General features: G+C 43.1%; 1 protein-coding gene across 17 annotated transcripts; it reads left to right on the top strand.

The window, feature by feature from the left end:
* The first annotated feature begins 50,499 nt into the window (after positions 1-50,499).
* Positions 50,500-259,033, top strand: Pkp4 (plakophilin 4). Of its 17 annotated transcripts, none has more exons than XM_038336233.1 (23): positions 50,500-50,617; positions 117,647-117,783; positions 169,705-169,817; positions 192,794-192,828; positions 209,076-209,201; positions 209,317-209,504; positions 212,024-212,573; positions 215,975-216,163; positions 217,598-217,814; positions 219,992-220,039; positions 224,853-224,985; positions 226,193-226,406; positions 238,522-238,705; positions 241,446-241,563; positions 242,627-242,818; positions 242,980-243,153; positions 245,786-245,936; positions 248,621-248,816; positions 251,963-252,047; positions 252,169-252,286; positions 254,680-254,808; positions 256,466-256,539; positions 258,055-259,033. In XM_038336233.1, the coding sequence occupies exons 2-23, from the start codon at positions 117,652-117,654 to the stop codon at positions 258,298-258,300; spliced, it is 3,612 nt and encodes a 1,203-aa protein (XP_038192161.1). In that variant the 5' UTR covers positions 50,500-50,617; positions 117,647-117,651; the 3' UTR covers positions 258,301-259,033. The 17 variants fall into 17 exon arrangements, with proteins under 17 accessions (XP_038192161.1, XP_038192150.1, XP_038192160.1 ...); XM_038336222.2 differs by having other exon boundaries at positions 258,052-259,033; XM_038336232.1 differs by having other exon boundaries at positions 217,595-217,814.
* The last annotated feature ends 29,325 nt before the right edge of the window (positions 259,034-288,358 follow it).

The following is a 288,358-nucleotide window of genomic DNA, read 5'->3' as shown; positions in this document are numbered from 1 at the left end:
CAGCAGTGTAAAATGTGACTAGTGTCACTTGCCGACGATTTATTGGCTTCTTATTACCTGCTGGTGCTCCGTGAGCTGCTGAAGGGGATTCAAGGGTCACATCCCCTGCCTTCAGGGGGCATGAATGGCAGCTTCTCCCTTGTTACTGATGACTGTTATGCTCTTCGCTAATAAATATAATAAAAATGTTTGTGTTTAAAAAAGTCTGTTTATCATGAACTTTAATTAAAAGATCAATATTATTTGTAAAATGTCTATATTTCTTAGTCTTAAAATATATTAGGTCAGTTTTAACTACTATAAAATCCTAGAGAACATTTAATCACAATGACATAGATGAATTAAACATTCACCACCAAAGTAATGAGGCTTTATTCTACAGCACTATTTACCTAAATGGGTTCACTCTGGAAAAATGGAGCAAGCTCTTTGTTTATTTATTGTTTATTTATGAAAGTTTATTGTTACCCCACATTGCTCATTTCAGCACTTAATGTTATTGTTCATGAAGAAAATGATCCAAGATTCCCTCTACTAGGAACCTAGAACTTCCAAAGATCATTAAATGATAACTAAGATTGAGCATGAAAATTTTTTTGTGAGGTTTAAAGCCCCGGCTATCCTGAAACTCACGATATAAACAGGGCTGGCCTCGAACTCACAGAGCTCCACCTGCCTCTGCCTCCCCAGTGCTGGGATTAAAGGCGTGCATCACCACTGGTTAATAGTGAAATTTCTTGATGCAGTTGTCATGGCATGAACTCAAAAGATGCTGTGTTAACTACATTCAGTATGGCCTTGCAGGGGCATGCATGTAAATGAAGCTGTTGTCAGGTACTAGAGGGCAGTGAGCAGACATAGATGGGGCCCAGGTAAGGTTTCCAGGCAACAGAGACAAAACCAGAGGTGCGAGGCGATGGGACCTGGATGAGGATTGGAAGATCAGGACGCAGTTTCGGGGGGGGTGGGGGGGGGAAGAAATGAAGGGTGGTTTCACATTCCTTCCCCACAAGACTCAGTGATTACCTCATCACACACATTGACGGTGCAGGGCCATCATTTGTCTGTCATCGCAGCCAAAACTCCACTTCCTGCCGCTGACTCACTGGCTCTGGTACTGGTTTCTCATCCATAGTGTGAGGTGAGGCCACTCCAGCAGGGGTCTCTCTGCAGAGCATCCCCTTCCTCCTGTGGCTGTCCACTGGTTTCCTCACTCATCCAATCCCTGCCGAGGATGACCTGCCCCAGTCCTTGTGCTGGTGCCCAGTGAAGCACAGGCCCCATGTCCCAGCAGCTGACTCAGGATCTCTCGCTTCCTGCCAGGGCTACCCAGCGTTGTTATTACATAGTCTCCACAAGACAAGCGTTGACATATTACATCACAATGTCCACAATCTACAAACTACTTCTGTCTTATTTTCACTGCTATCTCGGGACAATGTTAACCCTTAAAATCCTGTTCTGAAGTAGCCGCAGTCGGTGTAAATCTACATTTCCAATGCATTTGGTGATTTTAAATCTCCCGTAAGACATCACTGTAGTTGTTCCTGTAGTCTGTCTCCAGAGGGTCTGACGGCAGCTCCCTGCGTGTGGTTACACACAGCCACACACCGCACGGTGGTAATGAAGCCGCGGGCGAGAACAGGAACTTGCTCCCACTTTTCCTTAGCTCTCCTGGCACCCACGTCACAGGCATTAGTTAAGATCCAGGGAGTCTTTGTCCAGATGTGCTCGCTCGGGGCACCTCTCCACCTGGTGGAGGTAGTTTCAGTTTCTAAAGAAGTTAACACCACCTGTAAATCCTCTTAAAAACAGATAAAGGTAGCTACAAGGTTTCGTAAACTGCTGCGTGTGAGCAACTGTGCCGAAGGAAGTCTGAAGGATGGGGAACTGTGCGAAAGCACCAGGATGACTCACTCATTAAAGAGTAGAAAAACGGATTTAGACCGCTGCGGATCTGAGATAAACAGAAGAGCTAACAGTGCCTGGATTGTTCCACAAGGAAGAACATGAGCCAGAAGTCATGACTCTCAAGAGATACACAATGTGCCGTTGGTGTCCCCAGGTCAACAGCCTAATTTTGCATTTGGTCCAAGGCCAAGCTGGAAAAGGAAGAGGCAGGTGCCTTGTAAGGTGAGTCTTGAATTGCGCAGTCTCTGGGGAGGGAAGACCTTGGGGAAACAGACACTCAGATCCAGGAAGCACAACCACGTGATGTGTTTAGAATAGCACAGCAATCCCACGTGACTGCAGGCCAGGGGGGTCAAGTGGGCAGCCTTAGATAAAAACAGAAGAATATGGATACAAAGAGGCTTGACAGAAATGTGTTGATGCCAAGAACACGGATGGCTTCAATTCAGGAAAGGGGCAGCCAACGTTAAACGAATGAGCTGACAAGAGAGCAGATCACAGAAGTGGACGGAGTTTTAAAGAGGAGTCACTGAGGGACAGATCACGTTAAAAGACACTGCTCTCTACCAGCTTGCTTGGGAGCTAAATAAATGGTTCTTATCTCCAAGTACATCACAAAGAATCGAGCAATTCACCCGTAGAAACCTTTCCCAGTGCCTGGCTGTGGCTTAGACGAACGGAGTAATTGTACAATAACTTGGTTCGTCTTTCTGCCGCTGTAACTGAATATCACAGACAGAGTCCTTCATCAAGAATCGAGGTTTATTGAACTCAGGTTCTGGTGGCTGGGAAATCTAAGTGTACGGTTCCACCAACTGAGTAACATCTGATGAGGGTCTTGTGTGGATAATGGTAGGGCCACAGTAATGGAAGGTTGAGTTAATGATGCCAAGTTGCATCTGAACCGCAACAAAAGAACAAACTTCTTCATCCTGCATTTCCAAAGTGAAATAAAAGGAGAGGAAAATTGAGCTCCCTGGAATCTCCAAAAGTATGGGAGCCAGGAGTCATATTGTACACAGGCAGGAGAAAATTTTTATCAGACTTGGCACGGTAAACATTCAGGGGATGTTTAGGGCCAAAGCTGTGTAATAAAATACAGTCAGTACCGAGGCTTCATCCAGGTCGGACAATCCTTGCCAAGAATCACCTAGTCCTTCTAGCCTCTCCCTCTCCTTGGCAGAAAACGACAACTCAAGAAACCCCGTATTCCTCATCCCTTTAGGAAGATGAGAAAGACCTAAGGTTCCCACATGGGGTCTTGGAGAGTCAGGCAGCCATCCCGCTCTCTCGCAAGTGTCTCATCTCACATAGATTTCCACTCTGTAAACACGGCCACCTTGTTTCTGTCACATTCTGATGACTAGAACTCGTTCACTTATCCTACTGTAACAACAAAACTCTGCCATTTGTCCTTCCCCTCAAAATTAGTTACCATAGGATAAAAACTTCAAAGGCAAAATATTTAAGAGGCTTTATGCCCGCTATCCTACTCCAGCAGCAGACAGAGACCTGCTTGGGCACGCCTGTGTTCCACCTATCAGCCACCACGGCTGAGCCATGATTCACGATTCCCAGAAGGACCTGTCTCCCACTGTCCAGAAAAATCCTCATGCTTTCAGACGGATTCTGGAAGGACGTGATCTGAACCACATCCACTCGTGAATGAAGAATGCAGAGCCTCCCTGGGAGCCTTACTACTAGCACAAAGGAATCCCTCAAGGCTAGAATTTCAGGCAGGGTGATAGTGTAAAAGAGAAGGATTTCAGGTAGTGTGATAGTGTAAAAGAGAAGGATTTCAGGTAGTGTACAGACATCATTTTGATTAGAGGAATCGTCTCCACGGAAACCGAAAACTCACCCTGAGCACAGGGAGCCTACTCCATGCCGGGATGAAGTCTTCAGAGCCATGTACCTTTGGACATGAGGCCTGCGCTGCCCAGCACTGGAGAGATGTCTTAGACAAGCTGTTGCTGCCGTTTCTTCACCACTCAGACGCTTCCCCTTACATGTTAACCAGATGCTAAGGGGATTAAGCTAAAGAGGAACACAGCAGGTACTTAGAGGCAAGGCTCTTGCTGTTACTTCTTTTAGTTTCTAAGCAACATATAATCAAATGGGCTTTACCCCAGAGTCTTTGCCTAAGCAATAAGTCATGGAGTGGCTCAGAATGGTCCAGCTGCTGGTGAGTAGGAAAGAAGGCATCTCTCGACCTATGTTACCATTCACTGAAATAGTAAAACATTGCAAGACCTAACCCCAAGCAGTGAAGGAGCCAAACTAAACTCAGTCCCCATATATAATTACTCTAACCCTTGCAGTGTTATGTTTAGGCGTCTAAAAGATTTGCATTAAATGTCAATGTTTAATAATTAGGAAACAAAGAACTATTTAAAATCTGAAGCTCTATCTTTTTAAATCTATGCCAAAACCAAGAAACAAACAACAACAACAAAACACCTCGTTTCCTGACAAGATTGGATGCTGGCCAGCAATGGTCCTTTTTAGTCAGGACAGGTGTTCTTTCTGCAACACCCCTCAGTTGGCATCCTGAGAAGAAGGCTCCCAGCATCACAGGCTGGTGTCTTGCCAGCACTGCTTGTCCACTGGCTTCCACTTCTCCCCTCCGGCTGCTGTGGGCATTCAAGTCAGAGGCCTCATCCCTACAAGCTAATCAGTGTGTTGTATAACGTGCAGCAGCAGAGTGGGAAACCCAACACGCCCGGCATCCAGTGTGGAGTCTCTCGTGGTTGGGAGTCTTCACGGCTTCCGCCTCAGTTTTATCAAGTCAACATAAGAAATAACAATTTGGTAATCTCATAGCGTTGTCTGAAGGTTTAAATAATACAGTGTGTATTTTTTTAAAAAAATCATCTTGCGTGGTTGTAAAAGGTGGCAATAAATTTTAACTGCCAGGGCAATGAACAGTGGTATGTTCTGTAGTGTGGAGCTGCGGGCAGGGCTGCTTTTCGTCCTGCCCGGCTCCCACATGGTTAGCTTTACACCGAAATAACAACACACAAATTGTATTCTTTTAAACACTGCCTGGCCCATTATTTTCAGCCTCTTACTCACATCTTGATTAACCCATATCTAATAATCTGTGTAGCACCACAAAGTGGTGCCTTACCAGGTAGATTCTAGCGTACGTCCATCTTGGGCTGGAGCTTCATCGCATCTGGTTTCTCTCTGAGGAGAGGCACGGCAGTCTGCCTAACTTAGGAGAGGTGTGGCATCTTACTGATCCTTCTACCTCACTTCCTCTTCCTGTTCTGTCTACTCCACCCACCTAAGGGGCGGTCTATCAAATGGGCCAGGCAGTTTCTTTATTAGCCAATGAAATCAACTCAAACAGAAGACTCTCCCACATCATTTCCCCTTTTTCTGTTTAAACAAAAAAAGAAGGCTTTAACTTTAACATAGCAAAATTACATGTAACAAGTTATCAAGTAAGAATTACAGTTACAATATTTATATCTACTTTATATTTTATCATAACTAAGGAAAACTATAACTATCTATCTATTCTTCAGCTCCATCAAAGACTCCAAAAGGATATAATATTACCTAAGTAAACAAGAAATAAGCAACTTCCAAACTCTAGAAATGACAGAGACATCTCGCTGCCTGGACAGTCACCCAAAGTTCTTTTGTACTGTTGGGGCATCCATCTTCGGCCTACAGGCCCATAAATATCCATCAGACATTTCTATGCAGCAGGAAATTTCGAAGGCAGTTCATTCACTATCTGCTGTGTCCTTCAGAATGTCTCGCAGACTCTTTCTTGAATCAGGAACCCCAAAAGATCATCTCATATTTAGTCCTCTCTCTGTGGGTTCTTCGTGTCCAGTTTATGCCAACAGTCCAGGCAAGAGCAGTTTCTTGCCCAAGTGGCTATCAAACTCCATAAGGATCCTCTTCGATGCCCATCTTCCTTTTGAAGTAGATTGGTGCTGCCAGGAGCTGATGTGTCTCATTGTCATGAAAAGCCTTAAGTTATTAAAACATCTAAAATGCAATATTCTGTAGTCTTTGAAAGATATGAAGAATGCCTATGTAACTTAAATATATCTCTATATATCTAGAAAATCTAACTAACATGACTATAAGCTTTACTATTATTGATGACTATCCATTAACAACCTATATACATTACATTTTTAAATGAACTACACAATCACAATACCTTAATCATTATTAGAAATACATATACATATAAAAAATTGACCTTAAATTTAAATCACTAAAGCAAAATCCATATCAATGCAAATTATTCATCTCCATATCATATCCCCCTTTAAATGTAAAAGAACATTTATAAACAATATTTAGGAATATGGGCGCAGTTATCTCTCTCCAAACTGCTTCCTGCTGAATGGGGATGCTGTTAATCAGATCTTTCATGGTGTAACCTGTGTGCCAGGTTCATCTCAGTCATCAGTTGGGTGAAGTAATTTTCTGAAGGTGTTCACAGCAACCTTTCAGGAGGTCGTGGTCTATCATACCATATTGGGATCATAGCAATCCAATGGTTCTCATTTTCTGTAAAAATAAAAGAAAAATCTCTTTTCCAAAGTATCATATCCTTAGATCCAAATTCTGAAGTCAAGGTATTTTCAAGATATCTTTCTTGGATTAGTTCAGCAGCATTTTTAAACAAATATCTTTTAGCAGCTATTGCTTCTTCCTCAGCATTCAAACAATTCAAAGAGAGCATAATTGCATACAGTATCAAGATTCTCTGTGTATTTTCCATCTTATACAACTTTATTTTAACCTCTATTTCGTTTATTTTTACTTTTATATTTTGAGACAGGTTCTCTGTATATCTTTGTCCTGGAATAACTCTGTAGACCAGGCTGTCCTTGAACTCACAGAGACCCACTGTCTCTGCTGCCCACGTGCTGGGATTAAAGGTGTATGCTACCACACCTTGAACTCACAGAGTCTGTCTGTTTCTGCCTTCCAGGCATTGGGATTGAGGCGTGTGCTACCACACCTTGAAGTCACAGAGGTGTTGAGATTAAAGGTGTGTACCACCACACCCAAACTACTCTCTTTCTCTTTCTTTTTTACTTTTAAGAACTTTAACCTTTAGCCTACGTACATTTTTAACACAGTGTAAACCATTTAGACGTTTTCTTCTCCTTTGAATCTTTCTTTTACTGTATATCTCCTCTTTTTCTGACCACATGAGTCTTTAATTTACCAAACAATATCGGTAGGACTAAGCCGTGGCTTGACAGCTAGATCGAGCCCATTCCTTAGCTTTCTGCGATTACAGCCCTGTGGCTGAGATACCAGCCAGAGCCATGTTCATTGCCATAGCTCAACAGTGTTTCAAGGTCCCTGCCAGCAAGCAAGCTGCAACAGTGTTAAACAACACTCAAAATCTCCATAGTCAGGACTGCCTGCTTGAAAGAGTCAGAGTTTGCCCTGGCAGGACGGCCCAAAAAGCTGGCATTTTAAAACAGCACAACTTTTTTCCTGCTACAGCTGAAAACTGAAATGCTTTTCATCAACACCGTTTAAGTGTTTTGTGGCAGGACCTCTTAATGAGCTGCAGGGTTTTGCAGCTGAAGCTGAGTCAGGAAGCCTCTCTTAGATGAGAGCGCTTGCTCAGACCTGAGAAATTGCTGTTATCAAGAAAACATGCTTTTCTCTAGTCTTTCCCAAGCTTTCTCAGGCTTTCTGTGGATTCAGTTATCCACGTTGGGCGCCATTCTGTAGTGGAGGGGCTGCGGGCCGGCTTCCCGCCGCCAGGCTCCCAGCCACCAGCTAGCTTATGCCCCAAAATAATTACACAGAAACTGTATTCTTTTAAACACTGCCTGGCCCATTATTTTCAGCCTCTTACTCACATCTTGATTAACCCATATCTAATAATCTGTGTAGCACCACAAAGTGGTGCCTTACCAGGTAGATTCTAGCGTACGTCCATCTTGGGCTGGAGCTTCATCGCATCTGGTTTCTCTCTGAGGAGAGGCACGGCAGTCTGCCTAACTTAGGAGAGGTGTGGCATCTTACTGATCCTTCTACCTCACTTCCTCTTCCTGTTCTGTCTACTCCACCCACCTAAGGGGCGGTCTATCAAATGGGCCAGGCAGTTTCTTTATTAGCCAATGAAATCAACTCAAACAGAAGACTCTCCCACATCAGGTATGGGTATTGTTGCTAATCTCACCAGTACTGAAGTTACTTCCACTATTAATGCTCATTATTATTATTACTATTATCATCATCATCATCATCATCATCACTAGCTGAGAAGGGTAAAAACATGACTGTCTTGTTTTCTGCTTTCTCTAACTGGAACTTGAAGTTCACTTGTAGCATGGATCCTTTCAAAAGTGGGCAAGGTTCCACCTCCCGCTGGCAATGGGCTCAGAGGAAGTGCTCTCCAGAATGAAGCAAGAAGGCTCCCATTGTCAGTGATGGCAAGACCAGGAGCAAAGCAGATCCACACCCGAGGCCAGGTGAAAAGGGCAAAAACGGGTCTCCACATCCAGACAAGAAACTGTTGTGGTCAGGCAAGCAGCAGAAGAAATGGGAAATGGAGGCTAGCGTCTGGAGGCTTGAAATGGGAAGACTTCAGAGTGGAAAGAGACATAACTGCAAGGGGGAACTGACCGAGCAAAGGCGGGACTATTTTCTCCGGAGGGCAGGTAGGAAAGGCAAGGAAGAGGTGCAAACGGAGTGTGAGCTGTGGCAGCCCAGGTCCGGTTAGAGAACCAAGGCAGAGGCTGAACGCAAGGGATGAGCCAGGAGTGGGCGAGACGCCATGGTCTGTGGCCCCACCCAGTGTACCTAAAGCCCCGGACCGGTGCAATGCACCCACACGACGACTAACACCTGTCTTTTACAAAGAACTCTCATAGTTATCACTTGATCCAAGGCTGGTGTCATTGTCCTATTTTACAGATAAAAAGACAATTGAGAAGATTATGTCAGTTGCCAAAAGATATAAAACTTAATAAGAGATCAAAATTGCTAGAGCTTAATTCTTCATAAATAGAGGCTGGGGCACTGTTCACTGCACCGCATCCAGAAACTGCACTCTGCTCACAGCGGAGTTTGCAGCCTTGCTGGGGATTTGTTGTATAATTCTCCTTGTTCAGTTAAGGAAGGTTCTCTTTTGTCATTGTTTGCTTTTGGTGCCTTGGTTGAACCTAACAAAATCGCGGAAAGGTACATCAAATAGTGGCCCTGGGACTGGAGGGATAGATCGGTGTTTAAGAGCACATACTGCTCTAGAAGAGGACCCAAGTTTGTTTCCTTGTGTCCATATTGGGCAGATCATAGCTGCCTGTAACTCCAGCTCTTGAGATCTGATGCCTCTGGCTTCCATGGGCATCTGCCATTATCTGCATACCCCTACACAGACTCACAAAATTTAGAAAAATAATTTTTTGAAAACCCAGACCAGCATAGCTGAAACAGATCAGTTTCCCATGTTAGTCATGAGGTCACCAAGTCCCAGCTATAGTCAGGGCACCCCCAGTTCCACTCCCACCCCAAATTCCATATGGCTGCAATTGAGGGTAATGATGAGGTAACATGACCATAAGGGTTTTTAACAACTTCTTCTAAAATACCTTCTTTCTCTCGATGGATGTATTAATCTCAATTCTGTTGGTGAAAATGAAGGTTTATAGTCAAAGCAGACTTTAAAAAGTTATAGAACGTTCTCTGCCAGGATTTAGAACTTGGACCTTTGACTAAACAGCTCTGCCAAGCTTCTTCCAGTTAATGCCCTGTTTTCAGTACTAAGGAGCAGAATAAACCACCTCAAACTGAAGTATTACTGAAGCTTTTCTTGTGGGTCATGTGATTTTGCTTTAGGAGATTTTCTACAGCTGAGAAGAGACCCGGTCACCAAGGCTCCCGGCCCAGGGAGCTGAACGATGTGGCTTTTTCATTTTTAAATGGTCTGTTTTGAAATGAACAGATCTTAACACTTCATCATGCTAAGAGGGGACCCAGAGCAGAGATGCAGTCTCCCAAGGCAGGCGAGACGCTGCACTAGGTTTGCTGACACAGAAGCTGAAGTCACCTGGAAAGGCCGCCAGCCTGAATGGAATCAATTGCCCCAGTGTTTTTTAATCAAACAAAATGGCCACAGATCTCCTTTTTTTTTCCTTTTAATTCTGACCCAAAGCCCATGTTTTGAAGTTCCACAGCCAAAACATCTGTCAAATGCAATGATATATAATAGACATTTTACAAAACGGGGATGTAAGAGTTTAATTTGTAAGATTATAAGCCTCAGGCTTTCAAACAAGATACGCCTCCCCACACAGACAATGCACACACACACACACACTCACACTCACAAAGAGGGCACAAAACCACTCATCTTAACCACTGAGGGCAAGTCCCTACAACACATACAAAACATCTATTGCATGACCTATTAAAAGTGTATTTTTAGAACTATTGACCTCTGTGTGAACTAAACAGTGAAGCTGTTCACAAACCTGACAGAGAGCAGCTTTTCCAGAGTGAAGCAGTGAACCACTGTCTCTAATGCACCCACCAAGCTCAACAATTAAAATTGGCATTTAACGCTAATTTTTAAAAAGCCATTGTAAAGTAACACTGCCAAAATTATTCAACATAGTCTTATGTCAACACACATACCATTGTTTTATCTTAGTGTTTATTTTAAGAAACAAAATAATGTATTTAGTAGATGAATAAACTGATAAAAAATTAATCCAAAGAAACTCAGTGGTCCAGATTCGCCAGGATGTTGTCAACATAGCTTGGGGATCGATGCTGCAGATTGCTCCCCATGACATAGCAAATGTAGAGTAGTCATTGTGTGGGTCCTAAAAACTTGAATTCAAGCTCCCTAGTTAGTAGTTGCGTGGCTTTGGAGGAACACCCTCTCTGAGTTTCTGTTGCCTTTTACAATGTGGTATCAGAACGCTGACTGCCTCCGAGAAGTTATGCTAGAAATAAAGAATAGATAAACTGCATCTACATGGAGCTCAGCACAGTGCATGGTGCAGACCACAAGCCCAGCCTGGTAAGATTATCATTATCATCACTGCAAAACCCCATTCAAGACTAACTGCATATCCACCATGTAATCTTGGGTGCTTTTGAGGTGGATCTCAAAGCAATTAGTGGCAGGGATAGGAGAGCCTCATAATCACCAGAGATAATTATGAGCAGTGAGGGGCAGAAAGGGCTCAAGCAGCTCAAAAACTCACAGCTTCAGAGCCAGCTAATCATATGACCGTACTAGCGGCAGACATTAGTGTCAGCCTTTATTTAGCACAGTAAATTCAAACAGCTCAAGCTCTTGCAACACCCCATAAGACTTTGGAAGGACAAGTTTTCAAATCTGTATTAATAAATCACTTTTAACTATTTCTGAGGTCCATTCACAGCTTCCTAGTGTGAGTTTATGTGAGAAATTAATTTGAAAATTGGGAGCAAACATGGCACGGGGAGGAACCATATCAAACCAGGTAGATACGGCAATGCGAATAACACTCCAGAATATTCTGGTCACCTCAAAAGATGTCCTGAACCCCAAGCATCGTGTTTCAGAAAACAAGCCAGTCATTCTGAGATCTTGCAAGAGTGCTATCTGTGAAGGGTAACTTTAAAACACGTTGCTGTGCTATATGCACAAATTAAAATCCTTTTCAGCCATGAAATGTAATGACTGCAGTTCTCAATAACAGACAGAACTGGAATTCATCATGTCAAGTGAAATAAGCCAGGCACAGGAAGAAAATTACCACATGAGTTACACATGGAATATAAAAAGCTAATTCAAGGGCCGGGTGTGGCACATGCCTTTAACCTCAGCAGTTGGGAGGCAGAGGCAGGCGGATCTCGGAGTTCCAGGCCGGCACAGGGAATTCCAAGCCAATCAGGACTACATAGTGGGATTCTGCCTCAAAAAATTTCATAGAAGTTGGGAGTAGAACACTCGTTACATTCAGGTGGAGAAGTGGGCTAAGAGAAAAGTTGGGTTGGATTGGACTCAGAAGCTCTGGCATGTAGCCATGGTGGCACATGCAACCCCAGCACTCAGAGGCTAAGGGAGAAGGATGGTGAGTTCCAGGCCAGCCTGGGATACATACTGTGACTCTGTTTCCAGAAAAGAAATTCTGCTGTACTGCTGCAAGAAAGATGTGTATTTCAAAAGCCAGAAGAAAGGGTTTTACCACATAGAAGTAATAAATGCTTGAGGAGATAGATATATTTATCTTCATGTGTAAACATCATACAATATTTATATACACTGAAGCAGCACATGGCACCCCATTAATAAGTAATGTTGCTGCTTTTATGTATCAGTTAAACATAAATTTAAATGAAAAACCGTATTATTAATTTCAACAACTTTAAGAAGGTCTTGTATCTATGTAGGTAATTTAATAAATTCTCTGTGCAAAGAATTACCAACTGAAAAATAATTCAAAACAAGAAGAAAACTCTGGGGGGAATCTTTAAACTTTGCCTGTCCTGTAAAGGAAGGAAGAGAAATAAATACATATTTGTTTTATTGTCATTAACAGATAATGAAAGAATAAAGAAGGCACAGCTAAACACGATTCCTGGGTCTGAAAGGAACAAGGACAGTGTGAGCAGGAAGTTTGTTTGTATCATATCATAGAATATAGTTTAAAATTAAAGAATTTTGGAGCGGAAGAGATGGCTCAGTGGTGAAGAGCACCTGTTGCCCTTTCAGAGGACCCCGGTTCAGTTCCCAGCACCCTCATGGGGGCTCATAAGCAGCTGTAACTCCAGTTTCCCGGGAAACTACTCCTCTTCTGGCCTCCCAGGCGTCCAGGCATGCCTGTGCTGCGCACGCAGGCAGGCAAAGCACCCATACACATAAAATACATCTTTTTTTAAAAAATTAAAGAATTTTTAAACTATCCATTTTTTAGAAGAACGAAGAATCCCCCACACTGCTCTGAACCTATAAACAATAGAATTCAAACAGAGAAGAAAGTACGTACTTCCGTAATTTTCATGGCTGTGAACTTCATTTGTTACAATAGCAAATGTCCCGTCTGTGTCAATGGAGGAGCGGATCAGACCTGAAGACAGTCTACTGCCATTCAAGGAAAGACTCCACAGCTCAAATCAGGTCGGCAAGGCCCTCTCTTGCCCATGTTCTCACTGAACTTCCCAAAGCAAATAGAGCAACAGGTGGAAATATCAAAAATATTTGTGAAATACTTTCTGCTTAATTAAGTGAATCAAACATATTAAAAAGTTGACTATGTATTTAGTTTTTAAGTCTTAAAAAACAATTTAATAAATCTGAATCATGGTTTGTAAATTCCTCCGAAGCTAATGATTTACTTCATTTATGTATTTGATATTTGGTTATAGTAAAAACCATCAAAATTGTTTACATTAATCGCATTAATGGATAAGAATATTGGTTAGATATAATGTAGATCTGGGCTACTTTAAGGCTAGGATTCATAAATGAATTTTCAGCGATGAAATGGAAATGTGAATTATGTGCATAATGTGATTTCTGCATCTATTTTTACAACTTTGGGGATAAAGAAAGAGAAATTAGCACTGACTGTGCGAGCAGTGTCCCCAAATATAAACTTGCTTAATGACTGGCAGGGTGACTCGATGTGATGTGGCCACGTGGACCAGCATCCTTGACATCTCCACCTGTGTATTTCCCAAACGTACCTGCCCCAGAAGCTCCCTAGCCAGACTCGCATTTCCTTGGCTAACTGAATCCTAGACAAATAACCCAAGATTGTTGGGGGCCTCCTGGTAGAGCAAACGATTCACAGAAGAACCAGGAGGAAGAGAGAGCAAGACCACTTCCCACAATCCCCTTCAAGGTCATACTGAAAACACCCTAAAGACCTCCATGAAGCCCTGCCTATTAAAAGTCCATTGCACCTCCAAAACCACATGGCCTTGGAGACAAACCTTTAACACAGGGGTTCCCGTGGGAAACGTGTCCAACTTCAGCTGGGACTAACACAGGGATGGTGAGAGACAGAAGTGTGTGCTCAAAGGCTAACTGTGCCACCTTACTTGGCCACATGCTGTGGTGTGGGCATGACCTATCTGCTCCGAATGCCAACAAAGGTACCCTGTGTGGGGGGGAGTGTGATATTGAGGCAGGATAAGACATACAGCCCCACCCCTGCACAGTAATTCATGAAAAGTTAACTGGTAACTGTCTGAACAATTAGGAAGTCTCTATAGGCAGACATGATGGCACACGCCTGTAAACCCAGCACTTAGGAGACAGAGGCAGGAGGATGGCAGTAAAACTGAGGCCAGCCTGGTCTACATAGTGAGTTATGGGCTAGCCCAAATTCCAGTGATAACTTCTCTAAGAACCATAAACAAACAAAAGCCAATAACAACAACAAAACCCAGACCAAAGCAAAACAAACAAACGAAAACACCGTTAGGTTCACACCGTTGAGAGAAGGCCCAGGTAGACAGGCCACATTTGCTGCAGTAATCAAGTGTATATTTGCCTGATTAGTAAAAGCATTTCCTGAGCCGCCACTTCCCTCCCTCCCTCTCACCTTCCCTCCCCTTCTCCCTTTCTCTCTATAACTTTTTCCTCCCTCTCCATGCCTCTTAATATTTCTATCTCTTTCTTCTCCTCTGACCTCATCTAAGACCTTGAAGAAAACAAGATTCTTTCTGCCCAGGATTTTGATACAGTCCTCAAATTCGGGTTGGACTGGCTCTCTCTGCCACCATCTGCCACCCAAGCTGTTCACATCCCTCCTCGAATTTTCATTTCTAAAACAAGGGAAGGAAGGATGGCAGCAATGCCACCAGCTTTCTCTGAACTCGCCCACTTGACTCCTGTCTGTCTGCAGTTTGTCCCTGCTGGTTTCTAATCACTTCGCCGTAGTCCCCCAGGGAACTTCTTTCTTACAATACATGTCTGGGGGGGGACAACCTGCCCAAGGAATCTCTGGCCTTCAGATGTTCCACAAACAAATTCTTTAAAAAAAATTCTATCAACATCATCCCTTAAAACAAGAGTCAAAATACACGAGAAGATTTTTTTTTAATTAAATAAACTGGCAATATATGACCCAGTTCATTGGAAAGAGATACAGAGTCAGGACAGTGAGCAAGTCACTAAGTTCTGGGCAGTAGAGTATCTGATAGAAAAAAGTTAGAGTAGGTTAAGATGCCTACATATAGAACAATATTAAAAATTAAGTAGGCCATAACTGAAGAATAGATCATAAACTAGTCCATGGCTGGAGTCCATCGTCATATGTCAAGGTTTGCAGGGCCTCGTAATTATATGCAACAATTTTTTTAGTTACTTTTCCTGGGGAGAGATTACACAGATTTCATCAACTTCTCAGAGGGAATCTCTGACCCAAATAAACCTAAGACACAGAAAAGGAAATGTCGCCTAAAATATCAATAAAACAAAAACTGTCACATCAAGTAACTGGCTTGTTGGTAAGAGCACATACATTACAGGCTCAAGCAAAGTGATACCCTTCCATACATATGTCTTGTTATACCTTATCAGACATAAAGAATGCTTGACTTTTATAAATTGTGCTAATGGTTTCCTCTGCTGTTTGGTGACATATCCAACAATTTATTCCCCAGAATGACATCAAGAAACTTCTGTCCTATTCTTCCTGGAGTCAGTTTCAGGCCTTGCATTCAAGACTTTACTCTAGCCCATGCCGAGTTCTGTATGAAGTGTGGGATAAGGACCCAGAGTTATTCTTATATGAACGGGTATCCAGTTTACCCAGGATGGTTTCCTGAAAAGATTATAATTTCCCCTATTCAGTGTATTCTTTCCTCATCAGGTCCAACCACTGATACATGAATTTATTTCTGGGCTTTCTAGCCAGTTTTATCTGTCTCTCTCTGTTTGAGCTTTAGCACTATATTGCTATGGGTATTATAGATTAAGAACCTATTTTGAAATCAGAAACTGTAATATCTAATTTTCTTTGTCCCTGTTCAATTTCTTTGACTCTGTGGGAAATTCTATACTTTTACATGAAATTTAGAAATTTTCTAATTCTGTTATTTAAGAGGCCAGAGACTTTTAATATATATTGCACTGAATATACAAATTCTTGTTAGACGTGTGGATAGTAGGCACTGTTCTTCTAGCCCCAAAATCCACACTGTCTTTCATATTTTCCCAGGACCTTTATTAGCTTCTTCAGTGTTTTGTAGGGATGGGCATGAGCCTTCTGTATCTTCAGCTGCCTGTTCCTAAGCATTTTATCATTTTGTTGCAATTGTAAGTGGGGTGGCTTTCTTCATTTTCTTTTCACTCATGTATTGCTTGTGGATAGCCCCATCACTAAGTGAGTTCTCTGTCAGTTCTAACATGCTTTTGTTGATGCTATTCTTGCATCTTTAGGATTTTATCCATGTGCCATACGGATCTTAATTGTTAGGCTGCTGCTGAGAAATCCGCTGGTGGTCTCATGAAATTTCCTAAAAGTGTGACTTGCTGTGCTTTTCTCCTTCAAAAAAAAAAGCCTGAATTTTGACAACTAAAATATAATAAGTCTCTGTGCAACCTCTTTATGTTCAGCCTTTTTATTTCTCCTGGACTAGGGGAGTTTTCAGACATTTCCTTAAGTAGGTTTTGTTTTGTTTGTTTGGGGCATGCTCTGTGTCTCTTTCCCTGGTGTGAGTCTCAACTCACTTACTGGTCTGTATATCAGTTCCTTTTCATGCCACCATCATGAAATTCCCTGACAAAAGCAACTCAAACAGGTTTATTCTGGCTTAGAATTCAAGGGGAAAGTCCATGCTGGTGGGATGTTCAGGTGGGAGCTTGAAGCATCTGGTCACATGACATCCCCAATCAGGAAGTACTGCTCAGTTCCCTTTCTCCACTCCGTCCAGGATCCCAGCAGAGAACAGTGCCACCCACGGGCTCAGTCAAGGCAATCTCCCACCAGCATGTCCAGAGGCCCATCTACCAAGGGATCCTAAAGTCTGTCAAGATGACAACACATCACACTGATTCATTTCAAAGTACTTGATAAATCCTCAAACCTTTGATTCTATTTTTTTGTTTTTATCTGACCAGATGATTTTTATTGACCTGTCTTTATGATTTCCCCCTTCTGCCCTGCTGAATCTCCATTGACATTTTATTTTTTCACTCACTGCATTCTTTAGCTCAATAAGTTGATTCTTTATGACTTCTATCTCTTGGCAAGTTCTCTTTGTTCCTTTATTGTTTTTATGACTCTTGGGGGGGGGGTGTCTGTGTTCCCTTAAGAGTTTTTAAGTTTCTTGAAAGCAATTATTTTGCGTCATTCTGATGTCTTGCACATGGTGGATGGCTGTGTACATGTGTGTGCACATGCATGTTGAAGCCAGAGTTTCCCTCCTTAGTCACTTTTGGCTTTATTTTTTTTTCTGAGATGGGGTCTCTCATTGAGCCTGGAGCTCACTCATGCAGCTGGACTAGCTAGCCAACAAAGCCTAGGGACTCCCCTGCCCGTCTCCCCAGAGCTGAAACGTTTTTCTTATGCTATAAACCACTTGACATGTTGGCATTTTGTTTTTTATTTGCCCGTCATCATTACCTTGAACATAAATACTTACATGTTACTGTGTGACAATTTGAAGTGTGCCTGCCATACAGGAGGATCCAGTGCAAGGAGTCAGCACTTAGAGATGTTCCTTTTTAAATAGAAAGATTCCAATGCTGCACCCCAAAGTACACAATCAGGATTTCTAAATGAAAAGTCTAGGATTTTTTTTTAAGAAGTGTCTCAGAGTATTCTTACTAACAGAAGTTACTTCTTGTGATTTTTCAAAGCTTTACTCATTGATGTCCTCGATGAACACACAAACATGACTGAGAAAGGGAAGAACAGAGAAACGCCTCAGCAGGTAAAATGACCAGCTACCGAATCTGGCAACAAGTTCAATTCCTGCCCCAGAGAGAAGCACTGACTCCTGCAAGGTATCACCTGACCTCCACAAGCCCTCCCCCACCTTGCCCCGACACAAACATAAATTTAAAAATGCAATAAAAGTTTTTTGTGTTTTTGGTTTTGGTTTTTGGAAAGCATGGGACTGGGCATGGTAGTGCACACCTATATTCTTAGTACTTGAGTGGCTATGTGAAGAAGATTGTGAATCCAAGGCCAGCCTGGGCTACACAGTACATTTGAGATCAGCCTATGCTGCACAGGGAATTAAAAGAAAAGAAAAAGGAAGAAAGACGGTAAAGAGGAAGGAAAGGAAAGGGGAAAGGAAAGGAGAAAGGAAAGGGGAAAGGAAAGGGGAAAGGAAAGGGGAAAGGAAAGAGGAAAGGAAAGGACTAGAAATACCTGCGGCTGGAGAGATTTCTCAGCAGATAAGGGCACATACTGCTTTGGCTGAGAACCTGAGTTCTATCCTCAGGACCTACATTAAGTGGTTCACAGCCAAATGTAACTCCAGGTCTAGGGTGATCCAATACAATGCCTCTGGCCTTCGCAGAAAACTGCAAACATATGTGCAGATAGACACACAATGAAATAATAACAAAAATAATTCCTTAGAAAAGAGAAATACCTGCCTTAATTTTAACAGGGCTGTCAATGTGCTGAAATTCTTTACAAAATTTTGAGTAATAAAAATAACTGATGAATTGTGATACCTAAATCAGCTTCCCTTTTATAGCAATAAAAGAACTATGGTATTTCAGACGTCAGATTTCAAGATTATATTGCACAAATAATCTTTCCAAGCCAAGGACTAGAATACATTTACTGAACATATTTGTGGAAAATGGATTTGAGACAGGGAATTTAATGAGCTATCTTGCCTAAAGTGTCAAGAAATTGTTAAAGAGACCTTCCCATAAAAAGCAAAAGCATTAAACAGGCAGCTAAGGGGGTCCAACATATTGTCCTATTAAGCTAATTGCTTTTGCATAAGAAGGATGCTCTTCTAATGCTCTACGAATCACCCCAAGGAGATTGTCTGGGCTGGTCACGTTAATGGGTTATCCAACTAGCTTATTCATGGGGCCACTTGAGTAAAATTGTACTGGGAAGAAATCTCTTCTTAATTTTTGTTATTTTTATGCTTTAAATTAATGAAAGATAAAACCACAATCAGCTTACTTCTACAAATATTTGTTCAGTATATACTATAAGTCTGACTCTAGGTTTGGGGTGAGCATGGGGGGACAGGTGAGACACAGGTCTCCCTCAAGTTGCTATCCTGCTCTAGATATTTCTTTCCTCTTGTGTATGCATGTAAGTGTGTGTGTGTGTGTGTGTGTGTGTGTAAATAAAGTCAGGTATTTGCAAACTTTTCCTGGAAAGGGCTCGAGAATAAATATCTTATTCTTTGTTGATCGTTCAGTCTTTGTTGTTACTTGACTCTGTTGTATAGCATGAAAGTAGCTATGGGTAGGGTACCTGTCTTTAATCTCAAGACTAGGGAGACAGAGGCAGGTGAATTTCTATGAGTTCTAGGCAAGTCGGACCTACATAGCAAGCTTCAGGCCACTCAGTACTACACCATGAGACCATGTCTCAAAACAGAGCAGCTGCAGATGATATGTGGTCCAAAGAGCAAGGTTCCAGAAACACTCTATTTACATGAACAGACTGCGGTCCAGATTGGGTTGGGTCGAGATCCATCACTGAAGCGCTGCCCTTTGAAACAGCTACAGTTAGATGTTTTGTTCAAAATGTTCACAATAGTCTTAGTGAAAAAAGGGTATGACAAACAGGTAGGAACTATCAAAAGAACTGTGGAAAAGCAGGCTGAGAAAAACAAGACTGTTAGAAGGGCAGAGGCAGTATGACCTGCACTAAAGTGATGCGGTGATACAGGTCAGGTTCTGTAGAAGAAGCTTGGAAGCTTCCAGAGCGTTGTGTAATAACAGCAGCAGCAATGATACCACGAGGTGAAACAGACCATTCCTCCTTCACTGTTAAAGCTCCAACTTGTTTTGGAAAAAGAAATGCCAATGAATTAGGAATAATGTCTAAAATATTTCATCATGGAAACATGAACAAGGTGGAAAAAACTTATAATATCTTCTCAGATCTGAGCCATGCAGATACAACTTGCCCACTATTTTTCAAGCATGTTAGAAGAGCCCGTCCTTTGATGGATTCTACAGTGTGGGTGACGCAGGCTTCAGCCTTCCTGTCCTCCACAGTCCACATTTTATTCTTAACTTGTTTGTATTCACCAATTATACTATCTTGTGTTTGATTTCCAGCACCACAGGGGGGAAAAGACAAGTAGATAAAAATTAAAACAAAAGGCCATATGTATTCCAAATCAGAAACACTTAGTTCTTCTACTTAAATAATGGGTAAATTACAGTCATTTAGTTTTTTTTTTTTTTACAATCAAATGGGAATCAGGCATGCCATACAAATACCATGGCTTTTTAAAAAAATGGAAATGGTTTCTTAAAAACTGGTTTTTCTAGTTCGGTGGTGGTGGTGGTGCACGCCTTTAATCCAAGAGGCAGAGGCAGGTGGATCTCTGTGAGTTTGAGGCCAGTCTGGTCTACAAAGCAAGCTCCAGAACAGCCAGCATTGTTACTGAGAGAAACCTGCCTCAAAAAAAAGAAAAAAAAAGAAAACAAAAAACAAGCAAACAAACAACTAGTTTTCTAGGAAGAGTACTGGATGCTGTGATATTAAAGGCCAAGCTCAAACCCTAGCTGTCCTGCCCTCCTGGGAAACCTCCTACAGCCACCTAACTATCATTCTAGGCTCAAATTCTCATTTTGTCTTTCAAATGAAAGGGTTGGGCTTAGTAATTTCCAAGGAATCTCTCAGTTCTACAATTTTATAATACATGGTTTTTCCCTGAGAGCAAATAGCATCAGTGAGCTACAATTAACTCCAAGGCAACTGTAATGTCAGCAATGGCATTTCAAAAAAAGTGATGGTGACATTCAATTTATCTGAAATCTTCAGTGTCTGGCTTCTGCCTCTTGACCCACTTATTCCATGTCTTCATTCTTCCCAGGAAGCTCCTGCATTCATTTCTGTCCCTACAACTGGTGCAGGTGCCCAGAGAACTGGCAAAAGGCTGGGAACTCTCACAAAGTCTTGGTCCAAGGTCACTTCCACCAAAAGACCCTACGTGACAACCTTGTCCAAAGAAATAATAGTATTATCTGTCTCGAAACAGCTTATTGGGCAAACCTCTTACACTTTTACTGCATTTCTCAGTATTTTATTGGGTTTTTTTTTTTCTTTTCCCCACTACAATAGAAGTTATATGATATCTTGTCTTGTTTCGTCATTGTATCTTCCAAAAGACTTGCATGTAGGAAGTATGGAATGAATGTAAATAAGCATGCTAAGGGGGGGGGGTGAGGAAACAACATTGTTAACTATTAGAAAATCAAAGGGGAACTGGTGACATGAGGTTTCTGTCCCACCTGGTCCCGCAGCCATTCAATTCCAAAGAAACAAAAGTCTACATTAATTATAAACTAGTTGGCCTAGTAGCTCAGGCTTCTTATTAACTCTTATAACTTATATTAGCCCATAATTCTTGTCTGTGTTAACCATGTGGGTTGGTACCACTTGTTAGCGAGACCTTCTCATCTTGCTTCCTCTGTGTCTGGGCAACAACTGCAGGCTGAGCTTTCCTCTTCCCAGAATTCTCCTGTTCTCATTGCCCTACCTATACTTCCTGCCTGGCTGTTGACCAATCAGCATTTTATTAAACAAGTACCAGAAACAAATCTTTACAGGGTAAAACCATTGTCCCAGAGCAAGGGAACCTATGGAGGGAAGCTCTAGTTATTAAAGCAGTTGCCACAGAAGCAAAAGGACCTGGGTTTGGCTTTCAGGGTCCACATAAAGCGAGGTACTGTGTGTCTGAAATGCCGGTGTTCCTATAAGGACATGGAAGGTGGTTATAGGTGGTGAAGGCAGCAGAAGCTGGTAGGGCAGCAAGCCTGGTGTAAGCAGCCAAAATACAACAAGCCTCTTTCTCAAACAGATGGCAGAAGGGGAGGATGAATGCCTGAGGTCATCCTCTGACCTCTGCGTGAGTGCCTGAGCTTACAGACACAATATATTTGCAGGTACACACACACACACACACACACACACGGAAGGTTAAATGGAAAGGTGTTGGGAAAACCACCTCTTTCATTTTTCCTTTATTCTGGAGGGACTGTAGATGCACCACAAAAACTCTTCATTTTTTGTTTAATACAACTGGAGAAGCTACCCAAATGTGAGTGAGGAGAAGTATCAGATAGGGCTTTCGTCAGGGATTTTTCTTCAAGCAGTCCTTGGAATCGCATGGTGGTCGATACCAAGACCATGTTCTAATTGAGCTAACAGGCTAAACTGCTTAGGTTTTAATATTTGGAAATAAGCAAGAATCAAAATAATCGTATTGATTTCCAAAGAACTAATAATAAAGTCATCAAGCAGCTCTATGAAAATTTAATTACTATGGAAGGCTATATTAAGCATGGGTCATTGATGTTGAAGAGACTGTTTCTTAAAAGTGCTTGAATTTGATGCTGCATGCTGGCTGCAGCTGCAGATGTTCTGAAACACTGAAGTTGCGTGTGATGTCACGCAGTGCAAAGGAAGGGACAAATGTACAGGCAACGTTCACTTTTCCAGGATCAAACGAGGAATTTGCTCGTGGAGAGGAACAGAAAGCAAACAGCCTTTGAGATCTTCTAGATCCTGACAAGTTACTTGATTACTATAGCTCTCAGCATTTCCCTTTGATTTTATATTTTAGGTTAGCATACTGTGCTGGCTAGATTTATGTCAACTTGATCCAAGCTAGGGTCATCTGGGAAAGACACTTAATTAAGAAAATGCCCCCACAGGATTGGCCTACAGGGGCATTTTTGTGATTTTTTTGTGGCTGATACAGGAGAGGGTACAGCTCACTGTAGTGGGAGCCACCCTTGGGCTGCTGGTCCTGGGTGCTCTGTGAAGGGGGGCTGAGTAAACCATGAGAGGGCAAACCAGTAGGCAGGCAGCATTTCTTCATTGTTTCCACGTCAGTTCCTGCCTTAGCTTCCTGCCCCCGCTGAGTTCCTGCCCTACAGCTCTCTTCTGCCCACCGCACCCCCCTGCAGCTGGTTCCCTTTCTTTCCCCATCACTGCCCCTTTCTATTGTCCTTTTGCATCTAATCCATCACCCTCCTCTTCCCACCTCCATCAAGATCTCCTCCTTACTTCTCCTTGTCCCCTTCGAGTTCCGTGATCCCAGATACTTAGAATTTAAACTTGATGTTTTGAGTGTGAAACGGGGTTCTGTCTCTCTGAAATGACCCCATTTTATTCTACACAATGATTTCCAGTTCTATCAGTGACCCTGCAAAGTGTCAAGATGGCACCTCTCTCAAAAATTCCATGGCGTACATGCATCCCATTTTCTAATTTGTGTGTATGTGTGCGCATGTGTGTGAAGGCCAGGAGCCAACCATGCTATTCCTCAGCAGCCCCCACCTTGATTCTGTGAGACATTTATCTCACTGGCATAAGACTCACCAGTTTGGCTAGACTGCCTGGCAAACAGACCTCAATGTTCTGCCTGCCTCTGCCTCCGCACCACGGGGATCACAAGCAGGCCTCTTTCCTGAATTTGTCTTTTTTTAAACGTGTGTTGTGGAAACTAAATTCTGTTTCTCATGCCTACAGGACATTTGAGCCGTCTCCCCGGCTCCCTTTCTTTATTACTTGACATAAGAACATTTCATATATTTATAGAGAACTATGTTAAATCTGGTACATGTATTCATCATTTAATGTTCAAATACCTCTGTGGGTATTTTATTCTCAAGCATTTATTTTTTTCTAATGAAAACATGCACACATAATTCTCTTAAAAATAAATTTTTTTTTTCATTTTCAAGCCGGGCGGTGGTGGCGTACGCCTTTAATCCCAGCACTCGGGAGGCAGAGGCAGACGGATCTCTGTGAGTTTGAGACCAGCCTGGTCTACAAGAGCTAGTTCCAGGACAGGCTCCAAAGCCACAGAGAAACCCCGTCTCGAAAAACCAAAAAATAAAAAATAAAAAATAAATAAACATTTTCACAACACCTGTATAACACAAAACCATTATTTCTCCTTTCCGTAACGTCATGCCCACTAACAAGCCTTGCACTCTTTCTTTCTCCCTCTGACTCTCCACCTGGTAGCTGTTATTCCACTTGTGACATCTGTGCAAACATCATGTCTAACATTCCAGATGTGGAGGTCATGCGGTGGTTTCTTTCTGTACTTATTGGACAGCTCCTGCTTCCATCCTTATTGTCATAAAAGACAGCATTTTATCCTTTTCCTAGCTGCATAGTATTCTGCCGTGCACATGTAACACATTTTCAGGCCGTTCATCAGTTGATGGACACTTGCTTGTGTGCACTTGGCTATTGTGAATAACGCTGCAGTCAATGTGTCGGTTATAGGAGCCTCTTTGACCTTGCTGATTTCATTTCTGTTTGGCCACATATTCATTAGTGAGCCTGCTGGATGATGTAGTAGATGTATTTTTAATTTTGTGAGAGACTTCCCCAAGCTCCTCTGTTTTCCATAATGGCTACACTAATTTTATATTTCTGCCCGAAGTGTTAATAGTTGCCCGTTCCTTGCATTTGCAACAGCACTTATCTTTGGTCTGGAGAACAGTCATTTGAACTGCATGAGGTGATGTCTCATTGTGGTTTTGACTTGGGCTTCAGAGATTAGTGATGTTGAACATTACCACTGACCTATTGTGTGTCTGTGCCTTGAAGCTCTGTCTGTTTAGGTCTAATGCCTGTTTTTCAAGTGGTTATTTGGTTGGTTTTTGCTGCTGTTACTGCTGTTGATTTTTTCTAGAGTTATCTGAGCTCTTGCAGAGTCTACCGTGTATAGGCACCACATTGGCAATCACTGGCAATCTGTTCTTCAACCACAATGCAGCCTGCAAATGCTCTGCCTCCTCAGCAGGTGTCTGTCCGAGGTGTTGTTTCCTTTGGGGTGCATGCTTTTAGATGATGGTGTCTCATTTGTCTGCTTCGCCTTTGTTGGCTGTGCTTCTGCCTTGCCTACAAAATCCTCATCGCTTCCTCCAGTGGTTCCAATTTGGGGTTTTATATTTTAAGATGTTGTCCATTTTGATATTTTCACATGATCAGAATGGGTTTGTGGTTTCAGCCTTCTACATGCACATACCCAGTTCCCCAGCGCATTCCTCAGCTGCCATCTCCCCCCCCACACCCCGCAGTGAGTGTTCTGGGCACCTTTGCAAAAAACCAGTCAGGTGGAAATACGTGGAGTCACTTTTGGGCTCTGGGGTGCCATTCCTCTGGTCTGTGAGGCTGGTTCTCTGACAATGGCACACATTTTCCATGACCACAGCATGAATCATCCTTTAAAGTCGGCAGCACGATGCTCCTGCCTTGTTTGTTGTATTGTTTCACGACTGCTTTGACTATTTAGAACAAATTCTAGGCTTGTTGTTCATTTGGTTTTGTTTTCTCTTGTTTGTTTTGTTTTTCAGGATAGGGTTTCTATATGTAACCCTGGCTGGTCTGGAACTCTCTCTCTGTGTAGACCAGGCTGGCCTCGAACTCACAGAGATCCTCCTGCTTCGGCCTCCCGATTAAAGGTATGTGCTGTCACCACCCAGCCAAGCTTGATTTTTTCTTCAGTATTTTGATGGAGATATCTTCAATCTTGCTAAAGGGTAATGTGTCAAAATTTTGTTTATGTCCTCAAATTTCAGGTATACAGTTTATAATAATCCTTTATAATCTTTTGAATTTCTATAGTTCCAGCTGTACTGACTCCATTTCTGTCTCTCATTTTAATGAAGTCACTTATTTTTGTTGCTAGTTTAGCTAAAGATTTGTCAATTGTATATTTTTAGAAAATCAAACTCTTCACTTAATTACTTGTTTATGCTTTTTAAAGTCTCTATTTGTGCTCTAATCTTTATTTTCTCTCCTATTATTCTGGGTTTTGTTTCTATTGCTTTTCTAGTTACCTGAGGTAGATGACAGTTCATATTTGATACTCTGCTCTAGTGGTGTTCATGTTAATTGCTGTATTCATCTCTCCTGCTGCTGTTCTTGGCTTGCCACAGAGGTTTGGGTATATTTTCATTAATATCTATAGCTATATACACATATACTTTTGTGATTTTTGTAAGACAGGGTTTCCTAGTAACTCCGAAGTCAAATCTGGAACTCACTCTGTAGACCAGGTTGGCCTTGAATTCCCAGAGATCTGCCTGCCTGTACCTCACAAGTGCTGGGATTAAAGGCATGCACCACCAACACTTGACTCATTATTATATTTTTTTAATGTTTTTTGAGACAGTGTTGTAGCCCTGTTGTCCTGGAACTCATTCTGTAGATCAGGCTGGCCTTGAACTGAGAGATCTGCCTATGTCAGAGAACCAAGTTGCCTCTTAAGTGCTGGGTCTAAAGGCATACACCACCATTGCCCTGACATTTTCATTAATTTTGAGAAAATTTAAAATTTTTTCATAATCTTTTCACTTTTATACTATTTGCTCAGAGAATATTGTTCAGTTTTCGTGAAGTTATATAGTTTACAAAGTTTTCTTATTATTAATATCTACTTTTTATCACAATACAGTAAGAAATGATAATTGGCTTGATTTCGGTTATTTTAATATTTCAGAGAATTACAGTCTCAGACTTTCACATTTGTCGAATCGAGCTGGTAATGCCTTTATTGTCTGACATATTGGTGACACTAAGCACCGATCCCAGCACTGGGGACACGTGACATAACAAATGGCAGAAGAGCTAGGCAATACAATTACATCAAGATAGATCAGGAGTGTCCATAAGGGGGATGGCTGTTACAGCTACCTTTACAAACTCCTTTCCTTATTAGACACTGGTTGCTATTTTTATTCTTGTGAAAATACATATGTATATGGTTTAAAGCTGAAATATTTTGAAAGTAGTCTTTGTTCACATAAGAGACAAGTTATAAACAGAAACCATAAGGTTAATATTTTACTCATGTTTTTCAAAATAAACAGTAATTTTCTCTCACAATGAAAGCATAAAAACTGTCATTTAGAACATATGAAATGATTATGCACATTAGGTCGTTAATAAAGTAGTAAAATATTTTCATTTGAATCTTTACACTCATGATTATGTTTTTAAGGTAATCATTGAATATTTTACTTATTTGTGCATTCAAAAATATTGCCAGCGTATTAATAGCACCCCGTGCTAAAAGTCTGAGTTTTACTTGGAACAAAGTTGTGGAATACTCCTTTACACAGTATGAATCTATCTCACTGTGATTGGTTTAATAAAGAAGCTGACTAGCCTATAGCTAGGAAGGATAGGTTTAGGCAGAACCAGACTAAGAAAATGTTGAGAGGAGGAGGAAGAGTGTAGGTGGATGCCACTCGTTCATTTCCCGGCCGCCCAGACTCCCAAAATAATCACACAAACTATATTATTTGCAATATACTGTTTGGCCAATAGTTTATGGATATTGCTAGCTATCTCTTACATCTAGAATTAACCCATTTCTATTATTTTATATTTTACTTATATTTTATAGGCTAGGTTCGTGGCCTACCAGCAAGGTTCCAGCTGGCAACTCGCGTCTTTCCTCTCTGGCGGCTCCATGGCATCTCACTGACTCTGCCTACTCTCTCTCTATAGTTATCTCTTCCAGCCTGGCTATATTCTTTTAAGCCATTGGCCAAAAGCAGCTTCTTTATTAACCAATAAAAGCAACACATATACAGAAGGATTTCCTACACCATTTCCCCTTTTCTGTTCAAATAAAAAAGGAAGGTTTTAACTTTAACATAGTAAAATTACATATAACAAAACAAGTATCAAACAAGAATTACAGTTACAATATTTATATCTACTTTATCTTTTATCATAACTAAGGAAAACTATAATTATAAATATCTATTCTTCCAACTCCATCAAAGAGTTCAGAAGGAGATAAGTACAGAGAGACATTTCATTGTATGGGTTGCTAAGCTAAACCAACATATATATTTTAAAGGCATCTCGACTTCACAATTTGGGTCTTTTTTTTGGTTTTTCGAGACAGGGTTTCCCTGTAGTTTCTAGAGCCTGTCCTGGAACTAGCTCTTGTAGACCAGGCTGGCCTTGAACTCAGAGATCCGCCTGCCTCTGCCTCCAGAGTGCTGGGATTAAAGGCGTGCGCCACCACCGTCCGGCTCACAAATTGGCTCTTAAGGGTTAATTTAAAATATAAGAGCTAGTTAGTAACAAGTCTGAGCTGTTGGCTGAGCATTTATAATCTGTGTGGTTATATGGGAGCAGCTGCCAGGACACAGAGAAATTCCACTTACACAAAGTAACATTAACAGTTTTTACACAGTCACATACAATGATGTATTTAAAAAGAGAAAGAGGTTTCTTGAAGAGGAGAGATAAGTTTAAATCTTGGAAATGGTGTGCATGATTTAAAGATAAAAATGACATTGCATGCTAACAAAATTGCATTTTCAGAGATTCACGTGCAAGCAGAAACAGGCATTTGAAACTGAATTGAAGGGCATTAACAGGGCTAGAGGAAGGGTAGGGGATACTGTGGCCACAGAAGAGCAAGAGGGGTAGTCAAGGGCCAAACTCACAGAATCATTCGGGCCTTAGGATTAGAGTCTATCCTAAAATCTAGAGACTCCGTCATGTAGATATAAGGAAGAAGGTAGCATGTTCAGATCTTCACTTTGCAAAGAACATATTTGAGTATTATCAGAAGGGATAGATGTGAGGTTACATTTTAGTGACATGAAGAGAAATGGAAAGAGTCAAAGACTTTAAAGAGGAAAAACTACAGGGCGTACTACTCCCAAGAGAGTACAGAGCAAGAGGAAGAAACTATCCCAGATCTCCCCAAGCAGTACAAGCAGACAGCTAACACGTAGGGAGTCAGGTCCTGAAGGAATGTGTGCTGTTGACAGGCGTGGCCGTATCAAGGACCAATGCCTCAGCCCCTGAAGTGGGACAAAGTCCTCCCCAGGTAAGGCTCGGAGGAATGGCAAAGCCTTCCTTGGAACCAAGTGCAAATATGTGGACAGTATGTGCAAAAAAATATCATCACTCTCTTCCCCATATCCGGACAGCCTGAGGATGCTGCACCTACCTGGATTAGCCAAACCTGGCTCCTTCTGCAGCTGCCTCCTTATTGATCTTTACGTAATAGCCCTGGTGCCCACCTCAGCTGTATATAATAAACACACTGAGCTGCTGGGGTGCTGTGGCTCCTCCAGGGAGCCCAGAGCACTGGATCTCAGCCTGTCAGTATGTATGTCCATGAGTCTGTCCTTTTTTATTCCCTCAGAGCCCCAGTCAGGTCAGTACCTGAAGCCATGCAGGATGTGGCACTCAAAAAGGAACCAGGGCAGAGAGAACCTGACTAATGGGGGGGGGGGGGGACTCCCAATTCTCAGGTGAGAGAGGCTCCCGAGAGAAGCAAACAGATGACAGAAGAAAGCAAAGGCAAGGAAGAGGAGGAAGTTCTAAGTGCCAACTGTAAAACATGGGACAAATAGAGGCACTTTGGGGAGATTATGGAAGACCACAAAAATGAGCGGAGACATTGCCACTTGGGCAGTTCTTGGCTAATGTTAGGGAGGGATGTCCTTGCTTTTGAGGGAGTGAAGTGATGAATGTGGCTACTTAAAAAAAATTAAAGAAGGACGAAAGCATCAAGGGGGAAATACATGGCGAAGGGACCTGAGCATGCTGTCAGTTTTGCTTCCATTTACCTGCTTTTGTGTTGAATTTGGCAAAAAAACAAGCAGCATGCAGCTGAGGGCTGCGTAGCAGTGAAGCATGGGGTGGGCTGCGGGCCTGCCTGCTTGGCCGGCTGTGTGTGCCAGAGTAGATGCTGGGCCAGGTGACCCTATCTGGCAGCCTGCACTGCCAGCCTGTCTGGCCAGAGCCCGGGCCTGTGAACCCAGAAGCAATGAAGATAGGCATGCCACAGCAGCTTTGGTGCACTGAGGACAAGAAAATGGCCAATGACCACGAGCCATCATCTGGGTTGAGGACGCACACAGCCAAAAGGGAGAAAAATCTTGGCGACTTTAAATGTTAGCTGTGCTTGTTTGGTTGTTTTGGTTTGGTTTTTAAGACCCCAATGCAAATAATCCAATAGCTTTTTTTTTGGATGTGTTTGGTAATTGTATCCATAATGGTAGGACTAGCTGGAAGAGATGCCTCCTGGCCTAAGATTTTCACCCAGCTGTTTGGTCACATCCTCCCATACTTCTCTATAAAGTCTCTCCACTTTTGTTTTTGTGTTGTTTTATTTTGTTGATTTGGGGGTGAGACGCATTTCTCTAACCTCCTGGAGTCCCCAGTGGGCTCTGTTTAATTATTCTGGGTGGGTTACAGCCCTGGATTTGGATGGGACAATTGGGGAATGAGTGGGAACCCACCCTCTGGATATTTGGACCCACAATAATAATCACATGGATGAGGCCAATCACACGTATTTTAGAAAAGAAGAAGGCTTATGTTCAGACTCCTTTCTCTTGTTAATGCTGCATAAACATCCTTCCTGAGACATTAATCCCTTGCACTTGCCACCCATTCTCCTGGGTTTCTGTTGGGTACAGAGGCTGCTGGGATCTTCTTGTCATCCTTATGGTCTAGCGTCCAGCATTGCAGTGAACTCCCCTAGATGAAATGCTTTTGTGAATGTCATAAAGGCAGGAAGGGGGGATGGAGGGAACCAGCGAATTCCTGAGTGAATCTGCATTACTGACAGGGGTACCACATTGTCAAGAACCAATGGCTCAGAACCATGGGACTGACAAAGCTGCCTTGGGTAAGGCTAAGAGGGATGGCAAAGCCTTCCTTAGGATGTTGACAGTACAGAAAATATCTACCGCTTTCTCCCTTCAGATGTGGACAACCTAAAGTCCACTCCCTAGAGAGATTGCTAAACTGGGGTCCTTGTTCAGCTCTTTACAATAACTCTGCTTCCTTGTTTGTGTTTATGTAATAACACTACCTCATTGTTTGTGTGTATGTAATAACCCCGCCTCCTTGCTTATCTGTATGTAATAACCCTGCCTCCTTGTACAGCTGTGTACAATAACCTTGCCTTTCTATACTGTGGTATTTTATAAGCACGCTGAGCTTCTGAGTGCTGCAGCTTCTCCGTCTGAGAGCCTAGACCAACTAACTCCGGCTTTTCTGTGTGTTTATCATTTCTTCATTCTGTCAGCTCAAGTCAAGGTCCCAGGAACCAAATCATGTAAGGACAAGACACCAACAGCTAATTGTATTGAAACAAAGCCCTAGAGGAGGATGGGTTTTGGAAGCAGGTGTCGGGGAAGCAGAGAAGGTTCCTCCGTTATTTCATTACCTTGCTTTTGAGTCTCCTTAGAGACGTGCTGAGACAGAAGAGAACAGAGGTTTGCTGACCTTTGCTGCTATTAACGTTATAGGTAGCGTTTCTCAGGAGGGACAATGAAATAAAAAGAAATTGGACTTACAGCTTACAGCTAAGCCTTGAAAAATTCAAAGATATAATTCCCAGGTTTAAAAAAAAAAAAAAAAGATGAGCTGAACAGAATTTGTGAAAGAAATGACAAAAGAGATTGTATTAGTATGATATCTAGAAATATCACAGTAGAACCGGGCGGTGGTGGCGCACGCCTTTAATCCCAGCACTCGGGAGGCAGAGGCAAGCGGATCTCTGTGAGTTCGAGGCCACCAGGTCTACAAGAGCTAGTTCCAGGACAGGCGCCAAAGCTACAGAGAAACCCTGTCTCAAAAAAACAAAAAAGAAAAAGAGAAATATCACAGTAGAATAGAAGAATCTTTTCAAAAGGAAGGCCGAAAGCAAGAGTGTCTTACACACGCATGTGTACACACACAGCTGTGAACTGCTGAAGTGACTTTCTGACAGATGGAGGAAATGAAGACACTATGGAGAATTTGAGCCAGGGTTCTGATTTCAGACACAATGGAATGTCAAGGACCAACCAAACTCTTCTACTGTGAATGGCTAGAGAGTTCTGTGTGTGTGCGTGTATGGGGGGAGTTCACACATAAGCACACGTACTCTCACCCTGTTTTCACACGCTGGTGACCTGAGAGAACTTGTCTGATCATGGAAGAGAAAGAAAGAAGCTGGGTGAGACTCACGCTGCCATGTGTCTCATGCGCCCATCACACTGATTTCTGCAGCGAGATGGTCTAGACCCTGCAACATGGAACAAGTTTTCAAGTCTTCATAGACTCGAGGAGGCCGAGATGAGCAGTGGAGAGAATTAAGGACAGAAGCTGTGAAGCAAACTTTTAAATAGTGGGGAGCGAGGCAGAGAGTATCAGCTCTAGGACTCGGCTTGTGGACTTCCTCCTTCCCTGTCTTCCTACCTCCTCTCCCTTCTGTCCCGTCTCCTACATCTCCTATTCCTACTTTTTTCTTCTGCCTTTCCTTCATTATGGCGTGTACATTGCCATAAGTGCGTGTACTTAAATCATATTCCACTACTAACACATGGTTCTTTATGAGCCCTTGCTGGATACTGGAGCTGTGTGCATAAAGACATGCTTCCCTGGGGTGAGCAGTTATTTGAGTTATTTGAATTTTACAAGGTTGTTATTTGAGTTATTTAAGCTTATACGAGGATGGGAAATATTTGATTTCTTACTGGTCAGCATGGCAAGTTTTTGCTATTCTCTACACCCAATCAGCAGAGGACCCTAGAAGTTTATGCCTCACCCAAAAGGCTAAAGTTCAGTAAAATAAAAACTACTCAGGCAGCAAATCCTATTAAATCTTAAAAGCAAACCACAATTTTATCCGTAAGGTTTAACACTGATGAAAGCCAGGCCCAACATTAGTTAGAAAGAATGTGGAAGAGACTGGAGAGATAGCTCAGCAATTAATAGGGCTGACTAGTCTTCCAGAGGACCAGAATTCAATTCCCAGCTCCCACAAAGCTGCCCACAATCATCTGTAACAGGGGCTCCAACACCCTCCTCTGATCGCCATGGACAGCAGGCATACACATAGTATATAGACATACATGGAAAAAAATAAAAAGAATAAGTGGCTGGAGAGATGGCTCAGTGGTTAAGAGCACTGACTGCTCTTCCAGAGGTCCTGAGTTCAATTCCCAGCACCCACATTGCAGCTCACAACTGTCTGTAATTACAGTTCCAGGGGCCCCAACACCATCACACAGATATGAATGCAGACAAAACGCTAATGCACATAAAATAAAATTAAATAAAATCTTTATAAAAAGAAAAACTTCAGCTATCAAATTAGGCAGAATTTTCTTGCTCCGTGGTTGTGGTACACGCCTTTAATTCCAGCACTTGGAAGGCAGAAGCAGGTGGATCTCTGTGAGTTTGAGGCCAGCCTGGTCTACAGAGTGAGTTCCAGGACAGCCAGGGATACACACACAAAACAAAACCCTGTCTCAAAAAAAAAAAATCATCAACAACAAATATTTAGACATTCAAGAAATGTAACATTCTGGATGTCTTTTATGAATTAAAAAGTATTCAAAACACCAAGACTCAAAAAATATTGACCAATATACTGGATAAAAATCAGAAAATAGAAAAGGCATTAAATTAGTACTAGAGGACTTGAAAACAGATGTAATGAGGGCTGTATTTTCCAAGGTTTAAAAAATATAAACACAATGAGAAAAGAAGGATAAAGAATCATTGAAGTTTTTAAGAGATAAAGAAAACCATAGTCTGAGAAATGGGGATTTCGTTAGATAAGATGGAAGATTAAAAAAAAGTAGTGAAAGCAAAAATATGTAAACTGCGCCAAAAGAACTACTACCAACGAATTGGAGAGAGGCTCAGGAGTTAGGAGTGTGCCACTCTTGCAAAAGATCCGAGTTCTCTTCCCAGTGCCCAGTCAGACAGCTTCATAGCCACCTGCAGTTCCACCTCCAGGAGCACAGGCAGCCTCTAGCTTCCTTGAGCATCAGAACTCACACGCACATATCCATAGGAACACACAAGTAATGAAAAAAATAATAAAATGTTAAGAAGACAAACATGATTTGTTACAAAAGATCGGTACCATAGAAAATGTTTTTCAAAGGTTATTCAAGAGGAAAAAAATTACAAAGAAAATTATATATTGATACATCATATGTAGAAAAAGATTAGGTATGGCAAATATTGTTGTAGACTGAGATGAATTAAACTACAAATTATGGAGGAGCCACCAAGAGTATAATTATGAATCTCTTAAAGTAGAGCTAAAATAGAATAAAGGTGCTCAATTCAAAAGAAACCAAAAGCAAAGACAAAGAATAAATACGTGTTGTAATCTTTAAAAAAAATAAGATATAGGGTTAACTGCAACAATATTGACATCTATGCATTAAGGTTAAACTATATAAACAAAACAAAAGGTAGCAACTGTCAGACCAAACACAAACAAGATGAAACATGAACTATCTAAAAACGATCACTTTAAGTATAAACACAAATATCATCTGAAAATGCAAACTAACTCAAGGTAAACTATAATATATATACCTAATATAAACAACTCATGTCAAGAAATTTGGCAATATGAATGGAATGTATAAATGCCTAGACAACACAAATTACAGAAAGGGACTCTGGAAGAATAGAAAATTTGACTAGCCTAATATCTGTTCAATTAATTACTCAATTATTTAGAAGTTCAAAGAGGACATTTCAGGCCCAGATAATTACATTAGTCAGTTCTATCAATCTTTAGAGGAATAAAGAATCTTAGAAGTACGTCTGATGAGAACTGCCCATCTAGACTATGTGAAGAGTTCACTGACATCATAGAGAACCCAAGCCAAATAGTTTTACATTTGTGTATATTAATTGCACAAAATACTGGGTTTTATTAATTCAAAAAATACTGGAATTTCCAAACATGTCTAATGTCTATTTATATGACTCTTTAATCCCCTACCCTCCTCTCCTCCAAAGCAAAATCTTGAGGTTCTAGTATAGTCCCAGGGAGCAGATCACAGGCAGTCCTGTGTTTGAACACACCAGGGAGACAGCAGGGCTCCTCTGGGGCCTTGGGAATGGGGTTTTGATTTCCAGAGCTGCCAGTGCACCAATGTGAAGATGAAAACTCTAAGTGGCCGGCAGTGTGAAAGGAACCTCTTGGAGCCTCAGGAGTGGCTGCAATAGCATTTCTTATCTGAGTAGCACGTCAAAACTTTTAATATAAAGGATACTTCTCAGGCTTCTAAATGATACTTGCCAGAGCATAATGGCACATGCTTGTAATCCCAGCGCTCAGGAGGCAGAGGCAGGAGGATCACTGACTTGGACGCCAACCTGGTCTATAGAGAGAACTCGAGGGCAGCCAGGGCTAGCGCTATCTCAAAATACCAAAAGTAAATACATAAATAAAATAGAAAGACATTTCTCTAGCTAATTGGTTGAGCAGTACATTACGGCAGGCTGCCTCTGCTAAGTCTTATTTTTACTATTATTATGCATTATATCTTCCCCTTACATTTATATTTGAATAAAACCATGCAGATGTAGTTTTGTTTTTAAAGACAAAATTCTTTGCAGTGTGACATCTTAGAGCCTGGGAATTGTAATTTCTACATTTATTGAAATGTAGGGTTTCTTTTTACAGTTCTAAGAGAATATTTAAAATCTGATAAAGTCTGTGTACTAACTGACCCTTTAGCAGTAGAGTTTAATTTCTTTTCCGTCTGAGAGAGTCTGACAAAAATAAACGATTCATTGATTCACCCAGAATTATCTCCCATGTTGCAGGTCTGCACAACATTATAATTCTATAAATCCTAAAAAACTTTGCATACCAGTGACAATCTTCCTGTGCTTTACTTTTGGGTATGGCCTGTTTTACTCATTCTTCAGAACTGTGTAAATACTGCCCTTAAAACCCTCATGGATTTAAATATTGAAGTGGAAAGTAATCTTTGTGCCCATTTAGAACCTTACTAAATAATTCAGCTGGCTTTCCCTTATGAAAAAAAAAGCAGTGTGTGTTGGGGGGCATCTTTCAAAACTTGCTTTGATAGAGAATGAAAGAGCCTTGGTGTAAAAACAAAGGTTTTCAAACGTCGTGCAGTGATAAATAACTGGCTTTCTTGTGAGTGGCTAGATTTTTCTGTGCTTTGAAAGAGCTGAGAACAAACTGCTTTCCTCGGATGTTAGTACGGAAATATTTTCATCAATTAACATTTGCTAAGAACAATTTTTGTGTGTGCTGCTTTTCAAATGGAATGATAGATAAAATGGCTGTCTAAGGACTGTTCCAGGGCCTTTATTTCTCCTTTGATATCTTAGAGCATAATAATTATGGCATGCCGGTTGAGAAGCCTGGTAGAAAACAAAACAAAACCAAAAAAAAAAAAAAAAAGTGATTCAGGAAAAAAGTTTGCACTAGGTAGCTTCAAATTAAATGAAAAGAGCATCACCCACAAATATGCTAATGTCCTTCTTCTGAGTTTGTCGCAATATGTACAGCCCAGGGTAAGAACACGGCGAGAAACAGCAGATAGTGGGGCACAGGGTGCTGTTTCCCAGGGCCCAGAACTAGCACACCATCCTCTGCCTGAGGCCACTCCCTCGCTCCAGCTCCATCTTCACCTGCACCAAAACCATCACCCTCCTGTGAGGGTATGCAGAAGCCTCGCTGGATGACGCACTTGCTTCCACTTTGCAGGTGAGGAAGCAGATCCGAGCGGATACAAGGGCTGAGAGGAACAGGGCAGAGGCCAACCCAGGCTGCCGGCTCCACAGTCCACACAGCCTCTGCCCGCTCGGAAGGAACAGAAGGAACGGGCTTCTCAGGTGGTGGCTCCTCAACAGGGCACTGGTCGGGCACTTTCCCTCCGTCAACCCCTAGTAGTTTGTTGTTGTTGTTGTTGTTGCTGCTGTTGCTGCTGTTGTTTTTGTCTGTTTTTTGAGACCAGGTCTCTGTTGCAAAGGCTGCCCAAACACCACCATGACATAGTGACTGTGTACAGATTGACCGCAAACTTAAATCTAGGTGCCTCTTGCCTCAGCTTCTACGGTGCTGGGGATTATAGCCTTGTCCAACTTTGCTCACCAATTTTAGTGTAGTTTTGTTTTTCTAAAAATGTGTTGTTCCTATTTAGCATTTTTAAAATTTTGTACATCTTTAGTTACAATTGAGTTTCAATGCTTTCTCCCTTCCTCTCTCAGGTCCCCTCCCTCCAATTCCTACCTTGCCCCCATCCACTTTCAGATTGATAATTTTTTCTTTATTATTGTTATATACATTATATATACACATATATACATGTACAAATATACAAATACAACCTGCTGAGTATGTGTTGTTGCTGCTGTTTGTGTTTATATGGTTTTAGCACTCACTACCTTGTCTTGAATAACCAGTTAGGGACTCATCCCTGGAGAAGGCTATTTCTCCCTCTCTCAGCAGTCATTAGTTGCCTGCGGTGCTTTGTCTAGGGGTGGGACCCCACAAAATTTTATTTCTATTGTTTTTATGTGTGTGTGTATGTATATATGTGTGTGTGTATGCCACGTGCACCTGTACACAGTGGCCAGGAGAGGGTATCAAACCCCTTGGAGCTGGAGCTCTAGACAGTTAGGGGCCGCCTGACGTGGGTACCTGGAAGAAAATTAGGGTCCTCTCAAAGAGCAGAGGGCCTCAACATTGCGCCATCTGTGCAGCCCCTGTTTTAAGTAAACACACTCCTGTTAGGGTAAGGTCATAGAGTTACAAAAAAGAAAGCAAGACGCAGGCAAAAGTATAAGGCATATCCTGAACAAAGAAAGGGAGTAAAGGAAGGAGCTTAGACAAAGACAACTTATGCAGAAAATGGAAAACAGAGACAGTGAAAATAGACTCAAGGGCTACGGTAACATGATCGGTGTGCTTGCTAAAGCAGAAACAGCACATTTAGAGGAAGGTCACACAGTACTCCATTTTACACACTAATTAACCTGGGCCCAGAAATGGTTTTAGTCCGACCAATCCATTTAAAGATCAGTAAATACAGGGTCAGAAAGATTAAATGCTCTGTTTAAAATCCCAAAAGAGAGGAGAGCCCGGCAGGACCTAGCCAGACTGCCAAGCTTGGAGTTCTGCGCCCTTCGCCAGCTACGGAAAACACATTTTAGCATCTCTAAGTACACAAGTACTCTGTAAGTTACGACTCAATTTCTAGAACACAAAAATACTCACAGTGTACCCACTCTGAAGACCAAATATAAAAGGTAACAATTTAGCCTCTTCTCCAGAGCCGACTAGTACTGTGTAGAAGCAGGCACAGTCATTTAGTTATACACAAAGGAGAGTTTTAGGATCTTTGCATACTTGTCTTACAGTGAAGTTATTCCTATCTCTCTCTCTCTCTCTCTCTCTCTCTCTCTCTCTCTCTCTCTCTCTCTCTCTCTCTCTCTCTTTTGAGATAGCATCTATCTATGTAGCCTAGGCTGGCCTCGAACCTGCCATTTGACTCACTGCCCCACAGTGCTGGGGTAACAGGGATGAGCTATCTCTAGTGATTTAATTCTTAAAGAAATTTCAGATTGTATATTAGTCTAGTCTCAGAAAGCTTAATTGAACATCTATGAACATGCAGTAAATAGGAACATCGCTAATATTTATTTCTTCCATCAGGGACTTTGAAAGTATTGGGCAAAGAGACATGTTACTTGGACAGTTCTAATACATGTTATTTGGGTAGTACTGTTATTTGGGCAGTTCTAATACTCATTTATAATCTTCAATGTTCCTCCTAGTCCTGAAGTTGTGTAATTTTAAAAACCAAGCAATTGAATAATATTAAATTGGAATAGCCAATGGAAGCATATGTGACCAAGACAACCATGGTGCAGTCCAACAATAAGACTGTGACCAGGCCGATCCTCCTTAATTCAGAATGAAATTCCAGAGAAGGTGAGCAAGCTGACTAGGCCACTGTGATCTTCCGCAGTAGAGCTGAGCTATTGTCAGGCCTACTGCAAACCAGTGGAAGAGGGAATGATTAGTATCGAGCAGGGATCGGAGCCTTACCCCTCAAGTACAGTAGCATCCTTGTGTTAAAGTTTGGAAGTTATACACTGTTGTAAAGTCAGTAACTGATGCTTAGGACAAGTGGGGAGGTTTAGAGAGGCTCATTCCATGGACAGGTAACAGCGGGGAAACCGTAGGTGACTTTTCCAATGCCACACACTAAGTCACTGAAAACAGGATCTCAAAACCAGGAATTTATTTATTTATTTTTATCTGCATTTATTTTATGCTGGATTTATTTCCATGCCATAAGTTTTGTTTCTTCAGTTTTTTTTTTCTGGGATATCATTTCCTTCTGTGCATCCTACTCTTCCGGCTTTGGAACAATTTGTTCCTGTCCAGTGAGGAACATCTTGATGTAGCAGGGCATTGTATGTATGGGGGACCTCATGTACAGGTTAATCCTGTCCTGTGCTCTATAAATTCATTGACTTATCTTAGGTTCTTTGTTTATCCGAATATGTTCCATGACTAGAGAATCTATATATGAACCCTCAAGCTCAGTGTTACTCTCTACATTTTGAAGCATGTGCCATAAAAATTGAGCACTCTTTCTGGCCACCAGCCCTGTGTCTAGTCTCACTGCAGGCCTGGGTGCAGCTATTAGCTCCACCGTTGTACTGCCACAAGCTCAAACATTTCTCCTTTAACGTGATATCTTTTAGATACTTGGTGGCTCTTCTGATATGGTACCCTTGATAGCCCGGGCAGGGTCTTGTGCATTCTCAAGGTAAACACGAAGATTTTAACCTCTTGATTTGCATGACTTTGTAGGATTTTCTGGGTCAAGAAAGTAGTAACCATCTTCACAGGTCACATCAGGCCACTTACAAAAAGGGAAAATGCCAGGGCTACCAGGAGAATTCCTAAAGTCAGGATTTCTATTTGGCCATAAATGAATTAATTTTGTGTGGGGTCAGCATTTCCCTTTGTCATCTCTCTTCTGTGCAGACATATTCTGGCTTGCTTTACTGTTTTTTTTTTTCTTCTGTTTCTGTCTCACATTTACAACATGAAGATGTGCCCAAAGGTGACCACTTTCCCCAGTATCAGCGCAGACACCTTGACTGTCCTCAGATGGGAACACGTACTGTAATGGTGAGTGTTGGTTGTGTTGGAGATTCACCTGGGACTCTTGGGGAGGGCATGAGACCTGAGCATTTATCAAGACAGATAGAAAGCAAAAGAATAAAATCAGAGTATAGTTTACCAGAGACTTATTTCAAGTTCCTGGGACTCACAAAAGAAATCAGAAAAGAAAAGAAAAACAGAAAAATGCAAGTTTATCTACAGATATTCCAGTAACTCTGGGGTGTTTAAATGTCCTAGCTAACCTCAGCTGTCAACTTGATAAACCCACAGTCACCTAGGAAGAGGGAACCTCAAAAGGAGGTTCTGTGTCTGTGAGGTGTTTTCTTTAATTGGTAATAAATGCACAGATCGCTGTGGGCAGTGGCATTCCTAGGCAGGGGGGCCCAGGTTTAAAAGAAAGGGAGTTGAAGGGGCAAGCCAGTGAGCAGCTCTCCTTTGTGGTTTCGTGTCAAGCCCCGTACCTCGAGTTCTTACCTTGGCTTCTCCGGATAACAAACTGTAACTTTTAGGTGGAAATAAACTCCTGCCTCACCAAGGTGATTCTGCTCAGTTCTCTATCACAGCAACAAGAAGCAAGCTAGAACACCGAGCATGCCCCACCACACAGCCCATAATTAGACACAATAACATGATTTCTAAAGTACTTACTCTAAATTCTTGAAATCTAATGTCATCGTGACATTAGCTGTAAAATGCAAATATAGAAAAATGGACACATAGGAAACATATTGATAAGTATAATAATGTTGATAACTCGTGTAAACCTAGGGAGACTGTTCATTGTCTTGTAAATCTTGGTAGGATATCAGGTAATAGCAGGGTTCTCAAGCCAATGTCAGCTTCTCTCCCCACACTTGCTTTCATGCATATAAACAGCTAAAAGAGAAACACATATGAAAAAGTTACAATATCGGCTTCAGAGTCCCAATTAAGATGCCCAAATTTAAATTCTAGCCACCAATTTTGCAATAGTTGTAATTTTAATATTTTTCTCTAGTAAATTCCTGGATTTCTTATTGTGAATCTGTTTTCTTTGGTATTTTTTAATGTTTAATAAATGAGGCCTAAATCCCATGAGATGTCATTTGGAGGCTTTTCAATAATGACAAAATTATTTCCAGATTTACTGTGCTCATATAGGAGAGTTTAAAAGATGTGTTTGTCATTATTAAAAAGGTTTTATCTAAAATAGCTTCATTGAGGCATAATTTTATTCAACAAAAATGTATCCATCATTACTATATAGTTATTTTTAAGAAAATATTTTCTAAGACATCACTGCTCTCTAGTTTGAGGATCTTTCTCCCCCTAGAAAACCTTTATTCATAACACTCCTGCTCAGTTACTGCAGACCAGGCCAAGGGTAACCACTGATGATATATTTTAAACTTTGGGGAACTTTTATATAACTGACGTCATACCACACATGTCCTTTGTGTGTGGCTTTGTTTTCTCTTTACCTGTTTTATAGGTTTACCCATCTAGCATGTATCAATAGCTCATACTTTTTACAGCAGAATAGTATTCTACTATGCCAGTAAGCAGTTGAGGGATCCTTGGGTAATGTTTATGTTTTCACAACAGTAATTTCTACTATTATTTTTCATGTACAAATCTATAGAACATGCATTTTCCCGAAGGAGGGTTGAAAGGCCATAGGTAAGAGTATGTTTATGTTTCTAAGAAATCATCACATCATTTTTCAAGATAGTTATGCCTTTTCACTTTCCACTCAGAAGTTTATAACTGTTTCTGGTATTCCGTTGTGGTTTTAATTATGAGTTCCCTGGTGACTGGTGCTGAGAATATCTTCATGTGCTTACTGGCCACCTTGGATACTGGACTAGAGATATGTTTATACGCGCACACGCGCAGTCCTGGTACCTGTGCCCTCAGCGCCAGATGTGTCAGTTCCCCCCCGGGGCTGGAGTCACAGATACCTGATACTGGTGCTGGAAGACAAACCAGTCCTCCACAGGTGCAGTCAGTGCGCGCGTCACCACTAAGCCGCCTCTCCAGCCCCTTCCTCCCCAGTTTTCCACTTGGCTTGTGTTTGATGCACTCACCCCTCCCACAGTCCTGCATTTGCCTTTGCATGTGCTTACTAGTCTGTTGCTGTCTTCTGAAGGGAAAGTGATGTCATTTTGATAAAAGCTAACTTACTAATTTCTTCTTTCATAGCTGGTGATTTTGGAGACATAACTAGGAAAGTGTTGCCAAAAGTCAGGTCACAAAGATTTTTGTGACCTCCTGTCAGGAGTCTTCCAAGTTCCAGCCCTCACACGGAGGTGTGCAGTGGGTATTGCAGAAGCGCTTCTCTGTACAGTGTGAGCTAAGCACTTGGGTGCATTGCTGTGCGTGTGGACATTCAATATCATCATCCCAAAGCTTTTCTTGAAAAGACACTCTCCATTGATCTGTTTCGGCATCTTTGTTGAAAGGAACTGACCACAATGTATGAGCTAATCTCTGGACCTGCTTTTTCATTGATCTACAGGGCTAGCTTGCCAATGTTGCATTTATTGTTGCAGCTTTATAAGTAAGATTTACAATTAAATATTGTAATTACTCTTTGTTCTTTCCACAGAAATTGGTTTTGGTAGTCCTGCTTCTCTGCATTTCCATTTTAAGATGATCAATTGCTACAACGGTGCCTGCTGGGATGTTGACAGGGATCATATTGAATCTATAGATCAAAGGAATAATGCTTTACTTAACAATGTATGCAGAAAATTGCACTTTTATTGTTGTGAATAATGAGGCCATGAGTGGAATTTTTGTTGACTTTCAGACTGTTAGTCCCAAGCATATGGCTTTATAGAATGACTATATTTTGTGGCTTTACTAAGTTCATCAATTAGTCCTAGGGCATGCATGTGTATTCTTTCGGATCTTCTGTAGACAGGATCATGAAGATGTGAACAAAGGCAGGTAGCTTTAGTTTCTTTCCCTCTCCAGTCTATATGCTTCCAGATTTTGCTATTCCCTCCACATCACACTGACGAGAATATGCAGCAGGGTGCTGAGCAGTATGGGTGCCTGTGAATGTCCTTGTTCGTTCTCCAATTCGGTTACTAAGTCTTTTTCTCTTTGTTTTCAAGATGAGGTGCACACTCTGTGCATGGCCATAGACTCTATTCTCAGTTTTAGGGGGCCGAAGCTAGTCTTTCATCATAAACACAGCGTTGGCAGTGAGTTCCTTATGATATGGATGGCGGGAGCTCCCTTCTACTTATCAATTCTACTTATCAAAGATTGAGCATTTTCTTATCAATCGATGTTTTATTCTTATCACTGACTTTTTTGCATTCGTTTCCCCCCAACACCAACACACACACATTTTATTTAAAATATTTACCCAATGATAGAAAAGCAGGCAGTGCCTGATTCCTGGTTTATGGTGGAACAGTGTACTAGCATGGGCTGTCACTCACTCTCCCCATCCACAGGTGTGCAGAGCTGTAACAAGCTCCACAGGAGCCCTGTGAGGGTGGAGTCACAAGAGTAAGTTTGAGGAGGGGATGGGGGCCCAGGGAGAGGATAAGAGCAAGGCCCCGTGTCAGAGGGTACCGTGGAGGGAGCTCTTGCAAGTGACTGATTCCTCCCCTCTCAGCCTCTGATCAGGATGAAACAGAGAGAGCGAGAGCCCTAGGCTTAAGGATACAACGGGTCTTATTTTCTGGTTATTTTACTTTAGGAAAAACTTCAAAGACCCTTTTGTAACAGCAAATTCATATATAGTAATCATCTGTAATTACTTCCTGGTTAATGATCATCTGATGTCTCAGGATGACACCGAGTGAAGAGCTACATGTTAACCAGCTTTCAGTTGCCACAATGAATATTTAACATCATCGTTTCTAAAGAGAAGCGTTTTTTTGGGGGGAGGGGGCATAAAAGTCTGAACCTATTGCCTTGGGTCCCATGCCAATGTCATGGTAGGGAGCACAGAAGGAGGCCGGGAACCTAAGAGAGTTAGCAGACTGGAGCCCCACAACTCTACAACCACCTGGCAACAGTATCCCTCTAGGAAAAAGACCTCAACCAGGGGATTTCTGGGGCTATCGTCCAGACCCAAACTTTAGCGCCTGGTCCTCATCTGATTGTCCTTTCTTGTTCTGAGTGTCACACAAAGTTTGTTGTTCTGTGGGTTGTATTAGTGCATTCTCAGCATAGGTCCATCTATGAAGACTGTCAGAGTCAGTTTTAAAGGACAGTTTTGCTAGAGACAGATCCTCATTTCCCATGTTTTTCTTTGAGTATTTAAAAATATCTATCCCACTTATTATCATTGTGTGTCATGGCACATGTGCAGAGGTCAGAAGATACCGTCCAGGAGTTGGGTCTCTCCTTCCACTGTAAATTCCAGGGATTGAACTCAGGCCATCAGACTTGGCAGCAGGTACCCTGACTGCTGAGCGAGCCATCTCAGAAACCAGGCATGCTCATTTCTGTTTAGCCGCCTACATGAAGATCTCTAAGGGGAGAAGAGCATCTTAGTCTGCAGGTGCCTCTGCTTAGCTGTCTCCCCATCATTGCACACAAAACCAGAAGGCTCATGTTCAAGAGGCTTATTAGAAAAAGAAGAAGAAGAAGAATTTAAGTTGGGCATGGTGGCACATGACTTTAATCCTGGCACTACAGAGGCAGAAGCAGACCGATCTCTGTGAGTTCAAGACCAGCCTGGTCTACAAATCAAGTTTCAGGAGAACCAGGGCTGTTACCCAGAGAAGCTGTCTCAAAAAACACAAAAATGTATTTTTATTTATGTGTGTGTGTGTGTGTATGTCAGGGGCAGGGTTAGAATGTGGGTCCTGGTGCTTGCAGATACTGGAGGAGTCTGATCCCTTGAAGCTAGAGTTACAGTTTGTTGTTCACTGTTAGACATGGGTGCTGGGAACTGAACCCAGGTCCTCCGTGAGAGCAGCAGATGCTCTTAACCACCGAGCTAGCTCTTCCACCCCAAGTCGTATTTTGAGGTAACAAACGGGGGCCTTCAACAGCAGCTGAGGCAACATCAGGACCAAGGGAGCTTGCTTGCTCTCTAAGTTCTGCGTTGCTGGAAGACTCTGGCTGATGCCCCTGTAGTTACTGCTAAACAGCCTGTGGCTGGGCTACATATAATTAGGTCCCCATAAGGTTGTTTCTGGGAGGGAACAAAGGATCATGAGTCATGCAGACTCCTCCAAAAGCCTGCAGAGTTAGGTCTAGGAAGTCATACATAACAGATGTCTGGTACACGTACCAAATGTTTGATGGCTCTGATTTTATGAAATTATTAAATTCTAATGATCTTATCTTGTTTTGAGAGACAGCATAACTTTGGAGCTTCACATGAAGGCAAAAATTAAGTCACTCTTATTTAAACATCTCGGCAAAGTTGATTTCCAATTGCTTTCCCCAATAAACAGCCTGAGTTGTGAAGAAGGCACACAAATCCACTTCTTTTCATGCATGCTTCCAACCATGTTTTCATGGTTCCACGGCCTTGCTGTCTGTGAAGGCCACAGAGGAGAAATCTCACACACAGATTCTCATTTTCCACATTGAATATTTAATTTCATCTTGTTCTAATTACCTCTCAACATTACTGATTCCTGTTTGTCATAGTTGGAAATCAGCTTCCTGGAAGGACTGTGATAATTAATGCACGCAGGCTTCTCCTACTGTGGGGCATACTTCAGGGGCTCCAGGCGAGGGATAGATAAATAGTCTTGGATGTACTAGGGAACACATCCTCTTGGGGAGAAGGTTCACAGGGAAGCAGGCACATCAGGGGGTCAAATGTCAAGTGCCACAGTGACGTGCTCAGGCAGCAGTCAGCCTGAGGTTGGTGGATCCGGACAAGGTCAGGAAACCCAGTTGGTTCTTTCAGGTGGTGAAGGATTTGCGTGTTTCAGGAAATGTGGTTGAAGGTGAGGCACGACCTAATCCTGAAACCACCTGAGCTAGTTTTGAGCCCTGGCCATGGTCCCAGGCTCAGTGCTGCTGTTCTTTTCTGCTCATCGCCTGTCTGCTTGTTTAAACATTCCTCTTCAATAAGAAGAGCTACCAGTGCTGGTGCATTCTCAGAGCCTCCGTTTTCACCGCTTCTCCCTACTGTAGAGATATCAGACAGAGGCGTCTTCCTTCCTTTCTATGGTATATTTCAAAAGGAAATGTCCCCCTAACTATCATGAGCAAATATGAAAACAGTAGCACTGTAGAGCACTGCAGTCTCCTGACCTTTGTGAGGTTCCGGTCTACTCTCTGCTCTGGTGCTGGAGGGTTCCTTGGGGTTCTCCTGTTTACTTCTGATTCTGGGGTAAAGTCACCAGAGTTCTACATTCATTTTAAACCTTCTCCACATCACCTAAGTAGAGCCTCTCGCCCCTCCCTTTCTACCATGGCTACCGTACAGCCAGACTTAGACCTTTAAGGAACAGTTCTCTCAGCACAAGTAGGCCATTTGCATTTCTATGGCTACTCAGACTGCCTAACAAAGGTTCCCTCCTCTAGGACAGCCTGGAATTGGGGTGTCTCAGCTTCTTTTCTACCTGCCAAAGCAACTGAGAAGAAAGGGGGGTATTTTGGCTCGCAGTTTCAGGTTACAACCCCAATCCAGGGAAGTTCCAGCAGCTGCTCCAGACAGCTGGCATGACATGCAGTCAGGGAACAGAGAACACAGGGATGCTTGTCTCCCCTTTTCATCTGACGCAGGCCCTAGCGCCAGAAATGGTACAGATTACATCCAAGGTAGGTAGGTCTTCACACATCCTTACAGGAAGCTGACCTCCAACTATGACAACTACGTTTTTCTGGGATTCCTGAGTGTTCAAACGAGGGGGGGGGGTCCTCTGGTTCTCTTGGGTTCTTTTCCTTCGGTTGGTTTGTCTTGCCCAACTTCAATGTGATAGTTTTTGTTTTATCTTATTATATTTTTATTTTGTTATAGTTTAAATAATGAATGAATGAATATCTAGACACTAGAGTAAAAATAACAGCTGAACTGTCATTTATATCTTCTGGGAGCAGGAAAATCAGTTTTCTCCAATGAAGTGACACTGGGTATATCAACCACTCCAGGGCAGAGCTCATGCCCAGGAGTTGTTGATCACCATATAATAGAGTCTACAGTATTTCTGTATGCTTTTATTTGGTTACAGTTTGGTGGGGGCTTTTGCTTGTTTGTTTTGTTTGGGTTTTTTTTTTTTTTTTGGTTTGGGAGGGGGGTTTTGTTGCATTGATTTTTCAAGAAAGAAATTAACGTTGGGGTGGGTAGGGAGGAGAGTGGATCTAGAATGACTTGGGGAAAGGGGAGAATATAATCAAGACTACTTACATTTAAAAATTGTTTTAAACAGAAAATATTTTTAAAAAGAATTAAGCCCTTAAGCAGCATGTCAGGGATAACCATGATTTATTGCTTATTGATGATGTAACATTGGTTAGTTGACATTAGCTCTCATGGCCGCATGTTTATGCCAGCTCTCATTGCCTCACTTTAAATGTGATACTCTGAATATGACCATCTTCTAGTGAATAAATTTATTCACATAAAATATAAACTTTAAAAAATCTGTTTATATAAAAAAAAAACGACCCCTCCAAGTGATTACAAATGCTGCCCAGTTTTAAGCAAAGTCGTGATTTTGTTTGTGTGTTTTGAGACAGGGTCTCACGTAGTCAAGGCTGGCCTGGAACTTGCTATGTACCCAAGGACGAGGATGAATTTCTGATCCTACCATCTCTTGCACCCACGTGCTGCCCTTATAGGCATGAATGCCACTCCCGGTCCAAAGGACACTGTTACATGTGAGAACTTAGTCAGCAAAACCAGCTGCAATTTTGTGGAGAAAAAGAACCATGGCCAAGGGTCAAAGCATCTGGGATGAAAAAGTGAATCTGTCCCGTTAGTACTGCTTCATGGTGAAAGGAAAGGCCAGCAGATAAAGAGGGAGGATAAGCGAGAATGGTTCCATAAAAGGCCAGATATTTGTGGGGGGGGGGGACTAAAGGAACAGCTTGGGAGGAGAGGGTAAAAAAGACAGTCTGAGAAAATAGAACCTACAGAGAAAATCCCTGTTGGTGAGATTGCTGTGCTGTGCTCTGCTGAGTATGGAGTATGAGCGGGTCTTAGGTTATCACAGTTCCAATGCTGAAAGGAATGTAGGAGCCAAGTTCTGAGTAACATCAACTTTTGGTGGAACAAAGTGTTTTCGTAGCTTTAACCAGCAATGCTTAGCAATAAAAGTTCACAAAAGTTTTTTTTTTCCACTGAATATAACAAGAACAAAAATAATGTTGAATGACAGCTGATTTAGGGACATCCATTATTCCTGTTGGGTTTCAGCAACATTTTAATTACTAACAATAGAAATGAAATATAAATTACACGTAAAAACAATATCAAAATACTTATTAGATATTTGTTTTGAGAAGAATATGAAAGAAAATGATTATTAGAGTGGAAATAAAATTGGTCCTTTTTTCATTTTTTTTCTACAAAGGAAAAAGTGAGACACCCATTTTCATCCTTGATTAGGAAAATCTTCCATTCATTCTATATTAATTAAATTTTAAATATAAATTATTGAGATCTTGACTATACATTTTAAATGTCCTATTTATTAACCTTCAAATTTTGCCTTTTTCTATTCTCCTATGAACAAGCACACATTAAGCAAACAAACAATAACAAAACCAAGGAAAACTCAAAAGCAGCTAATTTTCCTAATGACCAAGTCATGAGATATCGCCAACCTTATGGCTTGCAGCCTAATCTCTAATTCTAAAGTATTTAAGTAATATAGTCACATGTTCCCCCATTTCGCTCCCCAGTCCAACCCTGCATAGGACTGTCAACTAGATTCCAGTTTACAATAAGTGCCAAGGGGATTTTCCCCCAAGCAAGGTGTCATGTTAACGTTTCTTAGGATATATTTTATAAGACAAAAACCAACAGCAAAACATACCATCTAATTAAAATTCCGAATGTAAGTTTAAATACATATAGTTTGCACAAAATTCCTATCGGCTTTTCCCACATAATATGATGAAAAAATTAGTATGATCTCTTATTTTGAGGAAAAGTAGCATAAACGTGATTTTTTCATCTAAAGACGATATTATGAAAATAACAAAGTCACCAAAAGATGGAAGATGAATCTATCAGTGGCTATATGCTAGAGTGATCTTTTAAAATATATTTAAAAGTAGTATGTCTAAAAGCTCCAGATTAATGGGCAGTATCTAATTACGAGCATCACTCATCAAAAATTAGCACAAGCAAACTAGCACAAAACGATTTAAGTGAAAGTAGAGCACTCATTACTAAAGGTCAAGATAGTGGGTTAGTACTGAATCCATATCCCAATTCATCATTTACCAGATTTAGAAACAATCTGGAGAACAGTCAGAAAGCAAAAATCCATCATTTGTAATCTATTTCTTCATTTCTTTTGCAAAATCATCAGGACTGATTCAGGCACCGCTCCAGCCCGTGAAATGCTGGAAAGAGCGTGCACCTGCCAAGCTCAGTGCAGAAAGCACACAGAACAAGAGGGAGGGGAGAGGAGAGATTAGTGACTTGCTGCTTTGGGAAGCAAAGAACTCATTCTATTGTGGGTTGATCCTTTGACACAATCCCACCCAGTGTCCTTACCAAAATACCACCCACAAGAAATCCTGTTTCCCTTGGGAGGGGTTATAAGCTTGAAGAACCGAGTATCTGAGGAACTAGCCGGCTCAGGGAAGGGGGAGTGGTTGGAAGAATTCAAGTGACCCTGTGACGTCAGGAAGAAGCCGAGGTTTAAGGAATGGAGTGGAACTCACCGGGCTGCACAGTTGTCAAAGGTCAAAGGGCATAGCCTTGCAGGCTCCCCAGATGCAGGAAAAATGAAACGCCCCTCCTGAGCTCTCAATGTAAAGCAGAAGTCCAGGGGCTCAGTTGTTTCTGCCTCTGACGCCAGGGACAAGCCCTACCATGCACAGTCTTGGCAATAGTCAAAAGCAAGACCCGCCCGATTTCAGAGCCTTAGCTCGGGAATCCCCTAATACTCCTTCCCCCTACCCCCTCCCGCGCCGGAGGCCACAGACACCTTCATCTTCACTCCCCACCTTCTCCTGGCCCTCTCGCTCTTAACAGCATCGGTCTCCATGGCGACCTGAGACCGCAGCTCCCATTGGCTTGTTCAATATGAGGGTCGGGCCAATGAGGAGGGCCGGCCCTCTCCTTCCGCCCAATGGGGCGGGCGCGCAGCCTGCCTGGGGACGGCGGCGTGCTGACGTTCCCGGGTGCCGGGACTGGCCGGGCGGGCGGGCTGGCGGCGGGGCGGCGGCCTCCGAGCAGTCTGAGTGGCTCCGGGGCTGAGTGCGCGTGGACGCTGGCCGCGGCGGCGGCACTATGGGCACGGGGTAGAGGCGAGCTGCCGCCGCCACCGGGGTGGTGGGAGAGCCTCTCCGGGGGAGGGGGCGGGTGGGGAGGGAGGGGCGGGCAGCGGCGCGGTTGCCGCACTTCGGCCAGTTTGCTCCGGTGCCGCAGCGGCGACCCTTCGGTGCGGATGTCCCTGCTTCCCGGAGCGACGATGACCTCCGTCTGAGCTGGAAAGTAAGTGCGCGGCGCTGGCGGGAGGGCGCGGGGCTCCGGGGCGCGAGCTGCCCAGAGCGCGCCGAGCCGGGACCTGGCGACGGCCGGGCGCCCCCCGCGGCTCCCCGGCCGCGGTCGCTCCGTCCCCGCCGCGTGCTCCACCATCCTGCCCGCCTCTCCCCTCCCCCTCGCCGGCGCACAACTTTGCCCCGCACGGTTCTACACTGCTGCTTCTCCGGCACCGCGCCACCGCTTCCCGAACTTGAGCCCCGCGGCTCCCGCGCGCCGTCGCTCGCGCCGGAGGCCGGTAGTCTGTCGGTCTGTCCCTCGTTCCTCAGAAGCAACCGCTTACCGCTGCCTCCCACGCCCGCCCCGCGTGTCGCCCCGGCCCTTGAAGCCGCACTGGTGCTTGTGGAGACCGCCGCGGGTTCAGGGTTCCCAGCTCGCGGCAGCAAACCGCACGCTCCTCCCTCGCGGGCGCCCTAGCTCCAAGGCTACGGGCCGCCCTCCCGCACCGCCCTGCCTCCTCGCGGTGCCAGGAGTTGGAGCGGGGCCGCTGCACCCATCGGAGGATCGGGGGTCCCTGTCCCCTCCTGCTCCTTGGGAAACGAGGGGACCAGCGGCGGGGCCGGGATCTGTCGGTGTGGTGGCTGAGTGCGACACCCCGCGAGCGCAGGCAGCGGAGGCGCCGCGGTTGCTCCGGGCGCCGCGATAGGCAGGTGTGTGTGTGTGTGTGTGTGTGTGTGTCTGTGTGTGTGTGTGTCCAACGGCGACGCGCGCTGCCAGCTCGTAGGCTGGCGACAGATTGTGCTGGAATGCAAGGAATGCACCAGGGACAGAGTCCGCACGGGCCACGGTCGCACTAGCGCCTTGCCGGCCCTGCTTTCCCCGCGCAGCCAGAGGTCACGGAGCATCTTCAGAGCTGGTGAGCTTCATTCACTCTCCTGCCTTCGCTTCTCTCCCTGCGGCAGAGGGTGGCGGAGAGGGAAGAGTGGTAGTTTCTTGGGGCTCTAGCCTATGGTTCTGGGCTTTTGCTGCATTGGCCCCCAGGACCATGAATTTGGGTGTCAGTGTAGCCAAGGTTATTATTGATCGTTGCACAAGGCTCTTGACAAGTTTGGTTTTGCAAGGTTTGGATAGAGCATTTTTTTTTAAACTAGGATTTTCTGAGTACCCGCAGAGACAGAGGGCCGAACGTTCTTGAGTGACTAGCTTGCAGCTAACATATTTTAGCTGTATCAGAAAACGCCTTTTGGTGCTCCAGGTCCGGGCTGTACTGCGAGAAATCTTGAATGCATCACTGCTGTCATAAGGGTTGGAATATTTCCCCTCGTCATACTGGGCTGTGTTTAGGCCTCGTATAATACATAATGAATAGGAACAGAGCAGCAGTGTTTGGCCAGCGATGGGACAGATAGAACTGTCTGGTACAGTGAAATTCGGGGCGTGTAAGTTACCACTGCAAGTAACCCGGAGACATCACAGTCATGTATATTTCAGGATGTAATTTATTAGTGGAAAGGGCCATTTGTCTCTCTGTCACCGAGTTTCACTGAATAAAAAGCACAGTCCTACAACTTTTAAAGCTTGGTAAATATGTATAAAATTAATAATGGCTACTATATATATTTTGGTCAGTTAATACAAAAAGGCAAAAATTTGACATATGCTCTCCCAGAACCGGGATTCGGTTTTTGCTTTTGAGAAAGTAGAATTCGCCTCTTTTTAGATGGAGTGTATTGCGTGGAAGTATCTTCTTTTATGATACCTGAGAAACAGTTGTGGAAAATGGCAACGTGAAAGCAAGAACAATGCCTGGAGGAACTGCTTCTAAGCTTGCCTTGTGTACTTTTCATTCCACGCTGTTTGCTTTGAAGGTTGCGGGTACTATAAAACCCTCTGCACTTGGTTATTTTGTATCCAATTCAGTAAAAGAAGTCAGTTGTTCAGCCAGTCTCCCGGTCTTCCGACCCCTACTTTGCATGCATCAAGGACATTGAAAAGTCTGCGGGCATTTTAGTTAAGACCCAAGGGAGATGAAATGAAAGGTTGTGTCTTCTAGTTGTTACATTGTTTTTCAGGTATGTCTGTAATCAGTGAACCTTCTAATTTAGAGGGTTAATTCGCTACAGTAACAATAAGGAGGATTTTGGGAAGTGTTTGTAAATGCCTACAGGAAACTTTTATTATGTAACAATACATTATAACAGCTTAACTCTTGCTCGTTTAATTGGACTTCAAGATTGGAAAGTTAAAGCAGAAGGAGGAGGTAGGTTCTGCAGCTCAGTGGTTGCCATTTACTTGGCGTGTGTGAGGCCCCAAGCCCATTCCCTGCTCTTACTCCCCAAAACGTAAAAGGGAATTTAGTTTCTCTGATGCATCAGAAATGAAAAAAATTTTTTCAAGTATGCAGAGTGTATATGAGCATGATTGATTGGGCAGTTAAGTTTCACCTGCTTCAGGTAAAAGCAGGCTTTCAATGGGAAATGCATCCTGTTTGTTAGGAAGGCTTAATCTATAATCTTAATCATAATCTATAATCATTGGGAATATCAAACTGTTTTGGCCAAAGCCTTTACCTTCTATTATATAAGGAGAAGGTGCTGCATTTGGCATGTGAATGCTGCAGGGAAGACTCCGGAATGAGAGGGATTAAATATAGTGCTGATTCTTACCACTAATGTTTTTGGAAGGAGGTAGAGTAGCAGGGAAATGTTGGCAAGCCTAAAAGAAGGAGCAGCTGCTGCTGAGCCAGGGAGAAAGTCACACGCATTGTTGCTGCATTTACAGGCTGCATAAAGCAAGATAATCCCGTGAATGGATCTGACATAATATAAGTTTAAAGAACCCGCTACCCATTTCAATCTAATAAAAACCCGAGCAATTGTATAACCTTGAGAGTTCAGATTAAGTCTGCATTAAATCATAACTGCAATTTTATTTCTTCTTTGTAGAAATTGGCAAAATAAATTTAAAAAATTTAAATTACTTAAGTTGATTTTTAAAAATCTAGTTGTCATCTTTTAAACAGAAAGGTGGCTCCCCTGCCCCACCCACCCCCCGGTGTTATACAGAGATCTGTTTTAAATAGATTTTCATAGCTGGCATGTTACCAGCCACCTGGCAAATTGTGACCCTTACCTGACTCCTTTCAAAATCAAGATCACTTTGAGAATGGCCTGTATTCTGATGCTTTTAATTTACTTTGAGAAATAGCTCCTTGCTTAAGTGGAAAACAGCTCTCTCTTTCAGTTGATGGAAAATAGAGTTTGTCGTAGGGTTGTTCTAGAACATAAACATCCATGGAGTTGTACGCCCCTTTGGAGAGTTGCCCTCAGCTTTCTGGGATGACTCCTTCTTCCATATGGCAAATTAGCTCTAGTACCTTTCTGCCTTGAAGGGGAAGATGGCTCTGAAACGGAACACCAGCGGATAAGATGCATTTGGAGAATCAAGTAACTGTTTCATGGCCAAACCTTAACCGCAGATGGTCGGGCCAGAGAAAGGTAAAACTGTAAGGGCCATGGATATCAGGCTTCACGTGGGTGCAGAGAGTGGAGCGGCGGCCACGAGCTGGTCATCTTCATGCCGGGCATGAGAATCCAGTAAGGGGATCAGGCCTGATGATGCCAAGACCTCCAGCTATGGTTGTGATGGGCTCACAGCCCTGGAGTGCGTCTCACATTGCCGCTTAATAATTCAGTGGAATTCTCTCAGTCTTTGGGGGTGTGTTACCGTGACTACATGGGGTGTGTGTGACAAGAAGGTACACCTCAGTTATATATGGAACTGCTTTGCTGCACCTATTTGTTGGCTGAATTGCCTTTTTTTTTTCCTGTCATGGCTTAGACTTCCTGTTACCTGATTTGCTAATAAATGTCGGTCACATCGCTTGTCATTTTATTATTCATAGCCTTGATAACATAGTTATAATGTGGCTCATAATGATTCATAGCTGATGGTAAATTGTCAATAGGGGTTGAATTATAAAGTTTTAATGGTATAAAATATGTAAAATATGGAAGTCTCAGAACTCCTAGGCATTTTTCTGGTGCCAAATAGTGCCTGGTTGGATAGATGATGGATGTTGTAGCTAGCCCCCCAACCCCCCAAGCTTAGAGCTGCCAATGGAGTATGTAGAGGGAGAGCAGAGGAGGCAGTAAGTCTTTCCGTGACAGCCTCAGTGTGAACGATTTCTCCTGTTAGTGTCTTAGTTATGGTTTCTATTGCTGCGACAAAACACCATGACCAAAAAGCAAGTCGGGAAGGAAAGGGTTGATTTGGCTTATGCTTCCACATTGCTGGTCATGATCAAAGGAAGTCAAATAGGGCAGGAACCTGGAGGTAGGAGCTGATGCGGAGGCCATGGACGGGTGCTTGCTCAGCTTCCTTTCTTATAGAAGCCTGGACCACCAACCCAGAGATCACACCACCCACAATGGGCAGCCCTGCCCGACCACCAGTCACTAATTAAGAAACTGTCTTTCAGGCAGATATTAGGGAGGCATCTTCTCACCTGAGGTTTCCTCCCTTCAGGTGACTCTTCAAGCTGACATAAGACTAGCCAGCACAGTTAGCCTCTGTATTACACATGAATTCAGTGATTGTGATCCTGCGCTATCAGCACCATCACGTTTGTCTGGTTGGAGGAGAGGAAGCCCTGTTAAGGGGACTAAGGCCATTTACCTAGAGTGTAGACGTGTTGACTAGCGTCTGGATAGAGTTGCGCGTATTGCGTCATAAAATGCTGCTGTGTAAAAGTGTGGTTGCAGTTGAACTGAGGCCATCCAGGTACAGTGGAGGCTTTTGGATCCTGCTCTTGGAACTCGAAATGAAATTTTTCATAGAAATTCATCAGTACACGTAACAAACTTTGAAACCCTAGATGGATGGGATCTGGACATCTGACCAGTTGTACAGACTTCACAGGTGCTCAATCCTCTTTTATATTCCAAACTCAAGAGATGTAAATTGGGAGGCAGAATGAGATGGTCTGGTACTAAACTTTACCACTTTGACAAACTCTTAGCATTTGGGATATCCTCCTTGGATACCAATGATCCAAACTTCAAATTTCCTAAGTATACATATAGATCATCTTGTTCCCCTTCATGTCCCAAGTCATAACAACAGAAAAGTTGAGGTCTTACCCTGAAGCGTAGGCTAGCCTGGAACTCATTGTACAGCTTAGGCTGGTCTCAAGCTCAGGGCAATCCTCCTGTCTTCAGAGTAATGAGATTATAGGCATGAGCCACCCACCTGGCTTCCCACCCTCCTAACATAACAGTCTTACTATGCAGTTCTGGCTGTTCTCTGTAGACTCACTCTGAACATGAGAATGGCCTCGAACTCACAGACATCTGCCTGCCTCTGCCTCCTGAGTACTGAGATTAAAGGCGTGACCACTATGCTCAGCCTGCCGGCAAAATATTAAGAATTTCCTTCATGTTAATGACATTGTGTGTGTGTGTGTGTGTGTGTGTGTTGGGTATAAGGGTACATAATTGTGCGATGGCACCTTTGTGGAGGTCAGGGGACATCTTGCTTCTCATGTTCTACTCTGTAAGTTTGGGCATTGCATGTAGTCAGCTAGCAGGTGGCTTTACCTGCTAGGCCATCTCCTCTCCCTGATTGCTGGCCCTAGCTTTGGTGGAGTTGGCTTTTTTTCTTTCCCGCATTTGTTTGTTTGATTTTGGTTTCTGTTTTTCAATAGTATTTAGAGGATTGAGGAGAGAAGTTAGATCATAAATGTTTCCAAGTTCTCACCCACAACTCACAGCTCAGTTCAAGGTTAACTGTAGGACTTGCTAGTGGGTGAGGCTCCTGGAAGTACCCCCAAGGGATGTGTCATCATTAACAGCCAGAGGTCATTCAGTTCTGGCACTGTGGTTCATCTTTTGGTCTAATTTTGGTCATCTGTAAAATGGAGTGCTCTGAGTACCCACCTTATGGTGACTGTGAGGTTTAAATGTGTTAGCATATGCGAAGTCTGTACAAGACCTGGCTCAGCACTTAAATATGTCATTCCTTTTCTTATGGTGTTGCTTTCTAAGACCCTCTCTGGCATCTACTGTAGGTAGGCCAAGTGACTGGCTGGCCTTCAGAGCTACAGCCAATTGACTATGGACATAAAGTAGATTGAGGGAAAAATAAACTACTCCAAACATTTGAAAAGTAGTTTATGCAAGCCAACAGACGGTGGTTTGTAAAGATATCAAGAGGCCCTAGTTCTGGTTGTGGCTCTGCCACCAGGCAAGTATGTCCCTTGAGCTAATCACTAACTCCCCTGGGCGAGTTAGTTTTCTTATGAAAAGTAGGAGCTGACTATGTTCTCTTGAGTATTTCTACTACTTACGTTCACAGATCTTAGAGCATTAAGCATTTTCTTTCTGTAACATTTCTTTCCTCAGCAAGAATGTGCTGTCTTCTTAAGAATTTATTATATTACAATTTACCCTTTGGCATAAAGGGACAACATTTAAGTTGTAGGCCTGAAATGCTCAGCTCCCGGTGACACAGGTGTGCAGAGGACATCCATCTAGAATTGCGGGTGTGGGGTGGCAGCGCTGAGGTGTGGAATGAAGGGGGACATAGAGGCTCAGGAAGGCAGCAGCCAGCTCTAGGGATGCTGCGCACTGCCAACCGTTTGCCACAGCTCTACCCTTAGGGCCCATTTGTTAACCACCAGCCCCCATTGCGCATTGGAGCTTCAACCGAATTTTCCAGACGTGAAATAGAAGCATAGGGGAACAAAGGATAGTAGCTCAAGTGAACTAATCTTGCTGGCATGAGGAAGTGCCTCTTATTATTTGCTTGGATGATTTGATTAGCCTCAAGGAAATTCAACAGATAGGGCATACAATTGTTCCTCTGAAAAGATATTTTCTGTGACTCCTTCATGTTCATAAGGACTTCCTGGTCCATATTTCGTACAGTGTGGACTCTTTAAACCCAACTCTTAATCCTTACATATAGTCTGCTTATCGGCATTCAGAAATTAAGGTGAATTTCAACTGGACGGCCCAACTTAGTTTTGTGTTCTTCAGTAAGAAGAGAAAACAGTGAATTTAATGGAGAGAATGTATCCCATGTTCTGCTCTCCTTCATAAATGTGTGGTGGGCTGGAGGTGGCAGCTGAAACACTGATGTGTGTACACTTTTCAAGTATTAGCTCGAAAAGCTCCGAAGTTGGCCATTTTCCTTAATGTCTTGTTTTCAAAGGGCAAATGAATAACACAGATGCACTACTACTATATTAGACTTCTTGGTGTCATATCAAAGTAACACTTGGAAAGGCCATTTGGTGCCTGTACCTTTACAGAAAACATAAATACTCATCCAAAATGAAAGTTAAGAATAATTAAACTTTGCAATGAAGACAACTTTGTTTTTGGATTCCCTTGACCACACAGGAGACACAGGTGAGTTAGCAGTAACTTTTAACCCTATATGCAACCAGGGATCTTAGCAAGGAGACTGCAGACAAGTCATGGTTCCGACGTGAGTTGGCGCCCTCCCGTCTGTGGGGTATTGTTACAGCAGTTTGGATAGCTCACATTCAAAAAGGCGCTTCTTATGGAGAGTGATCTGTTTTCCTTTACTTTGGTCAACATCTGTGAGGTGTCTTCTGTGTGAGATTCTGCCGGGCCTCAGGAGTGGCAGCAGAAGGGAGCACCGTGGGCTATGTGGAATCTGTCTTTTAGGGATTCTTCTCAAGTTTCATAGCCTGGTTAGGGAAGGTGAGACCCGTGGACCAAAGCCTAACAACCTACCCATCTTGGTTTATAAACAGACCTGTAAAATTGTTGATCCGTGTTAAGGATGAGCTGTAAAGTGAGTAGAATTTAGCTTTTATTTCTTCTCGATTGCATGTTTATTAGTTGATAGATTATTCAGATCTAAGGAGTCTGATGGGCTGTCCACTGTCATTGGCTTTATTTGTAAAAGGCTTCCAGCAATAAGGTAGTGACATCAGACAAGTTGCCGTCATAAATCTGATTACATCTCTGGAAACGAATTTACTCATTGCTACTGTAAATAATTAACCGTAGTGAAAATGCCATAATTGTGGCAGAGTAACTGATGACTTGAGACTTGCCCTTTAGTAAGTTCTTATTTTCTGAAAAAAGTACCCCAATTTAGTGTGTTTTGTGGTTTCTTTCTTCTTGTGTGCAATTTATAAGTCTTTCTAAGTCTGAACTTACTATTAATAATAGTCTCTTCCATTGCCACACATAAACAAAAGAATGATTTAAAATCTCACAAGACGTCCATTAGAATGAATAGTCCCATTGAATCCTACCTTGACTCTTAGACTCAAGCACAGAGGGAAAATTTCTAGTTATTGTCATCTATTGAATAAGCAACAAGGGACAATTTTAATACAACAATAAGGAATCAGAAATGTTGCCTGGACTTTACAAGGACAGCTATTAATTTGAGACTGGTGAAAAAAAACTTTGCTGTTAAATGCCCAGCTTAGTTCTTTGCAGATAAAAATATGTCAGTCTGTAATCTGTCACCCATTGTCAAGTATCAGTTTTTCAAAATGGTCTTCAGAATTTAAAAGACGGTTTTCAACAGATTAATTGAGTCAGTGATTCACCTATTGTGGCATCCAGTGACTATGTGTCAGCTCATGGGCGAATGGTTCTTCCCCCATAACCTATTCGGCAGCAGGGATTCAGGTCTTCCTGTGACTAATCTTGAACCCTATGGGATAAAGAATCAAGGAATGAGTTACAAACATTTGCCTATGCTTTTCAACAATTCCTTCTTTTTTAGGTTGCTTTGGTAAACTGAGACCTGTGTTTATAGTGCATGATGCTTCAGTGAAAGCCTTCATTTTTTTTCCATTTAAAAAAAATTTCTTTTTTAGCCATTTACTAGATAAGGAATTCATTTGTCAATTTCCCTGGTAACAGAATTAATTAGAAAGATTCAACCAGATTGATTCATCTTCATGTAACCCTAATAGTTTGGATTATAACTATGGAGATATAAAGCTTTTTCTGAAACTATCAGTAGGCAGCTGTCAGGTGCCAGGACCAGCGTGGTCGGGTTTTGGAAATTTGATACTGAGCAAACTTGATAGCTTGTCTCTCGTGACTTAGTGTAGTATGTATGCCTTAACTGAATGCTTGGGACCAGAAACGTTTAGATTTTGGAGCTGTTCTTTTCATTTGTAATATCTGAATAGACTTTACTAGTTAAACACCCCACCTGAAAATGCAAACTAAAAATTGTTCCAAAATCTACAACTTTAGAAAATTATTAGGAATATTTTAAATATATTCTTTGACAGTCTCACACATATGTGCAAAGTATCTTGAAACTTAGCACGCAAGAAGATCTATGCATTTATTTGTATGTGTGTGCCTGAGTGTGTGCATGTGTATTGAGTGTGTGCAGGTGCTTTTCAAGTCCAGAAGTGGGAGCTGGATCCCCTGGACGGGAGGTACCAGTGGCTGTGTGGGTGCTGGGAAACAAAGCCAAGACTCTACACGAGCAGCGCGTTCTCTTAACTGTTGTACCTTCTCCCCAGCTTTCTAAACTTAGAACTTTTGGGTACCAGCATCATACTGAAAGGATTCAGTTTAGAGAATTTAATTTCAGATCTTCAGATAAGGAATTCTCAACCTGTAGTACTTTTTGTATGTTTAAGATTAAAGACAAAAACACATACAACGTCTAGAGTTTTTAGAAGGAAAATGTTATTAAATCCTAAGTATATCATTGGCACTAAAATTATGCAAATCAAATGAGAATCTACATATCTTGTTTTGGCCCTGTCAAGTAAGCCAAACCAAACCTTTAATAGTGTCATTAGAAACATTCTTTTGCATCTTATGGTCTTTTCCTTGGGTATTTAATGTAATGAAGTTTGAATACGTTTCTTCTGAAGAAACCCTCCAGAGACAGGGCTTCTCTGTGTAGCCCTGGCTGTCCTAGAACTCATTATGTAGACCAGACTGGCCTAGAACTCAGAGATCTGCCTACCCCTCACTCCTGAGTGCTGGGACTAAAAGCATGGATCACTACTGTCCAATATATCTTCCTCATGTTCCTGTTCGTACAAGGTCTTGATGCATAGCCTGGGCCAATCTTGAACTTGATATTCTCCTGCCTTCCCCTCTGCAATGCTGGTAACAGTCATGCTCAAGTATAGTTAATTAAATTCTTTGTGTGTGTGTGTGTGTGTGTGTGTGTGTGTAGGTCAGACGGCACCCCCAAGTTTTGGTTGGTCCTCATCTTCCACCTTGTTTGAGAGGAGGTCCCTTTGTCATTTTTTTCACTGAGCATGCCAGACCTGTGAGCTTCTGGGAGGTGCTGTGCCCGCTTCCTTTCTTCCCGGAGGCACACTGCATCGCAGAGGCTCCTGCTGCAGCATGTTTTTCCGCTTTGTTTCTCCTTTGGGTTCCGGGCGTTCAGACTCACTGAACCATCTCCTCAACTCTTAATTGAAATTTCAGTTATGAGATGATTATGAGTTTACATGTATTTATGAAAAATAATACAGAAAAATCTGATAAAGCTTTTACCCAGGTTCCCTCCGTGCCTAGCATAGGTAACTGTAGTCCAGTGCTGACATAGACCCAGCAAGGACCCTGAACGTTTCCATCACTCACAGCTCCTCCCGTTACCTCTTGTAGGTATACCCACATCTGGGCAGCCCCCTTAATGCCTGGCACCTTTCACAATTGTATTATATATGATGATGCATGATAGTCTTACAAAGTAGAGAGGGCAGGGAGGACCCCATGGGTAAGTTGGTGGCCCCATCAGCCTGAAGACCTGGATTAGATCCTAGGAATCTGCCTACAAGGGAGCTCTCGGCCTTCTCTGTGAGCTCCAGGCCACTCAGAGACCCTGACTCAAAAACAATGGGGAAAGTGCCTGTAGAATGGCACTGGAGGTTGCCCTTTGGGCATCGCACACTTGCACAAATGTACAGAGCCACGTACACACGAAAACGTGTACACACACACACACACACACACACAAATAAAATGAACACATTTCATGCACTAGGCTAATAGGCCTGACCAGTATGATGTAAAATGAAGATGGTACCCTCCCTCGTGTGTGTTTCTACTGACCTCCCTTGTCAAGCTTTTAAAGCTGGGTGGGGCTCTTCCCTTTTCCTGAAACATTTTATAAAGCATTGTTTCTATTGCCCCCCCCCCCCATTGTTTTACGGGTTCTTGTGTACACTTTCTGTTAGAGGAAAATGCTGAAAGCATTTCTGGCCTAAATAGTCTTCATGGTCGTTATGTTAATCTAATTAGTTTTTAAAAATATCTTTTCTACCTTGATGTCAAGCATGTCTATTTCATAATTTAAAGTAACAGCATACATATTACTTAGCTGGTTTCATTCTTTGTTCCATATTGCTTCTGTTCATTTAAAAATGTTCATTATTAATATTTCAACCTTCTGAAATAAGATCTGAGATTATATACACTGACTCCTTAAGGAATCCTAAATTATAGCTATATGAGATGTTCCTTTGATGCTCCACTTTTCCTACATTTGTTGAGTGTAACCTTTTTTTCCCTCCCCGTCAATGATCCTGCCGACATGAAACCTTCCTTGGCCTTTCCTTCCACCCTGCTCCAGATGTAAGCCTTTCTTCTGTACTTGTCAACACCGTGTGCCCAGCTCTGTTATGCACATCTGTCACAGTGTGCTGTCCTTGTTTTCTTTACTGTTTCCTGGCTACTCTGTTAGCCTCAGGGGTTGGGGCTATGTCCCAGGCATCATTCTCATTCTCTCACCTAGCAGTATTCCTGACAGATAGTAAGCACCAGATGCTTGCTGTGAGTGAGGGGATAATTAAATTCTTTGTTTACACCCTTAGAGACTGCCCTTTCCTCTGGCTCCAGTATCTCTTCATTGATTATCCTAAAGGATCATATTCAGACTTCTAGAATGCCATTTAAGGCCCTTCATTGTCAAAATCTAATCTTGTTTTTTGAGACCGGGTCTCTCTATGTAGCCCTGACTGACTTGGAACTCACAGCGATCCACCTGCCTCTGCTTCACTAGTGCTGGGATTAAAGTTGTGAGCCACCATTCATGATCCTTCCTTTCTGCTTACTGTTTCCCATCTTCTCCCAACGTGTGCAGAATGCCTCAATCCGCCAGTACCTCATTCCAATCCCACCCCTTCTGTTTGGCCTAAGGATGGAACTCTGGTCATCAGGTGATGGAGGAATGTCTATGTGTTACTTTCATTATTAATAAAGATACTGCCTGGCCCATTATCTGTAGCTTCTTATTGGTTGATTCTCATATCTTGCTTTAACCCATATTTAGTAATTTATATAGCACCACGAGGGGTAGCTTACCAGGAGATATCTTAACCTGAGTCCATCTCAGAGAGGAGAAGCATGGTGACTGCATATGGCGACTGCCTGAATTGTCTGCCCAACTCTGCTTCCTTATTCCCACAATTCTGTTCTGTCTACTCCGCCTACCTAATTTTCTGTCTCTTAAAGGGCCAAGGCAGTATCTTTATTAATAATGAAAGTAACACATAGACATTCCTCCATCATTCAGGCTTGGGCAAACACCTCTACCCACAGAACCATCACTCTCCTCTAGCAAATGCTTTTTTTTGCTTCTTCCCAGGCTTTTAATTATGATCCTCCCTTGATACTTTCTGTTGTTATATTGGACTTTGGTTTCTATTGGTTAGCCGTTCTTTGGCTGTTTGCTTCAAATAGAATGTGTTTTCGGGGGAGACGTGGTTCTTGTCTTTCACGTTATCCTAAGTGATTCATTTCGCGTTGAGGTGGCTGGAGAAATAGTGTTGTCTGGAGGGCAAGGTTAGCACCTAATTGAGATGGACTCAAAAGCACGGACTCATCTTCATCCTTGGCATTTGCTGAGGGCTCATGAGGTGCCAGTCTCTGGTGTATGCTGAGGTGTTTTGAAGACCCACAACAGACAGTACAAACATGAGTAGTGTTTGCTTCTCCAAGTTACCTTTTATTTTTATACTGTACTTGCTCATATCAAAGAGTTAAAGCTATAAACCATAAAACAAGCACATTTACTTATTGAAATTTTAATTTAAACAAAGGAAAAAGTGTGTGTGTGTTTGAAGCTCCCAGCTTGTGCTGTTCCATATGGTGCCATTGGCCTTATGAGCTACTTAAATTGAAAATGTGGTCCTGTACTCATACTAGCCAGATTGGAAGCCACATTGCAGAAAGTTCTAGTGGAAGTGGCATACAGAGGAATTGGGGCCATTTACAAGTAAATAAAAGTGTAGCTGCTTTGTAGACTAAGCAAGGTGACAGAGCCTTGTAGTTCCAGGGCACGCTATCACAGACACTTATTCTGGAGGTCCTAAGGGACTTAGAAGCCTTTTGCTGTGAGGGACCAGAATGGGAGACAGCAGAAAAATCAAAAAGAATTCTAGAAGTTTCTGTTCCTGAACTTGGGTACAGAGGCCAAATACACATACTCTTACCCGAAATCAGGCAGTAAATTGAGGAATGGCTTATGCATATACAAGGGTGTGTAATGTTAACATTGTTTTCATTGCTATCAAGCTTTTTGATATAGTTCATGTATTGTTACTTTGTGCATTAGTGTTTTATCTACATTTACATCCCTGTGCGGGTGCTGCCATGTGGGCGCTGGGACTAGAACCTGGGTCCTCTGCAAGAGCAGATGCTCTTACTGTCGCTGAGGACTCTGTCCAGCTGCTCTCTTCTGCCACTCTCATCGCCGGTTATATGCAGCAGACCTTGAGCTTTCCAGTTTCTTGCTTCCCACCCCGGCTGAGACCTGCAGGAACAGAAATGGCAGAGACCTTAACTTCAAGGAGCTTTGGTTAAAGATTATACAAGATTCTGGGGACAAAAGGAGGAGGAAATTATTGTCCTGCCTTTAATTTGCAGCTTTACTTTGGAAATCAAGCTGAAAACACTCCTCAGCACACATGAAAACCATTATACAAGAGCAAGGTGCCCCACAATGTTCATTTAGTATGCAGAGGGCCACCCTGCATCACAGCCACAGGGAAGGCAGAACTTCGCTTCCTCTTGTTTTTTTCTCTTTAATCTGGTTTGAAAATTTCCGTAAACTAGGTTCATGGCAAACGGTAAAATACAGTATGAGTTGCCTCAAATACTTGGGTTTTAAAATTTAAGCTTCTAATATGGAAAATGTGACAGGAGTCTCCTCTGTCACCTGTGTCTTATTTTGTATGGTTGCAAAAGGTGAGATGGTGCACCAGAGGTGCGGGGTGAGAGTGTGCAGGACCCTCTGTCTCAGTTGGGTTATAAAATGATCAGGACTGAGAGGATCAGCCTAAAGAAAATGACCTACTCGACCTGTTTTGGTCCGGCTTAACTTCCGGTCGTGTACTGAAGCAGGGAAAGAGCTGAGGAAGAGTGTGTTTGCAGTTCACCTCCTCGGGAGCATTTCCTTAGGGATCTTTTAAGATGTTGGCTACCTGTAGAATGAGACGGAATAATTTAGGCGTGTTTAATTTTTCAGTAATCAGAAAGCGTTTCATGCCTTTGTTAAGTTTTATGGCGTCTCTAAAATAGGAATTACTTTGCAGTGACTAGTTCTTCCTCTCTTTGAAATAATACTTAGTTCAGTAAGTGACAGTTAATGGAGGAAAGTCATTGTCTCGGCCCATAGCTGTGAATAAGAACACGCACACAGGCACTCATTGATATTTCAGTCAGATGGAGCAGAAGAGGAGAGTGCCTTGCTTACAGCTTGTCTCCTTCGTGTGCACCAGCATGTGGCTGCAGTGCTGTGCACACGTTGAAATACAGCACATAGCTTCATGTCAGCACTCGAAGGCTTTTTTTAAACAATGAGCAAAATGTTAGACATTTCAATGTGAATAGCTCTCACGATCCAGAAAACATGAGCAGACAATCTAATTGTTCTTGACTATAAAAATCAAGTCTGATATTAACTTTAATCCAGGGATCTATTCATGTAGGGTTTTCCCCTGATTTTAAGCAAAAAGTAAATTTGCATGCCTAAGCATCCACACTGATGTAACATGTGACTGGTGACCCAGCCTCTTCCCTGACCCCTCTACACTGTCCAGAAGCAGGACTTCTCTCTTTTAACACTCTGCCCACCAAAGCCTTGTCTTGGCCGTAGTTCTCCTTGATCTTCAAGGTTCTGTGAGGTTTTTTTCAAGCCTGGTAGTAACTGTTCTTGGAAGACCTAGCGGGAGGGTGGAGCAGAGTCTTGAGGTTGTTTTTGTAACTGCTTAGATAAATTGGTCTTAAAATGGATGGCTTAGAAACACTGATAGAAAATGTCCCAGGCCTCAGGCTTTCAGTAATGCCCTGGGGCATCCCACCAGCTCCCCTCTTCTCCCTCTACCATCTGTTTTTGTTGTTTTGAGGGAGAGTCTTGCTATGCCATCTAGCCCCTTCTCAGATTTGAGGTTCTCCTCTCTTAGCCTCTGAAGAATGGGGTTACAAATGCGCCCATCTTTCTTTCTGCTAGAAGAACTGATGCAGACCTCTTAAAAAAGATTTGTTTTTAGTTGGGGGTGAGGATGGGCCGACGTGTTGGATCCTGCAGGAGCTGAAGGCCCCTGTGAGCTGCCTAGCATGGGCATTAGAAATCAAACTCTGCTAGAAGAGTACTGGTTTTTGCCCATTTCCCCAGTTCCCTTTACATTACATACCTTTTAATAGCTCTTTGAAGAAACTCGTCTTTGCATTTGAATCCCTGGCCTCATTTTTACATTCTCCTATTGGCGTTTGTTTGTTTGTTTGTTTGGATGCTGTGTATTTGCTGTCTTCTCACTAAATCTAGCCTTAAAAAGTGACAAACTGACTTATTTATCTTTCAGTCAGTGGTACTCATCCAAATGCTTGGCACAAATACAGCTCTGATGGATGCCTCAGCATTCCTTTCTCAGGCGGCCTGGTCTGTGTGTCTGTGCACGTGGGCAGCCTTGGCAGGAACTGTGTGCTTGTTGGCCGAGGCCCCTGGTGATGACCTTGCCTTAGGTCCTACCATGGAGGAGCCACATGGTAGACTTAACTTCAGGTTGAGTGGCAAGAAACAATGGCAGTCACGTTGTTCACCTTTGTAGTCTGGGCTACTCACACCATTGTGCCATCTACTTCTTCAAGCAGCGTTGAGTCTTGAAGTTGAAAAATAGTGGTTCTTAAGCTGTGACCTGAATCCCTAGCCAGTTATCGTGTTAATAGACCAGAAATTCAGGTTATAAAGGATGTATTGATCTTCCCGACAGTACTTTCTGCCATTTCATTCATTCATTCACTCACTCATTTTATTATTTATTTTATTGTTTTCCAAGACAGGGTTTCTTTTTATAGCCCTAGCTGTCCTGGAACTCACTCTGTAGAGTAGGCAGCCTGGAACTCACACCTGCCTCTGACTCCCAGGTGCTGGGATTAAAGGCATGTGCCACCACAGCCCAACTGCCATTTTACTTTATTGAATTTATTTATGTAAAGTTTATTTTTATTTGTGTGTGTGATGTGTCACAAGTGTGAGGGTGCCCACAGAGCCCAGCAGAGGGTGTAGGAGTTGTCGGTGGTTGTGATCTGCCTGATGTGGGCTCTGTGAATGAAGCTTGAGTCTTCTAACAAAGCAAAAAATATTCTTAGCAATGGAGTCGTTGCTCTAGAACTGTATCTCTCATTGATTAATTTTTATTCTTCATTTTAAGGTTTAGCTATGTGAATTCCTTTTGAATTTTTAAATTTTTAATTACTGAAAAACAAAATCCCCATAAACTCAATCCACGAATTTGGTGGAATCCAGATATAACCAATAATTGACATTACAACCATTTTTAAAATGGAGTAGCAATTCCTTCCTCCCTCCCTCCTTCCCTCCTTCCCTCCCTCCCTCCCTCCCTTCCTCCCTCCCTCCTTCCCTCCTTCCCTCCCTCCCTCTCTCCGTCCCTCCCTCCGTCTTCCTCCCTCCATCCCTTCTTCCCTTCCTCCCTTCCTTCCTTTGCGATAGGGTCTTTTCATAGTCCTGGCTGACTTCTAGCTCACAGAGATCCAGCTGCCTATGCCTCCTGAGTGCGGGTATTAGAGGTGTGTGCCACCACAGCCAACACAGTATTTTTCATATTTAAAATGTACTGTTATTTAAACAGCAAACAGTAGACAGTGGTAGCCTGGCAACTGAAATGTTCACTGTAATAGGAATCAAGTGATTTGCCGTGGTCTCAGAAGTTCTTCCTGTGTCACCCAAAGACTCTCTGTTTTGAACTTATTTTTTTTTTTGTTTTGTTTTGTTGTTATTGTTTGAGACTGAGTCTTGCTGTGGCCTTGTACTTTTTACAAAATGCCCTAACCTGGGTTCATTTAAGGAGCTAGCCTGAGTACTACAGCATCTGTCTAGTGTGCATTGATGGGTCAACAAGCAAACATGTGGAGCTAAAGTGGGGAGACTATCAGAGGACCTAGGAGTCGCATAGGAGAAATTGCTGACGGGGAGGGACGGACGGACGGACGAGTAAAAGACAGCTGTGGAGGCTTTGTCTTCTCTCAGTGAGGTCCAAGCAGTTTGCTGCTTCAAGGATGGTATCTTAAATCTAAAAGTTGCCCTTGGAGAAGGAAAAGGGTTTGGCTGTGCTGCCCTGCCTGTTTGAGTGTTAAAAGGCCGTCCTGCTCTGCCACCACAGGCCACAGATACACAGTGGCCCTGTGGAATGCGGAGTTGCTTACATTGTGAGGACAATGAGCTCACTCTGGTCGGCCAGCCACACCTTGTGTGCATATTATCAGCTTGCTTATACTATATATACTCTATATACTATATATACTCTATATACATATTTGATGTTTGAATCCACACTGTCCAGATCTGTACACTTGGCAAGCACGGTATCACTGTTTTGCTCTAATTTGTTCACGGCAAAGTCTTCCCTTCCTAGGTTCCTTATCCTGAACTTGTTAATGAGTAGGAACGGATTCAGACAAGAAAGTACTTGGTGTTGTCTGCTCATCATTCTATCCAAGTAAAGTAAGATCTGTGGTCAGCAACTGCACTGCCAAAAAACCCGAAAGTGCTCTAGTGAGGTACCTCTGAAGTAGGAGTACTAATGATGGCCACCTTACCCTAGCTCTTAAGTCTGAACCATAGCCCTATGCCTGATGAGTAAGACATGTGGGAGCTAATGCATTCTATAAGCTCAAATATATAGAATGAATTTATACTATGTGTTCGTCAGTGCCTGGGTCAAGGATAAATGATAAATATTTATCATTATTTTCTGATAATGATAAATAGTGTGGTCCGGGTGTTTGGAGGCCAATGGAAACATTCCCAAAGTGGGTCCAGAATGAATGTGTAACAGTGCTTCCCGGGCAACAGATGTTGTCCGTCAGCTAGTCTATGTAGGGATTCATCTCACCCTCGTGTCCCACTCCCAAATACAGGAGACTGCCTAGGCTAGCCCAATTAGAGGGGTGACTTTTGCAGGTAAGGACAAAGTTCATCCACAAGAGAATAAATATTTCATTGTAGCAGAAATACCAGCTCCTTCAGCACCAAACTGAATTGTGGCCCGATTCTCAGGTGGTCAGCTGCAGAGCCACAAGAACGGAATCACAGGCTTAGGTAGAGTCCCTGAAATTTATTGTCTAGCTAGGATTAGACAGAGTTCCAATTTTGTAGTGATATTTTGTTTGTGTTTTAACAGATAAATCTTGCCTAAAGATCAGGGTGCAGAGCTAAGCCATTAGAGGCCAGCAGTGGTGGCACACACCTTTAATCCCAGCACTCTGGAGGCAGAGACAGGGATCTCTGCTAGTTCAAGGCCATCCTGGGCTACATGAGATTGACTCCATCCAAAAGACAGACAGAGCTCACACAGAGTCCATCCTGGCACTTGGGATCCCACGCCTTTCCTTAATCCCAGCACCAGGGAAGTGAAGTCTGGGTGGAGGGAGGAGTATAAGGTGGAAGGAGAAAGTCTGAGGTCAGATTCACCCCTTCAGTCTGAGGATTCGGTAGAGGTCAAAGGTCTCTATGATGGCGCTGTTTCTCTGATCTCTCAGCTTTTACCCCCTAATATCAGACTCTGGGTTTTATTTATTAAGATCAATTAGAATTCATGCTACACAATTTCCTAGGAACAGTTAACATTTTAAAATTGCTAAGTTAGGGGCCTGGCAAGATGGTTGAGTCGGTAAAGGTGTTTGATCCCCAGGACCCAGCGGTAGAAGGAGAAAACCAACTCTTGTAGGTTGTCCCCTGTCGTCCACACAGGTGCCATGACACACCCTAAACAAACAAATAAAATGTCAGGAGTCCCTAAAGGAAAGCCACACACCTGCTCAGCTGTGGACACTGACTCCAGTAGGGTAAGTTGAGGAGTGAGTGGACTGTTACCCATACACGTAACTAAGACTAAGTCTGTTCTACTCAGCTCTTGTGTTTTAAAGAGAAATTCACAGTTCAAGCTGGAAACGTTCTTCTCCTAAAATAGACTGGGAACTTTGGAGAGCATACTTTCCAGATTTATTTTTTTTTATTTTTTTAAGGGCGTGGTATGAAGCATAAAACTAACTTCATGTTAGTTACAAGATGAGAAGTTGTACAGTAGAAATTATAATTTCTTCTAGACAATACCATCTTGTTTTTTTAAATTAGGCAATCACTGAGAAAAATCAATTTCCGAATCTTAACAGTAATCACTTTAAGCTGGTGTCTGGCCTCTTCCCTCTGGCGAGTTACAGTGTTGTGAAACATTCAAAAGCAGGTGGCATGCTGTGGCTTTGACTCTCAGAACTTAATAGACACTGGCCTCTGCCAGCAGTGTGCCAGGTCTTGAAATTCCCTGCGCTAAAATCCATTAGCATGCCAAAGCAGTGCTGGCCTTGGCGCTGTACTAACTCAAGACAAATGTGTCATCAGCAGGCCACCCACTGCCACCCACCTCTTGCTGCCCAGCATCCAGCTTTGGCAGTGGCTTGCTCATCCTTTCTCTCTTCAGTAGTTTTCTAAATAATCCTGTTAGGGTCGCCTAGTTTTCACCAAGTTTACCTACATCAATATGCCCAAAATGTAGATTGCGTAGACATTTTGTTAGGACGTTGAAACCATGTTTGAATTTGAGGGCTTGTAAAATTGGTAGACATTAATGTTTGAGATTTTTATTTCAAACTTGGGAAAGTACAGCAATAAGTGAATGCCCGTGAAAATATTTGTCATATTTTAAGATTTTTGCATCGTTGCCTAAGATTTCTGAAGTTGGGCTTATCGTGTTCATTTTGTTCCGGATGTGCTGCACATGTGCTTTTGTATAAACTCTTTTAGATTTGAGATCCGGGAAACATTTGCTGTGGTCTTGGCTCACTCTCATCAGCCACCCTCCTCGCCATTAATGAGGAAGTCCCACCCACCCCATAGTCCACCACGGGGACTTGCTCCCATTCCTTCCTGAGGCTGGGCTGCCCAGCCTCATTCTCCAGGAAGTTTCCACTATTTTTACTTTTCCATTAGTAAGAATTACTTAAGCGACACATTCTGTCTTTTTTTTAACAGTCTTTCAATTTAAATATTAAATACTAGCTTTCTTAGTGGAGCATGTTTTTAAATTTTCATTTTTTCCTTTGATATATTCCTATTAAACTTGTATAACCAGATTGTCATTTTCATACCTCAAGTGAGATGCGTGTCTTTATCAATTTGTAAAAGAGTGTATCTTATAACAATTGTATTACAGGAAAAAACCCTTCACTAGGGTACCTACCACACGCACGGTATTCTGTAGAACGTGTGTGTGGTATATATGTGTACACATGTTCATTGTGTGAAGGTCAGGGCTACATGTCATTGTCTTCCTCTATCACTTTTTACCCTTTTATTAAAAAAAAGATTGTGTCTGCGTGTACACATGCACATTTGAATTTGTGTGTGTGTGTGTGTGTGTGTGTGTGTGTGTGCCTCGCTAAAGGCCAGAAAAGGATATTTTCTGAGAGCTGGAGTTGCAGGGTTTGTGAGCTGCCCAACTTAGGCCTCAGGATCTGAACTCCCATGGTTGAACAGCCCTTTTGCCTTGCTTTCTGGGACAGGCTCTTTTTAGCCTGCAGCTCGCCAATTAGCTAGACTGTCTGGTTGTGAGCCTCAGGGATCTGCTTGGCTCCGCCCTCCTCTTCCTTGCCTTGGGATTGCAGACACTAGTTCAGCCTTTTTGTGGGTGCTGAGAATCCAATATCTTTATTCATGCTTGCCCTCTGATCCATCTCCCCAGGCCTATTCCATGTTGTCTTTGGTGGATGTGTTTTAAAAAGTCTCTGAATATCCCTTGGTGGTGGTGGCAGCGGCGCACGCCCTTAATCCTAGCACTTGGGAGGCAGAGGCAGGTGGATCTCTGAATTCGAGGCCAGCCTGGTCTACAGTGAGAGTTTCAGGACAGCCAGGGCTGTGCAGAGAGTCATCACATGGTGAAAAGCAAACACAGTCTCTAAATTTCTATACTACCCAGACAAACAGATGTTTTTCTGATCTTGATATGGGATTGCTTTCCTAAAGCACTGTGATTCCTCTTCGGGCTGTATTTAAGTTTTATACCTCAGTGTCCTTCCTTCCCTTATTCCTTTCCTCGCTCCTACTTGTCACTTCTCCATGAGAAATGTAAGCTTACGTCACTGACCGTCAGATCTCAGAAGCCCCAGGTCTGATGCTGCTTCACAGGGACAGCGCAGTCTGCTCTGTGCATGCCTGCCTCTGTCTGGTCAGAAGCCAGTGCATGTGTCACATGGCTCTTCCATGTGGTTTCAAGTAATAATTAACTCAGATTTTCCTCCCCGTGTAGGACTTTTGTTTTCACACACACACACACACACACACACACACACACACACACACACACACAGACAGACACACATTTCTCCATTCATTTGAGGGATAATCCCAACTTCAAGATATTTAGCAATAAATTATATAAACAGGAAGTCGATAAACATTTCAGAACAATGAATTTCGTGAGAAATTGCTGTGTGCAGTCAAGATACACTCATTTACCCCCAAATTTGCCCTTTTGACGTGTAGTTGAGTGGTTTCACTGTGGCCACAAAGTTGTCCGACCACCATCCCTATGTAATTCCAGAATGCACTCACTCAGCAGACTTCCATTTCCCTCTCAGGCCCCTGGCTCCTACCCACGTACTTGCTCTGTGGGTTTTAGACATTTGCTTGTTTTAGACATTTTGTATACACAGTCACATAGAATATCACCTTTTGAATCTAGCTTCTTCTTGTTTTTTTTTTAAATTATTTATTTTATTTGTTCCTTGTTGAGACAGTTTCTCTGCATAGCCAAGGCTGTCCTGGAATTCACCATAGCCCAGGCTACCTCTGCCTTTTGGGTGCTTGGCACTAAAAGGTGTGCCCTACCTTACCTGGTTATGCCTGGCTGTTTCTAGCAGCTTTTTCGAGATTCATGTGTATTGTAGCAAATCCACATTTCCTTTCCTTTCACACCATTGCATAGCTATGCCTCACGCTCATCAGTTGTGTGTGTGTGTGTTTGTGTTTGTGTGTTTCTGGTTTGGGACTGTCATGGGAAATGGCGTCATGAACATTTGTTTATGTTTTTCTGTGAAAATGTATTCAGTTTTTCTGGATGTAGAGCCAGAGGAATAGTTGACTCATATGGCAACTTGAACTTTGAGGAACTCCCAAATTGTTTCCAAGCCATTGCAGAGTTTTCCTTTAACAGCAACAGAGTTGGGGTCCTCTCGCTTCTCACAACACTTAATTAGCTGTCTTTAATTATAGCTTTGCTAATGGGCGCTAAGTGATAGCTCTATGCTGTTTCCATTCATGTTTCCCTAATGACTAGAGACTTGAATATCTTTTCGTGTACTCTTTGGACATTTGTTTATCTTCTTTAGAAGAGGTCCATTCAGATTCTTTGCTCAATTTTATCTAGCTTGTTTCAAGTATTGTTACCAGGATTACTTTTGGAGAGAGACTTTTTAGGAGTGAAGAGCACTATATGAGTCTGATATATGTAGAGAATTAGCTGCACATAGCACGTAGAAGACAGCAAAACTGGTTATGCAAATGAACTTTGTTTACCCATATATAGTATTGTGATAGTGCCAGATTAGCTGATAGCTCTGGTGTCAGATTTGAAAATGTTGTTAATATTAGTTTTTACTATATCCTACTTAGAGTAACATTAGTAAAGTTTATGGAGTTGTTAACTCTGGCCTGTCACTTAAATTATCTGTACAATTTAGGGTATCCAGTAGTCACATTCAAATATTTAAATTGAAATAGAGAGCTTGGGGCTGGAGCCATGGCTCAGCTGTGACAGCATATACGGATCATTCAGGGCACCCAAATTCAGTTCTCAGCACCCATGTTGGGTGACTCAGTTGCATACGAACAGTTCTGCTTCCTGAGGCCCATTCCTGGCCATGCTGGGCACTCACATTCATAGACACAACACAAACCACTCATAAATAAAATCTTTCAAAAGTAAATTTTAAAAAAGAGAGCGTCTTGGCTGAAAGCCAGGAACATGCCAAGTGCTCAGAAGCCACACGTGGGACGGTGGCGGGTGGGGGGTAGGAGGTGGTGGAGTTGGGGGCACAGGATGGGGTAGGGCGGTGGGGTATGGTAGGCAGCACAGGTGTGCACGCTGACAGCACAGAGGTCTGCTCCTACAGTGCCCGTCAAGATTTATTTTTTTCTGAAGGTTTACAATTGTATTCTTATTTTATCCTTCAAGACAAAGTTTCTCTGCCCTGACTCTTCTAGAACTTGTACTATAGACCAGGCTGGCCTGAAACCCAGAGATCCACCTCCTTCGCCTCCCAAGAGCTGGGATTCAAGGTGTGTGCCACCATTGCCCCATGTAAAAAACAAAAACAAGAAACAACATCTTAGTTACTGCAGAGCTTTTTAATTGAAGTAGAAACTGTGAAGAGGGCTTAGTTTGGGAGACCCCGTGCACGTTGCAGTCAGTGCCCTTCTCACCTCTCTCAAGCTGATTTGATATTTGTAGGAGTCTCCTTGCTCCTTTCCATCAGCTTACTTGTTCTTCTGTATCAGGAATTGAGCTCAGGGCCTGGAGCGCACTAGACAAAGTCTACATTACTGAGTACTGTGCCTAGCCCTATAGCAATTCTTAGAGTTATTTGAATGTGAAGCTTTTTTGTTGTTCAAAGAAAGTCATGTTTCTCTTTAGTCTCTCTCTCTCTCTCTCTCTCTCTCTCTCTCTCTCTCTCTCTCTCTCTCTCTCTCTCCTCTTGACATGTGTCTCTCTTCATATCCCTGGCTGTCCTGGAAATCCCTATGTCACTATGTAGATCAACCAGGCCTTGAACTCACAGAGACCTACCTGCCAGTGTGGGACTACTTTATTGCGATCCTCTACAGTTGGGCACCAGATGTGAAAAATTGTGGTAAAATAGTTCCATACTAACTCAGAATTGACTATAATGAAGCGTTCTTTATTTAGGGGTAGACTCACAGATCAACCGTCCTCTGCATGAGCAGGGAACAGGAACTGAATCCAGCAGCGGGGGGGGGGGGGGGTAGGGTGGGGTGCGGAGAGTTTTTATAGCACCCAAGTCTACGCCCAAAATGGTTCAGCATCTTGAAGGTCATTGGCTGAAGAAGTTTCCTCAGTACCTGCCTCTGCCTCCCAAGGCATGCACAACCCTTACCCAGTTCTAACATCTTTTTTTTTTTTTTTTAAAAAAAAAAACAGTATCTGGAATTATCATCTGCTGTATTTAAATGTACAGTTAACATCAAGAGAGAACAGGTAATTTGAAAGGTATTGGTTTTCATAATAGTTTGCCAACTGTTTTAAAGATTATCAGTGAGAAATCACTGTTGGCATTTCTGTTTTTCCAGTTGATTGTGCATCTAATTGTCAGGCTGAGGAATCTGTAGAGTGAATCTACAGACATTAAAAGTAGTGTTGTAGGATCCAGCCTCTTGGCCTTGAGCAATAGCATCGACTCTGCTCGTCTCAGAACTCAGACGGTAGTGGTCTGTCCAGCCATCCGTTGCTGCTCTCAGCTGAGAGATAGTGGTTTCTTCCCATCGTCCATACAGTGCGTCCTTAGGGAGGGTTTCTCCTTCATTTGCACACTCCAAACTTCTGATACTAAAATACCAGGTTCCGGTTGAATTTGCACAAGTGCCGTTCTCGCAGTGGGCCTTTTCCCTGTGACAGAGATGGTGATATTGACCTCTGTACCAGATGGCTTTTGGATAATTGTAATGAATGGATTCTCCGCCCTGCAAGTGGTTATGTAGTCATGAACCTGCCATTTAGAGGTGTGTTCGTGTGGTAAACAGGAGAAGCCTGGTTCTGGAAACACTGAAATTGTCAGTTGGCAGGGTACCAGCTGACCCACGGGTGCTTGTCAGAAGAACGAGCTTGTATCAGTGAATATCTCCTGGTGGCCCTCGTGAATGTAAGACAAGTCCAGCATACTCTGCCGGGCTTCCATGCACCTATCCTCTCTCTAAATGCTAGATCTTTAAAAAGAAAAGAAAAAAAAAGTCTAAGTGACTCCTGGCTGCTGGCCATGCCTTTTACCACCCATGTGAGATACCTTTTTCTATAAGCAGAGGCTCCAAAATGACAGCCTGGCTTGAATTCCAGTTTCTCTTAAAATATAGCCACTGTTTAGTGAATACTTAGGTGGTAGTAGGCACTGCCCTACATGTTTTATGTGAGTTAGCTCACTACAGCAGTCCTATGACCCAGTTGTTATTACTCTTGTTTTACAGATCCCAGCATAGAACCCAGGGATGCGTAGCTAGGAAGTGACAGCTCTGGACTTCAGTCCCATCCGTGCTCTCTGCCATGCACTGGCTCCACCAGACGGGCTTTCCCTGTAGCACATAATACCACTGCTCATAATTTCAGAGTTGGTTATAGAATTATTTAAAGCCTGTCTCCTTATAAGATTAAGTTGCATGGAGAAACTGTTGTTGCATTTTTTAGAGCATCTGACATGTCTAGGTGGCCAATGTCTGTCTGTTATATCAGTTCCTGAAAATGAGTGCGTATAGTCCATTCCTAGGCTTGCAATAAGACATTTTGTTCTTTTTTAGAATAATTTATTTTTGTTTTATCTTAGTGCTTTGGTGTTTTGCCTGCATGCATGTCTGTGAGGCTGCTGGATGCCCTGGAACTGGAGGTACAGACAGTTAGGAGCTGTCGTGTGGGTGCTGGGCATTGAACCTGTGTCCCCTGGAAGAGCAGCCAGTGCTCTTAACTGTGAACCATCTCTCCAGCCCCATGTTAGTCTGTCTTTGAGATGTCTTTGCTGTGTAGCTCTAGTTGGCTTGGAATTTGTCATGTGTACCAGACTGATTTTCCTGTGTTTGTGCCATCCCACCCTCTTGGGCCCAGTGCCAGGGTTACCGGCCTGTACCACCACACTTGGCTCAAGACATGTTTTGTAGGCAAGCTACATAAACATTTCTCTTATTGTTAACTTAAAAAAGGTGAAACAGTATTGAAATTTACATGTATATTTTGGGTTTTGCTGTCAGAAAAACTTTCATAACTAGAGATTTATTTTAATCAGAAACAAAATTAAGAGTAGCTGTTACTTAGGTTTGATGACATTCATTCTTAATGTCAGTAATATAACGTACAATGGCATATGTAACTTAATTAAAATTATATTATGAGTTGTTTTAATTGATCCTGTGCTCTTTTAGTAGCAAAGTATTTTTTATAAGAAGAAATATACACCCTGGTTTTGACCAGGATGAATATTTTATTATTATTATTTAAGTCTTTGTGCCCATAATAGTGAGATAATAGAGTTCAAATGAAAGAATTACAGAAATTAAATCTGATAATGGAATTATCTAACATATAATTTGCAGTCACAGTAAAATTATTTTGAAGCCACCTTTATAATCCAATTTTTTACTTCCTGCTTTTATGATTATAATTAAAAAGTTTTTTCTATTTGAATATATGTAGATAATGCAGGACATTTTATTAAATTATATAAAGTACCAAGACAATATTAATTTTGTTATGCAAAGTAGAACTTTTTCCTGTGAAATTATTATTACAGTAATAAATTACAGTAAAGTACGAAACTTCCCCAGACTGACTGTTTCCCACTGTATCAAATCAAATGTGATTTTTTTTTTGAAGGTTAATTAATGACAGAGGGATTCTGAGGTTCGGTGGAAGCTAAAGACTAATGAACGGAGCATTGAAGGCTTGTGAAACCCTTAAACTCTGCAGTTATCAGCCAGATTTCAGAGCAGACTTTAGGTTCATTAAGCTGAGGAAGGTCAAGTGACTGACGGAAAGGAGAGGAGGTGTTCAGAACAGATTGACCTGTGTTTCAGATCCAGCTCTCCCTGACTAAACTGTGAGGCAAAGAATGGATAAATACAGCATGATAAACTAGAGATGGTGCCATGGCAACCGAATATGGAAAGCAGTCTAGAAAGCTACTTGAAAGCTAGGCTAATATGTGCCACTGGCAGTAGGCCATTGTTGTGAAGCATAGAATAATATAATTCCACTGTGCTTGGGATATTGATCAGTATGAGCATGAGGTCCATCTAGTTGGCTTGCAAATAGTAAACCATGTGACTCCATTGTTAGTTGTCTTGGGTTGAATAAATAGCTGTGCAGGTGGGGAGCCCTTTCTTTCCATCTTCCAGAAACATTTTCAACACAAAATGTTTCCCGTATAGCTTCAAACTCTCCTGCCTGATCTTAGCCAGGTAATCCTTACGAAATGTGTGCAGCCAGCATGCTCCTGTACGATACACAGATGTTAGAGAAGGCAGGAGTAAGTGGCCAGAATGTGGGGTTTGTCATATTAGGATTCTACCTGCAATAGTGACTTTCACACCAGCCTTGTAGGATGTGGGACAGAAACGATTACATGTGACCTAGCAGATTCGTAAGACCCAGAATTCAGTGTTTTGAGTGAACACAAGGCTTTATTTTTGAAAGCACAGCTGTGTGGTCTCTGTATTTCTTCATCTACTGGTTGCCTTCACCATAGCTTTTGGAAGAAGTTAAAATTATAATCATAGTGTTTTATACATGAAAGATGGTGACTTGCAGCTAACACGTAAACTGATTCAGAACCCAAACCTTAATTTTCTGTGAGAAAGCCTGCTGGACTGCCATTGCTCTAAGCTAGGGAGGTGCCCTGTGTGCAGAGTGCCTGTGAATTTAAAGTTTGCCTTTGTTAGACATAATGTTTACATAGTCGTTCAAGTGAAGCTGAGGTAGACTTGTATTGAAAAGCAAACATCCAGAATGTCTCTGCAAACGCTGTTCCTGCTCTCTTCAGGCCACTCCGAGTTCTGCATGAGGTTGTTTTGTTCTCCTGGTGCACAGAGCAGTCACGACTCACTTGGTAGCCAATGAACTAAAGACCGGAAATCGGTGACTTGCTAGGTTTCTTTGTCTTGTAAGAGAAACTCTTTGTGGAATAAATACGGTGATGAAATTATTACATGTAAAATCGGGTTCTCTGTACCTGGAAATTTGTTATTGTTACTTGATTGCTTATTTCTAAGCACTGTGTGATCCATTTGCTAAAATTAAGTTTATAGTTTTCATGAGAAACTATAAAACTGATGGGGGATGGGTTTTAGGGATATGACAGTTGAACAAAGATTTGTTGAGCCTGTTGTATGCTTCTAACACCCTCTCCTTCAGCACTCTCAGACATCTTTCTATTAGAATTTTCTCCCCCTCCCCCCAAAAAGGTTTCTCTGTGTAGCTCTGACTGTTCTGGAAGTTGCTCTGTAGACCAGGCTGGCCTCAAACTCAGAGATCCGCCTGCCTCTGCTTCCTGAGTGTTGGGATTAAAGGTGTGGGCCACCACCAGCTGGCTTAGATTATCTGAGAGAGACCAGAGACAGACAGGCAGACACTGGGCCTGGCATGGGTTTTAAAATCTCAAACCCACCCCCAGTGACATTCCTCCTCCAAGAAGGCCACACTTCCTAATACTTCCCAAATAATTATGCCAACTGGGAACCAAGCATTTAAAATATGTGATCCTATGTGGACCGTTCATGTTCAAACCACCACACCATCATTCTTTTCACACACTATTCTTTATTTGTTCTTACCATTTCCTTCAGCTTTTCTAGGAATGCTGTCTCCCTATATTACCTGCGTATGTGCATTAATGTGCATGTTTGCGGGTATCTCATGTGCCCTTCCCATTTTATTATATCATGCATATCCCCCACTTTACCATCACATACTGTCTTGGTCATATTCCAGTGTCCTTTTGCCCAGAATGCCTTAGGCAGCTTCTAAGACACTCACAGGGGTCCCACCTCCTGTGATGCTTTTGAAGTCCCTTTGCTTGATCATTACTTGATGCATTTATTGGTCACTCTGGTGAGGGGTGGTGATGCTTGTTACCAAAGATCAGAATCCTGGGCCTCTGGCATTCTTCCATGAGCTACACCTATCCCCCATTGTTCAGTTGTGATGGTTAGAATGTCCTTAGTGGAATGCTGTACCACTTGAAGTCATGGTATTTCCAATCTTTGGGATATGTCAGTGCTAATCAATACCAGCAATGGCTATTGATGGTTTTCTGATGCAGGATCTTAGAATCCCTCCCTGCAGTCAGCCAAGGAAAAGATGAAGGTCACTCTGGCTCAAAAAGGAGCTGTCTAGGGCATGCATGGAAACAAATGTGAATGGATGAGCCAGGCAGTGAGGCTTTGGAGAAAGGCTTGTCTTTATTTATGGCCTGTGAAAGGACTTCTGTCCTTCTAGACATTGTTTTCTTATGTCTACCATGAGTGGAGCTGAGGTTGAAGATTTTGACATAACTTTTCCTATTCACTACTTGAAGGCACCTACTGTCCTTCTGTATAAGTGTTGCTTTTATTGGCTAATGAATAAAGTGGCTTTGACCTATGGCAGGGCCAGGGCAGAGTATAGCCAGGCGGGGGGGGTGTGGGCAGAGTCAGGGATATGCCATGTAGCTACTGAAGGAGTAACATACCAGCACAGGTAAGCCACAGCCTAGTGGCAATACATGGAAATGGGTTAATTTAAGATGTAAGAGCTATCTATAGAAATATGTCTGATTCATCGGCCAAATGGTGTTGTAATTAATATAGTTTCTGTGTGACTATTTGGGTCTGGGCACTGGGAAATGAGTGAGCAGTCTCTGCTTACAAAATGGCACCCATAGTGGGTTAACTACATCCATGTAGAACTTGAAAGACCTTGGGAAGGAATTCTAGACCCAAAAGAACAGAGTTAAATGTGGCTTCTTGGTAGCAGCATTTACTTGGGTGGGTGTTTTGCTAGAAGCAAGCAGAGGCATGATTTCTTTAAGAGAAGACTTCCTGACCCAGCATTAGCAGCAAAAACTCATTTAAGAGTTGGTTTCCTAGTTCACACTGGTGCAGATAAGGAACACTTAAATGGGGTCTGTGAGCAGCATGTTACAAGTTGCTTAATGGTAACACACCTGCTGCATCCCTGGAGCTGAGGCAGTGAACATGCCTCCACCATGTTGGACTTGGTGGAGCAAAGGGTCATGGAGTTGATCCTAGCTACGCCCACCTAGCGTTTAAAAAAAAGTGCTCCTGGTCAGAAAATGACTACAGATGCACAATAAAGACAGATTCAGATAAAACAGACCTTTGAATGGGTTACAGTGTTGGATAAATGTATATAGGCTTGGGAGAGAGAAGAAAAAGAGTATAGATAGTTATAAAAAGAAATGGGTTTAAAAAATAAAAGGTCTTTAAAGAGACAGTAAAAGTAATATGAAAGAGTACAGACCATCATAGATTAAAGGAGTAAAGAAAAATAAGTCACATAAAGATGGAATATACACAGAGAGTGGATTATGTATATTATTATATTTTCTTTGAATTTTTTGACTGCAGAGAGATATTTGATTTTGGGGGCTGCTAAACTAAACCAGCATAAAGGTATCTTGACTTTAAATTTGGGTCTAAGGATATGCTGCTTTCGAAAAGGTTCTGCTTTTGTGTCCTCAGAAGATGGAAACCTGTGGATCCCTTCCAGGCTAATGTGGTTTGATGGAACAAGAGCCCCTGAAAGGTCTCCGTGAACCCTAAAAACACTTCACCCAACAAACAGCAGGAATTCCCAAATTCCCGAAATGATTGTTTATAAATATTTGTTTTCAATTAAAGGGGGATATGATGTAGAGATGAATACTTTGCATTGGTATGGATCTTGGTCAATTGATACAGATTTAAGGCCAATTTCCTTTACATTGTATATGTATTTCCACTCTTGTTTAAGGGATTATGTTTGTGCAGCTCATTTAAAATTGTAAAATACAGATTAATAGTCATTTGTAGTAACCAAACCTTTAATTATGTTAGTTACGTTATATATTTATATTTATTTATTTATTTATTTATTTATTTATTTATTTATTTCAGTTAGATAATCTTCAGCACTCAAAAGACCTATAGAATATGGCATTTAAAAAGTTTTAAGAACTTAGACTTTTCTGGACAATTAGACATGTCTGCTTCTGGCAGCACCAAATACTTCAGAGAGGTTGATGGGCATTGAAGAAACTCATTATGGATTTGCCTCCATTGTGACAAGTCTAGCCATTTGGGCAAGAAACTGCTCTTACCTGGACTGCTTGATGGTATGCTGTATGAATTGTACATGTAGGACCCACAGAAAAGTGACTGCCAAACTTTCCAAACGATGGAATGGTCCTTTAGGGCTCTTGCTTCATGAAAGAGTCTGCAAGATATTTTGCAGAATACAGAAGAAAGCAACTGATGAACTTTTCCATTACCAGGCAGAACAGATCTTCAAATTTCCTGCTTCATGAAAATGTCTGCCGGATACTATGGGCCTGTAGGCTAAAGGTGAATGTCCCAAATTATAAAAGAACCTTGGGTGACTGTCCAGGCAACGTGATGTCTCTGTCAATTTTAGAGTTTTGGAAGTTGCCTACAATGCACTTCCTGTTTACTTAGGTAATATTATATCCTTCTGTCATCTTTGAAGAGTTGTAGACAGATAGTTACAGTTTTCCTTAGTTATGATAAAGGATAAATTAAATATAAAACTTTAGACTTACAAAGATAGGATAGATTAGAGTATTTTCCATACTTTGCCAAATGTAAATGGACTAAATATTGTAACTATAATTCTTGCATGATTACTGTTTTGTATATGTAATTTCATTGTGTTAAAGTTTAAACCTTTCTTTTTATTTAGATAGAAAAGGGGAGATGATGTGAAATGTCCTTCTGTTGTATATGTGTTACTTTTATTGACTAATGAATAAAGCTGTTTTGGCTTACGGCAGGGCAGAATATAACCAGATTGGAAGATTGATCGATTGATCTATCTGTCTGTCTATCTATAGAGAGTAGGTAAAGTTAGGGAGGTGCCATGTAGCTGTCGAAGGAGTAACATGCCAGCTCTGATAGGCCACAGCCTAGTAGCATTAAACAGATTAATAGACACGGGTTAACTTAAGATGTATGAGCTTGCTAGCAATATGCCTGATTCATTGGCCAAATAGTGTTGTAATTAATATAGTTTCTATGTGATTATTCAGGTCTGGGCATCCGGGAAACGAACGAACACCTACTACTTTGCATTTTGATAAGAAAGTTTTATTTAAAACAGAAACTAAAACCATCCACATACTAGATATATCCCCTTTCCCAGAAACCACATGCTGTCAATATAATATGATTCATGTAATATTTAAAACATACTGATGCTATTTCTCTAGGTGTCAGCACACATGGGCTGCCTTTTAAAAGATACTGTTAATGATAACCTCCTAGAGTTTCGTTTTTTTCCTGCTTAAGAAGTATTGGGTTTTTCTTCTTCACCATTTTGAATTTGTGTCCCTACCAATTAAGAGATTTCTGAAACTAGAACCTGTCAATAACTCCTTTCAGATCTCCTGCTGGAGGCAAGCAAGTGTGCTGCATGGATCTTGTGCGTCCTGCAGGGTTGACACGACACCGGAAAGCATCTGCTGTGCTTTGAATGCTCTTGCAGTGTAATAGCGCACACAGGCTGCTGCACACAGGCTGCTGCACACAGGCCGCTGCACACAGGCTGCTGTGCACACAGGCCGCTGATGGGAGGCTCTCCTGGAACTCTTCTGCCCCTGCAGCTGCCTAGCTCCATGCAGACGGGTCGGTTTTTGCCGATGCCTTCGCATACTGTCCGAAGATTACTTCATCTTTTCACGGTCAGAATATCACATGCTAAATGTGATCATTTGCTGAACTCAGGCCCCATTTGATCCATGTGGTTTCCGCTTTACCCTGCCATTGGGGATCCGTGTAAATAAATATAAAAGCTTTTTTTTTGTCAAACACAACAAAGATATGCCTTTAAACATAAAGATAGCCTCTGAAACTTAAGTAAGACAGTAGGAAGAGCATAGGGTAGAGGGAGCTTGGACTCTTATGTGACTTTCTAATAGGCTCCATAGTAACCCTGGACACAGCCCTCCTGATCCCCCCCCCCCCCTTCTCCACTCCTACCAATGCAGACAGTCATCTTCAACCCTCAGTAAGCTAATAGGCAAGCCTTATTCTCGCATTGTCTTTTGTAAAAGAAATTAGAAATGCCAGATCAAACAGTGGCAATTACTTGGAAATTTTCATCCAATTTTAAGGTGTGCAGATCTTTGGATAACAGATGGCATCTACCTAGGGTTTTCTGAACAGTGAAATTGGGGTGTTTGTAGCCAAAATGTGTAAATTTATCTTATAAACAGTTCCTGTGCCAGCAGATCAGTGGGCACAAATGTGATCACACCGAAGCGTGGGTATTGTAGGTGTCCCTCTGCGTTTCCCATGAGGCTGTGACAGGAGGGGCACAAAACTGAGATTTGTGGGGGAAAACGATAACAGCCATAAGAAAAATCGCACTTGTGGACTTCTGTGAGTTAAAGGATACGTAAGTGAAGGTGGTGTATCTCTCTCATACTTTCTGGAAGTCTCTAGCAGTTTCTATTTCTAATGCTATTTTTAAAATGCATTTTGGACTTTAAGCCGTGAAAATTGCTGATTTTTCAGATAATGGACGTTTAGGAATGGGGAATAGCAAGTTGGGGTAAAGAAGTGCCATGTGGGGAATGGTTTCAAGCATCTGGATCCTTCCTGAGGGGTCTGCGAGCTTCAGTCTGTCTCCATGTCTGGTTCTCCCTCCTCCTTTCGGAAGTGTTACGGGCCGGTGTTGCCTCTACTACCTTTTATCCTTGCAGTCTGCATCAGCTGTAGCTTTGTAGGTGCTTGCTCTGATGGCTAGTGTGTTTCTTTGTAGTGTCTACTCTCGGATGCTATGCATTAAGGGCATTTTTAGAATAATCAGTAATCTCTTCGTTTTTGAAGTGCTGTGTACTCTTGCATGCTAGGTATTTCATGGCATGTAAATTATCACATAGATGTTCTCATTCAGTAAATGTTCTCCACACACCAGTTTATTTCAGAAATTCACCCCACCTTTTGTGTCTAATTAACTTGCTGTTTGTGACCACAGTTCAGTTTCTCAGATAATATGTGCATACAGTTTTTTCTTTCTACCACTTCTGTCATGGATGTTGAGATTGCTCCCACATCCAGTCACTGCTATGAAGGCTTGTTCCCTTGGTACCTGTGTGACAGTTTCATTGGAACCGTGCTGGATCATAGAGTCCGCATACTTTAATTCACGTGAGCACTTCCTGGGCTCTCTAGAGTGGTAGTGTGTCTGTGTGCTCCTGTACCCTTCCAACAACACTTGGGATGTTTTGACCAATCTGCCAAGTATAATGGTTTCATTTTCCTTTTATGTTGCCTTGATTGTTAATGTAGTCCCACATCTCTTCATCTGCTTGTTATCTTAATTATCCTCTTGTGTATATTTTTGTTCATGGTTTTTCTTTACTTTCCTGATAGAATTTATAGGTCTTATGTTGACTTTAGAGAAGTCTGCGTGTTCTGAGTATTTGTCCTTATTTAAGGCCTTTTACTCCTTCATCTACAGAAAACTTATTCATATGTGCTTTTGAAAATTTTTCTTTTTTCTTTCCACTCTCTCCCTTGGAGGTGGCTAATAGAGAAAAGTTTTTACAGCCCAACAAACCTCCCCACCAACGCAGCAATCCAAATCAAACTGAATTAGAAAAAGCCCAGGCTTAATGGATGCCAGCACTCCCGGGTGGCCTTCCAGGCCCCCCAGGGATGGAGATGAGAAGGAAGACTGGGAAAACCACGGAGAAGGGAAACGAAGACTGGAAAGGCCAAGTGTTCATTCTGGTGGGGGAAGGGGCACTTTAAATAGCCTGTGGGAGTGGTCTTGACCCTCTCTGGGGAGGAGCTATTGTTTGGCAGGCCATCTTGGAGGTGGAGTCTGGACTGTGGCAACTCCCAGGGGAGGGGCCTTGGGCTGGAACTTTCCACGCAAAGATTCCAGACTCCTTGGATATATGGATGCCATAGCTGGGGAGAAGCCTTAACCCAAATATTCCAGACTCTTTGGGTATAGGGATACCAGGGGGCAAGGGTGACACTTCCCACCAAACAAATAGGTTTTAATTTATATTCTTCTCTCCCCCTGGGTCTCTAAGGTGCTTTCCAGGATTTTCTCTTCCTTTTCTTTCTTTTGATTTTGCAGTGCTGGAGGCTACATCCCCCGGCCTTGTACATGCTAGACACACTCTACCATTCATCCCCACTCAGAGTTCTCTTTACTTTGTAGTTTTCCCTCCTAACAATTTAGCTCTCTGCCACTTCGAGTCTGTATCATATTTCTGCAGTGTCTGCTGTGGCTCCGTTGTCCAGAATGAGGCCAGCAAGCCTGCTCTTGTGCTGGCTGTTCTGTTACTCATGAACCTGTTCCAATCCATACTTACTTTTATGTGTCTTTTGTATACTGAATAGTTATTTTCCAAAAAGCACCATCGAACAGAAAAACAAACATTGTGACATAATTTAGAAACCTTTTTTGTCATCCTTCAAAGGGATCTTCCTTTCAGTAATGTAAGTGCTTCTATTGGAATTGTACCGGAAGCACAAAGCCATTGTGTCAGAAGTCCCTACAAACCAGAACTGCGTGAGTACCAAATGGAGAATTCTGAATTACAAAGCTTTCACACTTGCTTCCAAACTATAGCTTACTTCAAGCTAGCCTTAAAAAATAACCACAGTAAAAACACAACTGGAAACTCATCCTTAATTACTTTTTATCCGTTGGTTTCTTCTTAGGCGTCTCTGTCCCCACAGATTTAACATCAGCAGTCAACTGTCACTGTCCTAGAGTCGTTCTGGCCCCCGAGCCCCTCCCACCTGCCCGGGAGCTTTCGAAGACCCCTTAGTCCTTCTCTGAGCAAGGCCTCAGATACCCCTCCCTGGTGACTTTGTCCTTTGCCCGCCAGGACACTAGGTTCCCATTTCCATTCATTTTTCCTACTCCTCTTAACTGTGTTTCTAGCTGAGCCCTTTCTCCTGCTGACTTCCATAGGGTACAGTTTTTTCTGCTTATAAAAATGCTGCATGTGCTGACAGTAGAAAATGTGGAATAATGAGAAAGATGGAGTCCCTGCAGTTTCACTACTTAAAAATAGCATTTGTTTTGTTTCTTCATGAAAATGGGATCTGCTGCATAGGTATGGCCTTTACACATGGCTTTGATTTTCTCCTTATGAATAATATACATTTTCAGAACTGTTCCTCTTTTATATTGGCTATTACTTCTATTACTAAGCTTAAATTTTAATGAATAGGTGTAATTAAAATACTACTGAAAGGCATACAATACTAAAGTTTAACTGTTCTTTTAAGGCCTTGCTTCATTCTTTTTTGATCAAGTGTTATACAATTGGATTTTCCATTACTCTTCTCTTTATTCCCTAATCACATAGCTATTCCATTTGCTGAAGCATCAAATTTAAATAATTTAATCCCTTTGTGGTACAAGGTGGAAATTTCTGCCTTATACCCTGTTTCCTGCTGGTTCCCTAATAATGATACATCGTAATTCTTAAGCATTGCTTTCTTTCTATATTGTTTTGACTATATGACATAGAACAATAAGCCAGACAGTCTTTTAATTTTTAATTGATTAATTAATTGATTTTAAGTGCAAGTGCTTTTCCCCCTAATGGAAATACTTTTCACATTTTCTTCATTTTGCTGTGTTCCATGGCCAACTCTTCCTATACCCTCCTTCAGCCAGTAGAACCTGTTTCCAGCCATTCAGTGAGGTCTATGCTTTCTTTTGACTTGTGCCTTAAGGGTGGCCCTCTGCTTTCCCTCTAGCCTGTCACAGTGACTGTCCAGGCCTGCTACACAGTGCCATTGTACTGATGTAACCTTTGGTCAACAACTAATGGTCTCTGACATTTTCCTGCATGTTAGGATACAATGCTGTGAGTAGATTTGGGTTGAGAAGGTCTCAGGACATCTGGTCCCTCCAGATGTCTAGCCAGCACTGGGAGGTTGCTGGAGGTTGCCTTGGTGAACCTTGCCCAGCCTTTTGATTATCATCTGCAAACTGTTCCTTTGACATTTCAGGAGTGCTGGCTCCTTCAGCGAGGTCTGTTGCTTTTATTCTCTCTTGTCTGAATGCCCTACTCCAGACAGATCCTTTCCCTCCATCTTTACCCTGTTTGTTGTGGTTGTTGTTTGTTTGTTGACAGAAACCAGAGTTATCTGGGAAGAGGAACCTTGATTGAGAAAAGGCCTGAACCTTATTTAGAAAAGAACTTTCTATCAGGTTGCCTGTAGGGAAATCTGTAGGGCATTTTCTTGATTTGATTCCTGCCCACTGTATAGTGACAGTCCTGGGCTGGTGGTCCTGGGGTGTTTGAGGAAAGCAGGCTGAAGAAGCCAGTAAGCCGCGCTCCTTCATGGACTCTAAGCTCCAGCCTTCAGGTTTCTGCTCTTCCTGAGTCCCTGTGCCCACTTCCTTTACTGATGGACGGTTCCATGGGCGTGTAAGATGAAATAAACCCTCAAGTTGCTTTTGGTCTTGGTGTTTATCACAACAGTGAAAACTCTGGCCAAGAAAATCCTTCATTCTCCAGTGGGATTACTGACTATTGACTGTTTTCTAGGTTCTTGGTCACTGGGGAAGAAAGGCGCAGAATCCAGGGTACAAACTCACTTACCCAGCTGACATTTTCAGACTTAGCAGGGCATAGGCAGACTCTTGCTATTACAGAAATTGGATCATTTTCTTTTTAAAAGTTCGGGATTTTACGTGATTCACTGACGAAGAGGGAGAGGCCGTTTGCGCTCAGCGTGTTCCTCATTGTGCTTCCTTCAGTGTCCACTGGGGTCACAAGCACCCCAAGCCTTGGCTCAGTCAGTGACTTTTTAGATGGCCACAGTGGTGTCTCTGTTCTGGAGGCCTCATTTGTATCCCTGTGTTTTTGAAGGGCCTTGCTCTGCCCTTGTCCTTTTGTCTAGTTTACACATCCAGCTCCCCTTTCCCTTTCCTCTTCCTTTTCCTCTTTAGTTTCTTGCTTTTTCTTGCCCAGTGCAGAGAAATCCTAAGTCCCACAGAGAAAATAAATACTGATTTGAGGAGTTAAGCTCTCTTAAAACCTTCCCTCCACCCCTATTTGTTTGTTTTAAGGTCTCTTTTTCTTCCTGGAAGCTGACTGGGGTGGGGTGAGGGGAGGGTTGGTTAGGGCTTTGGGCATCAGGCATCAGCCCTGGCTTAGTCACTTCCTACCTGTGTGACCTTAAGCCGGTTATTTACTTTTCTGACTCTGTGTTCTCAACTGTGCAATAAAGATAATGTGTAACTGAGTTTGCCTTGAGTATTAACTAATAAAAGCAGCACAGTGCTTAGTGCTGCCGGATTCGTAGGAAACATTCAATCAACAGTTGCTGATGTTGCTGTTGGAGCACTAATCTTCCAGGGATAAAGGTGGAAGGCAGCATCTCACATAGAATATGGTTATCATTGACAAAATACCAGGTCAGCCGTGCTTATTTACTGAACACCCAACCAGAAAAGACAAGCCAATGAAACAGAAAGGAGGGGAGAGCTCGATATTATATATTTAATTTGGAATATGGTAGAAGGTATGAGGAAAGAATATGAGCAGAAGGCATAAAAGATGAATGGGGGATGGCTTTTAGTGAGGATGGGGCCAAGGACTTTAGGTTGAGTGGCCTTTCATATGTTTTTAGATGAATATGAGTTTAAATTGGAATTTTACAGTGACTTGAAATAAGCACAATTATATCTAAGTATAAAAGTCACATGAGTTTGTCTTGAGACACTTAACATTTTACAATGTTATTGGTTTACATGGTCATCTGAAAAGGTTAACCATTGTTAAATATGATTTTGTTTGTTGGTTGGTTACCATTTTTCTTTTTAGCATTCCCTTAGTAGGAATCTAGTTTTACCGTGCTGATGGCCTGGTAGTCATCAATAGGATGCTTCTGAGGATGCTGCACTGTTAAACTGAGGCAGGTTAGGAGGCAGAGAAGCTTTGCTGCTCAGGCCCCTTGACTCTGTGCTTTCCTGCTACGCACTCCCGCTCCACGCTGTCATCTGAAACAGTGGATTATGCCAGGACTGGAGGGTAGAAATGCTTGTGTTGCTGAAGTAGTGCCAGGCGCAGCTTTGTGCTGCATAGCCTGTGGTACTGGAATAGCCTCCTGGTGCTCTGTAACCCCAGCAGGTCAGAAGCATGTGGTACAGTGCAGTTCAGTCAAGAAGCTTTGTTGTGGTGCCTCTAGGAGGGGCCTCAGCACCCCTCCAGGTTCCCTGCAATTGAGTAGTTTGCTGTGGTGGTGATATGGGATGCCCTTCTGGATATGTGTTGCTTTTATCGGTTAATGCATAAAGCTGTTATGGCCTATGGCAGGGCAGAATATTCCAGGCTGAAATATATATATATATATATATATATATATATATATAGAGAGAGAGAGAGAGAGAGAGAGAGAGAGAGAGAGAATAGGTGGAGTCAAGGAGATGCCATGTAACTACCAAAGGAGAAGGATGCCAGAACCTTACCACTGTTGGACGCCATTTTGTAAACGGAGACTGCTTGTTCATTACCTGCCGCCCAGACCTGAATAATCACACAGAAGCTATATTACACAGCTTGACCAGTAGCTTAGGTGTACTCTTAGCTAACTCTTACATCTTAAATTAACCCATTTCCATTAATCTGTGTGTTGTCATAATGCTGTGGCTTTTGGTAAGGTTCTGGTGTCCTCCTTTGGCAGCTTTGACTCCACCTACTCTCTCTATATCTCTTCCAGCCTGGCTATATTCTGCCCTGCCATAGGCCAAAGCAGCTTTATTCATTAACCAATAAAAGCAGCTCATGTACAGAAGGGCATCCCACATCATGGTGGGGAAAGCTTGCAGAGCTTTGTTAGTTTAGTTTTTGATAGGGCTTCATATTGCCAGGCCGATCTTCCTGCCTCCTCCTCTACAGTGATGGGGTTAAAGACTTAGGTCACCATGTCCAGCTCATGAAACCCTGCCGCGCACCGCAGGCCCAGTCTGCGCTTTATGTGCTAGACCCCAGTTCGCGAGCTTCGGGCAAGGTGCTGGAGGTTGAGAATACACACATAGAGACAGACCGACACACAGACCTTCCAACACTGGTACCAAAAGCCTATCTTTAATAGCACCATAAAGGCTTAAATACACTGCAGTCAATGGCCAACAGGTGATAATCCCATCCTCTGACCCTCTAAGCTAGGCACAGCTTCTAGAAGGTTCTAGCAGGTAAGAGCAGCTGCAGGCCAGGACTCATTAGTCCCAACGTCTAGCTGAAGGCCAGGACTCATTAGTCCCAACAAAACCCCATTCTTCCACTTTTATTGAAAATAGTTTTTCCCCCTCACATAGTATTTTCTGATTATGATTTCCCATCCCTCTAACCCTCCCAGTTCTTCCATCCCTTAACTCTCATCTGAATCCATTCCTGTCTCTCCTTAGAAAACAGAACAGGTTTCTAAAGGATAACAGTAAAATAAAATGATATGATAAAATAAAACAAAACTAACAAATTGAAAGTGGACAAAAACAAACAGAAGGAAAAGAACCCAAGAGAAGACACAAGAAACAGGAACCCATTCATTGCATATTCAGGAGTCCTGTGGAAACACTAAACTGGAAGCCATAAGGAATATGAGAAAGACCTAAAAAACATAAAAAATATAATAAAAAGAAGAGAAATAAAAATGAAAAATAGTAAGAAAAATATAGAAAAAGGAAAAGCCCTGACACGATGCGTGAGACGAGGACCCTCCAGAGATGCTCATGACTTCGTTTTTCTGCCCGCCCTCTACTGCTAGGCAAGCAGCCTGTTCCTAAAAGTAGTTTGTTTCCCCAGTGGGCTCCTTTGGGCAAAACTAAGTTTTCACTGCAAGTGGTCATCAACTGGGAATTGATGAAACTTAATTTAAATGCCTACAACTACTCAATCCATTTGGCCTTCTTGTTGGTTTGGTTTTGTGTTCGGGGAGAATATCTCACTACTAGCCCAGGATGGCCTGGAACTTGTAGCATTGCCCATAGTGGCCTTGAATTCTCAATCCTCTCGTATTAGCCCCCAGAGTACTGGCATTTTTAGAGAGAAAAACTGGCCCATTTTGCAATCACCCTTCAAGTTTAGGAACACTATTGCCCAAGTACTCATCAGTCAACCCAATGCCCGGTGTCCCAGAGGACTCCCCCACTCAGAACCCAGAACAGGCCTGCAACTCAGCCCGCTGTTTTGCCCAGTACCTGGGACCCACCTTGCCCGGTCTCCCTGCTCATTAGTAGAGGGTAGTTCCTTACCAGCCCAGTTCTGTCTCTGTCTAGAGAGAAACTGCCAAGTTTGGGGAGAAAACATGTCGTGTGTACCTGCCTGAGTTAGAATAACTGAGGTCAGCGTTCTGCCAGCCCTGAAGTATAGTTGGGCCTGAGTTCCCTGGTGTGGACAGACATTTGTGTTGGTATGGTTGGCCGAGAAGAGCACCACTGACCCTTCCTATGATTTGGACCGCTTGAGTTTGTGACAGTGTGTTCTAAATCATAGTTTTGTATTTACTCTGCGGCTATTCAGTCAAAACGAGGTCAATTATTTCTAGAAAGAAAAAGATAGTGGCAATACTTGAATTAAGCAAAAGCAGCCCTTGCTCATAGATGAGCTTCCGACTCGAATAAAAAAGGATGCGGGAGCGTTGCTAACTACAGTGGGTTTAGGAAGAGGGGTGAATGAAAGAGACATCCCGTCCTCCAGACACGACTTTCCAGTCTCTCACTGCGTTAACCATGGGCAGCAGCATAGACCAGGAGGTAGGACGGTAATCTCCCAGAAATTCAGAGGTGTTCTAGTTAGTGTGCCAACTGAACGGAAAGCAGGCAAGAGTCATCTTGAGCAGTAAGTTGATGGCACTCTCACGGACAGTACGCAAGGTAATTTAGTGCATTTTACATTTGCAAATGATCGGGGCTGGCTAATCTCGCGTGTTTGTTTTCTAATTGCCTGTTTCCAGCACTGGCATCGTTTCTCTTGTGCTGCAGAAGCGGGGACGTCCTAACCGCAGTGCAGCACACCCTCATGACAGTAGCGAATATGAAGGCCTTCGTCAGTGTGGTTGTTTCTGTAGAGAACAGTTATCCAGATAACTGCAGCAATGACAGCCTTGTTGAATTGTACCAGTCAAGATTATTATTAAGCATGCAGAATTTTTATTGTGGCCTTAAAAATAGGTTTTTGTTCTTTGGTAAACATGCATAATAGCAACAAATAAAGAAAACCCATCCTCATTAAAAACCCAAGTTCTGTAAAGAAAAGGCACAAAAGCTTTCTGTGTTTACAGATATTTTGTTTCCCTGAGCAACAGAAAATGCAGTGCTTATTTAACTTAACGGCAGTGCCCAGAAAAATGGAAGCCTGCTGATGATTGGTAATGGCCTCGGTTTGTCCCCAGGGCAGGGACCTCCAAGTCAGATCTATGACATTAAACAAGTCGGTGACAGCTCTCCTACATGTTTGACCCAGAACTGTGGGTCTTGAAAATGGGAAGGGATTCTGGTAGGGCAGGTGGGCTAGGGAGAAGGTGCCTCCATGACACCTGGACTGTTAGGAACATCTAGTCCCTGGGTCCAGGGAGTTATGACAGACCCAAGTCTTCATGCCCAATCGTCTTGCTTGGTTCTGCTGCTGATGCTGGGAGTCATTTTGCAGGGCAGTTGCTTTATCTGAGACCTCAGCAACCTGGGAATATTTCTAATGGCTTCTAAACCTGAACACAGATGGATTCGAGGTTGGGCTAGGACAACAGACCTTGGAAACACCCTAAGGAGGACTCTAGCTCAGCAGCTCTCCACGAACACTGCTATCCCTTTGGCAGCCTTCCCTGTTTGCTGGGCTCGCGGGGCTACTCACTGGGCTTTAGCTCCAGTGGGCTGTTGTACTTCTGATATATATATTACCAAAGACCAATATTACCAGCAAGAACCTTCACATAATAAAACAAAACCATAAAAAAGCCCAACATTGATCGTTGCCCAGCAGCGCTGCCTTCCTCGCCTCTTCTGGGCACCCATTGACGTCACTTAAATGAACCATTTCATTTCTAATAGCCCCATGCCAGGTTGGTTTGTGTGCTTGTGTTTCACAGCATTCCCCAGATGCCACATTACTCAGAGTGGTGCTTTAGCGCATCTCCGCAGCCTCCTGCTTGTTCTCCTGTAGCAGCTGCTCATCCCCCCTGCTAACATCCATCTATGACACATGTGCGGCCCATGGAGCCTGAGCCCCAAGCATTGCTGCAGGGCCTGTGAGCTGGCTGTGCCCCAGGGCTTCCATACTCCTGTGTTGCCATCTGATGTTGTTTTGTTGAAGAGGGAAATTTAAACACTTCCACAAGCAGGACAAAATTGTATAGCTTTATGTTCTAGAAATGCATGGCTGTTACTTTAATGTAACTCATGCCTATTCTGAAACAGTTTCTAAACTTGGTTCCATTTGCTATTGTGTCACATAGACATGTCTGTGTACCTGTTGGGGTCAGAGGACAATGTTCAGGAGTTGGTTCTCTCCTACTGTAGGCTCTGGGGCTTGAACTCAGGTCCGGCTTGTGAAGGAAGTGCTTTTAGCTGCTGAACCGCCTCACTGGCACCTGATTGGCTTTTATATTCTCTCAGCAGACAGTGACATCATGCTGATGTTTGCCTAGGGAAGGCTCTCTTGTCCAAGACATCTTACTTTTCACTACCTGGTATTGTTAAAGATGCAGGGTCATTTGTAATAGCCCAGGGACTTTCCTCAGTGTGTACTTTAGGGGTCTTGTGTGCTGGCATTGGGCAGTGTCTGCATAAGGTTTAAGCATTATCAAATCTCCTCCATTACATTCTTATTTGATGTTTTTTTGAGGGTCGGAAGCACTTAACTACATATAATAAAGTAAAATTTGGCTTGCTGCATTTAGCAGGTCATCCACTTGGATTTAAAATACTAAGATTATGACACTTGAAGCACTTAATGAGTACAAATTAGCAACCATCTTTTAGACACTGTTATACCTGGGCTTGGCTGATGTTACAATTTAAGCAAGGACCTTGCTAGTGTTCTAGAAATAAGGTACTGGATCCAGCGGATAAGCCAGTTTCCTTAACAGCTAGCTCTAAGTCTTGGACTTTTAGAGTCTATTTTCCTATTACTAGAGGGGGAGAACATCTCATTAGGCTCCCAGAAATAAGGTAGAGCCTTTGTTCCCATAGTAGTGCCTGGTCTAGAAACCTTCATTTGAATAGTCTGTTGAATCCCTTGACTGTTCAGATTCAATTAGAGATTCTCCTTCAAGCCCCTCCTTCTGATGACCCCTCTTCTTCCCCAGGTCCCACTCTTTATGGGTCACTGCAATTACTTTTAATCCCCTCTACCTCCCGGTCCATTCCAGTCATACAGCCCAAGTAGTCTCCTGTAAAACACACAGCTCCATCCTTCAGGAAGATACCCAGATGGGTGTACAAGGTGTTTCTCAGAGTTGTGCCAGCTCATATGCTAACAGTGGTGTAGTTGGGGTTTTCTTTGGGCTGCCAACCGGCTCCCAAATAAAGACACGGATACTTATTATTAATTATGAGTGATGGGCCTTAGCTTAGGCTTGTCTCTCTAGCTTAATTTAACCAGTTTCTTTTCATCTAACTTTTGCCTCGAGGCTTTTTTTAAATTAACCTTTCTTTGATTCTGTATGCACTACTTTCCCGCTTCCTCCATGTCTGACTGGCCCTGTCATTGTCTCCTTGAATCTCTTTTAATTTCTTCTTCCTTTTTCTTCCCCTGTCTCTCTTGAACCTAGATTCCTCCTCTCTCCCTCCCTCCCTCAAGTCCTGCCTATACCACCTGACTAGTTGTTGACCTTTTAGCTTTTTATTAGACCAGTCAGGTGCCTTAGGCAAGCAAGGTAAACAAATGCAACACATCTTTACATAGTTAAACTAATATTCCACACAACACAGTGATGTAGAATGCCTGCTTATATTTAGTTCAAACTCTACAGCTTACTAGAGGTGTGTTTTGAAAGAATAAAAGTAGGCATTCCCAAAAGCATAGACGAGTAAGCACCCTATTTTAAAATAAATTTTTGGCACCAATCCTTGAGACTTTTCTGCTCTGTGATCTGCTATTTATACACTTAAGAATGCTGTGGGAATCTTGCTGGGGAGTGCTGCAGTCTGTGGGCCTATCTTATAACTTGCTTAGCTTTGCTGGCCACATCTGCTTTACATAAATCTAGCTAGAGCCTCTGCCTGCAGGAATTCTTCAGCCTAATTAAAAGTTTGAGCCACAGCACATGTGCAGACTTGGAAACGCTCCTGGAAGTGACATGTGTCAGATGATGTAAGCAGTATCAAGTTAACTGCACTCTCTCTGCTTCTAGTATTTTCTAAATGCATGCCACCTCGTGTAAAAGACACAGAAGAAGGAATTGTGAAATGCTTTGTCTTCATCTTGTTCGATGTTGGAGTCTGGGTGGTAACTCCTCAGCTGGGAAGATCCTCTTGTTTCTCCTTTTACCTTGAATTTTCTCCCTCTCTGGGGATTCAAAAACTTCAAGGACTTAAAAAGAAATGCTTTAATTCCCCTGGAAGAACTTTGGATGATGGGTGAATCAACGCATAATCTCATAAGGCAAATAATATATTTAGTAAAAAAGTGAAATTATAATTAAATATACTTAAGTTTGTATTTTGTTGAGTTGTATTTCCTGTGTGTGTTTGTAGGCATGGGTTATATACACTTATGCATGGTTCATGTGAGTGTAGAGACCCAAGAACAATGGTGGGTGTCAATTCCCAGGGACCTTCTACCTTTTTGTTCGAGACAATCTGTCCTCTCATTGTTCTGGAACTTTACAACATAGGCCATCATAGCTGGCATGTCTTCCAGGGGTCTGTCTGTCCCTGCTGTCCACATGGCTGTCTCAGACTTTTTACATGTGTCTTGGGGATCTGAACGTAGGTGCTCACACTTTCAAGGCAAGGGCTTTACTGACTGAGCCATCTCCCTAGCTCCAAGTCTTATTTTTATTAATTTGGCATCTAGTTATAATTTCCAAATGGAACTTTCAAAATTTAAGACCACTCCGATTTCGTTGAAATTTTAGAATATTTTAGCAGTTATACAAAGGTTATCTTACTTGTTTTTCTTGAACAAGATAAATAAACTGTTATGTCCCATGGTTAATTATTGTGGATGTCGAAGTGCAGAATTATTTCTGTAGCTAAGGAGAAATGAACTTTGATGTTTTTGTTAGAACTTTTGTAAATGTAAATCCTCACTGTATTTTCATATTTACAGTTATGGTAGAGCTTTAGTATATAATATACATTATGACTTGTATGTCAGAAGAGCCATTAGTGTCTCCCCATTAGTGTTGGTTAGATTCATCTGGATGGGTTTTAAATTGTTGGCCCTGCACTTGGAGTTTCTGCTGCAATGGACCTGGTTTGTTGCTGATGCTGAAGGACACGCTATGAGAATCACTGACTTTGAATTCATGTGGTTTTCAGAAATGGCGAGTTTGAGATATACAAGAACACAGGGAAGGCTTTCCTTAGAGTCTAATATTCGCCCAGTTGGAAGTTGCCTTTTAAGCACACATTCTTTCTTGCCTATTTCTAAGTGTCACTTTTCCTCTGTTTAAAACCTATGGCGTTCACAGAATGACTGGTATCCCCCAGTAAATACCCAGACGCACATTGACTACTTTGATAACTTGACAGAGTAAATGAACATCCCTAGTCACTCTTGTCGTTGGATTTGGCATCAGAATTAGGAAGTAATTATAAACAGGCTCCTAAAAGATATATATATATATATATATATATATATATATATATATATATATATATATATCAGTGCCCCATGATTAGTTGTTCAGTGAGTTAAATGTGGCTCCCTACCGATTGTTGCCATTTCTATGTTCTTCATACTCACGGCCCCGAGAACGGTGTCTTACCATCGTAGATGGCTTAACCCTTCTCCCAGCAAGAACTGGAGAGAAATTAAAACTGAATTAAGCTTTTGCCAGACTTACTTGCTTGTAGCACTTAATTACTTATTAGACCCAGGAGTAGTAACTCAAAGTCCCTTTAGAGATGACTAGGGTGCATTTACTCAAGCTGGCCTTGTAAACACTTCTCAGTCAGACTCTATCCTTGTCCCTCTTTGTTTCCCTTCCTCCCGTGCTTTCTGGTGTGGTTTCTCACAGAGCAGATTGACTAAATAGCTGACCAGTCCTGGGAATCTTCCTGGTTGTTGCTTCCATCCCTGCCCTGGACACTGGGGCTATAGATGTTCAAACCTTTACTGTGTTATCAGGAATAGGTATTATTTCCATTCTTTGTTTACAAATTCACAAGAATTTCTAATTATTTTTTACAATTCAAAAATAACCAATGCCCTTTATCTAAGTTATTCTATTATTGATAAAAACCTGGGAGTCAGAAATTGGGATAAAAACCTGATAAATTAAAAAAGTAGCTGAGGAACAATCGGCTGACCCTGTTCTCCACATTTCTCAGACTGGAAAGCCCTCCGATCTCTAAATCCTTCCCTGCTACTTTCTGTGAGTCTCTCTGTCTGACACTCTGATCCTTCAACATCTCTGTGGCAAATTCTGGTCAGCTATGAACATTGACTCTGTCCTTTGATTCAAGGTTTAACTTTATTGGCAGTCTCAGAGTATCAATGCAGACAAATCTCCCGCAGTTTGTCTTAGAGTTCTGTTGTTGTGGGAAAACACCTTGAACAAAAGTTGGGAGAGAAGGAATTTTTCTCAGCTCACAGGGGCACCACCACCCTAGTGAGTGGGCCCTTCCACATCACCCGCTGACCATGAAAATGCACCGCAGACTTGCCTACATGCCAATCATATGGAGGCATTTTCTCAATTAAGATTCCCTCTTCCCACGTATGTCTCTAGCTGGTGACAAATTGTGACAAATTGATATAAAACTAGCCAGCACACTCACTTAGTTTTGAAATGTTACTTTCCCAGCTATTTCAGCTCAGTGGAAAACATTTATAATACCAAAAGTTGCTGGGCATGATAGTGTATATCTTAAGTATATCGCTCTAGGGCAGAGGCAGGAGGATCTCTGTGAGCCTGGGGCCAGTTTGGTCTTCAATTTGAGTTTCAGGCCAGCAGAGCTGCCCAGTGAGACCCTGTTGAAAGAAAGAGAGGGAGGGAGGAAGAAAAAAGAAGGGTTCATTGAATAAATCCCTGGGAACGCTCCATTTCTCACCTCATCATTTCCGTGATCTCTTATCTTTGCCCGACAGTTGGTCTGCTGATCACAGCAGACAAGAGGTACTGAAGATCACCACATTACTTGTTTCTGTCGGTCTTCACAAAGATGCCTTCACAGAGAAAATGGAGACAAGTAGAGGGAAGCTCAGTTCCTTTGGATTTAGTTTATTATGTGGTTTTAGGTTGCTCCTGCTTGCTTGACCCAGACATTGATTGCAAGGCTGGATTAGGTAACTTTCTGTCGAGCCCAATACCCTGTAAGAAAGGTGTTCTAAGCAGGCAGGCTAGGGGATTGAGTGCAGCTGTGGGCACGCTGAGTCTGAGTCTATTGGAGGACACTCTGTTCATGTCTTTCGTGTTCTTTCATGACTTTCATGAAACTGAGCTCTTGGCTATTGAGTCAGATGCTTAGTCTAATGAAAAGCCTTCATTAAAGTGTCATAGTCCACTAAGCTCCCAATGCACACTTCCTAGGAAAATCAGACAGCCCTTAAAAAAAAAAAAATACCTAGACTTTGAGATAAGAGCAATCAGGACCCTGAACCTGAGTCCTGAGCCAGGTTTTGTACCGTACCATGTTGCCTGAAATTGCTGTTGTTTTTGATAAACCCACGAACAGCCTCCTCTCTAAACAGTTAATACTAGGGGAAGGACAGGTGAGCAGGCTCAGCAGGTGACCTGTGTGGCTGGTTGAGTGCGGGGAAGGGAGGGGGCTTAAGGAGGTCCCTCAGGTGGTGCTCCTCCCTTCTAAAGTCACGGACACAGCTGGGGTGGGGCCCAGCAGGGCCTGGAGCAAAAAGAGCAGATCATTCAGGGGAAGTGGGAGTGTGGAGGAGGCCTGACTTGGTCTCTATTGCCGCCTCTCCAGAGATCGCTCCTCATCCTGAAAGACTTAGAAAATGTGCAGGAGCCCCAGCTTCAGCCTGAACGTTTTTCCCTCCGAGCTGCACTGTGACGTGTGGATCTTGAAAAGACTGCTGATAAGAATAAAGAGCTGTAAGTTAGAGGGGACAGACTTGAATTTCCTTTTGAATCCTATTACTTTGGTTGCCCGCTGCAGTTGAAGAACCCTGTCTTGGGTGCAGGCAGAGCAGCTGAGGAGTCTTGATCAGCCCCCCAGCTCTGAGTCTGCCTTCCTGTACAGTGTGACCTTGACCCTGAATGGCCTTGTCAGCTTTGGGCCGCTGCCCTGACCAGGCTTATTCTGGTTTGACTCCATTGTGCATTTATGTCTGTGTTTTTGTCTCAGTACCCTGTAGAAGCAGGTATTCAGAAAATAAGGAATGGGGGATGTTACCCTCTTGGATATTCTTCCTGGAATTTCCCATTTCTAGAGTTCTTTGCAGCCATGTTTCCATAAATGCCTGACACCCCAGGCTTCTTAATTACTCTTGTGTTTAGTTCCTGACCTTCCTTGGTAATGGAGTGTCTACTGCCTGAGTTTTTGTTTTGTCTTTTGTTTTTAGATCTGAGTAATTTTTTAAGTTTTATCCGTATGCCTGTTTTTTTAACCCAATAGTAATACTTTATAAATTTGGAGTCATCTAGCATCTTGAGGGAGTATGAAAGGATTTAGGGTAGTATTTTTCCTTCTAGCTAATGTGTTTCCATAAAATTTGGCCAAGAAGTTTCCATGGGTGTAATTTCACTTTGCATGTTCTTAGGGTAGATAAGCCAGATGACTGCTGGTTTAAAATGTTTATTTTTTTCCTTAGGGAAGGTACATGAGAAGTGGTCAAAACAGAACTTTGTAGGTGTGCCCTGAAAGCTCTGTTGTACAGTTATCCTTTACAGTTAAATTTCACTAGAGGGCACTTGTTGATTTGCACCGCTACTTCAGAGTATTAGTGAGGGGCTATCCAAAGCCTGGGGAGAGGGAGGCGATTTTCCTGGTTGGCATCAAACCTGTCCACTTCCAAAACCCCTTTGCTGTTTCTTTTACTTTGGAAACCAAAGTCAGATGCCATCACTTTGACATTTTGCATTTTGTTAAATTATCTTCTCTGCATATTCTTCAGTGGGGCAGTGTATTGACCCATGAATGATTGGTTTCACAGATGAGATCAAGAAATAGAAATTCAAGTCTGAAGACACAACTAGATGTAACTGTTTCTCAGTGTTTCTCTCTGGGTCTTGACCACTGTTTAGATTTGAGATAGTAGTGGGGTAACTCTTTTAAGATGAGGTTTCAGTAGCTGCTCATGGTAGCTGTTAGCCATAATTAAAACCAGGTGGTTAGCTGTCACCGTGGTGAAGCTCACCTGGGTACCACAAAACCAGGACTCCGTCATGGCCGCATGAGCGCACTCCACCTGACTCTGAGGTGTTTGATTTGACACTTTCCCAGCCACCCCTCACTTCCTCATTTTGAAAGATTATTGCTCGAGTGAGTAACCATCACAGAGGCACAGATTTGGTGAGGCATGTTCCCCAGTTCATTTGTAATCAGCGTGAAGAAAGTGTTTGTCACCACTATGGGAAAAGCAGAGGGATACTCTGAAGTAAGGGAGTAGTGTTTGGGGTGTTGGGATCCATAGAACTTTCTTGAATGTAGCATGCAGTATGAATAAAAGCTCTCCAGACGTTGGCTAGTGGGCGTGTACAATGTGGTGTGAGCCTGCTTTCCCTGGGTAAGCTCCCATCTTGACTGAAGGATCCTTAGCCCCACCCCTGCTGTGGGCTTGCTCTACCTGACCTTTGTATAACTCTGCCCCAGGGTAGCCGTTGCCTTTCCTAAAGGTGACGTCCAGTCTTCCCTACCCAAAGAGCATTTTAGCCCTGAAACCATTTCTATAAATATTAAAAATGGAGATAAGATGCCAGTGAGGGAAAGTTGGAAGCAATTCCTAGCTCCCGAGAACATTTCTAGCATGGAATTGCAACAGCTTAAAGGGACAGGAAATTAGGGAACTGGTGCTGAGACCCAGCTGTTCCCAGTGCTGGAGTGACTCAGACAGGAGAGAAGATTGTTGGGCTATAAAGTGACCAGATTGCCTTTCGGTTTCTTTTTCTGCCCCACCAAGGTGCCAGATTGCTCTGTTTTCACCAATTGTAAATTAAATGCCTTATTTATTATAGTATCTGATGTTCAAGTTCTATATGTTGCTGTAATTCTTCTGAGTTGTGAGCGCACACACATCTATGAAGATAGAAGGAACTTTAGACAGTCTGTAATCCTACGAGGCTGGTTGAGCATCACACTTGTGTGTGTGTATACACACACATGCACACACACTTGTATTTTAATTGTTGAGAGATTCTGAGGTAGCTTGGACAACCATCTAAAAACGTGTTTTTTGAGATCTGATTATATCACGTTAATTTAGAATTTGCAATGACAAATTATGAGTTTGTAATAAGTGTACTAGACTGAAAGTTTCTTTGCATGCAGTAAGTCAAGTATTAAGCAAAAATTTAAAAGTAGCAAAGTTATGAGATGTAAATATAATTAAGTCTTTGGAGTACTTTACCATGTTCTCAGGATAACCAACTGCTGCCTTTCCTCTCGTCACTATATCAGGGTACCAATGTATCTTTATTGGCGTAGCAAATGGAGTCTTTAAAATATGAAGTAAGGAAGGCCTTTGATTTTCCTACTCATCCTGGTCAGGGATGTCTGAGGACACTGAGGTACACTTGAGACTCTGATTACAGCTCATTTTGCATCATTGCTAGAAGGACAGCTCGGATTGACGAGAGTCCTAGTCAAGCATTTCACGGCGCAGGCAAGAATGAAGCAAGACTGGTGTGGCCCCATTGCGCCATGGGCTGCATTATGTCCTAGTACTGGAATGCAGCTTCCTTGACTTGCGGTTATTTCTCTGAATTCTTCCTGTAAGAAACTAAAAGGAGACGGGTTGCTCAACTAGAATAATCAAAGGTGAAATGTGATTCTTTCTGATATTCTCAGTGCCAGGTAATGAACAAAAGACTTCTTCAAGGTGGTTCCGTGTGTCTGACTCTGAGCAGCCCAGTGTATTAAACATTTGCTCCTGACTGACAGTGGAGTGCCAGTGTCTGTCTTAGTCCCTCAGATAGGAAGCCTGCTCTGTCAGCAGCCGTCCCATCCCATAGCTCAGCACAGGTGTCAGACACAGGCAGAAGACAGGGGTCCTGCTCTTCAAGCTCAAGTCTGAGGAGATGACGGGATATTTTAAGAGAAGAAGCAAATGGGTGACGATGAACATCATGGTGCTTAAAGGCGAGCTGTGCTGGTTGGCCAAGAGCCCAGGCATCCAACACAAAACCAAAGGCCATGGAAGATGACTTCTTCAGCAGGATTGGCTTATAAAGATGTGTAGAGAAAAACAGAAATGGCTTAGCAGTGCAGGTACAGTCAATTTGGATTTACCCTTGTGTATGGACTTTAAAATGACAGCCAGAGCGTGGGTGGGAGCTGTAGTGTGGAAGGCCATGCTGAGAGGGATCTGAGCATGAGCATTCCACCTCAGAGACCAGAAGATGCAGAGAGATTCTTTCCGAATTATTACTTAACTTTTGTCTTTGATTATTTTAGTGATTTCTTTACTAAACACCCATGCTTCCTTGCTCTCTCTCCACCTCTTCTCCCTCCTCTTGTCCTGGGTCTTTTCAACACGCCAAGATCGAATCCAGGACCGTGGACTTGGTAAGCGTGTATGTACTCTCCCAAAGAGCTTCATATCCAGCCTTCCCACGCCATTCTTCGTTCTCCAAACTTCAGCTCGATTGCTGTTACAGAAAAGATCGCAGAGTGGCGCAGGAGGGCCTCTGTGGGCCGGAGCCAGGCAAAGGGAGAGTCCTAGAGATTGGCAGGGTTCGCATGCTAAGGTAGGCAGACCCTGTGGCCGTCCGCTGAGCCCCTGTGACCAGGAGGCATGGTGCTTTCCTTTCAGGGCCCTTGGTTTTCACTGCATTTGTATCTTGTTGATCAGAAGAGCATTTTTCATTAACTTAACATTCACAGTTTTATTTGAATGCTATAATTTACTAGAACTTCAAAACAGCATTAAGCCCTTTAGAAGAAAATTACATTTTGCAGTCAGCTGTGTCACCTGACTGACCTCCTCTGGCAAGTGGAAATGGGTGTATATGAGAGAGGAGGGAGGGGCGGAAGAGAGCGAGTTGGGAAAACAAAACATTTTTGTTTTCAGTCTTCTTTTCGCAGATGCATTTCCACAAATATATCCATCTCGCTCTAAACCAAATTTTGAAAGTTTAAGAAAAACAACTCATGAAATCATGTACAATAGCTAAAATATCAGTTGTATGAAAACCGGGAACAAAGCCTGGCGGGAGTGGCGCACACCTTTAATCCCAGCACTCGGGAGGCAGAAACAGGCGGATCTCTGTGAGTCTGAGGCCAGCCTGGTCTACAAGAGCTAGTTCCAGGACAGACTTTAAAAAAGCTGCAGAGAAACCCTGTCTCAAAAAACACAAAACAGAAACAAACAAAAAAAGGAAAGAATGGTCTAAGTTATAGCTTAGTTTTTGAAGAGTATTGCACTGCACACTGTAGAGAAGTTGTTTTTGGTTCTCGGTACAGGTTTTTAGACAGTGTGTCTGTATCCTATTACATGCACATTATACAGGAGACCTAAAAATAACTGTATTTTGATGAGAACAAGCAATCAGTTAAAATGTACAAACTAGGGATAATGTACAAAGTAGTCTCTTTCATCATATAAAACATAAGGAAATGTAGCCAGGCCTAGTGGGGCACGCCTTTCATCCCAGGACTCGGGAGGCTGAGGCAGGCGGATCTCTCTGAGTGAGTTTCAAGACAGTCAAGACTACACAGAGAAACCCTGTCTGGAAAAACAATCAGAAACCCTGTTATTCTGATTCTTGGTTTTGGAATTGTACTTTTTATAAAATTTAAGTGTGTTATTTTTTTTTAAGCAAAAGTTAAAAAAATAGACTTGTGATATTCTGAAATTAAGATAATATATTCTGCAAAAAAATGATTCAAGCTAGTGAATTGAGAAAGGATGGAGTTTCTTTAGTGCGATTGTGGTAACACTGTGATACATGATCGCAGCCATTATCAGACGGGTGTTGGCATGTAGAATGTGCTGCCTGGATGGACAGCTCCTGCCAGGCGGTGTGCCTAAGTACTTTATCTGCCCACTGTAACTGTTCATTCTGGGGATGTATGTAGCTGTTCTTAACACGCTGAACTCTAGTGTGACTAATAGGAGTGTTGTGCGCGGACGCCGACCTTCTCGTCCTAATGGTTTTATGGCAGTGCTGTCAGTGTCCGAACTGGCATGGACGATGCTCACAACCTGACGCTCTCCCGAGAACCCTGAAACCACAGTGCTGAAGATGTCGTCAGTCACAGTTCTAAGACCTAGGAGTGACGTCTGCCCCACCTCACAGTCCCCCTAAACCCTGCCAAGTCTCAGAAAGCCTGCAAAACGGCAGCTCCCTGCCCCCATACTCAAAACCACACCTACAGAGACTTAAAGGCCTCATAAGGAAAAGCTGTGATGTTGTCGGGTTCTCCTCCCCATCTCTTCTCTGGGAATGCAATGACAGCTCCCAGAACAGCAGCCCCTGCCCGCAGGAGCCCAGCGAGTCCCTGGGAAGCAATAGCTGTTGAAACTGTTGCTTGCCCTGCCTGTGAACATCAGAGTCACAGAAGTTCTGTCTAAAAGACCGCTATTTTCTCTTGTACTTTCTTCAGAAAGCTGCTTGATGATGTTAAATGTGAGTATGTGCTAGGCTCTTTGAAAACTGGCATTAAGCATGCAGCGGCAGAGATGTCCCCTAATCCAGCCTGCTGACACAGGGCCGAGAGCAAAGGCGTTGTTGCTGTTAGAGTGTACTGCATCTTCTTCTTCTTCTTCTTCTTCTTCTTCTTCTTCTTCTTCTTCTTCTTCTTCTTCTTCTTCTTCTTCTTCTTCTTCTTCTTCTTCTTCTTAGTTTTCTCTTCTACTCCCAAGAGCTACTTTAAAGGCTGTAAATTATTAAAAGCGTATTACTTAAATCAGTATTATTAAAAGAGACATTAAACATATGTGTAATTAATGTTTGATGATTTTCCAGCTCCAAGCTGTCAGCTTTCCTCTCGACCTGTACATTTCATTTACGGAAGTGCCTTACACCTTGCCGTCTGCCTTACACTGGATGGGGTTAAGCAGGCTGTAACATGTTCCAGATGAGGAATTGATCTGCTCAGCCACTTACTAATAATGTCTGTTGTATACCTAGCCTAATTCCGCATAAGTGCATGTGAAAAAATAATTAAAACTTGAAGCAGCCTGGTTCAGACCAGGTTCTTTTTCTAGAAAATCATTCATTCCTACGATTACTAACCAAGCTTTCAAAAGCTTAGGACCCATCTTATAGATAAAACACAAATGCACACTTACTCTGTTGGCAGGAACCTTTACCTTTCATTTAAAAAGTAGAGCTTTATTCTTTCTGCCTGGCAGCCCTCCTTTTCCCTTTCCTGCCTAGCTATTGGCCACTCAGCTTTTTATTAGATCGATCAGGTGCCTTAGGCAGGCAAGGTGAAACGGATGCAACACATGTTTATATAATAAACACACCATTGTCAAAGCACCATCTTAGTTTGCTTTCTATTGCTGAGATAAACACCATGACCAAAAGCAACTCGGTGAGAAAAGGTTTATTTCAGCTTTCAACTCTCAGGTCACGATCCATCATCAGAGGAAGTCAGGGCAGGAACTCCAAGCGGGAACGTGGAGGCAGGAACTGAAGCAGAGGCCTTGGAGAAAACCTCCTGGTTTGCTCAGCCTGCTTTCTTACACACTCTAGGACCAGCGGTAGCACCACCCACAGTAACCTAAGCCCTCCCAAATCATCATCAATCAAGAAAACACCCCCACAGATTTGGTGCAGTCAATTGGATGAAGCATTTCCTCAATTAAGATTTCTTCTTCCCAGATGACCCTAGTGTGTGTCAAGCCGACATAAGAACTAACAAGCACAGTACTTAATTCCTGTTTTTATTTTCGTATGCTGCCAACATTGATGTGTTGGTGTCAGATGTCAGTTGTGAAGGATAGAACATTGTTTCTTCCTAATGACAGGAACTCATTGCTGCTTCTGCTAGTCACGTGGAAGGATTTCCCAGCCTGTGTTCCTTTGGCTCAGAATGCTAACAGAAAGAGAAAGGGGGGGGGGGCTATGGTAAATCCAGGTGGAGGGCTTGGGGTTGGTTTTGGTGGTAGATCATGTGCTTTGGATGTGCAAGTTCCTAGGTTCGCTCCAAGCATATGTGTGTGTGTGTGTGTGCGTGCGCGCGCGTGCGCGATTTTTCAGGGTCTTCATTGTGCCACACACTAATGACTCTGAGACTTTCCGGACACCAAACGCCAGGTCTCTTACGCACACGAAGCTTCTGCAACAGTCCAGGCATTGTGTGCTGCTCCCATGCTCCAAGGACTGCCAGTGCAGGGGCTTAGTTTTCCCATCATCACAGGGATAGCAGAGTGTGGAGATGCCCACAGCACTACCCAGGTTTGCTGACCGTAGCAGCTTAATTCTGAGAGGCAATAAACCATTCACACTTGGAGGATTTTAAATTACAAATGAATTAATCTGTAACAAATTGAAGCCCTGTGCAGGCTATCTGGAGTCTCAGGCAGCACACTGCAAAGACACTCAGGTAGTCCACGAGGGAAGAAGAGCCAATGTCATCCGTTAGGAAGACAGCCACTAAGGAAGATGGAAGCTGTCACCACATCGCACACTTTTACATTCCATAAGCCTGTATAAGTATTAAGTGCTCAAGCCCTCAATTAAACAGTCTTTTTAATTGCCTTTAGTAATTCAGGTATCAACCACCATATTTCTAAGTCTCCGTATGTGTGCTGCTCGTGATTTCATTACACCTCCATCTTCACTAATACCGTCATTAGAAATGAAAAATCGGTGAAGAGCACAAACCTTTGAGCAGATTGAGTTTGCTGTGACTTACGATGCCTCTAATTGCCAGTCACATGAAGCCACGGTCAATGGAGATGAGAAAATCTAGACCTACGGCAAAATTTTAAGTGAAAAAGCTTTAAAAAATTAAAAACATAGGTGGGCTGTTTCCCACCTGGGCCCCATTGGTACCTGCTGGCCATTGTGTGCGCTGAGTTCCTCAGTTCTGGGAGCTGCATTTTATTGTAACAATTTACTAATTTGTCTTTTGTTGCGTTTTAGATTCCAAATAGATTGATGGTCAGAATCTTTATTTTAAACAGTACCTATGCTATAGTGTCACATATAAAAATTTCTTTTCAGAAAAAGAAATTAGCACATAAAGTGCTGTTTTTTAATCTTACGATATTTAAAATATGTAAATTGTATTTTACTTCTCTGTGGTCCTGGTGGGTGTATCAGCTTGAAACCCTTACTCAGTGTGTGACAGTGGCTTAATCAGTAACCCTTTTCTTTCTCAGCTTTCCAAGTTGTTAAGGAGGTTGCTCTGCCCGTCTTGCCTAGCTGGGCTCAGCGGGCCACTGCAGTCAGGCATAGAATTGGTCAGGCCATGATGGTCTGAGAGGGAAGGGATGTTTGCCTTCTTGGCTGGGATGACTGGGATGGCTCCCTCCACACATCTGAGCTTCCTCACAGAACCCTGACCAAACGGTTCCTAAAGAAGCAACTGGTAGACCTCCTCAGCTGTAGTCTCTGATATTTCAATAAGGTCACACTTGTGCTTTTGGTCAAAGCAAGTCATGGACAAGTAGAGGGTGAGCCCAGGGCTGTCTCTCCTAGAGGCTCTTTGGACTGCCAGCTCCTGCATAATGACACTGAGACCTCTTATAAATTATGAAATCTTGGCCTTAGCTTAGGTTTGTGCCCAATAAGCTTTTAAAACTTAAATTAACCTGTTTGTGTTAATCTGTGTTGTGCCATGTGGCTCATCATCTCTCCTCAGTACGATACGACTTCCTCTTCAACTGGCTGATGAACCTAGAATCATTCCCAGAGTTCCTATCTCTGCCTGAAATCCCACTTATACTCTTCCTACCTAGCTATTGGCTGTTGAGCTCTTTATTAAGCCAATCAGAAGGTGCCTTAGGTGGGTGAGGTTAAACAGAAACATATCTTTACACAGTATTCAGAAAGATTATCCCAACAGTTCATCTAACAAGTTCCTGATGCAAAGGGTGGGTCAAGGGCTGGCTCTCCTTAGAGGCTCGTCCAAGTCTCCGTCTTTCCCCAAGTTAAGGAAGGACATTGGTACACTTTATTTTTGACCCCGTATCACACCTCTCATGTTGGTACCACAGAGAAGTCGAGTCTCCTGAGATTTAGTTTTCTTTTGTTTTAAATTTTCCTCCAGGCCGGGCGGTGGTGGCGCACGCCTTTAATCCCAGCACTCAGGAGGCAGAGGCAGGCGGATCTCTGAGTTCGAGGCCAGCCTGGTCTACAAGAGCTAGTTCCAGGACAGGCTCTAGAAACTACAGGGAAACCCTGTCTCGAAAAACCAAAAAAAAAAAAAAAAATTTCCTCCATCATATTTGTGATTTGTTGGCAGAACTCCCTGTAAGGATTATTCTAACTTTCTGAGTTTTGGTGTTTGCTAAAGTGCCTTTATTTAGCCGAGTGTGGTGGTGCACATCTATAATCTCAGCCCTCAGGAAGCCCAGGCAGGAGGATTTCCAGTTCATCGTCACCTTTGAACAAACTTGATGAGTTTGAGGCCAGCCTAGGTTATATAGCGAGACCCTACCTAAAACACAAAAATCAACCAGAAGAAAGCCCTTGTTGCCTTCATGATACCTGGTGGTATTAAAACTTTTGCTGTATTTTCTGTAATTGAGAACAAGTTCATTACCAAACTGATTCTCATTTCTTTTTTTTTTCTTGCCCCTGAACTAACATTTTGGATCTTTATCTACAGAATCCAGGAACTTTGTGATCTCATCATGAAAACCTCTCAGATATTATTTTGCCCTTCATTCTGTCAGCCAGACTTACTTCCTTTAAACCTCTAGCTCGATTTCCTTCAACACCTCTGGCTTCTCTCTCCCTATACACACTTCTCATGTGACCACTGTGAGTGTTGGTGCCATCCGCTCTTTATTGTCTTTGTTTAGGGACAGTGCTCTTCCTGGGCAGCAATTCTAGGCTTCCTGTCTGCTTTTGTGTGCGGAAGCTGCTTGGGCACCTCCTGTGGTAGCTGTCCACCCACCTCCTGGTCCTCTAAGCTCTGCTGCTAGAGACACTGTTTACCAGGCTCTGTGTCCTCACCGCTCTCCAGATGCCCAGCCTGCCTCTGTTATGGCAGGGTTTCCTCTGGATGCTTTAGCATGGGTCTGAACCTGTTCTCTTTCTGACATTTTGGCACACTGATGGCATTTTTGAAATTTCTAGACTGAGTTCATTTTTTTTTATCTTAAAAAAGAGAAAATGCCTCTTAGCTGTCTGATGGAGCCGTGAGCTAGAGAAGAGGGTTGTGTGTGCCCCTCCCACCTCTTAGGCCACCTCTGGAGTTCCAGCTGCACTCTTGATCTGTGATTACCTCATCCTGTCCTTGTGTACATTAAATTCTAGGCACCATTCTTAATTGTTACGGCTCCCTTTCCTCACTTTTCCCCTCAGAATGATACCTGTAGATCACAAATACCTCAGGTCCTTAAAACAAAACCCCTGGGCCCTGGAGTACCTTCCAAAAGGGAATGTCCTTTCTTCTGTTTGTTCTTCATGAGAGGTGAGGTGCTTTGGAGAAGAGTGGGAAACAGCTGTGTAATCCGTGTTTATCGAGGGTCCATTCCTGTTTGTTATGAGCAGTTGTGCAGTACTGTGCCGCAGGGGCTTGGCCGGCACTGCTCCGCACCAGAGAGCCCCACACACGCACACAGTGTCAGTGGCCACTTTAACTGTTCTTCACTTTCAGAAAGTACCCATTATTGGATAGTGCGGGGGATGTGGGGACAAGACGTTTGAGTCTTAGGCCTCTTTTTTTTATTAATTAAAATAGTTAAAAATGGATAGCATAGCTATTAATCTGGGAAGTGTCACTATGTTGCTCATAAATTTGCAGCTATTCAGTGTTTCTATTTCTGGGTCATGTCTAGCATCATAGACTCTATCCTGTTAGTCTTTTTTTCTTTGTATGTGTGTTTGCATGTATGTGGGTAAAAGTGTGTTTGCACGTGCATTTTTGAAGCCTGAAGTTGGTATCGGAAATTGGCCATTCTTCTACCTTATACTTTGAGGCAAGATCTCTCAATAAATCCAGAGCTCGCTGCCAGTTCAGCTAGTCTGGCTAACTGGCCAGCTTTCTCATTCCGGAACACCTCTGTCTGTTCCTTCCACGTCTGTGCCCGCCCAGGTCAGAGTTTCCGGTGGACACTCGTGCTCTTTACCTGGCTTTGGATATCTGAACTCCAGTCTTCTTATTTACACAGCAAGTACTTTTAACTGCTGAGTCTTCTCCCCGGCCCTAATCCATTAGTCTTTAACCTTTTTCACTTAATTTTTTTAAAGGCCACAGAAGAGTGAATTGAAAAAAAAATACAATTAAAAGAATAGCTAGAATCCAGTGTGTCCTGCATAATTAGTTCTCCGGTCAGCCACTAGTGCAGAGCACAGACCCACATGAGATTTCGCTCCCGCCATGCACATAGAGACAGCTGCTGCTCTCATATTCTCAATGGTCTTTTTTTTTTTTTTTTTTGCTACTTATGAATGCATGTAACTATGTTCTCTAATAATTGGTTTTATTTTACTTGTTTTAAACTTTGCCCAACTGGATTTCCACTCTGTATTCTTTCGCAAGTTTGCTTTCTTTGAGTGTTATAATTGGGAGGATATTTTTGTTTTATAGAGGCTTAGGTTTATTTATGGGTTGTAGTGAAATATATCACATTAGTATACTAAGATGTATTTATTCTACTGACACTGGTCACTTGAGCTATTGGCAATTTATGGCTTTTTAAAAGTACTAGAATATCTGTCCAAGTTCTCAGGGGCAAGAGAGTTTCTACCTAATTGAGAATGGGATTACTGAAGTATGGGGTGTCTGTGTATTGCAAAAACGGTAAGCCCGCTTCCATGCTTAACAACCAGCAGCTCATGGTAGTTGCCTTCTGCTTTCTTTGCTAAACTTGGGAGTCAAGTGTTTTGTTCTTGCGGTACTTGTGTGTTAATAGCACGTTGCATTGTTAAGTTGCATTTTCTAGTTACTAATAGAATTGAAAATTTCATTATCAAGTTACCTAGCTATCATTTCTTTGTAAGACCTTATTGAAATCTTTTGCTTAAATGTCTTGCAACGATCTCCTTATTAAATCCCTAAATCAAAACATTTCGGCGTGCATAGATTAATCTCTAGGATTACTGTATGACTTGGCATATAGCTCAGTGCTGTATAGTTTATTGCCAATAAGTACATATTTTTGGATGAACTGTGTGTTTTTCAGTTAGCATTTATCTACCTTAATTAATCCTTCTAAAACACTTGAGGTTTTGGTACTTCTTCTATTTCCAGAATAGAATATTTCAAAGCTGGAACGGGGTAGTTAAGTAGTACTTTAGATTCTAGCATGGAGTCCATATGGTCCTGAAGATGCTCACCTCAATAGGCACATTCTCAGTGTCCTAGGGCTGTGCTTGCTTCTGCAATATTATCCCAGCATCATTATAAACAAAGAGAAACTGATCTTACGTATAGTATTAATAATTTTTCTTATTTTTAGTATAAACATTTTTCATTCTTGTGCTTAAACATTTTCATCGTCCTGTGTCATTCGTGTCTTTATATATTTGAATCAAATTTTAATGTTTACATGGATTTTTAAAAATTCTCTTAATTCTTAAATATCACTATTTTATCTTAAGAACTTGCACATAAATGTATTGTTGTTCTTGTCAACATGTTTTCCTGAGTGTTCTAAATGAAGTCAGAAAATACATTTTATATTTTACACTATCATCTCAAAGTTGGAAAAAACATAGAATCCAACTTTTTACTAGTTTGGTGGAAAAAAGTATAGTAGGATAGTTTGCCTAAGACTTATCAGGAAGGCAATTAGAAGGGAATAAAGATGAAAAATCTAGTATTGAGTCTTATAAATTTAGCAGAAATGACTTTGTGCAATAGTATCATCTGCAATAAATTATTTGTACTGGGTCATAAATTGCCTTATATTTTATTCATAAACTAAAAAGAAAGCTTCACCCCATCACACTAGAGTTTTTAAGACTTGCCAGTTCAAGCACAAAGAAATGCCCACTAGCCAGTTGGAGTTCAGTGTGGGAAAACAGCCCTGAACACAAGTAATACTGACCCAGTAATTTCCGAGTAAAGCTTCTATACCTTTGCTAAATCCTCCCTTGAAAACCCTTAATTTCTCAGCTGCTTCCAAAAAATGGAGAATGTTGAAGGTCGCTCAAGAGTGGAGTCTAACAGCATAACCTACAAGCCCCACATGGACGCACACACCTGTAATCCTGAACTTGAGGGCAGAGGCAGGAAGAGCATTGGGTGCAGGGTGTTATTCCCTCCACACAAGCGAGCTTCCTGGTCTCCAGCCTCTCTCGGAAGGGACAGTGTAGTGTAGCTGACAATGTCCAAAGACTCATGGGCGACTTCCTAACTACAGGGAATGTGGAAGTTGTTCTAGTGTCAGCTTCCGTTTCCTGCTTCTACCGCAACACCTCAAACTAGCAACCCTGTTCCCCTCCAACTAGCAACCCTGCTCAGTTACTCATATTTAGGCTGCAGGCCTCTCAGGATGGGGAAGTGCCCACCTTCAGGGACAGTCAGTTATTGAACCACACTTCTAAAAGGAAAGAGCTTCCTGAGTTTCCCCCGTGTCTTCAAACATTAATGGATAGCAATAGAGCCATTATTCGAATTTGATTCCATGTGTAAAAATAGAATATAGGATAACACACTTTTCTTACAGAGCTGTTTTTAGCCTGGCTTTCAGGATTGTCACATAAAGAGCCATGTTTGTCCATAGCAGTCCTTCACAGGGTCAGAGGATCTGCTTGTCTGCACAGGCCTCAGCTTTAGGTCAGCCTTCTCTTTTCTTGCTTGTTTTAGTTTTGTTATTTGGTAAACTCAGTATCCATCTTAGTTATTGAAGATTTTAAACATTCTGCATGTTATTTATGACATCGGTGAAGGTTTTGGTTAGGATTGGGTCAAGTTCAGAACTTTGACATTGCGTTAGAGTCCTCTATAGACTGATGTGTTTCATTCAGGTATTTATAGTTCAAATCAGCAGTTACCCTCATTTCAGCCCCATTTCTGTTATTATAGTATCATAGGGGACTATGATGGCATGGCAGTGTGCATGCCTCACTAGAATTCAGTACACTGCATTGCCATGGTTACACTGCCAAGGAAGGAAGTTAGACAAGCTTAATGTGACTTCCTTGACACACCTCTTAGTTCTCACAAATCACTCTTGGAGAACATTCTCTGAAGAATCCCACCCAGCCTCCCCGCCACCCCTCTCATCTGTAACGTGAGAAACCTACCTTCTCTTTTCTAAAAATGTTGCATGGCATTTTCTTCTTCCATTTTCCTGGCACAGCTTCCATGTTTCTTTGGAAAGTCCCGAAAATGACTGAGTGTTCTCGGGTCTGCAGTCTGCGGTCACTCAGACCTGGCAGGTTGTACTCGCTGAGACAGACACAGCTGTGGGTCTCACTGTCTCTTAGCTATGCATGGTCACTGTTTTTGGTTTTTGTGAGACAGGGTTTCTCTGTGTAGCTTTGGAGCCTGTCCTGGAACTCCCTCTGTAGACCAGGCTGGCCTCAAATTCACAGAGATCCACCTGCCTCTGCCTCTCTAAATACGGAGATTAAAGGCATGTGCAACCAACACCCAGCCCTGCTTTGTTTCTTTTGTTTTTTCCCCTTACCAGTGGAAAGAGTTGTTAGCATTCTTTGACCCTACTCGTCATAAATATTCATCTTTGGCAAAAAGAGGAGTCAGCTTTTTTTTTTTTTTTTGAGCTTCACTGAGCTTTATTTCCAACTCATTAATGGTTCTGTGATTATAAGAATGATAAGAAAAACAAGAAGTCGTCTTAACTGTGAGGTTTCTTGTGGATTATGGTACTTAAGGATTGTTACAGAGAGGCCAGTGTCTCCACTGTCCACTCGGTAGCTGTTCATGATCATTTACCTGCGTTCTGGTTATTGAAGGCTCAGAATAAAGCAGCCTCGCCAGGAAAGCCCTTCTAGGGCTGTAGTAGTTTCCTCGTGAGCACGCTCTTTGAACCTCTGTCGCCTTCAGTGCTGTGCCATCATTTGTCTCTTGTTGACTTTGCCTTCTCTGATTCATAATTTGCTGCATCAGTGAGACGATGAGCCATGCTGCCTCCCACCTCCAATCCCTTTCCCCGCTACATAGCATGGGAGTGAGCTTAGCTGTGCTCTGAAGATGCTGCTCATCACATTTCAGTAAGCTGGGCCCTTATAAACATCACAAAACAGAGTACAGTACACTGCCAGAGACACAGTAACACAGCTCGGTATCTTTCTTTACACTCAGTGTGTCCTGGCTATAACGGAATAAATACTTTGCTTTTTTTTCTACTCTTTACTTGCCGATTTTTTTTTTTTTTTGAACTTTTCATCCCGGCATGTTGGCTGTTTTATATTATGCTCTTGACATTTAAATTTCTTGGGTTTGGGCATTGTTTGTTTCATTGTTGCATAATAACATTTTTGTGTTTCACAACCATCTGTTAATTTTAAGGTGTGTGGTTTTCCCCCACTCAACGGCCTTGACTGCTACCCTAGGCTGTCTGTGTGGTAATTTTTTTCTTCAATAGAGCTGGTGATGTTATTTTTGATAAGGACTTGGTAAAAGTAGAATTCTGTCCAGCTAATCTTTTGAATGTGCTTTACATCTTAATAAACACATTATAAAAGATAAAGAGCGCCATAAAAATCATTGACTTGTGTTGTCTAGAAAGTAGCACGTTCATTTTTAATTACTGAAGCATGCAGGGCTAGAGGAATGATGCTTTGCCTCAGTGCTCCCGGGCTTTGATCCCAGACTCATCTGATCCAAGGAGGAAGCCCCTCCTTCCAGTCCCAGGGGAGAGCATCATCTTGTAGGTCAGGGTCAACCTGATGCTTATGTACCACGAAACCAAGGGCTCACCTGCCAGGGCAGGCACAAGAAAACCTCAGGAGCGTGGTTTCATCGGCAGTATGCACAAACGCACCCATCGGACCCACTGTTCATTTACCTGTGCCTAAAGGATGTCGAGAATGAGACCCCCATCAGCCGAAACCCAGAGGCCACACCCTCTCTGCTAACCCAGAGGTCAGGATGGAGTGGAGTCAGTTGAGTGTCCAGGTCTTTGAGTCTTCCCTTTTCCTTAGAGCATTTGGAAAAGAGCAGCTGGTAGTTAAGGGAATGGGGGAATTCCCAGATCAAAGGATAGATATGAACACCATAGAGGTTAATTTGAAATAAAAATGCAGAGCGATATTTAGAATGAACTATGAAGAGCGTTGACAGAAATATTTACGATGTTAGCCACCTCTATATTAAGGGGAATGGCATGTCTAATGAATCTGGGCTTTCGGGTAGTCTAGGATTTGGTGGGTTTGCCTAATGATAAGAAGTGGGAGGCATCACAAAGGTGTCATTTGTGTATTCATTTATCCAACAGGGTTGTTTATATGAAGCATCAGTCTTGTGGTATGATACATGTGGTTTTTCAAGGAGACATATAAATAAGTTACTAAAGCATTTGTAAATCTAAATGGCATCCTTTCCTGCTTATTTTTTTTTAATTTGTAGAATGTCTATATAAGTTAGGTAAGTCTTCTGGTAAACATGGGAGAGTTGTCTTAGGAGAGGCATTGCAGTTCCTGTCAGGGGCCTTGGGCTCTGACAACTCCCAAGGCCTTGCCCTCTTTAAGAGGTAAGATTACTTAAAGAAAAGCAGGTCATGAGAGCCCCCCTGGGGTGTCCTCGCAAGTTGTTAAGGCACAGAGTTTGTTTTCAATACCATAGAATTTTATTTGTTAGCTTTCAAGCTTTTCTTGAGTTTCAAATTCCTTTTATGAGTCTGTTGTCTAAGCTTCTGCAATCGATAAAGTAGTTTTCTGTCAATTCATGTTTGTAGATGTCTTTTGTGTACATACTTCCTAGAAAACTGAGTCATTTGAAGAGCCCTCCTCCAGCCCTTTTAATGTCACTTTATATGATGATGTATTTATTCTTTTGTTACTAGAGTTAGCAGCACTCTGTAGAAGTCCACTGAACTTCCTAGGAACCAACTACATTGGGGCTCCTCAGCAAATCCCAGTCCCCTGAGGCACTCAGGAAGCAGCGTTAACCCTTTGCCTGCTTGATTGCAGGAGGAATGCCCGCCCCTGAACAGGCCTCACTGGTGGAGGAGGGGCACCCACAGACCCACCAGGAAGCTGTCTCCACTGGCCCAGGCATGGAACCCGAGACCACAGCCACCACTATTCTAGCTTCCGTGAAGGAGCAGGTACACCCTTTCATTGAAATTTGCAATGACATTTCTTCAATGCCTTTAAAAATTAATCTTTGGATGTGTTTTCAATTTGTCTAACGTCCTTGATGCCTTCACGTTTTCTAATTATAAGGTGTTTACATCCCTGAGTACATTGGGATGACTGGCATGTAGAGCTGCTCCAGCTGCCAGTCAGCATCGGAACATGCAGGATACTTGTGCGTCTGCAAGTAAGGACAACCTTGATGGTGATCGGTGTCTGTCTCCCCCATTGCAGAGTGTGTGCATGCGCGCAGAGCTGTGTGCAGCGTCTCTCACAATGCTGTCCATCAGGACCCTGGCCTGTGCTGTCTAGATGCTCTGAGCATTTTAACCTAGGAGCTAGGATTGTCTCTGTGGTTGGGGGTGGGGGTTACAAGTTGTATTTGTTTGTTTGTCTGAATCCTAGTAGTTCATTTTGTGAGCTCATGTTCTAAAGTTTGTCACATGTGTGTATTTGCTCCCATCTCGTGTCTATGTTGGTTTATAAGGCACTAATACTTTGTCCTTTCAACCCAAGCGGCCTTCTAAGTTAGGCCTTGTCTGTACTACTTAGAGAAACTGGGGCTCTCAGATTTAATTTTTAAGATTTAAAGGCTTAATAAGGTACATGCAGATGTATCTGTCCTCTAGGGATAGTGTTCTACCTGCCTCCAAAAGGATTCATGCGCCCTCCGTGAAGGTTATTCTGCTCGAATAATATATTGGTTCTTTTTTTTAAAATCTAACAATTAAAATACCGGGTGTTTTTTATATCAAGAGATGCAAACTGAATGTTGTAGTGTTTCCCAAACTAGCGTCTGCAGCACACAACACTGACGATGGCAAAGGATGAGGGGACATTAGCCTCCCTTAATTCACCATTTGCCCGAAGCAGGAACTCTGCGTGGGATTGTTCCATACCTGGCATTAGAGCTCTGTTTTAAAGAAAAGCAGTTTTAGAAATTATTCCAATAAGACTGTCAGAATGAGTTTAGAACACGACAGAGTCAGAGTTTAAAGGACCAGCGCCAGAGTTCGGTGGTAGGGTACTTATTTTGTTTCATTTGGGTTTTTATAACTTACTTATTTTTATTTTATGTACTTTGGTATTATGCCTGCATATATTTCGGTGTGAGGGTATCAGATCTTTGAGTTACAGACAATTGTGAGTTGCATGTGGGTGCTGGGAACTGAACCGCGGTCCTCTGGATGAGATGCCCTTAACCTCTGAATCATTTCTCCAGCCCAGGTGCTTGTTTTACATGCCTAATACTCTAGATTTAATTCCCATTGCTGTCAAAAAAAATTAAAGCTAGTAGAATGTTTTCGTTTACTCTGGACTTCAGTGAGGAGAAGTGACTTTTGCTGTAGCCCTCGGTGGCTGTCAGGGTCTGACCTAAGGAGCAGCAAGGTGAAAAGGGGCATGTGCACTCTTCTGAGGAAACCCATGGGAAATTGATCAAAATGCCCAGAACTCAGTGCAAACTGGACACCACGTGCACAAAACGTGGCAGCAGGGACACTGACTTTTGCCTGGAAACTAGACAGCTGTGTGTTGAAGATCATAGGGAAAGCTGCTGTGATCTCTCTCATCTAGGGTGTTCTGTGCTGGCCTCAGATGACTTTAAAATTGTATCTTTTGGTGATACATTGTATCTGAATGGATTGTTTTGTGGGATTTTGCGAGTTGGATTCCAATTTCTCCAGGTAGCAAAGGGTGGTACTTGCTATGTATTGAAAGAATCATCATCTGTCATCCAGATAACTTAGTTATTTGAAAGACACACTACTATCTTTCTTTACATGTCCTAAGGAGTTTGAGTTCATTAATACACATTTGTGTATCCATACATAGTTTCTTTTCAAAACTGTCAGTACTCAGTACTTAGGATTTCAATCATTTCCCTCCAAGAACCCCATCTGTCTCGTGTATAAGAAACATGTCTGGTTTTAAATAGCTAACTATATCTTCCATAAGATTTTCCAGAAGTAGGCAACATATACTTGAGTAAAAGCTTCTTGGTACTACCATGAAACATACCATTTTCTGTTATCTACCCAATGGGATAGAGCACAGGAATAAATAATGCTGATTGCCTTCTGATTCTAAGTTGAATGTTGAACTGCTAGTCAGAGTAAACTCTAAGCCTACATGTTATACACCAGTGAAATGATCGCTGCTGGTAATGTCATATATCAAAGATCAGTATTCTTAGATGGGTCATATAATTACTTAGAAAGCCTTGTTGCCTTCCCCTGATCCTAGCTGTGTATGATCGGGTCAGTTCTGCTGTCCCCCGGGGATAGGCCTGGATGGATGGTGGCACCATCTCAGTAAGGCCCTCGTGCTGGGGCACAGGAAGTACACTTCAGTGCAGTTGGGCAGATGGCTCCACCTTCTGTCTTGGTTTCTCTGCTTGCTGTGTCACCTTGAGGTTGTGCTTTTGTTTTTGTTTTTGTCTCTGTACACCTCAGTGTTCTCATTTATAGAATGGGTATATTGATAGTGAGTGACAGAATTCACACATGTAAGATGTATACTGCAGTACTTGGCACCTAGGAAGGCCAGATACCCCCACCCCCCAACCCCACCACATCTACATATAACGTGCTTCAAGGAGGAGCTGCTGGGTTTGCTTTTGGTGTATTCAGGGATTCTGTGAGCCTTCTTTCGGACATTGCTGTCAGCAGAGTAAAGCCCTGTCTGAGCCTTGGGCGGTACCGATGCTCTGCTGGTGTCTTATTTGACACGTGGCTTTAAGCGTTCACATTCTCTCCATGGCAGTCTCACAACTGAAAACAGTTTTCTGTGTGGATTATGAGATATGGTCATGTAAAAATAAAATATTAACTTGCTGACTTATTACAACCTCAAGCACTGATGCTGTCGAGGCAGTTGATGAAGGAGTTGTAAAATGAGAGCCTTTCCCACTCACCTAAATTTTGAGGGAAAACGGCTGGATTCTTCTTCAGCGAAGTAAATCATAAGCCTCTAAAAATGTCCTCTTCCTCTTGGGCGAGTCATAGGACATGGCAGGGCAGGAAATGGGCAAACAGCCCATAGTGGCCTCAGCAGCCACCGGTCTGTTACAGATCTGGAGTTGGCTTCCAGGTGTCATAAAAACAAAGAACTCTCTCTCTAATGGCTGTGCTTTCTAGGGTCCTCTGGCAACAGGTGCCACATGGCTGCTCCCTAGCACAGGTTGGAATTTACATTCCCCTTTTATGAAATGATAGCTTTACAACATAGATGTCAGCAAGGTCCAGGAAAAGTCCTCCCTCTGGCAGATGGGAAGAACCCGCTTCGGATCAAAGGCTGGCTCCCGTATGAAGACGTGTTCTGCAGGCCTGAAGTCACATCTCTCCCGATCCCCGTGCTTTACTGCACGGCCGTGACTGTTCTGTGCTGCTCTGGGCTTCCGTAATTGGCTCCCTAAGGACAGAGTGGTGTTTTGTATGTGTGTTACAAGTTCCTCTTCCCAGTGCCCCCTACTATATCCGTCTTGCAATAAATGATTGCCCGAAGAGGAGTTCAGTACTGTTGGATAGCCTCATTACCAACTTGTTGTTTTCTGAAAGCCATGAGCCTGTAGCCAAATTCAGAGAACCACGGTAAGCAAGAGTCCCACATCTGCAGACAGCTTCTCGCCCAGCTGTACATCCCTGTTCCTAAGACCCTTTAATTGTTCTGTACCCATGTTGATCTAGGTATTAAATCCATCTGCATAGTTGACTATAAAGTTTTGTTTACTATCTGCTGACATTGACACAGATGTTACAGTTTTCATCTCATACATACCCAAATTTGTGGACAATTAAGTATGGATCGTAAATGGATGGGTTGTGATATTTATTTGGGGATTCTGCTCTATAAAAAAATAAGTTAATTCCTAGAAATAAGAGAAGTAAGCACCTTGTACTTAATTTGAAGTTACAGGAAATGTCAATTCAGCCACAAGCACCAGTTGGCTATAATCTGGATCATCTTTTGGCAAGTCTGCTGTTTAATTCGTCTCTCAATAAGAACCCAAAAGTCCTAGATGACTTCACAGGCAAGAAGGACTGTCCTGTATCTTGATAGTGATGTTTATATCCAGATAGTGTTTAGGTCTCTGGCAAACTTGGTACTGCTGAGTAGCTAACTTAATACACTGTCTACAGGCATTAGAGGAAGAAATATGTCCAAATGTGGTGCCCTCAATGGCGCATCCTATGAAATTCAAAGACCAAAATGATGGAGTCAGCCTTGAAGTACACATCATGCTTTGACTGTAGAGGAGTTTGTTTAGGCAGTGTTTGCTCATTGTTCCTCTCCCTGCAGCACTGATATGCCCATCGCCTTCTTCAGAAGTACAGGGAGGCAGTGAGCAACAGGTTGTGTGTGCGGTGTTATCAGTTGATTGGCAGAATACACTGTATTTTTATGACATATAAGCCACTATTTCCTGGTTTTAGAAATGTTCTTCAAAATAAAAACTGTTAAGGCCAGTCCTGAGTTGGATTAGCAAATTTCACAGTTCTATGTGGATGTAAGATTACTCTGTGTGTGTGTGTGTGTGTGTGTGTGTGTGTGTGTGTTCTGAGTAGATACATTCATCTTCTGTTGTAAATTGTATGAAGAATGAATGAGGTCTCTATTTGAACTTACCTCGGGGACACTAACTTTTTTCTTTTGCCTCTCTATAAACCACCATCTTAAGTTTTCTTGATGGTGATTTAAGAAACTTGGACTCCAGATTTAAGATTGAGATGAATCCAGATGGCACAAAATAGGCTACAAAGGGTAGTTGTGGTGAAGCATGCCTAAGTGCTGTGTGCAGCTTTGCTCTGGTGTGCTCATAGATGAGGTGCCCTGTGCACTACTTGGGTTATTTTCAACGAGTGTGGATTACTGAGTTCCACATTTGTGGAACTCTCAAGGAAGATGCCATCTTTCAAGATAACGTCTTCTGGCTTTTTGTGGAAATTATAAGTAGACCATCATTATGCCCATATTTATTTAAGTGGTAGTTAAATATCAAAGAGTGAAATGAGAGCCAGGGAGTCCTAAAATTAAAAGATAAAACTAGGGAATTTGGAGTCCAACCATGTCCTAGTGATATTACTTCATTTTTACATGGTGATCCTAGCTTTAGTAATTGCACGCCCTTCCTGTGTGGCAGAGTGCCCAGAACTCAACATACTCCAGTGCAATTATTTACTTTATTCCTCTGCAACTGAAACAACTGCACTGCTCAGCACCTGACTCTGCAGCCCCCTTTTATGCTGCCTGGTTGATTTACACGGAACAGCCTTCTCTGACACATTGAAGCCTCATGCAGAAAACTTTCTCATTGAGCTGTAAACAAGCATCTTTTACGGTTAAGCTGAAAGCTCTGTGCTGTAAGTGCAAAAGCTTCTTTACTTTCCCTATTAGAAACTTGCTTATTTCTTCTGTTGGTCACTAAATCATCCAGACAGTTGTAATGATTGTAACTTACACTTTCCCATGTCTGAGCTGTGTCATGAAGCACAAAGATAAAGCTGATCTTCTCTTAGTGCTGTGTGTGTGTGTGTGTGTCTCTGTGTGTGTGTGTGTGTATGTGTGTGTGTGTGTTGTGAGCGAGATCAAATTGCAGAGCTTTTCTTTCTTATTATAGAAATAAGGTTTAAAATGAGGTTAAATGATAGAGCTCTTGTGACATTATTTGGCTTATCTTCAAGAGTTCTGAGCACTCACTTGATTGTGTAGAGATCAATCTGAAGCTGCATGTCAACAAGGAAGGTCAGCATTTTGTGTGTGCCATGGATGAGACTCACATGGACGAGATGAGCCATACCTCGCAGATGAGAACAGCGTCTATGAGTTAACTAGCAACAAACATATTCATCCATTTTCTAGTGTCCTGTGAGTGATCAGCTGGACCCCAATGACATTCTCAGGTCTACCTGATCTGAGTTATACTTCAGAATAACTGAGTGTTCATTCTGTTTGAGCTGAGAACATCTTTTAGGTATGCTGACACTAGGGTTTGGGGACAGTGCCCTTTACCCATAGAGGCTTGTTTCTATAAACTCTATCCAGCTGTTCATATGGAGCAGGATCACATAGACAACATGGAGTGCATAAGAGATGTCGAAATATGCTTCCTTGTAGGTGAACTAAAAAAAGATAAGCATGCACCCTATTAGCTAAGCTTTGCTTCTGACTAATTAAAAATATTTATCACAAAACTACCAGGAGCTAAGCTCTTCACCGAGGAAATAGGGAGGCTGGGAAGGAGGCCTGTAAGGTCGTCTGTTCCATATGTTCCTTTCAGAAGAATGTGCAGGCACAAATTATACTTTATTGGGGAGAAATAGACACAGGAATTAATTGGACGATAGATCTGACCATTTCCACTTTGGTTCCTCTTGTGTCCAAACACCACACACATACACACACACACACACTCACACACACACACACACACACACACACACACACACAGCATGCCAGTTATTTGTATATTTACTGCTTTAGGTATTTTAACTTGAAATTTTTCAGCAGCACTTTTCATTTACATTTGAAAGTCATAGAATACTTTTCCATTGTTAACATTTAAAGCCAACCCTGATTTTTCCTTCTTAAAATTACAGTTTCCTTTTCAGTTTGATAACCCAGTTCACAAGTCCCTCTCAGAGTTAATTAATCCATGGGATGCTTTTCCCCCTGCATGGGAACACTTTATGCCAGTAAATTTGAAGAGCTGGATGGACGGCTGCATCCTTCTGCACTGAGTTCCATTCTGTGTGGCGGGTTTGTTGTTTCCCCCGTCACTCCTGAAAAAATATTCCAGAAACACACTTTTCCTTCAGGGAGGGCCCCAAAGCTGCCTCTTAGCTGTGGCAGAGTGTGAGTTTCCTCTAGGTGCCTGTCAGCATGCTCCCGGCTCCGCTTTCTAGATTGCCATCTTGGCTGCTTTGCAGAGATGAGTCCATATGGCCTGACTTCATTTGTGTGTGTTTTATGGGTATATTGTTTTCCAGAGTGATTAGATCTGTTTGTACCTTATCAAAGTAATTTAGGTTGTAATTATTTTGTTTCAGGCATTCCTAGGAAAAAACATTTAAAACATACAGGCTTTTCAAACAGTTTAAAAATAAATCTATCTTAACTTGTAGAATCTTTGAATTTATTCATCAAACTGTCAGGGCTTAGGGGTTACATAGAACAGAAATAGCTTGTAAACAAATTGAAATGACTCATTGAAACTTGAAGACAAATGCACATTACACAGTTTTTTCTAATGATGATACTTCACATATACAACAGCATTTATAAATAGGATAGTGTATTTGGTGCCGAAATCTTTTGGCTCTCGAAAGATAAGTTTTCCTTTAATAATTATATAATAGTGCAAGTCATTTCAATATTTAGACTATTAAGCTAGTAGTTTTATAATGTTTTATTAGAATATTATACATAATAATGGGTTTCATTACATTATTTTCAGACACATATATAATGTATTCCAATCATTCTACCCCCTAACACATTTCTGGCCCCGTCCTGCTCCCAGTAACCAACTTAAGGCCTGGTCTCATTTGTTGAGTTTTCCGTAAGCAGCGTGCCATCAGCAAAGTGTTTGCTCTAAGTGACCGCCCCTACTGGAGCAGCGTTGTGCCTTGTCTGCAGATCTCCCTAAAGTCATTCCTTCACGACTAGGGCTCCTGGCCTCTGCCTCCAGCCTTCTGGTGAGCAAGCCCCTCAGGAGACATCCGCTCTGACTCTCACTGCTTGCTTGACACGTCTGGACTGTCTTCCCTCTGGGATCAAATTTCCTTCGCGAGTCTGTCGTAGCAAAGCGTTTTCATCTCCTTAAATATACCATATATTGCCTTCTTTTAAAATAAAAATTAAGTCTCCCCCCCCCCCCCAGGGTCTGAATTAAATCAGTCTTCATTTTTCATTCCGGACAGTGGCTACCTCATGGCTCCTGCTTTAGAGCTGTAGCTGTTTCCTAGTGCCCTGTACCGTTTTTGTTTACATGTTTTTTAATAAGAAGAATACTGCTCTCTAAAATATATATAGCATAAGCTCTTTAGCTGTGGGATCTTGATTTCTGTCTCATATTTAAGTTTGTAAAGAATAAGGGGGAAGTGAATTCTTACTATGGAAAAGTGTTTCTGCCGATCACCAATGTCTCCATTCTGAGCTGACTGGCAGACTCCTTGAAGGCTGGGGGGAAGTATACGAGCAGTGTTCTACGGAGTACCGACTGGGCCACCGTGGCTTATACCTAAAATGCATTGTGTGGTGTGACACCATTTATCATTTTGAATATTGTTTCTTATGAAAACAAGTTCTTAATATTTGAAAAACCTTTTAGTTTCCTGTTATAAAAAGCCTCTGGACACTTGTTGGGTAAGGGGAGAACAAAGAAAGGAAAACGCCACAAATGCATTTCTTGTCAGAAGAGCATGAGGCTTGGTTTCTACTGCAAGGTGACTGCTAGGACAGAATGGAAAACCAGGTTCAGTAGATCATCCGGGCCAGCTCTGCTGTGGCGAGAACAGAGCCCTGCATCGCTTCACTGGCCTCCTGCTTTCTAAACACTTGGCTGTTTCTTCTCTGCCTGCTGCCACCACTGCTATTATTAGAACTACGGTTACTACTGCCAGTGCCGAATGAAAAAAATAGAAGATAGTTTTAACTCACATCAGTATAACATAAGAGTAAATGGCCTCTGGAGTCATGGTCCAATCTAAGGATGTGCTGTGTAGCCCTTGCTTGCCCTGGAACTCGTTATGTAGACCAGGCTGACTTTGAACACACAGAGATCTGCCTGCCTCTGCCACCTGAGTGTTGGGATTAGAGGTGTGTACCACCTCGTTCAACTTCCCTGTTGAGTTAATATAGTGAAAAATCTGTGTTTTCAGAGTCATTGAATTTCATTTTTTCTGTGCAGTGCCCATGTTACTAAATTTGGTTGGTAATCACATAGTCCTAAGCTATCCAGTATCCTTTTATATTTATCCTTAAATTAGCCAGGGTGTTTTCTGTTGCATGTTGCTAAAAACACCTAATTAGACAGATAACTGTTATTATAGCACTATTTCAACACAAAGAAAGTGATGCTCAGGAAAGCTCAGGAACTCGCAGAAACCCACAGCGTTAGTAGGGAACCTGTGATGAGTTTTCAGGAAGTCATGCTCCACAGATGCAGCAAAAGAATCAACAGAGTTTCACAGAGGATTTGGTGAGACAGAAGGATGGGTAGGGAAGGACAATGACTCATTGACAATGATGTGTCTGAGGACATATTCTGGAAATCTGGGAACAGAAAGCATGTGATAGACAGGGAGGGCGTCACAGAAAAAGAATTAATGGAAACAGAGCTTCGTGAGAACTTGCACATGAAATAATGTAGTAACCACGGGGATACTGGTCAGTTCTGAGATTGTATCTACCCATCGTGCTGGTAACAACAGTGCAGGCAAAGAGCAGGGAAGTGATGGCGATTCCATGGGTATGAGTCAGCACACTAACATTGGAGAACACTCAGTGATCTGCGGTCAAGACCTTAAAAACGGTTATGTCCGTTACCTCATAGTTCATGGAAAGTATTGAATATTAGCATAAAGATGTTAGTTACAATGGCATTTATAATGCCTAAAAATTAATGATATGATTGTTTAGTACAGGTGGAATTGTATTCATTTCATTGTATTACATACATGTGCCTGGCAATACATTATAATGAATTTTAAATGCTCTGGGAGAAAAATTCTCCTCAAATTGTTCCACACAATAGAAACAGAAGGAACATTGCCAAACTCTTTTTATGAGGCTACAATTACCCTGATACCCAAACCACAGAAAGACATTACTAAGAATGAGAATTGCAAACCAATCTCACTCATGAACATCAATGCAAAAATACTCAATAAAATAGTGGCAAACCAAGAACAGATAAGAAAAATCATCCACCATGATGAAGTCGGCTTCATCCCAGAGATGCAGGAATGATTCAACATATGAAAATCTGTCAATGTAATCCACCATATAAACAAACTAAAAAATATAAACCACCTGATCATCTCATTAGATGCTGAAAAAGCCTTCGACAAAATACAACATCCCTTCATTTAAAGGTCTTGGAGAGAGCAGGGATACAATGAACATACCTAAACACAATAAAGGCAATATACAGCAAGCCAACAGCCAACATCAAACTAAATGGAGAGAAACTCACAACAATCCCACTGAAATCAGGAACAAGACAAGATTGTCCACTCTCTCTATCTATTCAATACAGTTCTTGAGGTCCTAGCTAGAACAATAAGGCACCAAAAGGAGATCAAGGGGATACAAATAGGAAAAGAAGTCAAACTCTCACTATTTGCTGATGATAAGATAGTTTACATAAGCGGCTCCAAAAAAAAAAAAATCTACCAAGGAACTTCTACAACTCATAAACACTTTCAGTAATGTAGCAGAATACAAAATTAACTCAATAAAATCAGTAACCCTCTTGTACACAGATGATAAATGAGCTGAGAAAGAGATCAGAGGAACATCACCCTTCACAATAGCCACAAATAGCATAAAATATCTTGGAGTAACTGTAACCAAACAAGTGGAAAACCTGTTTGATAACGTTACATTTTTAAAGAAAGAAATTGAAGAAGACACCAGAAAGTGGAAAAATCTCTCATGCTCTTTGTAGGTAGAATTCAACATAGTAAAAATGGCAATCTTACCAAAAGCAATTTACAGATTCAATGCAATGCCCATCAAAATCCCAGCAAAATTCTTCACAAATTCTTCAAACGGTACCCAACTTCATATAGAAAAGCAAAAAACTCAGGGGCTGGAGAGATGGCTCAGTGGTTAAGAGCACTGGCTGCTCTTCCAGAGGTCGTGAGTTCAATTCCCAGCAACCACATGGTGGCTCACAACCATCTGTAATGAGATCTGGCACCCTCTTGGCGTGTGGGCATACATGGAGGCAGAATGTCGCATACACAGTATATAAATCAATCAATCAATCAATCTTGAAAAAATTATTTTTAAAAAAAAAAGCAAAAAACCCAGGTTAGGCAAAACAATCCTGTACAGTAAAGGAACTTCTGGAGGTATCACAATCCCTGACTTCAAACTCTACTACAGAGCTACAATACTGCAAACAGCCTGATATTGGCATAAAAACAGACATGAGGAACAATGGAACTGAATTGAAGACCCAGATATCAACCCACACACCTTCAAACACCTGATTTTTGACAAAGAAGCAAAAAATATCAAATGGAAAAAAGAAAGCATATTCAACAAATGGTGCTGGCATAACTGGATAGCAACATGTAGAAGAATGAAAATAGATCCATATCTACCACTATGCACAAAACTCAAGTCCAGATGGATCAAAGACCTCAACATAAAGCCACCCACACTGAACCTCATAGAAGAGAAAGTGGGAAGCACACTTGAATGCATTGGCACAGGAGATCACTTCCTAAATATAACCCCCACAGCACAGACACTGAGAGAAACAATAAATGGGATCTCCTGAAACTGAGACACTTCTGTAAAGCAAAGGACACACACGGTCAACAAGAAAAAACAACTCTGAGATTCCATCTTATACCTGTAAGAATGGCCAAGATCAAAACACTGATGACAAATCATGCTGGAGAGGATATGGGGTAAAGGGAACACTCCTGCATTGCTAGTGGGAGTACAAACTGGTACAGCTCCTTTGGATATCAGTATGGTGATTTTTCAGAATATTAGAAAACAACCTTCCTCAAGACCCAGCAATACCACTTTTGGATATATATTTAAGGAATACCCAATCATACCACAAGGACATGTGCTCAACTCTGTTCATAGCAGCATTGATTGCCATGGCCAGAACCTAGAAACAACCTAAATGCACTTCAACTGAAGAATGGATAAGGAAAATGTGGTGCATTTACACAAAGGAGTACTACACAGCAGAAAAAATAATGGCATCTTGAAATTTGCAGGCAAATGGATGGATCTAGAAAATATCATATTGAGTGAGGTAACCCATACCCAGAAAGAAAATTATCACATATACTCACTCATAAGTGTCTTCTAGACATAAAGCAAAAACAAAACATAAAAAACCTACAATTCACAATCCCAGAGAACCTAGACAACAATGAGGACCCTAAGTGAGACCTACATGGGAAGTGGAAATAGACAAGATCTCCTGAGTAAATTGGGAGCATGGGGACCATGGGAGAGAGTAGGAGGGGAGGGGAGAGGAAGTGGAGGGGAGCAGAGAAAATGTATAGCTCAATTAAATCAATAAAAATAATCAATAAAAAGAAAATATAAATGAAACATTTAAATACAGAATGATCAGTTTTACTACCAAAATGAATATTCATATGTATATAGCTTCTACGTGAATGTAGTAATAAAGTACAAGAACACACATAAGGTGCTTTCTACACTTACTACAAAATGTATTTTGCCTTTAATAAATTCTAAAGGTACAAATTAAGATGACTGGTAAGAAATAAAAATACATCATGAAAATTATAGTTGCAAGATGACATAGGCTCAGGTTGACAAAGATGAATTTGTAAGATCAGAAGCTGTGGAATCTTGTTGGATGAATTGTGGTTATGACGCTTGATTGTCTTGCCTGTAAAGTAGACCATGTGTAACTGTGATGGCAGGCAAGCACGGTGTGTACATAAACCAGATGGTCTTCATGCTTATAATCCCAGCATCCTGGAAGTGGACGCAGAAGGATAAGAAGTTTAGGTCACCCTTGCCTATATATGGTGTTTGGTGTCCCTGTCTGTAAAAGGGAGCATGGCCAGGGTGTATTAAGGTAGTAGAAGTAGCATATTCATGCTGTAGTCCTGGGCAGTTTAAGAAAGGTCTGGATCCAGATTGAGAGAGACTCTGACAAGGCCATCTGACCTAGCCAACAAAAAGGACATGGACATGCAGGGGTTCAGTCACATGCTAGGTGGACCAAGTGTCCTCAAGGTGGCTCAAGACCTGTGGGGTATGAATTGTAAACTAGTTCTTCAGATTTGACTCTTTCAAAAATTTTGTAGGAAATATTCAGTCCCATTAATAGCTTCCTCAGATTTATCCTCTCTTTGTCTTGGAGGGAGGCACACAGGTATTGTTATGGAAGGAAGGTACAGTACAGTGTATAAAACCTCACTTTTGATAATGCTTTACTTCAAGCTATAAATTCTACCGTATTTTACAGATTGGCATAGTGGCTGAACTTTAGTATTAATTGAGTACTTGCTTGGAAAGTCGGTTGAAACAAAATCCAAACATGAACATTAAAAATACTAGTTACATTATTTGCCACCTAGAAGAGGCAAGGAAGATGTTTTTTTACCCCCAGAAAATAAGGAAGAAGGGAGATAACCAATGTTAAGAAAACAAATTACTTCAACACATCTCTTTTGATCCCTTATTCTTGATACTTTATTTTCTCTTGCGATTGGAGACACCAATTTATATGAGGTAAGCATCAAAAGAGACTTATTCGAATAAGAATCTTTTGCTGGCTCTGGTTGCTCTTGTCTGTAATTCTAATACTAGGGTAACTGAAGCAGAAAGACTGCCACAAATTTGAGTTCTTTGTAGGTTACAGAGACCCTGTCTCAGAAGGCCAAAATGAAATTCATGGATCCCTTCCAAGTAAAATGGCAGTCTCCTGAGCTTGGCTAGGACCACACTACACAGGCTTCAGCTTGTACAGGCCTTGGCCCATTCTACACAGCAACCTGTTCATACACTATAATATATTTTGAAATGATGTCACAACTTTCTTTTGGAGGGAGAAGGTATTGGTACTGACAGAATTATATTTTCCAGCTTCTAGCTATATTTCATTGAAAATATGGCATGAGTCACATCTACGTCTGAAGAAATACTGGTGCTTTTACAAAGCAGGCGAGAGTTTGTCAGGGCTGTGATCATGCATGCCCTTAATCTAGTCTTGCCTTCTGTAACCTGGATGTACTCCAGGCCAAGTGAGATCACTCAGGCTGGTTTATTAGTACTGGCAGAGCTCATATTGGTAGATTCAAAATCTTCCCTTTTGATATATTTCTACCCAGAAGAAGGCAAATTTAGTAATTAGGTTTATCTTATTTTATTGCTAGCATTATGCAAAATATATGGAGCTACTTTTCATACAGCTCTATCTGCAAAAGGTCTACTGCAGATTCTTTTAAGCCAGGAAGAGTTGAAGTGCACAATAACGGAATATGTTGGGCATAAACACTGCAAGATGCAAAGTCTTGTTTGCCGTTCTGTTACTATCAGCTAGTGCCCCGAGTGCCCAAATGAGCTTCCTGTAAAGCTTCTCAGCATCCTGCAAAAGCTTTGTCTGCTGCCACGCTTAGTTTTGATGTACCTTCCAGCTTAGAATTGGCATGTTGGAAAGGCAAGCAGCCTGACAGCCTAGAATAATTAATGTCAGGTGGCTACCTAAGACTCATTCAGAGAGAGGCTACCAAGACCTGAGCCAAGAAAACAGCTCCTACTTGAGCTGAAAATTCTTGTAGGTGTTTTTGGGGAACCAAAATCTTCCCATTGCCCGCCACCCCAGCGGCTTGATGAAGCCATGAGCACCTCTGTACCATAGTACAGTGTTGACTATTATTCACGTGATCGTTGAGTAGTCCTGACTGATGAGTGAAGCTGCGTCATGTTTCACTGTCCTTTCCTAGAGAATTTAGGAGCAAATTTAAGGGCATCTTGATAAAGTGGAGAGAATGCAGACATTGGTTTCAAATAGACCTGAAGCCTAATGTGGACTCCTGCAGGCCTCTTCCTGCTAGTGAGTAAGCCCCCCTGCCTCTCTTAGCCTGAATCCTTCCTGTGAATCCAGCAGTAGTGTTACCCGGTTCGTGGGCTCCTCACTTACAGGCTGTCCTTGAAATGCTAGGCCTGTGCTGCCTATTTGCTAGGGCGTCAGGTCACCGTCAGGACAGGGTTGTCGCACTTACGGGGGCGTTTATGAGCACTGAAGTTTTGTGATAAAGCCGGAGCTCAGACGTCACCGTCTCTGAAACCGCTAGAACCGAATGAAGCCACCTCCGCCCTGGCTTGGAGTGTTTACTCTGCTGATGGTTATTTCCTGCTAGACATTACATTTGTTTCCGTCTCCAACTGTGAAAGATCTTTCCTCCCAAATAGACCTGAAGCCTGATGTAGACTCCTGCAGGCCTCTTCCTGCTAGTGAGTCCAATTTGGTCCCTGCTTCCTTTGTCCAGCCTAGAACCCCTCACCTGAAATGCATCTAGCATTCTGCAGGTTCTTTGAGAAACCATTAATTGTTTAATGACTGTGAGCCGTGCCAGGCATGGGGCAGGTTCGGATCGCAGGTTGGGCGGCTTGCTGCTACAGTCTGGATGGCCCATTAACTAAACCCACACAAATAGTTAATAATCTACCTCGAGCTGTAAACATCTTGGCACACCTTGCTAAAAACAGTGTGTTCAGTTGCTTACGTAAGTTGACAAAGAGGAATAATTTCTTGAGGTTTGAACATTTTCAATTTAAATATAAGCCCAGAAGTGCTCACAACATGTGTCTAGAAAGCTCCTAATTGTAGGGCATCTCTTAAATGCCAGTGGAAAAAGGAAAAATCTTTATGGCTAGTGGTGGGGGTAGACTTATAATCCCAGCACTTGCAAGGCTAAAGCATGAGGGTCACAAGTTCTAGGCCATCCTAAGTTACATGGTGAGACCTTGTCTTAGAAGCTAGAAATAAAATCAATACCAAGCTGATCATCACAGTAATCCCTGGTCTATTTTTTCTTACTGAGTGTTGACATTATAGCTTTTTACTTTCTTGTTGTTGTTGTTTTTCGAGACAGGGTTTCTCTGTAGTTTTGGAGCCTGTCCTGGAACTAGCTCTTGTAGACCAGGCTGGCCTCAAACTCATAGAGATCCATCTGTCTCTACCTCCCAAGTGCTAGAATTAAAAGCGTGTATCACCGCTGCCCGACTTTACATTTTTTTTTTTAAATTTGGTTTTTGAGTCTTATTAAGTTGCATCCACCACCACACAAATTTACAAACACAGCATGTCCTAGTTAAGGTTGTTATTGCTGTATTGAAGCACCATGCCCAGAGCAAGTTGGGAAGGAAGTTTGGCCCTTCCAAATCACTACAGGAACTCAAGCAGGGCAGAAAACTGGAGGCAGGAGCTGATAGCAGTGGCCATGGAGGGGGTGCCATCTACCAGCTTGCTCCTCATGGCTTGCTCAGCCTGCTTTCTTATCAAGCCCAGCAGTACCAACCCAGGAATGAATGGCACCACCCACAATGGGCTAGGCCCTTCCCCATCAGTCACTAATTAATAAAATGCCCTATAGGCTTGCCCACAACCTGAATCTATGGAGGCATTTTCTTTTTTTTTTCTTTTTTTTTTGGTTTTTCGAGACAGGGTTTCTCTGCAGCTTTTTTTTTTTTTTTTTTTTTTTTTTTTTTTTTTTTTTTTAAGAGCCTGTCCTGGAACTAGCTCTTGTAGACCAGGCTGGCCTCGAACTCACAGAGATCCGCCTGCCTCTGCCTCCCGAGTGCTGGGATTAAAGGCGTGCGCCACCACCGCCCGGCTTGGAGGCATTTTCTTAATCGAGATTCCCTCCCCTGAGATGACTTCAGCCTGTGTCATGTTGACAAAACTGTCCTGCACACAACATAGGCCTTTCTTCCTGAAATAGGATCTGCATCATAAAATATACTCAGCTGGTGTTTGTTGATTCCTAACCTTCCAGTTCTGATTAGACCCCAGTTGTGGCGAAGTCCTCAGTTCCAGGGCGACAGCATGAGCCCCAAACCTGTCTCCTTCAGCCCCACAAGCAGCCTGTGGTAGACAACTTCAGAGCAAAAACGTGGTGCAGGAGGACGTGGTCTGGAAGCCCTGTCAAGTCTGCTGTATCGGCCAGAGTTTCACTCAGCTGGTTCTGAGTTTGGAATAGGAGTGAGCCACCCGGGCACTAGCAGCGCTTCCTGTCAGAAAGCTGTCAGGGTTTGCATCCATTAACAGAGAGACATGCTGATACTTTGGCTAAAGAATATGGAAATATACTCATCAGTCATGAAAGCAGTCCCGGGAGCAGCGAGTTTGGAGAGCTTTGCTTCATTGCCACCCTGGAGGGCCAGGCACTTCCAGTTCCCTGCAGTTCACCTGGTGGGCAGCACACAGCATTCTCTGGAAGAGCATGGCTAGAAGAGGCTCCTTTTTCACATGAGTGGAACGTGGTCCCTGCTGCTCCTAAACTGGGAATTGCAACTCCAATGAGCAGCAGTGGGCAGCAGAAATAGCCAACGCCAGCCAGTAGCTCTGGCCACAGAAAGATGAGAAAGTCGTGATACCTGATCCTACCGGTGTTGCCATCTCTACTCTACCTTTTGATTCAGTCTGGGCTGTTGTTGGTTTAGCGGACCATAAAGAACCAAGATCAGAAGTATTACTCTCATTTTTTTTGGAACAGTTTTGCTTATTTCATACATATATAATAAGAAAGTACTGCAGAGGATACAATGTAATCTGTTCCCAGTGTTCCCAATAAGTTTCTATTTTAAAGTATTTCTTTTATATACAGCTTTAAGCTTTAAAATACTGATTTCCTGCATCTTATAAATACTGATTAAATGTCATAAACTAAGTCTTTTTATGTTCTCACCACCTTGTAAGATAATAGTGGAAATTATTAAATATGCCAAGTGATTAATGTTGCGGTGAGATCCTAAATGTTTTGTTTCTTTTTCTTCTTGTATTTGGGGAAATTATTATTCTAATCTGGGGTTTTCGATTTCAATTTATTTTTGTTACAGTTATTAGTTTTCTCTCTAAACGATTCAGAATCTCAAGTTACATTTGTAAGCCTGCTGAGCACAATTTTCCCCATTGCCTGAAAATTATTTCCTCTGCAGTTTGTAACTGGAAGTGAGCAAATTTCAAAGTGAAATTAAAACTGAAACTTGCCTCTTCCAGGTAGACACAAAGTTTCTGAACCTCCAACATTTTGATCTTTCAGCCGAAAACTCATCTCTATCTTCTTTAGCATTTTAATACCTACAGAGCACCTGGTGCGTTCAAAAAGTATGAAATACTTGTTGACTAAATCCTATTTAAGTTTTTAAATTTAAAAATTCCCCAGTTTTACTCTGTATGAGCAAAACTATAAATAACTTGAAGAATTGATTCCGTTAACTCTCTCCAAATAGTCCAGCAGTCGCACGTCACACTTAGGCATACACTGTAGCCCATCGTGTGTACACATGCGCACACGCGTGCAGCTCCGTTGGTAGCTCCAGCTCCTTGAAGCATATTAAATATTAAAGCAGATGGAGTGACACAGAGATGCCACCTGCGCTCCTCAGAGCCTCACTTTACCTTATTACCACAGCTGAAAACGCCTGTGGTTTGTTGTGTGTGTGTGTGTGTGTGCGCGCGTGTGCGTGTGCATGTGCGTGTGTGCGTTAGTGCGTACAAGTTCATTTGCCATGTAGAGGTCATACTATGACTTGGGAGTCTGCTCTCTTCTTCCGCCATATAGGATGGGGGATCCACCTCAGGTTATCGGGTTCAGCAGCAAAGCAAAGCACCTTTACCCACTGAGTAGACTCAAGGCAGCCATGTTTTTAAAGCATTATATTTATTTAACAGTCCCGAAAAGTTAACGGGTCAATGCTAACAGGCATCACTGTTATATATACATATATATATATATATATATGTATATGTGTATATGTACATGTATATATATGTATATATACATATATATGTTGAAGTTATATATTGCTAGTTTCTCATCATCCTGCAACTTAGGTATTATGGCTGTTGCACTTCTGAGTAAGAAAGAACTGAGATATAAACGGGTTAAGTAGCTGTAGGGGGCTACAGGGCTCATAAACAATTAGGATCTGGTACTGTCCTCCAACTCACCAGCATAGAGTTGTCTTCTTGGCTATGGTCACTTCTTTATCAGAGCAGACCACTCCTAGCTATATAGAGTCTGTATGCCAGTCCAGCAAGGCAGGCAAGAGTATTTATTTACCTGGTCTACAGAGTGAAGTCTGGTGCAGCCAAGGCTATTTGGGGGGGGGGGTAGAGCAAGAAAAAGTAAGAATAAATAGGGGGGGCATATGGAGGCTCTTGAGAAGTAAAGCACTTAGAAATCAAGAAATAATTTTGTAAAAATTGTTTCCCAAAGCATTGTTATGTTAACATAACCCACAAAAATGAGAATATGGTTATTTTCATTTGACGTATAAGAAATAAGGATCAGAGTAATTTGACCTCAACCTTTCAAATTAGAGGTCTCTGTTACTTTCACTTAAATATTCTCCTTTTCACCCCTCCAAGCTACCTTCAAATGTCATGATACATTTCTTCATCCTGCTGTTAGGCAAGCAGCAAGAAGAAATGATGAGAACGATTGCTTTGGGCACTGTTCGGTGAAGGTGTACGAGTCCGACAGCCGTCAGAAGCCAGATCTTGTCGCCAAGGAGGCACACGCAGACGTCCCCTGCCTCTGCTTCAACTCTTCTGCCACCCGCAGAACTGTCCATTTGCGGATTTGCGTTCATCGCCTGCAGAAACTTCAGGGGGTCAAAAGCTGCATGTATACAGCCCTCTTGACCTGTGGGTGAAAATGGGGGGCCACAGCAGTGAGGTCGCCTCTATGGAAGCTGGGGTTGAGTAAATGAAACTCCGGTGTCCCATCAGGAGCCGTTACTCTCAAAGGCCACTCAGGCATAGGACTGGGATCTGGTTCTGTCCTTTACCCATGAATGCACAGTACCACTGAGCACCCAGATTCATCCCTCACCTTAAGCCCAGAGTGTGAAAGTGAGCAGACCTGACCCATGTCTTCCACATTACTTTGGAGGTACCAGTGTTACAGGAGAGAGGGCCTGCTTTTGATCCCGGCTGCCCTGCTAGCTTACACCCGAAATAATCACACAGAAACTGTATTAATTAAATTACTGCCCATTATCTCTAGTCTCTTATTGGCTAACTCTCACATATTAGTTTAACCCATCTCCATTAATGTGTATCGCCACTTGACTGTGGCTTACCGGCATGAGTCTAAACCAGCGTCCGTCTTGGGCAGGAGAACCGTGGCGTCTCGGCTCTATCTGCTGCTTTCTTCCTCCCAGAATACAGTCTGTCTTCTCTACCTATCTAAAGTTCTGCCCTATCAGGCCAAGCAGTTTCTTTATTGATTAACCAATGAAAACAACACAAATACAGAAGGACCTCCTACACCATACCAGCACTAGCCAGTGGAGCATTACTTCCAGTCAATTTTAAACCTTGAGAAATTGCAACCACCACCCCCCTACCCCCAACTCCCTCCACCTCCTGTTGGGAATGTAGCTTCCTTGCCAGACATCTAGGACTCCCTGTTCCCTGAGTGCCAAGAGCTGTTTTCTCTCTCTGTCCCCATGCTCCTCATACACTTCCATCAACAGAGCTGTCTTCTGTTGCTGTATCTGAGAGTGCAGAAAGAGAAGAGCTTTTTAATTTTAATATGTGGATAAGTAACTTTGTTGTGTTATGAACTGCTGGAAGGCATGCACCTTTGCCAAATATTCCCGAGTTCTAATAAAACCTCCCTAGCCTAATGCTGTTTTGTATAACAGAGTGTACGATTATGGGGTCTAAGCAAGTGCAGAAGCTCAGATTTTCCTCATCATTTGGTTCATAATCTTTGTACTTATTTAAACTCCCATTTTCTAGTCATATCAATGAATAATTATAATCATTCACATAAATACATATATATGCAAATATACCCCCTAGGACTGTGTTCTACCCAAGCCTGATGCCATACTTCTTCCTAGTTATGAGCTCATGATGAGATTCCACAAGTGCATTGCATAATTTAACTAGTTTAATGTTTATGAAAAGTCTGTGAAGGCAAACCCCCTATATAAATGCCAAAAATTATGATTTCGTTCTTCATTTAATTCCCACAGCTCAATTTTTACTCTTTTGTGTTCAATTTCTCATAATCAGTCAAAGAAACTTTATATGCAGTATTTTTGACAGGGCTGCAAAATTTGAATCATATATTTAGCAGAGGTAGATACTGACATTGGCTTGATTTTGCTGATTTGAATCTAGAAAAAAAATTAAATTCAGTTTAAATTGTGTTTCTTCGGTAGTTTATATCTGGAAGTAGATGTCAGCTTTTGGATACCAACTATCAAACTCTGTGTAGTAGACTGTCATATTATTCTAAATTGTGTGCCAAATTGTGCTGCCACTCTTCTGTGTTTTATCTGAGTTGGATTTTAAGTAGAGGGTTCTATATAATGTACTTTTCCTTTTTAAAATATTTTACTGTGTGAGACAGAGAGTAGCTGCAGTACCCATTGAAGATGACCTTTAACTAGGTGTTGATGACCCTCCTGCCTCAGTTTCTTGAGTAGGTACCACCATACCTGACTTATAATATATTTGAATGGTATAAATAAGAATAAGATGAATGCCAAATAGTAATAATTTTTAGATTCCCCAGCCATATGAGCCACTTTCCTCATTGATATTTTGTCATGTTCTTCTTTGGCTCAGATATAGCATATCTTCAGATTTTACAGCATTCTTTTTGCAAGATGTGAACACTGTCTTGTGTAACTCCTTTGGGATGTGTGTATCAGAGCATGCTCAGATGATGATGTCTCCATGGCAAAGGGGTAGGCTCCACCAGTCAACCCCAAACTGCATGCGTTGTGTGATCTTTCTTCACAAAGTCGCCACAGGCAATTTGTTCGGCTGTCCTTCTCAGTCTACAGGAAAGAAATATGGGACTGGGTTGGGGAAAGTATCAGTTTAGGGCAGGAGCCAAGAAATGACATAGCATCACCACAGTAGGTAGCCCAAGTGAGGTGTCAGATTCCTGACCTAAAAATTACCTTTGAAGTGGTGCAGTGCAGGAGAGGAGAGGAAGTAAATATAGCAGAGTGAGCTGGGCAGCACCCAGGGGGGCCGCAGGTTATCGGTGCAACCTGGCATGTGCTTTAGACCCACAGAGACAGAGAAAGGTTTGACCTGGAGCTTCACAGAATGGCTGCGGATTGGTGCTCGGGAGGAAAAATGTCTGGCATAAACTAGATTGACAAAGCCTCGAGCAAGCATGAGCCAGGTGGCTTGATTCTTTAATTGACCCCTGTATTGCCCAACACTGATGTAGAAGATACACTTGGTTCACAGCAGACAGTAGCCCTCACTCACAAGCAGTGGTATGATACTCAGTGAATGGCCTTTGAAGTTACCTTTCTGGTTTGACCTTTGAGCTCATTCTTAAATGATAAGCATTAAGTAAGAATTGTAATAGACATCATGTGTGTTTCAGTAATGTTGCCAAAAGAACCACTTTGAAAATAAGATTAATTTTTTTTGAGGGGGAGGGGTATTTGGACATCGAGAACCAGTCTAACAAAGGAAAGGAAGAACTGAACTTTAACTTAACATACAAAGTAACTGTAACATGACATTTTTTTTTTTTAAAAAAAAGGTTTATTTCTGTTTATATGTATATTTGTGCAGGTACCCAGGGAAGCCAGAAAAGGATACTAGGTCTCCTGGAGCAGGAGTTAGGTAGTTGCAAACTGCTTGATGTGGGAGCTAGGAGCCAAATTCTGGTCCTCTAGAAGAGAAAACAACAAGTGCTCTTAAGCCCAGAGCCATTTCTCTAACTCTGTAACGTGACTTTAAACCAAAATCAGTGAGACCTAACAAGACAAAACTCCTCACGTTTCGATACTCCTTGTAAAAAGGGGTTGATGACTTATGACCAAGTTTGAGTCTTCAAGATCAAGTGTGGCGCTCACAAGAATAGGCGATTGGATTAACAGTTGAAAGATAAGCAGTGCAAACTCACCATATCAATAGGAGAAAATATATGTGGTTACTTCAGGAGAAACTTGTGTTTTATAAATCCAAGACCCATTCATCCTCATGTATTAGCAAATTCGAATGAAGTATGTTAGGAGATGCCTACACCAAACATTGTTCTTAATGCTGAAGGGATGCTTTTTTGAGATCTTATCCTGTGCAATAAGGTAGGAAAACAAAATAGATGACACAAATTTTTAAAGGAAAATAAAACTAGTGTGCTTGTTTGTTTGGATTTTTGTGTTTTTATACAGAGGCACACACACACACACACAAAGACATAGATATTTATTGTAATAAAGTTTCATTTCCTTACACTACAAACATTTTATTAACTTACAGAAACAGAACCACGAGACTACGCAAACTGTAAGTTTATACACAATGCATATATGATATTAAAATGTTCAACCTCGTGTAAGTAACATATTACTTCATAATGGTATCACTGTTGTAAAAGATACCGTTTAACCTGGCAGAAAACACTAGGCAGACATACATACATACATACATACATACATACATACATACATACATATCTTCAAGGAAATAAGTTTATTCTGTCAATGACAACTTTTAATATATTAATATAGAAAAATGTTACTGCAAATACAGTGGTCAGTTTGTGAGTATGCAGTCACACTGTTAAGATTAGAGCAGCACCAGAAGGAGGAAATGATATGATTTAATGGAAAGAAAGCATAAAGAATAGAGGTACATGTTCTTCAGGCAAGTCTACAGTGCTCTGATTGACATACATTAAAGTGTGTAGTTCTACAAACTTTGATATGCATGAACACAGCCATGTGACCACCTGCTATCAGATATAGATATGACTGTCTTGAGCTGAGAATGTAACTTGGTAATAGAACACTTGACTGGCATGTACGGTACTGGGTTCTATTGCCAATATTTTTTCTCCATTCCCCAAAAGATATAGAAATTTCTAGCATCCAAGAGAAGGTTCCGCACAGAAATTTTTTAGTATTGACTGTGAGTCCTTAGGCAAACATAGTGTGCGCTAGGACTTGCCCTCCAAGACAAGCAGATATGCTGGTGGAATAGCCTCTGGTCCTGATGGACCACAGTAAACACGGGTGGCCATTTGGAGTCTTGTGTTTATCGGACTCTTTCCAACCTGGCAGTCTCTTGAAGTTAATCCTCTCTTTAGACCGCAGAGAAGCTGCTGTAAACATGTGCCGTAAGAAACTATTCAAAGCCAACGTCGTCACTTAGGCATCCGCTAGCTGGCTGAGTTCATGCAAGACTGGACACTTTTAAGTATTTGATGCTTGTTTGGTGGTTCAGACTTGCAAAATGAGCCCTTCTGGGAAAAGCATGAACTCGAAGGAAATAAGAGTGTTTCCCAGGGCCATCTCCAACAGCCTACACCTGGCCTTTTGTACCTGTGTGCAAAACAAGCCAGACTAGGTAGCCTTGCTATATTCGAACCAGGAAGCGTGAATTATCTTTCTTGGGCTATGATTTTGCAAATAGTTACTTTGTATTCATTTTCACTATTAAGTATGCACACTGGTTTATGCAATACAGCACTGATTTGCTCTCTAGGAGAAAATAGAGAAGAACTTGCCTTTCCTTGTGTGAAGAGTCTCATGAGAGTTGTGGTCCCTGGGTCAACTTAGCAAAACTATTCAAGTAGTAAAAGGCATGATTTCTTTTTTAGGTGTTCAGCTGGAGATAGAGGACTCCAAATTGTTGGGTTGTTATGCATTAATTTGTGCAGCTTCACCAATGTCTGAATCTGCATTTCTTTGTAAATAGAGTTTGGGCACATCCCTGCTCAGGGAAGCTGGTCTTACTTCCAGGATCTTAGCTGTCCCTACTCCACTGAAACCATCTCCGCCAGTGCTCTCCTTGAGAAACTGGGTCACCCTGCTCTTCCTTACCCCAAGGATAAAGAAATGTAAGAATAGCTTTATAAGACATAGTGTAACTGTTCCTATGTATCTTTACTTGTTGCAGAAGTAGATTTTAATCTTGGCACTTATTTGCATTTGCTAACTCACTAGCACTTACTATACTTAATGTACTGTCAGCCTCATTTCAAAATCGTGTGTAGTTATAATTATTTGCAAATAGAAAACTCAGGAGTGAATGTGTCACATTAACATGAAAGCAAAGTAATTTTGCAGCATTTTATTGCAGTATTAAATATCAAATGGTCACTTTGAGAAAGCTGTGTCAATATTTGTTTATAGGCATGATAAACTGTTAGTAATTAATATACTACACCTCTGCAGTATGGTTTTGGTAAGGTAAATAAGGATCTTATCCAACTATATAGGCATCTCAATGCCTGGGGCCAGTAAATATTATCAGAGATATCTTTATGGTTGTGATTAACTTAAGGACCTTGATATAGGGAGATTATTTTGGATTGGCTCAGTGAGTACTAAATGCTACCACAAGTATCCATATAATGGCCTAGATTAGGGGCATCTGTCACACAGTGGGAGGAGGCAATTGTAAAGATGGAGATGGAGATTGGGGTGATATGGTCAGAAGCTACAAGAGATTAGTACCCCAAGAACCTGTCAGGGATGAATAAATGTTTTGCCCTGAAGTCTCTGTGTAAATGTAAGCAGAGCTGAAATTTTGGTTCTGGCCCAATGGGACTAATTTCTAGTCTTCAGGCCCAGGGGATGCCATGTTCCTGTCCCAGACATCTAAAGAGGTGTAATTCACTTTGGAACTGGATAATGGGTATAGGCACAAGGAAGTTTAAGAGCCCTGCTAACGAAAGTGAGATTGCTGTAAACTAGTGTTTATGAAGATGTGGAGATTAAAAATAGCCCTGTTAAGGCTCACTTTTGAGAATATGTAACTGAAAACTGGAGGAATGAAAGCCCGTCTTTTTGTATGTCATAGTATCAAATTAGCCGAAATGCTTTCCACAGTTGTATGGGAAGCATGTAATAATAGATGGGCCAGTATTTACTGAATTCCAAGCAAAGTGTGGCCTGGCTTCTTCATGGTGCTCATAAGTAACAACAAAGCAAAACAAAACAAAAACATTTATGGGGAAAATTAAAGCAAAATACACTATAAGTTGATTTGGGGAGTCCTCAACCTATCAGTTTGCAAATAGCACTAAAATTTTATCCCCTGTGAGGAAAGCATGCTTCAGGGAGAAAGCCTGATTTCTTTAGGACATCTGGAGGCATACTGCAAACAGACTCTTCAGCCATTTCAGCAGCAACCAGAGGTCACGTGATCTAGGAAAGATCGGACTGGCTCCTTCAACAGCAGCAATTGTTGGCACTGCACAGGGTTGTCAAGAATGGTTTGTCGTCACAGACACTCCCACCGTGAACGGAGAAGAGCAGAGAAGTGTAAGATGCCATGGCGCGTCCACAGTCCACCAGCAGAGGATGAGCTCACTAAAGAGTCCCCCGTGCGAGTATGAGGACAGAGATGGTGACTCTGGGGTAAAACCCGGAGGTCAGAGCTCTGTGTCTGGAACGAGTGAGAGCTTTCCTTTTCCTGTTGTCCCACTGCAGAATGAGACCCCCAACTGCTACCCGTGCCCGTCCCAGCGTTATCTTTTGGAAGAAGATAATTTACTTTGAATTTATAGCTCACCAGATGAAGAGGAATTTACCTAAGCCTAGGTCTTACCAGAGGTCATTGTCCATATTTAATTTACACCTGAGATTTTTGTTTTGTTTTGTCTTGTATTTTAGAATTGTGGGGTTTTTTTTTTCAAGCTTTTGTGCATATGTGGTGCTAACTGACCGTTTTCCACTGAGTCCTCCCTGCCTCCATTTTCTTGGCCTCTCTTGATCATCATCTTTAAACTAAGAGTTTCTCTTCTACTTTCCTGACACAGACACAGCAGATTTACTGGCTTCCCACATGGAGGAGAATGATCTGTTTAGGTGGCACCCTAAACAGAAATCAGTTCCTAATGTATCAAAAACTTTAATGTAAGATCAGAAATTCATACCCTAATAGAGGAAAAGGAAAATTCTTAAAGACACAGTCACAGTCAGGGACTTTCTCAATAGAACATTACTTGCTCACAAAATAATGTCAACAGTTGACAGAGACCTCATGTTATCAGAAGAGACGGGTCTTCTTTGTTTGCCAAGATGAGATTTAGAATATACCGCTAATGCTGTATTGAAACTTCTCTGGATGTTGGGTTTGGACACACTGTTTTGCACATAGGATGGATATATGCATCCTTGGAGTATACAGAGTAGATTGTGGTGGGCAGAGCAGTCTGCCTCTCTGCCCCATAAAGGAAACCGGGCTCTCATCCTCTGGTCATTTCAATATTTTCTTAGTTAGAAAAAGGACGCTTGGGTTAGGAAATTGAACTCAGGCCAGGCATGGCATGTGCCCTTTCTCTTTCTTGTCTTTGGATGTGCACCCCCTATTTCTCCATGCTTTGATTTTTCACTTCCTTCTGGTTGTCATTTATTTGGTAATCTCTGGAGAATATCATTGGGCGCAGTAACTCTGGACATTGGCTGCCAAGACTGGTACCATCAGAGTTTTCCTTTGGCTCCAAAACCCGCTCACCTCCAGCTGTCACATGCTGAGTAAAATCCCCCTAAGAACAAGTCAGACGCAGCTGGGACAGGTGATGCTGAAGCTGGGCGTGCCCTTCCCTTGAAGCCTAACGGACAGCTGTGCTTGGCTGTGCACACCTGCTGCTTCTAGACGAGCTACAAGCTTTTAGAGGCTGTAAGATCTAAATTTCTCCCATCCCCCCAGGGAGTGGATTCCAGCCACAAGACTTCCACACCTGTCCAGGTAGCACGTTAGTCTCCGCCCCTCATCCCTCAGGCAGTTCCTCTGTGTAGTCTGACTCCCGGCTACTTTACCCTCTCCAGCCCACGTCCTCTGGACCGCTCCCTCCTTGGTCAGTTGTTATTCCCCCACTTTTTCTATACCTTGGCCAATGATATTCTCAGTACACTAAGCTCACCGGTTTGCAGGTATTCCCAGAGAACAAAATCAGAGCACCCACAGAATGGTAAAATGTTGGTGGGCTGCAGAACCCACACCAGTGCATCACATTGTCCCCGCAGCTCTGTGTGCTTCCCTTAATCATGGCAATTTGCTCTTCTCTAGTGTATACGGTACAGTTCAGGATATTGTAATGGGATAAGTAGATTCTGAGACTATCCCTTTTTAAAAGCCATATTCAGTTAATTAAACACAAGCACACTTTTATTCAGTGAAGTGATACTGGGCTTCCCAAGTTTCTAAGGCCGACTCCTATATCAGCTAAAATTACCCCATACCAAGTGAGCCGTGCCAATCTTGTGTAAATATGAAGTGCCCATAAAGTGATTAGAATTTGTGATTGTTCGCCTATTGTTGCCTTTCTTCTCCTTCTCCTCCTTCTCCTCCTCCTCCTGCTCTTCCTCTTCCTCCTCTTCCTCTTCCTCTTCCTCTTCCTCTTCCTCTTCCTCTTCCTCTTCTTCTTTTTCTCAAGAGCCAGTTTTTTAACTGAACAAACTGTCCTCCTGCTCAGGAGGTTTGAGAAACCCCACCTTTCATACACTGTTTATAGATTAGTAAAGAAATGTAAACGGACTTTACACCAGCAAAGCAGAGTGCAATTAGGAACGCAGAGCCGCCACTGAAATGCCACACCGTGCATTACAAATCCAAATGCAAGTAATTTGGATTAGATTCACACCATTGGTTGTGTTTATTAGTATAATTAACTGAAAATTGGTTGCATAAAGATTATGTCACATAAATGAGTTTTTGTCTTTTGATCTAAATGTTTCCAAAATGTTTTACTCTATCTAACTCACAAATGTGGAAAATGCTGAGCAAGCGAAGAAGGGTAGTAAGAAGAGTTCACACTAATTTACCTCTGCCTTGGCTTGTTTTATGACAGTTATGATGAGGTCAATCTTTGCTCTCTGTATCCCTACCTACCCCCACCGCCAGCTCCCGCCTTTGACTGTGATTAGCTTGTGCAGACGCTGACCATGTTGTCAACCCGCTGCGAGAACCCCTTTCCTGGCTAGTGCTTGTTCTCTGTTCTGGCTTCACTAAGTCAGTAGACATGGCCCACGAACAATGAAACGGAATCGAGTTTCTGTTGTGCTGACACTGTTGGCCTAAATCAATATACATTTCAACCACTGATCAAATTCTAAGAAGAATTCCATTTATTTTTTTGTCCCCAAGTGGGAGCTGGAGGAAGGTTTGCTATTTACCAGTGACAAAGGGCATTGCCAGACTTGTCACATTAGTGCACTATGACATTGTCAAGTTCTGAAATAGCTTAGGTGGTTCCCTTGTTTTCTGAATAAAAGAGAAACAGGGCTACAAACAATTAAACACATCTCAGTGTGAACGTACGTGTGAATAATACCTTTGCACAGGGTAGTTTATTTTTCAAAGTTCCTGTAATATACTAATGGCTTGCAATTTAGTCTAATGGCTCGATGTGTTGTAATCAAGAGTGTGAATAGGCAATCACATACTTCTGTGAAATCCTGCTCCCCAAAGAACTTGGGGCAGGCCGGTTGCTATGGTGCAATCTCACCTGAGACTTGTTTGGCTTCTTTCTCAATCACATCCATTGACAATAATGAGCTTAAAAACAGAACGCAGAGAATTTTTAGAGTGCAGAAATCCAGATAAATGAAGCTATGAGTCTCTTCCTATTTTGCTTGCTCTTATAAAGTCTTACTTGTGATCTCAGGCATTTACAGAGCCAGCGCCAGCGTTACTGCCTCACCCTAGAGTGAGCTGGGTGTCTTAGAAGGCACTGTTAACCTAATGGGAATTCCAGAGATGAAAATTTAATCCCTGTCCCTGGCCTACCCTGTGATAGATTCAGACCAACTAAATAGAGACATTGTAGTTTTAACGCAGGGGAAGGGAGTCACGAGGACACCTAGTTTCACGTAGATGGCTGGTTTTGTAGTTTAATCACTAGGCAGTGGAGCGTTGTTAGGGAGGCAAGCAGCTGCCACTCACGGCTCAGTCACTTGTCTTGAGTGGTGCTTCAGACATTGTTTTCTTCTTGTGATTTCATGAATAAATTGGATCCTCCTTAGATGAGTACTAGGAGGAAAGATCAAAAAATGACCAAGTAGGGCCATGGGAAGCATGAAATAATCAGAAGGTGAACGATCTAATAACTGTGCAGTGCCGAGCCAAGTGAAGGTGGATACAAGACATCTGTCTATAGTACAAGGTACCTCGTTGTCTTCTCTGCTTCGGACTTGGCATCTACCCCCAAATTCCTCCTAAGAGCGACACTTAAACAATTAAGTGATGGACTGGGGATGTAGCGCCATGACGGAGTGCTTGCCTGGATTCTGGTTTGGCACGATGGTTCATCTGATGAAGGGTACTTCTTTCCAAGTTCAGTTGACCCGAGTTCAATCCCCAGGACCGTATGATAGAGGGAGAGAAGCAATTCTTGCAAGTTATCTTCCATTCTCCATCTGCATTCATGCGTCCACACGCTCTCAAATAAACAAAGAAGTGCAATGAGAAAAGGTTTGCTTATAGGCTTTACACCAGCTCCTCTGTGTGTTCTGTGCCCATTTTAAAGATGACCCAACCCAGGTTGGTAAATGTTAGTGACTTGGCCACTATTGCTCCATTAGTAACTGACAGAGTCCCAACCACGTTGTTCCCTTCAATTCTTAATTCTAATTCACCTCTATTTATACGTGTCCACATAATAAATAGGCTCAAACTCAAAACCTGGAACTGGCAAACTGTGACCACAGACCAAATCTGAACTTCACCCGTTGTTTTGTAGGCCACAAGCTAAGAATGTTCTATTCATTTTTTCCTAGGGTTGAAAATAATCAAAAGAACATTTGTAGCAGGATCACAGTCGTGTGACCCTCTGCTTTCTCAGTCTCAGGACAATGATGACTGCCTGACAGAGACCAGCCCTATGGTGCAGAATGAATAAGCTATCCACTGCCTATCTTTTGTACAAAATGTGTGCCACTTCTTACCCTGGGGTATTGGGGCTAGGCTCTGTGATTGGAAGTCCAGTAAAATTTTCACACATTAACTTGTGTCTTTAAAGGTTCCACCCCAGTGAGGCATTTGCCCTTTGCCCTGTACCAGCCAGGAAATTGATGCCAAGCCCTGGAATCTCGTCATCACCTGCATCTTTTTATAATCTGACTTCCCAGGAAACTGATTTTACTTGGCACCTGAAAATTGGGCTGTATTTTAATCTTTCGGTTTTCTCTTTTGACAATCTTAAATCATCTTCTCAGTTTAAGACCCCTGCCAGCCTAGACCACTTTGCTTCTGGGGGCACCAGCTGGGCTTCTTGGGGTGCACTGCTGCACTGTGCTCTCATGATGAAGGTCAGAACACCTGTGCCCTCCCGTGGCTTTTTCTGCGCCTCCTCCTCTGCTCACTGTACCGCCGGCTCATAAAAGGCACTTAACTATAAACAAGCAAATGGCTAGATGAAAGCCATATCAGTATCACTGGCTCAATCCTGGTGGGTGAGACTTTTCATTACTAGATTTTATGAAAGTTAATAGCGGTTTGATTTAAATAGTAGTCTGGGAAAGAAAGAAGCAGAAATGGAATCTGAGAATACATTCGCTGTTGTTTTGATTTAAATTTTGTATTGAACTTAGGTTTTTAAAAATATGTAGAAGCAATCAAAGTACCCATTGATAAAATAATTTTGTTTTTTGAGATTATAATTGTACAATTTCCCCATTCCCTTTCCTCCCTCCAAGGTCTCTGCTCTACTCTCTACCTCTTGCTCTGTTTCAAATTCATAATCTGTTTTTTCTTTATTTTTACACAACACACACACACACACACACACACTGGTATAGATATATGTTACAAGACTACATCCTGGTCGGTCTGTGTGATGTTATTTGTACATATGTCTTCAGGGCAGATCATTTGGTACTAGATAACTAGTTGGTGCTCCCTTCTCTAGAGAAGACTCTCCCGTTCTCAGCCTTCCTTAGCTGCCTGTAGCTCTTCTGTAGGGTTGTGGCCTTCTGAACTTTTTCACCTTGGCATGTCTCCTGTTGTTGCCCTTCTTCAGGTATGTTTAGGCAGCCATGTTGCTGAGATTTTTATGACTGTTGCTTCTGCTATCGCTACTAGATGTACACTCACAGCAAACTCCCTGTTCCTGTGACTCTTACACTGTCTCCCCTTCCACAGTGATCTCCCACTGTATAGGGAGAATAGAATTAGGTGTGACTGTTGTAGATGTTATCAGTTGGCTCCTCAACTCTGTATTTTGATTGTGGTTTTCTTTAATGATCTCTGTCTATTGCAGAGAGAGGGGTGAGGACCACACTTATCCATGTACAAATGTTTAGAATGTACCTGGAATTATACTGGTTTAATGAAGTGGTGGTCGTAGGTTCTCCTCCAAAACCCATGACTTCTGCAGCCTGAGTAATTGGCTGGCTTTCTGACATCAGTCATGATTCCTTTTCGTTGAGCACATCTTAAGTTTAATTAGGGAACTGTTGGTTACTACCAAAGTCCGATTGCCACTATTGGACCGTTAGTGTTACCTGGTTGTGCTGGCCTTTAAGGTGGTTCCTTAATAACCAAGGTATAGGGAGAATAGAATTCCTTTCTAATGAAAATGTAGTTTCAATCTGAGAAGATGAAGTTTAAGAGATAGTTAATGGCGAGGGTTACAACAATTTTGTTCTTAGTAACAGTTTCTGAAATAAAATTAATTGCAATTAAACAGTGAGCCAACCAGCATCTTTATAAAAATTGTCTTTATTAAATTATCTAACGGAGAAATCTATAAAGTGGAATCTATTATTAGATCCAAGATAAGGTGTTTATTACTATTATATATTTAATGCCCTTTATGAAACTTGATTCTTTAGACACCCTTTAAGCACTCAAAACTTAATACGTAAAAAACAATGTGAAAAAAATTAAGCAAGTAGTAAAAATTGGAATCACTTTTGTTTTTATGGTGCAAAAACTCTTGGTTTATTTTATTTAAAAATCTAATTTTTGTTGTATATATTATTCGTCATACAGGATGCTGACATGGTAAGACATTCCCATATAGTATATATTGTACACTGAGCTAATGCATCCCTTTCTCCTTCGCTCTCCTTTTTCTCACTGTTAGTCCTCTTTGCTCCCCCTTGACAGGTTCATGTCTTATGAGTGCATGATTTAATGTACCTATATAAAACCTAGGAATGATAAGAGAGAAAACATATTTGTCTCCTTGAAGCTGACTTAATTAGCTCAATTTGATAGTTCTAGTTGTGCCCATTTTCCTGCAAATGACAGGACTCTGCTCTTTATGGATGAAAAGATACCCTATAGGAATTACATACTGCACTTTCATTACCCGTTCTTCTGTTCTTGGATTCCGGACTTGGTTCCATCACTTAGCTATCCTGAATCATGCTGCAGTAAACCCCGATCTGCAATTACCTTGGTGGTATCTCAGCTTGATGTCCCTTGGGTCACTACCGAGGAGGAGGTAGAGCTGGGGTCATATGGTGTTTGTTGCTTGTTTGTGAACCCCCATACTGATTTCCATAATGGCTGAACTAATCCACATCCCCCAAAGAGTATACACTGTTTCATTTTCTTGGTTTCTCCCGAGCTTTGATATTTGTTTTCTCAGTGACTAATTCTGGGTGGAATGGAATCTTGGATGAATTGTTAGTGTGCACGTCTCTGAGGTCCGCTAAGGTTGAACATCTTTTCATGTATTTACTGGTCATTTCCATTACATTATTTGAAAACTAAATGATTGGGTTGTTTGAATTCTCATTCAGATTTTTAAATTCTTAAACAGTCTAGGCGTTACTCTTCCATCAGATTTATAGCTGGCAGAGTTTCTCCTGTCTTGTAGATTATCTCTGTGTTTGATTGTTTTCCTTTGCTAAAAAGAAGCAGATTGTTTCATAAGATCCTTCTTGGCAATTGTTGGCATTATTCTCCCAGCAATTGGAGACCTTAAGTAGTCAGGGGTTGAAGAGATGACGCAGTGGTGAAGAATGCATACTCTTCTTGAAGAAGACCCAAGTCCAGTTCCAAGCATCCATATCACTCGTCTCAGCTATAGTTCAATCCAGAGGTTCTGAAGACTCTAGTCTCTATGAGTACCTGCACTCGTGGGCACATACCCATACCATATACAGATAGATAGATAGATAGATAGATAGATAGATAGATAGATAGATAGATAGATGATAGATAGGTAGATGATAGATAGATGATTGATAGATAGATAATAGATAGGTAGAGATAGAGAGATAGATAGATAGATGATAGATAGAGATGATAGATAGATAGATGATAGATAGATAGATAGATAGATAGATAAATATGCATTATTAAAAAGAAACTCAATCTTAAATCTTTTCCTGTGTCTTTAAATATTTTCCCTACTTTTTTCTTAAAGCAGTTTCAGTTTCAGGACTTGCATTAAAATCTTTGATCCATTTGGAATTGATGTTTGTATAGGATGAGTGTTTGCTTTGGTTTTTCCAAGGCCTTCAGGTCTTACATATTTGAGATTTTTCTAATTTTCTAATATGCACATTTATAAACTATGCACTTCCCTCTTAGAACTGACTTCATTGTATAACACAGGTTTTGATGTGTCATGCTTTCTTTTTCATTTGATGCTAGAATTTATTTTTTTCCATCTTGATCTCTTCGCTCTTCTTTTTATCATTCAGTCGTATTGGTCAATCCCCAGGAGTCCGCGTGTTTTTCCATAGTTTCTCTTGCTGTTGGTGTCTTGTTTAATTGCACTGTGGTTAGATAACATGAACTCCACCTTTGCCACCTCTAATTTTGGGTTAGACCCTGTTTTGACAGACATAGAACAGTGATGCCTCTTTCTTTCTTAGGTCCATTTGTTTGGAGTATCTTTTCCTACCCTTTCACTGGAAGACAGCATCTGTCATTGACCATGAAAGGCAAACAGATCCCATCCCCTTAGCCAGTCTGCTAGCTGATGTCTTTTAATTAATATTCAGAGTTATTGAACGTGCTATTGCTTCCTATCATTGTTGATTTGTTTGTTTGTTTGGTGGGTTGGTTGGCTTAGTTTGGTTTGGGGTTTTGTTGGGGGAGGGAAATCATGTTCAATATTTTCCTGTTCTTAACTGGCTTCTGGGTGTGGTTCAGTTCCATAGTCTCACAGTTATATTTATCTATCCTTTCCATCCAGAGGCTTCCTTTGGTTTCCTCAGTGAAGCGGTTTAGTTGTTGTGAATTTTTTTAAGCTTATTTTTATCATGGAAAGTTTCTCCTTTTATACTATGACTTAGTTTTGCTGGATAAGTAGTCTTGTGTGGCATTTGTCCTTCAGAGTCTGAAATCTGCTTTGCCGAGCCCTCTTGGCTTTAACGTAGCCGTTAAGGAGCTGGAGAGAGAGCTCAGTGGTTAAGAGGACTTGTGTTCTTAACCAGAGACTTTAAATTTGGTGTTTTATGTTTCTTGTGTTTTTGTTGGGATATGTACATGAACGTTTAGGTGTAATTTTTTTAATTGCCCTTGTTTTTTTCCCACTGGGTGTGTTGTAGTATTCCAGTTACCTGAGGACATGAATTGGGTTCCCTCTCACCCATATCAGGCGATTCACCGCTGCCTGTGACTCTACCTCCAGGGTATCTGACACCATCTTCTGATCTCTGTCCCCTGCATTCACATTTCCATATATTTACTCAACACACACATGAATAAATTTAAACCAGTCATTGAGAAACATGCAGTTTCTCTTACAGGCCTGGCCCTATGTTTTATTTGGCATTTCTCTCTTATAGATTTCAATATGCTTTCTTTGCTCTGTATATCCAGTGTTTTGACCACAGTATTACTTGGGAAAATTCTTCTGGGCGTGCTTGTTAGGTGCTCTAAATGTCTCCTGGAGTTACATGGGTGTCTGCTTCCCTAATCTTAAATATTTTCTGTTCTGGGTCTATTGAAACTGTTTTCTATGCTTTGGTGTGAAGTTCTCCTTTACCCATGATTCATGAATTTGGTGTTTTCTTGTATTCCAGGGACCCAACTGTTAACTTTTATCTTTGCCATGTCTGAGTGTTCAAATTTCTCTACTGTCTGTATGTTCAAGCTGCAATATTCTGTTCTCCTTGTGATCCAGTTTATCGATGAGTGTTTCCATGGAACTCTGTGTTTGATTTATTGAAGTTTTCATTTCCATTATTTCAGTTGTTCTATTTCCTTCTTGATTTCCACATTCCTATGGTGTAGTCACTATTTCATCGAGCTGTTCTCTTGAAAGCACATTCATGAGTTTGTGTCCGCCTTTGTTTCTGTGAATGTGCTTGCTCTTTCAAATTGTCTGGGATTTCATCTAATTCATTCTATTTTTCATTTTGTTTTGTTTGAGACAGAGTGTCTCTGTGTAGTCCTGACTGTCCTGGAATTCATCTGTAGATCAGGCTGGCCTCGAACTCACAGAAATCTGCCTATCCTGCCTCCCGAGTGCAGGGATTAAAGGTGTGTGTCACCACCACGCAGCCTAGGATTGTTATTTTTTAATCACCTTCATTCTTTCATTGAGAATGTTTGTAGTATTCAATAAGAAGTAGGTTATAAGCAAAGGACAATGGTGCTGGGCTCTGATTCTTCTGCATGGACGGGCTCTGTGAGAGCCTTCTCAGCTTGGTCGATCACCTTCCTGGACCTGGGGGGAGTTGGGAGGACCTTGGACTTAGCATAGAGTGGGGAACCCTGATGGCTCCTTGGCCTTGAGAGGGAGGAAGGGGAGGTATGGGTGGAGGGAAGGGGAGGGAAGGGGGAGAAGGAGGGGAGGGAAGGGGGAGGAGGAGCGGAGGGAGGGGGGAGGAGGAGGGAAGGAGATGGAAATTTTTAAATATAAAAAACAGGAACCATGAGAAAAAATAAATAAATAAAAAAAATAAAATAAATTAAAAAAAAGAAGTAGGTTATAGTGGAATTGAATTGGTTTTGCTGTCTTAGACTAATATTCTGGGTACTGGGCTCACTTCCTGTTAGTCCCCTGAATTTAGGATTGTGCCTCCAATGCAGTAGCTATAGAGATTAGGCCATATAAATATGTAGTAAGAGTCAGTCGCCCCTTAAACTTGAATCATGTTTGGAAGTGTGGGGGCATGATAGTACAGTGTTTACTGAGAGATTAGCTTCTGTATGAGTAGAAAGAAGAACAGTGGAGGGGACTGATTAGGATTAAGGAAGGTAGGAAAAAATATAGAAAAGGTCAGAAAGAAAAAGTAAATAAACAGTGGAAACAAAAGAGACATGGGACAAGATGAGACAACTTTAGCTGAAGGTGGGATGAGAGACGTGAGGGAAAGAGTGCAGTCAGTGACCAGAGGGAGGCTGAGACCCTGAAATCAAAAAACAGTGAAGGAGAAGAGTGGGTGTGGGGGAGACAGAACGGGAGTGTAAGACTATATAGAATAGGACGGAGCTGGCCTGCTGCATCGATATCAGTGTGGGCTGGATGGAGATAGTGTGGGGATGTGGTCTGTTCCTGCTGGCTGTACCTCGGATTTCTCCCTGTCCCTCCTCAGTCTCACTTACCTCTGCAGCACCCCTGAGCAGGACTGTACAAGGTCAAGTCACAGATACCACTCCCATCAGGAGTCTGGTCCATTGTAGATACAAGCAGTCTCTCTCAGGGTTGGGATTTCAAATGCTCTGGGTGGTCCTTTGTAAAGTGAAACAGATGTGGATCATGGATCTGGCACCATCAAATTGCTTAGCCGGGAGTTTTTCTCTTAAAATGTTCCCCTCCAACATCAAAGGTCTCTTCCTCAGGGTGACAACTTAGAGCTTCTCCTGCCCTCCCTCCCTCCCTCCCTCCCTCCCTCCCTCCCTCCCTCCCTCCCTCCCTCCCTCCCTCCATCATCTCTCTAAACCTGTCTGCTACTCTGAAGTTCAGTGTTTGAGGCTCTCCATCTTACCCTTGGCTCCAGTCATTCCCTTACTGGGACCAGGGGATCCCCCAACTTTGCCAGTGCCAGTAGGACGGACTCTGCTTTTTTCTTGTTCTGTTTTTAAAAATTTACTATTACTCTGTTAGACTAGTTTTTCAGATGTCAGTTACCTGTCCTGATCACTATTATCTGGCTTCCCCTGGTTTATTCCCTGGAGATTCTAACAGACTGCGCCTTCTTGTTATCCGTCATCTTGGATCCCATCTTTTGAACAAAGAACTATGATGTAAAATCACCGTACCAAAAGCCATTTCATCTTTTCAAATACTAAAAAATTCCCCCAAACTAAGTTTCTTACATGTACATGAAGAAAAATGTTTTTATATTTAAGCATATGTAAACTTTTTACAAGTTCTGTGGTTTTAATTTAATCAGCGTGTTTTACCAATTTCTGTCGATGGCTATTAGGTTATTTCCAGTTTTATGTGATTGTGTGGTTTTGTGTACTTTTTGAAGTATGTAAGAGCTTCAGCAGAACAGATGAGCTGATGGTGAGGTATATTTTTGGATGTTGAGTTGACTCATTGAGGTTCCCATTTTGTCACATCTGTCTGCAGTACCTCTCTCCGTGACCTTACCATTTTAACATTTTCTATATCAAATGTTGTTAGTTGTGTAAACACGCCATTAGAGTGTTGTGGGAATCCCCATTGGGCTCTAAAAAAGCGAAGGTACTTGTTCTTTCTATTAGAATACTGTTTTCCTGATCTGTTCTAGTGGATGCAAATACCATGACTTCATCTCTTTAGCTTGTTCTCTTTGTTATTTTTATGAATAAGATTTTAATTTAAAGGAGCCGAATGCTCTCTGTCATGTGTGAAGCCAATGCAGTAGTATGAAAATCTGAATGTTGCCCTTCTCCCCATTCTCAGTCCCGCCCTTCTGAGCTAAGGAACTATGCTGATCTGCGTGGCCCCTCTAACATGGCCTCCATGCTCGAACAAACCTAACCAGTTTCGGGCTGTTTTATTTGTTGTGTTTTAGCTTTTCATTTGGCTCTTAAAAACCACATGTCATGGTCCTTCCGAGGTCAGAAATAGCTATTAAATTCACTCTGCTAATGATTATATAGTGTGCCACCATCTGAGATGCTGTATTAAAATGGTGCTTTGTGGGTTGGTGTGAACATTATTGCCAGAGATGCTGGAGATGATGTTGTATGTATTGTTTCTGCCTCCACAGACCAGATATTGAAAAGTGCAGTTGTAGAGTCACGAGAAATGTGTATCTTTTTGTTACTATCAATAGTTACTATCAGATTGATTTCCCAAAGATTTATAGCAACCCTCACTATCTGCTTGTGCTGGTCCCTAGCTCCCTGGATGGCACCACACGTTAAAATGTTTGCCAGTGACATGAAAAATGCTATCAAGTTGTTATTTTATTTTTTTCTTGCTAATGAATTCAATCAGTTTTCCGAATATTTTAATTAACATTTTATTTTAGATTACCTGCCTGCTGTACCTGCTACCCGGTTTGCTCTTGCTCTCTTGCCCCCATCTCCCCCTTCTGCCTCTGTCTCTCTTCCTTGAACTTCTCTTGTGGTACTGGATGTGGAGCCAAGTCACACCTGCTGTGCTGACCGAGTGCTCCCCACTAACTAGAGTGCTCCCTGCATCTCTAGTCTTTCTTTGGCTCTTTGTATCTTCTGCTAGGTGTGGGGGAGCTGTTTCCCTTACAGTCTTGAGGTTTCTTCTTTTAAGAAGTTTGTAAAAACGTTCTAGATCATCTTTTTATGGATATGTTTTTTTTCCTGTGTACACTTGCCTTGCTCCTTCATGCATGTGTGTGTGTATAGACCGAGGCACTGAAGTAGCTATGCTCTCAGTCTTTTCCCACTGTGCAGCTGCCTTGGCATCAGGAAGTTCCCGTGTATACTTGGCATCTGGCGCTTTACTTCTTATTAAGTTCTAGGACTTTATTTGATTTGTGGAGAAGGTTTTGAAGTAATAAAGTTAATTACAGTTCTAAATATAACCATATAGAGCAGAAAAAGAAGCTCAAATATTCGGCTTTCTGTAATGGGAAGAGCACGACTGTAGAGTTCCCGCTCCACCTCCTCACATCATAATCCAGTCACCTTCAGCAGGTTGTTTAGCATGCCGCTTTTGCCCCACAGCTGCTCCACTCAAAGCTAGCTTGTGTTTTTTAAGAACTTCAAAAAAAAAAAAAAGCCATGAGGGCCAGAGAGATAGCTCAGCTGATGCCATTAGTTCAGTCCCCAGAACTGAAGTATACCAATCCACATGAGGGCCAGAGAGATGGCTCAGCTGATGCCATTAGTTCAGTCCCCAGAACTGAAGTATACCAATCCACATGAGGGCCATGTGTTCGTAATCCCGGTACCCTGGGCTGAGATGGGACGTGGAGAAGGCCTCTGCCAGAAGCTTGTTAAGCCAGCTGGTCTGAAGTATGCAGCATGCCAGAAATAGCAAGAAAGACCTCAGCAAGGTGGAAGTAGAGAACCAACCCTCTGTGTCCTATGACCTTGACCTGTGATGTAGCCTGCATGAGTAAGAATTATAGAATTAAGAATTATATGTGCCTGGCCTACCGTCAGCACTCATTCTGTAGTATCCAGCATTATTTTTAATGTTGTGATAACAGGATATATACTCATAACTACAGATTATATCTGTGCCAAACGTAAGCAAATAAATGTCTTCCCAAGTGATCATATATTATATACAAGATGAAAAAAGTATCCAGTATGCTAATTTAGAGATCCAGACAAGTAATTTTATCTGAAAAATTAACATAGACAGCATCTTGTCAAATTTGCCACTTCTAGGAAGTTTTTCTGTCTCCCCGTCCCCTGCCTCCACACTGCTAGCCATGTAGACCTTAGCACAAATTTAAAAAAGAAATGTTTATTTGTGGGCAAGGATTACAGTGAGTCAAACTAAGGGTTAGGGAATGTTCCACCATGAGTACATCCTTAGCTGCTGCTCAGACTACTTTATCGACTACTTTATCAGATAAGTGAGGAACATACAGATGTTCTCTAAGGGCCGTGAAGGTTAAGTTAAATGGCTTTTTTATGTAGCTAACCAGCAGCGAGGAGTGAGTGTCAGAGGAGAAAGCACTTTTAGGATAAAGGCTGAAATGGGCACCTGGACTTCAGCCATCACCAGATATGGCTTGGCTCTCCTGTTGCTCCAGTGGTTCCTGAAGGTTAACTATGTCTTTATAGCTGTGGACAAATCATTGGTCTTTCTTAATCACAGTCCTGAAGAAGCCAAGGTAGATTGTAAAAGTTTAGAAGTGAATAATACTCTTAATGAAGTTACATGAATAAAATGAAACATTTACGAGATTGAGAAAAAACAAAACGAAACAGCTCTTTAATCGCTTGAACCGGATAACGAGCCTCTACAAAGTCTTTAAGGCTGGAGCAGAACTGACATGTGCATATTCCATTGGAGCAGGAGGAACACCTACAAAAGAGCAGCTCTAGGAAACACACCTAAGATAGATCCTATTCTTCTTTCCTATTAAGTTTTCATCGCTAACCAAATGTTGAAAATCTAGTCTCATATTTTGTGATACTATTTGTTAGATTTCATAAAGGAAGGTGAAATTTAGACTCTTGTACTATTTTAATACTTTTGACTGTGTATACAGTAACTACTCTCTGTATAAAAAATGGGAGATCAGGCATTTTTTTCTATGTAGTTTTCCATTTCAACAAATGACGACCCTCGACCATACAGTCAGTTCACTCCCAGATAACAGTCTTACATGAGCAGACATGCATCATGCATGTATCTTTTGTCTTTGTGTGTGTGTTTGCTTTTGGAGACAGGGTCTCACCATGTAACTCTAGTTGACCTCACATTCACAGTGATCCTCCTGCCTCTGCATCCCAAGTGCCAGAATTAAAGGTGTGCACCCACCACGCCTGGTGTACCATGCGTCTTAGTAGTTTTAAAATATGTACGTAGGGGAATGTCAGTCAAAATTACTGTTGATATTTGCTGTTGTTCATAATTGCTTAATATGAAATTCAAAGAAATAGCTCAATAGCAAAGGTACTACATTTAAAAGAAAAGAACATGATGCTTTAAATGTCTGTTTCCACCAAATCACTGCCGTATTTTTGGAAGATAGCATTACCATTTCAGTAGCCCTGACTACAGGTTCTCACTGTCCTCATGTCATGTCGCCTCAGTGTTTGACAACAGGACTCTACAAATGTAAAGAATTTTAACCATGCTGGGAAAACCTCAAATAGTGAAAGACTTAAGAAGAACCACTGATTGTTTTGCATACACACACCCTTTCTATAGAATGCATATGTGGCTTTTTAGGAGGAAAACCAAATGAAGATGAGAAGGCATTGCTACTTCAGCACTTGACAGTACCCCCTAGGCTGCTAAACCACTTTTCAAAACTTATTTACAAAGGATACAGAGCTGGTATGAGAGATGAGGGAATTGGATGGTTAAAGAAAGATAATTGTAAGTGGGCAGAAGAGGGGACAATGAACAGGACCTCTGAAATTGGGGACAATGCATAATACCTCTGAAACTTGGTTCGATATTAAGTTCACAAAACCAAATCTCTGTGAGAGCCCTAACAGCTGATTTGTCAAGAGTCGATGAAGTGTTGGGTAACTCAAGTCCAGCCCACCTCTGTCCATGTTTCTCTGTGGCTTCAGATAAAAGCAGAACATAGCTTTATACAAATTGTCTTGTCTAGATGTCTTTGCTGCCTTTTAAAGAGATGTGTTTCAGATGTTTTAAGGACTTCAAAAAAGATTGTCTATAAGATGTCATCCAGGCCTTTATATAAAATATTTATAAATAAATGAATTTCAGAAATTTTGCAATCTATTTTACATACTACATAAAATGATGAATGAAATGTTCAATTCACTCTTGAATTGGTGAATTGGACAGATGCCATGGCCAGGACTGTACTGTGGGATGAAGAAAGGGAGGTAGGCGTTCACAGGAGTGTCATGCTTTGAGAGTGTGGAACAAATAAGGAAGAGCCTTGAGTTGTAAGTATTGGAAACCATGAATTGCTTCATGTAGGTGCCCACACCTCACTCCCAGGGGACGATCTATTAATATCCTTGGGGAAACGGATGGTTTTTGTTTGAGTAAGACAGTTTTACTTTTTCACGTCTTTTTATTACTATTGTTGTTGTTGTTGTTGGTATTCAGGGGGGACTAGTTAGTACAAGGGAGATGGGTCTTATGTTCCTACTCATTTCTATAATTATGCACTGATTGGGAGACTGCTACACAGACACTGAATTGGGATAGATGATCCGGACACTGATCACCTCTATGGTACTATGACATCTTGAGGCTGAGAAATCCAAGGACTCTTTGTAAATATGGTTGTTTTGGTTTAGTGCCACTTAGATTAGAAAATAATGTTAAGATTTTGCAGAATTTCTTAGTGGTTTTTGGTGGGGCAGTACTTGAGGTCCACCCAGGGGACTGTCTGCCTGCTGGTGAGAAGTACAAGATCAGTTTAGAAACTGTCCTCTGTGCCTACCTCAACATCTAAAATGATAATGACTTCAATGCACTCATCTTTTGAATATAGGAAAGATAGGGGTGTCTTCATGTAATATACCATCAGAATGGGGCATATCTATCTTGCCTGGTGCCTTGAATCTTAGAAGCCTAATTAGGACCCAGGGTGTTAATGACTTTAGTGCCCTGGATGGTATTGTATTGTTAAAAGGAGACAGTGTAAGCATTATTAGTGAAAGGCTAGTATAGGTCACGGGAGAAGGAAATAGATTGACAAGCCTGGGGTCACAGTGCTGTGCCTTCAGATGAGAACAACCTCAGTATTAAATGAGAGGAAATATTAAAGAACACATAGACGAGCAAGATCTTAGAGGGGTGAGGGGGCAGGAGAGGAAAGCATTGGACAGCGGGGGCCACTCTCTCCTCCGCTAAGCCCGGAAGAGCACGGCACTGACTGCAGATAGAAACCGGCGTCATGAAGACTTCATGGGCTGCACAGAAGGGCCTGCTGCTCTTTCTTCACTGGCAGCGCCACCGCCATAGAAACCGTGATAGCTTCTCCCGCGGTGATGAAGCAGGCAGCCAGGAGTGAGCACACACCCGTGATGCCAGTGAGCAGGTGAGGCCGCACGGCTTTTGCCTCGAAGCACAGTGAACCTTGACACACACGTGGCGAATTCCTGGCCTGCACCAGAAGGGAAAAGAAGAGAGTGTAAGAGGGTGTACGGTTTCCAGGTCTGATAACTGGACGATTATGTAACATGCTGGTGGTGAGGAATACTATGAACACTCTATGCTAATAAGCAGAGTCTGTGAGGAGCCAAGAGAACACCCTCCCTTCTGGAAGGCACCTCAGTGTCGGGTGTGGAGGAGTGCATAGTCTGTACCAGAGAGAGTTGTAGGAAAAGAAGTATTTTTAGGGAAGAACTACATTGCCATTAAAGCCTGGTGGGTATTCTTAGTAACCCAGAGGTGGGGAATATTCTGGGTAAGAGATGAACGGTGTGAAAAGGAGGTTTGTAAAGCAGAGTGGGGCTTCCACAGGGCACAGTTGGAAAGGGTCAGGACATGTGGCACTGTGGCCATCAGAGAGGATTTAATGAGAGTGAGAGAGTGGGCACCCCAGGAGGTGAAGTGTGGCCGCATTTTAGGGCCAACGCCAGCCTTTGAAGCTGAGAGCCGAGTGCAGCTATTTCTGCTTATCAAAGGAGGTAGGAGTGTAGGTATCTAATCCTGGATGCTTCTGGAAGCCAGAGCAAGACATGGTAGCCTCAGACACAAATGCACAGAATTCCTGGTGCTGCTGTTTTCAAAGATACACGGAAATCATTTTCAGGAGGAAGAGAACTAAAGCCTGGTAGTTTAAGCAAAGGGGTAAACCTAAGGAGGAAGGGGTACAGGAGGAGAGAGATTTCAGGCTACATGAACTTGCACAAACAGATGGATACGTTTAAGGGGGGAAGGAGACTAGAAATCTCAAAAATAGAAAATATTTTCTTTGGGACAAACCCAGTGTATGAACTAAAGCCTAAACAAGGCACTGGTGATTTGATACTAAGGAATTCTTCATGGCTATGGCTCAGAAAAATAAAGGTGAAAACCTCAACTATAGACCAAATATGTGGATCAGTATTTCACCTGAAGAACAAATAGACGGAATGAAGCCTTTACACTGCACTGTTGAGCTGAACTGGAAGGGAAGGTGGATCACAGACGCTGAGTCTGGAATGGGGCATCCTGAGCCCAGCAGTCAGACTGACGTTCACCCTGCAGAGGGCTGGGTGCTGTGGCTTGAATGTGAGATGTCCCCATGTGTTCCTACACTGAGGGCTTGGCGCCCCTGCTGGTGCTGCTGTTTTGAGAGGTTCTGGAAGCTCCAGGTGGAACCTAACAGCAGGAAATAGGTCACTGGTGTCCTTGCTGGTGTCTTGGCCCTGACTCCTCCTCTGTCCCTTTCCTCTGTTTTCTGGCTGCCATTCTGCCTTGCTCCTCCCCACCTTAATGGACGGATACCTGAAGCCCTGAGCTTGTTGCTGCCTGCGGCCTGCATATGAGGGCTGCTCAGAGCGAAGAATCCTGTCCAGTGAGAAAGCCCTATGGAATTCCAGCTTTAGCACAGGGCGGAGTTTCCTGTTGAAGACAAGTGGGGCTGTGGTAGCAGTAAGGAGAGTTTTTTTTTCCCCTGAGAGCTTGATGCTTGTGAAATTCTAAAACCTTAATAGCCAGTACAGCCAGGAAGTAAATGTTGGCTACTGAGGAACTAATGAACCAAAGCATAAGCCAGGTAGACTCCCAAAAAGGAGGGAGGGAGACCAGATCCAATGCAGTGCCCGCCGGGCTTGGAACTCACTGATTGCCAGTTGAAGTTCAGCTACTTTGCAAGATAATACAACAGCTATTAGGAAATAAAATTGGGGGCTGAAGAGAGGCTCAGCAGTGAAGAGCACTGTCTGCTTTTCCAAAGGACCCAGGTTCAATTCCCAGTACCTAAATGGCAGCTCACAGCTGTTGCTAACTCCAGTTCCAGGAGATCTAACACCCTGACACAGACATACATGCAGACAAAAATGCACATAACATAAAAATAAATAATAAAAAGAACCTTCTATGATAAGATTTTTTTTAAAAAAGAAAATAAAATCGACAATGTGTATTCCTTTAAGTAGAAATAACCCTTCAGTATCCGCTCTGAAGAAGCCTGGCTCGTATGCACAAGGCTTAATCAAGAATGTTTGTTTTACAGAATGCTTATAATTGCATAAGCGATTAGGAACAACTCGTGGGTCCATCATGATGAGAACATAAACACGTGTGGTGTTATAATACAGTGGGGTATTATTGATCACTGAAAATTAATGAGCAAGAACTGCCCGTACTGATACTGATAGCTCAGAATCTTACTGTATTAAAATTGACCCGCAAAGGATGTGTACAGCATGCTATTTACATAAATATAAATATGTAGACTCGGTAACATAAATATTCATGAGATCGTTTTACATCAATTTACATCAGATCCAAAAGAGAGAAGAGTGGAAGCCAGGAGAAGAAAGCCTGGGGCTATGATTGTACTTTAACATCAGGTACTGACATACAAGCTCTTAAGGCAGCTGAAGCGGGTCCTAGCAGAACAGTGAGGCTTGTTTAACCTGCCCTGATCCTCACTTCCACAGAAGTCGATTGCTTTCTTATCTGCACTTTTCCTATGTAACCGAGGTTTCTCACAATATTCAGAAACTGGGTGAAAGAAACTTCTGTCACTGAAAAAGGAGCCAACATGAGACAGGCTAAGGTGGGGCCCATGGAGTGTTTTCTGTGCAGAGATTTGTCATAGCTGAGTGCCTGTACAGAGGGAGGAGCATCAGAAACAGGCAGGAAGGGTATAAACCTCAATGCAGAAGACAGAGTCTTAGCCACGCCCAGAAGGAAGAAGCATCTCTGGACCCAGCCTTTCCAGGACTCTTTAAAAGGCTTGGCCAAAGGGTGTGCCCGTGACGAGGGGTTCTTGGGGTCTTGGTAGTAAGTGAGCAGTGAACCTTTCCCTGGACTGGGCAGGCCTGTCCACCGTCATCATGAAATGCAGCATGATTTTTGTTGCCCTGATTCTCCCTCGGTCTTTATCGATGCATTTATGACTGCAATGAAGTTATGAAGAGCCTTGTAATGCATGCACAGATTATCTTTTAGAGCATATTATTGGTACCTTCACTTTCTTTCTAAGGCTGGGGCTTTATTGGCTGGACTTTGAAGACAGTCACATGTTATCTCTACAAATTCTTTTCATTTTTATCTCCTTACTACTCCTTCCCCTTAATTTAGATGCCCAGTTCTGAATACTGATTAAGGATCAATCACATTTTTATGTTTAGAGGATAACATATACAAATGATATCTCTGTTTAATTATCTTAATGAGTGCTGTTTTAGTAATCATTGGATGTGCTTTTTTTTTTTTTTTTTTTTTTTTTGGTTTTTCGAGACAGGGTTTCCCTGTAGTTTCTAGAGCATGTCCTGGTACTAGCTCTTGTAGACCAGGCTGGCCTCGAACTCAGAGATCCGCCTGCCTCTGCCTCCCGAGTGCTGGGATTAAAGGCGTGTGCCACCACCGCCCGGCCTGGATGTGCTTTTTTGTATGACTGCATAATGCTACCTTCCTCTTCAATCAGTCAAAGTAGGCAATAGGGACAGAATTATCAAATACTGATAACCCGCTCACCCGTCTGGGTCCCAGTTACATATGGTGATTGGCTTGTATTCTGTAGAAATAATATTTATCATTAAACAAAACAAACATATATTCTATCTGAAAATGTCCACGGGATAACAGTTGCCTAGCCTTGCTTTCCAGCTTCCTGGTCCTCTGCCGTCGGCGCTGTGATGATGTCCTGCTAGCGAGAAGTGTGGCCCCATAAACAGAGTGATTTTGATAAATGAGAGAGTAATGTTCGGTTGTGTGGACTCTGGGCCTGCCTGGTAGAGGTACAAAACAGGCTTTGTTCTATCCTTTAGGGTGTTACATTGACTCCAGGGAGTTCCCGCACGGATTCATAGGCCTCCCAAGCCCTCCACGCCTGTGGCTGTTTCTGAGGTGCCTCAGTGCTCCTTGTGACACACAGAATGTGCATTGGGGGGGTGATCTGTGTGAGGAACTTGACCTTGAGGCCTGATTCAGGAAGTGATGCAAGTAGGCGGAGGTGAGGGAGAAGAGGAGACTCCCTTTTCCTGGAGCCAGTGTGAGGTGAACACTTGAGTCACTGGCTGGCTGGAGTTTGTCTTAGGCCAGGGCAAAGTCACTTGCTCTGGCTATGAGTGAGAAATACGAGAAACTATGTCTTGTCCCTAATTCCAATTATAAATTTGCTCTACAGTCTCTTGAAAGGTGGTTTCAGAGGTCAGAGGAGATGCCACAAACACAATCTAAAGATCTACCATGATAGAATTTTTTTTTCTATAAAAGGAACTTATTTTTTCATGGCTGCGTTCTTATTTGAAGTCTTGCTCCAGTGGAGTAACTTGGATGGCCCTAAGTTGTAAAGCATGGCAGTCCCTGTTTGTCACTGAGAGCAGGGTATGAGCAATGTTACAGAAACTTGGGGATCTGGGAGTGCTCCTCCTTCCTGGACTAACTTGGTACAAATAGCCAGTGTTGTGGAGAGAGGCATATCTAATAAACAGCGGAGCAAAGTGTATAAAAGAATAGATAACACACACGCACGCACACACACTCTCTCCAAAACATTGCAAGGAGAGCACGATGCTCTCCTAAACTCACCTTAAGCTGGTACAGAGCAGCCTGGCACGTGCCCGTCTGGTCTTCGCTGCCCCACCGCCCCATCTCAGCACTGTTCGCCAGCCGCTGTTCACCCAAGCCTTACCCAGCGAGCCTGCGCCACCGAGTCCACTGGGAGAGATCTCAGGTCAGAAAGTGATGAGCACTTGAGGGTCGCCTCTCTAAAACTATTCTAAGACTGGTTCCTCTTCTGCGCAGAAACTGTGATTTCCGCGGGCCCATCTGTTGATACTTGGCCTTGGCTCCTGAGCTGTGGGTGTTCTGTTTAAAACGTTCTTGGCAAGTTTCTGTGTTTCAGGTTTAAATTTGGATCCTTGATCCCTTTTGGACTGATTGTTGTACAGGTGACAAAGATAAGAATCTAACTTCATTCTTCTGTAGGAAGAAAGCCAGTTTTCCTAGCACTGTTAGATAGGCCATACCCCTCCTTCGCAAAGTATATTTTTTACTCTGTTGTCAAAAATTACATGTACATAGTTTTACTGTTTTATTTCCAGTCCTTCTGTTTTATTCCATTGCCCCACCCATTTACTTTATGCCAATACCAGGCTGTTTTCATCACTGTAGCTCTCGTATAATTTGAGGGTGTATATTGTGATATCGCCAGTATTATTCTCCTTCCTTAGGATTGCTTTGGCTGTTTCTGATCATTTGTGGTTCTATATAAATTCTTTTATTATTTTTCCTGAACCTTTAAATATGACATGGAAATTTTTAATGGTATTGTGTTAATTGTATAAATTAATTTTGATAGCATAGACATTTTCATAATATTAATTTTCCCTACCTAGAAACATGGAATATATGTATCTTCTGTCGTTAAAGAGGTCTTTCACATCTTTGGTTAGATATGTTTTTTAGTGCTTAATTTTAACTGGTTATAGTGGCAATTGCATTTAATCCCAGCACTTGGGAGGCTGAGACAGGAGTAGAATCTAAGAGTGCCAGGCCAGGCCAGGCTACCTAAAGAGATAGTGAGACTCTGTCTCCTGCTCCATCCCCTCCATCTCCATGTGTGCTCTTGTGCATGCATACACACATGGACGCATGCATACGCACACATACACACATGGACGCATGCATACGCACACATACACACACACAGGCATGCACGCACGCACGCACAGACACCTTAATTTTGAAGGTATTTCAGCAGCAAAGAAACCAATAGCTAACAGGCAGCCTACAGAGTGGGGGAAAACCTTCACCAGCTACACTGCAGACAAGAGACTGATATTCAGAATTTACAAAGAATTGCAAAAACTAAATACTAAAAAATAAGTAAATAAAATGACCAGTCAACAAATGGACAAATGAACTGAATAGACAGTTTTTAAAAACACAAATGGCCACAGTATTAAATATCTCTAGCCACTGGGGAAATACAGATTAAGACTATTTTAAGTTTCCACCACACCCCCATCAAAATGGCTATCATTAATAAATCTGACAGTAAATCTTGGAGATGATGTGGAGAGAAAGGAACCCTTATCCAGTGTGTAAATCAATTTGGAGATTTAACACACACACACACACACACAAAATCTAAAAATAGAACTACAATGTGTCCCAGCTGGGCATCTACCCAGAAAATTCTCTACTCCACCATAGAGATATTTGTACCCTTGTTCACTGATGTTTTATTCACAATAACAAAGAATTGGACAACTTAGTTGTCCATCAGCAGATGAATGGATAATAAAATTACATATATATATAATTTATGTGCACACATCTATGAATAGTATACTCTAAAGAAAAAATAAAATTTTTCAGGAAAATGAAGGAACTTAGAATGTATAAAATTAAGAAAGGTCACACAATTGCAGAAAGAAAAATCTGTCATGTTCTCATGCAGAATCTAGAGAAGAATGTATGGATATATAAATGCATGTACATGTGGGTACGGGTTTAATACACATGAATAGAGAAAATATAAAAAAGTTAACTATGGGGATGGATGTGGAAGAACTGAAAGCAGGTAATAGATACAATTCATGAAAGAATATTAAATGCAATTGTTTTTCTAGTTCTAATTCTGTCATTTTTTAGCGATGGATAAGTGCATAAATATATTCAGTACTGACTAAAAAATGTGAATGAGAAGCTCCAGCTTCTGTTCTAAATTCCTCTTCCAACTGTGTGGAAGCTCAGTGAGTTGTATATAGACTTTAGATCTGGTTAATTTTGGTGTACATTTTTTATATTCAAGATTTTATAATAAAGGCTAAAAAATAAAAATACATGTAGCTATTTTAAGAATAGTCCATGGAATTTACAAAACCAATGCTGTCAAGTAGTCACTGCAGAGAATTAAATGTTCTGACAAACAAATATTACCATAGTCATAACTGTTTCTTTAGTGTTCACATGCCTGCTATGTTGAGCTGTAAGTCATTGTCAAACTAAAGTACTTTCATTTGGATAAATATGTAGGAAGATATCATGGTGCACAAGATCTTGGTGTATTTTTGCAGATGTCAAGTCTAACTTGAAGTTTTAGTAAGTAATGTGTCTGCTTTGATCTTTTGGTGCTTGATTGCATGATGTGCTCTCTGTTTATCAAGTCCAGTCAAGCTAACAAAGAGAAGCATAAATTAAGTATAACCACTTAATCATAAAATTGGCTTGCTTTTCTGATACAGCATAAAGAATATTTCTCTAGACATTGTTCCCATTTCTCAGGACAAGTTCAGAGTCCACGGTCCAGCATATTCTTTTTATTTGTGTCCTGCAGGGTAGCAACGTAGATACATTGTGAATAGAGCAAACTCTTTTGTCTATATTATAGAATATATTTTACAGCCAGACACTCACTGTGGCATTCGTGTATCTCCATAGTGCAGTGACTGTATCAAGCATGGTACCGTGATTCCCATCATGGAGATCTCTGTGTGGTTTTAGTGTGGTCCTGATATGCCCTACAGCAGGGGAGATATAAAAATTAGCGACTGAGGAGGAGGAGCTCCAGATGTTGGCTATGTTCACATGCAAGCATCAGCTAGATAAGGGTCTGCACACCCTTAGTTTAATGTAACACCCTGCAAAAGTACTGTTTAAAACCTTTGAAAACAAAGGGCTCATAAGCAACCAAGAGACCCACGTGTCTGCAGTAATTGCTCGTAGCCTTCAGGACCCGAGTGGCTCACGCCTCGCTGTAGCTTTATGTGATGAGTATGTCCCTGTGTTTCCTGTGACAAACACGAATCCTTGTCTTCCTGAGCAGCAAACCTGGTCGTCTTATCTTCCTTTTATCTCCTTGACTCACAGGAGCTTCAGTTCCAGCGACTCACCCGAGAACTGGAAGTGGAAAGGCAGATTGTTGCCAGTCAGCTAGAAAGATGTAGGCTTGGAGCAGAATCGCCAAGCATCGCCAGCACCAGGTACAGGGCCAGTGGCTCTATCTTTATGCCCCAAATTCCATGTCTCAGTAGGTTAGCAGGGCTGCAGCGGCCGATCCTGTAGAATGCTGTTCCTGTTAACTTCCATTCCGAATCGGACACCAGAAATGCCTGTTCATTTTACTTGTGAGAAGCCGCTGACAGTATTGATTGTCCTTCAGTCCTGTGCTGAAGTGTCTGATACAGCTCTGGTAAGCTCGTGCAGCAAAGGAGGACTGCTGCTTTGAGAAACGTGACGTCTTGCATGCGCGCCGTTGATGGACAGGTCACAGTTAGTGGCTAGCTGTTGGGTAGAGTTGTCTGGTGCTTCAGCAACATGGCACGGACTTTTAAAGCTAATATGTATTTCTAAGTGGAATGGTCTAGTTGGCCTTTAGAAAGGCTTTCAGTTTACTTCAGTTTTTCTAAAATCTGTGAAATGGCTATATACAACAATTACACTGAAATAATCCAAAGTGTTCAATATGGTAAATACAAAATGATCATATTTTTAAGGTCGAATACAGTAATTACAAACAGCATTTAATTGAAAATAATATTTAATCACAATTTTTTTCTATTTAAAAGGCCTCTTCTACTCTTTAAAAAGAACACTATTGGGTAAATTACTACCATATACTCCATGCATTAATCCCTGCTTATCTGTAGATCTGTTTTTTAAAAGTTAAGGATCGCTAGAAGAATGCATTATTTGTAACAGTCACAATTTTACGCATATGTGACCTGTACCCTACAGCCCCAAATCCCATCAGTCATCTCTAACTACTGAATTATTCTCCCCGGTTTCTGCTGTAGCTCATTGGAGACAACATCATCTTGCTAACTAAGATGCTGCCTGTAGCTTCTCTTTACTAGTTAGTAGTGGGTATGATTTTTAATCTCTCAGACTTGGTTCACCTGAATGCTTCAGCCTCAGCCTTGACCGGTGTGCCCTGCTGTGTTTAAGCCATCAAGCATACAAATAAAGTAGTAGGACTATTGAAAGGTGTAAACACAGTGAACATGATTTTTTAATATCTGGGAAGTCTTTTCCTTTTTTTCATTTAAACACATTTGTTTATTTGGTGTGTGTGAGTATGTTTATGTGTGAGTACTTATGCCGTGGTGCACATGTGGAGGTCAGAACAGACTGCGGGCGTTGGTTCTCTCCCTCTTCCGTGTTTGTCCCAGGAGTCAAATTGCGGTTATTAGGCTTGGTGACAGGTGCCTTTACCCACTGAGCCATCTTGTTAGCCTACGTAGTCTTTTACACTAAGAAAACTTACACATAAGCAAGGTGTACTATTATAAATATTATAATATATAACATATGATACCATATATTATAATATTATATATTACAAATTATGCCTTATGGTAACCAGTGAAATAATTTACCAGTGAAGGGGACATTATAAAAGCAAAAAATATCTTTAATTCTATTCCATAGTTTTTTTTTTAAAGGTATCAATAGTTTTAGCATTAAAAAGAGAAATCTACAGATTCAGGAATATGATGCTATGTGCATTTTCAAAAGGATGGGCCAGATGAATAGAAAAATAGAATTTTATAGTAGTAAGAAAATAATCCAGTGTGGGTTAGGCAGGATGTCTGGCACTGGCAATAGCTGACTCAGAAAAAGTCAGATTTATCCTGCTAAACTTAAAAGAAATCCATATTAATAATAAAAGCTTATATCTAGAGAAAATGAGGGGGGGAACCCACTAAGCTTTGAGCTGCCTTTGTAGAAGGCTGGAGAGTCACCAGACCCTGAGATAAGCCCTGGGGTTGTGTTTAGTGTCTGTGCAGGGGCCAAGGAATGAAGACTTGGCTATGTACAAGGTGGTGCATTTGAATTTGATTACCTCATTAAGTTGTATCTTAAAGGGCTACACACAAAACATGCACCATACTCTTGCTATGTGTGGATTTGAAGTCCGGTGAAACTGTCCCCATTATTCAGGAATTCCTGTCTTTGGAACTCTCACCTCTAGAGATGAGCTCACAGTCAGATTTTGTAAAGCATATCCCCCGCCCCCGCCACAAAAGCATGGGATCTCTGTGCCGTTTCACAGACACATCCATGTGTCTGTCTCTTTCACCAGAGCAGAGGAGCCCTGATGGGAGGTCCCAGCACACAAAAGTAGCACAGACTCAACAATGGATGCATGGGATCGTTGACGGGGGTCAGTTTTACATGCTACACTGCATTCTGGTTTAGTAAAAGTTTGCATTAAAATTTTTTGTTGGAAAAAAAACTTGAAATCAGTAGGCAGAAAAATAGAATCCAGTTCTCAGCTCCCCAAACCAGAAACCATTGTATTAGGTATCCATACAATCCCACAAATGGACCTTAGTTTTAGGTGTCCTTCCCCACCCTGACCCCCGCTCCCTGTTTGATTCTCTCATTCCAATCTCCCCTCCTTGTCTATCCTTAGATATCTATTCTATTTCCCCTTCCTAGGGAGATCATCTCCATTCTGTCCCCTGCCACCCCCCCCCCCCCAGTTCCTTTCTCTCTACCTATCTCTATTGTAGCTTACTTATCAATGACTTAAGAGTTAATGTTCACATTTAAGGGAATGCATACCATATTTGTCTTTCTGAATCTGAGTTATCTCAGTCAAGATGATTTTTTTTTTCTGGTTCCATCTATTTACCTGCATTAGTTTTTTAATGGTGGGGTAATAGTCCATTGTGCAAAACATACCACATTTTATTTATCCATTTATCTGTTGATGGACATCTAGGTTGTTTCTAATTCTGGCTATTATGAATACAGCAGGAATGACCATGTTTGAGCAAGTGTCTCTGTAGAAGGATGTAGAGTCCTTTGGGTGTATGCCCAAGAGTGGTATAGCTGGATCTTGAGGTAGATCAGTTCCCATCTTTCTGAGAAACCGCCACACTGATTTCCATAGTGGCTGTATAAAGTTTGCCCTCCCACCAGTAATGGAGGAGAAGTGTTCTCCTTACTCCACAAGCTCATGGGCATGAGTTGTCATTTGTTTTAATGATCTTAACCATTCTGATGTGGATAAGATAAAAATCTCAAAGTAATTGTGATTTGCATTTCCCTGATGATTAAAGATGTTGAACATTTTTAAAGTGTTTCTCAGCCCTTTGAGTTTCCTCTTTTAAGAATTCTCTAGTTTAGAACTGTGCCCCATTTTAAATTGGGTTCTTTGTTTCCTTTATATGTCGTTTTCTTTTTACTTTCTTATTTCTTTTGGACATTCGTCCTCTGTTGGAAGTGTAGCTGGTAAAAATCCTCCCATTCTGTAGGCTGCCACTTTGTCCAAATGACCTGTCCTTTGCCGTGCAGAAGCTTTTCGTTTTCATGGGGTCCCATTTATTAACTGTTGATCTTAGTGCCTATGCTATCGGTGTTCTGTTCATGAAGTCTTTTCCCATGCCAGTTATTCACACTTGAAATTGTTCATAAGTGAACTCATGTGATAAAAGATCGTAAACAGTATTTTGGAACAACCCCAATCTAAGATAGCGATACCTTTTCAAAGGAAGGAAGAAGTTACCAATTACTAAGCTTTGGCCAAATCTGTAAAAATTGTATTTAACAGAGCCATCTGGATCAAATGTGACCAAATATTAACATCTGTTGAGTGAGGGTGTATTTGCTATATGCATGGCTTATAAACTTTAAATTTTAAGATATTAATTCAGGCTATATAGTTGAGTGATATGATTAAATAGATTTGCTTTAAAATCTAACATAAATACTATGGGTAACACTAAAATTACTGTCAATTATTTTCTATTTTGTGTGTGTTTCACGTTTGCTTCTTACTGCCTAATGCCAAAAGCCACCACATTGCTGGGGCTTCATCTGTTCACGCAGGTAATGTCGCCCCTCGGTTGTGGGGAACATTGTTTGGCCATCCGTAGATGGTAGATGCAGGACAGAGTGAGAAGGAACCAGGCAGCCAAGCAGATGCGTTTTGCAGTCTTTACAGTTAGTTCACCTAGGGCGAGGTTCTTCATCCCACGCCTTCACTCACGTCTCATCTCGGATCCCATCTCCTTGTGTTCCTGATGCCCCAGCTAAATGCTGACCCCTTCCCACAGTCTTTCCCACGTTCCTTGGGGCAAGTCATTTCCCTCCAATGGACTGATAGCTGTTTGTGTGTGCCTGTGTTAGCTCATTGTGAGGTTCTGAGGCCCATTGCTTGCCAGTGACTTCGCAGCCCGTCTCCCACCCCAGTGCTCATTAAATGAATAGTGGGCCTTCCTGAGGAACAGCAGCTTTGGGGCTCATCAGAGGATGCTCTGCAAGTTCCTCACTTGGTATCCTTGGCATTTACCTTCTGCAGAACTTGAGGGTACTTTCTAGAAGATCCACAAATGCGGTAGACACGGCTGCTCAGCTGAGGGCAGCATCACTACACGTCAGTCGGGAGCCATTCAGAGGATGTTAGGACAGGGAATAGCGGTGTTCTGTTGTGTTGTGTGAGAGACATTCTACCCCTGCGAGCCTTCTGGCCTCTTGCTGTCCACTTTGGAATCAGTGTGTAAAGATAAAACTAGAAATTGGCTCTGAGACTCAGACCACTCTGCAGTCAGCCTCCTGATTGGCTCAGGGGACACTGTAGTAGAATCCCTGCTCAGAACCAGGAAGCTTCCTTTGGAAATTTTTTTCCCCGTTTTTTTGTTTTGTTTTTGTTTTTGTTTTTGTTTGTGTGTGTGTGTGTGTGTGTGTGTGTGTGTGAAATGAGTTTAATCAGAAAAATGGGCATTTTATAACCAGTTTTCTTCCTTTAGGTTTTGATTTGTCAGTGAAGATAAGGAACTCTGTGAGACTGTCTAATGTTTTGTCTTCTTAATATGCAGCAAAAGAAAATAAAAAGTATATTTTATTGGCTTTTCAATTGCACATAGTTTTTGCCATTTCTGTCCTCACTCTGAATAAAAGCACAGTTAGGTCCTTCCAAGGGACACTGTTTCAGCAGTGAACAGTTCAGTTCCCTTGCACTTGAGCCTCATCTGCTGTGTGCCCCATTCAGAACTTTAAAACAATCTCAGTGAGATTGCTCAGATTTTCATTGATCACCCCAGAAGAAGTGTTCCAGGCAAAGCAGTGAAAAGATAATTTTATATGATTTTCCATTTGTCTTATGTTGTGGCATTCCAGCATATATAAACTACGGTGTTGATAGACTTATCAGGCTCCTGCTATGGACTCGATGGTGTCTGATTGCAAAGGTGACAGATGATACTAAACATCTCACTTCAGTCTTGAAAAGCCCTGAAAGTGGGTGAAGGTGCTCATTCTGAGTACAACGTAGCTCGTCTAGTTAATATTTCATCTCATCTAAATGCACTTGAAACATCTTTGAAAATATAAAAACTAAAAATGAAGTGTGAGGATTAGGGGAAAGTGGAGGTAAAGTTTAGAAAGATAGGATGGAGCCAAGACTAAAATAGAACAATAACAAAAAATTATATGTAGCATACATTGCCTCGCTGAGGTTGAGAGCCAGTTTTGCCCCAAGCATCCTAGCAGCCATGCTGGAGACAGAAGCAGTCCTAATGTAAGTGTGCGGTAGATTGAAGCAAACCTCGCTAATGAATGTCACAGTGTTGGTGTATAAGAGAGAAATGAACCAGGCTGCTCAGGAGGATCCTCCCATCCTGGGTACCAAGACTTCAGTGGTTTCTCCTGTGCAATCACATCAGGAGAGCACTGTTTGACCCTCAGTGGTCCCCGCCAACAGACTGCACAAACAAGCTCATATAGGGCCATTTCTCATTGCTAAATGGAATCTAGATGGATGAAATGGCACCTTTGCTAAAAGTAATTCCCCCGGGGGCCAATTCTGACATCCAGCTTGGCTCAGGGTGATATTTAGCACGTGTAGATAGATGAACTGCTCTCCGGTCCGCTAAGCAGGCAGCCTACCATGACTACTTCTGTCAGCATAGTTTTTGAGAGTCATGGCTGGTGAGAGATGCTGAGATGTGCGGTGTCCTGTGTTGCAGTTCACTGCACAGGTGTGTTACATGTACGTTCGTGACAGAAACGGCTTCCAGGCAGCGCTGCAATAGGCACAGCCCAGCACCATAAGAGAGCCTCACAGTGCACAGGAGCCCCACAGAGCAATGTGTCCCGTAAAACGTGCAGGTTTTGATGAAGATGGGATTTGGTCCATTTCTCCCTACAACAGCATCAGTGGGGGATTGTGCTCACGGTAGCTGAGTTAAGGTTTAACGGGGTAATGTAACGGTAGAAGTACTTGGTAGTCACCACAGGCCTGCCATCTGGACTCTGCCCAATTCTTCACCCCGGAACCTGCCCTCCTTTGTTCCCGAAAGTGTGGAAAGGGGTAGAAGGAATTTGGTAACCAAGACCATATTCTCAGTCTGTATTTTATTGACTGGAGTTAAATAATGATCACCTTAGACAATTTATAAAATGCAAGGGACAAAAAAGAGAAAAATCTATAATCTTGCCACTCAGAGATAACTACTGTATTTTAAAGTCAGATGTATTGAAGTATAAATTGCAGCCAATCCACCCCCTTTGTAGTACAGTTTTATGATTTCTAGCTGACACAATTGGCATAGAATTGTATGGCCACCTCCACAATCCACTGAGAGTATTTCCATCAGCCTCCCCAAAAATGTTCCAGATGCTTTTAAAACCTTGCTGCATTTCTCTCTCTTCGTCTTTTTCTTTAAATGAAAGTATTTCCCAAGAGTAACTTTTCTTCTTATTCTTCATCTTGCACTCTGATATGCCAGGCTGATTAGTTGAACAACTTTTAATGGCCCCTAATTGTCCAAGAAATCTCAGGGAAGCAATAGCTTGGAGCCCGAGGGTGCTCATTTGGCAGCAGGTCGAGATTCTTGCAGCCTTCCAAAGGCAGGTGGCCAGGGGAAATCCTACCAACCAGCTGAAGGAAGCAGCCTTCAGGTGTACAAGGAATGCCTGTATCCACATCTCATTCAACAAGGAAATTACACTAGCTGCTCATCTCATTGGGTCACCGCAAGAGTAGGAAATAGAGTTAGGATAGAAGTCAGTAATTGAAAATGCCTTACAATCCTTGAGACTAAGTTTTAGTGCAGGATTTGAAGGCTGTTCCTGGTGACAGACATGAAATTTATTCTCTGTTGCCCAGAAACTCACCTTAACTGCTGGTCTTTGTTTTTCAGTTACTTCTAGATGAGTTGTAATTGGTAAAAATGTGTTTCTTTGCAAGCTATAGATCTATTTCCCAAACTTTATCTTATGAATCACAATATTTATGAAAATAAAAGTACTCAATTTCCATCTGCATTGAAGTAAAAAAGAGGCTAAAGTTGCAGACTATATTTTTATTTACTCATGTGATGTTCAAATGCACTTATCTTATATGAAAGCACAATGTTCTTTACCGGCAGCTCCTGCTACCTTAAAGCTTGCCAATAGCAAAAACCTGTCCTTGTAGCTGCATAAAGGAAAAGGGGGTGTGGGTGGCCCCATTGGCATTGCTACCATCACATTCGCCCCAAGATTCTCGCTCTCATCTTATTTTAAAACCCCAGTCAAGTAGAACTCTTGGAGGTTTCAAAAAGGCTGTGCGGCCTTGACAGTCTTATTGCCACTAAGTAAAAGAACTGTTAGCTTTTAATGAAAAGAGTTGATTCCCCACTGCCACTGAAGTCCTTGGAAAAGTGTCACGGCTTTGCATTTTATAGGGTCATCTGCGGTGCCCATCAGGCTTCCGTGGATACCACTAAAGATTCTGAAAGTATTTGGGGACTGACAGTAGCAGTAAAGGCTTCTTCATGGTTCAGATCTTTTTCCATGAATATTTTTTAAATCATTGTAAAATAAACTGCCTCAAATAATGCCTTCTTTGAAAAGATTGTCTGTTCCTTGACATTTACCACTTTGGGAAGATATTTGACATTTAGTGCCTTCAAAACTTGGGGGATTTTTATTATTGTTTTTAGATGATTGTTTTAATGAGATAATTCCATATAACCTTCAAATTCATACTTTCAAAGTACAGAGATCAGTGGGGTTTAGTACATTCATAAAGATGTTCACCCATTAGTGTTACTGCCCCACTCGTTTCCTCTCTCAAGGCTGGGAGCTATTTCCTGTGGCTGTGGCTCCATTCTGGATGAATATATACATACATACATACATACATACATACATACATACATACATACATAATCCTATTAGATTTGGTCCTTTATATCTGACATCTTTCACTTCATGTGTTCAAGGTTCATCTATTTTGTATATTGCTTACCTTTTTATTTCCAAATAATATTGCATTTATATAGATAAACCATATCTTCCTTGCCATTCATTATTGGCCGCTGTGAAGACTGATGCCTTTGGCTTTTAGGGGAACACCCAGGGTGTTTGCTTCAGCTCTTCTTGAGTTAGGGCACTGGCGAGTCCAAGCGAGAGTCCTTGGGGCCTGTCTGCCCACCTCCCGCTGTCTGAGTTTGTTGGACTTCCGCTTTCTGTCACCGCAGTCCTCCTCTGTTGCCGAGCTGGCCGTCTGTGCATAGGAGGTGTAGCAGTTTGGGTGCTGGTTAGACTTACTAGAGCACATTTTCTTCTGTCCTGTTAGATCTGCTGCCTGCCGCCTACCTTAGCAGTCAAAGGTCAGAGCTCCCAGACTTATTTATAATTCAGACTAAATGAAGAACAAACTCTTTAATATTTGAATGTAATTCAGAAGCACTCTTTGGGATTTCCACAGTGAATATTTATCATGTAGACACTCAAGAGAAAGTTTAGTAACACTGAATTTTTATGGCACAACTCCTGTTATAAGCAGTGGAGGGTTCCCCATCAGAAGGGTAGAGAATGAATCTTGCTCTTCCAGCTGGTCTCACCTCTTCAGAACCCATTTTTCTGGTGCAGTTGGCTCAGCACCACTGAGGCGTTTTTAATTAGTGCTTCTCATTGCCACTCAAGCCACAAGCAAATTTTATCTAGGACATAGGTATCTAAGTGATGGCTGTTGCTCACATTTGATTCAGCTTAGATCATGGAGACTCGTAGGGCACAAGCCCAAGAGTCTGCAGACAATATTCCTAGACACCCTTTTAACTAGGAACACAACCAAGTACTACTGGAATTATTAGCCAAATATTTTTCATATGAAATAGGGTCTGTTATGAATCTAGAACATCATGCAGCAAGGCATTTTAATAAGAGTGCATAACTATTCTAAAATGAATTCACCATCTCAGACACTGAGCATTTAAAAATGTTAAATGGGTGACATCGCTGGAGGAACCACAAATACAGATTGTTTCTAGTTAGCACCAAATTTTCACATTATTCTAATACTGATCTGGTATGTTTGATTAAATATGGAAGCAGCCCAACTGTATTAATTTTTCTAATTAATGAAGAGGAAAATACCTGTTAAAAATTCAGAAACCCATGCATGTAAAATATATGTACCATGCTATTATCTAATTTAAGAACTGTTTTAATTAAGATAACATTATTTCATTTTCTTCAATTTTCATAATTCATATTCTATAATTACTAATCTTAAATTATTTAACATTAATGAGTTATTGAACCAAACTAAGAATTACATTATTATCTTAATCATTAGGTTTTTTTAAAATATATATATATCTACATACATACATACATACATATATGTATATTTAAAGTATGTTCAAACAGACTACAAAATAGAGACTATAGAATATCAGGGTACTTCTTGAAAAAAGCTTGTTTTTACTTTTGACATAGAAACTAGTAATTACTTTCACTATATCGGAAGCACAACAGTATCCAAATCCACTCTGTTGTCTTATGGCTCTCACTGTGAAGTTATCCATATTGGTAATCTTTAGGGAACAGTAGCAGCCCCAAGTCTAGAGTACCATGTGGCAAATGCGAATATACCCAGAATTCAAAATTACTGAGATTTTTTTTATATTGACTTCCATTTTTATATAAAAGAAAAAATTAAACACAGCAAGTTTCTTTTGCCTACCCTTTTCCCTATCTAGCCACTGGTATGTTGTCTTCTGATGTACTTTGTGTACTCTTATATGGAATATACTTCATAGTCACATGAATAACATTTTCTGTTGATTTTTAAATATGCACATTTGGGGTCTGGAGAGATGGTTAAGAGCACTGACTGCTCTCCCAGTGGACCTGGGTTCAGTTCCCAGTACACACATGGTGACTCACAACCTCTGTAACTTCATTGCTTTGGGATCCAAAACACCTTCTGACCTTTCCAGCACCATGTGCTATCCAGACATGCATGCAACCAAAACACACATACACATAAAATTGGTTAATTAATATAATAGAAATAGTATATTCTATGTAATTCTGCATTTGCCTTTCTTCCTGAGATGTGTCCACACCAGTACATGTAGATATATTGCTTATACTGCTGTATCACGGTATTAAGCTGTCCCGCTCTTTGTTTGTTTTAGCTGAAATGAACATTTCCTTTTTAATTTATCTTTAACATATATCATTCATTTATATCATATGCTTGTATGTTTCCAAGATGAGCAGGTTAGACTGACTAATCGATGTAGCTGTCACTTTAGACACACCTTTTGGGAGATATTGGACATCTTCTCTGTTGGCCATTTAGATAAGCAGTTAGCTGTTGTTGGCCAGAGTGGCCTCCTACCCACTGCACCCCCACATCTGGACGATGCTCTGTGCAGCACGCTACCCACACCCTTTCCTACTTTTCGATAAACTTAACTTTGATAGAGGAGTGAAAGCATGATGGGTTTTGTCTTGCAGTTGATTTTACGTAGCATAATGACCTCCAGAACCGAAACCCTCTCAACAGTGAGCATGTCTGAAGGTGTCTTCTGTTTCGCATGTGTGAGCCTCTGGCACACACACTCTTAAAAGTGGCAATTTTTCATTTGTGTGTTTACATTGTGTGTGCATACATGCATGTTCAAGTGCAGCTTTCCCACATCCAAGGACTCTCAGGGGCCAGCTCTTTCCTTCTACTCTGCACTGTGCAGCACTTGAACTCAGTCTTTCCTCAGGCTTGGCAGCACTACCTTTTCCCTCCCCGAGACTTCTCGCTTGCCCAAATGTATTTTTGAAAGATGTTTCCTATACTTCTAAAGTTTTATATTTCATATTTGTATCCCCAGTTTATCTGGAATTGATTGTGTGTGCAGAAGGCAGAGGGGGACATCAGATATCCTGCTCTCTTATGACAGTGGCTCACTAAACCCGGAGCTAGCCTGATGCAACAAATGTGCATCTGTCTGTGTGTCTACCTGTATGTGGAAATTTCTCCTGTAGTGGGGCAGTCATTGTATAACAGTATGCAGATACTGTACTGCTTACCATGGCTGCAGCCACTATGTACTTGATGAAGTTCTGTGTTCAACAGTTTACACTGGCTACCCGGGCTCTATCCTTACTTGTTACATCCCTGGTTGTATAAAGGGTTTGTTTACAGGAGTACGGTAGAGAAGAGACTAGCCATAGAGCTGCTCTTATGGCATTGACAGGTGCATTAGGAGATATTTGGACTCATTATCTTATTATTGCCCAGTTGAGTTTGATTTCTGGTTTGGTTTGATTTGGTTTTAATTATTATTGTACACCTGCCTGACATTAAGATGTCATTTCTTCGAAACAGTAGTGTTTCCCACAGCCGTACCAATAAGTAGTTAGGGAAGACTTAAGCTTCCCCACCTCCACTTCCTGCTTGAGTACTGTGTAGCTGCGCTTGATGGAGGAGGAAAGCCATTGAATCCCTGGTCTCCATCACGGTGCTTGCCAACCTGAACCTGCTGCTGTGGCCACTGTTGCTTCCGCTAGTTAATCACAGCTGTGGTACAGGAAGCTGTCTAAGTACCCGCTCAGAAATTCTGGAAGACAGCCTTGAAAAACAGCACTTTAACTAATGTGGCCTGTGCTGTCGATTGTTTTTAGGGAGAAAATGTTAGCCTACCTTCATTGAATCACTTCTGTCTTCATGAGCTAAAAGATGGTTGCTGTTAAACGTAGCAGTCAGAGCAGGGTGATGTGTGTGGCAGGGTGTTTCCTCGGCCCTTCAGAGAACTGCTCAGCATTGCTCTAATGCAATGATATTTGGAAAGGAAAATTAAAAGTGTGATTATCTTCCGAAAAGTGAGGGCCATCCATTAGCACATCTTCAGCAGTTATCAACGTGCTGTGAAGACGAACATGACGTGTCTGCCCGGGGAAACAGAAAACCCTGATTCATCTGCCAGCTCTGTAATGTCTGGATTGTTCCTATAGCTGCCCTCCCCAGGGCTTCACAATCCACTTAATAACAAATCAATCTAATCTGGTTCTGCATGGATTTTTCTATCCTGGGCTTGTATTCTTCCACAATTAAACAGGGAGAAAAATGCTCTAAAATTGAAGGGAGAAAAACCCTAGGCTACAGATTTTCATAGCTAAAAAAAAATCTTATATTGAGCAGTTGCACATTTTAACATCTACCAAAAGCCTTGGTACAACATTTGGTTTGCATGGGCAGGTGGCTTGTAATTCCGTCGAAACCATCTTTCGGAGTGGTGTGTGTGTGTGTGTGTGTACCTTCCAGCCTTTTTTTTTTTTAAAATCGAAAAACAAGCAATGTCTAGTGATTTAGGATTCTATGATCATTACTGTAGCTTAGATCAATTATTTGTTGATCCCAACTTTAGTTTTTTTTTTTTTTATCAGTAATAATGCTGTTGGTGCTGCAGCAAATTCAAGTCAATTTTCCCACCATGATAGCAGAACTGGTATCCAAGAGGTACAGAATGTAGAGTGCATTTGCTTTCTGAATAGCACTGATGTAATACTTCTGAATCAGAGGGGTTTTTTTTTAAAGAGGCTATGAAAAGGTCTCGCACTGTATGTCTTCTAAATGTAAATACAAAGGCTTATTATTATTATTATTATTATTATTATTATTGTTGTTGAGAAGAGGGTACATTCAGAACAAGTCTCCTTGTTAAAACCATTGTGATTCTTCTCAGCCTTGAACAGTAAGGACTTACTGTTCATCTGTGTGCTGAGAGGTGGCACGTTTGTCGGTGACAACGTCAGTGTGAGATCACTAGGATCACATCTCCATCATGTCTGTTGTCGAGGGGAGACCGCTACAAGTCTGGAGTTGATGGTACTGTAAAGTACAGAACAGCCATCATGGTGTCTGCTTGCCAAAAATTGCTCCAGCATCTACATGTAAGTACCAGTCTGGGAATACCAGAGACAGAAGCGCAGGGTACATGGTGCTGGGCTGATGAGCTGATTGGATGCAGGCCAATGGGAATTCTACAGATCGAGTAAAATCATTTCAAACAGGACAAGAAACAAGCAACCAGTTGCTTACCAGGAGCCATACCTTAAAGAAAATGGACTCTCCCCTGCCCAGAAAGCACCAGTTGTCCATAGCTTGAGGAGCCAGGGCTGGGGACTCACAAGTCCCACTGCCATCCATGCCGCAGTGTTGACAGGCTTGCTCCATCACAGGCGACCACAGCTGCTGAGAGTTCACGAGTGTAGCAGGCCTGTTGTGGACAAAAGGTACCATTTTGCCATGGTCCTCCTTGGCCTCTGACTCTCACAGTGTTTCTGCCCCCTCTGCTGGTCCCTGGGACTCGAGGGGAGAGGTTGTAATACAGAAATCTCATTTGTGGCTAAGCACTCCATGGACGTCTTCTCTCTGCAGGTTGACCAGTTGTGTTTCTTCATTAGCCACCATTCATTGCACAGAGAAACTTCTCTGCTGAGAGCTGAGAACTACCCTAACCCGTGGGTATAGAGATACGAGTTTAGAAGACAGTTTGGTACAGGTCCATTTAAAAAATAATAATAGTAGCTTCACACGTGGGGCCTGTACACTCCCCAGTCTTGACCAGATTTACAGTGCAAGACATTTGTTTCCTCCTGTGGAACCGGCCCTAAATTCTATCAGAAAGTTGTTGGCTGCCCTATAGCATTCCTGCCCCTATTGTACCCGTGGGTGTATCTTGCCATGTGTCATCATTATAGGTTCACAGCTGGCTATGGCTGTTAATGACATCCCGCATCCAGTCCCCCCGCCACAGCAACCTGAATGGCCCCCTCCGGTGCTGTGAAAGCTAGTCAACATAGAAGAAGCTTCCAGATCATTACCAGCTTGATTTCTCCATGCCTTGTGACCAAAGTTGTGTTCTTAGCAACAGGGCATTACAGTCGAGTTCTGCTGGGAAACCTGAACAGCATCATAGCCCGAATTGTTGTGGGCTCTCTAGCGCACACTAATCTCAAACAAAGATAGCCCTGGAACTGACTTTTTATGTGGTAGCCCCTGTCTTCTGAAGCATTATCCCCCATGGAGAGTAACTCCAATTAATGTCTTTTATCCATGTGTATGTGTGTGTAGCTTATAAAGTCGTAGGTTTCATATGGCTTTTTCAGAACTCTGTATTCTCCCACCCCTTTCTCCACATTAGCCTCGTATCCTTGTTCTTCTCAAATATCCTTCCCTATTCTTTTCGTATCGCCCATGTTCTAATTTACTGCATTTTTATAAAATTAGCATAGTTATATTTATTAGAAATTTCAATTTCCTATAACTCTTAAAATTTTATATTTTGAATTTAAATTCTTCTGAAAATTTATGATTTTAAAATTCTTCTTCCTCTTCCTCCTCCTCTTCCTCTTCTTCCTCTTTTTCTTCCTCTTCCTCCTCCTTCTCTTCCTCCTCCTCCTCCTTTTTTTTGTGGAGCGGGTGGTGTTCAAGACAGTGTTTTGCTGTGTAGCCCTGAATGTCCTAGAACTCCCTCTATATATCAGCCTGCCCTTACTCAGAGATCTGCCAGCATCTGCTTCCCGAATGCTGGGATTAAAGGTATGCACCAACACCACCACCTGACTTAAATTCAGTTTTTACCACACGTATTTGTTTGGGGGCATATGCACATTTTATCACATAGATGTGGACATCAGAGGACAACTTATGGAAGGCAGTTCTCTCCACCACACAGGTCCTGGGGATCAAACTCAGGTCATCAGACTTGACAGCAAGTGCCTTTACCTGATGGTCTTTCCTGCCCTGATTTTAAATTTTATAGATTGCAATTTACAGTTTGTTCCATATCTGCCCTAAGCCTTCCCTATGGATTATGTTGGCATGTGGTGGCCATGAATAAGGAAGGATTAAGCCAATCAGTTCTCTTCTCTGTTACACTGTGAACTTATCTTGCTTTATGGATTCACGCTAGAGGTGTAAAAAATCCTGTGCTTTGGAAGGGTCTGCTCACCTGAGGGGGCGTCTGCAGATCACCTTTTGAGAACCTTCTGATCTGTTCTCATGTCCCCCACCCTTGCCCCCACCCCATTTGGTAGCTGGAAATCCTATGCATTTATGTGGGGAGCAGTGGTGAGTAAAGAGGAGAAAGCGGCCGGGTGGATTTGAGACCGTGGGATGTACCAGGGGCTTTAACATTTCAAAGCTGCTCATCTGGGTTTTAGACATTGCTATATAGAGCAGCAGTGACTGGATATTGACTGTCTCCAGGCTCTGTTCTTTCCCCCAGACAGTTGTTGATGATGCCAGATCTGTCCTCCTCCCACATGTGAATTCATTTCTCCCTCAGCACAAAAATAGCTTCTTACGGCCCTGGTCTATAAATCAAGAGTTGAGAACATGATTGCAGCGAGAAATGGGAGCACAGCAGAAATTTAAGAAGTGTGCTATGCTGTTCTTTATTTTTGTAACTGGAGCAAAATTTCTCTTCAAGTTAAAGAACCTTCGCTCTTCACAAAATCTAAAAATAAATTATTGGTCTGGCTAATCAGGCAAAAATTGTGTTTTAGATGCATATTGCACGGAGGATACACTGCAGCCTTCCAAGCACTGGAGATAGAGGTGTGCACCACCACGCGCTGGAGTTAGAGGTGTGCACCACAATGCACTAGGGTTAGATATGTCCACACACTGGAGTTAGAGGTGTAGGAAAGTTTTCCTTTTTTCTTGTTTTTTTTTTTTTTGAAACAAAACAAAAACCTTTCCCTGCTTCTTACCATTACCATCACCTCATTTAAACTTGCAAGACTGAGACTGTCTTGACATCAAAAGGACATTCTTATGTGGACACTTATCATTTTTATTTTGAGCTTAGATTTCCCCTTTCTGTGTCTGCACCTTTAGAGACTTTGAGTCGGTAAGAAGTGGGGATTGATGGCATTTTTTCAGGCTGTAAACACAGATAATTCCTGTCCACCTGTCAATTCCCAAGCTGGATCTTTGCCTGAGTAGGATCTCGCACCATGACCGAAGCCATTGCAAGAGGGGCTGGCCTTGTGTCAGCCCGTCACTGTCTTCCTTCCCCTGCCCCAGTGTTTGAAACGCTAGCCGGGATGCTAGAAAACCCTTCTCCGCGTTTCCTTGACTAATCAGAACACCTGTTGGTGGGTGGGCCTCAACAGAAGTCTTACTTCCTGTGTAATTTTTGGGGATGCCACAGGGAACTGTTTGTCTCATTTTTGTCTAGTAACACATCCTCTTTGATCTTCGCTTCCCATATGGTCGTCTAAATCTTTTATTCATAGATTCAAAGCACTCACACAAAATGCTTTTGTCAAAGAATACTTAACATCATCTAAAACGTATCCGCCTCTGTTGCTCCGTGTGTTTCCTCCACCTCGAATGTTTGCACTCAGCATCAAAAAGTCGTTTTCTCTTTGAGAGACTGGTCACAGTATTATTTATTAATATCTTAACCTTTTTCTGGAATGTATTTTAGACAGCCATTGTAAAGGAATCTAAAACTACAGTAGAATTTGTAGCATGCATTTACAGCAGAATGGAAGACTGAGAAGTAGGGAAACATCATGGATAAAAAAGGAACAGTGGACAATCACAACGTTTACCAAACCACTGCCAAAGAAACAAACCAGGACTGTATCTTCCTAGCACTTTGCTGCCCCTGCCTTTGTGATGCTTTAAATATTGAAAGTGTATGAGCACATTCTGAGAGCGTGAACAGGTGTCTCAGGTCAAGTGCAGCTGAAAGGGAAATACCCGAGTCAGACTGCCGGCCTTGCTGCTTTCCTGAGTTGTCCATGTGGTCTGCCCTTCTCCAGCTGCATTATTGCCCCGCTGTAGCTCATACTTGTGACTGGGTTTGGAGTGGAGATGAACCTAAGCAAATGCCTGTTGGCGAGTGCGGATGGCTCGAGCCCGGTCAGGAGCTGCTGTGTGAAGGGCATTATTCTCAATCCGGAGTGCGGTCTCCACTGACCACAACATCCCACTCGGGTCACATGAATAATTATGAGGAGACCCTTTGCCCTGTCTCTTTTGTTTTGTCTCGTAGATTATGACTACGTACCATTCTCCAGGACAAATTTACAGCATACAAGATAACTAATCTTGAATGATGGCCTGTTGTCATGTTTTTGCTTTCTCTCCCTACTGAGACGTTAGGAATTGATTCTAGAAGAGGAGGACTGACACGTGCATGAAAGCCCAGGAAGCGTGGTTCCTGGTGTCTAGCTAACAGGGAATTGAAGGTAGGCCGCATGGCTCCAGCTAGAAGCCTACACTCGCAATAAGGCATGAGAAGAGGAGGAAGTCTCTGTCTGTTGAGGCTGATGATGTACACCAAGCAACTTTGGAAGATGTTCCCAAAAGTTTAGTCAAATGCCAAGAATTGCTTTTAGACTATTGCTAAAAATTCCTTCTGCCTTGGCTAATGAAGTTTTTGAAGCAGGGTCGTCAGCGCTCCCCAGGGAGTGACGGTGTCCGTTTGTCTACAGCAGCTTGTTCTTCCTTCATCATCTAGTTTATTTATTGGCCTTTAAAAAAAAAAAAAAAACTTAAATAGCCTGGTTTAAGGATGGGGAGCTATCTGCTTGTTTGGAGAACAGTCAAGATCTATTGTTTGATTTTGTCCGACCCTCAGACGGAGAATGAATCTAATGTGGAGACTGCATTTCCTAGCCAGTCCACCTAAAAGCAACAGATTAGGCCCCTGTTTTGCAAGCACAGGAAAAACAAAACTACGTATTGGTAGATGGTCCTAGGTTTTGGAGCATCAGAGGTTTGTAGCCTTGGGGAGGCCCTCCCGGCTTCTTACATGCCAAGGATTAGCACAGTGAGCCTCTGACATGGCTGATGGGAGTCCAGAGACCGGGAAATTTCACCCGACGGGGACAAATGCTTTGAAGTCGGAGGTTTTCCTTTTTTACGGATGTCATATTTAAAAAGTGGTATTCTCAGCAAAAAGTCAAGAACATTCAAGAAATCTACTGCATCATAAAATGAGTAATCTTCCTCCTTTGTAAAAAAAAAAAATTGAAAATCCATTAGAATTTACCTTTACCACCAAACAACCACAAGACTTCAGATTGGCAAGCATTTCTGTGTCCTCCATTCTGGTTGGAGTCGAGGCACAGTCGCTCCCCCGAGAAGCACTGCCCTATGGTGATGGAGACCATAAGGAGTGGCAGTCTAGACAGTGGGACAGATAAGACACTGTCTGGAGTAGTTCACTGAGTGAAATTTAATTTACTGTTGGGTAACTGTGGGTAATTTTGTTAGCCATTGATGAAGTTCTTTGCATCTGAGTTTTGGCAGATGCCAGCCTGAGAAAGGATGAGGGAAGTGTCATGGCAGAGGTTCTAGGTGGCTCCACTCTTGTCCCTGTGGCCTCCCCAGTGCTTACCCAGTAATGTTCAAGTAGGCTAGCTCACATTGGGTCAGAGAGGTGGGGCATTTTCTAAGAATGTTCTTGCTTTTATAGCAAGAGACACAAAGTAAAGTTAGACTTCATCAGCGTGTTCAGTTTCCGGTATATAGTGCGTGCATACATAGTTCCGTGGTACCTGCACGGCAGCTCTGGCATTTGAACAACTCTTGAAAGAATTTTTAGACTGTTCTGCACATTCTTCCCCCAAAATAGCATTCAAAGTGTGAAGCAGCTTGTCATATGAGGCAAGTTCAAGTACTTCCAAGTTCCTGGAATGTAGGTTTGTGTGGGAAAGGGCGAACGAAGGGAGCCAGGTGGCAAGGACCTTCTGTGCCACCCTCAGAAGTTTGCATTTTGTCTTCTGTGGTCTGTTTGTACGTTAGCAGTGGGAGAATGACACCCATTTATTGTCACTCAGTAAAGCAGCAACAGCAGGAAAGAGCCTGAAAGGGTAAGAAATCCAAACCATGAAGGCTGATTTGAAGGTGGAGAGAATGTTCCAGCTAAACTGGGATAAAAGGATAGAGACCCGACCTTTGACCCTGGCAGGAAGGTGAGGCCAAGAGTCTGCTTCTCTGACATTTGTATGAATGAAGAGAACTCACGTGCCCCTAGGCAGTGAAGTAACTCCTGCTTTCCAGGCTGAGTGGCCCCATGGTCCCAGCTAGAGCAGACTCTCTTTCCAGGAAAGAATTGTAACATTGTTGATCACAAAGTATGTTTGGAAATACTGGAACTCACAGGACTGCTGTGTTTGTTAGTCTTAACAATAACCAGCAACCCTCCTCCCTGGTTGGCATAAGCAGAAAGAGGTCTACATCACTGGCAGGCTCTCTAGGAAGGCACATGAACCAGACTCGGATCCGTGCTCACTCATTGGCTGTGTCCATGGCCAGCTCTCAGGTCACTGCCACTCTCGTCTCACATGACTTCCTGCAGCCCACTCACCGCCCTCGGGCGTGGGCAGAGGACGAGCAATCAAGCTTCCTAACCGCTGACAAAAGACCAAATTTGGGAGGATTTTCAAACATCATACACAGCTCTAACTGGCCATTTTTATCAGTGAATAAAAACTAATTCCATATGTATAGAATTTTATAGTGATTTGCTACATATTCTATGTAGCACAAAAATGCATAGTCTCTGCCTAAGATTTAAAAAAAAAAAGACTAGTATTTTATTTAAAATACAAAAGCTTTGGCCGTTCAATATGCATTGAGTTTCTTCTTATTTGTTGTTCATCTCTCGACCTGGACAGTTCTAAACATATGAATGACCCACCGTAAATGGTTGATGATCAAGTTATTCAAAATTGTGACGCTATCATCCTATTGACATAAAACTCTTGTTGATGACTCAGTTCTTGTGTTTTAAATGTCTTTCACATTCCAGTGGAGGCTCCTGGAACACAAGCTGCCTGGCATCTTCAGAAGGGACGTGAAAGGGAGCCAGGGCGGAGTCTTATGGGCACAGTGCCTGCAGACACATGGTAGACAGCCAGCATTGGTTGGGAAGTATTTCTAGGAATAGATGGTGGGGAGAGAGGAGGAGAAGAAGAAGGAAGCAGGCCTTTCCTTCTTGGCTAAAGCTGCCTCTGGTGTCTCTTAACATGGATCTGCCTGCACCAGCTCTGAAACAGAGTGAGTCGTATTAAACAGCTTTTCAGAGTCCATGTATTCATTCTTCATTCCTTGAGTCATAGAGAGCGAACACTTTGAGACTCAGTTAAACTGAACACTTTCAAAAGAGAAACACACTGTTATGAAGAACATATACCACAGTTTCTACACAGCATCGCCAAGGTAATTGGGTAATATGTGGTCTTTCAAATACACTCTGGCAGTTTGGTTTATTTTTAATGTTCATTATTAGCTTATTTTCCTAATGTGTTGTCTTATTACTTTAAACTGAAATAGGAAGGTAATTTTAGCTGCAGATTGCCATTGGCTTAGGGGATACCATGCTGTATTTAGGGGACCTACGGCCTTTTCATCAGCAAAATGCTCTTTGCCTGACTTTTGTGTCCATCCAGCCCCAACGAAAAGCTGCTGGTGCCTCCTCAGGACAAAGGTTGGAATACGTTAGGCTGCTTGAGCGAAGTTAGAGCTCTCTGTCGGTGTTTACCTTAGAACCCAGGGCAGCAGGCTGCTTGGGCCTTTTCACTTTTCATGAAGAGGCACTGTGTAAAGTGTCCCCTGTGTGCCAGCCAGGCAGGATGCTAGGCCCATGGCACAGAGAGGGTTCAGACAGCCACGGCCTCTGCTGCTCTGAGCAGAAGCCCAGAGGGACATGATAAGGTTAATAATTGTAAAGATGGGAAACATTATAAAGCATCTCATTAAACTTATGCAACTTAAATCTCAGAGCTTGACAACCTTTCATGGTTGTCCCAAGATACACAAGCTCTATTAAGCAGCCCTGCATGGCAGTTTGGTTGGCAGCATGTGTCCTTGCTGGCATAAAATGATTTGGGCAGTTACACAGTGAGGCATTACCAGTCCTAGTGTCCGGAAAACTAATTTTGGTAATAAAGTTAAATAACAAAATTACAAAGAAACTACTCTCTGTTGTCAGAAGGAAACCACTTTCTGAGCTCAAGGACAATGTGGTGACCTGCTACCAGGATCAAGACAAATGCCCTTACTAAGATTTGCTTCCCGTTTCCCCACCCCCTCCCCCCAAATGTCCCTTTTGAAATGGGATAAGGGCACATTAACTGGAGCAAGGCTCCTGGAGCTCCGACCCCTTGATTGCCTCCATTCATGGGAGCGGTTACCCTGCTTGAAACCGCGCCCAGGTCCATGGTGTGAACTGCTGTGCCTATGCTAGACAAAGGCAAATCACACACGCTTTCATCCAGCAAAGATTCCTGGGGGAGATGTCAGGGAGCTAGACAGGAAAGCAGAACTGCAGCAGGCAGCCCTGGACCTTTCTCGTGAGTCCGTGTCCTTTTATGAAGGGTTTGCTTATTTATGCCTAGAGTTACAACTCTTTTTCATAAATTATTAAATACTCCTCAAAAATGTTTGGAGTTTCTTTCCCACTTTCAAAACAAGGAAAAGCACAAATACTGAAAGAAATAAAGAAAAAAAATCTATGTTCTTACACCAAAGGAATTACTTCACTTTTTATCTTTTCAAGACTTTTCTCTCTCTCCCGACCCACCCACCCTTCCTCTCTCTCCCCCCTCTGTGTGTGTGTGTGTCTCTGTGTGTGTGTGTGTGTGTGTGTGTGTATCTGTGTGTCTGTGTGTGTTTTGTCTGTCACTGTTTAGGAGCACTGACTTTAAGATCAGAACATCTTAAGTTTGAACTTAGTATTTCTAGTAGCCAGTGTGTTTTATCTGTAAAATAAAATTACTGATGTCCCTGTGACATCAGTATTGTGCGTAAGATAAAGATTATATATTCAAGATGAAGATGCATATCTTAAGTGCTTTAATTTACATTTGACAAATGCTTGATCACCTAGTCTGTGTTCCGCCACTGTCCTCTAATGCCATGATGTGCCGTGCTAATTGGTGCATGGCAGAGAAGGACAAGGAGGCACACAAGTCAAATAGGTTTTCACAGGAATATATTTTTTGAATACATATACTATAAGCCAGTGGTTGTCAACTTCCCTAATGCTCTGACCCTTTAATACAGTTCCTCATGTAGTGGTGACCCCCAACCAAAAATTATTTTTATTCTACTTCGTAATTGTAATTTTGCTGCTGTTATAATTAGTAAGGTAAATATCTGTGTTCGCCAATGGCCTTAGGTGATCCCTTGAAAAATCCCCAAGGGGGTCGTGACCCACAGGTTGAGAACCACAGCCGTAAGCTAAGGAAATTATATAGCTCGAATACTGCCCTGGCTTGTAAGTCTTCCTTTTGTTAATGTACTGGTCTAAGAATGTGTTTTAACTTTTTATAAGGCAGCTCTCTGTTCAAAGCGTGCCCGTTAGCTTGCATCTCTGCTGGAGTCTCTCATAGCTTCCTTTCCGCGTTTTAGGGGCCTTTGGGGCTTTTTAATGGATGCGCTGCACATGTGGCTTCAGAGCGTCACAAATGCCAGCTCTGTCATATGTCTGTTGTTCTGAACCTCAATTTTCAAGGACAAATACAGTATGTCCCAAATTGATACAGTTAGCTACAGTGTAAAAAAAATTTAGAAGGGTAATTTTGAATTTTACTTGAAATTTTTTATACTTTTACATAATTAGATATAACAAATAGAGAGTTGGTGTGCAAAATAAGCCCGAAGTTAAATTTTATTGACAATTTTTTTCTTTTTCCCTAGCTCAACTGAGAAGTCATTTCCTTGGAGATCAACAGGTATGTTTTCTTCATTGTTATTATATGAAAAGTGTTTGTGCTTTAGATACACACAAAAAAGTTACTTAGCTCGCACCCACCCCACAAACCCTGTACTAGAACTAAACCCAGGGCCTTGTGCATGCAAGGCAACTGCTCTACCACTGAGCTAAATCCCCAGCTCCTGCTTCGCTTATTCTTTAACTTCCTAGCTCTTGGTGGAGTAAGCCAAGCAGAGCTTTTGGCAGTATCGAGGCTGAGTTTGGCTTTGATGTAGCGGTCCTGCTCTCCTTCATCCGTGAGCATAACTGGAAGTTACAGCACTGCACAGCAATTGCCTACTGTCAGCTGTGTGTCTAGAGCTTTTGATCACAAGGAAACCAAGGGGACAGCAGGAAGGTTATTATAAAAAGGATAAATACTCACCTCCATTGAACTTTTCTTTGTTCATGCTTAGAGTTACTTGAAATGTTCATTTTATATACTCAGCTTAAAATATCCACTACTCCTAAGGTAGTCTAGTAGGCTTTAATATAGCTTGTGTATCTCTTCCTTAAACTCGCCACACGAAGGATGACTCACATTACAAAGAGTACCTGCCACTATCACAAGGGTGGTACTTGGTCTTCACTCAGTATATGGTACTCAAGCATCTATGCCACGTGCTGGATGCTGTGCTCCCAGCTTAGCAGACAGTAGGAACGCAGCACACCTGCCTTCCCACAGCCAAGGCATATGGGGGTTTTATAAGGTGAGCAAGAGCTGGTCTTGAAGAAAACTTAGAGCACCAGATGCCCAGTATCTTAAGTTTATCTGCACGCTGTCTCAGAATCCCAAGTCATTCTTCACACTACTATTCCACAGTGTTTGTCAAACTGTTGATATGTCAAAGATAATGGGAAAACTCCTAGTCTGCAAGACCTCAATATAGCATGTTACTAAAGGAAAAGATACTCCATGAAGAAACATGTGGCTAGCTTGGAAATAAGGCGGTGGGGTGCTTTATGACATAGATAGGCCACTTCTACAATAGCTATGCAAAGATGAGCCCGAAGTCCACCTGCTCCTCACCTCCACCAGACTGCAGAGGAGGCCATTGCAGCAGACAGAACACACAGTACAGCATTGTGTGGGAATATTTGAAACTAGTTTGGAAAGGGAGATGATGTGTATGTGTTAGAGGGCTGAATTGGACCAGAAGGGAGGTTGTGTCTTTCAGTAGTTAGGAAGAGACCCTGAATATCCTTTAAGAAGAGTCACATCATTTAAATATCCATGGAAGAAACTACGTAGTTGTGGAATGGAGGGAAGAAAATGTAGTAATGAAAGAACAGCTGGAAAGGTACTGCCTAATTTGGTGTAGGAATACATGAACTGCTAAGGATTTGGAGACTGACTTGGTGTGGACAAAAGACAGTTGATAGCCTTGAGGTCTTTGATGGAGTAGGAGGGTGGCTTCATTGAAATACTGGGCAAGTCAGGATGGAGAGCCAGTCTTTGGGACACTTTGGACTATGGTGTTGGGCGTGCTGGATTTGATGACTAGGGTAAAGGAGAACATTGAGTAACTAGGAATGAATGTGAACGTAAGCCCCAGTCCAGAGTGGAGACACTCCTGTTGAGCAGATAGCCCCCGCACACACAGACACCATCAGATGGTTTAGACACGTAGCCAGAGTGCCGTGGACTCAGTGCACAAGACCATCTGAGTGACCGCAAAGCTGGAGCCCAGAGAGCAGCCCTGTTCGCTGTTCCTGGGAGGTAATCAGAGGTGATCTGAAGCCTGGGGAGCCCCGGGACATCAGCTGGAACCTGTGTTCCTTCCCGACCTTGTCACAGTCTGTCAGGCCATCACACAGGGCAGGAGCCATGGCTGCCCTGCTCACCTGAGCAAATGAATACACGCATGCATGAATGGATAATAAATGTCAGCAAGGTTTGAGGACGTATACATTAGCTTTGCAACTAAACTTGGGGCCCTTGGAAAGTTTTTTTTTTGTCTCTACACCAGGACCTAGAAAATGCCCAGTCCTTAGCTAATGTTAAAGATACCCCTGTGTGTAAGAGAAGCAAATGTGTTAATTCAGAAACAAAATTCATACTTACAAAAAATTACAAAGTTGTAATTTTTTAAAACTCCGAAGAGCCTATTTTTTAACTCTTGACTACGTTCCTGTGCTCTTGAAGCCCTTACATGTAAGACATGTAAGCCATGTCCAACAGGCAGTCTGTGATCCCGTGCACCCCAGAATAGTCATGAAAATTGGAAATTTATTTAAAATTTTATGAAATTGTGCATTCATTTGTTTCTCTCTCTTTAAACTCAGTTACATACTCTTGATCATGAACATGGTAGATGATGATGTCATGTGGCAGTGTCAAAAGTTTAAAGGTTAGACACTCCTGATAACCTAACAGGACATTACCAGTATTGTCCTTGCCAGCCACCGCTGCTGCTGCTCTCTGTCTCTCCTCTTCTTTTTTTTATTTTTAAGGCAGACTTTCTGTGCATCCCAGGCTGTCCTAGAACTCACTAAGTCATAGCCCAGCCCTTCTTGTTCAGATTCAATATGCCCAGTATTTATGGGATTTTCTTTATTGCAAATTTCACATGTATGTTGTGACTCTGATCAGACTGTTTCCTTCGCAGCTCCTTCTGTATTCTGAATATAATACCTCCATTGAGATACAATTCACATGTCCTACAATGTACACATTTAAACCACACGTTTCAGTGTTTTTAGTTTATTCAGAGTTAAGCACCCATCACCACAGTTAATTTCAGAGCGTTTTCATCACCCGTAAAGATGCCACATACAGTTATCCATCAGCTCCATTTTCTACCACAAACTACTAATCTTAAGCTGCAGCACTCTTTCTTTCTTTATGAATTTGCCTATTCCAGACATTTCAGTTAATGGGTTTATGCAACATAGTTTGTAATTACGGACTTTTTTCACTTAGCATTATATTTTCAAGGTTTAACATCTGTGTTGGTACTCAATTCCTTTACATTGATAAATAATCCTCTACTACGTTATTGGAGAACATTTTGCTTATCCAGTCATGAGTCAGTAGGCATTGTTTCTCCTTTTGGCTATTGCTATGAATACTTATGAAAGGTTCTAGGTGTTTTGTTTTGTTTTTTTTTTTTTTTTTTTTTACCTAAGTGTGTAATGAAGAACAACATTGCTCAGTCAGCTGGTAACTCAGGGTTTAATCTTTTAAACACTTAGCAGAGTGGTTTCCAGTGTACCTGGACCTTTGTAACATTCCTACCGATAGCTTATGGGGCTATCCACACGCCCGCCCACACCTGGCACTTCTTTTACTGCAGCTGTCTTAGTGGGTATGGCATAGCATCTCCTGGTTTGTTTTTATTTGCACTTCAGTGTTGGCCATCATCATTTGGTCTTGGGCTAGTTTCTGATTTTTTTGTTCTTCAAGCAGTGATGAATGGCAAAACTTGTACTTCAGTCTTAGTAGCTGTTGTCGGAGGCTGTTTGCTCGTTCCCAGCCACTGAGATTTGAAAGAACCGCACAGAAACTGTATTAATTAAATCACTGCTTGGCCTATTAGCTCTCGCTTCTTATTGACTACCTCTTACATCTTAAATTAACCCATTTCCATTATTTTATATTTTACCATGAAGCTTGTGGCTTACCAGCAAGTTTCAGAGCATCTGTCTCCTGCAGCAGCTACATGGTGTCTCAATGACTCTGCCTTCTTCCTCCCAGCATTCAGTTTAGTTTTCCCGCCTAACTCTATTCTGCCCTATCATCGGTCCAAGCAGCTTCTCTATTCATTAACCAATAAAAGCAACACATTACAGAAGTTCTTCCCACTTCCTGTCTATTTTATTATTAAAAAAAACCCTCACAATTCTAAATGTGCAGTACACATACCCATCGGGAGATGTTTTAACATATAGGAAAATAAAAAGTAATTACTTATAATTAATCTCTATGTGTTGTACAAAGTCTCCCTTTTAAACAGATTTGAGGACATTAATATGTAGTTTGTTTCTTAATACGGGTCTCACCGTATATCCCTGGTTAGCCTGGAATTCTCTGTGTAGATCAGGCTGGCCTCTGCCTCCCCAAATGCTAATTATCTACTATTGAATCTGAAATTCTTCTATGAATTCAATTCAGTATCGCATAATGAGAATTTCTTGAGAGCCTTGAACAGGTGCAGCACACGATTGCCAGCATTCAAAGCAGAAGGCTTGCCCTCTTCTGGTCTTCGGGTTTATTAGAGAACTGGCAGGGAGATGCTAGAAAGGAGAGCTATAAATATGTTCCATAGCTGTATATGTCTGTATGATTGGGCGTTACAGTTTGTTCTGATGTTTACTATAAGTAAGTGTGATAATATAACTTTATAAAAATGTATCTCCGAGGTTTTAGGAAGAAAAGTATGTAAGATGTATACTATTGAGATCTTTAGTGTATGTAACCAAGTTGCCTTCCCACAAGATTGTATTCAGTTTTCCTCCCTCCAGGTCTATGACTGAGCCTCTTATGTTTTCTTCCTATTGTCTTCTGTATCTGGAAAACATAAATTTTCCTAAGAGTCAGTACCCTTCTTTCCTGTTAGAGGGTTAATATTTGATGGGTAAGAATTCTTTATGGACCAGCAGTAAGAGCTACATCTCTGCATCAGACTTTAGCTGGGAAACAGAACCCATGCCGGCTATGGTTCAATGTAGAGAACCTGTAGTTGTGAAAGTAAAGTTGGAAGAGCTGAGAGATTCAGCTGCATAGTGGAGCATCCTAGAGACCGATGCTGCTGAATGTCTGCCACCATTCCCAGGGCTGGGGTAATGGGTGCTGGGCTTTGTCAGAGTCTTGGAGTTGGCACAGGGGTTGGGTGGGAGTTGTTCAGTATTTGTTGGAACCAGGAAGATGCACTCTGTGGCAGAAACGCTGTGTGAAGTTGAGATGGGGTGGCACCTGTCTCCTCTGCTATTCTCTCTCAGCCAGCTGCTGCTGCCTAGCTTCCTGAGCTAGCGAGAGCAGGCAGCTAGAGTGTTAGCTACCAACACCACACAGGTGTTGGGTGTTCCTATGTGTGTGATGCACAGCCCAGACAGATGAAGACACACGATGGAGGTGCACTATCTGGGGCCTCCTGGACCCTTCTTCCCTCATCCCCACACTTAGATCACCATCTTCAGGATTTGTGTCATAGGCAAGTAAATATCTACTAATGTGCTTGACATTTTTCTTAAAGTTTTTCACAGGTGTGTGTGTCTGTGTGTGTTTTCCTTTATAACTTTTCATCACCCCAGTAGGCTGTCCAGTCACCTTATATATCTTCTATGTAAAATATATAAGAATGTGAAATATGTGCATGTATAAGCATTACATGTATTTAAAGTAAATACATAACAATTGACTGCTGCCCGCATGCCCCCACCCCTGCCCAGCCGTCAGTACAGCAGCAGCATGGAGATCCGGCTGCAACAGTTCCGCTGCCCCCATCACAGCTGGGTCCCTCTGCACACCCCAGATGAGCTGGTCCCTTATTTTTCTTAGAGGACCACAGCCCAAACTTTACTCTAGCCCAGGCCTTCTTTTCATGTATTTATTGTTTTTTTAGGGTGGGTTTCCCTTTCAAATTTAACAGCCATAAATGGCGGTGTGTGTGTGTGTGTGTGTGTGTGTGTGTGTGTGTGTGTGTGTGTGTGTGTGTGTTTCCTCCTGGCCTCATTGCAATAATTGTGGTTTTCTGATGTGTGCCTGCTTTAGCCGTGATGACAGCATCTGAGCTGTGGCCATGACAGTAAGCTATAGCTACAAGGGCAAGAAAATTGGAAATTGATTTTATGAATAAAAGTAAACTCTGATTCTTCTTGTGCTTTTTCTAGTAGATAATTAGATGCCCTTTACAAGTTCAAGTATAGATTAATAATTGAAATGACAGTTTTGATATTCTCTTTCCTGTTGTAAACCTTATTGTATTAATTCTGAATATGTAGAAGCACAGGCAGAACGGACTGTGAAAGTCTTGCCCAGAATGAGCAGGGCTTGGTCTCCACAAAGGCACTCATTCTTTTCCTCGGCTCCCCATGTGAGAAAGGAGTACACAGAAGGAATGCCGCTGAAGGTCCTTTTCTGTTCTCATCTTCTTTATATTTTGCATTTACTTGCAGATAATTTCTCTGCCTTTTTCTCCCGCTTTATAGTTCTGCAGATTTGATTTGAAAAGTTCATTCCCAGGAAGAAGGTGAATTGTTAGCACTGCACAGCATTGCTGTTTGGAGCAGCTCTTGAGGCTGCTACCTTCTGCTGAAATGCCAAAGCTGAGCCCAGCTGTTGGGTTTTGTTTTTAAATTACTGACTGTAGCCATCTAAGGAAGAGCTAGAGATGCACTAAGCAGAAAGACTTCTATTTCTTTATAATTCAGCTCAGGAAACCCTGGTTTTCCTTGGTGGTTGGTAGAGGATGGGTGTTATTTACCCCGCACTAAGAGTGGAAAGCTTTTTGGAAAGAAACACTTCCCAAAGGATGAGGGAACACTTCCAAAGTGTGAGATGGCATTTTTCAAATCCTTGCATCCTGTGGGTCTGTACCACTTTCTGCAAAGTGGTGGTGATGCTCAGAAGCACCGGGCTTCCCCAGCTCCTGGCCCGTGGCCTCTTCATTACCCTGTATTTTCCACACCACCGAGGTCATATTTCCACTTTACGACACATCAACGCACTTCTTTTTGTCTGTCGTGAGGAGAAGAGTTTGCACTTTTGTGTCTCTGCTTTGTATTTTTCTTAGTCTCACATTTCTAGTAACCCGTGCTCTGCTCTAAGAAGTCAGAGGGACTCAGCCCATGCTGCCTTCCACTCTGTTTCTGTTTGATGAGTGTTGTTTACATCATTTATCTTTGTGCCTCTTCACGCGTTATGTATTTGTACAGTAGTTTATAATCCTTCAAACCTTGAGGTAATGTTTAAGATAATATGTAATGGAATAGAAAATAATATCAGAATACTAAAAAAAAAAAAAACCGATACTAAAATAATAAAGGACCAGAGGGAGGGGGAATGTCGGCACAGGCACATAGACTCTCTCACAATGGCTGCACAGTGTGGAATATCTTTCTTGAAAAGAAATATTTCTGTATAGCTTTTTTTTTTTTTTAATGGGGGGAAGCACATCAATTCTATGTATAGCTGTAACGGCATCTGGCCGTCAGAAGGGAACTTAGAAGCCAAGATGACAAGATTAGTCCTGGTGTCACTGCTGACCGGTTGTTGCTTACATGCTCTGGCCATAGCTTGTGACATGTAAATTGCTACAAATCACAATTTCACAGCTTTTCTGTGCCAGTTTGAGAAGTCCTGTGTGAGGAGTTGGGGATGGAGAGAACTGGATTAGACCCAGAGCACCCACCTTGCAGAGCTGAAAGTCATTGGCCCTCTGCACGCGCCACACAGTCCATAAAATCCATTGTTTTACTGTCCTTGTTTGGGGGCAAAGGGATTTCCTTTTTTCCTTTGATATTGGGCACTGAAGGTAGGGTCTCCTACGTGGAAGACGAGCCCTCTACCACCTGCCGTGGCCTACATTCCCAGCGCCTTTTATTTCTGTTGTGAGACAAGGGCTCAGAAAACTCACTCTGGAGCTTCAAGAGGCCTTGAACTTGGGGTCTTCTTCCTTCAGTCTTCCAAGTAACCAGTCTCACAGGCCTGAACCACCAGGCCTGGCCAGGCCCATAGTTTTTAACACTGCCATGGTTCCCAAGAAGTGTTCAAAGAGTTCAGTAATGTTAAGCAAGTGACAGGTCATTGATACTCAGAAGTAAGATTTTGTTCTGTTTTATTTTTTGTTTTTTCAAGACAGGCTTTCTCTGTAGCTTTGGAGCCTGTCATGGAGCTAGCTCTTGTAGACTAAGCTGGCTTTGAACTCACAGAGATCCACTTATCTCTGCCTCCCAAGTACTGGGATTAAAGGCATGCACCACCACCGCCCAGCTCAGAAGTAAGAAATTTAAGAGGCCAAGAAGATTAAAAAAAAAAAAAAAAAAAAAATTCAGTGAGGGACACAAGATAATGAAACAGGGAAAACTTGTAGTTGACCCACGGGACACCACTACACCTGCCCAGTTGATTCAGATGAGTAGGGAGAAAACTGTAGTGCTATGTAGTAAGGACTCTTTTGATATTTGATAATAAATGTAGAAAGGACAAGAAAGGATTGCAATAAAATAGAAATTTTAAAGCAGTTATTTACTTTCACAATTCTGTATTTATTTACTATATTTATTGTGTATTGAAATGTCATGGTTCGTAATGTTGTCCACCAATTTCAGCCCCATGTGACATTAGAAGTTAATGTATTCTGCCAAGTTTAATACTATAAAGGTAGGCTCTACATTTTATTTGTATATAGAGAGATTTTTCGTTTCTAAAATGTCCAGGTACAAGTTCTGCCACCAGAGTGGGTGTAACCCCCCAGACATGAATCCTGAAGATAAATGAGAGACTAGACTGAGACGATTTTTCTTTCTGTCTTTTCTCCATCTGGAACAAGTAATTTGCAACACAAAAATTCTTCAGTTCATCATGAGATAAGACCCGAGCTTAAATGGGAGCAGGTTATGCCTCAGTAGAAATGTGGCGAATCCATGAAGGGATACTGTAGGAAGTGGCGTTATATTGTACGCAGTGACAGATCGACTATTAGACCAGCACTCGTGTGGAAAATGACTACTGTATTATTGAAGATCTCGGGTGTCATGATTTATCGTGGCTATCAACATACAAATGACAACATTTAACATTCATCTGCTTCCTATTTCTCTTCTAAACGCCAGGAGCATGAGTTCCTTGTAAAACCAAAACTTAGAGTCCAAGTTTCAAGCCTCCTTTCTGTATGTGGGCCTGACCAAGCTACAGATGCAGAAGGAACTATTGCAGAGCTAAAGTATGTTTTGCGTTTGGTAGGACTTCAAAGTCTAGAAACCCCTGTCGTAAAGAAAAGCTTTGCTTCACTCCTGCACATTCCCGTTCTGCGGCCACACATCCTTTGTCACCTTATACGGCCACACGTCCTCTGTCACCCTACACGGTGAGGACCGCGCTGGCATTTTACGCCAGACACTCCCTTCTGCGCTGTCTGAAAGTAAGCGTGGATGTGAGTTTGTTTAGTTTACCTCACATGAATAATCACCACACACTCTGTTGTCCTGTGACTTCATCCTTCTCCTCCTCCTCCTCCTCAGCCTGGTAAAGTCTTGTGCTTCTGTGTAAGGATATAAAGGTGCTTTTGTCTTTTTAGAGTGATGTCTTCATTTCTCCTCAGTTTCTCACGTGGACAAACAGGTGAGGATCTCCTTAGCATATCCGGGTATTTCTGTCAGACAGACTTCTAGAACTGGGGCTGGCAGGGCAGGAGCACCTGTCTGCACTTGGACGTTGCACTTTGCCTATTAAAATGCTTAATGATCTCTACCACTGTGGAAGCCAAATTAGAGTTCCTTGTGCTTGATATTACCAGAGTCCAGGAATGGAAATCTTGGTGCACATTTAAATTTTCATTAAGTTGTTAAGTTTTTAAATAAGATTTCAAAAAGTCATTTGTTATAGATATATTATCATTAAGTTTATAGCCACACTAAACAGAATAAAATCATTTTAAAAATTCATTATTAAACATTGGTAAGTTGTAGCATTCCATAGAGATTGCAGCATACGCTGACATCGTTATTTGATTGGTTCTTAGAGACACTGCAAAGCATTGGGACCTTGGACTGATTGAATTATTGTAATGTGTCCTGCCAGTTCTGCTTCCTTCTGGATTCATATGTGGCTCAAAAGGATCAGACATATTTTTCTTCTTAAAATTAATATGATAGCCACTACCCAAACAGAAAGCAACCTTCTTTACCATCATTGGAATAGTTAGGGTTCTAGCTCTCACCCCAGATATTCCCGAACTTCTCTCTGCATCAGATCACCTGCAGAGCTTCTAAGCTCATGTGCGGGCTTCAGCACACACAAATTCAAAATTTGGGTTTGGAACAAGGCACCCATAATCTTCATGCTATGAAGCAAATCTGTTGCTGTGGCTCCCATGAAGAAGACATGAAAATTAGCAGGGGTGATCCCTTTCTATATTAAATAGCGGTTGTCATTATAAAACAGAGGCTTCTCTCGAGCTGACTAGTATAAGACAGCTAAACAGAAACACTTTCAAGACACCGGAAAAATCTGTGTGTGGAGTTACCATGTGACATTAAAGTAACTACAGTTGGATAGTATCCTGGTTTTATAAAGGGACATGGAAATATTTAGAGATGAACGATTTGTAGACAGAAGGCCGCAGCTAGCCTAAGCAGGCATGGAGTTCCCTGTGTAGCTAGGATGACCCAACATTGACCCTGCCTCCATCCCAAGTACACCGTCTTGCCTGCCTGGTTTTGCTGTTATCAAAAGAAATCGGTAGCATCTTTGTATTTTCTGATTTTGGATGCTCCCATTTCTTTATTTTAAGACTTTTTGTTTAACCATGTGTGTACGCGCATGAATGCAGGTACCCACAGAAAAAGAAAGGGGAGTCAGATCCCCGGGAGCTGGATTTGCAGATGATAGCCTCCTGACATGGGTCTTCAGCAAGAGCAGCCAGCTCATCATGACTGAGCTTTCTCACCAGCCTCCTTTCTATATTTGATAGCATTTTTTTCCAAAAGAAATAAAATCTGTCCATGAAAAATTATTTGAGAGTGACTTTTTACATCACCATGACACCCTAAGGCTTTGTGTGGAAATGATCTGGTTTTGTAGCCACCTGGCCTCAAACTTGTGATCCTCCTGCCTCGGCTTCCCAAGTGCTAAGGCTATAGTTATATACTGCCATGCCTAGCTCCTTGATTTTTTTTTTTTCTTAACTTTCCCAAGATCCAAGGCCCATGGCCATTTCATTACCTAGCTGTTAAACTTATCTGGGCCATCCATTGCCCACCTCATATTTCTTCTTGCTTTAGCTGGCTTTCCTTTTATAGTTACAAACCATGTGTTCTTCTGTCAGGTAAAACACCTGTGTTTTAATTTCTGCACAGACTAAAAATAGCTAATAAGCACTCGTTTTGCCATGGTTATGTATGGGAACCCCTATTCCTTTCTCTCCCAAAATTGTTTGAATGGTTTTTATGTTCAGGTCAAAACTCGGGAGTTTGAAGTGTCTATGGCGAGGCGTCTGTTTGGTCTTGCGTATAAGTACTTTTCAAGTTTGTCATTTAGAAATCAAAGCATCAGTCATCCTTGTGTCAGTGGGCAGACCAAAAGTTTGCTGCGGCCACAGAATGAGATACAGACAGGCAAGCTTTTAGAGTGGACTTCAGGTCAAGCAGTTTGAAGTGAACTAAAAGCTACTTCCTCAATGGTTTTCTAGTCCTCAGAACTTTTCATATAGCATTTTGTAGATGAGCAAAATTTCAGAGCTATCATGAATATTTAAAAGATGATATAAATATTCATTAGCACTTAGACATAGTCAAGAAAACCAGACTAGAAGTAATTTCAAGAAATGTGGGCTTCAAGTCTTTCTCTTAAGTCTGTACTTCCATTAAAAAGCCAGCCTTGAAAGGGTATTATACGTACACAGTAACTTCCAGTTGAGTCAGCAAACTCATATGTATCATTAATATAATATGATTAAAATACCAGCCTGCCTCCTTGCCATGCTCCAGGGAATATTTCTGTTGTCCATGTTACTATCACCCTGTTTCGAACATTGACTCCAAACACACTTCCTGGCGATCCCCTTCCCTCTGTGCCTGGTTATCTGCCCTAGGGCTACATCTCACATACCACAAAGTACCAAATAAGAGAAATCGTTTTGCTACCAGGCCTAGGTCCTCTTTCAGAACTCATCCTGGAACTTTATTTCTGAGCACTGGAGGCCTCGGAGACGTTTCTGCACGTGGAGAAGGTAGACCCCTGCTGCATCTGAGGTCAGTTCAGGAGTGAGAGCCATCAGGAAGGCTCGAGCTGTGGCCCTCAGGTGCTATTAGAAAACGCCATCTCCAAAGCCCCATAGCAACTTGGAATATGGGGGGAACCCAGTGCAAGGTTCCAGCCTGCTGGACTGTGAAAGACCAGTTACAGTGTTGTACGTGCCAAACATCTCCCTTGAGCTCTAGGTTCCTGTTTCCATGGTGATTTGCACAGCACAGACCTCCCTCGCCTGATACAGTCTAACACCATGACCTGTGGCTTAACAAAGCAGAACCATTTTAATGACTCCAGACTATTGAGTGAAGACTTTGTCTAAGCAGATGTTCTGTGTGTGATATATATTTGGGGTGTATATTGCAGAAAAGATAAAATAATTCATGTTGTAGTCCATTTTTGACTAGGATCTTCCTGAAGTAAATACCATGTCAGTTTTTTCTTATTATCCTTAACCTTCTAGTATTTTTCATACATGAAACCTTATTTTTAAATTAATCATTTTTTTTAAAAAAAAAAAGATAGAGCATTCAGATGAAATGTGACAGGCAGCAAGGACCATGATTCCAGTAATCTCCCATTCTTAGGCTCAGAAGGAGATTTTATTGTACCTTAAAGAATGTTCGGGCTCTATTTTTAGATACATGCTTTCTTGGAAGATGTTAGCCGAAGTTTGAAAATACCTATAAAGACATGTTTGTGCTGTTGTTTGAGTAATTTGCTGTTCAGGATGCAGTTAAAAGTAGCGTTCACGTGTTGTTCGTCTTTGAAATGTTTTGATCTCTTGTCCTGACCAAATAAAATTACAGCACTCCAACTAAATCATTCTAGATTACAGGACTAATCATGAGATGGTTCACCCTGCACTGTATGCCTCTGGGTCCTCCGAATTTGGTAGAGTACCTTCTTCCATTCCACATAAAGTAAGATTGTAAAGTAAGATTGCATAAGTAATACATAATTGATAGATACAGCCGTCACCATTCTGTAATCAGAAAAACTGTGCCAATTAGTTAGAAAATTGGTGTTCTGATTATCTGGTGCATTGTGGCTGCCGGTACATGCATTTGTAAATTAATAAATGTTTAAAGAAACACAGGGAATGTGTTGCTGTAATGAATCAGAAGGCATTTCAGCACCTTTTGTCTTAATGGCTACTCACTGATGGGCTGCACAGGAAGAGGAAAGTGACTGAGGAGCTTATATGTAGTATAAAGGTTGGTATATTTATAATTCATATTAAATAGATCTTTTTATCAAGTTGTCACAACTCTACCTGGCATATTTGCTTAGAGACAGAATACAAAACCGCTTTCCTGTCTACACTGTCAGTTAGCTCTCCTGTCCCGACTGCAGGCGTGGCAGTGTGGCACTGTAATCCTCCAGTTATCTTGCTAGTACCCGTCACTGCCTGTGCTCTGCTGTGCGTTCTTCTGTTCTTCAGTGCACTGCCCTAGGAGCGGGGTAGAAGAAGCAGTCAGGTGATGAGACTTCAAGGACACAAAGCTAATGATGCTTTCAGGGCAATATTGTTTGTTTTGCTTTTCTACTTTTAAAGATACTAATTGTGTTAGGTTCTGTCTCTCTCTCTCTCTCTCTGTGTGTGTGTGTGTGTGTGTGTGTGTGTGTTTTTAGTATGACCGGTGTAGAATCACTATACTCATTTGTACTTTTTCTTAATTTGTTTAGGTTTTAGTTTTAATATGTGTATATGTGTGGGCATATATGAGTATTTGTGTGGAGGCCAGGACACAGCATATCACGTGCATATCATCCTCAGGAACTACACCTCCTTTGAGGCATCTTTCATTGGCCTGGTACTCACCAATTAATAAACTGTCAGGCTGGGGAGCCCTGGGACCTTCCTGTCTCTACCTCCCCAGTGCTGCAATTACAAGTACATGATGTTCTTCTGGCATTTTATGTGACTTAGGGGATTCAGCTGGCACTAAAGCTTGCAAAGCAAACACTTTACCAACTGACTATTTTCCCCAGTCCACTATTGATTCCAATTTCTTTTTTCTCTCCTTGGTACTGGGAACTGAACCTATGACTCTGTGCGTGCTAGGCAATTTGCTTGCCCACTGAACTCCGTCTCAGCCCTGTATGTTTCTCTCGAAGAAAGATTTAACTACTTGTTTCATGGTTTCTGAGCTAATACTTCATTAAAAAGACAGAGTAGCCCAAGTACAAAAAGTTTAAGGTTTGGCTCTCTCTTTTCTAGGTAATTGCTCTGTATAGTTGTAGGTTTGGATCTCTGTTTTCTGAGGGTATCCATGTTCAGACCTTGAGTGTTTTGGTTTTCTGTGAAAAAACATTTTCATTTTGCTAAAACTGCATACCACTTGGTATTCCAAACCTAAACTCTAGGCTTTAACTAAAACCAGTGTTGAAGATACAGCCCAGTGGTAAAGCGCTTGACTAGCATCTGTGGGGTCCTGGGTTCAGTCTTTGAAACACACTAATATACACGTGCACACACACATGAGAGGGGGCAGGTGCTTAAAGTCTCTTTTAAAAATTGGCATGTGTTTCTGGGGTGTGTGTGTGCGTGCGTGCGTGCGTGTGTGTGTGTGTGTGTGTGTGTGTGTGGTGTAGTGTGAGGCCTGGGACTGTGATGGTCTCCCTGGCAGCTCTTTTGCTTCCTCCCTTTGCCTGCCCAGTAGTCTCTGCCTGAGTTAATGCCCCTTGTGGCTCCTGTGGTTGTTCTGGTTCCCTGTGACTCTTTGTGCACAGCACACTGTCTGTGTGCTAACGAAGCCTTAACATGCTCCTTCAGGAATTGCTATATAATGTACACAGAACTCTAGAAACTCCGAGTAGAAGATTTACAAATGGAGCAGGTTGCTTCAGTGTTTTAACTACCTGGCAGTGACTCAGATGGTGCTCTACCGTCTATCAGAGAAGCCACACACAGCTGACATCTTCCATTAAAATCCAGCTCCAGAGAACTGAGAGCTGTCACAGAGCTCTGGCACCTAGAACTGTACTGTCAAATAATGGATCAGAGCTCAGGCTGTTAGGAGCCCCTGTGAGGAATGTCAGCATCTCTTCCCATAGGCCAGGAAACAGACTCTGATGTCAAGTTAAAGGCTTAGAATGCACTAAGGTCTGCAGTTCTCTCTTGCACCTTGTATGCACATCTAGACCAGTTCAACTAGTGTTGCCTGAAACTGGTTTGTTCACCTTAGCAACCACCAAGTACAAGGGACAACCTAAGGCACTGGGGAGATAACAGCACAAATGAGACAAAAATCTGCTCCTGGAACTTACATATTTTAATAGACAGAGACAGTAGGAGTATTCCTACAATATAGACTATAATAGATCCCTAGGAAAGAAGGGAGACATCCTAATGAAGACATTGAATTCCTTAGAGTTGTATTTTGAGCTCAGAATGATGTGACTCAGAATTAGCCAAAATGTTTAAAAGTGAAGCAGCATTTCTGAAAATGTATGTTAGTGCCATAGAAGTTAAATCTGAAACATAGGAGATCAAATGGTGATAACCCAAACATGGAGCAATGTGTGTTTTATGTCTGAGAGAATAGAGGGCATCTGGTGTGCAAAGGTCAACATGACCTCTATTCCTAAGTACAGCATACGAAGCTGGCGGGAATGGAGAAGCCGATGACTTGGTTTGGGTGACGGTGATTGTCATTTAAGTTCAAGGTAGCGAATGGCACTGTAGAAAACAAAACAAACTATGGGAGAGACAGACTGGTTAGAAGGAACAGCCATCCGGTTAGACTTCTGTATGTTCCTCTGGGAAAAACTAGAGGGAAAATGAAACAGATTGGTAAGGTGTCAGTGCCTCTGTTGGTGTGACTCCATACTTTGTAGACTTCTTAGTAAGCAACACGAACTGTACCATAAGCCAACCCACCTTACCTTCTGAGTTTCGCCACTAGTCCATCATGAGCGCTCTTGGGTTTTGTTTTAACCAGTTGTTAATCTATATCCTTCCCCCCGGCCCCCGAAATATTTGGCCATCATTCTTAGTTTTCCTCTGAGGAAGTTATGAGAGATGGGTTTTCCAAAGACGTACTTTTAAGATTTTGAAGTAATGAAATACATAGGTTAACTTGGGTCTTGTAACCAGAATAAAGAACATTCACGAAACTGAACAAAGTACAATAATGAACTGAGTGTGGAGAGCACATTCACACCGATGAAGTTAAAATTACTGTGCTATTAAGGTGAGCAGAGCCTTCTAGTAACCTATGGCTTGACAATGCTATTGACAAATATCTGTGCCTTTTAACAAGTTCTTCTGCAATGTCATTAAATTCAGCTGTAAACTTATTTTCTTGCAGATGTGCCAAATGCTGGTGTAAGCAAACCTAGAGTTTCTGACACTGTCCATCCCAACAACTATCTCATCAGGACAGAGCAGGAACAAGGGACACTGTACTCACCAGAACAGACGTCTCTCCATGAAAGTGAGGGTCTGTTGTGGTTCCACTTTAAACCCTAGATTTTCTTTCCGGATTTTCAGTTTGAAAGTGAGCCTCACAAGTGTATACTAAAGGTGCTCTCACCATTTCATTCTTGCAGGATCGTTGGGAAACTCAAGAAGTTCAACACAAATGAATTCTTATTCTGACAGTGGGTACCAGGAAGCAGGGAGTTTCCACAACAACCAAACCGTGAACAAGGCAGACAGTAGACAGCATTCATTCACGGGACCAACAAGCAACCATGTGGTGAGGAACTCGCGAGCTGAAGGGCAAGCTCTGGTTCAAGTAAGTCAGACGTTTAGCAATCCCCTCTTAGTTCTGTAGCTGTTACAGGCATTGCTTATGAAGAGCAGAGCCAGTGTGTGTCATTGGAAGAATGAACATTGCACTCAAATCACTGCACAGCGTTTGAGTTGCAGCACTGAAAATATTTTAAGCATAAAGTCTGAAACTCTATTTGTCTGACTTAATTAACTCATACTAATCAATCTTTATCAGTTCCTAGATGCAGTAGAGTAATTCTTCTCAAAACAAGGAACTTGATAGGAGCAGTCCAGAGGGAGAATCAGGATGGCATGGAATGGCATAATTCCTGAGGGGCTCCTAAACCTTAGAAGTACTAGCACTAAAATGTGCTGTAGAAAGTCTCAGAGGACAGAAATGGGATGGAGTCTATAATAAGCAACAGTGTTCATCTTCGCTAAAGTTGTTCACTGAAAGCGTGTTTCCTCTTCTGGGTCCCCGTGCTTAGAGAGCCGTGTGTAGAGGCATATCTGCTCAAGTTGGGACTCATTTGACCAGCAGAAACACAATATTGCATACATGGTTCTGAACACTCCTTTGCTTCCTTGTTGCTACTTAATTCCCATCATCCCACCAGACTATGTAAGGACCGAGAGCCCTAGTAGCCAGTGAGGCTAGCCCTCTGTCCAAGTACCATAGAAATCCTTTAGTTGCTGGAAAGTAGCGAAAAGGTCAGAAAAGTTGGATGTCTACTGTTCCTTGGAATGCAGCTCAGGGAACACCGCAGAACACACCACAGAGGGCCAGCTTCCCAGTGCTACAAGAAAGCGTGGGGATGCAGTTGTGCACAGTTTTGCTCATCAGTTTAGGAAAAGTCAAGTCTGTAGCTTTTAGGCTTAAAGGGAGCACTTACCCTTGTAGCCGCTACTTGAGGCTGTGTTCCCAGCCCGCATATTACGGGTGCATGCACTTCGCTGGTGGAAGTGTGTGGTGAGGTTTGAGGCACGCTACATGGACGTTCATCTGTGTTTGGTGGATCTCCACACCAGCTTCTCTCTAGTCTTACTTTTGTCTAATTACCTCAGCTATAGCTTTATTCTTAGTCATGGCCATGTTGTTTTTAAAAAGTAAAAGCTCACGTTAAGTTGATGTTGTCCCTAATGCAGAAACACTGTATTACCAGTAGGCTCTGGGACCTAATTTGCATGTGGTTGGGACAGCTTATCTAGCCATCTAAGTGGGTGTGATTCCCTTTGTCAGCGTGTTGCTGATACTGTCAGTCCCCAGGCAAACATGCGACCTCTCCAACTCTACACTAACTTTTTAAGCCCTGTTCTATTATTGCCTTGTTTAGTTACCATATTCTTCCCTTCCCACGTCCCCTTAGCACCACCACTACCGTCCCCCAAGGGTTGACGTTGAACCCACCTGAGGTGTTTGAGCAGCCAGCTCGCTTATGACTCGGGAGACTGCAGAAAACCCACATAACAGCCCAGGTTCTTTCCTTACCATCACAACTACAAGTGGAGAGAGGTGGATAGTAGCTGCCCCCCCCAAGAGTAGCCGAGGAGGGCCTTTCACCCAGAGCCCTAAGGCCTGTTTCCTTCCCTCCACCTGCCTGCCTTTGCCCTGTGGCCATACCCCTCGGGCACCCCTCCAGTGCCATTTCTTCACATCTGTACAGCATCGAGAGTGGTATCTGATACCCATCGTATATAGATGTCTACAGATTCCTAGCAGACTGTTCCGTGGCAGAAATGTTCATTTTCCTTTCTGGTCTTTTCCAGCTGGCTAAGACCAAGAAAGCCAACAAAGGCTTAGAACATTCCTTCTACTGGGACAGATTCTCGAGTATCTCACTGGCATTTCTTTAAATCCACCAGCTAAACTAAAGCTAAGGGCTCATATATCAGAGAAGGCCAAACGAAAGCAGATCTTTGGATTTGGCTAGGACGCCTGTCTGGCCAGGCTCTTTCTTGAACTAAATTATCAGGGGAGAGCTGGACCCAGGCGCTATCCAAATGTTCATGTAGTAGACCCTGGATAAAATATGTCCCACAAGTTAACAGCGCTAACCCATAAAGACCAGCTATCCATAAATACTCCTTAGCTACATTTAGGCTGGGAGATGAAACAAACATATTTTTTGTTTTCTACAAAATGCATTGCCTTGGCCACAGTCTGACTTGCAGGGAATGATACAAGCACATGGCCCCAGGACCCTTCTTGTTCACAAATCATTTGTAGCCCTTGGAGTTAAAGCATATCATATGTTGGAAAGCTCAGAGGCAACAAGTGAAAAGTGTAAAGACCAAAAATGAGCTATTAAATGTCTTCAGGTTTCTTCTCCTGACTGATTTTAGTATTCAGATTGCATCTCAAAAAAAAAAAAAAAAGCAGAAGCAAAGCTAAGATCTTGCTCTAAAGCTCGATGCAGAGAAGCTCAGATGCCTGAGATCATGGGTCACGTTCTGTGTGAGCTATGTGCGTTTTTATTTCTGTAATAACAGTGGGCGCAAACCCCTGGATAAACCCGTTCTCTTTTCTCCCCCTCTCATCAGCCATCAGTAGCCAATCGGGCCATGCGAAGAGTTAGTTCAGTTCCATCTAGAGCACAGTCTCCTTCTTATGTCACCAGCACAGGCGTGTCTCCTTCAAGGGGGTCACTGAGAACTTCTCTGGGTAGTGGATTTGGCTCTCCGTCAGTGACCGACTCCCGACCTCTGAACCCCAGTGCTTACTCCTCCACCACGCTCCCTGCTCAGCGGGCCGCCTCTCCATACTCACAGAGACCCGCCTCCCCAACAGCTGTGCGCCGGGTTGGGTCTGTCACCTCCCGACAGACCTCCAATCCTAACGGACCAGCCCCTCAATACCAGACCACCACCAGGGTGGGGTCCCCGCTGACCCTGACAGATGCCCAGACTCGAGTAGCTTCCCCATCCCAAGGCCAAGTGGGATCATCGTCCCCCAAACGCTCGGGGATGACCGCTGTACCACAGCATCTGGGACCTTCATTGCAAAGGACTGTTGACGACATGGACCGATTCGGACAGCAGCAGTATGACATTTACGAGAGGATGGTTCCACCACGGCCAGACAGCCTGACAGGTGAGGATGTGTGACAGCACTGTTCAAGGCCCGGGGTGCGTCCTCCGCTCACAGACATGAGGATCATTGGGGAAAGACCGATGGTTTTATCTGAAAAGTTATTATAAACCTAAGGTTTATAATAATGTAAGGCATCTAATTTTTCTCCTCAAAATATTATGGTATATAGAGTGATTGTGTGTGTGTGTGTGTGTGTGTGTGTGTGTGTGTGCACTCACTGAATTTTAAAAGAATTGATTTAGATCCCTAAGCTCTTTGTTAATATTATATTCTAAAGAAGGGCTGGTTGAACATCTAGGCTTCCCTGCATACACCCTCATGATATAGTGATATGTTAAAATTTGGGATCAGAATACCTGTCTGAATTTTTCATGAGGAATGTTTTAGTTGTATGCACTAGAATATGAACCTCATACCCTACTGTTCTGATTTGGGCACCCTGATGGGAAACGTACAAAGCCCTTATGAATTTCTTTCAAATGCTATTTGATTATAAATTAGAAAGACACCAGGTTCCTGGCATTATATCTGTCTCCTTTAGGGGGTTTTCTTAAAAGATGTTCTATATTCTGTAATGATTTTATTCTTTTTAGTAAGAGAAATTTTTCTTTGAAAAAATATGTGTGTAGGACTGAGGATGTCAGGCGGTGGCAGAGTGCTTGCCTAGTCGTGTGCTCTACCCGGGGCTTGATCCTCTGCACTGGCCAGAAAGAGGTTTTAAAAACAAGATATATACAAAATGGTAAAATGTAGAACCATGCAGGAAAAGTTGAGATGAAGAGCAGAAGTCTGTAGGTCCTCCCCTGCCCACACCAAGTCACATGTACCGGCTCAGTCTGCATGTGCGTGGCCTCGAGAAGCGTATGCTGCGCAGGGAGCAGTTCATCATATGTGTCTTCTGTGCCTTCGTCTCCGTGTCTGCGTGTCTGCGAGGTGCACAGCACTCCTTTTATGTATGTGGTATGGTTTATTGAATTCCTCCATGTTAGCCCACACTTGTCTGTCATTTTTAGCTGCCAGAGACACATGGTTTCATATAAATAGGTACGTTACCTGTGGGATCTAGTTGTCAGCGCAGAATTCCTCTATCAAAGTATGTGCGTACTTTTTCCCTGAGAGAGAGACTGTCAAGTTGGCCTCCAGGAAAGCTTCATGCGACTGTACTTTTTGACCTGTAATTAGAGTTTGCCAGGCTACTATGCTGTCATCTCAAATAGGCCAATCTGGTGGCTAAGACGCTATAACTGGCGCCATTACTGAGTTATGACTAAGGTTAAGAGTTTATGTTTATGATCCATTTTATTATAAAAACTCAGGCTCGGGCCTTCTGTAACTTTTATAATGTATGAGAAGTTTTTACACGAGATAAGTTATATCGTTTCTCCATTATATTTCCTGCTACTTTGCTTTTGGTTGCTTTTTATTAAAATTTTTAATGTTTTTTGAGGATAAAATTAATGTAGTTTATCTTGTGGCCTCTAGAAAATGTGCAGCCTTTGTAAGCTTTTTTCTAATGTAGCAAATGCTACGAAACATTTCTGGTGACGCTGAATTTGAGCTCAGAAATTTCTAGCTGTGAAATGACCCGTTTGATCATCCTGCCACCAGAGGGGTACAGTTGACTGAAGTGTTTTCTGAAGGCTGACAAGCTTGCAGCCAAGTCCTGTCGGGAGCAGTTAGGAAGCACCCCCTCCCCAAGACCCCAGCACCCCCAAGACCCCAGCAGATAAGCGGCTCTGAGGACTTATGCTCCCCTGTGTTTGTGTAAAAGAGCCATGAAGAATTCCCAGCTGAAGGAAAGGGGGGTGTATGTGTGTGTGTGCGCGCTGTGTCGTGTGTGTAGAGACCAGAGAACAGTGGTTAGTGCCAGTTTCTCTTCTCTCACTGTGCACATAGCAGGGGCTGAGTCCCACACCCTGCATTGCCTTTACCCACTGAGCCGTGCACATAGCAGGGGCTGAGTCCCACACCCTGCATTGCCTTTACCCACTGATCCGTGCACATAGCAGGGACTGAGTCCCACACCCTGCATTGCCTTTACCCACTGAGCCACCTCAACAGCCCCCTCCGCTTGCTTTCGGTTGTAACTTGACTACCTGACCCAATGAGGTGGGAATGATCCTTTTTATGATGAGTTACTGTGTTATCTTTGGTCGTTTCCAAAGCAAATATATGCTTTCTTCTGCTTCTAATTGGAAGGTAATCTTAGTTAATATCCCTGATGAAGTAACAGGTTTTACTTACTAATATTGACAAGTCACAAACCTGTGACCAGCGTAAAAAAAAAGTATGTTTGAAATCCCCTTTCTATCATGAGCCCCATCTATAAACATTGCAATCTAAATCAAAATATTTTAAATCATCTAATGTTATATAGTACTTTTGCATTTTCCTTTATACTAGAAAGAAGGTAAATGAGAGTACCATCTGAGGTCCTGCTAGAACAAGCTTGGGTTTTATTTTGTCGTGCTTTTTAAGAAAGGAAAACTTGGTGACCACAAATAGTAAAACCGTATTTCACTTCCCAAAGCCATTAACTTTCCAGTGTTCTCCCATAAAAGCCACATGTGAACTAAAAGATGTATTACGCGTCAGCCTTTACCTATAAGCATATGATGTAAATAGCGTCTCAGGCGTTGGGAGACAGTGGTGTGAGGCACAGTAGGCTGCCTGCTGGTGGGATGGAGTGTGTCTGCGGGCAGCAGAAGAGAGGCCCCACCTCTGTGAGTACAGCTCCAGCTCCCTTCATGCAGGACCCCGCAGGAGATGTGGCAGTCTGTGCTGTTTCTGTACAACATGTAGAGTATATGTACACAAACCAAGCTCACGATGTCGCCATGTGTCACTGATGGACAGTCCATCACTACCAAAACGTCATTTATGTGGCGCCTGATGCTATGATCTTTAAATGGTAATCATGGCAGAAGGGACATTCTCTATTTGGTCACTGTCATAAAGTAATCCATAGTTGGAGAGTGATTCTAGCAAATCAAACTTAATGAATTTCGATTAGGACATTAATTTTTCTCTTGCTACTAAGAAAGTTTTTTTTTTAAAGAACACTCAGTGCCCAGAGTCCCTTTCACACCAGGCTTCCTCCGTGCAGAACAGCAGCTCTCAGCCTGTGGGTCTCTTTGGGATCACATGTCAGATATTTACATTACAAATCACAACCAAGTTACAGCTATGAAGTAGTAACAAAGTAAGTTTCTGGTGTGGGATCAGCGCACCAGAGGAACCGTGTGTGTTAAAGGGTCACAGCGTTAGGAAGATTGAAACCCGCTGCTCCAAACTCCAGTAGCTTTCCCCTGCAGACCTAACACTTGTTCTGTTGGTTGGCACTTGGTTCCAACCTCACCATGATTTTCTTAGTTTCAGTGATGCCATGTTCCTTCCTCTAGGCTTGCGGAGTTCCTATGCCAGCCAGCACAGTCAGCTCGGGCAAGAGCTCCGTTCAGCTGTGTCTCCTGACTTGCACATCACTCCCATCTATGAAGGGCGGACCTACTACAGCCCTGTGTACCGCAGCCCAAACCACGGAACTGTGGAACTCCAAGGATCGCAGACAGCACTGTACCGCACAGGCTCAGGTGGGCCCCGTTCCGCTGCCTTCCCGGTTTCCCTGGCCCAATAGAAGGGGGATTTTACTGAGGTTGGGTTCTCCATTAGAAGGAAAATTATGCTGCCCATTTAGTCGTCAGACGAGCGGCTGTGGCAGCAACTGATGAACAGTAAGCCAGAGTTCCATCAGCGCACAGTTAGGGGTGATGTGTTCTTACCATGGTGTAATCTAATCAATGAAGGTAGTGATTGTACTGTTAATTAGGGATAAATTTGGAAAGCTGTAAATATAACTCCCCGTGATAGACGCATAGCAGATAGAGAAAGGCAACCATTTGCTGGCTTCCTTTGTTCTGATTTTTGTTAGCTGAGCCAGGTGTTGAGATGATCCCGATGAGGGGCAAGATGGCTGATTTAGCCGGCCTGGGGGTGAAGGTGATTTGGCTCCACTCCTTTTCTCAGTGTGGGTTTCCTCTGAAAACTCACTCCTATCTATGTGGTGACGGAGCAATGCCCACTGTGAGAGACATTCATAAAAACAGGCTACTGAGCCTCACCGCCTTGCACCTCAGTTCTTACTGTTTCTTACACCCCAGGTTCTGCTAAACAGGAAGCTATAGCCTTTATGGCATACACTGCCAGAAGGTGCCATGGGTTGCTTTGGAGAAGTCTCAAAGGCAGCAGTTTCTAGTATCCAAAAACCCCAAACCCTACAGAGACATAATTCACAGGCACACCTCAGGGAGATATCTCCCAGATCACTAGCAAAAAAATAAATAAATAAATAAAAAATGTAACGTTTGGCCAACTGAAGAATTTTCCTTATGATAGATGTTAATGAAGAAATGGTCATTTGTTCTTGTGTTCTATAAGCAGGGATTGCTTTAAGCAGACTGAGAAAAGATGAACAACCTTTCTAATTGCAGAAAGACTCTCAAGTTCTGCAATGGGAGAGACAGCAACTTTGATCATTGGGGGAGAAGTGTTCAGTACAGCAGACAATCGCAGTGCCCCTGAGTAGCCGTGAAATTAAAATCGACCTTTCTTGTGACATAGATTTTTTTCTAGTATTACCAAGATCCATAGGTAAAGAAGTAAAGTAGGTTGTTTAAAAACTTGATAACTTATTTATAAATTTCAGTAAAAAACCTTGTTCTTAACCACTAAATTAAAATTATGACACGATGCCATTCATTTCTAAGATGAACTTCATGTACGTTTACTGGAGTTGTAAGTTCTTAGATCTTAACATAGCCAAGCCTGTGAGCAGTCTCGTAGTTTCTCTGGTCCTTTTCTTGGTGCTTCTTTTAGTAGCAGTAAGCTAGGTTTATGAAGTCTAGAAATAAATAGTTGATGTAATTGCCGAGTGTTTAATCGTTTTAAAAGTAAAAACCATCATATGTTTGAAAAGTGCAGCTCTGTGGAGAACATGCTAATCTTTCAAAATGCCGACTTCGTAGTAGGTGTTGGAAATCTCCAAAGGACATCCAGCCAACGAAGCACCCTTACATACCAAAGAAACAATTACGCCCTGAACACAGCAGCTACCTACGCGGACCCCTACAGGCCAATACAGTACCGAGTCCAAGAGTGCACTTACAACAGGCTGCAGCATGCAGGGCCAGCCGATGATGGTGCCACAAGATCCCCGTCCATAGACAGCATCCAGAAGGACCCCAGGCAAGTACCAGAGGGCTCTCAGGACACTCCATAGCACACTAAATGCTCCCACTGCTCTGTCTTTTTAACCTATTGAATCTGGGAATATCAGAAACTCCTTATCTCTATGACATCACCTGTGTGGTCATTGATGCTGACCTCATGTTTGAAAGCTGGGTCGCTTCTGTCCATACTTTGGTTATAGCTTAGAGAAGACTCAGGTTTATGGGATTCTGTGTGGCATTCATAGTATAGATAACTTTCCTCAGGCAGCTACCTGGGAGGGCCTGACAAAAGGCTGTCAGATCATCCCAGCCCCCCTTTGCCTGCCTAATTTAGAAGATTCATATATTCTAAATTATAAAAGATGTATACATTTCCAGTTGTATTAGTCGGTGCGAGGTAGAGTTTTTTACTAAGGAGGTCTTTTACAAAACTCTGTGACATTTGGGAGACAATAGCATAGAAATTCTCATCTCACAAGCAAAACACATTTGACAGATAACAGGCATGTATTCTGTTTGGCCACATACATGACACTTTCCAAGGTAAATATGAGCCACTTGGTACTTGACTGAGTCTGAAACGTTGGCTCCTTCTTTAGTGAAAGCCATTTAAAACATTCAGAAAATGTTTCAATTTCTGAAGGAATGGAATCATTACGGAGTTTTAAGCAACTTTGGTATTATTTTAAGCCGTATATTATTAGCAAGATTTCATTCACTCTTCGCCCACAGTTGTTTCGCTGGGAAGTTGTTATAATTATCTATTTGAATTTAACAACTACCAGCTTATTCTAATGACGATGAACTAAACTTAGTGAGGTTCTGGTCACGACCTAGAGTAAGTAAAGGTGCTTTAGATGCATGAGAAGCCACCGATCTATTGAAGCCACTTCATGAGTTTGCTTTTATGCCTAAAATTCTTTGGGGCTCAGGTATACATTTTGTTCTATAGTTCTAGTTTGCCGCTTTTCCAAAAAGAACTACAGAATTGTCAGAAATTTTCTTATATTATTTCGTTTTCTAAAATCTTCAGAATGATAAAATTCTCTGGTCCCCAACACATACAAAATTTCACAAAGTTATTCTAAATCCAAGGGAACTTGATATCCTAATTGGACCTGCAAGATAATAGTAGCAGCCTAGAAGAGCAGCCAAGTGTGGTTAGAGTTCCAAGTTGAAGATGCAGCCCTCCAGACTCCAGCTTTGACCTCTAATATGAATCGATTCACTATAAACAAGAATTTCCTGTGTGGTAATGCGCTCTTGCTATTCATGCTATGGTAATTTCATAGTCTAATGCATAAACTAGGGCAGCGAGCTCTGATTATGTACGACTTCACTGGTAGTGCCGCTCATAGGGTGAGCAGGCGGCCATCCTGCAGTAGCAGGTACGTTTACTGTAGCTGGCCCTGGAATCCAGACGAATGGAGAGTAAGCAGCCAATGAGAACCAGAGGCTGATGACAACCGCTGTGGTTGTAAAAATTCACCTCCAACTCTCCTGCTCTTACTACGCAATTAGCCTGATGAACCCTCTGTGAGGCCGCAAATTACTGTCGAAAAGGAAATCTGTAAGGGTTTGGGTTTTAGGTTTTGTTTTGTATGATTTTGGTGGGGTTTTTTGGTCTTCTGAGGCAGGCTTTTGTTATGTAGGTCAAGCTGGCCACCTGATTTTCCTACCGCAGTCTTGTCCAGGGTTACAGATACACACCACCAGGCCCAGCCATGACTTTACAATATAAAGGATCTTAGCCTGGAAATGAAAGTTGGTTGTACAAATGTTTCTCCAGCACAGCCCAGCGTGAGAACATCTCTCGTGGACGTGGCAGAAGGCACGCTTCTTCAGTGCAGGCTCTGCTTGGCATCTGGCCCTTTCTCTGCCTCCTGATCTTTTACGTCACTGTCAGATGCATTTGAACACCCGTGACATACAGTGTTATCATTACGGAAAGTGGTTGCTTTGAAAGAAATGAAGAGAAATACAAGCAAATATTTTAAAATAATCCCCCTCGGCACTGACAGTCTCCCATAGACCCGGCCTCCATCTGTGCCACTTCATCGGCTTCAAGAGTCTGGCTTGAGTTCTCCAGCCTCAGTTTATCTTCAGTGCTTTTGCCCTCACATTTCAGGGTATTTTTTTTTTGCTACATGTAAAATTCAAGTTTACAAGTGTGGTTTTTTTTTTTTCTTTCAGTACTTTAAAAGGTGTTATTCATTGTCTTCAGACATCTGTTATTTTTTGGTTGAGAAATAAGAAATGATTTGTATTTTTTCTCATTATGTAATGTGCTTCCTCTCAGCTTCCTTTGTTGAGCTCTTCCGCTTTCAGCTTCACTGTGATGAGCCGAAGCGTGGGTCTCTGCATTAGACGTGATTGGGGTTCACTGAAATTCTTTGAATGTAAATTGGTTTTTGCCAAAATTAGAAAAAAAAAATCAGCTTTTATTTCTTTAAATTTTCTGGCACTGATATCCCTCTTCTCCTGGGATTCTAGGTAGATTTACTAAAGTCACGTGATCATGAGAAAGAAGTAGTACGGTCCCTCAGCACGTAGCTTCAAGGGGGGCTGCCATCAGACAACAGTCTGCTTTTTTACATGGTTTCATATCTGTTCGGCCTAGGCCTTGATTGTTGTTTTAATTTTAATTTCAAATGCTTGAAATTACTTTTTTTTAATCAACCCAGTTCTTTTTCTGTAGTTTCCATGTCTCTGGTAAGAATCCCCATCTACTCACTCATTGTATTATTGTCTGTGTGTGTGCTTGGTGCTGTCTGGCTTTTGTGACAGAGTCTCAGCAAGAGTCCTGTGCCCACTGGGATTGCAGGGCTCCACCACCACACCCAGCTTCTCTTTTCTTCCTTCCTTCCTTCCTTTCTGTCTATGAACACAACTGGAATTATTTCTCCTTCTTCTCTGAAAAGTCCAGGATTAGGGCTGCCTCTGCCTCTGTTTCCACGACTGCTTTTGTCCCATCATCTGCGGTGGCTTTTTGATCCTCTGCTGGCCGTTGTGAACAAGGGAACCTGGATTAGATGATCTGCTACAGCAGAGAGTTTCTTGCTGCAGATAACTAAGTTACCGGCAGAAGCTTTTGACACTGCCAGCCATGATTTTGCCATTTAAAAAGTCTATTTCAGATGTGTTTTAGCACTAGAATGTCGACCTTATTCTGTGACATGGTCCTAGATGCTCAGACATGACCTCTGTGGGTTTATGACTTAAATTCTGGGGTGCTCATGTGTGTACTCCCAACAAGTCTGGACTCCAGTATTACCCACTGTGTGTTCAACTCTGCCATATAATAGTCCCCGCATCGGCCAGTCCTGCCTTAGTCCCCTCGCTTGTACAGCCCTCAGCTCACTAGTACCCTGTCCGTACCTTCTAACGTATTTAGAACCAACCAAATCCAGTCCACCTCTGCCTCCAGTCTTCATGCCTACTCCTAACCTCGTGTGACAAATCTATCCTATACTCTTTTAGTTTCAGTCTTTTGCATTATGGTACAGAAAATGCCCCTAAGGAGAAAGCCAGGTAGATGTGGGAGTCCTTGGGTATCTGCCTCCTCTCAAGGATTTCATTCTTATGTTTCCCTATCCAGGGCCTACAAACAGTTCCCTCACACATTTACCTTGGTTTTGTAGTAGTTTTTGGAGCATCAACATGCAGATCCATAGCTATGAAGAAAAATCTAGCATAGGCTGTAATTAAGCAAATCCTTGCAGTGACGGCATCCAGTTAGCATGGAAACTGGTAGCAGTTTTCCCAGGGTAAATTCTGCTGAGCTTAGGCCAAGGGTGATGTTGATGACAGCTGTTGTTGCCCTGCTCCTGCTGGAAGCTACTCTTCTGCAGGCTGGTTCTCCTAGCACCCAGGTATGTCAAGAAATCCTAACCATCCTTGTAGAGGGAAAAAATATGTTTGCAATAAATATGAGTTATCAGAAAGGGTTAGATCACACTCCTGCCACTCTGTCAGTTACAACACAGCCTTACACAGTAGACTTTACATGGTTGATCGGCATTAGTTAACACAGTTAAGAGACTATTACAGAAAATGTCCCTCCTTGGGAAACCTCGTTTTTCATAGGTGAATGTTAATGACTATATACCACCAGGCTTAGCCATTAGAGCCATTCTCATAAGCAGGCAGAGAACAGTTTTATTCTTCTTACTTTACAGATGAGGAAACTTCACTCTAAATAATCAGCTGATTTCCAAAAGAGCAGTGATTGGAGAACCTAAGAGTTTGGTCAAAGCAATATAACTCCAATTCTTTTGATTTTTTTTTTCCTGTATGTATGTGGTGTGCATACCCATTTGTATGCATGTCTGTATGTATGTGGTGTGCATACCCACATGTATGTGTACCCACGTGTATGCATGTCTGGAATGTATGCTGTGGAAATCCCATCTCCACCTTCTGAGGCCCGAATGCAAGCAGACAGGCATAGCTACCCAGCATTTTGTGAGTTCTGGAGAATTTTCAGGTCTCCTGGCTGCCAGACAAAGACTGAATCTGGAAAAGGCGATATTTGAAGCAGAGAGAAAGTCTAGGAGTCTTGAGATGGTTTAGGAAAGAGAGAAAGGATGGATTGCTGAGCCCTCTGGCAGATCGGGTGGGTGATGAGGGAGAGACGTAAGTTACAGGCATCTGTTTTGAGCCACTGTATAGCTGATCTTAATACCAGTCCTTTCTGATTCTAACACATTCTCAAACTGTTGTTATCTCCCATGTAAATGTGGCCATGCTGCACTTCCCTGTAGGGAGAAACACACAGACTTGGTTTCATTAGCCTCTGCTTACTAACCCCAATTCCTTGTCTGTACCCTGTGGTATTCGATAGTACTTGCCTCAGGGGAACAATAAAGGCAAACAATGGGGCTAACTGCAGGTAAACTGGGCAAATGCTAACTGGTGCCATTGCTGTGAAGGGCAGCCTTGTGAGCTGGCACTCACGGCCCTGCGTCTAAAGGCCGTGTGTTAGTGAGCAGTCATGGTGATTCCTATAACATAACAGGAATGCACCAAAAGTTCATTTGCATAGGTGGTGTGTGCGCATGTGTATGGTGGGTATGTAATGGCCGTTTGAAGAAGCCTGAAAAATTAATATCTGGAGGCTTTCCAATCCAAGTGATACTCTGGGATCATAAACTAGAAAGTAGGGAAGCTGAGGCAGGAGGATTTGTCTTGAGTTTAAAACCAGCCTGAGCTGAATATAAGACCCTGTCTCGCCGGGCGGTGGTGGCGCACACCTTTAATCCCAGCACTCGGGAGGCAGAGGCAGGCGGATCTCTGTGAGTTCGAGGCCAGCCTGGTCTACAAGAGCCAGTTCCAGGACAGGCTCTGAAAAAGCTACAGAGAAACCCTTGTCTCGAAAAATCAAAAAGAAAAGAAAAGAAAAGAAAAAAAGACCCTGTCTCAAAAAAGAAGAAAATGGTTTAAAATATCCCCACTGTTCTAGAAAGTTTCTTCTAATAATTCCCAGTTAATTGCCAGCCCGCCCCTGCTCTGTGGACAGTCACTACTCTGGTCTGTTGGCACCAGTTCGCTTTGCTTGCTCATTTCTGTGGCATCCTGTGTCATGTCCTGTGGTAGCCGACACACACTGAATATGCCAGCAACCTCCTTTTCCCTGGCAAGTATTATTTCATTACACAACTGCATCACAGCTAATTTAGGCCCCTTTGGTGGACAGCTGGGATACCTCCAAATTGGCTACCACAAATGATATGTATCAACATCCGTGTACAAAAACCTACTCACCAATAGAAGTCTCAATTGGTTATTAATGGGAAGAGTAATTTTTATTAACTTACTCGGTGTGAATTATTTTCTTTTTTATGAGAACTTTTTAAATTTATGTGTATCATGTTATGCCTGCATGTATGTCTATGTAAGGGCATCAGATCCCTTGGAGCTGGAGTTACAGACAGTTGTGAGCCGCCCTGTGAGTGCTGGGAATTGAACCCAGGTCTCTGCAAGAGCAGCTGGTGCTCTTAACCACTGAGCCATCTCTCCAGCCCGAGTTCATTATTTTCATCAACGTTTTTGGCGCCCCTTAGTGAAAGAACCATTTTCTACAAAAAAAACAAAAACCTGACTTCCTTATAAAATAGACATGTTGCAAAGATTCTAAACAATAGGCCAGGTGACATCAGAAAATTTTGACAGTGAGATGCTACCGGAAAAAAAAAGTATAAAAGAATCTGTAGTAAGTATAAGTGTATGCTCATTATCTATTATAGAACAATAACAAGAACGAACCTGTATTTCGTGGTGGAGGTATGCAGGTATTGCTCTGCGGATACTGTGTAAGCAGCAACCTGGCCTCATATGGACACATCATGTGGCATTGAGGGGAAGAGACAGGTCGCACCTGGGATAGAGTACGACACAGAGACACAGAACTTGTGTTGCTGACTCTTGACATACTAAGGACTATGTAACAGTAGTACAGTTTCTGGAAAATATATAAGCCAAAGGGTGTCAGAAATGCTTTTCTCTAGACAGACCATTCCTGACAAGTTACTTTTTTCTTTTTTGAACGCCTCTGTGTTTCTGTCTCATAATCAAGAGCAGCTATGCATATTTAAGTTTCTGAACAATCACTGTGATTTTTCCACCTTATCTGTGATTAGCAGCTGGTAACAGCTCTGTCCTTTCCCATCAGGCCTTCCTTTCCTTGGGCGTGACATCTCACTTAGCTAGATTGCATTGGTTTACCTGTGCGTTGTACCTGCTGCGTTCTTCGATGGGGAGAAGGGCATAAAATTAAAATCTGGAGGAGAAACACTAAGATGGAAATGCTGCCCATACTGTGGATTCCCTTTGTTCCCTGACTCTCTGTGTCTGTGTGCCATGATTTGGGGGGGGGGGGGGGGGGATCTTAAGCATTTGGGTCTCTGTATACATGATCGGGAGAAATCATTTCCAAATAGGTATGTTAGGATTTTTATAACTTCTGATTTCTGCCTCTGCCTGACTTTTCGCTTCTATCAGAAAGGTATGGTTCCTCTTGGAGCTTCCTTTCTGAAGCCGTATCTCTTCCATGTAGGGAGTTTGCCTGGCGTGACCCTGAGCTGCCAGAGGTCATTCACATGCTGCAACACCAGTTCCCGTCTGTGCAGGCCAACGCCGCGGCCTACCTGCAGCACCTGTGCTTCGGTGACAACAAAGTGAAGATGGAGGTACAGACCCAGAGCCCGCCCCGAGCGGGCTCACCGTGGCTTCTGCTTAGCAGCTGCTTACTTTCTATTTAAAAATAACTGGGGACTTGGGGCCTGGAAAGATGAGTCAGCGGGTAAGAGCACTGGCTGCTCATCCACAGGACCCAGGTTTGTTTCTAAACGCCCACATGGCAGCTCGCAGCCATCTGTAATACCAGTTCGTGAGGACCCAGTGCCCTCTCCTGGCTTTTATGGGTACTGCACACACATGATGCACATACATGGGCGCAGGCAAAACACCCAAACATGTAAAGTAATAACAAAGTTTTTAAAAGGTAAAACTAATTCCAAAATGACCAGAGCTTGAGGGTGTTGGTGGTGGCACAGGATGTGCTTGCAAGGTCCTAAGTTCAATCCTTAGCATCACGAAAACTGCTAAAAAAAGAACATTTCTTTCTGAAGCGGTACCAGATACTCTTTCACTTCTTGACTGTGCATTTCACTGCCTCTCGGGAAAATCTGGGATGAGTATCCTGCCTGGGGTGCTCTCGGCCTTGTCCAAGTCCATCCATTCGGTGAGTGTAGTTATAAAACACGAAGCAAAAATCACTGTCATCTGAGCTCCAGAAATATATTCAAAGAATCTGTTAGATAAAAATCACTGCATTCACTGAACTAGAGAGATAATATATCTCACGAGGTTCTGGTCAATACAGGTATTTTGGCATTTATGGAAATAGTGCATTGCTGGTTATTGGTTAGTGCTTTGTAGCATGTAGGTTTTTTTTCTTTTTTAACATTTCGGGCCTTATCCTCCTGCAGTGACATTTATTTTCCGCTCAATATGTAAAACAACGTAACGGTTACAGACCTAAAGGTGGACGCGAATAAAGCCTAGCAGCCTGCAAGTAAAATACTGAAGGACTCCCAAGTGGGAGAGAATCTAAGGAGAGCAGCCTGGAGAACCGGGTCTAGAAATCCCTTCCCGTGTTGCCTCTGAGTGTCTGCTGCATTTATGTGTGTACTCCACACATTCCTACGGTGAAAGTGTCAGACTTGGTGTGTGTTGTATGCAGACAGTGCCAGTCCCCTTCTCTTTAAGCCCTATGCGCAGGAAAGGGGTGCCATCTTAGAGAGTAATCTTTGAATTCGCAACAGGTGTTTCCCATGGCCTCAGCATGACAGACTTTCGCTGCTGTCTGTTTATTGTGCTCCCTTTCCATTCCAGGTGTACAAGCTAGGGGGAATCAAGCATCTGGTCGACCTGTTGGACCACAGAGTTTTGGAAGTTCAAAAGAACGCTTGTGGTGCCCTCCGAAACCTTGTGTTTGGCAAGTCTACAGATGAAAATAAAATAGCAATGAAGAATGTGGGTGGGATCCCTGCCTTGCTGCGGCTGTTGAGAAAATCTATTGATGCAGAAGTAAGGGAGCTTGTTACAGGTGGGTAGAGAATGTGACCTTGTCTAGAGGGAATGCTGGAAACATTCCAGACAGTGTCCTTGCCTAGTGGCATTGAGAAGCCAATGGGAGCAGTGCTGTAAGGGATAGATGCTGCTTTGGGCAGCGGGGTGGGGTGAGCTGCTGCTCACAGCTGTGAATGAGGGAGGCCTCACACCCAGAAGACTTGGCAGTGCTCTCTCGGTAGCAATAATGTGCATATCAGTACATAGACATTTGCGTTTGGTTCCCTTATTTAGCCAACTGGATGTTTCATGGCATGGACCTGACATCCCTAATGTGTGGCTTCTTTTCTGCTCTTCTCTCAGAATTTCTCATAGAAGAAATGAGGCCTTGCTGAACTTTCATTGCTAAGCATTTTCTTGTATTAAATTGTTATATTGTCTTTCCTGAGCAGACCTCAAATTTATAAAACTTAGGGCTAACCAGGAAGAGAAGTACATGAAAGTTCAGGGATTTCCTTTTTCTGTTTTTTATTATTTAAAAGTAAGTCAAGTTGATTTGCAGTAGAGACAGTCTGCCCTTCGAAGGAACCTTGCCTTTTGCTTGGGGCACATTGACCCAAGTGCACACTTGGATACTTGCCCCCTTTCATCTCTCCTGTGTACATTGGACTTTTCTGTTTGTTTAAAAGGCCCTGGCCTTGAGAGAGGAATGTGAGTGTGTGTTTCAGACAGCTGTATCCTCATGGAACCTTCCAGTATAAAACTACAAACACCTTCTGATATTTCTCCCAGAACCCTCTGCCAGAAACTTTTTTGACTTTTAAGGAACATTTTTTTCCAGCCATATGTAGGTGGTAGAGGAAATCAAGATTCATTTTATAGCCATATATCATAGCCAGTACTAATTGTAATGGAATGGTTGCTTTCAAAATGGTTCGTTCAAAATATTGGAAAGGGAATGATCGATATGAAAACATATCATTCAGCTCTCATATGTAGAGGACCTGGAAATTTATTTCCCGTTCCCAAAAGCTATTTTTCTCAGCTTGATTTCTGTGCAAATGCTGTTTGGTTAATATGAAACTACCAACTCCTATATGAATCCAGAAGATTTGCTTGCGCACGCACGTGTGTGTGTGTGTGTGTGTGTGTGTGTGTGTCTGTGTGTCTGTGTCTGTGTGTCTGTGTGTCTGTGTGTGTGTGCGTGATATGTGTATAAGCCCAAGACCTACGGAGAAAGTAAAGTTAGTTGTTCATTTCTTGGTCATAACATTCAGTAGTACCAGACTTACCTAACGTCATACAGAAGAAATGGAGAGTGAGTCATGGTGTCTTCTAGCAGGAAGCCTCGGGAGATCCTTCAATCCTTCTTTCATTAACACTTCTCCAAGTTAAATATTTATAAGTACTTTAAAGTACAGAATCACGGGGGGAGGGGAGGTTGAAAGGGGTCTGAGATTCCTCTTGTCCGATTGGTCACCCAAGCAAGACATGAATCTCTGTACCTTTTCTACACTCAACCCCACTGTATGTTTGCATTGGCCAGGACAGTAAACTTATATAACTTCCGGACACAAGCTTGAGCATCAAGCTTGCCCCCAAAACAACAGCACATTTGTTGTGATTGAAAAGGCAAGGGACACAAACCTGGGGAGCTCATAAGAATGGCCCTAAAGACCAGTTCTGCCCTGCACCCAGCCTTCTAGACGCCTGATCAGGAGCCTTTTGTCTGAACTACCCTGACTCCGAAAAACATAGCTCCAGTGTTCTCAAACCCTCCCTGAAGACAGCATTAGCTGTCTGATTTCCAGTATTCAGTCAGTGCCATCCACAAAGACAGTGGCTCTCCAGGCTTCATGTGTGGCTTGTGCAAGTTTGGACTCGGAGTTCATCAGTGATAATTAAATCAGCTTAGAATCATAAAATGTTGAAGAGCAATAAACTGTTGAATTCAAACTGCTACTAGTTTAAAGAAATTACTGTTCACTTGAAAATAGGTCTTCTGTTATTCACAATATTGAGTAGCTCAACCTAGTTATTAAGTCTAAAGCCTCCCCTCCCCCCATCCTCTTTGTTTCAGTTTGGCAATTTTTACTATCCAAATGAAGCAATTTTAGCTATTCTGAAAAAGATGTCTTGCATTTGCTTTAAGTGTAGTAACTGCCCGGGGCATGTATTTTTTTTTTTTGACACATTTGCATTTTTAAGGGAAAACAACCCAAACCTTTTTGCCAAGATTATTTTCCCAAGACAGTGTGACTGTCTTGGCTAATGAAAATGGTTCTCTAACATGTAACATGACTCTTGTGTTTTCTTCACCGTGTTGAACATTTTCCTTTGTGGAATATACTGTGCTTTACAGGCACTTCCTGCTGTGCGCAGGGTGTGTTGAGTGGACTTCCCTTCCCTGTTGCTGTGCTTCAGCACAAAAGCTGTGCAGAGTCCACCTGCCCCTCCATCAGGCTCGCACGGCAGCGGCTTCTGGGCCACAACTGTAACATGATCAGTCCTTGTGTTCAGGGTTACTGAATTGTATTTCTGAGCTAGGAAATATGCGTTTACAGTGGTTGGGCATTCTGAAAGCATCCTGTCTTAAACTGTAGAAGTTGAAGACCTTACAAAGAATCTGGAGGCCTGCTTTGTAATGAACTAGATGTCCCGGTGCTGGCACGTTGTTAATCCTCCCTACTAAGTACCAAAAGGTAGTAGCCTTTGCCTTTGTCCTTCAGTATTATAGACTGAGTTCATATAGCTTCTCCATGCGCTCTAATTTAGCAAGTGATTATTCACTCATATGCCTAGTTGCACATGGATCGTTTTGAAAGTTGAAATCCGAGCTATGCATTGCAGACTCCATGTAGAAGGTGATCCACGTCGTCCCTCCCTCATCATTGGATCCTCATTTATTAAGTCTAAAACTCTCCCCTCCCCCTTCCTTCATCCTCCCTGTTTCAGTTCGGCCATTTTTACAGTGCATGTGAAGACATTTTAACTATTCTGAAAAAGATGTCTTGCATTTGTAACTGATGAGTTAATTTTTTTAAAAGAATATTTTGTACTAAAGAAAGCCAAGTGAGCAAAGATTTAGCAAGCAGTAGGTTCTGGCAAGAGGTGGTCCTTCATAGTATAAAGAATCACATTATTGCAGGATGAAGAATTCTATTCTTGTTTCTCTGACCTCATTAATCTGCCATTTGTTACATGATCTAGACAGGAGGCAGTCCGTTACTTTCTGCCTTGCTTTTCTGGACCACTTGAGCTATTAGGAGCTGTGTGTTATTTTCAGAAATCTAGCAACAGCCCTTCCCACCTCCCAGCCCAAATTAGTAAGAATCCTTACCACCTGGTCTACTTAAAATAATAATAACAAAATCATTCATCATCAGTCTCTGGCCGCCCTCCCTCTTTCTCTGTCTTATTTCAAGCCATAAAAAATTGTAATGAGAAACTTTAAAAAGGGGGGGGGGGGAGTTTACTTGGTAATAGCTCCAAAAATAGTTCATTGTAGATGGGCCAGCTCATAGTTCAGAAAGAGCTTAGAATAGGAAAATGCCCTGAAGAGATCTCTGTTCTACAGAGGCGCACCTTCCCACCCTGCATCACAGATGAGAAACTCGGGCACGGGGAGGTTGAGTTCCCAGCACAGGCTAAAGTTCTCTCTCTCCCAGTGCAGGCCACTGAGAAATGCTCAACAGAAGCAACTCTGGGCGTGCAAATGCCTGTTTTCCAAGTCCTTCCCTTCTTTCTGAGTACCAACAAAAGAAGCTCTCACTATCCTAATTACTTGACTTTTACGGAGCATTATAGGGAGCTCTACATGAATTCCACCAATGCAGTCATGTCAAGCTGGTGACCCAACACCATCCTCAGGTTTCAACTTGCTTCAGTGTGACTTTAGTGTTCTAAGTCTGTCAAGAGTGACAGTCAGTCCGATGCACCCTTGGACACGGTCCTTATATCTGAATGTAGACTTCTGGGTGCTGGGCAAAATGAGGTAGTCAAATGGAAAACTAAACTCACTTGGAGAACTTGGTTGGCCAACATTGATCTGAGTAGAATTTCCCCGCAAAAGACAGGCCTGTGATGGTGTGCTCCCTCAGTAGCCTAGACAGCTTATAAATATGAAGAAGGTGGGACACACTCCATATCACACCCCTCAGTCTTCCAAAGGCTCTGGCTTGGTCTGATGCCCTCCCTGTAGTTTGCAGCTTCAGTCTCTTGTCTCAAAGCTCCTGCTGGCCCCAGACTGCTAGATGGAGGAATTAGCGCATGTGGAGGTGAGCCCACGTCCCTGCTCACACCGGTCAGGTATAGAATATATGCCTGAAGTAGCTCTCTGGATAAATCTCCTTCCTCGTGTAAACGACCAAGTTCTGTGTCAGAATCTGAAGCTGTCACCAGCAGAACAAGGGTGGGAGGTGGGGCCTCTGCACGCTCTGCCAGCTCTGCCTCTCAGAACCTCCCTCGTTGCCCTTACGCAGCCTGTTCCCTTGTACCAGCTTCCAACAGAAGGAGCCGGCTTTATGTCCCTCGTGGGCAATTCTCAGAATTCCTGGATTATAAGCTTATTTCCTGAAGAAATGCCATTCCCGGGAACACTGAACTACATAGCCATGTGGTGCCATTAATCCTTTCAAAACACCCACAAAGTGGAAAATTACCTCAGTGCTGAGGCACAAGCGTGATCCTGTGAGGGGATCCCTAGCCGTTGGTAGGCCAGAAAATCATAGAAGCACAAGGCAGCTCTGAGGTTTTTTAGACACCGAAGAGCTAGCCCGCTCATGACCGTGGGAAACAAGTCCCTTCAGATTGAACACAGAGGCGGGGGCCCTTCCTGGGCAGCTGCTGCAACTAGCCCCTGTGTTCCATTCTCCACAGCTGTCTTCTGGGAAGTTTTCTTCCCTCAGATACCACGGAGCCCTCTCCCAAACCTGACAGACTATGCATGTAAATGTACAGGAGATTCCCGGAAGCTCTGAGGTTAGCCCGGCAGAGCCATGCCAAAGCCAGTGAAGCCAAAAGAAAGGCACCCACCCAGGAGGCCTATCAGGAGAAAGACGTCATGGTACATGCCTTTAGGCCAAGAACAGCCCTGTGCAGCCTGCTCCAGGGCCATTGTGCCCTCCCCATAGGTGTGGCAGCTTCAGAACTCTAGAAGTTGCTATATGCCCCCATGCTGTTTTTTCCACAGAAAGGCATTTTCTATAATTGAAGACAGTACTTTTGTCCCTCTCATAATAATTATTTTCCCATTATTCCAATTTCATTTCATTTTTATAATTCGCTGATGGCACAGTCGTCCTGGTAGAAAGCTTGAGCGGTTAGTCTGAAGCTGCGAGCAGCAGACGTTTCGATAGCAGTATGCGCTCCTCACGACCCCTTCGACCTCCTTATTCTGTCAGCAGCCCTGTATTGTTGCACATTCGCAAGCTGCCGGTTCATCTTCGGCACCTCCAGCAGTTTACGGCAAACCCCCAGTTCTCACGGGTGGTCCTTGGTGGTTTTTATCTCATTCCCTTCCTCAGCCTTTGGGTCCCCACTCTCTCATCCAGAAACCACTGTCACGTGACATGGGTGGGGTCTGCGTGCCTGGCACTGGGGTAACCCCAGGGTCAACAATTCAGACTTCCCACCTGTCAGTCCCAGTCCTGTCAGCCCACCTTCCAGGCTGTCCCTGGCCTCAAGCGTCCGACTCTTGCTCGTGATCGTTGCGATCTTCCTAAGAGGTCTCCCCCTCTTTTTTTTTCTGACCTCTACCTTTCGTACTGCAGTTCAGTGCTGTGACCTTTCTACCTTTCGTACTGCAGTTCAGTGCTGTGACCTCCAGTCCTGCCAGACAGGGGCTCCCATAACTTAAAACCATCCAGGGTAAAGACAACTCAGTATTGTGTGAGATTGGAATCTAGAGTTAGGTGGACAGCTTTCGTCATGGTCCCAGGGCTCCAGGCATATCACCTTCATGGAATACTCGCTTCCCTGGTGACAAATGGTGATAGTGCTTTGTGGGTTTGTGAGGAGGCTTGTGAGTGTCTGGTCGATGGCATGTTCAGGCTGTGTTCATTGCTCTTCCAATGCTGTCATAGGCCTCCTGAGAGCATACTGCTCAACCAGGGACCAAGCAGCACCCAACAGATGTGTAATCAGAGCCTCATGCACTTCTAAAGTGTTCCAGTGGCCATCTTAAGGACAAAACCAGACAGTGAAGCTAATTTTAATAATGCATTTCATTTGATCCAGTAGTCAGAATATATCAATTTTGATTTAATGAATATGAAAAATCAATATCAATTCTGAGCTATTTTGCATTGATTCTATACCAAGTCTTTGTCATCTTCTGGCGTTTTATACAAATCAGTCGGGACTAACCACAATTCAAGTGCTTACTTAGCCTCTGGTATCTACCCTGCTAGACAGCACAGGTCTATAGAAGCTGAATATCCCGTCCTTGGAATTCTAGGGGTCAGAAGGGCTTCAAATTAAAGAATTTTCTAGAGTTTTAAAATGTGTACATGAACTTTACCTTAGCATCATAAATCTGAAATCAGATTCTAAAGCGTTTCCAATTTTAGATTTTTATATTAATTACTCAGTCTGTATGGTGGTTGAGTGAAGATGGTTAAATCACATTGGTATTCATTATTACCAGTAGAAATTATCATATATTGTTTTATAAATATGCTATGGTCAAACAGATAACATCAAAGAAAAGGTGGAAGGGATTTGCAATTTTAGATTTAAGACTGGCAGGCAGTGGCATCTTGTTACTACCTTTTTTCCTAACCAAAAGCCACAGAGGTTCATTAAGAGCCCCATTGGAGTAAGTGGGAGGAGACCTTAAGGAGTGCAGCCACAGGGAAGAGGAGGTGAGGTTTCCCAGGTCTGAGTATTTCAGCCAGTAGTGAGTGCACTCTGGGATCAGCCTGTGGTCTTGGAGTAGAGACCCCTTCCTTCCCAGTCACCATCAAAATGTGGACATACACTGGAGTTGGTATTTTCTCACTCTTACTCTTTTGCTCTTTAGGGGTCCTGCCACCCAGCTCCCAAATAAATCACACAGAGTCTTATTCTTTCTTACAAATGCTCTGCCTTAGCTTGGCTTGTTTCTTTCCAGCTTAACTAATTATCCTGTCTACCTTTTGCCTCTGGGTTTTTACCTTTCTCTATTTCTGTATGTCCTTTCTTTCCTTCTTATTCTGTGTCTGGCCCCTTCTTGCTTTTTCATCTCTCTTCCCAGATTTCTCCTTCTATTTATTCTCTCTGCCTGCTAGTACTGCCTATCCTTTCTTCTGCCTAGCTATTGGCCATTCAGGTCTTCATTAGACCAATCAGGTGTTTTAGACTGACATAGTAACAGTTTCACAGAGTTAAACAAATGCAACATAAAAGAGTGCAACACTTCCTTGCATCGTTGAATCAATGTTCCACGTCATAAACAAATGTAATACGTCTTAAAATATTCTACAACAGTACACAATGCAGCACACCCTGCACACAGGTGGAAGACCTTGTACTACTATATTTGTACTTTTTCTGCCACTGTTTTTCAAGAATGCTGGCAGGATAGGTGTACATGACAGCATCATGTTCCCATAAGCCCATGGATGCCAAGTTGTCGGAATGAGGGCATGATGTATACTAGGCATTGTTGCTGCCCCAGGCAGCAGGAGCAAAGTCACTGTCATCATTAGGGTTTCTATTGCTGTGAAGAGACACCATGACCATGGCAGTTATTAGAAAGGAAAATATTTAATCGGGGCTGAGATTTAGTCCATTATTGTCATGGTGGGAAGCATGGTATCATGCAGACAGACTTGGTGCTAGAGAGGTAGATGAAAGTTCTATATCCAGATTGGCACAGGAGAGAGACATTGGACCTGGTTTGAGCATTTGAAACCTCAAAGCCCACCTGCAATTACACACTTGCTCCAACCAGGCCACACTTCCTAGTTGTGCCACTCCCTGGGAACCAAGCATTCAAATCTCTGAGCCTATGGTGGCCATTCCTATTCAACCACCATAGGCACATTGGCTGACTTGGCAGGGCATTGTCTCTGCCCCAGGATAGGAAGGTCAGTCATCTTCACCCTCATCTGGGAGGCTGGGGTAGTTCACTTTACCTTGTGGGCTTCTTGAGAAAGGTGCTAAAGCAAAGGATGCCAAGAACGGATTGTTAGGGCTGGGGCTGGGACTCAGAGGTAGAGCACTCACCTAGCATGCATGACTCCATAAGTTCTATTTCTAGCACTGTAGAAATGAACAAAACAGACAGAGGCAGAGATTAAGCAGACTCAGGAGAAGGAACAAGATCCAGCAAGTGGTCTGTAGAGATCCCTGGCATTCTTAGGCTTTTTCCTTTGGCAGTGTCTGCAGGTGCTTGATTTTTGATAATTTGGAAGGAACATAAGCTGAATGCAATATAAACATAAATAGCTTAAAATGATCCCTTCCGTCAGAGAGAGAATTGGGTTTGTTGGCTGTCGTATATTTAGGCTGCCGGTGAAAGCGCTTTTTCAAATGTTATTTGGCTTTTAATGTTCTTTGAAAATTGCACTTTCAAGTAGTTGTTATTATTTTAATTAATCAGCAAAATCAGCTTCTAATGTGAATAATAAAACTATCAGTTGGGCATTAGATTAGTTATACAGCCAGCTTTAAACACAGGCGCTTTCAAAATTCTGCAGCGTGGGATTTATGTGAAATGGTGTTTTAATTACTTTACTCGCTCTTTGTGAAGAAAACAAACTTTCATCTCCCACGGCAGCGTTTCATTTTGCTTATTGGTTACCCGTGATTATCTCTACTTTTTCTGCGGAAGTTCCTAATACTTTCTAAATTCATTTCTGTGAGTATATTCTCAGCCCTCAGAATGAAGCTAATTACCTTCAAATAAATAAAACCTCCAGCTTCCTAAACCAAACTACAGCTTACTTTTCACTTTTCCTTTGGGAACAAGGAGGTGATGGAATGTGCCACTCCATAATTTTGGAGGGAATTTTGTCCTGGGACGCCAGAGCTGGAGGCCGGCGTCCATGCTGATGGAGAGTGCCGGGTTCACAGCTCTCGGTCTCTCATCGGTCTCTCTGCCTCTGGGAGCCGCTGTGCTTTCCGCTCATCACTTACAGCCTTGAAAGACTCTCCCTGTTGTCCTGGATCCCTAGAGAAACTGGAGAGAACGTGGTTTTATTACTACTCTATCAAAGCGGAGTGTACCCAGGGATTATTAACCAATTTGAAGGATGGTGCTTTTTGAGTAGAAGAACCAAATTCATAAAGGCCCTATCTGAGGCTTTGTGTCTCATTGAATAGTATTGTCTAGTTTTGTTGACCAGAACTAGTTCTTTTGAATGGTACTGTGGGGTTTGGGAGTTAGGAAATCAAAAACCAGTGCCTTAAGATGTACTTCAGCCTTGGAAGTGGTTAGTTCGGTCCAGCAAATGGGCTCAGCGTGACTCGTAAAGGACAGAATTAGAGGGTGGTGTGTAGCGCGGAAGCATGGGACGAAAAGCTGCCGCCGCGTGGGTCGTAATTCCCTTGTTTTTGTTCTTTCTGCCTTCATTCCCCCTTCTTTCGGCTGTGATTCCAGAGCAGCTGTTTAGTTTCGTGCAAAAGTAAAGAGATAGCCTCCTGTCTGTAAGGCGCATCCACAGAGCCAACCAGCAGCAGAGCAATACCAAGGAAACAATAATACAAGAGCAAAAATTCAAATAAAAATCATAGTATATCAAATATTTACATAGTTTACATTGCCTTGGGCATGTGGCTGAGAGATGCAGCATTTACATGGCAGTGAGCATAGAATCTATACAACACTACAAATGTCACTTTATGGCAAGGAACCTGAGCTTCTGTCCACTTTTGGTAACTACAGAGGGGACCTAGAATCACCACCCCCAACCCATGGATCATGAGGAGCACACGTCATCTGATTTCATACCTACAGCCTCTGATATGATGGGTGTTGCTTTGCATAAACCTTGCCCTGTGGTTAACTTGACTGGACTGCATTTATTCTGGGAAGATGGGAGCAGCTTATTGGGAACTGAAGCTGTCCTAGGAGTTGTACTTTGTGAAGTAAGGAACGTGAACGGCTTTGACAGAAAGCAAATTGCAGCAGTCATGTTAGGAATCACGTGCTCCAGAGTTGTCAGCAGGGGTGGTTTCTGGGTAATGCCATTTTCCCCATCAATGTCCAGGGAGCTGTGTGCTGCCTGCCGCTGTAGCTGGCTCCTTGGGTAGTCGCCACTAACAGCAATGTGATCACTGCATTAGCAGGGACTGTTGAAGCCTTGCCACACTCTGCTTTGCCTCAAGCCGCTCTGTCTCCCTCCTGTTCCTTGGTCAGCACAGACCAACCAAGAATTCGCTCCCAGGTCTTGTCTATCATTGTCTTCCAGTGTTTCTCCCTAAGAAAATGTTCAGCTACTGCCTTTTACATGGGAAATAGAAATTGACAGTGAAGGCCACTACAGAGCAAAGATAAGTATGACCATGTTTGGAGTCAGCTCATTCCCAGATAAACAATCTGGCCACACCCCGAGAACCCGACCGCTATCCCAAAACATTCCATAGAGAAGTAACCCTGACAGTGGAGGTGAAGTTCTATTCCTGAGCACCCATGAACATCCGTGCAGACTTCTCAGTGGGACCTTGGTCTGTACGCCTTCATACAGTTATGTAAACAAAGGTCACAGTGAGAAGAACCAGCTTTCAGAAACAAAACAGGGTCTTTATCTTCCAGATTCTGAGCTGTCGACATCTCCCTTTTATACCAAACCACCCTCCTTAAAGGAGAACTAGCCTGGGTCCAACTAAGTGGGTACCACACGAGATAGTCTTGAGAGGCTGTGTTCAGAATAAGGTGGGAAAGACCAAGGATAGAAGTCCTTGGGGAAGGGGACTGAGAAACCAAATTAATGAGGTCTAGAAGTCAAAGCCAAATGCAAGAGAGGAGGACAGGAGCAGGCACCTTGGCAGAGTCCAGTACACACAGCATGAGTCTCCATTACTGACCTCTACAGCACAGGGGTGGTGGCGAAGGCAGCCCTTGGGCATACAGTCAGAGGGTCTCTCATCTCCCGTCCTTGGCTTTCTCCCCTCCTCCCACAGAAGCAAACCTACTCTCTGCTCTCTATCCTACCCCTGTACTTTACATCCAGAGAAGTCTGCTCAGTCTGGCTTCTTGGGTCACAGCATTTGAAGCAGCAGCATTCAGTCTCGTGTGGCCCAGTCTGGCTTGACCCATTCTGTTCAGAGACCCATAGACAGAGGCAACATTGTCGGGCCTTCCTCCCACAGGCCTACAAGTGCCCAGTGCTGATCATTGGGTGAAGCCATTGGAGAAGCTTGTCAGAAGCACATCAGGAGTGTGGGGCCGTGAGAGATTTTTCGGCAAAGAAAAGCCACCTCTCCGCCTCCTTCCTCCTCCTCACTTAAGCGCGTTGATGTGCAAATGCTATCAGAGTAGATGGCAGACAGCTCAGATTCCTTCCCATTTCTGTATGAATCAGAAGGCGTTATGGCAATAAGTTAATGCTCTTCAGTTATTGCTTCCTCCTATGTCAGAAAGGGAACGGCAGTGACTTAGAATTCTCAAATGCACGGCAATAAAGCCCTCTAAAGAGGAGGAGGATAAAGTAAATCCAGTGGCCGTCCACGCTGACTGCTGTACTCCAGGGACTCTGTTGAGCCTGGCCTTCTTGCTGATGAAATGAAAGTTAAAAAAAAAAAAATACCGGAAAGGAGGCTTCATGAAGAGAAATGTGCCAATCTTTCGAAAGAAAGGAATTTTGTCTAAGTCATAAATTCTAGAGGCCTGTCTAAGGGACAATGCAAGAAAAGCAAGCTTTATGAAAATCAGGAACATGTTGTGTTTAGGACCCCTATACTTGGGTTACGCCCTTGCCCCACCCCACCCCCTGGGAATTGCTACTTTGCCTTGCAAAGCCCACAGTTGTCTCCCTAATAGATGTCTGGGGGCTCTAAACCTTGAAAGTATGTGTGTGTGCCGCACTTACCACAGGTCCAGCCCAGGCCAGTTGGAGATGTGGAACAGATATGGGGGCAGCTTAGGTTCGTATCTAGAGCTTGCGTGATCGCATCTGTCTTGAAACTCAGAATCTCGGGCGATTCTCACTTTCAGTTTCTCTCTGTAGGAGTTCTTTGGAATTTATCCTCATGCGATGCTGTAAAGATGACAATCATTCGAGATGCTCTCTCAACCTTAACGAACACTGTGATCGTTCCACATTCTGGGTGGAATAACTCTTCCTTTGATGATGATCATAAAATTAAGTTTCAGACCTCGCTGGTTCTGCGGAACACGACAGGTTGCCTGAGGTAAGTACTTTCTTCCCAATTAATTACGTGGTTAACGAATGTGTGTCTTGCGTCAATTGACTGTAGAAGGCGCTATCTGGCTAACATTCCCCAAGGTGATGGTTCTTCTTCATAGCGAAGTGTGGACTTTGTCACAGCGTGAGGAAACATTGTGAGCACAGACTGGTGGCCCCAAGGCAACAGTCTCGCATATGACTCTTCTGTGAATTATTTAGAAAGGCTTATTCAGCCCGACGGCACTGCAGCAATTCCAGCATGTTCTACTGAAGTAGTCTCTTCTCTGACTATCACAGACTTATTGCGGACCTGCAGCCTGGTTTTTGTTTCAGTTCCATTATGGTTGCTGATGTTTTGGTTTGTTTTGTTACTTTTAAAGAGAAGTAAAGAGTTGTGTGACTTAAACAACTATTGCTTTTTAGTTTACAAGTAAGTTGGCCCGATGCTGTCCCATTAATCCTTACCTTTAACATAAAATCTGTGGTTCTTTTCCGTTTGCGGAACAGCTCCTTGTTTGCTTATCCAATCACGTTTGATGCTGGTCCCCAGCCCCGTGTTGCTCTAGGCCTTGGTAGAATGGCAAGGGGACCTGCAGAGCCCAGCTTGCCAGCTCCACTGTGAGCTGTAGTGTTCAGCTGCAGAGGAGAGGGGATGGTACTGTCGTGCACAGGGCCCTGAGTTCAATTCCCAGCCCTGAAAAAAAAAAAGAAAAAGAAGACATCTGAACACCTCCAGAACAGACAGTTTGAGCCTTAGGGAGAAGGGCCTGTGCTACTGTCTCCAAGCCTTCTGCACTGTGACAGGAGGAATTAGTGTGGTTGTTTCTGTCATGTAGCCTGTGGTCATCGGGAGACAGCAGCCCATTCCTCACCCTAGATTCAGGGAAGTGTGGCACCCCCACACCCCTACCGCCTCTCCAGCTAGCCCATTAGGCAGTGAGTACCCAGATTAGGGTACCACCTTGACTCGTATGTGACCTGCTGTGGTCCCCAGTAAATGCCACCTGTGTAAAAACCAGTATGGAACAAAATGAGCTGGGCCCCAGCTGTGAGGAGGACACAGATAGGAACGAGCAGATGATAGTGGGCACCAGAAGAAAAATGACGAAGAAGAAGTATTGGTGAATCCCGTGGTGGTCACTTCCCACCTCAGAGATCCACATTAGAAGCCGGTCTTTCCATTTCAATGATTTAATGAAGGAAAAACCCTCACAGGTGTGCCCAGTGACTTGGGTTTTTAGTTAATTCAAGATGTAGTCAAGTTGACAGCCAAGAATAGCCATCCCAGCCTATATATGGAATACCTCAGAAGCTGAGGGGTGAGGATCAGGAGCACAAGTTACTGGTCATGTAAAGGAATGGAGTAGCTCTCAGAGCAAAGGGCGGAGTGGCTGTGGATGGTATCAGATCTCTGATGAAGGGAAGAAGTTTGTCGTTTATTTCAACTGCTATGAAAAGCCATGAGCATTTTAAACAGGGAGTGATGGGGAGGGCTTTTCCTGTTCTGCAGAAGACTGAGAGGAGGCAGAAATGGAATGAGATTAGACTGTTAGTATGGTCCAGGCATGCTGTAGGCAAAACCCAGACCAGGGCCTGCAGGTGGGTGCCTTTGTGCAAAGGAGCTCGCTAATGGGTTGAAATAATGGGGGAAGGGGGTTACACCTCAGTCTTTGACTGACCTGCCCGATGGAAGTGCTGCTGGAATCAGGGAAGATAGGGAGTTGCTAAGAGTGTTGTCCATGTTCATATTGAGAAATGAAATGCTATCTATGTAGTAATGTCAATAAATCAGATACATGTGTTCTCAAGGTTGGATGAAGATAGACATCTGGCCATCATGGGTCATAGGTTGTGATAAAGAAACCAAACAGAAAAAAAAAAAAAGGCACCAGGAAAGTGAAAAGATAAAGGCAATAGGAATCAAGCTAAGGCCAAGGGAGTTCGCTCTCAGAAGAAGCCAAGGAAAGCTGGAAGCCCAGGGTGAAAGGGGGAGGGGTCGGCTGTTGAATGACAGTGGGACCATGCACAGGAGGCCTCTCTGGTTCAGTTTGACGATTCCCAGTTTGCCTTACATCAGTATTAATTATCTCGCAACCCTTGTAAATGGAACATAAAAATAGAGACTTATAATCTGCTATCCATTTTTGAGGAAGGCAAAGAAAAGAAACAAAAACAAGACCTCAATAAATGAGACCAAAATAATTTTGAGGCTTTTTGTTTGTTTAGGTTCAATTCCAAAAGGAATTGAAAGGATTAAAAGTTGGGGCTGTTTGAGTTTGTTTGTTGATGGTTTAAGTTTTATCTCATGTGGTGTATTAACATAATCAGATGTGAATATGTAACTCATAGCTAACGTAAGAGGAAAAACAGACCCCAAGCCAATGGCCGCTATCCTGCCTTCTATGTGGTAGCCACTTTTCCATTTGCTTTAATGTACAGTTCACTTCTTCCTCATCACAACCCTGAGGCAGCTGTATCTATTTCTTCCACTTACCTGTGGTGAAGCTGATGAAGTAGCCACTAAATAATGGCTTCAGCGAATATTGGGGTTGTCGTGTTCTCCATCTGTGAGTATGACATTCTGGCCAATGTCGAAAATGCTTCGGATGTCCAAGTTCAGGCTCCGAAGTGTCTCAAGTCACCTGCAGTGGCTGCTCTCTGCCGACATTTGGGTAGGGGTCCTTCAAGTTAGGCTTGGGTGAGTCGTTGATCTCAGCAGTTCCCACGTGTGTCTGTCCATGTAGGAACCTCAGCTCTGCCGGGGAGGAAGCACGCAAGCACATGCGGTCCTGTGAAGGGCTGGTGGACTCGCTGTTGTATGTGATCCACACATGTGTCAACACCTCGGATTATGACAGCAAGGTCAGTATCCCAGCCACCTACACACCCAAGTGGCAGGTGACAGTTGAATTCAGTTGCTTGTATGCAATCCAGTCTCTGAAATACTAGAGCCCGGAGCCACTCTCCAGATCACAGGACGAGTGGCCACTTAGCAGGCCTGGAACCATGGAAACATGGTGACTGTGGTGAAGGACCTCCCAGGGGTCCAGGATTTCTCTGGTTTCCAAGTGACAGCCCTACACTCTCTTCCGTGCCATATTTCCTGTTCCTAGACACAGATACAACTCAGCCCCCGCCCCCAGATATTCTGTGCCCCCCCCCCGTTCCTCCTCTGCGACACCCTAGTAAGTTCTGCCCGGGGGCTGTGGGAAGACAGGCAGGACAAAGCTAGAATAGCAAGGAGTTCTAAGGTGTGAGATAAGACCATTGGTAGATCTTGGGTCTGAGAGAGAAGAGGATAATGAGCCATTGCCTCAGGGAGAGGGGTGTAGGTGGGGCAGTTGGTTAACACCCAAGTTTTTATTGAGCCTCTTTGAACCAGAGACCTGCAGATGAATGATAGAAAACAGCAAGTTGGGAAGGGGAACTTGCCAGGTGGGACAACCCTAACCTTGACTTTAGACACCTGAGTTGAAGTGACAACTGGCCCCGTCATTAAATACCTAAAGTACGAAAACCCAGATGCAGATGGCAGAGTGTCCACAGAAGGAAATTAGTGCCTTCCTCAGAGATGGGAGATAAGAAGTTGAGGGAGGCAGCAGAAATCAGGCCTGGTGACAGGACCAGTTCCCTGACAGGGAAGGGGGGCACTGCTGTCCTGCTGAGGATCTGCACAGGGCCAGGGTGTGGCCACAGCATCAGGAGGGCTGTGAGGCTCTGAACAGACACAATGTGTGTTAGTCAGCACAGCCCAAGCTTCGGTTCACAGCTGCACCCCGGCCCACAAAAGTGCCTGTCCATCTTTCCTAGATTGTGTCACGTCCGCGTACAGATGGCAGGACTTCCCTTTACTTCTGCGCTTATTTCCCATTGGTGTAGAGTGTCTGGGGTGATGCTCTTAATTACACACTGTGTTGGCTTTCAGACAGTGGAGAATTGCGTGTGCACCCTGAGGAACCTGTCATATCGGCTGGAGCTGGAAGTCCCGCAGGCCCGGCTGCTTGGACTGAACGAACTGGATGACTTACTAGGCAAAGAGTCTCCCAGCAAAGACTCAGAACCAAGCTGCTGGGGGAAGAAGAAAAAGAAGAAAAAGAGAACTCCACAAGAGGATCAAGTTAGCATTTTATTTCTGTACAGTTTTATCTATTGGAGAATGAGAAGTACATAATTGGCAGCAAAGATTGGTGCAGCTTAACTGAGTCCAGAAGATAAATATTCTCCACAGTCAGATCTTGTTCACTCCCTTTTCACTAGTGCGTACTGCTTGTCTTTCAGTGGGATGGAGTCGGGCCTATCCCTGGACTGTCTAAGTCCCCCAAAGGGGTGGAGATGCTGTGGCACCCATCGGTGGTAAAACCCTACCTGACTCTGTTGGCAGAAAGTTCCAACCCGGCCACCTTGGAAGGCTCTGCCGGATCTCTCCAGAACCTCTCTGCTGGCAACTGGAAGGTGGGATGTCTCCTCCTTGTCCACATTTCTTTCTGTCCCTGTGGTCAGACTGGCCATGGTGGTGGAAGGGACACACTTGGTTATAGAGTGTGTCCATAAAAGGGGGTGGGGGGAAAGGGTGTGGGGAGGAGACGAGGAGTCCCTCCAGGCATCCTAAGGTAAATATGATAGAGCCCCTTCCCTGAGAATCTGACACCCATGAGCAACAGAGTAGTATCACCAGGATCCATGCTGTATGCAGGGTAGCCTGGCAGGGAACAGGGGAAGAAGAGGGGGTGAGCAAGCTAAGCCTGCTGGGGTCTGAGGATGGGGTGGGGAAGAGGTAATGGAGAGATTAAAGGGATAGTAGGAGAAAGGTCTTCTTTGAGGGAAGGACATTGTGGGTTCAGAGGAGTGGCTGCCTCAGAGCTGGCCGTCACATCCAGACCTGGGGGCTGAGCGTCACGAGTGGGACCTGGCCACAGGGGAGGGAGCACTGAACTTTTAAGCAGACAAAGTGACGAAAATAAGCTGACGTAGACACTGTTGGGTCACTTCTGTGATTTTTATGGGGGAGCAGGGCAGAGGGCAAGGAAGAGTAGAGGCTGGGGATCCTTGTGGGATCCAGTGCTGCACACGTCACGGTGAGAGAAGATATAGACCTGATTCCAGCTGAGGTCAGGCAGTGCTGGTGTCTCTCAGACTCCTCCAGAGCATGGGAAGTGTGTCCTTGCACATTGTGCAGCCTTGTGGTCATGGAAACGGTTGCCTGTTGTTACCACCGGTGTCTGAGAACCTTCGATGTCACCTCTCGTCTTCCCCAAGCAGTTCCTTGTGTGTGTGGTGACAGGGTGATTGTAATGCTTGTTCTGGCTTCTTGTCCCACCCCACCTAAAATGAGGCTCTTTGGGACCCCATTCTCCATGAGCACACTCTGTTAGCAGATACGGGGCTGGGTATGTCACTCATTCGTGTGGTTGTTTATTTGCTAAGGTGCTAATAGCTTAGTGCTAAGGGCTGACTGAATTCTCAGAACCCCGGTTCTCAAGAGCTGAGGTGGAGGAGCCCGCACCTCAGCATCTTCGTCTGTGGGATGAGATGAATATCAGGTGGTGGGGAGCACAGAGCAAAAGGACAAAGCACAAAGACTAAGGGCCGCTCCTGGCGTAGAGGTTTTTGCTGTATAGCCAAAGAATCACTTGATGACTAAAATTATAATTAAAACACATGTGATTGAGTTTTGTGGAATTTAATTTCTGGGATTAGTCATTAAGTAAAAGTCACATGACAAGCCAGTTTAAAATACAAACTTAAATACAAAGTGGTTTTCAATATCAAAAGTAGTCACTCAAAATCTCAGACCTTCGATTAGAGAGACGGCCGCTCAGTTAAGAAGGCTTGTTGAGGGCAGGAGCCTGAGTCCCGGCACCGTATCAGGCGGCTCCCAGCTAGCTGCCGGCAACTCCAGCTCCAGGGAGGCTGCTGCCCTCTTCCGGCCTCTTTGGATGTTCACACTGACATGCACATAATTAAAATTTAAGAACTATATATTTCTTATATATGTCATATATATGACCCACAAGGTAGCCATGGCTACTTATACAATCGAGGGACCACTCTTTGGGGAAAGGCTTTCTGGGCTGGACTGGGCTGGGCAGTCTCCAGTGGAAACAGGAGGCTCTGGTGCCTGCAGCTTCGGGATACTGATCACACTGCCCCAGTGCTGTCTGCAGTTGCAAACCTCGAACTGTATTTCCTCCCTGTAGATTTCATTTGACTTGGAAAATAAAAGCTATCATTTAATACAATGAATGCTAATTGAATCTTTGAAAGGCATCTTTTCCTGCCACATATATTATTAAGATAATCTGCTCTGTTAGAATTTAAGAAACTGGGCGGTCAGTCATGTATTTTAACCTTGACAGTAATCGCAGAGAGCCAATGGATCTGTCTTCGTGCTTTGTCCGCAGTAGGAAAATATTAGCTATTACTTGAGCAACGTCTTGGGATTGTCCTGGTCTATTTTGTAACATTACTTTGCTGTTGTTTCTTTAGTAGCTTAGTACTGCTTTCCAGTTCACAGGGTGCACAGAAGTAGCCGTTAATGTTGAGGGAGAATGCCTTTGCACCCAAACCTGCCTTGGCTGTGGGTATGAATTACAGTGCCTGGTGCGTGTGGAGAATTCCCTTTCTTCTGAGTACAGGAATTTTTCCAGCAATCTTTTCGACTAGTTACCAAACTCCCAATATTGCTGCAGCATGTACTAAAAAATAAGTCAGCTCAGTGGAGCCAGGCTCCCCTCTAATGGATGCTGAGGGGCTGGCTCTGCCAGCCTACTTCTAGCCTCTGAACCTGGCGTGGGGCCAACTCAAAGAAAACGGGCTCTTTCCTTAATCGTGTTTCTATATGAGTGTGAAAATAATCCTGCGTTCTCTGTCTTGCACAGAAATCTGACAGATGGTGGTTTGAGATCTTTAGGCTTTGAGGGCTTTCTTTAAATCAGCCATCCCAGCCTGTCTGTCGCCCAAACGGTGGTACTGTTTTAATCTCTAGTGGAGAGAAAACATATATTCATTTATTTCTGCAGATTACAGTAGCATGTGAGACTGGAGCGCCACGTTTTAGTCACTAATGCCTTGTTCTGCCCACCAGTTCGCAGCGTACATCCGGGCAGCTGTCCGGAAAGAGAAGGGGCTCCCCATCCTTGTGGAGCTTCTGAGGATGGATAATGACAGAGTTGTCTCCTCCGTGGCCACCGCCTTGAGGAACATGGCACTGGATGTTCGAAACAAGGAGCTCATAGGTATGTGACTGGTGACAGGGGACACCGCAAAGGAAGGAACTGGGGTAGTTACGAAACTCCACCGAGCCTGCTGCTCCATCCCTGGCATGTCCGGAGCCCCTGCTCTTCTGCTGCTCCTTTTCAACAAGAGGCAGGCTCAGTAATTAAACATTGATCTGAGAAGGTAAATTTCCAGCACAGTCAGATCACCAGCGATTCCAGGTGACATAACACACTGCTTGATGAATTTGGTGTCATCATTCCCTAAGAGAAGTTATATCAAGAACAAGAAAAAATTTCATTTCCTTTCCCAGTATTTGTGCTAATATCTGCGGATTCCCTAACACTGTCATCTTCTAATAAGAAGCCGTGTGAATACTATGTAGCTTTCCCTCCCCTATCTGTTTGAATACTCTCCCAGAGACAAGCCACTGTCATGCCATCCCAGGGCAGGGTCAGGATGGAAGGGACACAGTATTTTAGGAGGCTTTGCTCTTGGGCCTGAGAGAGCACATCAGCACATCTAGAGAGCACATCTAGAGAGCCAAGAATGAGATTCCATCAGCTTTGCACACCAGGCAGCTTGCTGGTCTCTAAGCACTGCCCTATCTCAAACAGTTGAGGGGTGACAGAAAAGGGAGCTCCATGGGCCAGAACCTCCCTTCTGAACCTTCATCTCATTGATCTCATAGCCCAGAATGCCCTGTGAACCCTGCCACTTGCTACTCAGTTCCTGCTTCTGGGTGGTACTAGGAGTTACCTCTCTGTTATTGTCTGGAAGGAAATTGGTGATGTCTGGAGTCTCACTGTTAGAGGAAGTAAGGACAGTACCCTCCATCCACTCAAACTCCATGCCAGCCCCATGGCTGACAACATGAGGAGGAGCAATTTTTTTATAGATTCTTGTGAATTTAGACCCAGTTTATATTATATCTTTCAAAAGAGGGAGGTGGGGTTGGAGAAAATAGGGAGAATGAGAATAATACTTAGCTTTAATATTATCTGTGATTACCAGGCAGTGGTGGTGCAGGTCTTTATTTAATCCCAGCATTTGGGAGGCAGAGGCAGGCAGATCTCCAAATTCAAGGCCAGCCTGGGTCTCCAGATCAAGTTTCAGGACAGCCAGGACAACATAAAGAAAGCCTGTCTTGAAAAACCAAAATAGCTTTAAAAAAAAGATTAGCTGTGATCCTGGCCTGGTGGAGCAAACCAGTAATCACAACTACTTGGGCAGCTGAAGCAGAAAGATGAGTTCAAAGCCAGCCTGGCCTACAGAGTAGGTTCAGGTCAATCTGCAGTGGTGAGACCCATCTCAACGTAACAAGAGGGCTGCAGTACAGCTTCCTAGTAGACTACTGCAAAGCATGCACAAGGCCCTAGGTTCGAGCCTAGTCCTACAATAAAAGCACAGCCGAAAAATTGAATGGAACATAGTGACTTGCAGGTGAAGCCCTTCTCGCCTGGCCTGGCAGATATACCGTTTTAAATTATTAATGTCCAGGAGAATGTTTCCTTTCTTTGAGGTAGATCAGCCCTGTAGGGAGGAAGTCTCACTGAGCCTCTCGATGGCCCAGCCCCGCCCAATTCCCACGCTTCCTTCAGAGCAGCCCGAACTTGACTTAGAAGTTACATCTATACTCCCTGAATTTCTTATAAGACACGTACTCTGTTTCTACTGCTAAGACACATGGCTAGTCACATGTCATCATACATCCGGCCATTTGTGAGTATCCAGAAGTCACCATCACCATGCTCCAGACCCACGTTTGTCTTCTAGTCTTCCAGAGTCGCTGCTGTGTCCCCAGTCATAACCACCTCTGCTCTGAGGAGCATTGCCTGTGATGGACAGGACATGGCATGCGTGCGGTCAGGACCCGCCTGCTGCCTCCACCACTGCAGAGAAACAGCCCTTTGATGAAAGCCCATGTTCATGGCGGGGACCCTAAGAAAATATTTACTTTCGCCTTAGTTAATTACTTTTGTTTGTAGTGCATTTATCCCATTTTGTCAGTTAGTAATTGAAATTGAAAAAGCTGGAGATAATCTCTGTTTGGGTGTTTATAAATTGCTTCCCTGGCTGAGACGCACTCCCTCAGACCCATCTTCTCATGTGCTTCAATATTATTGCTTGTTACCTGGAGGAGATAATGTGTCTTTTAAAGAAACTGGTATATGGTTAACTGCTGGTACCAGGTCGGCCGACATAACCTCGGCTTTGTTAAAAAGTGGGTGGCTGCTCTCAGCTAACTTGCTAGACTCACCCAGAAAGATTTAATGCAAAGTATTTTTGGCAACCTTAGTTGGCCCAGATTCAAACTTTTTTTTTAAGCATTGAGAAAAAAATTGAAGTATTTTGATACACTGGAACCAAGAATAAAATGTCCTAATATTTCATTACAGCCGTTACTGTAGAATGTGGCCTGACATCCAGTGGACTCCTGAGCACTGATTTATGTTCCTTCCAGCAAGTGACAGTAATGCTTCCTAAAGTGGTCATTTGCTCAAGTGACGTGACAGTAAATGCTCCCTCAGAGTCACGTCTGTGTGTCTCTTCATCGCTGTGGGCTTCCAACTTTTTGTTTTCCCTGTTCACGTCTCTTTTGAAGTTTTGTTTCTTAAAACCTTCACATTATCGGGATTTTCAGCCACAGTAACAGAAAGCTGGCGCCTGTGAAAAGTTGACCCTGGTCTTGTGCACCCGGCAGGGAAATACGCCATGCGAGACCTGGTCAACCGGCTTCCCGGCGGCAATGGCCCCAGCATACTGTCCGATGAGACCGTGGCGGCGATCTGCTGTGCTCTCCACGAGGTCACCAGCAAAAACATGGAAAACGCCAAAGCGCTGGCTGACTCGGGAGGGATAGAGAAGCTCGTGAACATAACCAAAGGCAGAGGAGACAGGCAAGTGTGTGGTCTTGAACTGTCTTGGGGTGAGGGCCTTTGTGGGGGAGGCGCGTCTAACGTGAGGATTTCTGTGTTTCTCATGTGCTGAATAGCTCAGCAGTGTCCTGCAACAGTGGAAGGGAATTCCCTTTATTACAGTGTACCTCACTCCCTCTCTGACTTAGTCTGCTCACATTGCTGTAGGCGAGGCAGCTTATGAACAATAGAAGTTTATTTCCCATAATTCTGGCACTTGTGAGATCAGGGATCAAGGCACCAATATTTAATGTCTGGTGCAAGCCCCTTTCTGGTTTACAGAGAGTGACCTATTTATTCTCACGTGCAAGGCCTTCTTCCGAGTGGCTCTTCCCAAGGCTGCCCCTCCAGCCCCGTCACATTGAGAGCTAGGACTCCTACACAGGAACTTCGGGGAGTTGCAGATCCCCGGGCTGTGGCCATCTCTAAAGCCAGTCTACCAGGGTGTTGACATTTGTTCATGTCAACTCCTAGGAGAAGGGGACAGTCTTAGGGGCACCGTTCTGTTTGCACCTTGTGCTCTCCCAAGCCTGAGTCCCATTCTGCAAGAATGTCTTTTTAAATTCTCGCTTTTGAGATCGATTCTGCTGCCGAGTGCCCAGGAAGCATGAAAACCGCCACTCTGCATGAGTGTGCTCTGGGCTTAGTCACATCTCTCCCTCTGCTTTTGGATGACAGTAACAGATGAAGCAGCACAAGTGGGCAGAACAAATCAGTAGCAAAATAGAGGCTTCTTGTCACAGGCTGGCACTGTGACTAAATCTGTCTTAGTGTTAGATCAGCAAATGGAAGTGGGAATTCCAGTACCTTCTCCAAACAGTAGGTCAGCAACCTCTCTGCAACCCTCCTTCTCCACCCTGTTCCCCTCCACATTCTCTCTCTGGCACTGACTCCCCTCGTGTGTAACTAAGTCTTCCTCTAGCATCCTCACTCCCGCAGTGGCTGGGACTTTGTCCTTTTATCTATTGTTGTATCCTTAACAACAAGAACAAAGCTTGGTGCGTGGGGACGCTTTGTTAATTAGCTAGACGGCAAGGCAGGGCTGGGATTTACATTACAGCTGATACCTCTGAAGGAATTCTTATAATATAGGAATAATGCAGGAAACCATAGCTTCCCTGCTAGAAGGCACATCTCTCAGCATAAACAGTATTGCCTTCCAGTCTCCTTATTTCTCACACTTTTTACATTTCATTAGTAACAAATGCATAAGATCTGTTTGTTTCTTTGTTTGTTTTGATTATTTTTTTTCTTTTCAAATAAGGCTCTACTCTGTAGCCCAAGCTGACCTTAAACTCTCTATGTAGTCTAGGCTGCCTTAGTCTTCTGAGTTCAAGGATTACAAAAGTAAGCCACCACACCCTGCCTTTCCTTTTAAGAAAATGAAGCATTTCAGGCAGTTAAGATCCCATTCCACTGGCTCCCTCTGCCATCACTACACACACACACACACACACACACTCTTAAAAGTTTGCCTTGTAGAAATGCTGAGCCAGTGGCAAGGCATGCATGAATTGCATTTGTGCATGTGTGCAAGATACACATAAATATGTGTGTAAATCTCTTATTCCAATCCAAAGATTCAGAACGTTCTTGGACCAGACAAAGCTGGAAAGATGGCCCAGTTAAGAGCACTCACTGCTCTTGCGGAGGTCCTGGGTTTGGTGTCCAACACCCTTTTTTCTGTGCTCTGAGGACACCAGGCATGTACATGGTACACATACATACATGCAAAACACTCATACACATTAATAAAAATATTTTGTTTTAAAAAAGGAAAAGGAAGAAGAAAGTCTTGAACCAGATCAAGTTAAGGTTGGTTTCCCTGCATCTTTCTTCCCTCGCAGTTCTTCCCCCATGTTTATTGCCTTCTTGCATATCCAGGCGCTCTTCTCAGTGCCAGGCTCACAGCAGTGAGCAGATCACAAGCAGCATTCCAGGGCCAAGGCAGATGAGGTGCCCCATGAATAACAGCAGCAGAGCTCGGTAATGCTGCCTACAGGGACAAACGACAAAGTCAGGAAAAGGTGACCTGGGAAGGCCTCGTGGAAATAGTAGGGAGCAGACCTGGAGGAGGAGGATCAGGCAGTGCAGCTCTCTCAGGCAGAAGCATGGAAGCAGAGGGTTCGGAAGAGAGAAACTCTGGGGCCGGGGAAGAACAGCAGAACCCAGAGTGGCTGAGACAGAGCTGATATGACAGAGGAGGAAAAGGGAGAGTCAAAGAGCAACAGGATCAAGATGCAATAGGACCTTGTAGGTCAGCTGTCTCCATCTGAATGAAACCAAAGCTGTTGGAGAGCAGTGAGCAGAGGCAGGACATGATCTGTTCCCCTTGTAGAAAGATCCACATGACCTCATTCACACACACAGAGAGGGGGGGAGAGGGAGAGAGAGAGGGAGAGACTAAAGAGGAGGGAGCAGCAGCTACAATGCTGAAGACAGCAGCCTCTCTGATGGGGTTGAAAGACAACTCGAGAGGATTTACTGGCGGATAAGTGAATGGCAAAAGAGGGGGTATTGTGAATGACCCCCAAGTTTTTATCCACAGAGGTCATAGCAAGGCAGGGAAGTCTGCCAGAGACGGATTTGCTCTGGGCTTCAGGTGCTTGGGGATAACTACCAGACATCCAGTGAGTGTGTGATCGGGGGAGAGATGGAGGCTGGGGGTGGGACCTACGCTCTAGCTGGAAAGGAGTCTGCGGTATCTAAAGGACTTGTTTAGAAGTAAAGATTGACGGTGTCAGGGAGATGAGAACCCCAAAACAAACCTAGAAAGGAGTAGCCAGAACATGCGTCCCCAGGAGCATGTGGTCACTTGGAGATTATGGAAGATAGGCAAGAGTCTGAGGCCCCTTCTTACTCAGGTAGGATGAGATTGAGGCCTCGTTATTGTTGAATACAACAATAATATGGAAGCCGTGAGTTTAAGGGGAGAAATTGGAGGTGCGGGTAACAGCTTTCAGGGGATCCCCCTGTGCTGCAAAGGTGAGAAGGCACCCTTGCCTTTCTCAGGATTCCGCTTCCTGCACATACTCCATCCTGCCCCTTCAGCTGCTGGTTTGCTGCCTGAGCCTCTCGGAGGGAGTGGCCATGTTACATATCTTCATTAAACCCCCATCTCTCCCTAGATCCTCTCTGAAAGTGGTGAAGGCGGCAGCCCAGGTCTTAAATACATTGTGGCAGTATCGGGACCTCCGGAGCATTTACAAAAAGGTAAACATCCAAGGGGAATTGTGCCTCAATCAGCATTCCTCACAGCACACATTCTCCATCACTTACTGCGATGAAGCGCTATATTCCTCCTGAGATGTTGCTTTCTTCCTTTTAACTCCAGGATGGGTGGAATCAGAACCATTTTATTACACCTGTGTCCACGCTAGAGCGAGATCGATTCAAATCACACCCTTCTCTGTCCACCACCAACCAACAGATGTCGCCCATCATCCAGTCAGGTCAGTGGGCATTTGTGTGACAGAACATTGTTGGGGGCGGGGGCTGGGCGTGAGCTGATGCAGCCTGTCCCCTTCGGCACGGCCCATCAACCTAAGAGCCTGCTTTGACAGTTGCACTGCTAAGAGCCCGCTTTCTTCCATTTAAAAGATAATACCGCTTACATCTGCTGCAGTGCATTAAAAAAAAAAAAAACAGGGCCTATCCCCACACCTGGATGTCTGGATGCTGCTTCACCAGGTTTGGGGCAGGGACAGGACCCTGGTATCTGCATTTGACCATCTGGACCCGTAACCTGATGTGTCTGGGGAGGTGGAGGGTAATTTAAGAGGCACTGGCTGACCAGGAATGTCGTTGTGATCTGCCAGCTCTGCATAAGTTTGAAGTCTCCTTGTTGTCGCTGCTGCTGCTGTTGCTGTAGGCAGAGTTTTTTGGGTTTTTTTTCTCAGTTTTCTTGGTGAAACTTCTCAGAAACAGGCTCCTTGAACCCAGGCCTTTCTAGCTTTGCAGCGGCACTTCCCAGTTCCCTACTTTGCAGACTGACAACCCACCACCACCCCTCCTCACACTGTGGCCTTCTAGAAAGTTCCTGGACTTTAAGCTGAGGTCTTAGCAACTGTGCCTCCCACCCGTTCACTTAATGTAAAGAATGTTTTGAGTTTCACACTAAATTACATGTAAAGAAACCTTGTGATTGCAAAGTCAAACCAGGCCCGTGAATTTAATTCTTGCCTGGATGAAACAGGAAAAGAGATGCTTCTTACTTTGATTCGGCTTTAAACCACACATCCCCACACATATTGTGTGATGTCGTCTGCTGTGCCGCCTCTGACAGTCCTATTGCTCATGGGAACGAATGTGGACAAAAAGACTAATATCCCGCCCAGGGGCTCCAGCCACATGATTGAATGGCTACGGTTGTGCTGGGAGTTTCTTTTTGATTAGTTTGGTGTTTGGGTTTTTTGTTTTAAACATGATCTACACCTGCTCTGAGGTAGATATGTCTTGCTTTAAAATTATGAGCTGTTTTATTCAACAAGAACTTTGTTTTGGATACCCCTGATAGATAAGCCCTTATACTGTTCTTTTATTAAAAATATTCAGTGTGAAGCCGGGCGGTGGTGGCGCATGCCTTTAATCCCAGCACTCGGGAGGCAGAGGCAGGTGAATCTCTGTGAGTTCGAGGCCAGCCTGGTCTACAAGAGCTAGCTCCAGGACAGGCTCTAAAAAAGCTGCAGAGAAACCCTGTCTCGAAAAACCAAAAAAAAAAATTTTAGTGTGTTCGAGGACTTGGGAATAGGGATTGTCCGGGAAGCTAGTAGAGGTGGCTACCAGACAAGGGGCTTAAGAGCAGCCACAGAATCATCCCAAATGGATTAACACACAGCTACTTTGCAATGGATTTGCTACGTGAACCTTTCAAACATACAAGCAGAAGTGCTGGTGGCCCCACCCCAGTCCCTAGGTGGGATGTCTCTCAGCTGTCTAAGGGCTGATCCTCCTCCTCTGGCCCTGGTGAGGGATCTGCTTATGGGCACATCCACTGCCTAAGTAGTGTCAGCCCAAAGGGGAGCTGGTCTCTCCTGCCCTGCCTTCTTCCCAAAAGTGACATAGCACAGAGACATGGCTACATGTGCTCTCCCTGTCCAACACAGGCAGCCCGGTGTCAGTGAGGTGACAGCACACAAAAGACCTGTCCTGCAGGGCCCCCGGCAGGCTTGGCTCTGCCAAGACACAAGGACCACCACTTCCCAGTGAAAGGAATTAGCTTTCTTACAAACCACACCGTTATTGAGGAGAAGAGGGGGAGGGGGAACTCATGTGACCTGTTGACCTGTTTCTTTTCTTTTTTTTGGGGGGGGGAGCCAGGAAGAAAGAAACATCCAAAGGGGGATGTCTAGTCATTATCAGATATGTGGCCTAGGCATCACATGATCTGACATTAGCCTACCATAAAGAGAACTATAAATGTGGTGCACTAGGCTCTTCTAGACACATACAGATATTGTTTAAATGATCAAAAATCACCGCATGCCATATAAAATACATATATGATACCAAATATCTATACAGAAGTGCTGAGAGGGGTTTGTAAGCAGCTGAGCTGTGATTGGCTCTTAAGCTACTCCACTCAGTCCCCAAGGTTGGGTCAAGTCCCTGAGTCACCACTGCCTGCCACCCTCTTGCTGCAGCTGCAGCTAGGGGGTGGGCCCAGATGTCACCCTTGGGGGTATGGGGACGTAGGGTATGTTCATGGTCCTGGGGTCTGGCTGCTCTCCACCCTCTAAGAGCTGATTTGACTGTGGCATTGCTAATAAGCACTTTGTTTTCTGGAGCTGACAATCTGACTTCTCTCTCTCTTTTCCCCTTCTTCTTCCTTTGCCTCTCCCTTCAGTTGGCAGCACCTCCTCCTCACCAGCACTGTTAGGGATCAGAGAGCCTCGCTCTGAATACGATAGGACCCAGCCACCTATGCAGTATTACAATAGCCAAGGGGATGCCACTCATAAAGGCCTGTACCCTGGTAAGACGCCAGTTGGGTGTGTGATGCAATACCTGGAGGGACCACATTTCTGGGCGTTCAGCCGGCGTCCTGGAAACTAACCAGCCCATGCTCATATAAGACTGTCCCCCAGCAGCAAACCATGTCCCCGTCTGTCCCTTCCCTGCTACTTTCGGGGTTGTTGCCTTTTCTGCTTATTTTAAACTAGTCCAGCTCTTATAGTGATGTGATGGTCACCAATAAGAGCGGGCTGAATCCAGTGGTCACTCTGGATGCCCCAGGTGCCATTCCCTTGCTCCTGTCCCCTCCTGCTCCAGCACGAGTCCCTTATGTATGCATCAGAATCAAGGGCCCAGTGTAGTTCGTGGGGCCCGCATAGACCCTCCAGACTGGCTCCTAGTCTTTAATCAGTTTCTAAACTCACACTGATTAACAGCAGTTGAGCCCGTTTACATTTTCATGGAATAGAGTTTGAGTGAATTACAGACTAACTTATGATTTTCCTCAAGTGTGGTTATTTTTTAAGAATGAAATATTATAGTATTAAGTTTTATACCTGGTTCAGAAAAATGTGTATAAAATATTTTAAATTTGCCAACCCAAAGGTAATTGGTCCATTCTCAAAAATTTAAAATTTAGCAAATTAATTTTACTTTAATTTAAACTTACTCCAGAACAAGTCATGAGCAACTGCAAAACAAAAAGTACTTTTTCCTCAAAATAAAAAACAAAAAGAGGAAGGGAGGGGAAAAATACCTATTTATTAAAAAGAAAGAAATGAAAGCGGATGACAGCTTAACTGCTGCTGGGGGAGGAGTCTGAGTTTGCTGTTGTCGTTGAATTTGTGACTTCACAGAACTGTTTACTAATCAAGTAGAGTTACCATGGCAATTAATAGCTCAGAAAATTGCAGATGCTACATCTCAAATACCAAGCTCTGCGTGGAAGGGAAGCACACAGGCCAGCTGAAGCTCAGGCAGCGGCAGGTCTGCAGCAGCCTGCTTTGTTGCAAAGACTGCCTCCTGAGCATGCACCCTTTATCCTTGCTTGCTTCAGTAAACTTAATTTGCTTGGAATATGCTTTATTTTCCTTATTAAAAAATTAAAACCTTTGCTAGGTTTAGCAGTGATAGAAAGGCAGCTAGTGATGTCATCAAGAGTCAGCTCTGGGCTCTTGGAGACACCTGCCGAATCCCTGAGTGCTTCTCCGTTTACTACATACTTAACCACAGCAGACCCAGGACTGTGCCTCTGTAGCTCCCTGCCCCTTCCAGAAGCCAGGGTCTGACTCGCAGCTGCTCTGAAGGCACGAGGTGCATTCTGATGTTGCATTCTCTGATTCACACTGTGGCTCAAGGCCCTGGCAGAGCGATGTTCCTCAGCTCAGCACAGGGAGCCACGCTGCTGCTCCAAGCCTATCACAGAAGCCCCCAAGACTGAGCAGAGCTTGAGACAGCCCCTCTCTGTGGACCCTGCATTCTCATGCTTCTTGCTGCCACACACACAGAGAGAGCCTGTTTTTGCTGCTAGCCTCCCAGGCCCGGGAAGTGCTGTCCATATCCAGGGAGACTGGGCTGCTGCCCTTCTGCCTACGCTGGCACTTGGGAAGGTGGGAGCTATACAACCTGGTGGACTGGTATACTAAGTGATAGTTTTAATTTAATAAACTTTCTTACAGGCTCCAGCAAACCTTCACCAATTTACATCAGTTCCTATTCGTCACCAGCAAGAGAACAAAATCGACGGCTACAGGTGAATCCGCAATGTCATTTGTACAGAAGGCTGGCTAGCAGTCACACCTGAGGAACTTTGCTCCTCAGACCTGCACAGGGTTTAGATAAATTGTTTCCATCAGAGCTTCTGAGACTGCAGGCCTCTGATGGGGAACCTCCAATGCCTGCTCTTGGTCCAGCAGGTTCCCTCTCCCACCCCTCCCCCTTTCCATTGACCTATAAAGCCTCTTCCATCCTTGGGGGAGGCAAAGTTGGTGAGCTCACCTCATGCCCTCTTTGTTCTCTGTGGACACTTCACCCTCTCATCCCAGCTCCGTGGCTTAAAAACTGAGTCTGCAGCCCATTCCTGAGAGGGTTGTGTTTAGAGCCCCCAGACTCTGCTTCCAGGGCGGGGCCTTCTTGAGCCACCCTCAAGGACTATACCTGCCACACGTACCCCTTTCAACCACAAAACCAGGGTTTCCCAGCCAGAACTGTATTGTATCCTTCCAAATAAGGCCTCTTATCTAAGACCTCTATCTATACCATGATCTTTTTTATGTAAATAGGAAAAAAATATGAGTAGTTTATGCTCTAATTTTTGGTGGTTTTTTTTTTGTGTGTGTGTGTGTCTTACTGTTGCTGCTGAGCTCAAATTTTTAAGCTAAATCAACCCTCCCTTTTCAGTCTCATGAGTAGTCAGGGTTACAGGCATGCAAGACCACACCCAGCCTATGCTGTTTCTTTTGAAGGCAAGAGAAATCTAGCTCTGCCTTCAAAAGAGGAGATACTTAGCTAAGTATATTTTTTTAAACTCTGAAACACCATGAGGTGAGAATGAGTTTCAGATGGATGCCCATACCTATATGGTAAATTATTAAATTGTACTGAATTGGGGGGATTTGGGCAATATGAAGACAGACGTAAGAGCTATGACAATTTGCGGGCCTGGTGAGCACAGGAGGAGATGGGGACCAGGTGCCCTGTCCACACGTGCTCTTCAGAGGACCTCAGTGGCACGGCTTGCAGGAGTCTTGCCTCCAGAATCGTATTTGCCACCATGTCTCTGCAAACTGTTGTCTTCCTGCCATTGTTCACCCTTTAATGAGCTCATCAAACTACCTTACGTCTTTCTAAACTGAGTGGTGCATTCAAATCTACATCAACAGAGTAAATGTTTTAAAATATAATCCTATCACTACAGTTACTTGAAACCAAATCCTCAGCTCTCAAGTATGCCCATGATATGCTTAACTTTCCTGTGCAAAAGCTGCCTCCTCCTTGGGTCCACATCTGACAGGCTCCTCCACATCCCATGCCACCTCCCACTGAGGGCCTACCTTCTCCCGGGGCCTCAGACCAGGCTTGAGCAAACAAAGCCAGCTTGTGTATAAACATGATTTAAAATCCTCCCTCCTGTGAGCAAACATGGTGCGCACCTGAAACAGCATCTCCCCTTGAACCCACAAAGTACTTGAAAATGCGAAGGGGGAAGCCCACATCAGTGTTCTTTAAGTGTGTGTTTTTCTTGCTTGCCTTTCCATTCTGCCAGCAGCACCAGCAGCTGTACTATCAAGATGACGCCACCAGGAAGCCCTTGGATGCATACAGATTGTACCTACAGTCTCCGCGTAGCTATGAAGACCCTTATTTTGATGACCGAGTTCACTTTCCAGCTTCTACTGATTACTCAACACAATATGGACTGAAATCGACCACAAATTACGTAGACTTTTATTCCACTAAACGACCTTCTTACAGAGCCGAACAGTACCCAGGGTCCCCCGACTCCTGGGTGTAGCATCAACGATGCCCGTCGGGGAACTCTTTCTTTGTCACTTTGCTTGGACTGAGGTGAAGCGTCTGCCTTGCTGATCTGATGATGAGATGTGGAAGTGGAATGGAAGGAATGAGTGAGGAGTGTTGATTTTCTTTTTTGAGGAATTTTCAGGGATGTGAGGAAACCCTTGGGAGGGGACTTTCTAAGCTCTGTGTAGGTGTTAGGTCTAATTCCCGGTAGATCCTCGTGGTGACGGTGTGGGTGATGTGGTGAGCGGTTTGAGACACGGGTGAAGTAAGATGGGGTTATGTGTAGGTCAAATCAAATTACAGATGATTTTTTTAATGTGAATAAAGTTATGTTCAGATAGTTTGTACAGAAAAAAATAATAAAATGGATGCCCTTCATGTTTTATTGCTATAACTAAATGTCGAGATTGTATGCTATTATGTCTTGTAAAAATTTCTTCTGTTGGTGTAAATATGGAAATGCCACCTTGGTTAAGTGCCATCATTTGTAACGCAGTGTGTCGTTTGAAAAGAGTTGAAGAACTGACAGCCTAAAACACAGACGGGAAACCCAAGGAACTATTAGCGGTTGACAGCCAACTCTGCCATCCTGTCTTCAGTGGGTAGTGAGCCCTGGAAGCCCCTAGTTGAGTGCGACAGCAGCGCCATGCTCATCCCGCCTCTTTCACAGACAGGTCACTGCCATTTTCTATGCACATGGAAGAATAATAAATGTGGAAACGCCATCCCTGAAGGTGTGCTCTGGTCCCCTTTTTCCGGGTGTGATGGGAAAACGCAGACTGAGCGAACCCTTTGTGAGATGGGCCACACTGGGCATCGAGGATGTAGCCGCTCCCTTACTTGCCTGAGTATGTGTACTTCTCAGAGTTTTTGTTTTTGTTTGATAGCCTCTGCAGTGTTAGCAGGTTTTGCTTTGTTTCAGCCTACTAGATGTATTTAGCATCTCTTTTTGCCTCAGGGAAATTACGTCCGGCATCCTGGCCATACTGCCTTGGCAAGGACCACTTCCACCTACAACGTGACTTTTTGGAACTGAGTCATTACACGTGAGCAGCTGGACATTTGCTCGCTTGGCATCAGTGTGATAGAAGCCGGCACTGATCCTAAATATTATACTGAGTGCTGAATTACATACGGCCCTGGGGAGTCCTCACGGACACCGTAGGCATGTCCCAGTGCTACCATGCAGCATTGTGACTATAGAAAGAGACCCAAGAAACAGTGCTTTCCTGGATGGAAAAACAGCCTGAGGTTAGGATTCAAAGTAAAACAGATCCAAGCATAGGCAAGAGAATAGGTGACGTCTACAAACGGCGCCTTTCTGAGCTTTCCAGAGGACACCTAAGATATCTGACAGGGTCATGCTCTCTGTCACGTGTGCCCTGTTTGGACAGAGGAAGCAGCCTTCATATGACAGACGTCACTGGATTTTCCTGAGGGACTGACACAGACCACTGGACATCACACCTATTTGATCTCACATTCCAGAACCTGGTTCCTTGGTCCCTAGGTTTAAGTGAAGGCTGATTGCTAAGAGTCAGGAAACTTGGAGCCTCCAGAGCTCCAGGAACCATTTCTTATAGTGACTGTTTTGGCACTTACTGCCTTATTGCAGCAAATGCAAATCATAGTTGGGAACTCATTTGGGCCTCCCTCCAGTGCGACCCAGTGTAGCCAGAAAGGGGCCATGGTGAGGACTAGGCAGAAGATCTGAGGCCTTTGAACAAGTTATTGTGACTGGAGAAAAGGAATTGCAGGCAGAGACTCGCATCACAGATCAGCAGTGAAAAGAAACATAACCGCTAGAACTGTTGAGTCATTGTTACCATCCTGATAGGACCAAATAGCATCACCCCACAGCAAGCGGTGTGTGGTTCTGCAGAGCCAGGGTTGGCTGAGAATAACAGAGCCAAGGTTAGAAAGCTAAGCCAAGTCTTATGCGCCTGACTCCACCTTCCAGGCATCTGAGCAGCTTCCCCTAGGTGAGGTTCCAGCTGACCACGACCAACAGAACAAACGGACCAAGCCTCAAGTCCTTCCTGCTAAAGAGCTCCCTGGGTTAGTGTGCAGTGCAGACATGTGCAGACCTCTCGTTTCCTGGATACCATCCAGTTCTACAGCCAATGCGTTTAGACTTTGATGGCAGGATATGGAGTTTGCCAAGGAGAGTGGAGTGGGTGTGGAGTATTGTCACAGAACAGTGTCTTAACCTTGAAAAGCCATGAGACTTTTCTTTCTGTTGGTGTGTGTGTGTGTGTGTGTGGCCTGCATGTACACATGTGTGCCACATATGTGCCTAATACCCACAGTGGTGAGGCAAAGGCATTAGACACCTTGGAACTAGTTACGGGTGGCTGGGAGACAGTATGTGGATGCTAGGAACAGAATTCAGGTCCTTTGCAAGAACAAGTGCATTTAACTGCCAAGCCATCTCTCTAGCTCCCTAGATCATATTTTTGCCTCTGCCTGTTTGAGATTACATCCTTTGAAGACCATGATTTCCTAAGTATTGGAAATCATGACCACACAGCACCCCCATCATTAACCCCTGGTCAGCGTTTGTCCACCTGATTGCTGATTCTTACACTGAAATACTAAGTATTTGAGTACTAAGTGCTGATGGTTACACAAGCATGATCAGTTCACCCTCACAGTCAGTGTATACTCCATCTTCTAAGCTCTGAAACAAACGAGTAAATTACTAAAGGTGACAGCCAGTAAGTGATCAAGGCAGGGGTAGCCCTCTGGCCTAAACTAAATGCTGGTGGCAAATTCAGGCATTTGAATTCCAACTACATACTATCTATTAGATATTGTTCATTGCTACCTTAAATTTATCAAAGGAAACTTATTATCTGATGTGGGATTCCCCTCTATATGCTATAAATATTTTATTACCATTGTTTATTAAAGAAGCTGTTTCAGCCAGTGGCTTAGTAGATAAAGCCAAGCAGGAAACAAACAGAGATATAGAGAGAGAGTAGGCACAGTCAGGGAGATGCCATGTAGGAAGAACCTCTGGGATTTGGGGATTCTGATGGGCATTGCATTGAATCTGTAGATTGCTTTTGGCAAGATTGCCATTTTTACTATGTTAATTCTACCTACCCAAGAGCATGGGTGATCTTTCCATTTTCTGTTGTCTTCTTCAGTTACTTTCTTCAAAGATTTAAAGTTCTCATCATACAAGTCTACCACTTGTTTGGTTGGAGTTACTCTGAGATATTTTATGTTATTTGTGGCTATTGTGAAGGGTGATGTTTCTCTGATTTCTTTCTCAGCCTGTTTATCATCTGTATAAAGGAGGGATACTGATTTTTTAAGTTAGTCTTGTATCCTGCCATATTACTGAAGGTGTTTATGAGATAGATGTAGGAGTTCCCTAGAAGAATTTTTTAGAGTCACATATGTAAACTATCATATCAGCAAATAATGAGAGTTTGGCTTCTTTTCCAAAGAAGTATCCCCTTGACCTTTTGTTGTCCTAGTGTTCTAGCTAGAACACATCTTCAACAAATGATGCTGGCATAACTGGATATCAATATGTAGGAGAATGCAAATAGATCCATATCTGTTGCCATGCACAAAACTCAAGACCAAATGGATCAAAGACTTCAATATAAGTCCAATCACACTGGACCCCGGTAGCACAGACACAGAGAAACAATAAATGGAACCTCCTGAAACCAAGAAGCTTCTATAAAGCAAAAGACATGGTCAACAAGACAAAATGGCTATCCACAGATTGGGAAAAGATCCTCACCAACCCCATATCAGACAAATGACTGATCTCCAAAAATATACAAAGAATTCAAACTTGCCATCCAAAGAACAAATAATTCAATAAAGAAAATGGGGTACAGACCTAAACAGAACTCTCAACAGACGAATCTCAAAGGGCTGAAAGACACTTAAGGAAATGCTCAACATCCTTAGCTATCAGAGAAATGCAAATCAAAACAACTCTGAGATTCCATACTACACCTGCCAGAATGGCCAAGATAAAAAACACTGATGACAGCTTATGCTGGAGAGGATATGGAATAAAGGGAACACTCCTGTATTGCTGGTGGGAATGCAAACTGGTACAGCTACTTTGGAAATCAGTATGATGATTTCTCAGAAAATTAGGAAACAATCTACCAGCAATACCGCTGTTGGGTATCCCAAAAATGCTCAGTCATACCACAAGGACATGTGTGCAACTATATTCATAGCAGCATTATTTGTAATAGCCAGAACCTGGAAACAACCTAACCCCTCGACTGAAGAATGGATAAAGAAAATGTCATACATTTACACAATGGAGTACTACACAGTGAAAAAATAATGACATCTTGAATTTTGCAGGCAAATGGATGGATCTGTAAAAAAAAAAAACATATTGAGTGAGGTAGCTCAGACCCAGAAAGACAAACACTCTTAAGTGACTTTTAGACATAAAGCAAATAAAAAACAACCTGCAGTTCACAATCCCAGAGAACCTAGACAATAAAGAGGATCCTACGAAAGACACGTGGATCTACATAGGAAGTAGAAGAAGACAAGTTCTGAGTAAATTGGGAGGGGGGGAGTCACGGGAGGGGAAAGAAGGAAGGGAAGCAGAGAAATGTGTAGCTCAATAAAAACAAATTTTAAAATTTAAAAGAAAATAAAAATGTACCCAACTCTATCTTGTCCACCATGACATCACATGAGCCTCTGTGAGAGATTTCAATCCTGATCACTCCACTATGAATGCTGGCTCCTGCTAGACTGGTAACTCACTCTGTGAGCAGCATCTATTAACAAAGGCCCCATTAAAACGAAATCTATCACAATGTGACTCTAGCATCATGAGGCCTCAGTAATACCCTTAAATCAACACTCTTGCCAGGCCTGCAGATTGTGGCTTTGTTTCCATGATCAAGCTGGATCACAGAGAAAAACATTTGAAAACTTGGCCATTACTATTCATTTATTCAATGATTTTGAGTAGCACTGTTTATAGTAAGATTATTCCTAATAGCCAAAAACTGGAGGCAACACAACTATACACCAGCAGAGTGGATAAACAAAAATCTTATCCAAGAATAGGAAAAATTGTGAGATATATTTGTATCAAAATATTAGTCGACAACAAACAATGAGCCACAAATATGACCTGGACACATACCAAAAAACATGTTGTTCAAGAGAAGAAATTGGCAGAGGATACATGCTGAAGGATTCCCATGTAAGAACAGGGAAAAAACTCCCTGAATGTAACAGGGACCACAGATGTAGGTATGGGCAAAAGCTGTTTGGGATGGGTGGATTGATTAGGATGGCAATTACACAGGTGCATACATGCAGCGAGACTTCAAACTAGACACATCAGATCTACATTTCACTGTGTCAAATTATATCAATAATTACCTCCAAAAATTTCAAAGGAAAAGAGAGGAGTTGGGGAAAGGATCTGCAGAAGTGGAAAGGACAGGAGAGAAGAGTTGGGTGAATATGATCAAAAGTATGTACATGTATAAAATATAGTGAAACCTGTTGTTATGTATAATTAGTATATGCTAATAAAACTACTTCAATACATTAATAGTTTGTAAAGAAATAACATAGCCTGAGACATACTTTAATGACCTAGCACCAATGTGCCAGTGCATTCAAGTATACTTTTCATTTTCTTTTCTGAGGTTCAGTGTGGTTGGATTTATATTGAGGTCTTTGATCCATTTGGACTTGAGTTTTGTGCATGGTGATAGATATGGATCTATTTTCATTCTTCTACATGTTGATATCCAGTTATGCCAGCACCATTTGTTAAATATACTTTTTTTTTCCTTTTTGTGCCAAAAATCAGGTTTCAAAACTGTGTGGATTAATATCCAGGTCTTCGATTCGGTTCCATTGATCCTCCTGTTTTTATGCCAATACTAGGCTGTTTTCAGTACTGTAACTCTGTAGTAGAGTTTAAAGTCAGGGATTGTGATGCCTCCAGAAATTATTTTACTGTACAGGATTGTTTTGGCTATCCTGGGTTTTTTTCCTTTTACATATGAAGTTGAGTACCGTTCTTTCAAGGTCTGTGAAGAATTTTGCTCAACAATGTTCATAGCAGCATTATTTATCATAGCCAGAACCTGGAAACAACCTAAATGCCCCTTGACTGAAGAATAGATAAGGAAAATGTGGTACATTTACACAATGGAGTACTACACAGCAACAACAACAACAACAACAATAATAATAATAATAATAACAACATCTTGAATTTTGCAGGCAAATGGGTGGAGCTAGAAAACATTTTGAGTGAGGTAACCCAGACCCAGAAAGACAATTATATGTACTCTCTCTTAAGTGGTTTTTAAACAAAGCAAAGAAAACCAGCCCACAAATCAAAATCCCAGAGAACCTAGACAACAAGGAGGACCCTAAAAGATACATACTTGGATCTATTCTACATGGGAAGGAGATCATGACAAGATCTCCTGAGTAAATTGGGAGCATGGGTACCTTGGGAGAGGGTTGAGGAGGAGGGGAGAGGCAGGGAGTAGAGCAGAAAAAAATGTAGAGCTCAATAAAAATCAATTTAAAAAAGTATTTTTTTAAAAAACTGCTTCAAAAAATGCAATTGATTATAAACCTTTACAAAATCGCCACTTAGTTTCTCATGCAGAAGGTTCTAGAAAACAAATCCCTTTGTAGTTATATACACTAGCCTGTTTTTTGTTTTGTTTTGTTTTAAGCCGCTTTCTAAGGTACACTTCAAAAGATTCTGAGAAATGTGAACGTGTAAAGCGCCGTTAGCGCAGGAATGTAAAGCACCGTGTGTGCGCAGCTTTCGGACGAGCTGCGGTTATGCAGATTTATGTGTGTTGACAAGAAAATAATTTAAGACGGCTCAGACTTACTTGTGCTTAAAGCGCTGCCAAGAGAGGGAAGCATGTAGCCCTTTTACCTAATGATCCAAAGAGATGTGTAAACTAACACCCTGGCTGCCTGAGTTCCCCCAACTACAGGGAAGGAGTGTGGGAGCAGAGCCCTTTCAGCCAAGTTCCAGAAAGGTGTCAGACAGATCATTAACTGACGTCATGGGCCCTCAGGGCAGACTTGGAAACCAAGTCAGAGCCTTGCTTCTGGTCAAGGAGACCCTTGCTGGGGAGGAGCAAACTAACTGTCGATGGGTGTGCCAACCGGAAAGGGAATTGAGAGAACATGGAGGGTGGAGGAGCTTAGGGGTTTCCGAGCAGCTCCGACAGACAGAGATTTTGAGTGGCCCTTTGCTAATCCATGCCCAGAGCTGAACTGGACCTCAGCCCGGAGAACACAACTCAGCAGAGTCTGGTCCACTTCATCTCCCTCTAGCTCTTGGTTTTACCTCCATCTTGGTTTATCCCTTAACCCCAGGATGCTGTTCATTCCCGCGATAGCTTGATCTGATTGGCTGTCACTGTGAATGCCCCCCACTTCAGGACCCTCCTCAAAGGCTGCAGACACAGAAAGGAAATTTTTAGCAAGCAAATTATGACTTGAATTGTGTCTGTTTTAGTGTTTTTTTCCCTTGATTTTCTGTCAGCAGCTTCTCCAGAAGCAGCTGGCGCGTCCCCTAAGTGACTGTTTGTGCCTATTGCCGCTGCCTAATTCTAACTTGAAATCACTGGAAAACATTCTGTACTGTCATAATCATTTGCATGAGCCATAACTAGCTTTTTCATTATTAAACTCCCATCCAACCCTTCTAACAGGGGAATTCTGATAAAGACTTAATGACATGATGCGCTATTTTGCTCTCTATTCAGAGATGGAAAGCCCATTCCAGAGCTGACCAACACACCGGCTCAGAAAAGAAAATTAATCACAACTTACGCAGGGTCAGAGGTATAATTCTGAAACCAGAGGGGAAATAGCCAATTGTCCCTTCGCAAATCTTTTGTAACTCTTTCCTCCCCAGAAGACAACACCCCTGAAATGTGCCCTTGTTTGCTGCCAGTGAAAGGGAATGTCTTTGGCTCCTAGTGCCTTGCTAGGCTGCCACATCCACTCAGCGCTAATCTAATAAAAAGACTTCAGGGAGGCAGCAGGCTCTCTAGGGTGTCTTTTTAGGAGTCTTCGGTGGCCGGGTCCAATCCCAGTGAGCTGTCACTCCTTTCTAGGATTGAGAAAGATGGTGCTCAGGTGTGCCCAGCTCACTGTGGACTAAGGGTGAACATTGAATCCTGATGGGCCTAAAGTCTGAGATGATAGGAAGGAATCCAGCCAATTCAGGGGGAGGGGGGCGGGAATCTCACAGGGCTCTGCCCCTAGATAGAGAGCTACAGGCTCTTCATTAAAGACTGCTGAGAGAGGGAAAATGAGTCTTCCTCGGGGATGAGCCTGCGCTTGTCGAATATGAATTAGTCAGCCACAGAGACATATACATACAAGCAGCGCTACACCAACGCGGCAAACTTAGTCATATACTTATTCACTTCTAACAATAATCATTAATAATTAAAGATAAAAGACCAGGAATTTGGGAGTAAGCAACCTAGGAGGGAATGGAAGCAGGGGAATGTGATGTAAAAAGAGAAAGAGGTAAAACATTTTGCATTTAGAGAAGAGGGTAGAAGCCTACGGGTATCACAGGAATTAGCTTGAAAGAAAACCCTGCAGCATCCTGCAGCATGGAACTACCTGGATACAGTTTCCCTGGGGTTATTTTCCCCGTGTTCAGTCATCAAGTTTCTGTGGAGCCACTGCAGCTGTGGGGGCTCACTCAGCAGCAGACTCAGGCAGCTTGCAAACCATGTTGATCTCACAGGCTCGCAGAATACAAGAGCTGTGGGTAAGAGACTTGCCAGATTTCAAAGGAAGGTCCTGGAGGCTGAGCAACATGTCCCAGGTTCAGAGCTGCCACCTGCCCCCAAAAGCGGAATGTCTGAACCGGAAGTGAAAGCAGCTGCGTTGGGAGTCCTCCGGAAGTCAGAGATATGAGAAATGTGGACCATCTATCCAAGGAAGCCTCGGCCAGGAAAAGGGGCCCAAGAAACAAGCCATCAAGACTTCAACTAGGAGGGCTGTGCGGGCAGGCCTGTGAGAACCATTTGGTGCTCACATCATGGCACTCTGTGCCCCAGACACTAGACAGTTTCAAGATCTAATGTTTGACCTGCTGGGTTTTGGTCCTGCATTGGTCTACTCCTTCTATCTCCCTAGTCCTTCCACTTGGAAATCAAGATCCACCCTGTGCCTTTGTATATTGAGTGTGGTACTACTATGTCTTGCACATCCTCACGGCTCGTTAGCCTTGAGTCTCAGGAGAGAATTCAGTCTTGGGCTTTTCAAGAATACTGAAACAGTTAAGACTTTGGGGACTTTCAGAGATGGAATAAATGCATGTTACATTGTAAGACAGGCCTGCATTTTTGGAGGTCAGAGATAGAATTCTCTGTTTTAACTCTTCAACACTCCCCAAAGTCCTGTAAGGGGGAGGGGCTCGTCACCAGCCTGTGGTCCCATGGAGCAGTACAAGTTTTGTAGAGCGCCTGGGGACATTGAGAGCCCAGAGCCCCTGTCTCTCTGCTCCTCATTCACTATGAGGTAAACACTTAACAATACCACACCCTCCCCAAAGATGCTCTGCATTGCCACCTGCCCAAAAGAAGCTAGACAACAAAGCCAACTGACCATGGACAGAAAAATTTTTAAACTAGAAACCAAAATAAATCTCTTTTTCAAGAAAGGAATGTTTATTTTGTATTTGTGTGTGTATCTGTGTATCTGTGTGTGTGTGTGTGTGTGTGTGTGTGTGCATGTGCAAGGGCTCTCAGAGGCCACAAGAAGGCATTAGATACCCTGCAGCTAAAGTCATGGGCAGTTTTGAGCTGACAGACTTGAGTGCTGAGACCCAAGCATGGGTCCTCTGGAGCCAACACTCCAGACCCTCTTTCTCCCTTTCAACTTGATTCATCGCAGGTCTGCACAGCAGTAGAAAGCTAGCACACCAGAGAACTATGTTCGACTGGTAAGAACAAAGTCCCAGCAATCATGATTGGTTCTAAGACAAGTTGTAAAGTGTTTTGTTTGTATCTCTTCTTCACTGTATTCAGAGGTGACCAAAGACAGGCCTTCTAAAGTTAATATGGTGGTCCCATCAAGGTATGCATAGACCAGAGTTCTGCCTGCTATCCCAGCTTACCCTTACCCTCATTGACTTCCCTTCTGGAACTCCAACATACACACATTCTGCGTCAAGTAGAAAATATTGAGAAAGAAAAGTTTGTTAGGTAAGTAACTTCCCTGGAGTCCCTACCCATGTATCTCCCTGGACACCCTACCTACAAGGGAAGCTGGAATCTCTGCCCATGTATCTCCCTGGACACCCCACCTACAAGGGAAGCTGGAATCCCTGCCCATGTATCTCCCTGGACACCCCACCTACAAGGGAAACTGGAATCTCTGCCCATGTATGTCCCTGGACACCCCACCTACAAGGGAAACAGGAAAGCTTTTTGCCTGGGCTCCTTGCCAGTTCTGCTCATGTAGGGGTTCTGTTAGTAAGAGAAATAGAGGTGAATGGAAGACGTATTCACAGTCTCTGCTCAAGATTACTGATGGCACGACAAGGTGGCTTTTATACTGCCATTACTCTATTCCTGTGAATGGGACATCAACAGCCTGTGCTGTATTAAATCCCTGGTTGAGCAGAAGGCATTGTACCCATCTCTCCTACACATGAAAGACAACAAAAGTGGATTATAAAAATCTCAAGTTTAGGCAAGAACCTCAGGCAGTTCATAATTTAAAGGTTACTGGAGGAAAATGAGTGACCCTCAGAGATCCATACTCGGAACCTCACTTTGTGACGGCATATAGTCTCTGACTGTGGGGAATCTTCCAAGTGTTAAGGTCCTGGATCGTCATTCACTGCATAATGCAGAGTCCCCCCATATCCTGTGCTCAGAAAAGGTCATCCTAGCAAGGTTTCTACAGCTAAAAACAAACAAAATGAGGGTAGAGCCGGGCGTGGTGGCACACATCCTTAATCCTAGCATTTAGGAGGCAAAGGCAGGTGGATTTCTGTGCGTTTGAGGCCAACTTGATCTACATGTAGAGTTCCATGTACAACCAGGGCTACATAGATCTTGTCTCAAAATAAAACATACTGGTGTATCATGTGTGGCCAGTGTTATGGTTTTGGTCCATGTCCCTTTAAGAGACAAGCCATGCCCATTCCCTCCCCATCCGCTGAGGCAGGCTGATCTTCAGCTTCCGGTCTGAGCTTGCTCTCTTTTCTATCTTCCTCTCGGAGAGGCAGGTTCGCTTCTGCCTCTCTCCCCACTTCTCTGCTTCCCCTTCTCTGTCTCTGTCTCTCTCTCTCTCCCTCTCCCTCTCTCTCTCTCTCTCTCTCTCTCTCTCTCTCTCTCTCTCTTCCCCCTTTCATAACTCCCCTGAATAAATATTCAACCTCACCATGTCTCTGTCTTCTGCCCGCCCGCCATGTGTCTCCCTGCCTGGGACCAGCCACTGCTCAGGGACCGGCAGCCATCTCTGCCTGGGACTGGCTGCTCCCAGAGCCCACTGCCTGCCACCACATGGGCCGCCACCACTGCTCAGGCCACCGCTCTAAGACCGGCAGCCTTCTCTGCCTGGGACTGGCTGCTCGCAGGGCCCGCTGTCTGCCGCCACATGGCCTGCTACCACCATTTGGGACTTTATAGCATTTGCTGCTTGCCTACAGCTGCCGCCTGGGACTACGTAGCATTTTTTTAAAAGAACACAACATAAAACAGTTTTGAGAATTCGCCGCTCCAATTCCTTCGAACTGTGGTGTCTAATCTGCTTTTTATTATAAGGAAGACCTGGGAATGTTATGGTTTTGGTCCCTGTCCCTTTAAGTGACAAGCCACGCCCATTCCCTCCCCATCCACTGATGCAGGCTGATCTTCAGCTTCCAGCCTGAGCTTGCTCTCTTTTCCATCTTCCTCTTGGAGAGGCAGCTTCGCTTCTGCCTCTCTTCCCCCTTCTGTCTCCCCCCTCCCCCTCCCTCTCTCCTTTAATAAAGCTTTATGTCTATTTTCTGTGTCTGTGCCATTAACCCGCCGCCCTGGTCACACGTGTTCTGCGAGTCTCCGCGCAGCTATGCGCAGCTGCCCAGCTAATAAGTTTTTAAGAACAAAAGCCAGTGCCTAACCTCACGAGTAACTCCCTAAGGCCTGTGGCTGTGTGCTCCTGTGTCCTCAGCCACCCAGGAGAGCCACTTCACAACCTCCTACACATCCTCCTACAATAGTCTAGACATTGTGGAGAGCTGGGGTTTACCCCGAGACTGTGCAAACCTTGATCTACTGCCAAGTCTGGGGTGAGCTGTCAAAGACAGACCCAGAGAACACAGGGGAACTTGAACTAAACTTTGGCTCTATTTAAAGCAAAGGCACTAGGAAATCTGTGACCCTGGCAGGGTCTGCACTAAGGAGGAACCCAGGGAACTGGGTTCAAGAAGAGGACAGAGTGAGAGGCAGGGAGGAGCTACACTGGGCTCCTGCTATTACTTGAGGGTGAAGATGAAAGAAATGGCAGGCATCCGATCTTTCCTACTAAAAATACTAATACACGCTGGGCATTTCCTAGGCTCTCGGGTGTCAAGGACTGCATCATGGGCTCAAACCACATTATAACACTCACAGAAATCCCGGCATGGTTACAGAGAAGAGAAAGTTGATCTCAGAAGTGTAATCCGTGGTTCAGGGTCACACTACCTGAGCTCTGAAGCCTGGACTTGCTGCCTGGTTAGCTTTTCCCTGGGAAAGCCGAACAGTGTTGTCACCTTTGGGCCCTGTGTTTTCTAAGTTAATGCCATCTTAAACCTTTGGCCACCCCTCCTATCAGACAGGCGTCTCCTATAGCTTCCCAACCCAATGAAGCTTCAAGAATGCAAACTGGTTTCAACATTGCCTTAGTAAAGCTACCTAGGAAAATGCTCTGTTATCTCAGGTCAACAGTTAAGATTTTTAAAAAGAAAATCAGCAAGCGACCTGGGTGAGCCAGAACTGCAGCATAAGACTTCTAAAAGAGAGACCTTCCTCTGCCCTGTCCAATTTCACTGTCCCCTATCCAGCCTCCAGAAGCAGCTCGCCTGAGGACAGTTGACCCAGGCAGGAGGCTAGAGAGATCAGCTCAGGAATGGGGCTATCAGCCTCACCTGGGAGAAGGGTGGTGATCCTGCCTAGCTGTTATGGGAAAAGATCATCCTTGGCAACAGATCCTTTGCCAAATAGGAATTTCAGACATTACAGACATTCTGGAAAACGCAGAAACTTTCTCTTATCTTCCTCATAGACATGTTTTACTCTTCACTGCTTTTCCAAGGCAATGGGGGTGTACTAGATGGGTGTTTGGTTGTGTAAACAATGTCTTCAACAACAGCTTCAGGAGGGAGGATTCCTTTCATCTCGTGGTTTCACATGACCCAGCCCATGGTCCTTGGCCCCCATACACTTGGGAAAAACACTGTGGGAGTGAGATGCACGTGGCAGAGGAAGTCTTTCACCTCATGGTGACCAGAAAGCAGAGGGTGTTAGTATTCAGGCATCTGCACCGGCCTGCCCTTGGGGTCCTGAGAGTTTACGTCCTCAGCTGTAGCCACTAAGAGCACCTCCTGTGTACATTCGCTACATTCCCTTGTAAAAGGGCCCTGCCCGCCTCCCATCTCTCCCTCTTTGTGTGTCTCTCTCTTCTCTCTTGCTACTTCTGTCCCCATTGGCCATTCTCCCCTCTCACCTCCCCCCTTTTCCCACTTGCTTTCCTCCAATATTACAACATTAGTTCACAGTCTGGAATACTTACAGAGGGTGAAGGTGAGACAGGGGACCAGGGACAGGTATAACAGTCAAAGCCACAGACTCAGGAATATACTTCCTCCAGATTGGCCACACCCCCACCCCCGCAAAAAAAAAAAAAAAAAAAAAAACACAGCAACCATGGACCATCCCTCAGCACGAAACTGTGGGAACTTTCCAACATTCCAGTATAGAAGAGGCTGGCTGACAAGGTAAGGAAAGTTCAAGGGCTCAGCCAGCCTGGTGAAGCTCAGAGCACTTGACACCCATCTCTCAAGGGGGGTTCTTCAAGTCCTTCGGCACTTCCAGAAGACTGGGCATCTTGGTCGCATGAGTTCCAGCTCACGCTGGTAGCTGCAGAAGCCTGATTTTGGCTCTGATTTAAGCTATCAGCCTCACGCCACCTCACAACAGAGAAAGCCACCGTATTTCCAACACGTGACCCCTCCACACCCCCACCCCCATATGATGAGAATAGAGCTGTACCCGACTCTTCAGAAAGCTCAGCACACTCAAACCTGTGGCCCTCCCCTTTAGTGTACACAGACCAAACCGGATGTCTAGAGGGAAAGCAGGCTTCTCTTCCCCTGGGAGTGGGAAAGAAGGGGGGGAGGTTCGTCTCCAGTGCCTCGGGGCAAGCACACAGTAAGGAAAAAAATCCCACCTTGCTAACCTGGGTCAAAGAATTGAAGGATTTAAAGCCTGTGGGTGTGTCCACCCTGACCGACAAGAGAGTTGCTGTCCTCAAAAACCCAAGTGAGAAGGAGTCACTTCAATGTGTCTCCTACAACACTCTAGACCCAAAAGACATACAGGCCAAAGCTTCCAGAGAGCTCGCTCTGGAGCCTGAGACTGCAACTGAATTTCCCACTTTTATCTCCCCAACCCCAAATGGACTCTGAGGCAATCAAAACCACAGCGCGGGTCTGAGCTGACCCTGTCATCTAGGTTGTTATTATTATTATAGGTAGGTTATTAGTGCCAAGATGAAACGCCATGACCAAGAGCAACTTGGAAAGGGAAGGATTTGACTTACATGCCCTGAATCACAGGCTACTAAGAAAAGTCAAGGCAAGAACTCAAACTGGGCAGGAATCCGGGGGCAGAAGCTGATGCAGAGGCCATGGAGGGGTGTTACTTACTGGCTTGCTCGGCTTGCTTTTTTATAGAACCCAGGACACCCTTCCAGGGATGGAGCCACCCACAATAGGCTGGGTCCTCCCCCATCACTGACTAAGAAAATACCCTACAGGTTTGCTGATCTTAGGGCAGCTTTTTTTTTTTTTTTTGAGACAGGGTTTCTCTGTAGCTTTGGTGACTGTCCTAGTTCAGCTCTTGTAGACCAGGCTGACCTCAAACTCACAGAGATCCGCCTGCCTCTGCCTCCAGAGTGCTGGGATTAAAGGCGTTGCCACCACTGCCCGGCTGGCGACATTTTCTTAATTGAGAGTCCTTCCTCCCAGATGATTCTAGCTTGGGTCAATTTGACATAAAACTACCCAGCACAACTGCACCCTCGTCAACCGGACATAAATACACCGCTGTTAAGCTGTAACCTTTCCTTTTTAGTTCATCCCCAAAATCACACCTTACTCTCAACATCACAGGGTCAAACAGTTCAACTCTTTAAACGTCCCACACACTTTAAAAATTCAGACTCTTAAAAGTTCAAAGTCTCTTTAAAATACTCAAAATCTCTTTAAAAGCTCAAAAGTCTCTCAACTGTGGGCTCCTGTGAAACCAGAATACGTTCAACGTTTTCTTATTCCAAGACAGAAGAGCCAGGGCCCAGTCCCAGTGGAATCACAGGAAACAGAACTGCAATGGTGCAAATAACAATTTCACTCACGTTTATGGGCTCCTCCAAAGGTCCTAGGTCGATTCTCCACCCTCTGCAACCCGCACAGACTACCTTCTAGGCTCTGGCTGGCTGCTCCTCTGCTGCTGCGTCCCTGGTGGTCGTCCCTCGGTACCGGCGTCTCCAAAATCTGGGGTCCTCTGCAGCAACTGGGTTAGACTTCACGAACAGCCTCTCCTGGGAACTCTTCAGGGACTTCATCCCTGCCACACAGCACCCAAGACCCAACTGTTCTCTGGCCCTCGTGCCTTCAAAATAGTACCACCTGGCTGACTTATAACGCTAAGTTCAGCTGCCAGCACGGGGTATAACCTTGGCAGCTGCTGGCACACAGCCTCTGTGGGCCGACCCTGAAGAAACCCTTACCAGATTTCACCTCGTTGATGCTGGTCTCTCCTTAATTGCTGCTAATTTCTCAGCTCCAGCTGGCCAGCATCCATTGTACCAGGAAGGACCACTTTTCCATCAGTGGTTCTGGTATCTTGTTAATTATAGCTGATTCTCCAGCCCCAGCTGACCCGAACCACAGGTTCTTAGAAATCCCCAATGGCCCCTCTAGAGTCTTTGCTTCCCTCTGAAGTTTCACAAGCAAGGCCTCCACCATCTATACCGCCCTCAGCACTATCCTCTAATCTGCCATGTTCTCAAAGCAGCTCGCTGAGCTCTGAACACGTTTCCAGACTGTTAGTTAGGGTTTCCATTGCTGTGAAGAGACACCATGACCACGACAACTCTTATAAAGGAAAACATTTAGCTTGGGTGACTTACAGTTTCAGAGGTTTAGTTTATCGTCATGGCAGAACATGGTACAGCCAGCCCTATTGGCCCCTTGCTGTGATGGTTTAAAGGAGAATGACTTCCAAAGGTTCGTATATCTTAATACTTTGTCCACAGTTGGTGGAATTATTTAGAAAGGATTAGGAGGAGGTGTGGCCTTGTTGGAGGAGGTGATTCACTGGGGGTGGGCTTTAGGGTTTCAAAAGCCTATGATATTCCCAGTTAGTGAGCTCGCTCTCTCTCTCTCTCTCTCTCTCTCTCTCTCTCTCTCTCTCTCTGTGTGTGTGTGTGTGTGTGTGTGTGTGTGTGTGTGTGTGTGTGCCTCATGCTTTTGGATCATATATAAGCTCCCAGCTACTGCTCCAGCCTCATGTCTGTCTGCCTGATACCATGTTCTCTGACATCACGACGGCCATGGATGCTCTAACCCTCTAGGACCATGAACTCCACACTAAACACTTTCTTCTATAAATTGCTTTGGTCACATTTTGTCGCAACATTAGAAAAGTAACTACCAAGACTTCTCTATATACTTCTGGATGCTAATCAGTAGCCAGTGCCTCAAGAGGCCAGCCCATTCTTCTGCCGAGCTCAGCATTTTCCCGAAGGGAGCTCCTTACACCCTTGAGTCTATCCAACACCCCTAAGAAAAGGTTATGAGTAAATAAGTCCAGAAAGTGCCACGTGGTGTATTTCCTACAGAGATTCACAGTGCCTTAAAGTTCACACTGGAGGCTTTAAGAAGAAATCCAGTAAATAACAGATCCAGAAATACAGTATTTCTGAAATGTGAGTACATAAAAGTTATTTCCCCCGACTCATAAGCGAGAGCTCGTTTTTTCGCTTATGGGTGTGTGCATTTAATTAAAATATACCTTCTTAGACTAGATTTGAAATTTTAAATAGTCTCACTAGAAATCTGGACGCATTTATTTATTCTGTAGCAGTCAAGTGTGGATTCCTAATGTAGCCCAGGGACACTAACGACATGAGTGTGCCATACACGAGGTAGCTTCTCTGGTACCCCAGAGAACGTTTGCAGATGAGTGTGCTCTGTGTTTATATTTGTGATATTAGACATAAAGACTCTGGGACTGGCAGCATGGCTCACTAGGAGACTGTTTGCCTAGCATACGCAAGGCACTGGGTTTGAGTCTCAACAAAGCAAGCTTGAGAGAAAGGAAGACAAGCTAAAACTCTAAAACTTAAAAAAATTCATCTACAAAACTAAACCCAGTACATAAATCACCATTGGAAATTACCCATTTTACAAAAAAAAAAAAAAAGAGTGTGATTTGAAATTCAGTAAGAAGGTTTTTATTTGCTTTCGTTTTATATATCTCATTCATGTCTGACTAGGTTCTCTCTCCAATTTCTATCTACTGTGACGTTGCATGTCATGGAGATGCCACACAACACCGGTATGTGCTCACGAGAGAATGAAGTCCAAAAGAAAAATGGCAAGAGGGTAATAGTTTTGACTTTGGGAACTCCCTGAAAGGATCTCTTCGCCTCGGGGATCTATGCTACCCTTCAAGAACTGCTGCTTTGGGTAACTGGCCCACTTCCTTCCTTCATGAGAGAAGTTGAGGCAAAGATGTCCCCCCCCCATTCCTGAGACTAATAAACTCCCCCAAGATGGGGCTGCCCCTCTTGTGAGCTCAGCCTACCCATCAGGCCCCAGCTAGCACTCCTTCCATGCCCCTCCCTGTCGTTGTCCCCTGTGGTTCCTGGGATCCAGCAGAGCAGAGGTTAGCTTGTACATTCTTGCCTCGGAGGATTTTTAAAGATTTTTGATCTATAGAATTTCATTAAAGCCATAGGGCCCCAAGATAGACATTGTCCAAACACAGATATTGCTTTCATTTGTAAGCCGCCTAATTCCTGCAAAAATGGATTTAAGCTTTATCTATAATCCATGCTCTGTTCTCCTGCAGGGTTCCCATGGCTCCATGATCTGAGACAGTCAAGAAGATTCATCTTTTGTCCCTCTTCACACATAGGAGAAGATGAAGCAGTCTTTCATCTTTGCCCCATGGAGATTTGAGACCTAGACACAAAAGGGAATATGAACCCAGGGAAAGAAACAAAAACAGACCTGAGCATAAAAGCCATATGCTACCAGTTCCCCCACGCTGAGACCCTTGCCCTGGGCCAGCTCCCTGAGACCCACTGAGGAGAGCAGAGCATAGGTGGAGGGACCTAAGGTGAAATACAGACAGGGCAAGAAAATGTCTTCCCTTGGGCCAAAATAAGAGAAAAGGAGCCCCAAGGACCCTGCTTCGCACCATAGTTAAAGCCAGATCTCCGGTCCCTCTGCAAGACCCTGTGTTTGTGAGGCTGAAGTGTGTGGAGTTGCTTTTATTGTAATGAAGCTAAAGGATGGAGCAAAGAAGGCTGGAGAGATAATTACCATATCTTCACCCTCCTGGAACAGGGAGGATCACTCTCCCATGGAGAAGACAAGGTTTGATTTTTGGAATTAAGTGGATAGAAGATAGAACTTGACTCAGGCAGTGTCGAACAGAGTGGCCTGGGCACAGGATATGGCCCACCTGAGCCTCACTTTCATCCCCTGTACAATGAGTGACTGGAGAACCTGCCAAGCCAGTGCATGCCATGTGTGGACCTGAAATTAAAAATTTGTATTCTTCAAAATATAGTATCAAGAGAACAGAGGACCGGTCACACACTGGGTGAAATATCTTTCAACAATGTAGTCGATTAGGAAGAGTTATCCCAAAAGAATTCTTAAAATTAGACAAAAATTTAAATGCTTTTAAAATGGGCAAAATCTCCATATACCTCCAGAAAAAAAAAATCTCCATATACACCAGAAAACAATATAGAGATAGAAGGCAAGTGTATGAAAAGAAGGTATTACATGCCATTTGGGAATTTTGAATTAAAACAACAGAGAGATACTACTACACAGTAGTTAGAGTAGCCAAGACCACAGTGACGATGTCAAACGCTGATGAGGGTATGGAGGAACAGGAATACCTACCTGTTCACTGCTGGTGTTGATGCAGAATGCAGGTTTTCAAGTTAGTTTAGGGGCTGCTGAGGTGACTCAGGGGGCAAGGACACTTGCCACCAAGCTTAGCAACCTGAGTTGCATCCCTGGCATATGGTAGAAGGCAAGAACTGACTTCCACAAGCAGTCTGCTGACCCCTGCAGATGTTCCACGGCTTGCCTCTCCCTGGCCCCAGCACACACAGAAAACATATAAAAATGTAAAAGCAAATTAAAGATTGTTTGATGGTTTCCTGTGAGACAAAAGTAGAAACCATGAAAGTACATGAGTATGGTCCTCCAGAGATAATCTTCCAAACACATGGGTAACGTAGGTCTTCACAGATCAAAATACCCCCATAAGATCTAAGGAAATCAGGCAAGAGATCATTGTTGTGTGATATTTTAATCGCATTCTGACAATAAAGTATGCTTTGAAAGAGAGGGCGGAGCTAGCTACCAGCTGACCAAAATTAACCACAGAGGTTTTAGAGGACTGAGTACAGATAGAGAGACAGGAAGTAGTAGGGTGGGGCTTAGAAAGGATCTCAGTCCTTCTGGATGGAGGAACAGAAGAGCTAGGAGATCACTGGTCTCTTCACTGCTTCTCTGACCGTTCTGGTTCTTACCCCATATCTGACTCCCGATTTTTTATTGATAAAGAATAATAGATAAACACATCAGACTGTAGTGCCTGCTTTTAGTAGAACAAAGTAAAAAGATGTATCAATAAGGCTGAGGAGAGAAATGTTTATATCTTCAATCTCCTGGAGCAGAGAGAGATATCTTTCACTTGGAGATGGCAAAGAGAAGTAAATTCAGACTTAAGATTTGAAAGATAATACCAGGCCCACCACAATGAAACCCAGTGTTGGGCAAAGCTCCCCAGTCCCACTCCCCAGGCCAATGCCTTGTATAAACCAACACAACCAACAGAGGCCCCAAGACTGAGAGCATCCTCTATCCCTCCACGAACCCAGCGTCAGGTGGAGGCTGCTGTGCTACTGGGATAGACATGAGTGTCAGCTGTATCAATTCTAACCAGACCTCTGGACCAGCTCCAGTGCTAAGTGTAGACAGGCAGCCCCAGCCTACTCACCTTCTAGTCCAGCTAGTGGAGGACTAGACCATGGGTCCACCTCAATAGCAGGCAGCCTTAGTATCCCACCCCCCCCCACCTCCGTTACGTAAGCTTTGGTTCAGGGTATGCGATACAGTTTGGTAGTACTGCTGGACATAGCATAAGTGTGGCATAACATAGAAGCCTAGGGTTTATCTATCCATCCTAGAGACTGGCAGAATCTTACAGTGTTGAACAACAAGTTTAGTTTCTATGAATGAAACATCTTGGCCCATCCTGGTCCCAGAAAGAGATTTTTTTGGAGCAAATTACTTTTCCTAGGTGCTCTCCTAGGTCTCTCTCTCTCCCACCATAGGAAGAGGGTTTGAGCCAGGTCTTGCTATTTAGCTCAGCTTGGCCTCAAACACACATTCCTGCTATATCAGCATCCTGAGCATTAGGCTTTGTACACTATGCCTAAACACTCTCCTATATCCAATTGAGTATTTTAAGTGATTACGCTTGGATTGGCTTCTAGTACTGAAGCAGTGATAGTAGACCAGCAGGAGACTCCTAGCAATCTAGGTGAAATAGTGGCCATGACTATTGACTCAGAGAGATTAAATAGCAGACCTAGAAATTCTGGAACTACAAATACAAATGAAACCAGAGTGCAAAGATCAGAATAAATCCCAATTATTTAATGTTGTGTTTGAGAGCCTATGGAGAGCCTTCAGGAGCATCAGGAACTTTCAGAAAACTAGGACTTAAGACTAATAATAAGAAGCTTGAAATTTACCAGACTACTCATTCTGGAAAAACTCACCAAGAAGTTAAAGTAGCTGTGTTAAGGTAGCTTGATAAAGATTCAGCAAAAGATGGGGAAATGTCTCAATACTCTAAGTGAAATTTTTCACAAAGACAAGGAAATAGAAGGAGTAGACGTTCATTAGCTGCACATTTTAGCCAAGGAAAGTTTAAGTGTAGTTGAAGGCATCAAACAGAAGAAACAGTGACGGAGAAAGGGGAAGGGTCAATGGATGAAAGAATGAAGAACACTCATGGACAACGGGACATGGCCTTAAAGAGTGAGTGGCTGGAGACTAGTCCCAAGGCTTCACGAGACTAGAGCAAACATCCAGGGCTGTCCCCACTGCCTGACTGTGGACATCTCAGAAGGAGCTTTAGACAGCACTGGAGAGTGATGAACGTCTCACCTGAGAAACAAAAGAATGAAGGAGAAGTCAGACATGGTGGTCCCCACCTGTGATCCCAGCACTCAGGGGCCTGAGCAAGTATAAAGTTGGAGGCCAGACTGGGCTACACAGCAAGACTCTATCAATTAGAAGAGATAGGAAGGAAGGAAGGAAGGAAGGAAGGAAGGAAGGAAGGAAGGAAGGAAGGAAGGAAGGAAGGAAGGAAGGGGAGAAATTTCCAGATAACGTGACTGAAAGCTTAAAAGTCAAGACTATCTACGTTATTAATATAGACTGATTACATGATCCTACCTCTAAGAACATGCATAGATTGAAAATAAAAGATGGAATAATAATTACATGGAAGCCAAAAAAAGCAGGAGTAGCTATACTCGCATCAGAGGAAACACTTCAAATCAAGAGCAAAAAAAAAAAAAAAAGAAAAGAAACAAAGAAAGCCATTGCAGAGACACAGAGTAAATTCTGCAAAAGGAGCTGCAGAACGGGATCCGAACCTTTATGATGCAGCAATGTGTCATGTTCTTGTCTGGATGCGGCAGGATTTAACTTCTTTGCTGAGTGCCCTCAGACCTGCCTTTCTCCTGCCACAGCCCTGCGCACAGTCACGGTTCCCGGTCTCGGGTCCAGGGATCTGAACAGTCTATGGACCTGAGCAGAGCTGACTACGGACTTGAGGTCCTGTGTGAAGTGGGCTCCTGTGTGTGTTTTTAGTAAGTGGGGTCGGGGGTGGGGGAGAGGGTCTATGAATGTACCTGTGTACGTGTGTGAGATGCATGAGGCCAGCACTAAAGCCAGGACTGCAAAGTCTCGAGTGAAATGCTCCTTCCCTGTTGCTGAGCCACCAGGACCCTGAGGAAGGGCTGAGGCACCCTGAGCACTGCCCATCAGGGAGATGGGAGCGGGGTTTGGTGCCATCAACGCTTGCTGACTCAGGCAAGCATCCTCAAAGGACCCAGGATGCGAGGAAAGTCAAAACAAGCGGCTCTGTTAGCTTGATCCGGTCATTTCTGTGCCTCTCCCTGGTGTCTTGCTTCTTTCTCCTCGGGGATCTCCTATAAATGCCATAGCCATGGTGTCTCGTGGGCCCTGAGCTCACTCTTGGTTTCCAATCCCTATACATCATCGGCTCCTGTCACTTCTAAAAGAAGGCTCTGCTGCACAGAGCGGTTACTGAGTGTGTCGACTCCTTAGGAACGGAATGACGAAGTCAAGATGCAGGGGAGGAGGTGGTGAGATGGCTCAGGAGAAGGTACCGGTCTCTCTCTGTTACCCGCATCATAGAAAGAGAGAACTAATGGCTGCAAGCTGTCCTTCGACCTCTGCACATCTGAATACAAGATAAAATAAAATAACAAAAACGATTGAAGGGAGGAAGAAATCCATAAGTATGTTAAAGCTGTTCTAACCAGACTCTCTTCCCCCTACGCACTGTGAGCTAGACCTGAATTCAGCCCTCCTCCTGACACCCCACCCCACTGCCCCTCCTGAGCTCAGCCCTCCTCCCATGTGGTATGAGACTCACTGTCCCAGCCCCAGAAGCCGAAGCCCCAGGAAGTGAATTTCAAAGTACCCTCCCCCAAGCCCAGCCCCTATAGGTGTCACAACAAAGGTCTCTGGCTTCTGCAACCTGCTTGCTATACTCTCCTGATTGCCCACTCTTCCTCTGAACCAGCCCTGTAGTCCCTCTCGAGATGAGCTACAGAATGTGTCCAGGACAGGGGAGGGATCAATCCGCAGAAGAAGGGCCAACCAACAAACTGTCACGTCAACGATTACTGTATCTGCCAGCCTGCCAGCAACCCAAAAGGCAGACACGTAATTGTTTTTCTGTTTTCGGTTCTTCATGTTGTCTCCATGGTCACAGCTTGCCTGTCTCCTGCAGCGACTCTCTCTCCTCTCTCTCTCTCTCTGCCAGGGAGCTGTTTTGCCTCCCTAGGGGACATCTGACAAAGCTAGATAGTGTCTTAGGGTGACACCTGGGGTGGCAGGGCACTGGCATCTAGAGAGAAGAGGCCAGGGGTATTGTTGAGCATCCTACCTGCCAGGCCAGCTGGAACAAAAAATTAGCCGGCCTCAAATAGCAATGGGGACCAGGCCAAGGGGACCCTCTTCCCTCTAAAGCTTCTGTGGACCTGAAGGTCCTGTCAGAAAGTTTTTCCACATACCCAGCCCTAGGGTTGTCATAACTGCCTGGTGACTTGAGGCAGGAATCTATTTCTCATAGCCACAGAGCCCAGCAGTGCCACCGGGCCACACTGTCCTACTCAGGATGTAGGAGAGGGCCCTTTCCTGCCTCTCACAGTTTTTAGTGGCTCTAACCTTTCCTTGGCTTATAACACTGAAAATCAGTGTCTGCCTCTGTCCTTTCCACAGTGTGAGGGATGGACCCCAGGGTCTGCCACAGGCTAGGCAAGTGCCTCCACCCCCACCCTGCTGATTTCACAACGCCTTCTCTTGTGTTCTCACCTCGTCCTGTGAAAACCCATCTCCAAATCTGGAACAATTACAAATCAGGGATACTTTAATTTCTCTCACTAATTTCATTGATAAAAACCCTATACAGAAAAAGGGAAGGGAAGGGAAAGAAAGGAAAGGGGAAAAAGGAAAGGAAAAGAAAAAGAAAAGGAAAGGAAAAGGTCTCCTCTGAAGTTGAGTGTGAACTTTCGGCCCACCACACCCTAGGAAGGAATGGTCTTTTGGCTGGGAGTGGTGGCTGTAGATGTTTTGGAATACCAAACATAGTGTCCATCCACTCTTAACTCTGAAATACCCAAGCAGCTCTGCACAGAAGCAAAAGCAACAAAGGTAAACCTGCCCCTTCCAGCTCTCTGTTGCAGTTTAGATTCCGGAAGCTTCCCCTCCCATGTTCCTCCTATACAGAACCTTTCTCCTCATACAGAACACAGACAAACAAAGCTAAGAGAAATGCCAGAGTCTGCTGGGAGTCCCTGGTGCCTGAGGCAGGATTTTTGGTGGTGGTGGTGGTGTTTTGTTTTCTTCATGGTTTTTCCTTGATGGCTGTTGTTCTGAGATGTGCTCTTGTTATATAGCCCAGGCTAGATTCAAACTCGCCATCCTCCTGCCTCCCTTCTGACTTCAGTGGTAGTTTTCATTGTAAGCATGGCTCATAGACACCTCCCACTGAAAAGCAGACCCAATGTTTCCTTCCCTTGGACCCCAGTGAGTTGGTATGATGGCTGTCAGTAGACTAGAAGAAATGATTGATACTGGTCACAATAGTCTTCTGCACTGCTCACAGGAACATGGTGCAAGGAGCCCAACCATCTTGAGGTCATTATGGGAGAGAGAGAGAGAGAGAGAGAGAGAGAGAGAGAGAGAGAGACCAATGGAAGGACCACTGAGAAAGTGGAGTGGGGGAAATGACCACAAACCTCTCACCCTTCATTCAATCCATGTCAGCCCAAAGACCAAGATGTGTGAGTGGAGAAACCTTCAGTGAATTTCACCTTTGACCCTCAAGCCTTCTAGCTGGTGGCCCAAACATCACAGAGCACGGACCAGGCATACCTACTATAACTACTCTCATTCTTGATTAGTGGGCACCATAGAAAGGTTTTGCAGCACAGTGTGGGGAGGGGGCAGGGTGTCAGAGAGCAGTGGAGAACTGAACCCGTGAAGGAGGAAGGAAGCTACACTTGGTAGCTCCTTCTTCCTCCTTCCCTCGTCTCTCTTGGATCTCCATGTTAGAAAACAGCCCCAGAGAAAGCAAAGACACCAGGTGCTAGCAGCATTAATTAATCCTCTTCCATGCCCTGGGTTTCTTGATTCTTGTCAATTTATACACTGTTGCTCAAGGAGGTGGCTATTATTCTCCCTCATTTACAGAACAGGAACCCTTGACTTATAAGGTTTGACAGCACCCGCCAGGGAGTCAGCTAGGTATGCAGCTCAGCCCTTATCCCCAGCCTCCGTCTGTGTTGTTCCTGAGCAGTGTATCCAGACTTACCACCTAGATAGTCTTTGTCTGAATTAAATTTTCTCCAAGTCTGTGTTCTTAAGGAAACAAAATTAAAGTACTTTCCAAGAGCCACGGCAACTCGGGAGGATTAAGCATGTCAAAACATCCCTAGGCATGTTTTTCCCAAGAAGGCACAGACTGCTCATTTGCTTCCTTTTCGTGATTGTTTTGTTTTGAAGCTCACGGCAAATATCTTCCTTGACAGTGAAAGAGTTTGCAAGGGACAGGGGCCTGTTCCCAAGTCTGTCCCCCCTGCAGAAAGCAGGCTGGCAGGTTTCCTGAACAAAGTAAGAGAAGTCTAGTGGCTGCTGGCTTGAGCAATCCGCCACCCCTCCAAGACATTCCCACATGAAGTTTTCTGTTCAGATCTCCTGTCCAGAAAAAAAGTCAAGTAGCTTGCTTGTCATGTGGCCTGTAAAACAGAAAGCTGAAGAAACAGCAGGTCAACAGCCATCACAAACAGCGCTTTGGACCTCTCATGGCTTTGCCATTTGACAAGCCCTGACTGGGTTACCCACATCCTAACTAATGAAACGTCAAAGACACAGAAGGAACAGCCCTTCTCATATCTGCCCCAGAAGTGAGAGGACAAATGAGCAGTTCCTCATCCTGAAGGGGTGCGCAGCAGATCCGGGCATCACAGTTGACAGTAAAACTCGAGAGAAGTTGAACGGGGAGCCTCTCTGCAGTAAAAATGTTAGCTGTGGTCTTGGATGGTTGCAGCCGAAAGGCAGACAAAGCTGAAATTACAAACTCCAGGGGGCCCTAGACTCCTAGACCTCCTTGCTTTGGGGGGCTTGTCTCTAGGAGTTTAGACAGGATCTTTCGATGATCCGACAAAAATCCCCTCATGTTCCCTGCATGGAGCTGTTTCTGAAACACCCAAGAGCGTGCCCTTAGCAAGACCCACCTTCAAGAAAACAGACTTTCAGGCTGGAGAGATGGCTCAGAGTTAAGAGCATTGCCTGCTCTTCCAAAGGTCCTGAGTTCAATTCCCAGCAACCACATGGTGGCTCACAACCATCTGTAATGAGGTCTGGTGCCCTTTTCTGGCCTTCAAGCATACACACAGAAAGAATATTGTATACATAATATAAAAAAAAAAGAAAACAGACTTTCCTAGAGGCTGGCCTGCTGGGAGAAAGGGAAATAGGCAGTTCCAGCTCTACGGGGAGAAAGGAGATGTCTAATGCGGGTGGTCTTTCCTCATGTTCTGTCCCACTGAAGAGTTTGGGGAAGCAGGTTACTGAGAAGTACTCAGGAAGGTCACACCAGAGCCACTGGCTCAGCCGAACGTCAAGACTAACTTAGGATTTGGACTGCCTCACGCCTCACCCTCTTGTTCCTCAGCACACGTTTCTTCTATCCAGTGCCTCATGTCTAGCTTTCTAACAAAAAAACTACAAGGCATACTAGATGCAAAAGGTCCAGCTAAAGAAGACTAAAGAAGCAGCTGAGCAGAGCTCACTGAGTCAGAGCAGGAAGCTAAAGTATCGCTCAACGGCAAAGCCCTATTGGGGAAGCTATCGACAGGCCCGAGACAGGTGGATACCATAAGCAGACAGAGGAAAGTTTAGAGAATAAAAGAGGAAGACTGTAACAGACTATAACAGAAATAAAAATGCTTAGGACAAACACTGCTAAAGGAAAAGAAATGGTAAATTTGATGATATGCCTATAAAAACTTGAAAAAAATACTGAGCAGAATATACAAGAACTATGGGGCAAATAGAAAGGAGCAACAATATGAGTTAAAGAAAGAGGGAAGAAAGGGAAAAGAGAAGGAGAGAGGGAGGTGGAGGAGGATGGAGGAAGAGTAGTAGCAGCAGAAGTCATAGAATTTCCTAAAATTAATGCCAATGAACCATGGCTACATGAAATGTAGAGAATACTAAGCAAAATAATCCTAAAAACTACAGAATTCAAGAACACCATGTTCAAACTCTCAAAGACCAAAGAGAAGGAAACAACCCTTTACAACTAAATGTACAATAAATACTATTGAAAAATAAATTTAAAAATACTATTGTGGATACATAGACAAGCAAGAACAAAAAGAGAATTGGAAAAATCCCTCCCAGCCATAACCATTGGCAGCATTTTGGTGGTTAACTTTCCAGAATTTCCCCTGATAACATGTAAGGATGATTGTAGTTAAATGTCACTTCATAACCATCAGAATGGAACCCCAGCCCACTGCCCAAAGAGCCAAGCAATCCAGCAGCTCCAGCTGCCGCTGATGTCATAGGCAATAGGACCCTTCATGCCCTACGGGTGGAAGTACGAAATGGTGCTGGCTGACTGGAAGACGGGTTGGCAGTTTCTTACAAAGCTTAAATATCCCTCCCCTGAAATCCAGTGATCACACACCCGGAAATTTATCCAAATGAGTTGAAAACTTACAGGGATTTTGAGAGCAAAGGTATCCTGCACACTGCTGCAGTCGTGTCTGTGGGACAGGGCACAGTGGTAGAAACCCATGGAATAGCATGAAGCAGCCCTGATATGAGCCATGGGCTTCAGTTGATAGAGACATATTGTTGGCATTCACCGGTGGACAGTAATGAAGGATGTAATAACAGTGGCAGCGGGGGAGAAGGGCACACCAGTGCTTTGTACATCTATTTAGTGCCCTATAAAACTAAGACTGCTCCCAAAATATGAAGCTTATTAATTTACTCTTTGAAAATCTGCAGTTCTCACTCATTAAATTAAGGGCACATTTATAAACATTGAAAGTCTTCTGGAACATCTTTCATATTTCATTAAATTAGTATGTCTTAACTTTCTCAGTCAACCAGGTACAGTTGACTTTCAAAAACGATTCAAAGGATAGGGATATGTCTCGGTGGCAGAGCAATTACCAAACATGAGAGCCCCTAAGTTCAATTCTGAACACTGAAAATAAAAATAGAGCTTGGTATGGCAATGCATACCTCTATCCCAGCTCTTGGAAGGCTGAAGCAGATGGATTTCTGTGAATGTGAGGCTTACTTGGATTATATAGTGAGTTCAAGGCTACCCTGGAGAACATAGCAAGACCCCATCTCAAAAAAGTAATACACACACACACACACACACACACACACACACACGGCCCTTTATCTGCCTCTTCTGAAGGAAATCTGGTTTCTGAGACACCCAAATTTTCACTGTTTCCTGAGATCACCTAGCCAAAAATCTCCCTGGGTCATTTAGAGAGAAACACTTCTTATCCATGGCAGGATAGAACTTGTTCATTGCATTAAATTTCTGTTTCAACTTTATGCTGCAGAGGTTCCTGAAGACACATTGTCCAAGCAATGCCAGAGTCTGGAATCTGCCTGAATCTGTACTTCCCAGACTAATGACCAGTGATATTTGTGTTGGAACCGTCCCCTGCGATTCCCAGTATCTTGGAGGATGTGATTATCTCCTCTTGACCAGTGTCAACAGCATTGTTCCTTAGCTTCCCATGACCGCAAACAATTAATAGTAACTAAAGAACTGAGACTCACAGCCAGGTTTTCAACTTCAAGACCATTGCTCTATGCTCTGCCCCTTCTACTGAGCCATCTCGGAGGCCCAGCATCTCACTGCTGGTTGCCTTGGAGACAATCACTAGCCCCAAGTGAGTGCCAATCATGGCAAGCAGATGGAGAATTTTAATTTAATCTGCTCTTTGAATAACCACATGGGATGATTTTAAGTTTTATTTTATTTTCAATAGATACATATGGTTGTACATATTTATGGGGTGGTGTTTTTCGTACATGTATAAATGATATTATGGCCAACTCAGAATAGATTTCTTTGATAGATTTTTTTTATATTGAAATAATTGTTGACCTAAATGTAGATATGGAAAAGGATACAGACACCTCATATATCCTTTACCCAGCTTCTCCAATGACAAAATATAACAAAACTGTACTACAGACTCATCACCAGGACATTGATACAATTTGTATCTTGAACAGGGGGTACCCTCAACCTGCTCTTTAAAGCTGTCCATTTGGTACCACCTTACACCCTTTTAATTCTAAGCATCCATTAGCATATCATTTATTTCTACAATTGTATCATTTCTTATAAATGGGTCCCTGAGTATACAACTTCTGGGACTTGCTTTTCCCTACTCATCCTAATTGTCTGGAGATAATCTAGGTTGCTATTTTTTATCAATCATTCTTTTTATTGCTGAATAGTTCCTCATGATATAGACATACCACATTTTAATTATTTGTGCATTGTACATCTAGACTGTAATTTGGAGGGTGAGCTATAAACGTATATGTCACAGTTGTTGGGATGGATGTAAATCGTCATCCCCTCTGGGTTAAACACAGGTGTAATTGCCAGTTTGGATGG

The sequence above is a fragment of the Arvicola amphibius genome, chromosome 7 (assembly GCF_903992535.2).
Source record: "Arvicola amphibius chromosome 7, mArvAmp1.2, whole genome shotgun sequence".
NCBI classification, from domain to species: Eukaryota; Metazoa; Chordata; class Mammalia; order Rodentia; family Cricetidae; genus Arvicola; species Arvicola amphibius.
This window is presented reverse-complemented; position numbering and strand designations above follow the sequence as displayed.

Coding starts and splice junctions, on each gene's coding strand:
- Pkp4 (XM_038336218.1), top strand. CDS start 117,652: ATGCCCGCCCCTGAACAGGCCTCACTGGTGGAGGAGGGGCACCCACAG. Junction 217,815..219,991: donor AGCATCCAGAAGGACCCCAG/GCAAGTACCAGA, acceptor TTTTTCTTTCAG/TACTTTAAAAGGTGTTATTC. Junction 238,706..241,445: donor AACACGACAGGTTGCCTGAG/GTAAGTACTTTC, acceptor CTGTCCATGTAG/GAACCTCAGCTCTGCCGGGG.